General features: G+C 39.5%; 2 protein-coding genes across 7 annotated transcripts; both read left to right on the plus strand.

Moving 5' to 3' along the window:
- Positions 1-5,411: 5,411 nt before the first annotated feature.
- On the plus strand, positions 5,412-222,338 carry JADE3 (jade family PHD finger 3). 3 transcript variants are annotated; one of them, XM_036907443.2, is made up of 12 exons: positions 5,412-5,786; positions 7,467-7,546; positions 118,990-119,046; positions 119,827-119,906; positions 165,584-165,741; positions 183,800-183,990; positions 194,872-195,083; positions 197,600-197,767; positions 205,927-206,043; positions 215,277-215,747; positions 217,226-217,343; positions 219,282-222,338. In XM_036907443.2, the coding sequence occupies exons 3-12, from the start codon at positions 119,001-119,003 to the stop codon at positions 220,193-220,195; spliced, it is 2,475 nt and encodes an 824-aa protein (XP_036763338.1). In that variant the 5' UTR covers positions 5,412-5,786; positions 7,467-7,546; positions 118,990-119,000; the 3' UTR covers positions 220,196-222,338. The 3 variants fall into 3 exon arrangements, with proteins under 3 accessions (XP_036763338.1, XP_036763339.1, XP_057351280.1); XM_036907444.2 differs by lacking the exon at positions 7,467-7,546; XM_057495297.1 differs by lacking the exons at positions 5,412-5,786; positions 7,467-7,546; positions 118,990-119,046; positions 119,827-119,906 and adding an exon at positions 133,849-134,057.
- A 44,220-nt stretch (positions 222,339-266,558) lies between these two features.
- On the plus strand, positions 266,559-280,467 carry RGN (regucalcin). Of its 4 annotated transcripts, none has more exons than XM_036907461.2 (7): positions 266,559-266,576; positions 268,453-268,633; positions 270,421-270,603; positions 277,092-277,307; positions 278,760-278,891; positions 279,254-279,408; positions 280,064-280,467. In XM_036907461.2, the coding sequence occupies exons 2-7, from the start codon at positions 268,465-268,467 to the stop codon at positions 280,112-280,114; spliced, it is 906 nt and encodes a 301-aa protein (XP_036763356.2). In that variant the 5' UTR covers positions 266,559-266,576; positions 268,453-268,464; the 3' UTR covers positions 280,115-280,467. The 4 variants fall into 4 exon arrangements, with proteins under 4 accessions (XP_036763356.2, XP_036763355.2, XP_036763352.2 ...); XM_036907460.2 differs by lacking the exon at positions 266,559-266,576 and adding an exon at positions 266,792-266,905; XM_036907457.2 differs by lacking the exon at positions 266,559-266,576 and adding an exon at positions 268,072-268,214.
- The last annotated feature ends 7,891 nt before the right edge of the window (positions 280,468-288,358 follow it).

Below are 288,358 nucleotides of genomic sequence, written 5' to 3' on the forward strand. Positions count from 1 at the left end.
ATAAGGTTTCTACATTTTACTAAGGGGGTAAAATTTTGATAACAGTAGACTGTGACAAGCTATGTATTTTAATACCTAAAGCAAACATTAAGAAAACTGTACAAAGTACTCAAAAACACTATGTAAATAGAATTCTAAAGAATATTCAAGTAACCCATAGTAATGCAAGAAAAGAAAAACAAGGGAATGAGAAATAGAGGGAATAAACAGAAAGCAAATAATTAAAAGTTAGACTTCAGCCTGAAGATATCAATAACTATGTTAAAGATAAATAAACTAAATATACAAATTAAAAATACAGAGATTCATAGTGACTTTAAAAAATAACCCAACTATATGCTGTCTACTACATCAAACATAACAACATAGGTGGGTAGAAAATGAAAGGATGGAAAAAAGATATACTACTCAAACATTAATTTATATAAGCAGGAGAAGCTATATTAGTATCAGATAGACTTCAGAGCAAACAAAATTACCAGGGACAAAGATGAATATTACATAATGATAAAAGGGTTCATCTACCAAAAAGACATAGCAATACAAAATGTGTGTGCAGAAAACAATAGAACTTCAAAATACATGAAGCAAAATCTGATAGCGCTGAGAAGAGAAACAGACAAATCCACAATTATAATTGGAAACTTCAATACCCCCTCTCATCAATAGAACTACTAGGCATAAAATCAGCAAGATTATACAACTCAACAATACTGTAAGGCAACAGGAGCTAATTGGTAGAACCCTCTAACCAACAATACCATATAACTCACATTCTTTTCAAATACCCATAGAAACATTCCCCAAGATAGCTCACATTCTAAGTCACAAAACAAACTTCAACAAACGTAAAAGAACTGAAATCATACAGAGTGTGTTCTTTGACCATACTGGAATCAAACTAGAAGTTAATAACAAAGTCAACAGGAGAATCTCCAAACACTTGGAAACCAAACAACACATGTCTCATTAATCCATAGGTTGAAAAATAAATCTCAAGGGAAATTTTATGAAGTAAAATGAACTGAATGAAAATGAAAAAATATGACATATCAAAACTCGTGGAATGTAGCTACAACAGTTCTGACATGGGAATTGAGAACGTTAAATGCTTATATTAGAAAAGAAGAAAGGTCTAAATCAATCATGTAAGCTCCCACCGCAAGAGACTAGAAAGAGAAGAGCAAACTAAAATGGACTGAAAATATGCATAAAGAATGCAATAAAAAAGGTAAGAGCAGGAAACAATGAAATTGGAAATAGGAAAACAAAAAGCTCTTTCTCTGGAAAGATCAATAAAATTGATAAGCCTATAGCAAGATTGACTAAGATAAAGATAGAAGACACAAAGCACAAATATCACAAATGAGACAGAAGAATCATACTACACATCCTGCAGCCACTGAAAGGAAAACAAAGTTCTCAACCTAGTACCCACATTCTTTAAAAGAAAGATGCTATGTGAATTTCTGTCCACAGTAAATATATAGTCCATCCATGAACAAAATGTTCATAAAATCTGTCACTATTTGGAAAAGAAACTTGAAAATTATTAAATTTATTTGACATTAGGGACCCCCCCCCACACACACACACAAAAAAAAGCACTACCAATCTATCAATCCCACTTCTGGTGGGATTATTTCCAAAGCAAACAAAATTATCATCTCAAAGAGAGATTTGCACTCCCATGTTTACTGCAGTATTATTCCCAATAGCCAAAGTATGGAAACAACATAAGTGCCTGTCAATAGATGAATGGCTCAAGTAAATGTGACATATACATACAATGGAATATCATTCATCCTTAAAAAAGAAGGAAATTCTGTCATTTGTGACAACATGAATAAACCTGGAGGGCATTATACTAAGTGAAACAAACCAGACAGAGGACAAATACTGCATGGTATCACTTGTATGTGGAATCTAAAAAATAAAAAGTCAAACTCATAGAAACAGAGAGTGGAATAGTGGTTACCAGTGACTGGGGGATGGGGGAAATAGAATTTGATAAAAGTGTAGAAATGTTCAGCAATAAAATGAGTAAGGTTTGAGTATCTGATATATACCATGGTGAATATATATAGCTGACAGCCTGTATTGTATAACTGAAATTTACTAAGAGAGTAGAACTAAAATATTCTCACAAATTCTCTTAAATATGACACAAAAGCAGGGGTAAATGTTAGGTGATTGATGTGTTAAAAAAAAAAGGAATACTATGTAAAACCCTATGCAACAACTTAGAAAAAATAAACCAGTTCCTTGAAAGCCAAAAACAACAAATATTGAACTTATAATTTGAATAGTCCAATAACTATTAAAGAAATCACATTGGTAATTTAAAACATCTTGAAAAAAGAAAGCTTCAGGTCTGCATGATTTCAACTGGAGAATTCTACCCAAAATTTAAATGATTAACACCAATTTTATATAATTTCTTCTAGAATACCAAAGAGGATGGAACACTTTGGTGTCAGGGGTCCCCAAGACCAGTCCCAGAATCAGTGATTCACTATGAACTCAGCATATAGGTCAGACTCATGGTTATGGTTTATTACAGTGAGAGAATACAGAGTAAAATCAGCAAAGAGAAAAGGCACACGGGGTGAGAGAAAACCAAGCACAAGCTACCAAGGGCCCTCTCCCCATGGTGTCACACAGGATGTACTTCAGTCCTCCAGCAAAAAGCTGTGACAACATGTGAAATGTTGCCTAGCTCATTAGAAACTTAGTTCCCTGGGCATTCACTGGGAGTTGGTCCAGGTAGGCACCCTCTGTCTAGCACTTACCAACATTCCAGACTCCCAGAAGGAAAGCAGAGGTACAACACAAACCCTATCGTTTGTACAAACAGTTTAGGCACAGTGAGCCACTCTTATCAGTCCTGGAAATGGTAGGAACTCACCCCAAATCCAAGTTTCCAGATGTCATCCAAGGACCAACCTTGCAAGCAGGCCGCCTTTCAAAGGATAGCAGTCAGGCCTGCTATGTTAATTCTTTTCTGAACAGCTTGGAAATCAGGAGACTTAAATTCTAGGCTCAGCATAAATCACATTTGTACAAATAGTATAGGTGTAGTGAGCCACTCTTATCAGTTCCAGGAATGGTAGGATTCCTTCTGAAATCCAAGTTCCCAGATGCCCACCAAGGGCCTGATGTTGTCTTTTTAGCACAACTTCCCAACTCATTTTATTAGGCCAGTATTATCTTAATACCCAAGCCAGAAAAAGACAGTATGAAAAAAGCCCCCTCAAAACTTCTCTCACGAACTTTGACACAAAAATCTGCCAGAAAATATTGGTGATATAGAATCCAGAAAGGTATGAAAAGAATTATACCATGGCCAAGTGAGGCATGTTCCAGCTATGTAAGGTTAGTTCACAAATCAATAGTCAGTCAATGTAACTTACCATATCCACAGGCTAAAAAAGAAGTATCATATGATCATATCAGCTGATGCAGAAAAAGCATTTGGCAAAATTCAGCATTCATTTATGGTTAAAAAAAAACTCTCAGCAAACTAGGACTAGAAGGGCAATTTCTCAACTTGATAAAGAGCATCTATAACAAAACTGCAGCTAACAGTTTTCTTAATAGTGAAAGATGGCATGTTTCCCCCTCAGAGTGGGAACAAGGGAAGGATGTCGACTCACACCACTCATTCAACATAGTACTGAAAGTTCTAACTTGCACAATAAGGCAAGAAAAGTAAATAAAAGGCATACAGATTATAAAGGAAGAACTAAAACTGCCCGTATACACAGACAACATGATATCTATGTAGAAGATCCCAAAGAATCTACCAAAAAATCTCCTAGAACTAATAAGTGGGTTCAGCAAAATCAAAGGGTACAAGATCAACACACAAAAATTAATTGCATTTCAATATGCTAATAATGAAGTCAATACAGTAAGATGTCAATTCTCCCCAGATTGATCTATAGGTTAAAACAATTACTATCAAAATTGCAGCAAGCATCTCCATTACGCTGAAAGAAATAAAGCCAATTTCAAAAGCTCTGCTTCCATTTACATGTATTGAAATAACAAAATTATAGAGATGGAGAACATGTTAGGGGTTGCCAGGGGTTAGACTGGGGGCAAAAGTGACTGTGACTATATTGGGTAGCAGGAAGAATCTTTGTGGTGGAGGAACAGTTGATTGTGGTAGTTACATGAATCTACCCATGTGATAAAACTGCATAGTAGAAGGTACACAAACACAGAAATGAGTGCCTGTAAAACTGGTGAGATCTGAATAAGGTCTGTGGATTGTACCAGTGTCAATATCTTGGTTATGCAAGATAGTACCATTGGGGAAACTAGGTAAAGAGTACATGGGACTGCTCTGTAATATTTTTTACAGAGCCTGTGAATCTATAGTTATTTCAAAATAAGTTAATAAAATGAGGTAAGTCTGAAGGACTATGGCTATTTTAGAACTCACAGATTTGCATATTATGAATAGAACTACATCTTTAGTATGGAAAACAGGCAAAATACGAAAGAGCCTACATTTCTATTTAGCCTAGAAATGTAAATGAAAATGACAATTGAGTTCATGATAGTTGCACATGGTACATTTCCAAAGTCAAATAGGTAAATCAAAAAGGGTTTGTTGCTTCAACATCTGTATGAATCAGGATTCCATCACAGAAGCTGACCAACAGGACATTACATATATACATACACATACATCATTCATTCATTCATTAGAAGATACTGGTTTATACAACTGTGGGGCTGGATATGCAAATCCAAAATTAGCAGAGCAAGCAATCAGAAAGAAATGTCGGGCCCACCCTTACTTTGAGTCTGTCCCCTACTTCAAGTCAACTGATCAAGAGCTTTACATCAGCAAAACATCTTCACAGCAACGAACCCCTAAATTAGTGTCTGATGAATAACCAGGGACTGCAGCCTAACCAAGCCGACACATCAAAAAGCCATACATCATAAACCATCTGTGCTTGCAACTGAATAAATGTATTGTTAACAGCCACCTTCGCTTTATTATTACAGGTAATTCAAGCGCAAACGCCTTGAATCAATAGGGGCCCACAAGGAGTTTTATACATGAGGGTCCACTTGGCAGAACTTTAGAGCTGAAAGGGGCCATGAAAAGCTTAGTTTGTATTTCAACACAGCCAAGGCATCTCCCTGGCTTCCTCTCCAGCACTTCGCGGGACTGAGGCTCCTCCCGGCAGCAGCGCGCCCAGCGGGAGCAGAACGGAACCCACCTGGAGCCGGCGCCGCGGTGCGGGAGCCCAGTGGGCGGAGCCTCGAGGCGCGCGGTGGTGGAGACGGCTCCCAGCCCGCCAGAAGAGCGCGCGGCGAGCGGCTAGCGGGGAGCCAGTCGGGTAGGGCAAGCGCGGCCGGCGATTGGCGTGGGGGGTTGTGGGGGGAGGAAGGGGAAGAGGCGGAGCGTGGGAGCGCACAGTCAGAAATACAATAGTGCTCCGCGCCGCTCCAGCGGCCGCCGCCGCCGCCGCCTCCGCCGCCGCCCAACCGCCTGCCCGGCGCTGAAGCCTGACGGGCCCGGCGGGCGAGGGCCGAGGGCGGGAGCTGAGGCGCGGGGGGCGGCCCCGGCGGATCCGGCGGCGGGGCGGCGGGGCGGGGGCGGGGGCGGGGGCGGGGAGGAGATTAAGGGGCAGGTGCGAGGGAGGGGAGAGAAGAAAGCTAGCCGTGAGGGGGGCGGTTACCAACCCCTACTGGACTCGCCCCCAGCACGTTGCCGGACCCGAGTGTGGAGCCGGGAAGGAGCCGACACTAGCTGCGCGAAGGTAGGCGCCACTGAGGCTGGATGCGGCTTGAGCGGGCTTGGGGGCTTCGCGCCGGGTGGGCAGCGGGAGTGGCGGCCTCAAGGAGTGGAAGCGGGCGGCGCGGAGTGCAACATCCCGGCCCAGCCTCGCAGCGCTCGGAATCGCTCGGGCTCCGCATCGCGGTCGCCTCCAGCGTCCCTAGCGCCTCTGGGCCGAGAGCGTGTGTGGGCTGCGTGAAGTGCGCTGTGGCCCCTCTGCCGGCAGCGGAGTGCCGGGTGGCCGGCGCGGGGGCGGGGGTGGACGCCCGAGCTCGGCTGCGGCTACACTCGGACAGAAATTGAGCGCCATAACTGCTGCGGCGGTTCCCTCCGGTGTCCCCTCCCGGGGCCCCCTCTCTCCCGATTCTACCCGGTCTTGGGGCTCACAGGGTCAGACCTGCGGCGGGAGGACCTGCTGTGCGGGCCACTCGGGGCCGGATGCTCCGGGGAGCGAGGGCGCACCCTGGCTGTTTCGAGGTTGGGGGCGGGAAGAACTAAGTGCCTGGAGAGGGGTGCCAGGCGGTACGGAGAGCGGCGAGGCCCCCGGGGAGGCCGGGTGCCCCTGGAGCAGGAGCGCGGGCGCCCCGCCGCCTGGTGAAGTTTCCCTCCCCCTTCCGTCATTGTTAGAGTGCTGCCAGTCCGGGGTCGCCGCAACCGCCAGCGGTCCCCGGGGTGGGAAAAGCGGGAGGGCGTTGCGAATCTTATGGGGAAATTTTCCCACCCCTGGACACAGCAAAGTTAACTTTTCTCCAGCGATCGAGTTGGTTTTATTCCCTCCGCCGTGGGGCAATCGATTAAAAAAAAAAAAAGCCTCCCAACAATCTTTTTCTCTCGCTTTCCAGAGGCACTGCTTGGGTGAAGTCTGGCTTTAAATTGCACAGGGCAACCTGCGTTTGTTTGTTGTGAGTAGGAAAGGGAGGCGGGATCTCGAGTGAGTGACCGTAATGATGGTATGTGAAGGCATGTTTAAAAGCTGATATCATTGTGTAGCCCTGGGACATGTGTCGCTCCTAGGCATTTGGCAAGACTTGTTTGGCCGCTTCTCTGAGTTGCAAGGAAATCCATGGGCTCAGATGTGCGTGAGGTTTTTTGATGTGAGATCTGTGAAGCTGAGGTTGGGATTCCCGCGCCTCCTCCCTCTGACGTCTAATTGTATGAGAAATCAAAACCGAGTTGATGGTGATTCCAGTGGCCTGGAGGGAAAGGCGACCTCATTCCCTGTATTCAGTCTGATAAAGATAACTGCCTCCTTCTCTCGGAAAGTAATGGAAAATAATTTAGGTAAAGACTGGTTGCACATGTTGGCTTAGTTTAAGCAACCTAGAATTCACATTCCCAGAGTAGTTCACCTCTTAAATACCTTCCCTGAAGCCACTTCTTGACAGCCTGGGGGTGGGGTTGGGGTCAGGAGTTGCGGGGGGCGGGGGGAGAGGAGGCAGCCTGAACAAAGCATTGTGTTTTTATTTAATTTAATACTTTCATAACATCTGTAAACAATGGAAATGTGAATCCTAGTCTCTATACTCTTTGAATAATGTAGTTTTTATGCTTTTATAGCATCACGTGATAACTCTGGATAAGTGAAAATTGATTTTTTTTTCTTTTTTGTTTGGCCTAGTAGTAGTATACCTCCATAACATATCATTTTCTTTTTCATTTAAAGTGAGCTCTGAGCTTAACTGCTTAAACTGTAAAAGGAGAGTACCTCTCTTGAAGAGGTGGAGCCATTACATGAGATTTTTGGTAAGTACTTCTTAGCATTAGCTACCATCCTTGCCACCTTTTCTTCAACTGTGCTCTTCTTTAGTTTTGTTTGCTAGAGAAGAGCTCTTAACCCAGTATTGTTGCCTTGAAACAGTTCCTTGCATTCTTTGTCAGGTCAATTCTGAAATACACAGGCAGGTCTTGTTCTAGAACCCACAATTTCTGTCTCCCTCTTTTCTTAGTCATACTGTTGTGCCTCGGCAGTGTGGTAACTGCTTTCTCACCTGTAGGAGCCTGTGAGTACTGGTCACAGGTAGGGAAAAATGGACAAAGGCCTCCTACTTTTCCTGAAGTGTTTGCGATCAGCTGGGAACCAGGAGTGACTTGGAAGCAGCTTTAGGGGCGTTTGACCCATCTGGTCTGTAGAGGAGGTTTCCAGGAGCAGTACAGGTGATGGTGCATGGCTGTCACTGTAGTTGAGATGTTTGGGTTAGCAAAAGTTAAAATGAAGAACAAAGGATGTTGATGGCTTGTAGGTTGAGTATGGTCCTCTCCTTTGATAATGCTTGTCTTTTCCCTCCCTTGTGTTCCACCAGCCATAATCCATTTCTCCCCAAGCTACACAAAGCAATTTCTTCCTTTTGCCCATTATTTTGAGATCTGGCTGAAACTAGATAAGTATTTGGGGGAAGTTGGGGAGAGAAGAATCCAGTATTCCTGTTTGTGAAGATGCAGCATCGCAGAGGGCTCTCACAAGCCTTGATCAGGGATACAGAGGTTGAACAATTATCATAGGACAAAATGTACCTACCTTATAGAGGTTACACAGAACAGGAGCTGAGGAAGGTAGAGATTGTAGGTTGCCTTATATTAACAAAATCTGTCTTCAGGGGATAACTTACTATGGCCTTTACTTACTTCACCTTATAGGTGAGGGATGGGTGTTGGGGCACATCCATATGGCACTCTCCTGAAATGGCTAATATGGGGACATGTGAATGATTTACAAGTTTCTACCTGTTGTTCCAATTACAGTGGCTGGGAGACCTGAAGCATTCTCTTTGTGGGGTGGGAGGATCTAGGATGAATGGGTAGAAGTGATGAATGAATAAAATGGTGCTAACAAATGGTCATTACAGACCACATAATTACTGCTTTGATTTTTCTGTTTTCTGGAATCTTTGTTTCCCCCATCATTTTTTGCCTCCTCCCTGTGGGTCTATCCATAGACAATAGCAGCAAAACTCTTACCATCAGAACTGCCTCTGTGCTTCTTTTGAAGGACAGCAAGAAAGAAGCGTCCTGGGGAGAATTTACATGACCTCATAGCTAAGCTTAGGAAAAGTAAGAACTCAGAGGGCAGTCGACTGAAGGCAGTAGAGGGCCTGGTGTGGAGAAGTAGTACTGGGGCTTTGACCAATACAAGATACCCATGAGTTCATTAATACTGTTCAAGCAGTAAATAATTTAATCTGTCACAACCCAGAAGCCATGGCTGAGCTGTGCTACCCAGGGAGTTCCTTGTCGCTTGATATTGGCTGTTACACATGGAAACCTGAGCCTGGAATGTGCTTTTTGGAATAGCTGACAAGAGAATATGATACCAACATGGCCAGTGCACTAAACATTGTGTGTTAGATTCTCCTGGGAAAATTATTATTATTATTATTTTTTAGATTTTAAAAACTCATTTTGATAAAATATTATCACTACAAAAAAGTTTCAAGGATAGTACAAAAGAACTCCTATATTCCCTTTATCCTAGGTCACCAGTTACTAACAGTTTGTTCCCTTTGCTTTATCATTTGCTCTTTCTGTTTCTTTTTCTGAACGATTTGAAAGTAACCATTGAGAGATTGGTACTTGTCAAGGGCACCCTGTCATGAAGCGTGGCTCAGGTGCAGCCATGTGTTATAACAGAACATTGGTGGTGATGTAGGGCCCCAGACTTGGAATGAAGTCTGCTTGTAGCTGTGAAGGCCACATTTGTAAATCACATGGACTGTCTGGTGCTAGATACAGAAATCATTAATTGTAAGAGTAGGTAAGATAAACTCCCCTTTTGTCATCATTCATAGAAGATTTTTTCCTAACTATGCCAAACTTTAATATTATTATGAAAATCCACTCCACCACTCCCCAACCTTGCAGTCACAATACGTTTTCCAACATTCTCATTTAATTCATTCAGTAAACATGTATTGAGTGCCTGTTTGCTGGGGAAATGAGAGGTGAGATGTTCATCCCCTTAAAAGTTCAACATCCAGTGGAAAGGAAGTAAGGAAATCTACCATCAGAGGGGGAAGAGTGGGTGGTTGAAACACCAGGCTGGTTAAAGATCTGTAGAGTAGATACCTGGGAGTCATTTAGGATGTGTGTAAATGTGAAGATCCATCTTCTCTGAGGCTTGCTGCTTTTAGAAGGCAAGGTTTATGAGTTAGAGAAGCCTTTGGTTGTTCACCCAGCACAATCTATGGAGACAGGCCAACTTGGATATGAATCTAAACCCTGGATCTTGGCCAGTTACTTAACTTCTCTATGGCTCAGTTTCTTCATCTGCCAAATCACATCTCTGAGGTAATAATTGCTCTGTAAGCATTCATTGCATCTTCTCCAAAGATGCAGTATGGAGGGAAATAGCATAAAAGGTATTAGGTATTAAGGTGGGATCCAAGGGGGTGTTTCTATTTTTTCTACAAATAAATACCTAATTGCTAATTGTACTAAGAGCTGTGATGGATATTACTATATGTGATAATAACAGTAACAGCAGTAATGATTTGTTAACCATTTCCTCAGTGCTCAGCATAGGATGTCTGTCTAAGGTGTGAGGCTCTGAGAGGTGAAACAAAGGTAACTTGCCCAAGGCCACACTAGCAAGTAAGAGGTAGAATGCTTCTTGAGAACAGCAAGGTGCCCTGGAGCTTGAAGAAGGAACAGGCAAAGTCAAGTCAAAGTTAAAGAAGGGATTGCCAGGCAGAAGGAACAGCAGGTGTTGTGAGGGCACTGAGGTGGGAGAGAGATGTGGAAAAGGATCCACAGAGGTTTGGCTAGGACCTGGGGAAAGAGAGATGAGGTAGTCAGGGGAAGATTGACAGGGCCTTATGGGACCTCGTTAAGGAGCTTGTGTTTTATTCCAAGACAATGGGAGGCTGCTGAAGGGTGTTTTTCACCTTTCCTTAAACCACACAAAAGTGGCTTAAAGTCATTTTCCCTTCAGTGTCCCACTTTGTGATGTAATAGAGGCAATGCTTCTGGCCCAAATGTGTAGATTTTAAACAGTTTTTACTGCCCACCATTAACATGGCTAAAAAGAGTTGCAGTGATGCTGGAAGAAGCTGGTCCTGAAGAATGCTTCTAGAAAGTAGTTTAATTAGGCTTATATATCTGGTGCTTTTTAGGCTGCATTAAGGGAGCTCTTTCAGCTTTCACTATGCCTGTCAAACGGAGAAAAAAGTAGAATTGGGAGAAAAAGTAATTCCTGGAAACCTGAGTTGTTCAGTGTTAGAAATGGAACTGTTGAGTATAAGACTTTGATTTAAATATATCATGGTAAAGATGCTTCAGTGACTAAATGGAAATTTTTAGTGTTTTTTTTTTGTTTTTTTGGTGTATGCCATCTGTGATGGCAGACAGCACATTTGTGAGAATCTGGGAAGACTTAGGCATTTTTTCAATACTTACGTATTATTTATTCTCATCCAGGTACTACAGGTTTTTCTGTTTGAAACTGTTTCTTATGTGTGGAGTAAACTTCACAGGAGGAAAACCAGTGTTCTCTTCTCCTTTCCATATGTACTGTACCACAAACATTTACTTTGAAATAGCCTGTGTCAATTAGCTTTTTTGGCAGGGAGGGTGGTTAGGGGAGGGTTGGTAGCTGGTGATTGGTTGATCTGTGTAGGCCTCGTTCACACATCTGGTGGTTGCCAGGCTTGTGGATCTAGGAGGCTCTAAGCTGGGATGGTTCCTCTCTACTGCAAGTGGTCTCTTCTCCAGCTGGGTAGTCTGGACTGGTTAACATGGTAGTCCCAAAGGTACAGAGTAGTAAGTGAGAGCAAGCACCAGCACACAAGCACTTCTTAAGTGTCTGCTTTTGTCACATTTGATATTGTCCCATCAGCCAAAGCACAGAAGTGCTTCCGCAGCCAAGCCCAGAGTTACTGTGTGAGGGGACCGTTGAAGGTGTGGGTACAAAAACTTGGGACCATCAAACAACAACAAATGTTGGTGAGGTTGTGGAGAAAGGGGAACCCTCCTACACTGCTGGTGGGAATGTAAAGCAGTTCAATCATTGTGGAAAGCAGTATGGAGGTTCCTCAGAAAACTCAAAATTGAAATACCATTTGACCCAGGAATTTCACTCCTAGGAATTTACCCTAAGAATGCAGCAGCCCAGTTTGAAAAAGACATATGCACCCCTATGTTTATCGCAGCACTGTTTACAATAGCCAAGAAATGGAAGCAACCTAAGTGTCCATCAGTAGATGAATGGATAAAGAAGATGTGGTACATATACACAATGGAATATTATTCAGCCATAAGAAGAAAACAAATCCTACCATTTGCAACAACATGGATGGAGCTAGAGGGTATTATGCTCAGTGAAATAAGCCAGGCAGAGAAAGACAAGTACCAAATGATTTCACTCATCTGTGGAGCATAAGAACAAAGCAAAAACTGAAGGAGCAAAACAGCAGCAGACTCACAGAACCCAAGAAGCGACTAACAGTTACCAAAGGGAAAGGGACTGGGGAGGATGGGTGAGAAGGGAGGGATAAGGAGGGGGAGAAAGAAAGGGGGCATTATGATTAGCATATATAATTTGGGGGGGGCACGGGGAGGACTGTACAACAGAGAAGACAAGTAGTGATTCTACAGCATCTTACTACGGTGATGGACAGTGACTATAATGGGGTATGTGGGGGAACTTGGTGATGGGGGCAATCTAGTAAACATAATGTTCCTCATGTAATTGTGGATTAATGATACCAAAAAAAAACTTGGGGCCATACTGCAGTTATGCATGATAATTAGTAATTAATAGAACCACTTTTCCTTTGATACATCTTGTTAAACATTCATTTCTTAAATGCGTATTCTTGAGAATTAATATGATTGGGCCACCTTCTCTTCTATTGAGCGTGGAGCTGAGTGATGGTTTTCTAGAAGGAATCCAAAAAGAGACTGGATGTTTGGCTCTGAATGTAGGCATTTTTGTGAGTGGCTTGACTGCTCACTGATCTTGCGTGGCTATCAAAGCAGCCTCTGGATTTCTTCGACCTCCTGTTCAAGCTTTATCACAAGTGTGCTAGGTTGTACTAGGCTTTGTAGTCAAGCAAAAAGACAGCTGATTAGGAATCCATCACTACCTGAAAGATGAGAGAAACGCTGGCAACCTTTCCTAATAACCTTTATGTGATTTATAGTTTTTACTTACGAGAAGAAATCCTTATTTGAGCATTGTAAAAAGGACAAAGGAGTCTCTGTAGATGTTTTATTTGGTCAGGATTTTAAAATCTCCCTGTGGTTGGAGTAAAGAATCCAGTATTGTGCTGTGAAATGAGTGGCCAGTGATCAACAGTTTGGGGCATCAGTCTTTGGCCTTTGCTTGTGAATATTTCAGAAGTAACACCTTTCACATAACTGAAGTAGACTTTATAACTAGCTTGTGGTGTAATATATTACATGAAAATGCAACTGGACCCTAGGATACACATGTGGGAAACTGAATAGACAGCTCACTTTGTATGTCTTAGAGATGTATATCCCTCCAGAAAATTGCGTGGTGATAGAATCGCAGCTTCCCTTCTTTCCTCCTAGGATAAAAATGAAAAATGAAAAAGTCCCTGACATTTTAGAAGTCAGTGACTTGGAAATAGCCATCAAAATTATAAGTGCATATATTATTTGACCCAGAAAACACAAGAATTTATTCAGCAAATATTTGCATTTTACTTGAAGTTTTGCTTATAATAGCAAAGGACTGGTAATATCCTAAGTATCAATCAAGGCTTGGTTGTACAGTAGAATATTACACTGATATTGCATGATCTCCAAGATAAACAAAATGAAGGAAAGCAAGAAATAGAACAGTGTATATTGTGTGCTACCATTTGTGTAGATAGTGGGGCAACAGTATGTATATGCATTTTTGCTTACATAGATATAAAATATTTCTAGGAGGATTTTCAAGACACTGATAGCTCTGGGGCATATATGGCCAGGGGTAGAAGGTTGAAAAGAGACTTTCCACTCTGTGAACTTTAATATATGCCTTTTGAGTTTCAAGCCATGTGAATATATTATCCTATCTTAAAAATAAAATGTATTTATTTAAAAAGAGATGGTATTTGGTGGTGATGTGAACTTCCATGGATACCCACCCAAGCTGACCTGAACAGAGCTATCCCTGTTAAAAAAAAAATATATATATATATATATATATATATATATATATATATAGTCAAGTTTGTTTCCTAGAAATGCCTCAGAATAGTGTACTTGTGAATTTTTAACTACAGTCCTGCCTTTTCCAGAATGTCATATGAGTAGAATCATATAGTAAGTAGCTTTTTTTGGTCTGATTGCTTTTACTTGATTCATCTATATTATGTGAATTATAGCTTGTTCCTTTTTATTGCTGATAGTACCCCATTGCATGGCTGTACCACAGTTTTACATTCACCTGTTGAAGGCCAACTTGGCTGCTTCCAGTTTCTTGGAGATTATTAATAAAGCTACATTAATAAACATTAGCATACACATTTTAGTGTGAACATAAGTTTTCAGTTCATTTGGTTAAATATCTGGGAGTGAAATTGTTTTTATAAGAAACTGTTAAATTGTTTTCCAAGGTGGTTCTGCCATTTAGTATTCCCATAAGGCATGAATATAAGTTTGTGTCAAGGTTCATTTTCCTGTTTATGGATGTCAAGTAGTTCTGGAACCATTTGTTGAAAAAACTATCCTTTCTCCATTGAATTGCTTTTGTACCTGCATAAAAAAATGTGGTTGTGCTTGTATGGGCCTCTTTTTGGGCTCTGTATTCTGTTGCACTGATCTATATGTTTCTCATTTTGCCATTACCACACTGTCTTGATCACCTGAAATGAGGTAATATGAGTACTCTTACTTTTTTCTTTATCAGAGTTGCAGTTGGTGAGAGGGGACATCCTTACCTTGTCCTAATCTTGGAAAACATTCTCTCACCATTAAGTATGATGTTAGCTGCAGGTTTTAAAAATATGCATATATACATATCCTACTGTGCTGAAAAAGAGGCCTGAGGCTGCTTGCCATCTTTAGAAGACCTGCTTATAAGACTGACCCTTGGCTGATGTCTGGAAAATTGGCTTTCCAAACATTTTGAAAATAGAATATTATATTCTACCTTCATTTGCTCCTTTTCCAATGATCTTCACCTCTTTATGCTAATCCAAGTTCCCACCTTAATCATAATCTTTCTGCCTAAATAATTTTCCTTTAACATTTCTTTTATGCCAGGTCTGCTGACAGTAAATTCCTTGTTTTTGTTTGTCTGAGAAAGTGTTCTTTTTTCCTTCATTTTGGAAGGACATTTTCATGCGATATTGAGTTCTGAGTTGACAGTTCTTTTTCCTCTTTCAGCTTATTACTCCACTGTTGCCTTGCCTGCATGGTTTCTAAGTCTGCTATAATTCTTTGTTCCTCTACAGTTAACGTGTCATTTTTCCTCTGGCTGCCTTCAAGCTCTGTGTCTTTGCCTAAGTGGCTTGTTTATTTTTTCATATTTATACTGCTTGGTGTTCTCTGAGCTTCTTGTGTCTGTGGTTTGATGTCTGTCTCTGATTTTGGAAAGTTAGCCACTATTTCATCAAGTAATTCTTGTGCCCCGTTCTCTCTTTTTGTTTTAATTTTTATTGACTTAATTAATAAACTTGATCTTCATGTTCACTAATTCTTTCTTTGTGTCAAGTCTACTATTGAATATGATGTTTTTTAACTGTGTTTTTAATTTCCACCATTTCCATTTGATTTTCTTACAGTTTCTATCTCTGCTGAAATAATACATCAGGCCTTGTATATTGTCTACCTTTGCCATTACAGTCTTGAACATATTAATTGTAATTCTTTAAAATTTCATTTCTGAGAGTCCCAACATCTGTGTCAAACTGAGTCTGGATCTCCTGATTGCTTTGTCACTTGGAATATTTTCTTGCCTTTTATTATGCCTGATAAACATGTTGAGATCTGAACATGGGCAGGAGATTGAGGTAATTATTAGATATATGTTTGGAGAACACAAGTGTCCCTCTGCTAGGCCTTTAGTGTAAGGATTTGAGTTAATGTAGTCAGGTTTTGTGTTAATGTTTGTTTTTGCTGTGGGCACGAGAAATTTCTGATTCCTCTAGTGATACCCTCCTTTTGACTCCTGCTTGGCTTAAGATTTTTCCTTTGTGCTGTTAGCCAAGAGCTGTCTCTTATAGCCCTCCCAGTTGTATTCCACTATTACTAAGGGTAGCTGGTTGGGGAGGAGGGAGTCCTCTGATGATTTGATTAAGCCTCAGACTTAGGCAGGTACTAAAGATTTCCTGCCTGTCCTCCGGTGGGGAGCTTCTTTTTCTTTGTCCTCTTCCTTTACCCCGCTGTAGTGAGTGTCCACCAGTGTCCTCATGCCATCGGTTTTAAACCCTTTCTCTTGCAGATTGAGTCTTTGTTCTGTACTGATGATAAAAGAAGGGGGTCTGGGTGAATTTCACAGTGGGTACTGTTTTCCTCAACTATACAGCACCAAAGTGGGAACTTTATCTGGGATTTTCCCTGATCCTCCCTGTGAGAGCCTGGTGGGATTCCTGTAGGAAAAAACTTGTAAGAGGATGGGAAATCCCCTGCCCCCTTGTGGAGCCCGGGAGCTTCATTCTCTCATGACATCCCATATTCTGGCCTTCAGTAATTTGTCAGAATTTCTAGTTTTATCTTCCTGTGTCTACCTCCAGGCACCTGTCTCTTCAGATATCAGGATGGTGGTTTGCCCAGTGAGCTCAGTTCTCCAATAGGTCTGAAAAGAGTCATTGATTTTCAGTTTGTCCAGCTTCTTTATTGCTGTAAGGGTGGGAATGATGGATTTCCAGTGCTTTACATGTCCAAGGTGAAACCTGAGTCCTAAAATAAGTTTTAATCAACATAAATGTCTAATGCAATGCATGGCCCATAGAAACTCAGTACAGGTTAGTTTTTCCCCTTCATTTTATTTTCTCACTGTCTTCAACTTTATGATGTTATGGGTAGGGATCCAGGAATAATTAATTCCAGTTTGGGTTCTGCCTATTTTAAGCTTTAAAAACCTCTACATCACTGGCAGTATATGTTTGTCTTGCTCTCTTCCAAAATTCTGTATGCATTTGTAATTATTGAGCAGCTCTCTTCCAAAATTCTGTATGCATTTGTAATTATTGAGCACATTGTTAGCACTCAGTAATAATTTGCCTCAGCAAAATTAGAGCATGATTTAGTCTTTCTAGATTATTGGTTTTCTCAGTGACCATGTGTTTGTCATTTTTATTCCCCACATATCCAGGTGCAATTCAGTTCTGCAAATATTGTTGAGTGCCCATTGTGCTATGTGTGAGGCACTAGGTATTGAGTAGAATACAAGCTTGACCTGGTAAGTGAGGTAGTCAAGGGGTTCCTGAAGGCACTGGAAGCCTTGTGGATGGAAGAATATTGCAACTTATGAAAACTTTCCACCAATCTAGAAGGATTTTTTAAATTCTAGTTTTAATTATATTACAGATACATGAATACATTCTAGCAAAAATTTTAAAATTGTAGAGAGTCATGGTTGTCCATGATATCCTTATTATAGTCTCATTCTATCACATTCTCCTTCCCAGGGTTAATTTTGATTACTTATTTTTATTTTACTATGCAAATTGCTATATCAAATATCATGCCATCTAATAATTTACTGAAATACTTGTATTCTTAAGGGAGTAAGTACCCAATTTCATTTAACTTTTGATAACTGCTTATTTAAAGAGATAACTGTCATCATTTGGATGTTTGGTCTGTATTTGGATGTGTGGCCTGATAATGATACTTTGCTTCACATTAAAGTGTAACTCTTTTAATTTTTAAATCTAAACATTGTTGTTAGTGATTAGCAGAACTATAAGAGTCTGCTGCTTTAAGTAAATGGGAAATACAGAAATTAGTACTGGCTACAAAGGTAACCTATTGCCTTTTTCTTTAATTATCATACAATAAAATTGACTTTTCTGGGGTGTGCATAGTTCTATGCATAGGATTTTGATACATGTATAGATCAGTGTAACCAACACCACGATCAAGATATAAAACAGTTCCATCTCCCCCAAAAACCCCTTAGTGCTACCTCTTCAGTCACATTCTCTTTTCCCACACCAACCTTGGCAGTCTGTGATCTGTGCTCCATCACTATAGTTTTGTCACTTTGAAGGTATCACATAAATAAAGTTAGGCTGTATATAACCTTTTGAATCTTGCTTTTTCCCTCAGTGTAATGTTTTTGAGATTCATCCAAGTTGTATCAATAGTTTACTCCTTTTTATTGTTGAGTAGTATTCCACTGTGTGAATATACCACATTTGGGTTGTTACCAGTTTTGGGTAATCATAAATAGAGCTGCTATAAAAATTCATGTGCAGGTGTTTGTATACACATAAATTTGCATTTCTGTAGGGTAAATACCTGAGAGTGAGATTGCTAGAATTATACTACCATGCATAGTAAAACTAGTTAGCTAGAGTTTTCAGTGCTAGATTGGATAGAGTAGCAGAGGCTCAAGTTGTTTGAATCCTGTTTCAGCTAGCTGTGCAACCTTAAGTGAGTTTAACCTCTTTGTGTCAGTTTCCTCATCTGTAAAATGAAGTTAATAATAATAACCCCTGGGATTGTTGTATGGAACTAATGGCATATTAAGGATAAGCTAAGCAATGTCTGGCATACTAAATATTATTATCTTGTGTTTAATAGAACCCTTTCTTTTTAGAAACATTTGTCTTTGATTAATTAAAATAGAGAAATCTGGTACTGTCCCTATGTGTGGTGTGTTTGGTTAGGCAAGCCTCCAAGGCATGCTGTCTGTGGGGGAAATTTCAAAAGTTGTCCACAGTAGCAAAAAGTTTAGGAACATAGATGTATAGGAGTCCTATACATCTCCCATAAAATTGGACCAGATGCCCAATTTTGATGGCTTTAATTGCCATCCTAACATTAAAGAATCATGTTCACCAAACATTTAGTTCATTACAATGCTTCATAAAGAAGCTGCAAAAAGTAGCTCAGACTCAGCTAACACTCATCAAGTGCTTGCTGTATACCAACCAGGCTAGACACTCCTCAAGTTTATAGACTCGGGTACCTCCCCACAAAATAAGTAATTTGGATAATCGCTAAACATTTTCATACTTTTTTTAAAAAGCTAACTGTGGAGGACACTGAAAGGGCATATTTTGGAGGCCCCATGATGTGAGCCACCTATGATTTCTCAGATCCTATCTTAACTCACATCTTTTGATAGGAAACCTCCCCAGTTTTGAGGATCACATTGAAGAGAGAATTGCAAGAACTCAGCATGCCCACTCAGATCTCTCCCTAGAGCACCATGTCATTGGAAAATGCAACAGAGCCCTCTTTCTTGCATAATTACCATAGAATATAATAATGGCTCAGTTTGAGCAAGCACCAATGGCAGAAGGGATGTGTTTTCCCCTGGGTAACTTATCACTGTCCTATGAGATAGGCCCAAAGGGCGACCTATTCACTTCTTAGACTGTGATAGAACCCAGTATGTGCAAAGAGGAAACTAAATATCTTTTCTTTTCTCTCTCGTCTCTTAATCAGTTGTTGTACGTTTTCACCACTGTCCTATGAGATAGGCCCAAAGGGCAACCTATTCACTTCTTAGACTGTGATAGAACCCAGTATGTGCAAAGAGGAAACTAAATATCCTTTCTTTTCTCTCTCGTCTCTTAATCAGTTGTTGTACGTTTTCACACTACACAGCCTATGAACTGAGGACAGTTCTTCACCTGGAATTTCAGGGGAACTGGGTAAACAGAAGTCTTGAGCACACAGTCTGGTATGTCATCTCTGAACTGTTTCCTCACTGCCTCCCCTCCCCCAGTACCACCAACAATCCAACACTCAAGGTTACCTCAAGCCTTTCCTCACAACTGGAACGTCCTTCCCTCTTTTCTCTGCCAGTCCTGCTTAGGCCAATTCTTCCAGGTTCTTGCAAATTCTAGCTCAGCAAGAAACTCCCCCACTCCCCAAACCCTGCTCGTTTGAATGCCATCCTCTACTCCATATTCCCTCATTAAGTCCTATATTTTCTATTTACTTTGGCACCTAATGCCATACTTCCTTACTCTGTGATGTATTTCGTCTACACATGGCGTGAAGATTTATGACTAGACAGCCACTCCCAGAATGGTTGGAAGCCCTCGGATTCTCTACATCCTATCTCCCACAATACCTGAAAGAGAATTCCTGCCTGCTATTTAATTAGCAAACCAAACATCGATTCTCATTTTGTTTTTTGTTTTTTGTTTTGTTTTTAATACTTTCCATGTATTTTGCTGTTGTGCTTTTGCTTTTGGACGGATTCGGATGAAGGATAATGACAACGTCGTTCGTTTAATTTAGAACCTAAATTTAGAATCAAATATGCGTTTTGTACCTTTTTTCTTTTTTGGGTATTAAAAAAATAGTCTTATTAACAGATTTTTTTTTCATACAGATAGATATTTATTGGAGCATTCGGGTTGTTTCCAATTTTTTTTTTTGGTAGATAATTATTTTTTATTGAAGGGTAGTTGACACACAGTATTACATTACATTAGTTTCAGGTGTACAACACAGTGATTCAACATTTATATACATGATAATTCTAGGTACCAGCTATCACCATACCAAGTTGTTACAATATTTTGACTATATTCCTTATACTATACATTACATCCTGGTTATTTATTTATATTACAATTGGAAGTGTGTACTTTTCTTTTCTTTTCTTTTCTTTTTTTTTGTGAGGGCATCTCTCATATTTATTAATCAAATGGTTAACAACAATAAAATTCTGTGTAGGGGAGTCAATGCTCAATGCACAATCATTAATCCACCCCAAGCCTAATTTTCGTCAGTCTCCAATCTTCTGAGGCATAACAAACAAGTTCTTACATGGAGAACAAATTCTTACATAGTGAATAAGTTCTTACATGGTGAACAGTACAAGGGCAGCCATCACAGAAACCTTCGGTTTTGCTCATGCATTATGAACTATAAACAGTCAGTTCAAATATGACTACTCATTTGATTTTTATACTTCATTTATATGTGGATCCCACATTTCTCCCTTTATTATTATTATTACTATTATTTTTAATAAAATGCTGAAGTGGTAGGTAGATGTAAGAAAAAGGTAGAAAACTTAGTTTAGTGTTGTAAGAGAGCAAATGTAGATGATCAGGTGTGTGCCTGTAGACTATGTGTTAATACAAGCTAGACAAGGGCAATAAAACATCCACGGATGCAGAAGATTTCTCTCAAAACAGGCAGGGGTGGGGTTCTAAGCCCCACCTCTGTTGATCCCCAATTCGTCACCTGATGGCCCCCCTGTGAATGTTCCTGTCTTAGGTTGTTCCTCCCTTGAGGAATCTTACCCGTCTTGGCTAACCAGTCATCTTCCGGGGCCATACAGGGAAATGTAAAGTTGGTAAGTGAGAGAGAAGCCTTATTGTTTGAAATGGTTAGCTTTTATTTCTTTGCATATTTATTCCCTGTAGCTTCTATGCCCAGCATTTGTCTTGAGGTATCTTTACCACTTGGCAGAATTATGATATTTGGTAAATTTGATATGAGGCACGAATTCTATTTAAGGGTTGTAATTAGGAAGGAAGAAGAAAAGCTATAGAAGTAGCAGGCGGAAGAAAACATGGGAAGATTGATTATTTCTTTGACATATCTTCTTGTAGAGTAACTTCAGCATGTATAGGTTTTAAGCTACTACTTAAACTGTGCACACACATTAACATAATAGGAGTATAGTTACATAACCAAAGCATACCTGTAATTACCAGCCATCTCCAGTGAAACCAAGAAAACCAGTTAGGCACCTTAGGCATTTGTGAAAACTTATCTATAATATGGTGGATATTGTCCAACTGAACTTGAACAGTCTGAGAGAAATCAGACAAATTAAAACAACCCATTCCTGGGGAATGTTCACATCCCTTATGTTCTTTTAACAGTAAATAGTCTGTAGTTGTAAGATTTTGGAGCGCTACAATTTGCACTTCTCCTACTTCTTGGTTGAGGTCCAACAGTATAGATCCAGTCAAATTTGTTGTTTTACTGTATGCACAGGCCAGCTTAGATATCTCCTTCCTCATTCCCATGGCAAGTCCAGTTACTGGTGGGATGAGTGCATCTACAGCTGTAGCAGTGCATGGATCTTTGTTGGGGTTTTTTGATGATCATCTTCTGGCATTAGTCTTCCAGAGAGTGCTGATGTTGGAAGTTCTTTTTCATATCGTATCTTAGCTAATATTCGGGGTAGCCCAATTAGGCTTTGATCCTCCGTATAAACACCAACAGACCCTTTGCCTACACTTTTATATGCCCTTTATACCCTTGTGTAGAACTCATTGGAGGTCACCACACAAGAAATGCCTTTTTTTTCTTTTTGGTATCACTAATCTACACTTACATGACGAATATTATGTTTACTAGGCTCTCCCCTATACCAGGTCCCCCCTATAAACCCCTTTACAGTCACTGTCCATCAGCATAGCAAAATGTTGTAGAATCACTACTTGCCTTCTCTGTGTTCTACAGCCCTCCCCTTTCTCCCACCCCCCCATGCATTCTAATCTTAATATCCCCCTTCTTCTTCCCCCCACTTATCCCTCCCTACCCACCCATCCTCCCCAGTCCCCTTCCCTTTGGTACCTGTTAGTCCATTCTTGAGTTCTGTGATTCTGCTGCTGTTTTGTTCCTTCAGGTTTTCCTTTGTTCTTATACTCCACAGATGAGTGAAATCATTTGGTATTTCTCTTTCTCCGCTTGGCTTGTTTCACTGAGCATAATACCCTCCAGCTCCATCCATGTTGCTGCAAATGGTTGGATTTGCCCTTTTCTTATGGCTGAGTAGTATTCCATTGTGTATATGTACCACATCTTCTTTATCCATTCATCTATTGATGGACATTTAGGTTGCTTCCAATTCTTGGCTATTGTAAATAGTGCTGCGATAAACATAGGGGTGCACTGATCTTTCTCATACTTGATTGCTGCATTCTTAGGGTAAATTCCTAGGAGTGCAATTCCTGGGTCAAATGGTATGTCTGTTTTGAGCATTTTGATGTACCTCCATACTACTTTCCACAATGGTTGAACTAACTTACATTCCCACCAGCAGTGTAGGAGGGTTCCCCTTTCTCCACAGCCTCGCCAACATTTGTTGTTCTCTGTCTTTTGGATGGCAGCCATCCTTACTGGTGTGAGGTGATACCTCATTGTAGTTTTAATTTGCATTTCTCTGATAATTAGCGATGTGGAGCATCTTTTCATGTGTCTGTTGGCCATCTGTATTTCTTTTTTGGAGAACCGTCTGTTCAGTTCCTCTGCCCATTTTTTAATTGGGTTATTTGTCTTTTGTTTGTTGAGGTGTGTGAGCTCTTTATATATTCTGGACGTCAAGCCTTTATCGGATGTGTCATTTTCAAATATATTCTCCCATACTGTAGGGATCCTTTTTGTTCTATTGATGGTGTCTTTTGCTGTACAGAAGCTTTTCAGCTTAATATAGTCCCACTTGTTCATTTTTGCTGTTGTTTTCCTTTCCTGGGGAGATATGTTCAAGAAGAGGTCACTCATGTTTATGTCTAAGAGGTTTTTGCCTATGTTTTCTTCCAAGAGTTTAATGGTTTCGTGACTTACATTCAGGTCTTTGATCCATTTTGAGTTTACTTTTGTATATGGGGTTAGACAGTGGTCCAGTTTCATTCTCCTACATGGAGCTGTCCAGTTTTGCCAGCACCATCTGTTGAAGAGACTGTCATTTTGCCATTGTATGTCCATGGCTCCTTTATCAAATATTAATTGACCATATATGTCTGGGTTAATGTCTGGATTCTCTAGTCTGTTCCATTGGTCTGTGGCTCTGTTCTTGTGCCAGTACCAAATTGTCTTGATTACTATGGCTTTATAGTAGAGCTTAAAGTTGAGGAGTGAGATCCCCCCTACTTAATTCTTCTTTCTCAGGATTGCTTTGGCTATTCGGGGTCTTTGGTGTTTCCATATGAATTTTTGAATTATTTGTTCCAGTTCATTGAAGAATGTTGCTGGTAGTTTCATAGGGATTGCATCAAATCTGTATATTGCTTTGGGCAGGATGGCCATTTTGACGATATTAATTCTTCCTAGCCACGAGCATGGGATGAGTTTCCATCTGTTAGTGTCCCCTTTAAGTTCTTTTAAGAGTGACTTGTAGTTTTCAGAGTATAAGTCTTTCACTTCTTTGGTTAGGTTTATTCCTAGGTATTTTATTTTTTTTGATGCAATTGTGAATGGAGTTGTTTTCCTGATTTCTCTTTCTGTTGGTTCATTGTTAGTGTATAGGAAAGCCACAGATTTCTGTGTGTTGATTTTGTATCCTGCAACTTTGCTGTATTCCGATATCAGTTCTAGTAGTTTTGGGGTGGAGTCTTTAGGGTTTTTTATGTACAGTATCATGTCATCTGCAAATAGTGACAGTTTAACTTCTTCTTTACCTATCTGGATTTCTTGTATTTTTTTGTTTTGTCTGATTGCCGTGGCTAGGACCTCCAGTACTATGTTAAATAACAGTGGAGAGAGTGGGCATCCCTGTCTAGTTCCCGATCTCAGAGGAAATGCTTTCAGCTTCTCGCTGTTCAATATAATGTTGGCTGTGGGTTTATCATAGATGGCTTTTATTATGTTGAGGTACTTGCCCTCTATTCCCATTTTGCTGAGAGTTTTTATCATGAATGGATATTGAACTTTGTGAAATGCTTTTTCAGCATCTATGGAGATGATCATGTGGTTTTTGTCTTTCTTTTTGTTGATGTGGTGGATGATGTTGATGGACGTTCGAATGTTGTACCATCCTTGCATCCCTGGGATGAATCCCACTTGGTCATGGTGTATGATCCTTTTGATGTATTTTTGAATTCGGTTTGCTAATATTTTGTTGAGTATTTTTGCATCTATGTTCCTCAGGGATATTGGTCTGTAGTTTTCTTTTTTGGTGGGGTCTTTGCCTGGTTTTGGTATTAGGGTGATGTTAGCTTCATAAAATGAGTTTGGGAGTATCCCCTCCTCCTCTATTTTTTGGAAAACTTTAAGGAGAATGGTGTCTTCCCTGTATGTCTGATAAAATTCCGCGGTAAAAAAAAAAAAAAAAAAAGGCAGTTCCTGTGTGGTAACCTCCAATGAGTTCTACACAAGGGTATAAAGGGCATATAAAAGTGTAGGCAAAGGGTCTGTTTGCGTCTATACAGAAGATCAAAGCCTAATTGGGCTACTCCAGAAATGAACTAAGATACGATATGAAAGAGTACTTCCAACATCAGCACTCTCTGGAAGACTCATGCCAGAAGATGATCATCAAAAAACCCCAACAACATTCCACACACTGCTACAGCTGTAGATGCACTCATCCCACCAGCTCCTGGACTTGCCATGGGAATGAATAAGGAGATATCTAAGCTGGCCTGTGCATACAGTAAAACAACAAATTTGACTGGATCTATACTGTTGGACCTCAACCAAGAATTAGGAGAAGTGCAAATTGTAGCGCTCCAAAATCTTACAACTACAGACTATTTACTGTTAAAAGAACATAAGGGATGTGAACATTCCCCAGGAATGGGTTGTTTTAATTTGTCTGATTTCTCTCAGACTGTTCAAGTTCAGTTGGACAATATCCACCATATCATAGATAAGTTTTCACAAATGCCTAAGGTGCCTAACTGGTTTTCTTGGTTTCACTGGAGATGGCTGGTAATTACAGGTATGCTTTGGTTATGTAACTATACTCCTATTATGTTAATGTGTGTGCACAGTTTAAGTAGTAGCTTAAAACCTATACATGCTGAAGTTACTCTACAAGAAGATATGTCAAAGAAATAATCAATCTTCCCATGTTTTCTTCCGCCTGCTACTTCTATAGCTTTTCTTCTTCCTTCCTAATTACAACCCTTAAATAGAATTCGTGCCTCATATCAAATTTACCGAGTATCATAATTCTTCCAAGTGGTAAAGATACCTCAAGACAAATGCTGGGCATAGAAGCTACAGGGCATAAATATGCAAAGAAATAATAAGCCAACCATTTCAAACAATAAGGCTTCTCTCTCACTTACCAACTTTACATTTCCCTGTATGGCCCCGGAAGATGACTGGTTAGCCAGAGACGGGTAAGATTCCTCAAGGGAGGAACAACCTAAGACAGGCATAGTCGCAGGGGGGGTCATCAGGTGAGAAATTGGGGATCAACAGAGGTGAGGCTTAGAACCTCACCCCCCTGTCCTGAGAGAAATCTTCTGCATACGTGGATGTTTTATTGCCCTTGTCTAGCTTGGATTAACACATAGTCTACAGGCACACCCTTGATCATCTACATTTGCTCTCTTACAACACTAAACTATGTTTTCTACCTTCATCTTGTATGTACCTACCACTTCAGCATTTTATTAAAAATAATAATAATAAAGAGAGAAATGTGGTATCCACATATAAATCAAGTATAATAACCAAATGAGTATTCATATTTGAACTGACTCTTTATAGTTTATAATGCATGAGCAAAACCGAAAGTTTCTGTGATGACTGCCCTTGTACTGTTCACTATGTAACTTATTCATTATGTAAGAATTTGTTCTCCATGTAAGAACTTGTTTGTTATGCCTCAGAAGATTGGAGACTGACGAAAATTAGGCTTGGGGTGGATTAATGATTGTGCATTGAGCATTGAGTCCCCTATACAGAATTTTATTGTTGTTAACAACCATTTGATCAATAAATATGAGAGATGCCCTCAAAAAATAAATAAATAAAGACAGACTTCCAATGGTAAAATAAATAAGTAACCGGGATGTAATGTATAGCATAAGGAATATAGTCAAGTTATTGTAACAGCTTGGTAGGGTGATAGCTGGAACCTAGAATTATGTATATAAATGTTTTATCACTGTGTTGTACACTTGAAACTAATGTAATGTAATACTGTGCGTCAACTACCCTTCAATAAAAAATAATTATTTAAAAAAAAAAAATTCCGCGGTAAATCCATCTGGCCCAGGGGTTTTGTTCTTTGGTAGTTTTTTGATTACCGCTTCAATTTTGTTGCTGGTAATTTTGTTAGCATATAGGTTTTCATAGGATTCTCTAATAATTCTTTGTATTTCTGTGGGGTCCGTCGTGATTTTTCCTTTCTCGTTTCTGATACTGTTGATTTGTGTTGACTCTCTTTTCTTCTTAATAAGTCTGGCTAGAGGCTTATCTATTTTGTTTATTTTCTCGAAGAACCAGCTCTTGGTTTCATTGATTTTTGCTATTGTTTTATTCTTCTCAATTTTATTTATTTCTTCTCTGATCTTTATTATGTCCCTCCTTCTGCTGACCTTAGGCCTCATTTGTTCTTCTTTTTCCAAATTCGATAATTGTGACATTAGACCATTCATTTGGGATTGTTCTTCCTTTTTTACATATGCTTGGATTGCTATATACTTTCCTCTTACGACTGCTTTTGCTGCGTCCCACAGAAGTTGGGGCTTAGTGTTGTTGTTGTCATTTGTTTCCATATATTGCTGGATCTCCATTTTGATTTGGTCATTGATCCATTGATTATTTAGGAGTGTGTTGTTAAGCCTCCATGAGTTTGTGAGCCTCTTTGCTTTCTTTGTACAGTTTATTTCTAGTTTTATGCCTTTGTGGTCTGAAACGTTATTTGGTAGGATTTCAATCTTTTGGAATTTTCTGAGGCTCTTTTTGTGGCCTAGTATGTGGTCTATTCTGGAGAATGTTCCATGTGCACTTGAGAAGAATGTATATCCTGTTGCTTTTGGATGTAGAGTTCTATAGATGTCTATTAGGTCCATCTGCTCATGGTGATAGGAATAGTTTGCAGAGCTGGGACGAGTGACGGCTGGAAGAACTTCCCTTCTTGTTGGTTTGTGGCCCTCCTCTTCTGGGAGAACAGCGACCTCTAGTGATTTGTGCTGGGCAGCTGCGCGCAGACAGGGCTTCTCCTTCCTGCCCGGCTGCTATGGAGTTTATCTCCGCTGTTGCTGTAGGCGTGGCCTGGTTCAGGCCCCTTCGCGAGACACTGGATTCTCTCAGGTGCGGATGTTGTCTGGATATTGTCCTGTGTCCTCTGGTCTTTATTCTAGGAAGAGTTGTCTTTGTTATATTTTCATAGATATATGTGGTTTTGGGAGGAGATTTCCGCTGCTCTACTCACGCTGCCATCTTGGCTCCCTTCCCTCATTTTGTTTTAAAAATTACATGTGGCATGTTCTAATGGCCACATAAGTCCTGTGGAAAGCAGTAGTTTGGAAAAGAAATATGCATTTTGCAGACTGTCAAAAGAAAACTGGTGCTTTGCCATGCTGCCACTGTGAAAAGTGTGGCTGTACAGTCTGCCTAGACAGAGCATGGCTTTACAATACAGAATATAGTCAAAACTGCAAGTGGCTTTTCCCTTGTTCCATTCATGATTTCCAGGCTTCCCCAAAATTCTTTGCCCACTTATAATATTTAAGAGCACTAGGAATTTTTTCTTTCCAAATATAGGGAAAACTTTGACTGTAAACAGTTGTATCCTACTAGTCTCATATGAAACTTGCATTTTACACAGAAGAGGTGTGTGTGTGTGTGTGTGTGTGTGTTATAAGCCTAGATTTAGTTCTCTCTTGGATAACTAATTTATATCCAAGATAAATATTTTTTATACTTCGAAATAAACCTACCTATAAAAGCCCCAGTTATGCCTTTTAGCTTCTTGAAGAGAATCCATGTAGGCACTTCCCTTTAGAAAGATCTTTTCTGGGCTGGTTTCTTGCTGTGATCACTATGCCATTACATTCTAGGTCCAACTCAACTTCCTTCCAGTCTGCTGTCCATCATAAGGATGCAGGGTTCTCAAGGCCTCTTCCCTATACCACCATCCCCACTCCTGCCATGAGACCACCACTGACCCCTGACTGTTCGCTGTAGGTAGTGCCTTTATTCCTAAAAGCCTAGCAGTTAAAGTCCCCCACACCAGTCACAACCTTTCCCACCATCCTTACCTCTTACTTCTCAAATCCTCTCCTCTACCCATTCCACCCAAGTGTGCATTCACTACAGTCTAAATATACCGTGAGTCATCCTGCCTCTTTTGTCTTTAGTGCCTCTGCCTGAAGTTCTCCACATTCCTCTAAGTTTGTTCTATTCTGCACGCTCCTCAGGACCCACTCAAAAGCTTATCTTTTTTACCTCAGTGGGTACTTCCATCTCTGAAGGTCCACAGGACTAAATGTGCTCAACACCCATTTTAGAAGTGATGGTATGATAGAGTGCTTAATGGCCACAAAGTTCTTTCATCTCTGTGGGTATGAATGTGACTTTGCAACTCCTCGCATCAAGAAGTGGAGTCTGTGTGCTCCTCAAAGCTAGGCTGTTCTTATAACTTACTTTGGTCAGTAAAATTCAGCGTGAGTAACTTGGGGTGACTTCTGAGTCTAGGTCTCAAGACGTCTTGTAGCTTTCCTCTTACTCCCTGGAAACCCTGAAGCAACTATGTAAAGAAGCTCCAGCTAGCTGTTCAAGAAGAGAAGTGATGTGGACAGAAAGGCCAGTTAGCAGCCAACTATCAGGCATGTGAGTGAGTCGGCCATAGAATATGCAATCCCAATAACATTGCCAGATGACTGTAACCATATGAGGAACCACAGAAAAGACTAGCCGAAGAACCACCCAGCAGACTCTAGGCCAAATTGCTCACCCACAGAATGTAAGCAAATAAAAGGGCTGTTATTTTAAGCCACTAAGATTTGGGGCAATTTGTTATGCAGCAATAAATAACTGAAAGGGCAGGGTTTATATTGCTATATTCCCAGGGCCTAGAGGACATTCCCATGGCAGATTTTCAGTAAGAGATTGTTATGGATTACTGTCATCATGGTGTCACCCCTTCTCAATAGACAACCAAGCTTCCCTGTCCTCATGGCTTTTCCTTGCAGTTCTTCTTTGCTTTACTGGGTCAGCATCCATCCATTTTCTCCCTTCATAGCCCTATGAAGGTCATACCTCTCGGTTCCATGCTGCATCCCTCACTCCTTCCCCTTCTTCACTAACCCTGTGGGGCCAAGCCATGGACTGCCTCAATGCCACAAAGCTGTTCTCAAGTTCTCAGCCCTCCATCATTATGCTGAACCCGCACAACCTAATTAACATGTGCTTATAATTAGGAGGGACCTTTGAGATGGTCTGGGAGAATCCCTTCCAGTTAAATGAATGAGGAAAGGAAGGCCCAGATAAGGAATAATTATAATAATTGGCTTATTTAAGGTCACGTGATGGCAGTATCAATATCAGAGCCCACATCAAATGCAGATTATTACCTGGTAGATTGCTTATTTGTGCTTGGTTCATGTGTGTGAAACTGCTTTGCTGATTAGACTGTGGAAGTTCTTTGAAAGCAGGCATAACATCTTTTACTTCTTTTCACTTTCTCCTGCTATCCCCAAAGACTAACCGGTGACCACTGGACACATCAGTAGTCAATAAACATTTGTTGATTGACATTTAAAAAGCAGTTGTACTTGAAACTGTTCTAAATCTTGTTTGTGGTAGTAATTACAACTGTATGCATTTGTTAAAATTTGAAGTGTACATTAAAAAGGGTAAATTAAACTGTATAATTTTTTAAATTAAGGTATTCTAAGCAAGTATGCTGAAGAAATCCATTTATTTGATAAATGTGGCTGAATGTATAGGTAACGTGTTACTGAGAAAAGAAATTTGGCCCTTTGAAAAGAAATTTGCACATAATAGGCATTCAGTAATGTTAATTTCCTTCCTCCTTGCACACAAATGCTTCGTGATCATCTGTCAAGACTGCTAGAGCACTCCTGCCCCCGGAGATGGCTGGATCTCAGATGCCTTCTAAGATCCTATGATTGGTTTGAAAAGTAAATGACTATTTTGGAATGCTTATGTAAAGTAAAATACATAAGCGCTACTACTATTCTAAAAGCTGTCCCCCCTAGAAATTTAATTTTATCTCCAAAGACTTAGACTCAGGTATAAAACCATTAGCCCTCTGTTAATATAAATTATTTAAAACTTAAAAATAATACAAAAGGATGATCAAATGTTCTTTCATTGTTATCCTGGAGCATTGACTGAGAGGCCCACCAAAGGATTATTTAGTTCCCTAGGGTATTGTAGCTTTGTTTGGCTCATTATTCACTAATGATTTAGGGTGACTTTGAAGTGACATGCTAACTTGCATATTTTGGTGGTAGGGATGTAAAATTTTCTGTTTGGTAGAAGAAATAACCCAAAAGACTACAGATTAACTTTTATAAAGCATTAACCATTTTCCTATCTAATTTAGCTACCTTATTCTAGAATTTTTACTTTCAATACCTATATATACCGAGCCTCTCAAATATTCTTTAGGTCAACCTTACCTTCTGCTGGTTCCCTCAGTAACAAATTAGCCTTTGACATAGGTTCATTCTGTATTTGATGTGAGTCATATTTTTAATTTTGAAAATTATATTTTGACACCCAAAGTGTCCTACAGCATTACCTATGGATCATGCCCCATCCTATACAAAGTCCCTGAAGTCCACTACTGATTGCTGGATACTGATTTTGCCATACCAGCATCTTGAAATACCTTTCTGATCATGCTGGTACCTTGAAGAGGTCTTCACAGGGAAAAAAAACTGGATACCTCTGCAGGTGCTCAAGAACACTGGAGAAAGACTTCCTGGAATGAGTATACTCTCACAAAATGAGAAACTGATGTTCCAGCCAATCATATTATTGTTCTGTCCATAAGCCAAGAGGATAACGTTAAGAACCTTTGTTTTAGGAGATTCAGAGCAGACAAACTCACACTGGGCCTTTCTTTCCTGTCAGACACTATTCCTATAATCTGCTTTTGCTCATAATGGCCATAAAGTAACTATATTGGAGCAATAAAAATTGATAAACTACCAACTGCCTCAAAAATCTAATAGCTTTGGCAAAATATAGTGCAGCTCGTTGTGATAGAGCTTCCTTTCCCCTAACAGGTTTTAACACTTTCCTTTTCACACTACTGAACAGCATCTAATCAACAATTCTGCAGATGACCACTGTGTTCCAGGCACTAGGCACTGCTCTGCCTTGACCACCTGCACCATCCCCCAAGCAGGCTCCACTAATAGTGTCAGTCATTGATTTGCGGTTGTCCAGGATGAAAATGGAGAACAGAGCCCTAAGGTTGCAGTCTGCTCTGTCAGCACCCAAAGGATTTAAAATGGAGTCAAGCAAAAGAGGGGATCTCTTTTACATAAATAAAAGCATAGTTATCTACAAGACCACTGAGTATGAAATACATACAAATTTGACATCCTTAGAAACAGGAAGGGCAGGTTAAAATATGGTTGACTAGCAACAGGTGTTTATAAATATTTTGAATCAGTTGACAACTTTATTGAAAGAGTCATAAAACAAACACTTTGCAATAAATACTCAAATTCAGAAGTAATCCAGGTATGGTACCCATTCATACAAAGACCAAAGTGTCAACATTCCATGCAGCATAGGGAATCCTCTGCAGAGGAAGGAAGTCTGAACCAAATTTCTAAAACACCAGGGAGTGGGTAGGTGGATATATTGAGGATATTATAACAGGAGTAGGGAAAATTTTTTCAATCCACTTTTTCCCTAGTGGGAAAAAAGTATTTGTCTCACTATATTTCACTTTAATATTTTACTGTAAGTTATTTTTTTTTTAAATAATGAGTTGGACCAACTTCTGCACTGAGATGTAGGGAGCTGAAGAAGCATTGCTCCCACCCATACCCTACAATTTTAAAAAGCTGGACAAACTTCAAATTTGTGACTTTTATTAAACCCATCAGAGAGAAGTATTTTGCTCAAGTATTTGTTGAGAGTAGCATTTGTTGAAGTATTTTGCTCATTTTAAAATTTGATAGTTTATTTTCTTAGTGTTAAGTTTGAGAGATTTAAAAAAATACTCTGGATAAAAATTCTTTGTAGGTTATGTTATTTATCAACAAATATTTTCTCTATGTCTGTGTCTTGGCTTTTTATTTTCCTAGCAGTGTCATTTAGAAAGCAAGATTTTAATTTTGATGAAGGTCAAATTTACCACTTTTTAAAAGGATTCATGTCCAAACTTTTGGACTCGTATCTAAAAACACTTTTGTAATCCTAGGTCATGAAGATTTTCTCCTGTGTTTTCTTCTAAAAGTTTTGTAGTTGTATGTTTTACATTTAGGTCTATGCCCATTTTGAGTTAGTCTTTGTATGATGTGAAGTTTAGGTGGAGGTCTGTTTTTTACATATGGATGTCTAATTGTTCCAGCACTATTTATGCAGAAGACTTCATCCTTTAAATTGCTTCTGCACCTTTGTGAAAAATCAGTTGCTTGTATTTATGTGGGTCAATATCAGGACTCTTTTGTATCACTGATCTGTTTTTATCACTTCACCAATACTGCTGTTGATTACTATAGTCTTATGTAAGCCTTAAAATCAGTTGGTGTGATTTCTCCAACTTACTCTTCTTTTTTTAGAATTTGTTTTAGCTATTCTAGATCTTTTTCTGTTCCTTATAAATTTTAGAATTAGTTTGTCTATATTCACAAAAAAAATCCTACTGGCATATTTATTGGAATTGGGTTAAATCTAATGATGAATCTGATGAACTTGGGGATAATTAATATCAGTAACATGCTACATCTCCCAACACATAAATATAGTATATTTCTCCATTTATTTAGATTTTCTTTGATGTCTTCCATTTCTTTCTTCAGTTTTTTGTAGTTTTCAGTGTATAGATCCTGTACATGTTTTGTTAAACTTATATACCTAAATATTTCATTTCCTTGGAGCTATCGTAAATTTTATTTTTTTAATTTGCAATTGCTTATTGCTACCATATACAAATATGATTGATATTTATATTGACCTTATGTCCTGCTGCCTTGTTAAGCTGTGTGTGTGTGTGTGTGTGTGTGTGTGTGTGTGTGTGTGTGTGTGTGTGTGAGTGATGCAGGACTTTTAAAAAATAGGTTACTTGATATATTCTAAGTAAACAATCATGTTTAGAAGTAGGGGTAGTTTCATTTCGTCTCAATCTGTATGCCTTTTATTGATTGACTATCCCTATTGCACAGGCTAAAACTTCCAATATGATGTTTAATAGGAGTGGTGTGAAAGAACTTGTACATATTTCACCTTTAAGTCTTTCATCTTTTAGTTCTTTATCAGGTTGAGGAAGTTACCTTCAATTCCTAGTTTGCAAAGACTTTCTATCAAGAATGCATGCTGAACTTTGATAAATGCTTTTGTCATCATTAACTGATATAATCGTATGGGATTTTTTGTAGATATAATGTGGTTGATTACATTGATTGATTTTTGAGCATTGAGCCTGCCTTGCATTCCTGGGATAAAACCCACTTGGTTGTAGGGCTTTATGTATTGCTGTTGGTTTTGCTAATATTTTGTTGGGGATATTTGCTTCTAGTTTCATGAATGAGATGGATCTGTAGTTTTATTTTTGGTGTTTGTCTGGATTTGGTATCAGGGCTTGATAAAATGAGCTGGGAATGATTCCCTCCTTCCCTGTTTTCTGGAAGAGATCTTGTAGGATTGGTGTTTTTTTCTTTAAATGTTTGTTAGAACTTGCCAGTGAAATCATCTGTGCCTGGAAATTTCTTTTTTTAAAGAATTTTTAGATATGGCATTATTCAGCTATCTGTTTAATCTTCAGTGAGTTTTGATAGTTTGTGGTTTTCAAGCAATCTATCCATTTCACTAAATTGTCTAATTTATGTGCATAATTATTATTATGCCCTTATCCTTTGAATGCCTGCAGGGTCTATAGTAATCCTACTTTCATTCCTGATATTAGTAATTTGAGTGTTCTCTTTTTCTTTTGCATTATTCCTAGAAGTTTATCAATTTTACTGCTCTTTTCAAAGAACCAGCTTTTGTTTTCATTGATTTTTCTCTCTTGTTTTTGTTTCCGCTTTGTTTTTCAACTTCATTATTTCTGCTTTATCTTGATTATTTCCTTTTTCTGCTTGCTTTGGATATATTTTGCTCTTCCTTTTCTAGTTCCCTAAGGTGGAAGTGTAGATTATTTATTTGAGACCTTCTTTTTTGCTAAAAGAACATTTAATGCTATAAATTTCCTTCTAAGCACTGCTTAAGCTGCAGCCCACAAATTGGGTTATGTTGTTTTTTCTTTTTTCTTTTATTCAGTCTATTCTCTAATTTTCCTTGAAGGTTTCTGTTTGATTCATGGATTTAGATGTACGCTATGTAATATCCAAGTGTTTGGAGCTTTTCTTCTTCTCTCTCTGTTGTTGATTTCTCTTTTAATTCCTTTATGGTCAAGGAACATACTCTTTATGATTTCAGTTCTTCTATATTTGAGGTTTGTTTTATGACCCAGGATATGGTCTGTCTTGTTGAAAGAATATGTATTTTGATATTGTCAGGTAGAGTGTTCTATGCATGTCAGCAAATTCCACTTGGTTGATAATGGTGTTCAGTTCTTATATATTCTTGCTGATTTTTGGCTACTAGTTCTACATATTAATGAGAGAGGAGTATTGAAGCCTCCTACTATAATTGTGGATTTTTCTACTCTAATTGTAGGTCTGATAGTAATATTCTAAATTTATTTCTGCTATACTTTCCCAGTTGTCTGAAGAACTTCCTATAGCAATTCTTTTAGAGCATATTGCTGGCTATTTCAAAGATATCTTTGCTGGCTTTAGAATTATTTGTCGACAGTTCTTTTTATCCCCACACTTCAAACATGTTCTGTTTTCTTCTGACTTCCATGGTCTCTGATTTAAAAATCCACTGTATTTCAAGTTGTCATATCCCCTATAAAGTAATGTGTTGTTTTCCTCTGGCTTCTTTCAAGATTTTTTTCTTTGTGTTTATGTTCAGCAGTTTGGTTTTGATATATTTGGACATGGATTTCTTTGAGTTTATCCTCTTAATGGGTTTTTTCACTGCTCAGGCTCTTGAAAGTATCATAAGTAGTCTCTTGATGCCAGAGCAGACTGGAATAAAAATGATAAAAGTCTTCTTTGGAAAGTGACTTTGTCTCATAGGGACATGCACACAGTAGAGGTGGAACTATTTGCTGTGTCTCCCAGGTAGAACTTAACATTAGTTTAGTAAATTATAGTTGTAACACCTCCCTTTCAATGATGTGGAAAATTGTTGCAAATGGACTAGAATGCTAGGAATTGAGCCCCAGAGAGAATGGATGAATTTTGAAGCTTTAAACATCTAGTATGTTAAAGGTGATAGATTAGTTTTACAGTTTGGCTTCCACTATAGTAAGATGCTGTGTACTTACACTATTTGCCTCTTCCCACAAGCTGAAACTTTAACAATAAGTTAATGGTGAGATGCTCATTTGAGATGTCTCCTTTTTTTGTCAGGGGAAGTGTGAAATTTTAAATTTCTTCAGGATGTCATCAAGTCTTGGTTTGAGCAGGGATTGGTATGTTACACCCTGCCAGCCAAATCTGGCCCACTACCTGTTCTCATATAGCCCACAAGCTAAGAATTTTTCTTTTTTAAAATGGCTGAAAAATATCAAAAGAAAAGTAATGATTCATGACATGTGAAATCTGAAAATGAAATTTTGGTGCCCATAAGTGAAATTTTATTGGAACACAGCCATGTCCATTTGCTTACGTATTGTGTAAGGTTTCTTTTATGCTGCAGTGACAGAGTTGAAAGTTAAGACAGAGATCAAATGGGCTGCAAAGCAAAATATGCTTACTGTCTAGCCCTTTACAGAAAAAGTTTCCTAACCCCTGGTTTCAAATAATGTCCAGTGATTTGAGTTAGAATGTCAGTGATACGAACTCTGTGAAAAGTGTAGCTAGAATTCACTTTGTTCTTTGTATAAGGGTCTTAGGTGTAAGAAGAATAGAAGATAAAGTGTTATTAACTGATAACAGTTATAGTCTATTAACTTGTATTAAACATTTCTGTTTTGCTGCAGTATTCCAATTATGTGTACTTTTAAAGTTAGCCCTCCAGGAAATCCTGCTGTTTGCAACAACATAGATGTACCTGGAGGGCATTATGCTACGTGAAATAAGGCAGACAGAGAAAGACAAATACTGCATAGTATCATTTATATGTGATTTTTTTTTTTAAGTTGAACTCATAGAAACAGAAAGTAAAATGGTGGTTGCCAAGGATGGGAGGGTGGAGGAAATAGGGAGAGGTGGTAAAAAGGTACAAATTTCCAGTTATTAGATGAATAAATTCTGGGAGTCTAATGTACAGCATGATGACTGTTGTTAACAATTTTGTATTGTATATAGGTGTACCTCATTTTATTGAGCTTCACTTTATCACACTTCACAGATAATGTGGTTTTTACAAATTGAGGTTTTGTGGCAACTCTGCATTGAGCAAGTCTATCAGCACCATTTTCCAACCGCATTTGCTCATTCCATGTCTCTGTTTCATAATTTGGTAATACTTGCAATATTCAAACTTTTTCATTATTGTATTTGTTATGGTGATCTGTAATTAGTTGGTTATGACTCACTGAAAGCTCAGGTGATGGGCATTTTTTAGGAATACTAAAGTATTTTTTATTAAAAATATGTACATTGTGTTTTTAGACATAATGCTATTGGTCTCTTAGTAGACTAAAGCATAGTGTAGACATAACTTTTATATGCACTGGGAAACCAAAAAGTTTGTGTGACTCAGTTTATTGCTATATTTGCTTTATTGTGGTGGTCTGCAACCAAACCTGGAGTATCTTAGAGGTGTGCCTGTACTTGAAAGTTGCTAAGAGAGATCTTAAATGTGCTCACCACAAAAGAAAGAAAAAAGTTAATTATATGAGATGATGGATGAGTTGATTATTTTGGTGAGAATCCTTTCACAACATATATGTATAGCAAATCATCCCATTCACACTATACATGTGTTATAATTTTGTCAATTATACCTCAGTATAAAACTGAGGGGAAATTTTAATTAATTTAATTAGCCCTTCAGATCAGGAGAAATTGAGAAAAAAGCCTATCTTGCCAATGGGTTTCAGCCCCGGGCAAGTTCGCTGTGGATTCAATGTGACCAAAGAAAATGACAGCAAACATTCTTTGGGGTGAAAGCGTTTATTACCTGGCTTGTTCTCCTGGTGGTAGGTCAAGCACTAGCATCTCTGTCTCCACCCAGAGCACTGGGCTGAGCTCTCTATATAATGCAATTGCCTAAAGGTGTGGAAGCGGTAGCCTAGCAACAAGCTAGGCTGATGATAACCACATCATCAGGTGGTTTAAGTTCAGTGAGGATCCTGGCCTTAGGAACCCCAACTTCCCCACAAAGCCAGAACTATTTCTACCTAGTTATTTGAAGAAGATGGTCAATTGGAGGCACTTGAGGCCCAAGTGTGAGGGGCTTAGGGAGGCTTTCTTAACTAGAAGAGATGAGGGCCATTATTTAAATTTTGTTTTCGTGCTTGGGAGTTGGGCCTTTTACAGATCTAATTACCTAGTTGACTTTCTGTAGACTTCTTTTGTGAGGCTGTTTCTCTATGACTAGTGAGAGGAAATGCTGGTCACTTTTAAATGAAGAGGAAGGTCCAGTTCTGACCAAGATCCTAGCCTGTCATTGCCCCCTCACCCTTACATCTGTAGTGAGCCTTTAACCTGGGCTTGAGACCTTGTCTTGCCAGCTGGCCGCAGAAGTCCATTAAAATGTCCATGGCCTGTTTCTCCCAAGCTCTTCCCTCCATCTTAAGGACCAAATGAGCCATATCTGTACTATGCATTTAAGGATGGTTTTAGGCTCACATTAACTTCTGTTATCTACTGAAATTTAAGCTTCTTAAGTGGGTTGCCTATCATAGAGTTTCTAGAAACCACCAATTTTAAATACACAATACACATTAATTTAAATCTTACCTGAAATTTAAGCTTCTTAAGTGGGTTGCCTATCATAGAGTTTCTAGAAACCACCAATTTTAAATACACAATACACATTAATTTAAATCTTACCTTTTAGGTGACAGGAAAGCAAATCTCTCTTTGTATTATGCATCTGTATGTATTTTTCTTTGTATGTGTGTGTTCTTCAACTATATATTCACTCTTGGATCTGTTACTACCATGAAATACAGCTGTTCAAAATGCCTTGGGTCACACCATCCTGAATGTGAAGCCAGGGTCTGAATAATACTCATTCATGAACTTTTGCTGCTCTATTATAGTTTTCCAGTTCCAGGGCAGTCTTCAAAGATACCCAGTTTGCCCTGAAGCTATCTCCTGTTTTCCTGAATAGGTACTCTAGAGTTCCAAGTGTCATCTCTCTCCTCTCCTCTTTCCTCCTAGCACTTCTGGTGACCTTTGGGGCAGGTTCTTCCTAGGCTGTTAGTGCTTTCAGTCCCTGGATGCTGCTCTCCTGTGTTTGCACAGCCCCCAGTGCTGTTAATATCACTGACATGCCATATTCTGCCCATGTGGGTGACCCTCTCATCCAGTACCCAGTTAAATGCACTGGTGTCTCTACTAAGGCTCTTGACTATTTCATCCCCCTGCTGCAGCTCGTGCTCCTGGGGCTGGGAAGGCTGTATGTCAACTTGTTAGGTTTCTGCGGAAATCCTCTTTCTTACTGGATTTCAGAAGCACATCCTTGGAGGATGAGCTTTTACATAAATATGAATAACATACCTCAAACCATTTGCTGGATCATTCCTTCCTCATACCTTGGGGTATTGTCACTAGATCCAGTTGATGAGCCACCACCTTCTCTTGGGACCCCCCTTCTTTACTAGGAGATTGTTGGTTCCCTCAAGAATGTAGATTCCTGGTAAGATAGGCTGCTCCTAGGCACACTCCTACAGGTGAGAATCCCACTGGTGTGTTGATTACCTTCTGCTCAAGTGGGATACCACATATAACCTGTGGTTGACCTACCATCCAATATTACTGCTTCATAGAAGCTGGCATTCATTCAAGCTTAGATTATTGATTTAAGACTTTCTTATTTACTAATGTAAGCATTTAGTGCTAGAAATTTTCCTCTCAGCACTGCTTTCAATGTGCCCCATAAATTTGGATATGTTGTATTGTCTTGCCAATGGGCTTCAACCCCAGGCAAATCCACTGTGGTTTCAATGTGACCAAAGAAATGACAGTAGAACGTTCTTGGGATGAAAGCATTATATGCAACTTTATTTCCATGGTGGCAGGTTAATCACTAGAATCTCGTCCACTTACAAGCTAGTCTGCATGCAGCAAGCCAGTCTCTGCCTCTGGGCCGCTCTGCATGTGCAGCCATCCTCTGGGCCTCCCTACCCACACAGCTGTCCTCTGAGCCTCTGTCCTCGGCATGGCCACCACTGCAGCCTCTGCTCTACTTTCCTACAGCCTTATGGCTGTGCCACTGTGTTTCCCAGTGCACCCAGCAGGGCTCTTTATATAGAGTCAATAACGACGTATTACCCACACACGTGTAGAGACTTAGCCAACAGGGCCAGGTGAGAATCTTGCCACAGGAACCTTCATTTTATCCACATGCATATGTTTTCATTTTCTTTCATTTCATTGTATTTTTTAAATTTACCATAAGACTTCCTCGTTGAGTAATTGCTTATTTAGAAGTATGTTATTTTGAGTTTCCCAATATTTGGAGATTTTTCTGTCAACTTTCAGCTCTTGCTTTCTGCTTTGATTCCATTGTGGTCAGATGTACTCCGTATGATTTTTTTATTAAGGTATCATTGATAAACACTCGAATGAAGGTTTCACATGAGCAAAATCGTGGTTGCTACATTACCCATATTATCAAGTCCCCCCGACACCCCATTGCAGAAACTGTCCATCACTGTAGTAGATGCCATAGAATCACAACTGGTCTTCTCTGTGCTACTCTGTCTTCCCTGTGACCCCACCCCACACCATGTGTGCCAATCATAATTCCCCCCAACCCCTTCTCTATCCCTCCCCCACCCCTCCCCTTTGGTAACTGCTAGTCCCTTGGAGTCTGTGAGTCTGCTACTCTTTTGTTCCTTTAGTTTTGCTTTCTTGTTATACTCCACAAATTAGTGAAATTTGGAACTTGTCTTTCTCCACCTTGCTTATTTCACTGAGCATAAATACCCTCTAGCTCCATCTATGTTGCAAGTGGCAGGATTTGTTTTCTTCTTACAGCTGAATAATATTCCATTGTGTATATGTACCACATCTTCTTTATCCATTCATCTACTGATGGACATTTAGGTTGCTTCCATATCTTGGCTATTGTAAATAGTGCTGCAATAAACATAGGGGTGCTTATGTCTTTTTGAATCTAAGAACTTGTTTTCTTTGGGTAAATTCCTAGAAGGGGAATTCCCGGGTCAAATGGTATTTCTATTTTTAGTTATTTTTGAGGAACCTCCATATTGCTTTTCACAATGGTTGAACTAATTTACATTCCCACCAGCAGTGTAGGAGGGTTCCCCTTTCTCCGCATCCTTGCCAACATTTGTTGTTCTTAGTCTTTTCGATGTTGGCCATCCTAACTGGTATGGGGTGATATCTCATTGTGGTTTTAATTTGCATTTCCCTGATAATTAGCAATGTGGAGCATCTTTTCATGTGCCTGTTGGCCATCTGAATTTCTTCTTTGGAGAAGTGTCTGTTCAGATCCTCTGCCCATTTTTTAATATAGTTATTTGCTTTTTGGGTGTTGAGGCATGTGAGTTCTTTATATATTTTGAATGTTAACCCCTTGTCAGATAAGTCATTTACAAATATATTCTTCCATACTGTAGGATGCCTTTTTGTTCTGCTGATGGTGTCCTTTGCTGTACCGAAGCTTTTTAGTTTGATGTAGTCCTATTTGTTCATTTTTGTTTTGTTTCTATTTCCCAAGATGTGTTCAGGAAAAAGTTGCTCATGTTTATATTCAGGAGATTTTTGCCTATGTTTCCTTCTAAGAGTTTTATGGTTTCATGACTTACATTCAGGTCTTTTATCCACTTTGAGTTTACTTTTGTTTTTGGGGATAGACAGAAATCCAGTTTCATTCTCTTGCATGTAGCTGTCCAGTTTTGCCAACACCAGCTGTTGAAGAGGCTGTCATTTCCACATTCTATATCCATGGGTCATTTATTGTATGTTAATTGACCATATATGGTTGGGTTTATATCTGGGCTGTCTATTCTGTTCCATTGATCTACAGGTCTATTCTTGTGACAGTACCAAATTGTCTTGATTACTGCAGCTGTATGGTAGAGATTGAAGTTGAGAAATACCCCCAGCTTTATTCTTGTTTCTCAGGATTGCTTTTCCTATTAGGGGACTTTTGTGGTTCCATGTGAATTTTAGAACTATTTGTTCTAGTTTGTTGAAGGTTGGATGCTATTGGTATTTTGATAAGGATTGCATTGAATCTGTAGATTGCTTTAGGCAGGATGGCCACTTTGACTATTAATTCTTCCTCTCCATGAGTATGGGATGTATTTCCATTTATTGGTATCTTTAATTTCTCTCATGAGTGTCTTGTAGTTTTCACGGTATAGGTCTTTCACCTTCTTGGTTAGGTTTATTCCTAGGTATTTTATTCTTTTTGATGCAATTGTGAATGGAATTGTTTTCCTGATTTCTCTTTCTGCTAGTTCATCGTTAGTGTATAGGAAAGCCACATATTTCTGTGTATTAATTTTATATCCTGCAACTTTGCTGAATTCAGCTATTAGTTCTAGTAGTTTTGGAGTGGATTCTTTAGGGTGTTTTTATGTACAATATCATGTTACCTCCAAACAGTGACAGTTTAACCTTTTCCTTACCAATCTGGATGGCTTTGATTTCTATGTGTTGTCTGATTGCTGTGGCTAGGGCCTCCAGTACTATGTTAAATACAGTGGGGAGAGTGGGCATCATTGTGTTGTTCCCGATCTTAAAGGACAAGCTTTCAGCTTCTCGCTGTTAAGTATGATGTTGGCTGTGGGTTTGTCATATATGGCCTTTATTATGTTGAGAAACTTGCCCTCTATGCCCATTTTGTTGAGAGTTTTTATCATGAAATGAATGTTGAATTTTGTCGAGTGCTTTTTCAGCATCTATGGAGATGATCATGTGGTTTTTGTCCTTTTTTTTGATGTGGTGGGTGATGTTGATGGATTTTTTAATATTATACCATCCTTGTATCCCTGGAATAAATCCTACTCGATCATGGTGGATGATCTTTTTGATGTATTTTTGAATTCGGTTTTCTAATATTTTGTTGATATTTTTGCATTTATGTTCATCAGGGATATTGGTCTGTAATTTTCTTTTTTTGTGGTGTCACTGCCTGTTTTTGGTATTAGAGTGATGCTGGCCTCATAGAATGAATTTGGAAGTATTCCCTCCTCTTCTATTTTTTGGAAAACTTTAACGAGAATGGGTATTATGTCCTCTCTAAATGTCTGATAAAATTCAGCGGTGAATCCATCTGGTCTGGGAGTTTCGTTCTTGGGTAGTTTTTTGATTACCAATTCAATTTCATTGCTAGTAATTGGATTGCTTATATTTTCTGTGTCTTCCTGGGTCATTCTTGGAAGGTTGTATTTTTCTAGAAAGTTGTCCATTTCTTCTAGGTTATCCTGTTTGTTAGCATATAATTTTTCATAGTATTCTCTAGTAATTCTTTGTATTTATGTGGTGTTCGTCGTGAATTTTCCTTTCTCATTTCTGATTCTGTTTATGTGTGTAGATACTCTTTTTCTTGATAAGTCTGGCTAGGGGTTCATCTATTTTGTTTATTTTCTCAAAGAACCAGCTCTTGGTTTCATTGATTTTTTTTATATTGTTATATTCTTCTCAATTTTATTCATTTCTTCTCTGATCTTTATTATGTCCCTCCTTCTCCTGACTTTGGGCCTCATTTGTTCTTCTTTTCCCAGTTTCGATAATTGTGACTTTAGACTATTCATTTGGGATTGTTCTTCCTTCTTTAAATAGGCCTGGATTACTATATACTTTCCTCTTAGAACTGCCTTCACTGCATCCCACAAAAGTTGGGGCATTGTGCTGTTGTTTTCATTTATCTCCATATATTGCTTGATCTCTGTTTTAATTTGGTCATTGATCCATTCATTATTTAGGAGCATGTTGTTAAGCCTCCATGTGCTTGTGAGTCCTTTTGTTTTCTTTGTACAATTTATTTCTAGTTTTATACCTTTGTGATCTGAGAAGTTGGTTGGTGCAATTTCAATCTTTTTAAATTTGCTGAGGCTCTTTTTGTGCCCTAGTATGTGCTCTATTCTTGAAAATGTTCCATGGGCACTTGAGAAGAATCTGTATCCTGCTGATTTGGGGTGGAATGTGCTATAGATGTCTGTTAGGTTCATCTGTTTCAATGTGTTGTTCAGTGCCTCTGTGTCCATACTTATTTTTTGCCTGTTTGATCTGTCCTTTGGAGTGAGTGGTGTGTTGAAGTCTCCTAAAATGAATGCATTGCATTCCATTTCCTCCTTTAATTCTGTATTTGTTTCACATATGTCGGTGCTCCTGTGTTGGGTGCATAAATATTTATAATGGTTATATCCTCTTGTTGGACTGACCCCTTTATCATTTTTAATGTCCTTCTTGGTCTCTTGTTACTTTGTTTGTTTTGAAGTCTATTTCGTCTGATACAAGTACTGCAACACCTTCTTTTTTTCTCCCTATTGTTTTAATGAAAGATCTTTTTCCATCCCTTCATTTTTAGTCTGTGTATGTCTTTGGGTTTTAAGTGAGTCTCTTGTAGGCAGCATACAGATGGGTCTTGCTTTTTTATCCATTGTGTAACTCTGTGTCTTTTGATTGGTGCATTCAGTCCATTTACATTTAGGGTGATTATCGATAGATATGTAGGCTTTGGATTCGTGGTTACCAAAGGTTCAAGGGTAGCTTCTTAACTATCTAGCCATCTAACTTTAACTCATTTATTATGCTATTATAACCTTTAACTCACTTATTATGCTATTATAAGCACAGTCTGATGATTCTTTGTTTCTCTCCCTTCTTTTTCTTCCTCCTCCACTCTTTATATGTTAGGTGTCTTATCTGTACTCTTTGTATATCCCTTGACTGACTTTGTGGATAGCTGATTTAATTTTGTATTTAGTTGGTCTACGTCCTTTGTTGTGGTTTTGTTTTCTCTGGTGTCAGCTATTTAACCTTAGGCATACTTCCATCTAGAGAAGCCCCTTTAAAATACACTGTAGAAATGGTTTGTGGGAAGTAAATTCCCTCAGCTTTTGCTTATCTGGAAATTGTTTAATCCCTCCTTCAAATTTAAATTATAATCTTGCTGGATATAGTGTCCTTGGTTTAAGGCCCTTCTGTTTCATTGCATTAAATATATCATGCCATTCTCTTCTGGCCTCTAAGGTTTCTGTTGAGAAGTCTGATGATAGCCTAATGGGTTTTCCTTTGTAGGTGATCATTTTTCTCTCTCTGGCTGCTTTTACTACTCTGTCCTTGTCTCTGATCTTTGCCATTTTAATTATTATATGTCTTGGTGTTGTCCTCCTTGGTTCCCTTGTGTTGGGAGATCTGTGGACTTCCATGACCTGAGAGACTATTTCCTTCCCCAGCTTGGGAAAATTTTCAGCAATTATTTCTTCAAAGACACTTTCTATCCCTTTCTCTCTTCTTCTTCTGGTACCCCTATAATGCAAATATTATTCCATTTGGATTGGTCAAACTGTTCTCTTAATATTTTTTCATTCCTAGAGATCCTTTTTTCTCACTCTCTGCCTCAGCTACTCTATATTCCTGTTCTCTGATTTCTATTCTGTTAACCATCTCCTCCACCTCATTTAGTCTGCTCTTAAATCCTTCCATGGTTTGTTTCATTTCTGTTATCTCCCTCCTGAATTCATCCCTTAGCTCTTGAATATTTTTCTGTTGCTCCATCAGCATGCTTATGACTTCTATTTTGAATTCTCTTTCAGGAAGATTGGTGATTTCAGTGTCACCGAGCCCTCTTTCTGGTGTTTAAGGGATTTTGCATTGAACAAGGTTCTTCTCCCTTTCGTGGCGATGGGAGTGGTCGCTGGCAAGTGGTGCATATGTCAGCTGGGAGAACAAAATTCCTTCCTACTTGCTGGTCGCCTTTCCTGTCTCCACTATCTGTGATTGTTAACTGCACACAGGGAGCAGCCTCTGGGTTAATCCCCTAGGCTGTCATGGGCGGGGCAGCCCTCCAGATGGCCTAGGGCACACAGGCTGGGGTCGCAGGCCAGCAGCACGTGTGTCTGTCTCAGGGACAAAGCCTTTTTGTTGCTCTCAGTCTCAGCACCCATCTCCACTGTCTGTGCTGGTTAACTGCATGCAGGGAGCAGCCTCTGGGTTAATCCCCTAAGCTTCCATGGGCTGGGCGGCCTTCTTGATGGCCTAGGGCACTGGCAGGGGTCACAGGCCAGCAGCACCTGTTCTGCCATGAGAACAGAGCCCCTTCATGCCTCCTGGTCTCTGCACCCATCTCCTCTGTCTGTGCCAGTGAACTGTGCACAGGGAGCAGCCTCTGGGTTAATCCCCTAATCTCCCATGGGCAGGGCGGCCCTCAGTATGGCCTATGATACTGGTGGGGGTTGCGGGCGAGCGGCACGTGTTCTGTTATGAGAACAACGTCCCTTCGTACCTCCCAGTCTCTGCGCCCATCTCCGTTGTCTGTGCCGGTCAACTGTGCACCGGGAGCAGCCTCTGCATCTGGGCTGGTTAGCCACACAAGGGAGAGCCTATGTATTAAGCTGTGTGCTTGTTGTAAGCAGGCTGCTCTCCAGCTTGTCTGCAGCAATGGCGAGGTTTTCTTACAGATGCCCATGGGGAGGAAGGAACAGAAGGCTGCTTATCACAGTGAGGGGCCTCATAACTGCTTTGCCAACCAGGGGGATATGGTGCTTGAAGCTCCTTAAAGTTCCCAGCCTTCTAGGCTGAGTGTGCCAGGGCGATTTTGTCCACCTGCTAAACCCTTGTCCCTTGAAGACTTTTAAAGCACCTGCTTTTCTTTTGTCCCAGGGCAGCCAGCTGTGGGAACCTGTATGCGGTCTTAGTCTCGTATTTTGCTTTTCCACTCCTCTAATATCCAGAACATCATGCAATGTGTGTCTGTGATCCGGGGGAAGATTACTGAGGCTGGTCATTTTAGCAGTCCTGTGCTTCCACTCCCTTCTCACTCTGATTCTTTTCCTCCTGCCAGTGAGCTGGGGAGGGGAGAGTGTTCAGGTCCTGCTGGGTTGTGGCTTTGTACTTTACCCTTTTCTGTGAGTTGTTGGGTTCTCAAAGATGTAGACTGGGTGGTGTACTTCTATCTCTGGTCACTCTTTTAGGAATAGTTGTATTTGCTGTATTTTCAAAACATATATGGTTTTGGGAGGAGATTTCCGCCGCCATCATTTCCTCTCAGCATTTCATATTTGTAACGAATAATATGGAATCATAACTTTGTGTAGGCGATTCCCTCTTGTGCCCACAAGCTCTACTCTCTGGAGCTGCTCAGCACCTGGAGTGATGGCAGGGGTCGTAGGCAATTGGTGCTGGTGCCTGTCGGGAGGAAAGAGCTCTTGTGTCTGCCTCCACTGCCAGGGCCAGTGGGCTAAGTGTGCAGGGAGGATCCTCTGTGCTTCACTCCTGTAGCTGCCATAGGCAGTGCTGCCCTTTGGCTGGCCTGGCACAGTGGCAGGGGCAGTATTTTTGTGAGCCAGTCCCAGCCAGGAGGAGCAGCAGGCTTCATATCATGGTGGGGGGCCTCAGGGCAGCATTGTCAGCCAGGGGAATGGAATTCCTGAAGCTCCTGAAAGTTCCCAACCTTCTGGGCTGAGTGCCCTGGGCCGATTTCGTCCACCTGTCCTTTCTTCTGAGCAACAAGTTCTGTGTAATCCTTGCTCCTTTAGCAGCCCTCTCCTTGTTAGGAAGTCTTTCAAAGTGCCCACCTTTCTTTTGTTCAAGAGCGGCCAGTTATGGGTACCTGTGGGTATCTTCACAAGCAGCTGGAATCTGTCTGAGTTTTCCACCTGTTTTAGCTTTCCAACCCCACTAATCTCCAGAGCGCCAAGTAATGTAGGTTCATGCTCCCAGAGCAGATCTCCAGGGCTGAGTGTTCAGCCGTCCCAGCCCTCCACCCCCTCCCTGCTCCGTTTCTCTTCCTCCCTTCAGTTAGGTGAGGTGGGGTGAGGGCTTGGGTCCCGCCAGGTTGTTGCTTTGCTACTTTACCCTTTTCCATGAGGTCTTCCCTTTCCTCAGATGTAGGCTATCTGTCACAGTCTTCTTTCCTGTTGCTCTTTCAGGTTTAGTTGTATTTGCTATACTTTCATATTATATGTGGTTTCTGTCTCACTTCTCACACCGCCATCTTTAAGCCCATTTTTGAGCATGCACATGTATCTCTTGCCCCAACACCTCCTGGATGGATGGCTGATCCCAGAGCATCTGTCTGTTTTGTGGCTTATCTGTCCACAGCCTACAGATTGCTTCTTATACACTGGATTTCTCAGGTGGGAATCAGACACTGGTCTATGCTCTCTGCCCTTTTCATGATTTCAGTCCTGTTAAATTTGTTTAAGCTTGTTTCATTGCCCAATATATGGTCTGTCTTTGTGTATTTTCTGTGGATTCTTGAAAAGAATGTAGTCTGTTGTTGGATGCAATGTTCTATAATTATCAGTTAAATCTTACTGGTTGTGTTGTGGAGTTCTATAATAGTTCTTCTATATACAGCTGATTTTCTGTCTTTTGGCTTTATCTGTTGAGAGAATGTTGTCTCCCAACTATAACTGTGATTTTGTCTATTTCTCCTTTCAGTTCAGTTTTTGCTTCACATATTTTTCAGCTGTTTTGCTTTTATTTTGTTTTGTTTTGTTTTGGTGCATATATATTTAGGATTGCTATATCTTGGTAGATTGACCCTTCTGTCATTATTTGATATTCTTCTCCATCTGTGGTAATTTTTTGTACAATTACATGAGCAACATTATGGTTACTAGAGGGTTATTTTTTTATTGATATTAATATAGCCATTACTGCTTTCTTTTGAGTAATGTTTTCATCTTTTTTTGTTCTCCATTTTTTTTCACTTTCAACCTATTGAAATCCTTACATTCAAAGTGAGTTGTGGTAGATATATACATGGATCATGTTTTTTGATCCACTCTGCCAATCTCTGTCTCTGGTTTATTTAAACCATTTACTTTTGCTGGTTCTTCAGAGATCAATAAAATGTCAATACATATGATACATTTTCTAAATTTGTGTCTGGCTTCTTCATGAATGATTCTTTAAATATATGATTTAGTGGAAAGCTTACTAGCTAAAGAATCAAATGTCCTAGAACTTTGCCATACAGTAGTTCTGTGATCTTGGGCAAATGATACCACCCAGTTCCATTAAAAAATGCTCACAGAACGCCTGTTGGGCATCAAGTACTAGGCTTGGTACTAAAGACACAAAAATAAGACATAACACACTCCTTGCTTCCAGGAATTTAGAGTCCACTGGAAAATATGTACAAATAATCAAATATTTACAGTTGGTAAATATTATGGTAGACTTTGTAGGGACATTTTACCCAGCTTGAGAGATGAGGTTGAGTAAGGCTTCCAACAAGAGGTTATGGCAGTGCTGAATTTTAAATGACCAATAGAGATTGACTAGGTAAGGGGACTCAGAGGAAGAAAATTTTGAACATTTCTGAATTTTTATTTCCTTGTGTTTAAGGAGAGATTGGCACTCCAATAAAAAAATCCAGCACTCCCCACACAGACACACATATTTAATATTGTGTAATCTAAATGCCCTTAGGCCTTGGCATCCTATATTTCTATTTATACCCAAATTATATGGTCCTTGGTTCCACTAGCTCCTGCTGGACTTTCACCCTTCAGCAAAGTCAAGTTAGGTCTTTAAGTCATCATGGGGTATCTCACATGTCTTCATAAGTCAGTATCAGTCATAATCACCCTTCTTTGAAAATCTTTTATGCAGTAGATGCTTAGGTTGGGCTGTAAGGAAGGGGGCAGAACCGTAGGCTTCAAAAGACTATTAAATTTACACTTGATTTTAGAAGAGTGTTTGTCTTGGGAAAATGTGGAGAATGATAGAGTTGGAAAGCAAGACTTCAGAGTCGCAGGTAAAGGATTATGATCTCTGCGAAAGAGAAGATTAAGAGGGTGCTCCTTCAGTACTTGGGATATTTTAAACAAAATTTGCTAGTGGCCAGTTGTAATTCTGAATACAAAAAATAATATAAGGACTTTATTACTATGATGGGCTTTGAAAACGAATGAAGTATTTGTAACCACTGTTGCAATGTTCAAATGTATCCCAAAGGGATATAGTAGAATTTCCTAGCTGGGCCTAAGAAAAATATTTCATAGTCTCTCTTTTGTGGTAAATATAAAGGTAAATATAAAGGACTTAAGAGGCAGTGGGCAGGACTGGGGATAGAGTATTCTTATATCATCATCCAGCCCTCCCATGGAAGTAGCATGATGTAGTGGGGAGGTATGGTTTTGGGACTAAGTCCTTGGCATCAAATCTAAGCTCCCTGGATCTCACTGAGGCTCTTGTATAAATGGATAATATCATGTGTTAGGTATGATTAAATGAATTAAAGTATATGAGGCATCTGCCACAGCAAAGGGTGGCACCATGAGTATAATCTCTTTAACTGTCTGCCTCTGCCTTGGCTCCCCAGACTCACAACTCCTCAGTTTCTCATACCACTCTTTAGTCTTATCATACAGAATTACTTACAGGTTTTTTGTCTTCTGGTTTGTTCATTTTGTTTTGTTTTAAGCATGTTGTGCCTTTCCAGCCATTATGTGTGTGAAGCACTTCACCTTGGAGAGTTCACCTTGGTCCAGGGCTGGCCTTCCACTTGGTGGACTCTGAATCCCAATCTTGTTCATACTGAGCAGGGACCCTTACTAGGGATGGACTTGAGGTTACAGCAGCTCCTAAGATCTGATCTGTATAAGCCAAGATGGTAATTTATTGATATATAGTCAAAATTCAAGTGATTGCATTTTTGCAAGATGTAGCCACCTCACACCAGATTTTAAGAGCTGATTGTGCACATCACTTTCAGACTCCATGGTAACATCATCTTAATAACTGGAAATTCACCATAGTAGGAGTGTCTACATCACAGAAATCAGTAAACTATAAATCAGAGCCCCCTCCCCAGTCTGAGAACCTGATGTTAAATATTTAACAGCACACCACTGAAACTCTCTTTGGGTGAGTTGTGTGGGAGGCCATGCCATCTTCACCAGATTATATCACAAGTGTGGGCTTGGACCAGGGACCTAATGATGTTTGGTATCATCAGCATTAAGAGCTCCTCTTTGTCTTTTTCTGAAACTGTGGTATTCCTGTCCCCTCAGCCCAAAGGGGTAGGTCATGAGCTCCATCTCCACTGTGCCATGCTTAGATGGGAACTTCTGACTGTGTGATTCTTTTTTTCCAATCCCTTAGAATGAGCTACCTTTTATTCTTACAGTATTTTTTTCTTCCTAAGTAGAATATATAGTTGTTTGTTTTTACTAAATTGTAGTCATATTCCAATCCTGCTTCCTTGAAGTGAAGTCAGACTCACTTCTTTTTACATCCATGCAACTCCCAGATTAATTTGTTTGGAGTTTTGGGTGTTGATGGGCTTTTTGGTCTCCTCTACAGGCAGTATCAGGGTTTGCTCCCATAGGTGTCCAATCACATCCAAATGTGGAGTGTACTAGTTATTTCTCAGAGTAAACACCTGCATTTTGCTTATCTCTAATCTTCAGAGGTGCCCGTGCTATTTGGTTCATCCACATCCTGATAATGTGTCGCTTGCAACATGGAGCCTCCATGCCCTCTCTGGACAGATTTAGATACTATCTTCCCAGGCTCCTAGGAAATTTGGAGCCTCCCCTTCTTCTGTTATAAAACCTGCCACCTTGCTTTGTGGTAATTTGTTACCCTTTCTTCCTTACCTATCCACCAGAGCCCTGAGTTCCTTGAAATTAAAGGCCTTGCAGTTATCTGTCCCTGTTACCTGCAGTACTGAACATGGTGTCAGGCCTGTAGTATCCTGTACATAAATTTGGAATGTGGGTGAACTAATTAATAACAACTTGTGAATTTAAAGGGAATGTGGAAAATTAAGTTACTGGTGGGAGTTTTTAAGATTAAGATTTCTAAATCCAAATTTTACACTATGAGCTAAGAAATTTCTGGACACAGTTTTGCCCCTTTTATAAGCAAAATTTTCAGCTCTGATAATTGCTTAATTATATGAAAGTAACTTCAGAAAGATTGCCTGTTCAGGAAGGAGCATATAAAGGAATGTCACTCTGGGTCTACAGCTTTGTCCTGTAATTATGTGGACAAATGAATTAATCCTTCTGTTTAAAGGATGGTTTCCTCTCTGTGGATAGACAGGGCCCCGCTTCTTTGATGCTGAGTCATGAATTTCTGCCTGTGTAAAGGACGCCTATGTTCTCCCTGTGGTTTTTCTTGTGAGCTCTCTTTATGTGCTGCAGTTTTGACTCTATGTGATCTTAGTCACTGACAACAAAGAGTCAGGTTAAGTACCAAGTGTCATTGATTGGTCAAAAGACAAGAATGCAGATAAAAAGGGAAGTGTACATGCTGAAGAAGGATAAAGGGGGTGGTGGTGGTTGTAAGCAAAGAGGGAAAACCTTAAATATATGTACACACAGTATAAGGGACAGAATCTAAGATACAAGTGGAAGTATAAGGTACCTGAAGAAAAAGTGAACAAGTTATGCATGTACAACTCTATTAATAATCTCAAAGTGAATACCCATTTAACCAGTGCCCAGGTCAAGAAAAAGAACATTACTAGCTCCTCAGAAGACCCCCTTCTTGCTTCCTGGCAATGACTACCCCTTCCTTCTACCCCAGAGGTTACCAAGTTACCACTATCCTTAATTCTGTTACTACAGATTAATCCTGTTTTTGCATTTTACATAGATGGAGAATATATTCTCACAGTTTAAAAAAATTAGTGTGGTGAGCATTTCAGAGTTGTTTACAAATTGTGGCTATTACATATAGTGCTCATCTGAATGTTCTCACATACATCTTTTGAGGAACAAATGTGTGCATTTCTGTTGGATATACAACTAAGAGCTGGGTCATCAGGTCTATTTATGCTGAGCTTTAGTAGATGTTGCCAAACAGCTTTCCAAAGCATTTATACTAATTCACATTCTCACCAGCAGTATACAAGAGGTACTGTTTGCCCACATCTTTGTTAACACTTGTATTGTTGATGTTCTGAACTTTAACCATTCTAACGGACAGTAGTGGTAGTTTATTGTGGCATTATTTCTTTTTATTGAGATATAATTGACATACAGTAAAATGCAAAGATTATTAAGAGTACAGTTTGACTTTTGACAAATGTATATGCCAATGTAATCCACACCCCAATCACGATGTAGATGATTTCTGGCACCCAAGAAAGTGCCATCATGTCTCTTTTCAGTCAATCCTCTCCAACCACAGCCTACCACCATTCTGATTTCTGTCACCAAGGATTAATTTTGTATGTTATTGAGCTTCATGTAAATAAAATCATATAGTATGTATTTTTGTGTCTGGCTTGTTTGGGGCTTATTTTGCTCAATGTAACGTTTTTCAGATTCATCTATGATCTCATATGTATCAGTAGTCCATCCTATTTTATTGCTGAGTATTTCATTGTATGAATTTACCAAATTTGTTTATCTGTTCTTTTGATAGACATTTTGGGTTTTTTTTTTAAGTCTTATTGTAGTTTAAATTTGTATTTCCCTGATGATGAATAATATTGAATATCTTTGTATAACTATTGTCATTTGAGTATCCTCTTGTTCAAGACTTTTGCCATTTTTCTATTGAGTTGCCTGTCTTATTAATTTATTGGAGTTCTTTATATAGCCTGGATATGAGTCCATTCTAGTCTGAGAGAGTCTTTTCTCTCTTAAGAGAATCCTTTTCACACAAAAACCACCGAACTGTATTCCAAAGTGGCTGAACCATTTTGTAGTCCTACCAGCAATTCTTGGAGAATGTTCCATGTGCCCTTGAAAGGAATGTTTTCTAAATGCCAGCTAGATCAGTTTTTTGGTAGTGTTGTGTAGGTTTTCTTTATTCTTGCTGATTTTCTTTCTAGTTCTATAAAGAGCAGGATGTTGAGCTGTTAGTGTTGAATTTCTTCAGTTCTTTGTCTTCAGTTTTCAGCAGTTTGATTGTGATGTGTCTGAGTGTGAATTTCTTTGTATTTATTATGTTTGGTGTTCTCTCAGCTTCCTGGCAATTTTTGGCTACTTTTTTCTTCAAATATTTTTCAGCATCACACACTCCTTTTCTTCTCTGTACTGTATTCCATTTACACAAATGTTAGATCCTTTATTGTTATCTGATAGGTCCCTGAGGCTTTGTTCTCCCCCATCTCCAATCCTTTTTCTTTCTATCATTTAGATTGGCTAGTTTATCTGTTTTCAAGTTCACTGCCTCCTCTATTCTGCTCTTTTGTTCTTCCAGTGAATTTTTTATATTGGTTATTTTATTTTCCAGTTCTAAAGTTACAAAACTTGATTTTCCTTTATATGTTCTCTTTCCTTTGCCAATACTTTCTATTATAACTTTCTTTCAGGAGTGTTCAAGTTTGGTGATTGCTCATTTAGCATTTTTGTAATAGCTGCTTTAACATACTTGTTAGATAATTTCAATATTTGTGTCATCTCATTATAGGCATCTGTTGATTATCTTTTCCCATATGAGTTGGCATTTTTGTGGTTCTTTGCATACCAAGCACTTTTGGATTTTATCCTGGGCATTTTGAATATTATGTTATTAAACTGTCAATCTTGTTTCAGTCCAGTGCAAATGTTGATATATTTGTTGTAGCAGTCAGTTTACCTGGTTAGGTTCAGACTGCAAGTTCCATCTCACTCTCTGTGGGCTGTAGTTCCAATATCAGTTTAGGATTCAGTGACTTTGCTGTGCTGTTCAAATCTGTCCCATGTGTGACATCCACTGGTCACTCTAAGACCTGAATGTTCATCTGTTAGCTCAGTTCTCAAAGTCCTTGACACGTTAATTAGGATCAAATCCATACATGTACAGGTATGGGGTGATCTGAGTTGTTAATAAGTGGCTTTATGGGTTTGCTTTCCTGAACTCTTCCTTCTTCCTTATTTCCATGATACTTCTGGTTTCCTAGGGATATCCTTTTCAGTCCTCCAGTCAGTAACCACCCACCTTCATCTCTTGAACTATCTCTGGAACAAAAGGGGTGGTGAGCAAACAGAGAAAATAAGAAAAAGCAATGGGTTTGGCTTTGCCCTTTTGAAACTGTAGCTCCACCAAACGGAATGGAAGGTTCTTTTCCCTCGAGTGTTTCAACTCCTACAGTCTCCCTCTGCCTGTCGATTTTGTTGCTGCTGCCACAGCCTCCACCATGGGATTTTCTGGGCATGAGAGAAAAACCCAGGGGATTTCCCCCAAGTTTCTCTGAGTTTTAATAGTTCCCATTTCCAAAAAAAGCATCTCAAGCCAGAACATGTGCTCTAACCACAGTGCTCACTTTTAGGTTTTGTTGTGTTGAGTTCAGGCCAGAGAATACTGGAGGAAAAAAGGTAGTAAAGTTGCAACCAGTTCAGTTGTACTTGGCATTCTGGTATTTCGACCTGATCCACCTGCTGATACATACTTGTTCTTTAATAGCTGCCCATGCATTCTGTACAGATTTTACAGGTGTATTTGGTGGTCAGAAAGGTGGATGTGTTTATTCCATCTTACCTGGGACCAGAAGTCTTAACTTCTATTATGGATTGACTTACCCCCCGTCCAAAGTATTTGTATCTCTGAACTAACAGTTTCGGAGATGCAGTGTTTAGTGTAGTTAAATGGACCAAAGTTCCTAAGAGTAAGCAGAGGAGCTGCACTTTTGTCAAAAAACATAATGACCTCCTGAAGAACAAAGCTACTTTTCTGAAGGCATAGTGTAGTAATCTCATCTGGAAACACAATTATTTGTCCTCATGCAGCCTATCATTGACATCATTGTTTTTCTCAGCCCTGCATCTCTGTTACATTCTCTTATTTCTGTCCTGTTCCTTTCTTACCTTTGCCCCTTTCTCCTTCCTCCCATTTGTCTCTGGTTTCTCCCATACTCTCTCTTTCCTAACATTACAGTCTTGCATTTAATCACCAGACTCTGTCTTTCAAGGATAAATACACTGCTGTGTGACAACTTAGGATGTTGTAAGTACTTGCTCTTGAAGGATGGAGAAGCTAGTCTGGGGAGGTGGGGACTGAGGTAATAAGCTTTTTCTCATAGATTAGGGCCAGACCTGAGTCTCTGCAAGGCATTGTGGTGGTCTACCCAGCCACTTTTCCAGCATATTAGGGCTTTTCTCTTATTCATTATTTCTGGTGGTAGTAGAGACAGGCCACATAAAGTTCCAGCACAGCCAGGAATATGGGTCTGGAAAGAAGGTAGTATTCAACCCACACTAACCTCATTAACTTGGGGAATATATCAGACCCTTCTGAGCTGTTTTTTGTGTGTTTTTTTTTGTTTTGTTTGTTGTCAATCTTGAAATTTAATAGGAAGAAACCACTAAGTAACACTTTCATGCAAGTATTTCTAATTGTTAGTTGTATGGTACAGAATCACTGCAGGAAGGAAATCCTAAAGAAGGAAAAACACATGGACAAAGCACATGCTTTTATTTTGCAGCATGCTTTCAATGTATTTATGGTAGAAACATACATTCCTTAAAAGTGGGCTTTCCAGGTATCTATTCAGATCCATCAGTTTCCAGGCCTCTATGGCTGCTCAACTCTTAACCTTCTGGGCATATATTAACTATGTACAGATAAAAACCTGTTGGTAGAAGCTTAAAGATGGTGGCGTGAGAGGAGAGACAGAGGCTTCCTCCTAAAGTAGGATACAATTAGAAAATATAGTTGGCACAACTAATCCTGAGAGAGCAACAGGAAAGAGGACGGCGTCAGATGCACACACCTGGAGAAAAGAGCAGACCTCACCGAATGGGGTAACATACCAGAGCTGTGGCTCCACGGGACCCAAGTCCTTCCCCCACCCCAGCTCACTGGTGGGAGGAAGAGAAACGGAGCAGAGAGTGAGTGGAAGGCTTGGGACTGCTGAATACCTAGCTCCGCAGATCTGTGCTGGGAGCACAAACCTACATTTCATGGTGCTTTCATGAGACTCACATGACTACTGGGTTAGAAAGTTAATACACACAGAGTTCCTGGGGAGACTGGGATTCCGGCTGCTTGTGGAAAGCAGAGATCCATATCTGGCTGCTCTGGGACAAAAACTTATACCTGTCTGCCCGGCCCACTGGCTCAGGCAGTGGAGCCAGGCACAGCAGCCGAGAGGCAGGGAACAGCTCTTTCAACCCCGCAGGCACCAGTACTGCTCCCCTGCGACCCCTGACATTGCTTCAGGGGCTGAGCAGCTCCAGAGACTACAGATTCTGGACACTAGAGGGCGCCATATACAAACATCAAATGCCAAAGGACACTTGTCCAGAGTAAAATTATTAATACAACTCCCGAGAAAGATCTAAATGATACGGACCTCGTGACTCATCCTGAAAGGGATTTCAAAATAAAAATCATCAACATTCTAATGGAGGTAGGGAAAGACATCCAAGAACTCAGGAATGAATTCAGGTTGGAGATCCAATCGTTGAGGAGCACGATGGACAGTATTAAAAGCAGGTTGGATATGGTGGAGGAGAAAATTAATGAAATAGAAACTACAGAAGAGGAATACAAAGAAGCTGAGGCACAGAGAAAAAAAAGGATCTCTAAGAATGAAAGAATATTGAGAGAACTGTGTGGCCAATCCAAGCGGAACAATATTCACATTATAGGGATAACAGGAGAAGAAGAGAGAGAGAAAGGGATAGAAAGTGTCTTTGAGGAGGTAGTTGCTGAAAACTTCCCCAATCTGGGGAAGGAGATAGTCTCTCAGGCCATGGAGATGCACAGATCTCCCAACACAAGGGACCCAAGGAAGACAACATCAAGACATATAGTAATTAAAATGGGAAAGATCAAGGATAAGGACAGACTGTGAAAAGCACCCAGAGGAAAGCCCATCAGGCTAACATCAGACTTCTCAGCAGAAACCTTACAGGCCAGAAGGGTGTGGCATGATGTATTTAATGCCATGAAGCAGAAGGCCCTGGAACCAAGATTACTTTATCTGGCAAGATTATCATTTAAATTTGAAGGAGGGATTAAACAATTTCCAGATAAGAAAAAGCTGAGACAATTTACCTCCCACAAACCATCTCTACAGTCCATTTTGGAGGGGCTGCTATAGATGGAAGTGTTCCTAAGGTTTAATAGCTGTCACCAGAGGTAATAAGACCACAGTAAAGAAAGTAGAACAGCTAATTACAAAGCAAATACAAAATTAAATTAACTATCCCCAAAGTCAACCAAGGGATAGACAAAAAGTACAGAATTTGATACCTAATATATAAAGAATGAAGGAGGAAGAAAAAGGAGGAGAAATAGAAAAGAACCTTTAGATTGTGTTTGTAACAGCATACTAAATGAAATATGTTAGACTCTTAGATAGTAAGGAAAGTAATCTGGAACCTTTGGTAACCACGAATCTAAAGCCTGAAATGGCAATAAGTACATACCTATTGATAATCACACTAAATGTAAATGGACTGAATGCACCAATCAAAAGACAGAGTCACTGAATGGATAAAAAAACAAGACCCATCTATATGCTGCTTACAAGAGACTCACCTCAAACCCAAAGACATGCACAGACTAAAAGTCAAGGGATGGAAAAAGTTATTTCATGCAAACAATAGGGAGAAAAAAACAGGTGTTGCAGTACTAGTATCAGACAAAATAGACTTCAAAACACAGAAAGTAACAAGTGATAAAGAAGGACATTACATAATGATAAAGGGCTCAGACCAACAAGAGGATATAACCATTATAAATATATATGCACCCAACACAGGAGCACCAGCATATGTGAAACAAATACTAAAAGAACTAAAGGAGGAAATAGAATGGAATGCATTCATTTTAGGAGACTTCAACACACCATTCACTCCAAAGGACAGATCCACCAGACAGAAAATAAGTAAGGACATACAGGCACTGAACAACACACTAGAACACATGGACCTAGTAGACATCTATAGAACTCTACATCCAAAAGCAACCGGATACACATTCTTCTCAAGTTCACATGGAACATTCTCCAGAATAGACCACATACTAGGCCACAAAAAGAGCCTCAGTAAATTCAAAAAGATTGAAATTCTACCATCCAAATTTCAGACCACAAAGGTATAAAACTAGAAATAAATTGTACAAAGAAAGCAAAAAGGCTCACAAACACATGGAGGCGTAACAACACGCTTCTGAATAGTCAATGGATCAACGACCAAATTAAAATGGAGATCCAGCAATATATGGAAATAAATAACAACAACAACACAAAGCCCCAACTACTGTGGGACACAGTGAAAGCAGTTTTAAGAGGAAATTATATAACAATCTAGGCATATTTAAAGAAGGAAGAACAAACCCAAATGAATAGTCTAATGTCACAATTATCAAAATTGGATAAAGAAGAACAAATGAAGCCTAAAGTCAGCAGAAGGAGGGACATAATGAAGATCAGAGAAGAAATAAATAAAATTGAGAAGAATAAAACAATAGCAAAAATCAATGAAACCAAGAGCTGGTTCCTTGAGAAAATAAACAAAGTAGATAAGCCTCTAGCCAGACTTATTAAGAGAAAAAGAGAATCAACTCACATCAACAGAATCAGAAATGAGAAAGGAAACATCACGACGAACCCAACAGAATACAAAGAATTATTAGAGACTAGTATGAAAACCTATATGCTAAGAAGCTGGAAAACCTAGAAGAAATGGACAACTTCCTAGAAAAATACAACCTTCCGAGACTGACAAAGGAAGAAACAGACAATCTAAACAAACCAATTACCAGCAACAAAATTGAAGTGGTAATTAAAAAACTACCCAGGAAGAAAACCCGTGGGACAGATGGATGTACCTCGGAATTTTATCAGACATACAGAGAAGATATAATACCCATTCTCCTTAATGTTTCCAAAAAAATAGAAGGGGAGGGAATACTCCCAAACTCCTTCTATGAAGCCAACATCACCCTAATACCAAAACCAGGCAAAGACCCCACCAAAAAAGAAAACTAGAGACCAATATCCTTGATGAACATAGATGCAAAAATACTCAACAAAATATTAGCAAACTGAATTGAAAAATACGTCAAAAGGATCATACACCATGACCAAGTGGGATTCATCCCAGGGATGCAAGGATGGTACAGCATCCAAAAATCCATCAACATCATCCATCACATCAACAAAAAGGACAAAAAACACATGATCATCTCCATAGATGCTGAAAAAGCATTTGACAAAATTCAACATCCATTCATGATAAAAACTCTCAACAAAATGGGTATAGAGTGCAAGTACCTCAACAAAATAAAGGCCATATATGACAAACCCACAGCCAAAATCATACTGAACAGCGAGAAGCTGAAAGCTTTTCCTCTACGGGAACAAGACAGGGATGCCCACTCTCCCCACTGTTTTTGAACATAGTACTGGAGGTCCTAGCCACGGCAATTAGACAAAACAAAGAAATACAAGGAATCCAGATTGGTAAAGAAGAGGTTAAACTGTCACTATTTGCAGATGACATGATACTGTACATAAAAACCCTAAAGACTCCACCCCAAAACTACTAGAACTGATATCAGAATACAGCAAAGTTGCAGGATACAAAATTAACACAGAAATCAGTCGCTTTCCTATACACTAACAATGAACTAATAGAAAGAGAAATCAGGAAAACAATGCCATTCACAATTGCATCAAAAAGAATAAAATACTTAGGAATAAACTTTACCCAGGAAGTGAAAGACCTATACCCTGAAAACTATAAGACACTCTTTAAGAGAAATTAAAGAGGACACTAACAGATGGAAACTCATCCCATGCTCATGGCTAGGAAGAATTAATATTGTCAAAATGGCCATCCTGCCCAAAGCAATATACAGATTTGATGCAATCCCTATGAAACTACCAGCAACATTCTTCAATGAACTGGAACAAATAATTCAAAAATTCATATGGAAACAACATAGACCCCAAATAGCCAAAGCAATCCTGAGAAGGAAGAATAACGTGGGGGGGATCTTGCTCCCCAATTTCAAGCTCTACTACAAAGCCACAGTAATCAAAACAGTTTGGTACTGGCACAAGAACAGAGCCACAGACCAGTGGGACAGGATAGAGACCCCAGATATTAACCCAAACATTTATGGTAGATTAATATATGATAAAGAAGCCATGGACATACAATGGGGAAATGAGAGTCTCTTCAACAGATGGTGCTGGCAAAACTGGACAGCTACATGTAGGAGAATGAAACTGGATCACTGTAACCCCATACACAAAAGTAAATTTGGAATGGATCAAAGACCTAAATGTAATTCATGAAACCATAAAACTCTTAGAAAAAAGCATAGGCAAAAATCTCTTGGACATAAACATGAGTGACTTCTTCATGAACAAATCTCCCCAGGCAAGGAAAACAAAAGCAAAAATGAACAACTGGGACTATATCAAGCTGAAAAGCTTCTGTACAGCAATGGACACCATCAATAGAACAAAAAGGTATCCTGCAGTATGGGAGAATATATTCATAAATGACAGATCCGATAAAGGGTTGACATCCAAAATATATAAAGAGCTCACGCACCTCAACAAACTAAAAGCAAATAATCCAATTAAATGGGCAGAGGAGCTGAACAGACAGTTCTCCAAAGAAGAAATTCAGATGGCCAACAGACACATGAAAAGATGCTCCACATCGCTTGTCATCAGAGAAATGCAAATTAAAACCACAATGAGATATCACCTCACACCAGTAAGGATGGCTGCCATCCAAAAGACAAACAACAACAAATGTTGGCGAGGTTGTGGAGAAAGGGGAACCCTCCTACACTGCTGGTGGGAATGTAAATTAGTTCAACCATTGTGGAAAGCAGTATGGAGGTTCCTCAAAAGCTCAAAATAGAAATACCATTTGACCCAGGAATTCCACTTCTAGGAATTTACCCTAAGAATGCAGCAGCCCAGTTTGAAAAAGACAGATGCACCCCTATGTTTATCACCGCACTATTTACAGTAGCCAAGAAATGCAAGCAACCTAAGTGTCCATCAGTAGATGAATGGATAAAAAGATGTGGTACATATGCACAATGGAATATTATTCAGCCAAAAGAAGAAAACAAATCCTACCATTTGCAACAACATGGATGGAGCTAGAGGGTATTATGCTCAGTGAAATAAGCCAGGCGCAGAAAGACAAGTACCAAATGATTTCACTCATATGTGGAGTATAAGAACAACGAAAAACTGAAGGAACAAAACAGCAGCAAAATCACAGAACCCAAAAATGAACTAACGATTAACAAAGGGATAGGGTCTGGGCAGGAGGGGTGAGAAGGGAGGTATAAGGGCAGGGAAAAAGAAAGGGGGCCTTACGATTAGCATGTATAATGTGGGGGGGCATAGGGAGGGATGTGCAACACAGAGAAGACAAGTAGTGAGTCTACAGCATCTTACTACGGTGATGGACAGTGACTATAATGGGGTTTGCGGGGGGGGGCACTTGGTGTAGCGGGAGTCTAGTAACCATAATGTCCTTCATGTAATTGTAGATTAATAATGATAAAATGAATTTTAAAAAATCTATTGGTATAAAAGATATGGTACCTTTTGAAAAGAAAATCCCCAGATACAGTATATTGTTTATTTTACTTCCACTAAAACCCATTCATTATCTTCTCAGTTGGGAGCAGAGCAGCAGCAGGGCACTGCCTGAGTTCTGACCTTACTGTTTTTATGCCAGACTGGCCCTCCTCACACAAGGACACATTAGTGATCCTCATTTTCTATTGCTACAGCTTTTATTTTTTTTCTTTTGGCAATAGCCAAAGCAACTGGTTAAAAAGAAAAGATGCTCATTATTCTTACTCTTTCACTTTACAAAGTAATATTCATTTTCGTGGGATGTTTCTGTGATGTCTTTAGCTATGAGAGCAACTTGACTTTTGTACCAGGAGAACAACTAAGCATGGAAATGGTGACTTAATAGGCAACAATTCTACAAATGCTGATTTAATTATGTGCATAAGGTTGAGAATAAGACCAAGGCATGAGACTTAAAGCTAGATTTATTCAAGGCCAGTGTAATTCTTATAACCCCCGGCCTATAATAATTTTCAGGCCCAGTTAAGTGAATTATTCCTTACTAATGGTGAAACACCATTAAAGGCTGTATTGAATTCAGATTGTTGCATTGCTTTTTAATGCTTGTCTTGGGATAACTGTGCTGCATTTCCCAGGGCCTGTGAACCCTAAACTGAGAGGTTCTAGTGCAAGGTTGATGGAATCTGAGAATTGGAAGGACCTTGGAATTCACCAAATCCAAGTACTTTTCCAGTGCTGGAATCCTCTTGGTAGTTAATTCTGTCAGGCAGATGTCTATCTCTGGACTACTTTTTTTTTCCCCCAAAGAATATGTACTTTCATTCATTCATTTTTTTAGGCTACTCACTCATTTTTCAGTGATAGATCATTCCAGGAACTCTCATGATTGTTCCCAGTTCTTCCTGCTTCCCATTCCCCTTTCTCCCACCTGAGGTCAGTCTGTGGCTAAAAAATTCCTGGTTATTTAAATGTATTCCTATTTCAGTGATTTTTAATACAGTGGAAAAATTTAAAGAATAATATCTCTACCAGCCAGAAGTATCAACAATTAAGATTTTGTCATTTTTTTCTTAAATAAAGGAATTAAACATTACAGAAATGGTTATTTCCCATTTGATCACCTCTTCCAGTGTCATCCTCCTCCCTCCTTAGTTCCATGCATATATAGAAATATATAAACAACACATAGGTTTGTTTGGGATCTCTGTTTTAATTTACATAAATGGTGATATTATGAATATGTTTTGTCCACACAGCAAGATGGCTTAGGTATCTTCATATGTTTTCTGTTAGTCCTTCCACAGTATATATTAGTATCAGTATTAGTCATTACATATAAAGAACTATTTTTGACTGACTGCCATCTGGGCATATGGTGGGATTTTAGTTCTGGCCTCTTTTGAAGTTAGTTATGGCCATGTGACTTGATTTGGTCAATGAAATGTCAACAGTGGTAATAGCTACACTTTCAAATGGAAGTTTTAAGAGCCACTGTGAGATTTACTACATTTCCTTCCCCTGGCAAATAGACATGGGGCCTCTGTCAGCCTGGGTCTGAGAATAACTACATTGCACTTTCCTGCCAACTCACTCTAAACATGTAGCATAAGGAATAAACAGACTTTCGTTGTGTTAAACCACTCAGATTTTAGGGCTCTTTTGTTACTTTGGCAAACTGAGCTCATCCTGATTGATAAGTAGACCTACATCATTGTTTCAGATGCTGTAAAGTATCCCAGAGTGCAAATTGACTTTAATCTGTCTAGCCATGCTCTTACTGACAGAAGCCTAAGTACTTCCTGAATTTTGCTTCTATATTGTATTGGTATTGTGTAAATTTGTGAGAGTTTCTCCAAGATATGTATCTAGAAATAGGATTGCTTGATCACAGAGTTTGTGTATTTTCAGTTTCACAGGATTCTGTCTTTGCCATCCAGAATGGCTATACCAATTTACATTCTCACCCTTTATTCAACTGTCATCTGTGTGACACAATTCCCAAACCATTCTCTAATCTTGGTTCCCCTCTCTGGATTCACTTGTGTTGGTTGCTGTTTCTTTGTAATACTCAAACTAGAACTTGGTTGTCTAGTCGTTGTCCAACCATAGTAGATGGTTTGTTTCCAAATTCAGCCCAAGTTGAGCAGTTGCATCACCTTGTGGTATATGCTGGCATCAAAAATTGAACTGCTATCATCCTGTATTTAGGAAATAGGGTTTTAAAAATTGCAGTGGCTTTATATATGTTCTATTTAAATTTCACCCATTTTTTTGCTTACCATATTAGTTTCTTCATTCTCCCCTTTCCTCTGATGAATGTTATCCCTCCTAGGTGAATAACACTAGGTTTATCTATGTTACTGATCTGCATCGGGCCAAGGGACATAACTCTGTGTCCAACCACAAGGCACCTTTCAGATTTACCTGTCTGCAGCCTGGATTCTTCATTTTATCACCTGGAAAATCCCAGAGGCCTTTGTCAGCTGTTTTCATTTATTTTGTACCTGTAAAGAATTATCTCAGTAAATGAATCAAGCAACTAGAACATAAGAGAGTCTGGAGTAAGTTGGGTGTGTCATGATTTTAGAGAGCCTGTGTTAGCTGCTAGTGACTGTTTCTCTTTTTCAAATGCTTATCCAACTTCTTTTTAAATTTGATCTAGAATTTAGTTTGGAGTGAGCTTCAAGCTTTTGATTTGTAATGGTTATTCTCTACCTTTCTTTAAATAAGGGAGATTTTTGCCTCTTCCCAGGCTGTTGGGAAGCCTAATTTCTATGAGTTTTATAGATGAAAGGAAGTGATCCTGCTCCCATAGCTACAATAAATAGTCTTTTAGCCCTGAGGAGAGGTATAAGGTGATTTCTAGGATTATGACCAGTCAGGATGCCTGTGCTCTATTCCCCAGCCAGGATATCTTTTCTCCCTGCATCAGAACCAAACCTGTTCACATTCAAGGAACTATAAGGATTTCCTAGACCAGTAGCTCAGGTCTTTACAAGTTAGGCTTGCTAATGGTCTGTCTCTTATCGTTGGGGACCAACTACATGTCTAATTCCAGTTACTATTTTAATATTAGGATTCTTAATTACATGTGTCAGAATCCCAGCTCAAATTAACCTAAGAAACAGGAAGTTCACTGGTAAATGAATTGCCATGGACTGCTGCCTTTAGGAATGGCTGCATCCTTTCACACATCACAGCCCTAATCTCCTTCTTTCCCCTTTGCTTCCCTCTGAGTTAGTTTCACTCTAGGCAGGCTGTCTACAGCAGACACAGTGCCTCATTCCCAATACTCCTGTCAAAACTGGATGACTTGCTGGTCTAGCCTGGGGAATGTGCCTTACACCTAGTAGGCATGTATGTGTTGGGGAGTGGGGCAGAAATTGCCCTCACCCAGACCACATGGACTGAGAGTGAGCCCTCATTCATTCCTCTTTCATACATTGCTGAGTATCCACTATGTGATAGGCACCATGATAGGTTCAGGGGTTATCACAGTGATCAACACAGGCATCTCTTCCTTCTTAAAGTATAAAATTATAAAAAACAAATAGACTTTAATGTGCTTATAGTGATATAGGAGAAGTTAGTGGTGCTGAAAAGCAAATGACAGGGGCTCTAACCTACTCTCTGGGGCAGGTGAGGAGGGCTTCTCCAAGGAGATGTTGTTTGAATTGAAATCTGATATGAGTAGGCATTAGCTCTGTGAAGTAGGTAGGGCAATGACAAGCAGTCAGGGAGGGGGTGAAGTAGTATGTACAGAGCCTTGAAGGTAGAAAGAAGCATATACCAGATGCTGAAAAGAAACCAGAATGTTTGGATCACAGAGACTGAAGGGACAGAGAGGCACAGGTTGAGCTAGGGAAAAAAATAGGTTCACCACCACTAGCATAGCCACATGGCTTGCAAGAGGTTGGGAGCCATACAAAGCTTAAGCAGAGAATCAAAGTAATTAATAACCCTGGTCCATGTGGGTAACTCACTTGCTGAGATACAATGTAGTATAGTTAATTAACTAGCCAAGATCACACACCTGGTTGGAATTTAAATCTAGGCATGCAGCAATATATCTGTTACATGTCCAGACATGGCTTGGGCATTGCTTCTCCTGGGAAGCAGTCCTCATTGCCCCTTGCGTCCTGTCACTGGGAGAGGGTGGGTGTTCCTCTATTCCTACTCCCTTAGTACCCTGCTCAAAGAACTCTCATGGTTCTGTTTACCCCATCCATGTCTGGACATGACTAGTGATTGGTATCTGTGCAAAAAAGTGTTATCATAGCAGGCCTAACTTTGAAAGGCCTGCTTGCAAAGGATATCCCTTGGTTGGCATCTGGGGATTTGATTTTCAGGAGGATTCCCACCATTCCCGGTACTGAGAAGAGTGGCTCATTGTGCCTGAACTGTACAAACAATGTGGTTTCTGCTGAACACCTCCTTTCCTTCTTGGAGTCTGGAATTTTGGTATTTGCCAATCAGTGTGCCAGTGTGACCAGCATCTAATCAAAACTCTGGGCACTGAGTCCCTAATGAGCTCCCTAGTAGACAGCATTTCACACGTATTGTCATAACTAGTTGCTAGGGAAATTTAGCACATCCTGTGTTAACTCCAGTGGGAGAGGACTCTTGGAAGCTTCTGCCTCATCTCCCCTGTGTTTCACCCGTCATTCCTTTTCTCTTTGCTGATTTTGTTTTGCATCCTTTTCCTGTAGTAAATCATAGCCATGAGTATGATTATATTCTGAGTTCTGTGAGTCCTCTTAGCAAATCACAGAATTTGGGAGTAGTCTTAGGGACCTCTGACACAGCACCCTTATAAAACCATTGTTAAATATGTGTTCAGTGCTGTTCAAAGAGATAGAGAGCCTGGTGAGGAACCAGGGCAGAGAAAAAGGGGTCTCTTGTGGTGGCACTGACTCTTCTCTTCTTTTAAGCAATAAGATTCACCCCTCAACTTGTACTACACTTTTACTTATACTCTAAACTTGTATACTTTACTACTCTACAGTCCTGCAAGGGTCTATAAAGGAATCTGTGAGCACTGGGGAACAATGGAAGGATTTTACACCAGAGAGTATCATGATCAGATTTGTGTTTTGGAAAGAATAAATGCCTAGAATAGTCAGGAAATTTTGTGAGGGGAGTTTGCTTTACCAGATTAAGCCACTACACATAAACTACAAAGCCACTGTAATAAAAACAGTGATAACAGACTAGCAATTTGGTCTAGCACCAAGGATTCCAAAATTCCAGCCCAAGTTCCTTCATCAAATCCTTCTTGAGTTTTTCACTGGGCCCTCTCAGAGTGAGCAGATGAGACTCAGTTCTTTCTCAGCCTTGTTTCTGAAACAGATCATGCACAAACAAGCATCACTTAAACCATCTGCAACTTGTTTTTAGGTGTTATAATGCTCTCAACTGACAAAGTAGGAATGACAAAGTAGGAACTGACAGGGAAAGCAGTAAGTAAACAACGAACTTTTTCCCAGTCTCCTGTGAATTGCTGATATTTCAGATCACTGCATATTAGTAGCTTAGGGATAATTTTGGCATTTTTAATTTTTATAGCTTTTCAATTGATAAAAGTGATATATTTCTGTCTCCACAATCTGACACCGTTGTTTTGTCTCTACATGTCAGAGGTGACACTTCCTAAGGGAAAACTTCATTAGACCACGCAATAATCTTCTTGGAGAAATTGAGAAAAATGGTTATTTAAAACACACTGGATGAAACATCTTACTTAAAAAAAAACCCAAAAACCTCTGAAAGAGGAAAACTTCCTGTACTGAGGGAACAAAGCTGGGATGATGGAGTTTTGCTGTCCCTGTTTTGCACTTCTAACAGTAAACTTGAAAGCACAGGATCTCCTGACCATTGAAGCTGAAATTATGTATTCAGTGTTTCTCATGAAATAATGTTTACTATTTAAAAAATGATTGCGTTTATATTTGTCCTGGGTAATTCTAAAAATTTTAATGTGGAAAATTCACCAGTTCAAGATCCGCACAAGGACACAAAAGCATTACATTGATTACATGTCTGTGTATTGACTGATTCCTGAAATGGTGTCTCAGAAGGATTAAAATTGAGCCTCTGTTCTGAGCACATGGTGTGTACTGTGGCCTGGGAGTGTGCCAGTTAGTCGCAGCACCTGCGTCTCCTCACAGGGCTGTTGCACTGCTCAGGAAGATGGAGGGGAATTGCCTCACCACTCAGCCACACACGAAGGGTTAGGAATCCTGCCTATGAGGCTTCTCCCACTCTGATCCCAAGATAATAGTCTAGCCAGCTGGCTGCAGCTCTTGAGCAGGAAAAGCAGAAGAAAATGAGAATAAAATCAAGCCCCACCCCCACCAAAGCCCACGCTGATACTAATGATCCCTCTTTTTGTTAAAAACTTCCTCTTGCATTAAACAACATTGAGGAATCCTGGGTGTGATGGCCTCTTTGCAGTATGCAATGGGACAGGGGAAGAGTGCACTCAGATCTGACCTAGAAATTTGAGATGTAGGTGGAGAGACCAAATACCCTCCTGGAGACTCACAAGCCAACTACCTTGAGTCTGGTAAGTGGAATACAACTCCTAAAGGAAACTAGGTATTTTGAACTAAGAAATAATGTATGTATGTATAGGCAAGGCTTCCTGTACTTCTTTCCTTATTAAAAGTCCTTAAAAGTTCGTAGGAATTAAGGTTCTCCAGAGTGTGTGAGGGCTTTAGAAACAAAGGGAGAGAAGCAAAAGCAAGGAGTCTTTTCTTTTTTTAATTTTTGTTCAAGAGCAAAATCCTGCAGTAATAGGTTGAACCATATGAAATTGCTGATTCTTAAAACATTTAGACCTACAACGATAGCAATTTCAAATGGTTTAACCTAGTTTAAACTTTTTTCATCACACATGCTTTGAAAATATTCTGTTTATTGTATTGGACTTAACTTCATCAGAGGAGCAAGGATCTTATAAATTCTTAGAGAGTCTTACATATTGTTTATAATAATTTTTGGCATATCCATCACTTACCAAAATCATTTTTTAAGCAGCTCTATTGAGGTACAATTGGCATACAAAAACTGCACATATTCAGTGTGTATAATTTGATGAGTTTGGATAAATGCATATACCTGTGATACCATCACCACAATCAAGGTAATAGACATATCCATCAACCCCGAAAGTTTCCTTATGCCTCTTCTTCTTTTGTGATAAGAACACTTAACATGAGGTCTACCTTCTTAAATTTTTTAAATGTACAATACAGTATTGTTAATAGGCACTATGTTGTACAGCAGATCTCTAGAACTTACTCATCTTGCATAACTGAAACTTTACACAGCAATTCCCCATTTCCCCCTCCTCCCAGCTCCTAGCAACCACTATTCCACTCTTTGCTTCTATGAATTTGACTATTAGATGCCTCCTATAAGTGGTATCATGAAATATTTGTCCTTCTGTGACCGGCTTATTTCGCTTAAAAACAGACTATCCATGCTGTTGCAAATGATAGGAATCCCTTCTTTTTGAAGGCTGAATAACTTTTTGTTGTATGTGTATACCACATTTTCTATACCCATTTGTCTGTCAGTGGACCTTTGGGTTGTTTACATATCTTGACTATGTAGACGATGCTGTAGTGAACATGGAGTATAGATATCTCTTTATGATTCTGACTTCAGTTCTTTTGAAGGTGTATGACTACAGGTATATGAAAAGATACTCAACAACACTAGTCATCAGGGAAGCGCAAATCAAAACCACAATGAGATACCACCTTACACCTGTTAGGATAACTACTATATTTTTAAAAGAAAAGTGTTGGTAAGGATGTGGAGGAGTTAGAACCCTCATACACTTCTTTTAAATTGAGGTATAGTTGATATACAATATTGGTTTCAAGTATACAGCACAGTGGTTCAACAGATAATCATATTATTAAATCCTTATCCCAACTAGTGCACTTACTATCTGTCAACATAGAAAAATGTTCCAGAACCCTTGGTTATGTTTTCCATGCTGTACTACCATCCCTGTGGCCAATATATTAATGACTGAGATTTTTGTGCCTTTTTATCCACCTCACTCTCCCCACCCACCCTCACAGTAACCACCAGTCATTTCTCAGTGTCTCTGGGTCTACTGCTGTTCTGTTCATTTTGTTTTGTTTTGTTTTTAGATTCCCATGCAAGTAAAATCATACGGTATTCATCTTTCTTTACCTGACTTATGTCACTTAGCATACTGTCCTCTAGGTCCATCCATGTTGTTGCAAATGGCATGATTTCTTTCTTTTTTATGGCTGAATAATATTCCATAGTGTTTATGTACAACATCTTCTTTATCCATTCATCTATTGATGGACACTTAGGTTGCTTCCATATCTTGGCTATTGTAAATAAGGTGCGTATATCTTTTCATATCAGGGATTGTTTTCTTTGGGTAAATTCCTAGAAGTGAAATTACTGGGTTGTATGATATTTCTATGTTTTGTTTTTTGAGAGACCTCCATACTTTGAACCCTCATACACTTTTGGTGGGAATGTAAAATGGTCTAGCCACTATGGAAAACAGTATGGAGATTCTCAAAAAACTAAAAACAGACGTACCATATAAACAAGCAATCTCACTTCTAGATACATATCTGGAATTAAATATTCTTGAGAGAGCATCCCAAAGAAATCCCAAACTCCAAATCCTGCTGCTATAAATACGGTGATATTGTGATCCATGCCATGTGATCCAGATGGACTAGAGTAGACTAGAATTTTTAGTTTATTTCTGGCTTAGTACCTGATTCATTTGGCCTTTTTAGGCAGTCTTTAGTTAGGCATGACTGCAAATCAGTTCCTATTGGAACATTTCATAACTTCATCCTCATATGCATGTTGGAAGCTAGTAGCTACTTTTTCCCTTGCTCAGAATGTTTTTGGAGCTCTCCTTTTTGAAACTACCTCCAGAGCCATTTTATAAGCCACCTATGGAACTGATTATTTACTTCATTCATCCAATAAATATTTATTTGAGTCATGTACAGTGTTGGGCATTGTATTGGATACAGAAACAGACGACATGGACATAGAGGGTGATCCAGAGGAGTGTGAACAGCTGCGTGCATGTGAGAAAGCACCAGGGCATGTAAATGGGGAGCAATAAGGGGCTCAGCTTCCCTAGAGAAGAGATTGTGCAAGGTGAACAAGACTGGAAAGGTGAGCTGTGGTCACATTGTGGAGTGCCTTGGAAACTAGGCCTAGGAGTTTGAAATTTGTGCTGTGAGCACTGGGAAGCCATTGAAAGATTTTGTGCTTTTAGAGTTTTAACCCGCCAGCTAATGACAGCAGCTTTAGAATTATAAATCAGCCTTGCAGTTTTTTTCCCCATCTTATTACTGACTAAAACCAGTTTTATACACCTCAGTTGCCTGTTCACTTCAATGGCCTTTGAATAACATTTGATTGCCTCCCCAAAAAGTTCACTGTCAAAGGAAAAATTTGCCTCCATTGACCAGAAATATATGCCAAAGGAGCAGAAAGCAAATCCAAACAAAAAATGTCCTAAGTATTTTGAGAAATTGCAATATTGGAACAAACATTTGCTACTGCGGAGGGTCTCTTGGAAGTCAGACTATAATTGAAGGTATGAATTCTGATATATTTGTTTTTTAAATGACTTCATATTACATGTGTATAAATAATCTTTTGAGTTGGTGTCTGCTCTGCCTTTGCTGAAGAGTAATACTGGTACAAGTAAAGAGGGATGGATTTTATAACTAAAAATAATGGGGATTCTAATAGCAATGCTAAGTTTTCCTTACATAAGGTATTAGGGATGTGGGCTATGTAACACTGACATTCTAGTTACGTAGTTACCTGCTGATTGCAGATGTCATTCACCTCTGGTCTGAGGAAGTACTTTCTTGTCTGCCTGGACATCAGGCAGGATGAGATACCTGCAGATAGAGTGACATTTGCTATTTGTATGGCAGCTATTACAGATTTATTCTTTTGGCCCAGGTGTTTGACCCCTCTGTGTTCTTGGCATTAGCCAGAGCACCCTTCTCAGTGGATCCTGGCTGTGGCACCTGATTTGGAGAATTATTCAATGTCTGAAGTGATTCAATTTAGTAAAACTGAGGTGTGGGATGAAGTTTCCATTCTACAATTAATCATTAAAAACTGGCTTTTAAGTTCTGTCAGTTAACTATTACTGTACATCTTGCCACTTCAAAAGTTAGTGGCTCAAAATAATAATTATTTATTTAATTCATTATTCCATGAGTCAGCCATTTGGTCTGGGTTCATCTTAGCGATGCAATTGTTCTTAGGTGGTTTCCCTTATTCCCAGAGGGAAGCTCTGCTTCTGAGGTTGGCTGGCTCAACTGGGACCAACTGGGGCAATGGCAGAGGACAGGAGCACTGGGCTCTACATCTCTTATCCTGCGTCAGGCCAGGCCAGGTTTATTTTCATGGTAGCTGGGCAGGTTTCTGAGACTGAGTAGAAGCAGGAAGGCCTCTTGAGGCCTAGGCTCAACTAGCACACCGTGACCCTGCTGTGTTCTCTTGCCCTAGGCAAGTCACAAAGCCAGCCCAGATTCAAGGAGTGGGAAGGAGCTTCAAAGTCACCTGGAAAGGACATAAATAAAAGGGTGGAGAATTGGGGCCATTTTTGCTATCTGTAACACAAATACAGATTACTCTTCTTAAAGGCTTCAGTTTCTCCTCTACCATTTAAAACCTCATGTGTTCTGTATGTTCAGAATTAAAGACTGATCAGAAATTAATATGAAAGTATTAAAATTGTTCACAAAGCAGGGCCTTGATGACAGTCCTTTTGTGAAGCTGGATGTTTTTGAAACTTGGATCCTCTGGATACCTGAGTGTGCCTCACATTTTAAGTCGAAGTCATTAATTCTGGATCCTTGCTACTGAGTGATGTGAAGACCATAATTAGAGGATCAAAATATAGCTGTACGGAGGCGGAGCCAAGATGGCGGTGTGAGTAGAGCAGCAGAAATCTCCCAAAACCACATATATCTATGAAAATATAACAAAGACAACCCTTCCCAGAATAAAGACCAGAGGACACAGGACAATATCCAGACCACATCCGCACCTGAGGCAACCCAGGGCCTCGCGAAGGGGGTAAGATACAAGCCCCGGCCCGGCAGGAGCCGAGCGCCCAACCCCCAACCCCCAGCAGGAGAAGAATAGGCAGAGCGGGAGGGAGACCGAGCCCAGGACTGCCGAACACCCAGCCCCAGCCATCTGGGCCAGAGTGCAGGGCCCTCGATACTAGGAAAACACGGCAGCAAGAACAGTGAGCGGGCACCGGTGGCCTGGTGCCGGAGGACACCAGAAAAGCGCGCGACCATTTTGATTTTTTTCTGTTTTGCTCTGGCGAACGCTTTTTGGAAGTCTTAAAGGGACAGGGCCCACAATACTAGGGAAACAGGGCAGCAAGACCGATGACCAAATGCCTGAGGCTGGCGCCAGAGAATAAAGAAAAACAAGCGGCCATTTTTTTTTTTAATTTAAAATTTTCTTTTTTTTTTTATTTTGTGGTCGTTGTTTTGTTTTGGCGGATGCTTTTTGGAAGTCTTAAAGGGGCACGGTGGGACACTTAATCCAGAGGTAGGGAATCTGGGGATCTCTGGGCACCCTAATCCCCTGGGCTTCAGGGAGCAGGGAGGCCCCTTACGGAGATAAATAGCCTACAGGCCGCTCCCCCTCCAACGTTACTCCACCACTTTGGAGCAGAGGCCCGAACCAGGCCACACCGACAGCAACAGCGGAGATAAACTCCATAGCAGCCCAGCAGGAAGCAGAAGACTTGTCTGCGCGCAGCTGCCCAGCACAAGCCACTAGAGGTCGCTGTTCTCCCAGGAGAGGAGGGCCACAAACCAAGAAGAAGGGAAGTTCTTCCAGCCGTCACTCGTCCCAGCTCTGCAAACTATTCCTATCACCATGAAAAGGCAAAGCTACAGGTAGACAAAGATCACAGAGACAACACCAGAGAAGGAGACAGACCTAACCAGTCTTCCTGACAAAGAATTCAAAATAAGAATCATAAACATGCTGACAGAGATGCAGAGAAATACGCAAGAGAGATGGGATGAAGTCCGGAGGGAGATCACAGATGCCAGAAAGGAGATCGCAGAAATGAAACAAACTCTGGAAGGGTTTATAAGCAGAATGGATAGGCTGCAATAGGCCATTGATGGAATTGAAACCAGAGAACAGGAACGCATAGAAGCTGACATAAAGAGAGATAAAGGGATCTCCAGGAATGAAACAACATTAAGAGAGCTGTGTGACCAATCCAAAAGGAACAATATCCATATTATAGGGGTTCCAGAAGAAGAAGAGAGAGGAAAAGAGATGGAAAGTATCTTGGAAGAAATAATTGCTGAAAACTTCCCCAAACTGGGGGAGGAAATAATCAAACAGACCACAGAAATACACAGAATCCCCAACAGAAAGGATCCAAGGAGGAAAACACCAAGACACATAATAATTAAAATGGCAAAGATCAAGGACAAGGAAAGAGTTTTAAAGGCAGCTAGAGAGAAAAAGGTCACCTATAAAGGAAAACCCACCAGGCTAACATCAGACTTCTCGACAGAAACCCTACAGGCCAGAAGAGAATGGCATGATATATTTAATACAATGAAACAGAAGGGCATTGAACCAAGGATACTGTATCCAGAACGACTATCATTCAAATATGACGGTGGGATTAAACAATTCCCAGACAAAAAAAAGCTGAGGGAATTTGCTTCCCACAAACCACCTCTACAGGACATCTTACAGGGACTGCTCTAGATGGGAGCACTCCTAGAAAGAGCACAGCACAAAACACCCAACATATGAAGAATGGAGGAGGAGAAATAAGAAGGGAGAGAAGAAAAGAATCTCCAGACAGTGTATATAGCAGCTCAATAAGCGAGCTAAGTTAGGCAGTAAGATACTAAAGAGGCTAATCTTGAACCTTTGGTAACCACAAATTTAAAGCATGCACTGGCAATAAGTACATATCTTTCAATAGTCACCCTAAATGTTAATGGTCTGAATGCACCAATCAAAAGACACAGAGTAATAGAATGGATAAAAAAGCAAGATCCATCTATATGCTGCTTACAAGAAACTCACCTCAAACCCAAAGACATGTACAGACTAAAAGTCAAGGGATGGAAAAACATTTCAAGCAAACAACAGCGAGAAGAAACCAGGGGTTGCAGTACTAATATCAGGCAAAATAGACTTCAAAACAAAGAAAGTAACAAGAGATAAAGAAGGACACTACATAATGATAAAGGGCTCATTCAAACAAGAGGATATAACCATTCTAAATATATATACACCCAACACAGGAGCACCACCATATGTGAAACAAATACTAACAGAACTAAAGGGGGAAATAGACTGCAATGCATTCATTCTAGGAGACTTCAACACACCACTCACCTGAAAGGATAGATCCACTGGGCAGAAAATAAGTAAGGACACAGAAGCACTGAACAACACAGTAGAGCAGATGGACCTAATAGACATCTATAGAACTCTACATCCAAAAGCAACAGGATATACATTCTTCTCAAGTGCACATGGAACATTCTCCAGAATAGACCACATACTAGGCCACAAAAAGAGCCTCAGAAAATTCCAAAAGATTGAAATCCTACCAATCAACTTTTCAGACGACAAAGGCATAAAACTAGAAATAAACTGTACAAAGAAAGCAAAGAGGCTCACAAACACATGGAGGCTTAACAACACGCTCCTAAATAATCAATGGATCAATGACCAAATCAAAATGGAGATCCAGCAATATATGGAAACAAATGACAACAACAACACTAGGCCCCAACTTCTGTGGGACACAGCAAAAGCAGTCTTAAGAGGAAAGTATATAGCAATCCAAGCATATTTAAAAAAGGAAGAGCAATCCCAAATGAATGGTCTAATGTCACAATTATCGAAATTGGAAAAAGAAGAACAGATGAGGCCTAAGGTCAGCAGAAGGAGGGACATAATAAAGATCAGAGAAGAAATAAATAAAATTGAGAAGAACAAAACAATAGCAAAAATCAATGAAACCAAGAGCTGGTTCTTCGAGAAAATAAACAAAATAGATAAGCCTCTAGCCAGACTTATTAAGAAGAAAAGAGAGTCAACACAAATCAACAGTATCAGAAACGAGAAAGGAAAAATCACGACGGACCCCACGGAAATGCAAAGAATTATTGGAGAATACTATGAAAACCTATATGCTAACAAGCTGGGAAACCTAGGAGAAATGGACAACTTCCTAGAAAAATATAACCTTCCAAGATTGACCCAGGAAGAAACAGAAAATCTAAACAGACCAATTACCAGCAACGAAATTGAAGAGGTAATCAAAAAACTACCAAAGAACAAAACCCCCAGGCCAGATGGATTTACCTCGGAATTTTATCAGACATACAGGGAAGACATAATACCCATTCTCCTTAAAGTTTTCCAAAAAATAGAGGAGGAGGGGATACTCCCAAACTCATTCTATGAAGCTAACATCACCCTAATACCAAAACCAGGCAAAGACCCCACCAAAAAAGAAAACTACAGACCAATATCCCTGATGAACGTAGATGCAAAAATACTCAACAAAATATTAGCAAACCGAATTCAAAAATACATCAAAAGGATCATACACCATGACCAAGTGGGATTCATCCCAGGGATGCAAGGATGGTACAACATGCGAACGTCCATCAACATCATCCACCACATCAACAAAAAGAAAGACAAAAACCACATGATCATTTCCATAGATGCTGAAAAAGCATTTCACAAAGTTCAACATCCATTCATGATAAAAACTCTCAGCAAAATGGGAATAGAGGGCAAGTACCTCAACATAATAAAGGCCATCTATGATAAACCCACAGCCAACATTATACTGACCAGCGAGAAGCTGAAAGCATTTCCTCTGAGATCGGGAACTAGACAGGGATGCCCACTCTCCCCACTGTTATTTAACATAGTACTGGAGGTCCTAGCCACGGCAATTAGACAAAACAAAAAAATACAAGAAATCCAGATAGGTAAAGAAGAAGTTAAACTGTCACTATTTGCAGATGACATGATACTGTACATAAAAAACCCTAAAGACTCCACCCCAAAACTACTAGAACTGGTATCGGAATACATCAAAGTTGCAGGATACAAAATCAACACACAGAAATCTGTGGCTTTCCTATACACTAACAATGAACCAACAGAAAGAGAAATCAGGAAAACAACTCCATTCACAATTGCATCAAAAAAACACAAAATATCTAGGAATAAACCTAACCAAAGAAGTGAAAGACTTATACTCTGAAAACTACAAGTCACTCTTAAGAGAAATTAAAGGGGACACTAACAGATGGAAACTCATCCCATGCTCATGGCTAGGAAGAATTAATATCGTCAAAATGGCCATCCTGCCCAAAGCAATATACAGATTTGATGCAATCCCTATGAAACTACCAGCAACATTCTTCAATGAACTGGACCAAATAATTCAAAAATTCATATGGAAACACCAAAGACCCCGAATAGCCAAAGCAATCCTGAGAAAGAAGAATTAAGTAGGGGGGATCTCACTCCCCAACTTCAAGCTCTACTATAAAGCCATAGTAATCAAGACAATTTGGTACTGGCACAAGAGCAGAGCCACAGACCAATGGAACAGACTAGAGAATCCAGATATTAACCCAGACATATATGGTCAATTAATATTTGGTAAAGGAGCCATGGACATACAATGGCGAAATGACAGTCACTTCAACAGGTGGTGCTGGCAAAACTGGACAGCTAGATGTAGGAGAATGAAACTGGACCACTGTCTAACCCCATATACAAAAGTAAACTCAAAATGGATCAAAGACCTGAATGTAAGTCATGAAACCATTAAACTCTTGGAAGAAAACATAGGCAAAAACCTCTTAGACATAAACATGAGTGACCTCTTCTTGAACATATCTCCCCGGGCAAGGAAAACAACAGCAAAAATGAACAAGTGGGACTATATTAAGCTGAAAAGCTTCTGTACAGCAAAAGACACCATCAATAGAACAAAAAGGAACCCTACAGTATGGGAGAATATATTTGAAAATGACACATCCGATAAAGGCTTGACATCCAGAATATATAAAGAGCTCACACACCTCAACAAACAAAAGACAAATACCCAATTAAAAAATGGGCAGAGGAACTGAACAGACGGTTCTCCAAAAAAGAAATTCAGATGGCCAACAGACACATGAAAAGATGCTCCACACTGCTAATTATCAGAGAAATGCAAATTAAAATTACAATGAGGTATCACCTCACACCAGTAAGGATGGCTGCCATCCAAAAGACAGAGAACAACAAATGTTGGCGAGGCTGTGGAGAAAGCGGAACCCTCCTACCCTGCTGGTGGGAATGTAAGTTAGTTCAACCATTGTGGAAAGCAGTATGGAGGTACATCAAAATGCTCAAAACAGACCTACCATTTGACCCAGGAATTGCACTCCTAGGAATTTACCCTAAGAATGCAGCAATCAAGTATGAGAAAGATCAGTGCACCCCTATGTTTATCGCAGCACTATTTACAATAGCCAAGAATTGGAAGCAACCTAAATGTCCATCGATAGATGAATGGATAAAGAAGATGTGGTACATATACACAATGGAATACTACTCAGCCATAAGAAAAGGTCAAATCCAACCATTTGCAGCAACATGGATGGAGCTTGAGGGTATTATGCTCAGTGAAACAAGCCAAGCGGAGAAATAGAACTACCAAATGATTTCACTTATCTGTGGAATATAAGAACAAAGGAAAAACTGAAGAAACAAAACAGCAGCAGAATCACAGAACTCAAGAATGGACTAACAGGTACCAAAGGGAAAGGGACTGGGGAGGATGGGTGGGTAGGGAGGGATAAGGGGGCGTAGAAGTAGGGGGGTATTAAGATTAGCATGCATGGGGGGGTAGGAGAAAGGGGAGTGCTGTACAACACAGAGAAGGCAAGTAGTGATTGTACAACATTTTGCTAGGCTGATGGACAGTGACTGTAAAGGGGTTTATAAGGGGGACCTGGTATAGGGGAGAGCCTAGTAAACATAATATTCGTCATGTAAGTGCAGATTAATGTTACCAAAAAAAACCAAAAAGGGCAGTTCCTGTGTGGTGACCTCCAATGAGTTCTACACAAGGGTATAAAGGGCATATAAAAGTGTAGGCAAAGGGTCTGTTTGTGTTTATACATAGGATCAAAGCCTAATTGGGCTACCCTGAAAATGAACTAAGGTACGATATGAAAAAGAACTTCCAACATCAGCACTCTCTGGAAGACTCATTCCGGAAGATGATCATCAAAAAACCCCAACAAAGATCCACGCACTGCTACAGCTGTAGATGCACTCATCCCACCATTTCCTTTACTTGCCATGGGAATGAGCTAGGAGATATCTAAGCTGGCCTGTCCATACAGTAAAACAACAAATTTGACTGGATCTATACTGTTGGAACTCAATCAAGAATTAGGAGAAGTGCAAATTGTAGCGCTCCAAAATCTTACAACTACAGACTATTTACTGTTAAAAGAACATAAGGGATGTGAACATTCCCCAGGAATGGGTTGTTTTAATTTGTCTGATTTCTCTCAGACTGTTTAAGTTCAGTTGGACAATATCCACCATATCATAGATAAGTTTTCACAAATGCCTAAGGTGCCTAACTGGTTTTCTTGGTTTCACTGGAGATGGCTGGTAATTACAGGTATGCTTTGGTTATGTAACTATACTCCTATTATGTTAATGTGTGTGCACAATTTAAGTAGTAGCTTAAAACCTATACATGCTGAAGTTACTCTACAAGAAGATATGTCAAAGAAATAATCAATCTTCCCATGTTTTCTTCCGCCTGCTACTTCTATAGCTTTTCTTCTTCCTTCCTAATTACAACCCTTAAATAGAATTCGTGCCTCATATCAAATTTACCGAGTATCATAATTCTTCCAAGTGGTAAAGATACCTCAAGACAAATGCTGGGCATAGAAGCAACAGGGCATAAATATGCAAAGAAATAAAAAGCCAACCATTTCAAACAATAAGGCTTCTCTCTCACTTACCAACTTTACATTTCCCTGTATGGCCCCGGAAGATGACTGGTTAGCCAGAGACGGGTAAGATTCCTCAAGGGAGGAACAACCTAAGACAGGCATAGTCGCAGGGGGGGTCATCAGGTGAGAAATTGGGGATCAACAGAGGTGAGGCTTAGAACCTCACCCCCCTGTCCTGAGAGAAATCTTCTGCATACGTGGATGTTTTATTGCCCTTGTCTAGCTTGGATTAACACATAGTCTACAGGCACACCCTTGATCATCTACATTTGCTCTCTTACAACACTAAACTATGTTTTCTACCTTCATCTTGTATCTACCTACCACTTCAGCATTTTATTAAAAATAATAATAATAAAGAGAGAAATGTGGTATCCACATATAAATCAAGTATAAAAATCAAATGAGTATTCATATTTGAACTGACTGTTTATAGTTCATAATGCATGAGCAAGACCGAAGGTTTCTGTGATGGCTGCTCTTGTACTGTTCACCATGTAAGAACTTATTCACTATGTAAGAATTTGTTCTCCATGTAAGAACTTGTTTGTTATGCCTCAGAAGATTGGAGACTGATGAAAATTAGGCTTGGGGTGGATTAATGATTGTGCATTGAGCATTGAGTCCCCTATACAGAATTTTATTGTTGTTAACAACCATTTGATCAATAAATATGAGAGATGCCCTCACACACACAAAAAAAAGTATACACTTCCAATGGTAAAACAATAAGTAACCGGGATGGAATGAATATAGTCAACGTATTGTAACAGCTTGGTATGGTGATAGCTGGTACCTAGAATTGTCATGTATATTAATGTTGAATCACTATGTTGTACACCTGAAACTAATGTAATGTAATACTGTGTGTCAACTACCCTTCAATAAAAAAATAATTATCTACAAAAAAATATATATAGCTGTAGATTCTTTGACACTACTCTCATCAGGAGGCAGGGCCAATGTCTCCTTCCAGTTAAATCTGGGTGGGCTTGTGACTGCATCAACTAATACAACAGATATGTGTCTTGCCAGGCTATGTCATGAAAGGCAGTGGAGCTTCTGCTTTGTTCAAACATTCATGCTCAGACCCCTGAGCAACCATATAAGGCTGCCTGCCCTGAGCCTGCCTGTGCTAGAGAGAGGCTTCATGTAGGTGCTCTGGAATGGTCTCTGCTAAGTCCAGTCATCCCTGTCAGAGGCACTAGATGATTGACTTTATTTATGGACACTGAAATAAGAATTTTAAATAATTCTTACATGTCACAAAATACTATTCCTCTTTTGATTTTTTTTCAACTGTTTAAGAATACATAAGCCATTCTTATCTCACAGGATCTACCAAAAACAAGCAGTGAGCTAGATTTGGCCTAGGGACCAGAGTTTCATGATCCCCAATCTAAGATTATGTAGTATTTCTAAAACTTTAAACTAAGGGCTTCTGGTCAAGATTGATGTGATTTCATACTTTAAACTCATATCTCCATTCTAAACAAAGTGATAATACATAAAATAAAAAGTTATAAAGACATATCTGTGATTACAAAAAAGTAAATCTCTGGACCAAAAACAGATAAAAAAATACGTGGAGATTGTTAACCATGGGCCACTAGTTACTGATGTTCTAGACTCTACATCCAGAAAAGGTAGAGATGGCTGGGAATTTTATTTCAGTAGATAATGGGGATTAAAACATTCACAGAATGGAGGAAATAATCCCTGACTGTGAAGTCAAAGATTGCCCATGAACAGAGAGAAAAAGGTATTACTTCTAGAGGGGCAGGAAGGAGAGCACGGAGAGACTCCCTGCGAGAGACAAATGTATTATTGGCTTATGTCTGAATCCGTACATTTTTCTCTGCTGGTAGGATGAGACTGAGAATCCTGGGAGGAAGCAACTCTCAATGGAGAGCATGAATGAAGAAAGAAAGAAATGAGCTTTCTGAAAGATTAGCCTGCAAACTAGAATTTCAAAGTTAGGACAGTTGTCCAAATTAGCAACCAGCAAATAAATTCACTCCAATGAGAATCATTGTAGAATCACCTTAAAGTTTAAGATTTTCAAAAACATAAAGAAAGAATAACCCATTAAAAATGTTTTTTGTTTTTTGTTTTTGTAGATAATTATTTTTTATTGAAGGGTAGTTGACACACAGTATTACATTAGTTTCAGGTGTAGAACACAGTGATTCAACATTTATATACATGGTAATTCTAGGTACCAGCTATCACCATACCAAGCTGTTACAATATTTTCACTATATTCCTTACGCTATACATTACATCCCGGTTACTTAATTATTTTACACTTGGATGTGTGCACTTTTTTTTTTCTGAGGGCATCTCTCATCTTTATGGATCAAATGGTTATTAACAATGATAAAATTCTGTATAGGGGAGTCAATGCTCAATGTACAATCATTAATCCACCCCAAGCCTAATTTTCGTCAGTCTCCAATCTTCTGAAGCATAACGAACAAGTTCTTACATGGAGAACAAATTCTTACATAGTGAATAAGTTACATGGTGAACAGTACAAGGGCAGTCATCACAGAAACTTTCGGTTTTGCTCATGCATTATGAACTATAAACAGTCAGTTCAAATATGAATACTCATTTGATTTTTATACTTGATTTATATGTGGATACCACATTTCTCTCTTTATTATTATTATTTTTAATAAAATTCTGAAGTGGTAGGTAGATTCAAGATAAAGGTAGAAAACATAGCTTAGTGTTGTAAGAGAGCAAATGTAGATGATCAGGTGTGTGCCTGTAGACTATGTGTTAATCCAAGCTAGACAAGGGCAATAAAACATCCACGTATGCAGAAGATTTCTCTCAGAACAGGGGGGGTGAGGTTCTAAGCCCCACCTCTGTTGATCCCCAATTTCTCACCTGATGGCCCCCCTGTGACTGTGCCTGTCTTAGGTTGTTCCTCCCTTGAGGAATCCTACCTGTCTCTGGCTAACCAGTCATCTTCCGGGGCCATACAGGGAAATCTAAAGTTGATAAGTGAGAGAGAAGCCTTATTGTTTGAAATGGTTAGCTTTTTACTTCTTTGCATACTTATGCCCTGTGGCTTCTATGCCCAGCATTTGTCTTGAGGTATCTTTACCACTTGGAAGAATTATGATACTCGGTAAATTTGATATGAGGCACGAATTCTATTTAAGGGTTGTAATTAGGAAGGAAGAAGAAAAGCTATAGAAGTAGCAGGCGGAAGAAAACATGGGAAGATTGATTATTTCTTTGACATATCTTCTTGTAGAGTAACTTCAGCATGTATAGGTTTTAAGCTACTACTTAAATTGTGCACACACATTAACATAATAGGAGTATAGTTACATAACCAAAGCATACCTGTAATTACCAGCCATCTCCAGTGAAACCAAGAAAACCAGTTAGGCACCTAAGGCATTTGTGAAAACTTATCTATGATATGGTGCATATTGTCCAACTGAACTTGAACAGTCTGAGAGAAATCAGACAAATTAAAACGACCCATTCCTGCGGAATGTTCACATCCCATATGTTCTTCTAACGGTAAATAGTCTGTAGTTGTAAGATTTTGGAGCGCTACAATTTGCACTTCTCCTAATTCTTGATTGAGTTCCAACAGTATAGATCCAGTCAAATTTGTTGTTTTACTGTATGGACAGGCCAGCTTAGATATCTCCTAGCTCATTCCCATGGCAAGTAAAGGAAATGGTGGGATGAGTGCATCTACAGCTGTAGCAGTGCGTGGATCTTTGTTGGGGTTTTTTGATGATCATCTTCTGGCATGAGTCTTCCAGAGAGTGCTGATGTTGGAAGTTCTTTTTCATATCGTATCTTAGTTCATTTTCAGGATAACCAAATTAGGCTTTGATCCTCTTTATAAACACAAACAGACCCTTTGCCTACACTTTTATATGCCCTTTATACCCTTGTGTAGAACTCATTGGAGGTCACCACACAGGAACTGCCTTTTTTTTTTTTTTGGTATCATTAATCTACACTTACATGACGAATATTATGTTTACTAGGCTCTCCCCTATGCCAGGTCCCCCCTATAAACCCCTTTACAGTCACTGTCCATCAGCATAGCAAAATGTTGTAGAATCACTATTTGCCTTCTCTGTGTTGTACAGCCCTCCCCTTTCTCCCACCCCCCCCATGCATGCTAATCTTAATATCCCCCTTCTTCTTCCCCCCACTTATCCCTCCCTACCCACCCATCCTCCCCAGTCCCCTTCCCTTTGGTACCTGTTAGTCCATTCTTGAGTTCTGTGATTCTGCTGCTGTTTTGTTCCTTCAGGTTTTTCTTTGTTCTTATACTCCACAGATGAGTGAAATCATTTGGTATTTCTCTTTCTCCACTTGGCTTGTTTCACTGAGCATAATACCCTCCAGCTCCATCCATGTTGCTGCAAATTGTAGGATTTGCCCTTTTCTTATGGCTGAGTAGTATTCCATTGTGTATATGTACCACATCTTCTTTATCCATTCATCTATCGATGGACATTTAGGTTGCTTCCAATTCTTGGCTATTGTAAATAGTGCTGCGATAAACATAGGCGTGCATTGGTCTTTCTCAAACTTGATTGCTGCATTCTTAGGGTAAATTCCTAGGAGTGCAATTCCTGGGTCAAATGATAAGTCTGTTTTGAGCATTTTGATGTACATCCATACTGCTTTCCACAATGGTTGAACTAATTTACATTCCCACCAGCAGTGTAGGAGGGTTCCCCTTTCTCCACAGCCTTTCCAACATTTGTTGTTGTTTGTCTTTTGGATGGCCGCCATTCTTACTGGTGTGAGGTGATACCTCACTGTAGTTTTAATTTGCATTTCTCTGATAATTAGCGATGTGGAGCATCTTTTCATGTGTCTGCTGATCTGTATTTCTTTTTCGGAGAACTGTCTGTTCAGTTCCTCTGCCCATTTTTTAATTGGGTTATTTGATTTTGTTGGTTGAGGCGTGTGAGCTCTTTATATCTTTTGGACATCAAGCCTTTATCGGATGTATCATTTTCAAATATATTCTCCCATACTGGAGGGTTCCTTTTTGTTCTATTGGTGGTGTCTTTTGCTGTACAGAAGCTTTTCAGCTTAATATAGTCCCACTTGTTCATTTTTGCTGTTGTTTTCCTTGCCCGGGGAGATATGTTCAAGAAGAGGTCACTCATGTTTATGTCTAAGAGGTTTTTGCCTATGTTTTCTTCCAAGAGTTTAATGGTTTCGTGACTTAAATTCAAGTATTTGATCCATTTGGAGTTTACTTTTGTATATGGGGTTAGACAGTGGTCCAGTTTCATTCTCCTACATGTAGCTGTCCAGTTTTGCCAGCACCATCTGTTGAAGTGACTGTCATTTCGCCATTGTATGTCCATGGCTCCTTTACCAAATATTAATTGACCATATATGTCTGGGTTAATATCTGGATTCTCTAGTCTGTTCCATTGGTCTGTGGCTCTGTTCTTGTGCCAGTACCAAATTGTCTTGATTACTATGGCTTTATAGTAGAGCTTGAAGTTGGGGAGTGAGATCCCCCCTACTTAATTCTTCTTTCTCAGGATTGCTTTGGCTATTCGGGGTCTTTGTTGTTTCCATATGAATTTTTGAATTATTTGTTCCAGTTCATTGAAGAATGTTGCTGGTAGTTTCATAGGGATTGCATCAAATCTGTATATTGCTTTGGGCAGGATGGCCATTTTGACGATATTAATTCTTCCTAGCCACGAGCATGGGATGAGTTTCCATCTGTTAGTGTCCCCTTTAATTTCTCTTAAGAGTGACTTGTAGTTTTCAGAGTATAAGTCTTTCACTTCTTTGGTTAGGTTTATTCCTAGATATTTTGTGTTTTTTTGATGCAATTGTGAATGGAGTTGTTTTCCTGATTTCTCTTTCTGTTGGTTCATTGTTAGTGTATAGGAAAGCCACAGATTTCTGTGTGTTGATTTTGTATCCTGCAACTTTGATGTATTCCAATACCAGTTCTAGTAGTTTTGGGGTGGAGTCTTTAGGGTTTTTTATGTACAGTATCATGTCATCTGCAAATAGTGACAGTTTAACTTCTTCTTTACCTATCTGCATTCCTTGTATTTTTTTGTTTTGTCTGATTGCCATGGCTAGGACCTCCAGTACTATGTTAAATAACAGTGGGGAGAGTGGGCATCCCTGTCTAGTTCCCGATCTCAGAGGAAATGCTTTCAGCTTCTCGCTGTTCAATATAATGTTGGCTGTGGGTTTATCATAGATGGCCTTTATTATGTTGAGGTACTTGCCCTCTATTCCCATTTTGCTGAGAGTTTTTATTATGAATGGATGTTGAACTTTGTCAAATGCTTTTTCCGCATCTATGGAGATGATCATGTGGTTTTTGTCTTTCTTTTTGTTGATGTGGTGGATGATGTTGATGGACGTTCGAATGTTATACCATCCTTGCATCCCTGGGATGAATCCCACTTGGTCATGGTGTATGATCCTTTTGATGTATTTTTGAATTCGGTTTGCTAATATTTTGTTGAGTATTTTTGCATCTACGTTCCTCAGAGATATTCGTCTGTAGTTTTCTTTTTTGGTGGGGTCTTTGCCTCGTTTTGGTATTAGGGTGATGTTAGCTTCATAGAATGAGTTTGGGAGTATCCCCTCCTCCTCTATTTTTTGGAGAACTTTAAGGAGAATGGGTATTACATCTTCCTTGTGTGTCTGATAAAATTCCGAGGTAAATCTATCTGGCCCGGGGTTTTTTTTCTGTGGTAGTTTTTTGATTACTGCTTCAATTTCGTTGCTGGTAATCAGTCTGTTTAGATTTTCTGTTTCTTCCTGGGTCAATCTTGGAAGGTTGTATTTTTCTAGGATATTGTCCATTTCTCCTAGGTTTCCCAGCTTGTTAGCATATAGGTTTTCATAGTATTCTCTAATAATTCTTTGTATTTCTGTGGGGTCCGTCGTGATTTTTCCTTTCTTGTTTCTGATACTGTTGATTTGTGTTGACTCTTTTCTTTTTAGTAAGTCTGACTAGAGGCTTATCTGTTTTGTTTATTTTCTCGAAGATCCAGCTCTTGTTTCATTGATTTTTGCTATTGTTTTATTCTTCTCAATTTTATTTATTTCTTCTCTGATCTTCATTATGTCCCTCCTTCTGCTGACCTTTGGCCTCATTTGTTCTTCTTTTTCCAATTTCGATAATTGTGCCATTAGATCATTCATTTGGGATTGTTCTTCCTTTTTTGCATATGCTTGGATTGCTATATACTTTCCTCTTAAGACTGCTTTTGCTGTGTCCCACAGAAGTTGGGGCCTAGTGTTGTTGTTGTCATTTGTTTCCATATATTGCTGGATCTCCATTTTGATTTGGTCATTGATCCATTGATTATTTAGGAGCGTGTTGTTAAGCCTCCATGTGTTTGTGAGCCTCTTTGCTTTCTTTGTACAGTTTATTTCTAGTTTTATGCCTTTTTGGTCTGAAAAGTTGGTTGGTAGAATTTCAGTATTTTGGATTTTACTGAGGCTCTTTTTGTTGGCTAGTATGTGGTCTATTCTGGTTAATGTTCCATGTGCACTTGAGAAGAATGTGTATCCTGTTGCTTTTGGATGTATAGTTCTATAGATGTCTATTAGATCCATCTTCTCTTCTGTGTTGTTCAGTGCTTCCTTGTCCTTATTTATTTTCTGCCCAGTGGATCTATCCTTTGGGGTGAGTGGTGTGTTGAAGTCTCCTAGAATTAATGCATTGCAGTCTATTTCCCCCTTTAGTTCTGTTAGTATTTGTTTCACATATGCTGGTGCTCCTGTGTTGGGTGCATATATATTTAGAATGGTTATATCCTCTTGTTGGACTGAGCCCTTTATCATTATGTAGTGTCCTTCTTTATCTCTTGTTACTTTCTTTGTTTTGAAGTCTATTTTGTCTTATATTAGTACTGCAACCCCTGCTTTCTTCTCGCTGTTGTTTGCCTGAAATATGTTTTTCCATCCCTTGACTTTTAGTCTGTACATGTCTTTGGGTTTGAGGTGAGTTTCTTGTAAGCAGCATATAGATGGGTCTTGCTTTTTTATTCATTCTGTTACTCTGTGTCTTTTAATTGGTGCATTCAGCCCATTAACATTTCGAGTGACTATTGGAAGATATGTACTTATTGCCATTGCAAGCTTTAAATTCGTGGTTACCAAAGGTTCAAGGTTAGCCTCTATAGTATCTTACTGCCTAACTTAGCTCGCTTATTGAGCTGCTACGTACACTGTCTGGAGATTCTTTTCTTCTCTCCCTTCTTATTTCTCCTCCTCCATTCTCCATATGTTGGGTGTTTTGTGCTGTGCTCTTTCTAGGAGTGCTCCCATCTAGAGCAGTCCCCTGTAAGATGTCCTGTAGAGGTGGTTTGTGGGAAGCAAATTCCCTCAGCTTTTGTTTGTCTGGGAATTGTTTAATCCCACCAGGGATAGTCGTTCTGGATACAGTATCCTTGGTTCAATGCCCTTCTGTTTCATTGTATTAAATATATCATGCCATTCTCTTCTGGCCTGTAGGGTTTCTGTCGAGAAGTCTGATGTTAGCCTGGTGGGTTTTCCTTTATAGGTGACCTTTTTCTCTCTAGCTGCCTTTAAAACTCTTTCCTTGTCCTTGATCTTTGCCATTTTAATTATTATGTGTCTTGGTGTTTTCCTCCTTGGATCCTTTCTGTTGGGGATTCTGTGTATTTCTGTGGTCTGTTTGATTATTTCCTCCCCCAGTTTGGGGAAGTTTTCAGCAATTATTTCTTCCAAGATACTTTCCATCTCTTTTCCTCTCTCTTCTTCTTCTGGAACCCCTATAATATGGATATTGTTCCTTTTGGAGTGGTCACACAGCTCTCTTAATGTTGTTTCATTCCTGGTGATCCTTTTATCTCTCTCTATGTCCGCTTCTATGCGTTCCTGTTCTCTCGTTTCAATTCCATCAATGGCCTATTGCAGCCTATCCATTCTGCTTATAAACCCTTCCAGAGTTTGTTTCATTTCTGCGATCTCCTTTCTGGCATCTGTGATCTCCCTCCGGACTTCATCCCATCTCTCTTGCGTATTTCTCTGCATCTCTGTCAGCATGTTTATGATTCTTATTTTGAATTCTTTGTCAGGAAGACTGGTTAGGTCTGTCTCCTTCTCTGGTGTTGTCTCTGTGATCTTTGTCTACCTGTAGCTTTGCCTTTTCATGGTGATAGGAATAGTTTGCAGAGCTGGGACGAGTGACGGCTGGAAGAACTTCCCTTCTTCTTGGTTTGTGGCCCTTCTCTCCTGGGAGAACAGCGACCTCTAGTGGCTTGTGCTGGGCAGCTGCGCGCAGACAGGGCTTCTGCTTCCTGCCCGGCTGCTATGGAGTTTATCTCCGCTGTTGCTGTGGGCGTGGCCTGGCTCGGGCGGCTGCTCCAAAGTGGTGGAGTTGCCTTGGATGGGGAGTGGCCAGGAGGTATTTATCTCCATAAGTGGCCTCCGTGCTCCCTGCAGCCCAGGGGATTAGGGTGCCCAGAGATCCCCGAATTCCCTACCTCTGGATTAAGTGTCCCACCCTGCCCCTTTAAGACTTCCAAAAAGCACCCGCCAAAATAAAACAACCACCACAAAAAAAAAAATTTTTTCTTTTAATTAAAAAAATAAGAAATGGCCGCTTGTTTTTCTTTATTCTCCGGCGCCAGCCTCAGGCATCTGCTCACCGGTCTTGCTACCCTGTTTCCCTAGTATTGGGGTCCCTATCCCTTTAAGACTTCCAAAAAGCGCTCGCCAAAACTTAACAGAAAAAAATTAAAAAGTTGGTCGCTCACTTTTCTTTTGTTCTGCGGCGCCAGCCTCCGATACCCGCTCGCCGGTCTTGCTGCCCTGTTTCCCTAGTATTGGGTTCCCTGTCCCTTTAAGACTGCCAAAAAGCGCTCGCCCAAACAAAACAGAAAAAGAAAAAAAAATATATGGCCCCTCGCTTTTCTTATGTCCTCCGGTACCCTCTCACCGTTTTTGCTGCCCTGTTTCCCTAGTATCCAGGGCCCTACGCACGCACTGTGTCTGCGCTCTGGTGCGGGTGGCTGTGGCTGGGTGCTCAGCAGTCCTGGGCTCCGTCTCCCACCCACTCTGTCTATTCTCCCGCTGGGAGCTGGGGGGAGGGGCACTCGGGTCCCACCCGGCCGGGGCTTGTATCTTACCCCCTTTACAAGGCACTGGGTTCTCGCAGGTGTGGATGTGGTCTGGATGTTGTCCTGTGTCCTCTGGTCTTTATTCTAGGAAGAGTTGTCTTTGTTATATTTTCATAGATATATGTGGTTTTGGGAGGAGATTTCCACTGCTCTACTCACGCTGCCATCTTGGCTCGAATACAAATGTTTTTTAAATCTAGCCTGTACCTCGTAAGAACTCATATTCTAGTTGAAATTTTTTAATATATATATATATCAGTGGTTACAAATTACTTTTAAAGTAGTGATGGTGCTATGCACAGGCCACTCTGAAAGCATACTACTGTTGGGATTGTCAATGTGTGGGTGAGTCAGACAAGGGAGACTTTCTAAAAGTGATGACATATTTGCAAAGCCTTATAAGGATGATTTTAATGAGTTTTCAAAGTGAGGAAGTGAGAAGAGGGCTTTCCAGGCAGAAGGGATGGTATTATTATATAAAGCATAGGGGTGAGAAGCAGCATGAGAGTAGGAACTATAGAGGCCCGCATTGTTAGAGCATAAAAGTGGACAGAGTGTGGTAAGGAAGTAGGTGCAGCTCAATTGTGGACGACCTTGTTAGCCTTGATGAGGACTTTAATAAAGAACTAGGAGCAAAGGGAAGCCCTTGAAGTCTCTCAGCAATGAAGGGGCATAGTCTAGTTTGTGTTTCAGACAAGTCTCTGGAAGTTGGATGGAGAGTGAATTTGAGGGCAAAAAAATCAGGAGTCCTAAGACCGGTTATGAAGCTGCTATTGCAGTCTCAGTTTTAGGAGTTGGCAAGGTCCCAAACTAGGAAAATGAAGGCAAAAAATGGGATAGGAATATTGATTTAGAAGATATTTACAGAGGTTAACTTGGCAGGATTTGATGACTGATTAGATGTTCTACAGTGAGAGAAAGGAAGGAATTAGGAGATTTTTCTAGATTTTGTGACTGCATAAAGGAGGGTGCCAACTGAGACCACTAAAAGGGAGGAAAAGCCACTGGAGAAGATAGAGGCCTTAGTGATGATCATCTTCCAGGTTGATGTGTCTGATTAGCAGGGGGGTTTGGATTTTTTTTCTTTCCTTCTTCCTCCCTCCCTCTTGCTTGCTTGCTTGCTTCCTTCCTTCTTTCCTTTCCTATATTTTTTCCTTTCCTTGGAGCCATGAGCATGTGCATAGTGTAGTTGGGCACTTCAGGGAAACACTATCGTAAGATGGTTAGAGGAGGATAAGGATATTTAGGAAGCAACACAGAGAACCTGGAAAAAAGCCTTTGGAAACCAAGGCAGTTGTTTCAAGAAGGCTGGTGGGAGGGAGTGGTCAGCATATCAAATGCAGCATACAGATACTTAGACAATGAGGGTTGGAAACTATGCAGAGACTGGTGAGTTTTTCCCGAACTCTGATGTGGTAGAAGCCAGTTGATTTACTAAGAGTAAGGAAGAAAAGACAGACTAGACTACTGTTTGAGGCGTTTGCAAGAGAAAGGAAAGAAAGAAATTAGGTATTAAATAGAGAAAAATGATGTAGGATCAAGAGATAGTTTGGGGATAAAAGTAGGAAGAGATTTGAACCTGTTAACAGTAATAAATCTAGTATAAAGGCAGAATTAGGTTAAAAGGCAAATATTTTTCTGTTCATAGAAAATAATTTCTTTGTTTAGAGTTGTCTAAAAATTGGAGTGGATTGCCTTGTTAGATAGTGAGCTCCCTGTCACTGGGGTGGTCAAGTAGAGGTTAGATGTTTTCTGGTCAGCTGTGTAGAAAGATACATTGGTGAGTGGTTCTGGGTGTTTTAGCCTCTGTTCAGTTCTCAGTAGTTTTCCAAAGTTGTTTTAAGCATTACAAACTAGTGACTTACTCTGTGGACCTGTCTTGCCTGGCAGCTCTCCATAGATTAATCAAATCAATGGGCCAAGTTAATTTACAAGCCTTTGATCTTGAAGGATGAAATTAAACTCCATATTTTCAAGTAAGAAAATATTGAGGCTTAGTGTCCAAAAAAGTTTCATCAATATGACAGTCAACCATAGTCTGGGCTCACAGGTATTTTTGACAAGGTGGTCACTTTCCATACCCAGCAACGAGTCTTTATTTCAAAACTTTTTAGTTTTTATCTGTCCATCATTTTTGTAAAACACTGTAACTTGGAATAATTAAAATAGCACTGAGATGATAGGAGAAGTGAATAGAGAAGACAAATCTGTTTCCTTTTCTCTATGATTCATATTCTTATATGGATGCTTTTAGTTTACATAGAAGTTTGGTTTTCTAGGGCCAAGAGATCATTAGTTTCCACTTATGCTCTCTAGTCCTCACCTTAGATCTTTTAGTGATCCCTTCAGTTAGCATTTAAAACAATTCAGGGGCAACCTTTTGCTGTTTTGTTTCAAATGACTACTTACCTGTGTCCAAATCTGGCTTCCTGGGGTATTGAAGCATGAATGGAATAAATGACTGAACACAACTAATTCTCAGAAGGCTCATTTTAGTCATTACTTTCCAGCTTTCTCACCCGTTTCTTTCACAGAACTAACAAGTAGTATAATTAATTAGTTTTATTCCTTTTCAAATTACATATTTTAATTTATCTCTCTTAACCTCTTGAATATGCTAAGTAGTAAAATAACTAAAATCCAGACTGGGAAACTAGAAAATGCAAATACTGATAAAACAGTTCCCCACACCTGAAGAAAAACCAGGAGCACCAGTTGTGGTGAGTTTTTTTTTTTTTAAGGAAAAATATATACATCCTTGTTACCAACTGACTTTCCTTCTTATGGCCTATAGCTAGCAGTTCAGCCTCCCAGTTACCCCAAGGCTTGTAAGTTTTATCCATTTCTTAGCCCTTTTGTTTCCTCATTCTAGGAGAGTGCAGTAAATAAAAATCTCACAAGTCTACAGGTTGATTGTTTTCCATTCTCAATTTAACACTTCCCTGATATGTTAGGAACATGAATAAAATATCCTCTTTATCATATGCTTACTCTTTTAACAGTTAGTTTTTTTGAATAAGAGATTTTGAGGTATTACATCTAAATTTAGAGAGGAGTTTCAAAAATAGGAGAGAGCAAGCTTCTTGTTCCAGACAAGATGGAGAGGATACATCTCACTCTGTTCTAGTTAAATGTAATGATATAGGTCATTTAAAAGTAAATGGATGCAGAGAAGACAAGTAGTGATTCTATAGCATATTACTATGCTGATGGACAGTGACTGTAATGGGGTATGTGGTGGGGACTTCATAATGGGGGGAATCTAGTAACCACAATGTTGCTCATGTAATTGTATATTAATGATACTAAAATTAAAAAATTAAGTAAATGGATGGAAAAATAAATACCATGCAAATGCCAGTCAAAAAAAAAGCTGGAGTGGTTATATACTAATATATCAGACAAATTAAGACATCAGAGCAAAGAAATCTCCAGGGATGAATAGGATCACTACATAATGATTCAAAGGGTCAGTAACCCAGAAGACACAGCATCTTAAATGTGTATGCCAAATAGCAGAGCTTCAGTGTACAGAAACAAAACTCGGCATAACTGAGTTGAGAAATAGATAAATGCACAGTTATAGTTGGGAACTTCAATGCCCCTCTTTTAGTAATTGATAGAACCAATAGACATCATGGATATAGAAGAAATAACACACCAGTCAACTTGATCCAACTGACATAGAATGCTCCACAACAGCATAATACATTTATTTTTCAAGTATGTGACATTCACCATGATAGACTATATCCCAGGTCATAAAACAAACCTCAACAAATATAAAAACACTGAATACAGAGTATATTCTCTGACCATAATGGAATCAAACTATAAATCAAAGCAGAAAGACTACAGGGAAGTCTCCAAACACTTGGAAATTAAACAACATACTTCTCATTAATCCATTGGTCAAGGAAAATAAAATTAATTGGCCTGGATTGAAAATGAAAATACAACATATCAAAACTTGCAGGATGTAGCTAGGCCTATGCTGAGTGGGAAATTTATAGCACTAAATGCTTATATGAAAAATAGATGAAAGTTCTCAAATGAGTATCTAAGCTTCTACCTCCAGAAAACGGGGGGGGGGGGGGAAGAGCAAAATAAGTGCAGAGCAAATTGGAGGAAGGAAAACATAAATAAAAGAGATGTTAATGTTATAGAAAACAAAAGCAATAAGGAAAAATGAATCCAAAAGCTGGTTCTTTGACAGAAGAGATTCTCACTTAATTGGTAATGGGTGCAATTTGGGCATTTGGGATTTTTACATGCTCCCTAGATGATTCCTGTGTGTAGTGGGGATTGAGAACTTCTGCTGGGGAGGCCAGATACATTTTTCTTGGGGTTTAACCTGTGTTGGCATCTATGGCCTAGCCCCTTTCATTTCTCCTGAGGAAAATTTGTAGTCATTTCATTTTCTCTAGCTTTTGGTTGCCCTCGAAGTCAAGAAATAACTGACTCTTTGCCTTGTATGTTAACTTCCATGTCTGATTGCTCCTTTGCCATAGGCATTGCTCTGACTGGAGGTGAGCATTTAACAGCAACCTCCCTCCACTTCACACCCAACAACCTTGATTGATTTGGGGGTTAACTCTGAAACCCCCTCCAACTGTTTGTCACACATCATTGGCTACCAGTTTTAGGCTGCAATCAGCCAAGCCATAGTGACAATGTGTCTAGTGCACCTGGTCTTGTGACTCTGGCTCTGAGAGAGCTGAAAGACTTGATTTCTCAGTTCTGGTGGACAGTGCAGTGCCTGCCCTCTGTTAGCACAGTATTAACAGTTGATGTGCAGTGGATTTGAACTTGCTCAGTAAGTTTGAGATTGTTTCTGTTTATTTGACCTTATATGTGAGATTTACATGCCTGTTACTGTTACTGAAACCTGGGATAAAGGTTATTTTTCCTCCTAATTCTGGTGATCACTTTGAATCAGGTAGAGTTACTATAAATTTATTAGGGGTACATGTGAGTAAAAATGTCAGTCTGGGAGCAACTCACAGCAGTAGCTAAGACATAATGGAAATCATTATTTTAAACAATTGTCTGAGTTTCTATCTGGAGAAAGAATTATGTATTTCATAGTAAAACTATTGTTGATTTACTTTATTTGCAAAGGTCTTACTTGCAAATGGCATTTACCTTAAAAGGATTTATATTTTGAAAATATATCTCTTTATTCTTAAGATGCCAAGCCTATGTATCTGGGTAGTTGAAATTGTTGAATATATGTACATAAGTTTAAAAGAAAATGTTCTGCTAATTTTTAAAAAGTTATTGGAGCTGGGCTCTTTTTCCTTAAAAGGCATAAAACATTTTAATGTAAAAAGGACTAGAATCTTTAAAGTCTGTCAAGATAATATCACAGAATAGGCCATCCAGACTGAAACTTAACAGTGAGGTCTGTTTCAGCCAAACAGTGGGCTAAGAGATTGGGAAGGAGGGGGTGGTGTTAGGAGAGTGATAATTCAACTATATGCTTTCAATTTTCAGTACTATTTCTTTCAGTAAAAGAAAAGTTTCTTGTAGGTTAGACCAGAGGTTGACAGTTGTGGCCTGTGAGCCACATCTAGCCTGCCACCTGTTTCTGTATGGCCTGTGAGTTAAGAGTGATTTTTAAATTTTTAAGTGGTTGAAAAATGAAGAATAGTATTTCACCATGTGAAAATATGTATGAAATTCAGATTTCAGTATAATAAAGTTTTGTTGAAACAAATCCATGCTCATTTGTTGATGTACTGTCCATGGCTGCATTCATGCTACAAGCAGATTTGAGTAGTTGCAACAGAGACCAGATGCCCCACAAAGCCAAAAATATTTGCTGTCTGGTCCATTACAGAAAATGTTTGTTGATTCCTCATTTAAACTTACTTCCTAACCTGGCCTTCCCATGCAAGATGATTTCTACTCAGGGGGGTTTGAAATTCCAAAATAATTTGTTAACAAGTCTGCATATTAAAAAGGATAAGCCTGCTTTCTGGCAACAAAAATAACTGTGATTGACATAGAAATACTTGTCCAAATCCCTGCTCATATCTTATGGTCTATGTGGACAAGAGTTTAAGACAATGGAACCCACAGTGCATGTGTATTGAAGTTACCTGAAAAGCCTTTAAAAAAACCTGATGTCTGGGTTTTATCCTCAGAGATTCTGAATTAATTCGTCTGGAGTTTGCCTAAGAAAATGGGACTTACAAACCTTTCCATATCGGTCTAACATGCCAACAAGGCTGACAACCTCTTATAACCAGGAATGAAATGGTTTGATTGTTAAGATCTGAATATGTTTATGTTAAGTAGGTAAAAGCAAATGGTTTTCAAAGTAGCTAGACCATCTTTTATTCTTACCATCAGTGTGAAGGACTTCCCTCTGCTTTGTTATTCATCTTTGTCTTCCTGATTTTTGCCAGTACGGTGCTTATGAAGATAACACATTATGATTTTATCTTGCATTTCCCTGACTGCAATTGTGTTTATTGTTTACTTATATTTTCATGTTTATAAGGTTTATAAACTTGTCAAGCTATCTTTTCTGCTAAATACTAGTTTCTACATTTTGCCTATTCTGTTGGTTGATTTATCTTTATTGATTCATAGGAATTATTGGGTACTGTGAATTCTAATTCATTGTCTGTTTATACAAATGTCTTCTCCATGTTTGTAGCTTTTATTTTAATAAAGAGGAGGACTCCATTGGATATTTAACCCTAAAAGGCTTTCAAGCCCCACACCTTCTCCTATTTACCTTACATCCCAGCAAGCCAATGAGAAAACCTACCCATACCCTCCTTTGGTGCTTGCATAAAGTTGAAACTACTCCCTCGAAACCCCTCATCATGGACCCACTTCCTAGCCACAATACAACCCAAATCACCAGCTTTCTCTTGCCATCCACTCAGACTAGACTACACCTCCCTCACTTTGCCTAGGAAGTCCAGTTGTGTACATAATAAATCATTTCATATCTTTTTGGCAGTCCAGTTGTATACATAATAAATCATTTCCTATCTTTTTGGTGTATGTAGCATTATTAGTCCCAATAGATTGTTGAAATTGCTAACTATAACTATTAAACTATTATGTTTTCTTTTCTATATTAAAAAAAAATGAAATACTTGTCCAAATAGCAGGAACCTACCTAGGTAAATTCATATTTTCTTTTTTTCTTTTATGCTTTTTTGAGGGCTTTGGGAAAGAGTTGACCTCCAGACTCCTCATCTGGTCATGGGAACTCATGAATCACATGAAGTGTCTTCATATTTTTAAAAAAGCTTTAAAATGATTGAGATGAAGGTGTTCTTCTTTTAGAAAGTACAGAAAAGGTCATCTACTCCAACTTCTGGTATCTCTTCTTTTTTAAAGACAGATTTAGGGGTGAGGAGAAGCAGAAAAATATGTGGGTTATGTTCTTTTTCTTCTGATATTTTTTGTAGTCTCTAAATAGATATTTATGGCTTTAGTCACGGGACAACTGAAATGTGGTAGAGATTAAAGACATTCAAGGTGAAAAGGCTTGAAGGGAATTTTTGTTTCCACAACACTGAAGAAGTGATAGATTGAATTGTTCTGTAGAGAGGAGTGAATTCTGAATTAAAGCATATAGGCAGTACACTCAAACGGTCTCAGTGTGGAGAGAGCTAGTTTTGTTTACCTCAGAGCAGAGGTGATCAACTCAAGCATATTTATAACATTCATGATTTCTGTTTAAGGAGCAGTTTGGAAAGTTCTTTGCCCAAAAGTGCAAGAATTCACCTGACGCAAAAGGATATAACAAGTGTGCTGCTCTGGTCTGACCAGTGATCCAATTCAAACATCTGTCTCTGTTAGCGGCTCTGAAGGATATTTTCCTGAAAGCCTCAGGGAGCTGGGCTTTTAGATGCTTCTTTACTTAAGGCTTACTTCCAAATATCATCATGGGTTTATTCTCTCTGATTTTATCTCAGTCCTTCTTGAACCTATTTACATTTTCATTCTGTTCCACTTCTTGAGCTGATGAGTTCTCTGAGTTCCCTAAACATTGCTCAAAGTCCTGCTTTCTTTTTGATAAAATTCCCTTTGGGTTCAGGGAGTGCTCCTTTGTTACTTTGACTCCTGATTGGGTGAATAAACTCAAGCCAGACATTTCTGACTTTTCTTGATTCTTATCAACTTCTGCTTCATCCTTTTATAGCAAGATTTCTCAGCCTTGGTAGGGCTGACATTGGGCCAGATGCATTTGTGCGCTGCAAGGGACTACATTGTGTTGTCAGACCTTTAACAGCCCCCTGGCCTCTGCTGCCAGATGCCGGTAACAGCCCCTTCCAAGTCAGACAACCAGAAGTGTCTTCAGTTACTGCTAGGTTTTCCTGGGGAACAGAATTGCCTTCAGTTGAGAACCACTGCTTTTAGATATTTGTCTTTTCCAAACTGCAAAATTATGTGCATTTTGGATGATATAATATGAAATTGTCTGTATCTAATTGATTGTATTGGGCTCCTCTGGATTTTTTCCAGCTCTGGTTAATACCCCTCTTGAATGGCAGTGACAGTTTATTTTAGTTTCAGTCTTTCAGGTTAGTTACATCATTTGTGGGTGGCAGGGGGACAGACAACTTGAAGTCTTACAAGTAATTTTTTCTAATTATAAATGCCCTATACGTGTACTGCTAAAATATGGAGAATGGAAAAAATTGGAAAGAATGTTCTTAATCGAGAAATTCATTACTTCAATATTACTAATGCAACTAATGCTAGTAAATTGGTTTATGGCCTTCATCCATTTCTATGTATTTTATATATTTTATAGATATAAACTCACTATAAAACCAATTTTTTGTATACAGATATTTATTTATATGGATGTACATTGCATCATTATTTATAACCAGAAGTTAGAAACAACACAAATGCCCATCAACTAATGAACAGATAAACAAAATGTACTGTATCCATACAATGGAATATTATTCTGTTACAAAAAGGAATGAAATACTGATACATGCTACAGCATGGATGAACCTTAAAAATACTATGCTAAGTGAAAAAAGCCAGCCACAAAAGACCACATAGTATATGACTCCTTTTATATGAAATGCACAAAATAGGCAAATCTATAGACATGAAATATATTAGTGGTTGCTGGGGGCTGGGATGGATAGGGAAATTAAGGGATTCATGGTAAGTGGGTGAACAGTCGTTAAACAATAGGGGTTTCTTTTTGAGATAAAAATTTTCTAAAATTGACTGTGATGTCCACTGTACACACCTATGAGTATCCTATAAGCCATTGAGTTACATGCTTTGAGTGGGTCAGTTGTATGGTATGTGAATTATATCTCAATAAAGCTGTTTTTGTTTGTTAAAAGAATGAGCTATAACAATATAACTATTTAACTATATATATATATATATAATTGAAGTATAAAGTATAGTTGGTACACAATCTTTTTTTTCTTGAGAGGGCATCTCTCATATTTATTGATCAAATGGTTGTTAACAACAATAAAATTCTGTATAGGGGACTCAATGCACAATCATTAATCAACCCCAAGCCTAATTCTCAAGTCTCCAATCTTCTGAAGCATAACGGACAAGTTCTTACATGGTGAACAAGTTCTTACATAGTGAATAAGTTCTTACATGGTGAACAGTGCAAGGGCAGTCATATCACAGAAACTTTCGGTTTTGATCACACATGATGAACTATAAACAATCAAGTCAGATATGATTATTTGTTTGATTTTTATACTTGATTTATATGTGAATCCCACATTCCTCCCTTTTTATTATTATTTTTTTTAATAAAATGCTGAAGTGGTAGGTAGATGCAAGATAAAGGTAGAAAACATAATTTAGTGCTGTAAGAGGGAAAATGTAGATGATCAAGTCTGTGCCTATAGACTAAGTATTAATCCAAGCTAGACAAGGGCAATAAAACATCCACAGATGCAGAAGATTTCTCTCAAAAAAACAGGGGGGGTGAGGTTCTAAGCCTCACCTCTGTTGATCCCCAATTTCTCACCTGATGGCCCCCCTGTGAATGTGCCTGTCTTAGGTTGTTCCTCCCTTGAGGAATCTTACCCGTCTCTGGCTAACCAGTCATCTTCCAGGGTGATACAGGGAAATGTAAAGTTGGTAAGTGAGAGAGAAGCAATATTCTTTGGAAAGGTTAGCTTTTTACTTCTTTGCAGATTTATGCCCTGTGGCTTCTATCCCCAGCATTTGTCTTGAGGTATCTTTACCACTTGGAGGAATTATGATACTCGGTAATTTTCGATATGAGGCACGAATTCTACTAAAGGGTTTTAATTAGGAAGGAAGAAGAAAAGCTATAGAATTGGCAGACGGAAGAAAACATGGGAAGATTGATTATTTCTTTGACATATCTTCTTGTAGAGTAACTTAAGCATGTATAGCTTTTAAACTACTAATTAAATTGCGTACACACATTAACAGAATAGGAATACAGCTACATAACAAAAGCAGACCTACAATTACCAGCCATATCCAGTGAAACCAAGAAAACCAGTTAGGTACCCTAGGCATTTGTGAAAACTTATCAGTGATATGATGGATATTGTCTAACTGAATTTGAATAGTTGGAGAAAAATCAGACAAATTAAAACAACACATTCCTGGGAACTGTTCACATCCCATATGTTCTTTTAACAGTAGATAGTCTATAGTCTCACGATTTTGGAGCACTGCAACTTGCACTTCTCCTAATTCTTGGTTGAGTTCCAACAGTACAGATCCAGTCAAATTTGTTGTTTTACTGTATGCACAGGCCAGCTTAGATATCTCCCCCTTCATTCCAATGGCAAGTCCAGGAACCGGTGGGATGAATGCAGCTACAACGGCAACAGCACCAGGATCTTTTTTGAAATTTTTTGATGATCATCTTCTGGAATGACTCTTCCAGAGGATGTTGATGTTGGAAGTTCTTCTTCATATCGTATCTTAATTCGTTTTCTGGGTAGCCAAATTAGGCTTTGATCCTCTGTATAAACACAAACAAACCCTTTGACCACACTTTGATATGACCTTTATACCATTTTGAAGAACTTATTGGAGATCACCACACAGGAACTGCTTTTTTTTTTTAAGAGAAAGGAATATTATCAGAAAAATGTACTTCCATAGCTGATCATGTAACACCCTTTAAAAGATCAAAATTAAGGATATGTACAGCATGCATTAATCATTGATTTGCAGTTAGTTTTATCCTATCAGGGTGTAATCCCCCTTTCCTTTCTCTTCTTTTTATCATTAATCTGCAATTACATGAAGAATATTATGTTTACTAGGCTCTCCCCTACACCAAGTCCCCCCCCACAAACCCCAGTACAGTCACTGTCCATCAGCATACCTAAATGTTGTATGATCACTACTTGTCTTCTCTGTGTTGCACAGTCCTCCCCTTTCTCCCACCCCCCATATTATACATGCTAATCATAATACCCCCTTCTACCCCCCCTTATCCCTCCCTACCCACCATCCTCCCCAGTCCCTTTCCCTTTGATACCTGTTAGTCCATTCTTGGGTTCTGTGATTCTGCTGCTGTTTTGTTCCTTCAGTTTTTCCTCTGTTCTTATACTCCAAAGATGAGTGAAATCATTTGGTATTTCTCTTTCTCCGCTTGGCTTATTTCACTGAGCATAATACCCTATAGCTCCATCCATGTTGTTGCAAGTGGTAGGATTTGTTTTCTTCTTATGGCTGAATAATATTCCATTGTGTATATGTACCACATCTTCTTTATCCATTCATCTACTGATGGACACTTAGGTTGCTTCCAATTCTTGGCTATTGTTAATAGTGCTGCAATAAACATAGCGGTGCATCTGTCTTTTTCAAACTGGAATGCTGCATTCTTAGGGTAAATTCCTAGAAGTGGAATTCCTGGGTCAAATGGTAAGTCTATTTTGAGCATTTTGAGGACCCTCCATACTGCTTTCCACAATGGTTGAACTAATTTACATTCCCACCAGCAGTGTAGGAGGGTTCCCCTTTCTCCACAGCCTCGCCAACATTTGTTGTTGTTTGTCTTTTGGACAGTAGCCATCCTTACTGGTGTAAGGTGATATCTCATTGTGGTTTTAATTTGCATTTCTCTGATAACTAGCGATGTGGAGCGTCTTTTCATGTGTCTGTTGGCCATCTGTATTTCTTTTTTGGAGAACTGTCTGTTCAGTTCCTCTGCCCATTTTTTAATTCGATTATTTGTTTTTTGTTTGTTGAGGTGGTTGAGCTCTTTATATATTTTGGATGTCAAGCCTTTATCGGATCTGTCATTTACAAATATATTCTCCCATACTGTAGGGTACCTTTTTGTTCTATTGATGGTGTCTTTTGCTATACAGAAGCTTTTCAGCTTAATATAGTCCCACTTGTTCATTTTTGCTTTTGTTTTCCTTGCCCAGGGAGATATGTTCAAGAAGAGGTCACTCATGTTTATGTCTAAGAGATTTTTGCCTATGTTTTTTTCTAAGAGTTTTATGGTTTCATGACTTACATGAAGGTCTTTGATCCATTTCAAATTTACTTTTGTGTATGGGGTTAGACAATGGTCCAGTTTCATTCTCTTACATGTAGCTCTCCAGTTTTGCCAGAACCATCTGTTGAAGAGACTGTCATTTCGCCATTGTATGTCCATGGCTCCTTTACCAAATATTAATTGACCATATATGTCTGGGTTAATGTCTGGATTCTCTAGTCTGTTCCATTGGTCTGTGGCTCTGTTCTTGTGCCAGTACCAAACTGTCTTGATTACTAAGGCTTTGTAGTAGAGCTTGAAGTTGGGGAGTGAGATCTCCCCCACTTTATTCTTCTTTCTCAGGATTGCTTTGGCTATTCGGGGTCTTTGGTGTTTCCATATGAATTTTGAATATTTGTTCCAGTTCATTGAAGAATGTTGCTGGTAATTTGATAGGGATTGCATCCAATCTGTATATTGCTTTGGGCAGGATGGCCATTTTGACAATATTAATTCTTCCTAGCCAAGAGCAGGGGATGAGTTTCCATTTGTTGGTGTCCCCTTTAATTTCTCTTAAGAGTGTCTTGTAGTTTTCAGGGTATAGTCCTTTCATTTCCTTGGTTAGGTTTATTCCTAGGTATTTTATTCTTTCTGATGCAGTTGTGAATGGAGTTGTTTTCCTGATTTCTCTTACTATTGGTTCATTGCTAGTGTATAGGAGAGCCACAGATTTCTGTGTGTTAATTTTGTATCCTGCAACTTTGCTGAGTTCCGATATCAGTTCTAGTAGTTTTGGGGTGGAGTCTTTAGGGTTTTTTATGTACAATATCATGTCATCTTCAAATAGTGACAGTTTAACTTCTTCTTTAACAATCTGGATTCCTTGTATTTCTTTGTTTTGTCTAATTGCGGTGGCTAGGACCTCCAGTACTATGTTCAATAACAGTGGGGAGAGTGGGCATCCCTGTCTAGTTCCCGATCTCAGAGGAAAAGCTTTCAGCTTCTCGCTGTTCAGTATGATGTTGGCTGTGGGTTTATCATATATGGCCTTTATTATGTTGAGGTACTTGCCCTCTATACCCATTTTGCTGAGAGTTTTTATCATGAATGTGTGTTGAATTTTGTCAAATGCTTTTTCAGCATCTATGGAGATGATCATGTGGTTTTTGTCCTTCTTTTTGTTGATGTGGTGGATGATGTTAATGGATTTCCTAATGTTTTACCATCCTTGCATCCCTGGGATGAATCCCACTTTTCATGGTGTATGATCCTTTTGATATATTTTTGAATTCAGTTTGCTAATACTTTTTTGAGTATTTTTGCATCTACATTCATCAGGGATATTGGTCTGTAATTTTATTTTTTGGTGGGGACTTTGCCTGGTTTTGTTATTAGGGTGATGTTAGCTTCATAGAATGAGTTTGGGAGTATTCCCTCCTCTTCTGTTTTTTGGAAAACTTTAAGGAGAATGGGTAGTATGTCTTCTCTGTATGTCTGATAAAATTCCGAGGTAAATCCGTCTGGCCCGGGGGTTTTGTTCTTGGGTAGCTTTTTGATTACCGATTCAGTTTCTTTGCTCTTAATTGGTTTGTTTAACTTTTGTGTTTCTTCCTTGGTCAGTCTTGGAAGGTTGTATTTTTCTAGGAAGTTGTCCATTTCTTCTAGGTTTTCCAGCTTCTTAGCATACAGGTTTTCATAGTAGTCTTTAATAATTCTTTGTATTTCTGTGGAGTCTCTCATGATTTTTCCATTCTCATTAATGATTCTGTTGATGTGTGTTGATTCTCTTTTTCTCTTAATAAGTTTGGCTAGAGGCTTATCAATTTTGTGTATTTTCTCAGAGAGACAGCTCTTGGTTTCATTGATTTTTTTCTATTGTTTTATTCTTCTCAATTTTGTTTATTTCTTCTCTGATCTTTATTATGTCCCTCCTTCTGCTTACTTTAGGCCTCATTTGTTCTTCTTTTTCCAGTTTCAATAATTGTGATTTTAGACTATTCATTTGGGATTTTTCTTCCTTCTTTAAGTGTGCCTGGATCTCTGTATACTTTCCTCTTAAGACTGATTTCGCTGCGTCCCACAGAAGTTGGCGTTTTGTGTTGTTGTTGTCATTTGTTTCCATATATTCCTTGATCTCTATTTTAATGTGTTCATTGATCCATTGATTATTTAGGAGCATGCTGTTAAGCCTCCATGTGTTTGTGAGCCTTTTTGTTTTCTTTGTAGAATTTATTTCTAGTTTTTATGCCTTTGTGGTCTGAAAAGTTGGTTGGTAGAATTTCAATCTTTTGGAATTTACTGAGGCTCTTTTTGTGGACTAGTATGTGGTCTATTCTGGAGAATGTTCCATGTGCACCTGAGAGGAATGTATATCCTGTTGCTTTTGAATGTAGATTTCTATAGATATCTATTACGTCAATCTGTTCTAGTGTGTTGTTCAGTGCCTCCGTGTCCATACTTATTTTCTGCCCAGTGGATCTATCCTTTGGGGTGAGTGGCATGTTGAAGTCTCCTAAAATGAATGCATTGCATTCTAATTCCCCCTTTAGTTCTGTTAGTATTTGTTTCACATATGCTGGTGTTCCTGTGTTGGGTGCATATATATTTAGAATGGTTATATCCTCTTGTTGGACTGAGCCCTTTATCATTATGTAATGTCCTTCTTTATCTCTTGTTACTTTCTTTGTTTTAAAGTCTATTTTGTCTGATACTAGTACTGCAACCCCTGCTTTCTTCTCTCTGTTGTTTGCCTGATATATGTTTTTCCATCCCTTGACTTTTAGTCTGTGCATGTCTTTGTGTTTGAGGTGAGTTTCTTGTAAGCAGCATATAGATGGGTCTTGCTTTTTAATCCATTCTATTTCTCTGTCTTTTGATTGGTGCATTGAGTCCATTTACATTTAGGGTGACTGTTGGAAGATGTGTACGTATTGCCATTGCAGGCTTTAGATTCGTGTTTACCAAAGGTTCAAGGTTTGCTTCTTTAGTATCTTACTGCCTAACTTAGCTTACTTATTGAGCTGTTATATACACTGTCTGGAGATTCTTTTCTTCTCTCCCTTCTTATTCCCTCCTACATTCTTTATATGTTGGTTGTTTTATTCTGTGCTCTTTCGTGTTTCCTTTAACTGCTTTTAGTGGGTAGTTGATTTTATTTTTTGCCTTTAGTTAGTATTTTGTTGGTCTGCTTTCTTTGCTGTGATTTTATTTTCTCTGGTGACATCTGTTTAGTCTTAGGAGTGCTCCCGTGGAGAATAATCCCTCAAGAATACCCTGTAGAGATGGTTTGCAGGACACAAATTCCCTCAACTTTTGCTTCTCTGGGAATTGTTTAATCCCTCCTTCATATTTAAATGATAATCCTGCTGGATACAGTATCCTTGGTTCAAGGCCCTTCTGTTTCATTGCATTAAATATATCATGCCATTCTCTTCTGGCCTGTAAGGTTTCTGTTGAGAAGTCTGATGATAGCCTGATGGGTTTTCCTTTATAGGTGAACTTTTTCTCTCTAGCTGCCTTTAAAATGCTTTCCTTGACCTTGATCTTTGCCATTTTAATTATTATGTGTCTTGGTGTTGTCCTCCTTGGGTCCTTTCTGTTAGGAGTTCTGAGTATTTCCATGGTCTGTTCAATTATTTCCTCCCCCAGTTTGGGGAATTTTTCAGCATTTATTTCCTCAAGGACACTTTCTATCCCTTTTTCTCTCTCTTCTTCTTCTGGTACCCCTATAATACAGATATTGTTCCTTTAGGATTGGTCACACAGTTCTCTTAATATTGTTTCATTCCTGGAGATCCTTTTATCTCTCTCTGTGTGAGCTTCTATACGTTCCTGTTCTCTGGTTTCTATTCCATCAATGGCCTCTTGCATCCTATCCATTCTGCTTATAAATCCTTCCAGAGTTTGTTTCACTTCTGTAATCTCCTTCCGGACATCTAATCTCCCTCCGGACATCTGTAATCTCCCTCCAGACTTCATCCCTTAGCTCTTGTGTGTTTCTCTGCATCTCCGTCAGCATGTTTATGATTTTTATTTTGAATTCTTTTTCAGTGAGACTGGTTAGGTCTGTCTTCTTCTCAGGTGTTGTCTCTGTTATCTTGGTCTGCCTCAAATTTTGCCTTTTCATGGTGATAGGGATAGTTTGCAGGGCTGGCATGAGTGACGGCTGGAAGAACTTCCCTTCGTGTTTTTTTGTGGCCTCCCTCTCCTGGGAGAACAGTGACCTCTAGTGGCTTGTGCTGGGCAGCTGCGCGCAGACGGGGCTTCTGATTCTTGCCCGGCCGCTCTGGAGTTAATGTTTAACTCCGCTGTTGCTATGGGCGTGGCCTGCCTTGGGCTGTTGCTCTGATATGGTGGAGCCGTGTTGGAGGGGGAACGGCCAGGAGGCTGTTTATCTCTGTGAGGGGCCTCCCTGCTCCCTGCTGCCCAGGGGGTTAGAGTGCCCAGAGTTCCCCAGATTCCCTGCTGCTGGACTAAGTGTCCCAGGATGCTTCTGTCCAGCTGTGGGGTCCCTGTCCCTTTAAGACTTCCAAAAAGCACTTGCTTTTCTTTGTCCCCAGGGCACCCGCTGCGGGTACCCATTCACAGATCTTCCTGTCCTGTTTCCCTAGTATCCAGGACCCCACGCATGCACTGTGTCTGCGCTCTGGTGCGGATGGCTAGGGCTGGCTATTTAGCAGTCCTGGGCTCCCTCTCCCTCCTGGCTCCAACTCCTCTCCTCCTGCCCGGAGCTGGGGTGTGGGGCACTCGTGTCCTGCCATTCCGGGGCTTGTATCTTACCCCCTTCGTGAGGCACTGGGTTCTTGCAGGTGTGGATGTGGTCTGGATGTTGTCCTGTGTCTTCTGGTCTCTCTTTTAGGATTAGTTGTATTTGTTGTATTTTCAAAAATATATGTGGTTTTGGGAGGAGATTTCCACTGCTCTACTCACACCACCATCTTGGCTCCCAGTTCCTGTAAAACCAATTTTATGCTGTTTTTTCCACTTAGCATTTTAGCATAAATGTTTTTCTTTATCCATGTTTAAATGATTGAATGAAATACCATAATATTAATGTACTTTAATTATCGCTCTTTTATGTGATAGTCAGGTTTCATTTTTTTTTGTTATGGAGTTTTAATTCAAATTTATGTTCATAAAGTGTTTTCTGTGTTTTGGATTATTTCTCAGAAATGAATGTTGGAAGTAGAATTTCTGGGTCAAAGGATGTGACTCTGTTTAGAGTCTTAGATTATGTTTTAAGCTGCTGTAAGCCTTCACAGAGAGCAGAGAAAAGGGAATCCTTATACTGACCATGCATTTCAGAAGTATGTCTCATGGGCATATAGAAGAAAAGGGAAGGGAGGTGTTTGAGTTAATCACTTTTCCTTGCCTGCCTGCTTCCCTGTGGGATTATTAATGGGGAGTAAAGTAGCCACCAAACCATAGATTTAGATTCCAGTCCCAAATAATCCCAGTTGGGTTGACTTCTATACAGTGCTCCTTTAAAGGAGTTTCACCCAAGAAAGGCATTTACTTTATACATTTGTATTTTGCCTGGCTTACAGTCACTTTAAAATAAATCAGTGTGCTGTTAATCACTTTGGTTGAAATTGTAGTAAGAATAAGATCTGAAAATTGCTGTCATAATTACTGTCCCCAAGAGTGCAAGGTGAGGCTGGAGCATATTTCATTTCTGCCAGAACAAAGGAATACTCACTGTGGGCGGTAAGGAAGTGGAGGTAAAGAATGACTTTATAAAGTCTGTACTCTGAATAGAGGACTGGAAAATCAACAGCTGAATAATATATCCAAATATAAGACACTGAGGCATATCATGAAGTTACTCCAAGATTGAACTGTACTTACTTATGGTTTTGCTTAACAAAAAAAAATGTTATTCTAAAGTACTTTTTGAAGTGTAGAACTTAATGAAGATTCACATGTTGTCTTAATAGGGGTGCCTGGAAGTAGAACCTGAGACAGTATTTGAATGTATGTGATTTATTGAGAAGAGTGCTCTCAGGAGAAACCTCTAAGGGAGCCAGGACAAGAGGATAGGGAAGAGGAAGGAGCTAAAAATAAGGATATCATCTTAGGAAGGTCTAACCTTAGCCTGTTTTGGTCGGGTTGTATAATAATTAACTGGCTTCTGGCTGCCCCTGGGAGTGAGAAAGGGAGAGTATATAATCTCCCTGGCAAGACTACAACTCTTAGGGGGACAGCTGTTGAGTCATTAGCAGCCAATAGGCACTAGCTGGGAGATGGATATGCTAGTGCTAGCTAGGTAGAGGGGATCTGGATGGGGCATCACAGCATATATTACTCTTTTACATGTTTACTTTGTACACAACTGTGTGCTAAGACCTCGGATAAGAGGTGCCTGTGACAAAATCCCTGCTTTCAAGATGATTATGGTCTAGTGGCAGGGCAGACCATGTAAAGAATATTCACAGTGCAACTGAGGTGTTTTTTACAAGGAGAGAAGCATGTATAAACTTGGTTAGAAAGCAAAGGATTAATTGTGAAAGGAAGGTAACCAGGGAGTTTCATTGAGGAGATCTGACAAATGGGTAGGACCAAGCTGGGGGTAAAATGGGCCAGTCGGGGTAAACAGGGAGGGAACTGAAGGCAGAGGGAAAATCCCTGTGCAAAGACCAGTAAGTATGAAACATGATGTGTTTATGGAATCACATGGGAGGGAAGAGGAGCAGCAGCCGATGAGGCTGGACAGATCCGAACGAGAATACTGTGGGCCTCAGAGGCCACGCTGAGGAGGCTGGGTGTATAAGGGGCAGCATTCCTGGTGTTGTCCCCCCACCTGCCTCCAGTCTCAGGTCTCCTTGAAGTGCCCATTTCCAATATACCTGCCAACTCTGCCCTCTGGTGGCTATGTAGCTCCAAAGCATGTTGCTTAAACATTTTAGAACCCCAATATCCTCATCTGTAAAATGGCTGGTGATATTTACAGGACTGTTGTGATTAGGAATAATAAATAAGGAAGGACAGAACTAAAGATTTACCATCATTCTGCTATATTTACTGTTGTCATTTCCCTACAGTAATTAAAACAGCTGTGCTGTAACAGAAATGAATAGACAGATCAATGGACTTTAATAGTCCAGACACTGAAATTTGCTTGCTTTTTGTTTACTTTTTAAAAATCATTACCAATCCAGTTTGTTATTTTCCCGGACTGGTATTAGTAGTGTTAGATAATCTGTTTTCCTAGGCTCTTTATGGGTAATATGAGATTTTTTGTTTCTACCTTTAATTAAAAATTATTTTTACTGTAATAGTTTTAAAAACACAAATACAAATCTGCACCTCCTTCAGTCATGAACAGTTTGATAACTCACTTAAAGAACAGAGTATTATATAAAATGGGACACTGTTTTAGCCAGAATTCATAAGACCAGAACTTCAGATGAGAGGAGTATCTAACTCAAAAGCACTCTTCGGTCTCCTGAAACTCTCAGGGAAGTGAGAAGAGAGGGATCGTGTTCAGCTGGCTTTCTTTACTGAGTTTTTAGAGAATAAAAGTATTTCTTCTATGGCATTTGCTGCCTTTGATCCCAGTATGAGTTATCCATATGGAGGCTATGTTCAGTAGACACAGAATTTTTCTATTGCTACTCTTGACTCTGCCTAAAAATTTCTCATTGGTAAATTGTTATGATAATTTTTTAAGGTTTTCTACAGCTTTATTGAGGTATAGTTTACATACTATAAAATATCCATCCATTTTAAATACACAATTCAGTGAGTTTTAGTATATTTATAAGGTTTTTCAGTCATTACTACTATCCAATTTTAGAACAGTTCTGTAATCCCAGAAAGAAGCTTTGTGCACATTTGCAGTCAGTCCACATCTTACTCCGAACCCTAGGCAACCACTAATCTATTTCCTGTCTCTACAGCTGTTGCTACTCTGGATATTCATATAAATGTAATCATACAATAAGTGATCTTGGGTTTATGACTTCTTCACTGACCATAGTGTTTTTGCTAAGTTTTTTTTTTAACATTTGTTTTACATGTTGTAGCATGGATCAGTACTTAGTTTCTTCTTATGGCTGAGTAATATTCCATTGCATGGATGTACCACCAGTTGTTTAACCATTCACCTGTTGAAAGACATCTGGGTTGCTTCCGGTTTTTGACTCTTCTGAATAAAGCCAGTATAAATATTTGTGTACAAATTTTTATGTGAACACAAATTTTCATTTCTATGGGATAAATGTTCAGGAGTTCAATTGCTGAGTCCTGTGGTAGTTGCATGTATAATTTTTAAAGAAATGGCCATATTGTTTTCTAGAATAGCTGTACCATTTTACATTCCCACTAGTAATGTGTAAGTAAAACAGTGTCTTCACATATTCTCCACTGTTTGAATTTTCACTATTTTTTACTTCAGCCATTGTGGTTTTAATTTGCATTTCCCAAATGGCTAATAATATTGACTATCTTTTCATGTGCTTATTTGCCATTTGTATTACTTTTTTGATGAAATGTCTGTTCAAGTCTTATACCCATTTTTAATTGAATCATTGGTTTCCATGTTGAGTTTTTAGAGTTCTTTACATAGTCTGGATACAACTCCATTGTCAGATGTGTGGTTTATAAATACTTCATCCCATTCTATAACTTGTTTTTGTATCATCTTACAGAGAAGTTTTTCATTTTAATGAAGATGATTTTTTTTGACATATCTTGCTTTTGTTGTCAAGTCTGATAACTCTTTGCTTAGCCCTGAATCCCAGGATTTTCTCCTATGTTTTTCTAAAAGTTTTATACTTCTACAATCTTTGTAGAAGGTGTGTAACATAGTTGGGTTTGGGTTTTGTTTTTTATTTTTTACTACTACTTTAGTACCACTTATTGAAAAGGCTATATTTCTTCCACTGAATTGCTTTTCTACCTTTGTCAAAAATCTTTTGGACATATTTGTGCAGGAATATAATCACTTTTTTTGTTTTATTTTAGGTACCTATGTTCCTATTGTGTCTTTAATTTTTTTATTGATGTATCATTGATATACAATCTTATATATTAGTTTCAAATATATAATATAGTGGTTTAACAGTTATACATATTATGAAATCCTCACTCCCTCTAGTGTGGTTACTATTTGTCAACATAGAAAGATGCACAATCATTGACTATATTCTACATGCTGTACTACTATCTCCATTACCAACTTATATTATGATTGAGAGTTTTTGTGCCCCTTTATCCCCCTCACTATCCCCATCCACCCACCCCAAACTCTCTCCCCTATGGTAACCACCAGTCATTTCTCAGTGTCTTTGAGTCTACTGCTGTTTTGTTCATTCTGTTTGCTTTGTTTTTATATTCCACAAATAAGTGAAATCATATGGTATTTGTCTTGCTCCACCTGGCTTATTTCACTAAGCATACTACCCTCTAGATCCTTTCATGTTGTTGGAAATGGCAGGATTTCTTTTCTTTTTATGGCTGAATAATATTCCATTGTATTTATGTACCACATCTTCTTTATCCATTCATCTATGGGTTGCTTTCTTATCTTGGCTATTGCAAACAGTGTGGCAGTAAACATAGGGGTGCATGTATCTTTTTGAATCATTTGTTTTCTTCAGGTAACTTCCTAGAAGTAGAATTACTGGGTTGAAAGGTATTTCTATTTTTACTTTTTTGAGGAACCTCCATACTGCTTTCCACAGTGGTTGTACCAATTTGCATTCCCACCAGCAGTGTAGGTGGGTTCCCCTTTCTCCACATCCACACCAATACTTGTTATCCTTTGTCTTTTGGATAGTGGCCATTCTAACAGGTGTGAGGTGATATATCATTCTAGTTTTGATTTGCATTTCTCTGATGATTAGCAATGTGGAGAATCTTTTCATGTGCCCGTTGGCCATCTGTATTACTTCTTTGGAGAAGTGTCTATTCAGATCCTCCACCCATTTTTTAGTTGGGTTATTTGGGTTTTTTTGGTGTTGAGGTGTATGCATTCTTTATGTATTTTGGATGTTAACCTCTTATTGGATAAATCATTTATATTCTGTAGGTTACCTTTTTTTCTGCTGATGGTGTCCTTTGCTCTAGAGAAGCTTTTTAGTTTGATGTAGGCCCATTTGTTCATTTTTTATTTTGTTTCCCTTGCCCATGGAGATGTGTCCAGGAAAAAATTGCTCATACTTATGTTCAAGAGATTTTTGCCTATGTTTTCTTCTTAGAGTTTTATGGTTTCATGTCTTACATTCAGGTCTTTGATCCATTTCAAGTTTACTTTTGTGTATGGAGGTAATCTAATTTCATTCTCTTGCATGTAGCTGTCTAGTTTTCCCAACACCGGTTCTTGAAGAGGCTGTCTTTTCTCCATTGTATATTCACAGCTCCTTTATCATATATTAATTGATCATATATGCATGGGTTTATAGCTGGGCTCTCAATTCTGTTCCATTGGTCTATGGGTCTGTTCTTGTGCTAGTACCATACTGTTTTGATTACTGTAGCTTTGTAGTATAGCTTGAAGTCAGGGAGCGTAATCCCTCCAGCTTTGTTCTTCTTTCTCAGGATTGCTTTGGCTATTTGGGGTCTTTTGTGGTGCCATATGAATTTTAGAGCTATTTGTTCTAGTTCATTGAAGAATGCTGTTGGTATTTTGATAGGGATTGCATTGAATCTGTAGATTGCTTTAGGCAGGATGGCCGTTTTAACAATATTAATTCTTCCTACCCAGGAGCATGGGATGAATTTCCATTTATTAGTATCCTCTTTAATTTCTCTTAGGAGTATCTTATAGTTTTCAGGGTATAGGTCTTTCACTTCCTTGGTTAGGTTTATGCCTAGGTATTTTATTCTTTTTGATGCAATTGTGAATGGAATTGTTTTCCTGATTTCTCTTTCTGCTAGTTTATCGTTACTGTATAGGAATGTCACAGATTTCTGTGTATTAATTTTGTATCCTGCAACATTGCTGAATTCAGCTATTATTCTAGTAGTTTTGGAGTGGATTCTTTAGGGTGTTTTTATGTACAATATCATGTCCTCTGCAAATAGTGACAGTTTGACTTCTTCCTTACCAATCTGGATGCCTTTTATTTCTTTGTGTTGTCTGATTGAAGTGGATAGGACCTCCAGTACTATGTTGAATAAAAGCGGGGAGAGTGCGCATCCTTGCTTGTTCCCGATCTTAGATGAAAAGCTTTCAGCTTCTTGCTGTTAAGTATGATGTTGGCTGTGGGTTTGTCATCTATGGCCTTTTATTATGTTGAAGTACGTACCCTCTATACCCATTTTGTTGAGAATTTTTATCATGAATGGATGTTGAATTTTGTCATGCTTTTTCAGCATCTATTGAGATGGTAATGTGGTTTTTAATCCTTTTTGTTAATGTGGTGTATGATATTGATTGGTTTACAAATATTATACCACCCTTGCATCCCTTATATTCACTTTTAATAATGTAAAAATATATTCAGTTGTGGTAGACAGAATAATGGGCCCCCAAAGGTGTCTGTGCCCTAATCCCTGGAACCTGTGAATATGTTAGGTTACACACCAAAGTAGAATTGGGGCTGCTAATTAACTGACTTTAAAATAGGGACATTGTTATAGATTATCCAGGTGAGCCTGATGTAATCACAAGGGCCCTTAAAGTGGAAGAGGGAGGCAGAAGAAAAGGGTTAGGGAATGAGATGTGATGACAGAAGCAGGGTTAGAGAGATGCAGTGTTGCCAGCTTTGAAGATTGAGGAGGAGGGCCAGAATTCCAAGGAATGTGAGTTGTCTCTAGAAGATGAAAAGGGCAAAGAAATGGACTCTTTCCTAGAGCATCCAAAAAGGAGTGCAACCCTGCCAACATCTTGATTTTAATCCAGTGATACCTGTGTCAGACTTCTGACCCACTAAACTACAAGTTAATAAATTGGTATAGTTTTAAGCCTCTGACTTTATGATAAGTTGTTGCTGCGCAACAGAATACTAATAAATGGGTATTTTATAAAAGCTCTCATTGTTAATAGGATTTTAAATGTTTGGGCACAACATTTATCTGGAAAGTTTACATATATAGAACATCCTGGTGACATCAGACAAAAGAAGTGCTACTTGAGGTAGAATTGTACATTCAATAGGGAATAATTAGAAAATATATCACTTTTTGTTTAAATTTCTATATTCATTATGACTTTACACATACTTTTTGAAGGGAAGTGTTTTGTTATTGTTGTTCTCATTTGCATTTCAGAAGAGTGTCTGAATGTCTTAAGTTTTGTACCAAGGAGCCAAATGTAACCCAGACAATTTATTTGATGGGAGGTTAACATTCTCTTTAAAGAAATAGCTTTCATTTTGCAATATATACAAATACTGAATCATTACGTGTATGCCTGAAACTAATATAGTGTTATAGGTCAGTTATATCTCAATTTAAAAAAGAAGTATTCCATTGACTTTAACAGTAGGATAAATATAACTTTGAATAATGACTTTGATATTTTTGCTAATCCTATTGGTTTTAAAATAGCAGTTTTATCAAGATATAATTTACATACCATACAGTTCACCCATTTAAAGTATACAATATCATGATTCTTAATATAGTCACTGACATGTACAAACATCCCTACAGAGTACTTTGAATACCTTATCTCAATGCCTTCTGACTTCCACTGTGTCTAATAAGAAGTCAGCTGTTAATCCTGTTGGGGTTCCCTTATAAATGAGGAGTCCTTTTTTCCCTTGCTGCTTTCAGGGTTTTCTCCTTGTCTGCCTTTTAGCAGTTTTGCTATGATGTATCTGTGGATCTCTTTGCAGGTGGTGGTGGTGATGGTGGTAGTGGTAGTAATATAAATTACTTGGAGGTTTTTTTAGCTTCCTGGTTGTACAAATTGTTTATGAGTAAATTTGGGAAGTTTTCAGTATTTTTTAAATATTTTTTTCTCCTTTCTTTCCTTCTGGTATTCATATATATATATGTATGTATGTATATGTATATGTATACACACACACACACATACACACACACATATGTGTGTGTGTACTTAATGATGCCCCACTCTTCTCTTAGGCTTTTGTTAATTTTTCTTCCATATGTTTTCTCTCTGTTCTTTGGCTTGCATAATCTCTACTGATCTATTTCAAGTTCACTAATTATTCTGCCAGTTCAAATCTACTGTTGAGCCTCTTCAATGAATTTTTCATTTCACTTATTGTACCTTTCAGTGCCAGACTTACCATTTGGTTCTTCTTGGTACTTTCTATCTCTTTATGCTTACCTTCCTTTACATCTTTAACCATGGTTTACTTTAGTTCTTGAAACATAATTATATGGCTAATTTGAAGTCTTTGCCTGTTAAACACAGCATCTGTCTACTCTCACAGGCATATAGGTCATACTCTTCTGTTTTATTGCATGTCTCATAATTTTTTGTTGGGAACTGGTCATTTTAGAAATATAATCTAGCAATATAGTATACTAGTGTCTCCCCACCCACACCAGGGTTCTTGTTATTTGTTTACTCTTTAGTGACTGGGTTATTTCACTGAAGTCTGTTTACTCCCTTCCCCACAGCCCTTTGCCCTGCAATGTGAAGTCTTGATGTTGTTTCTTAGGAGTGAATCCTTCCATATGCCCACAGTCACTCTGGGATGACAGTGGTCTTGACAGGGCTCTTTTTGACTGTCTCTTTCCCTGACCACACCTGGCTGTTAAGATGCACTAATTGCTGGCTGATTGGGCTGCTGTTTTTAATAATTCCCTGGGACGTAAATTGCTCCACAAACTGATCCAGTCAAATTAAGGCTCCTTGGAAGGGATAGTTCCAGAAATAAGTATTTGAGATTTCTTCTGACCCCAGGATGGTTCCTTCCAGCTGTCTCCCCCCACCCCCCCCCCCCAGTTCTCTCCAGCATCCTAACCAGCTTAGGCCTGAACTTCACACTCTATTGCAAATGAAGTCAGTTCCATTGGGGGAGATTTGGAGCCCTCTTTTCTATGGCCTGCTTCTCCCCCTAGGCAAAATCTCTGAGCCACAGCTCTAGCACACGGGGTGGGGACAATGATGTACTTCCCTCTGAGTGGCAGCCCCAGGTCTCAGGTTTGCCTCTCCTGATGTAGAACCCCCATTCCATGAGCTGGGGTCAGGGCAGTTGGGGCCTCAATATTCTTAGTGGCACCATCCTCTAGGTGTAGCCTCCATGGATGGCTGCCTGGAAGAAAGGAGCTCCTAGCTCTCAGTCACACTTATCTGGAACTTAGCCACAGCAACAGGTAACTGGGGGCAGAATGAGAAACACTGACATCTTGTTCCTCCGAGGATGAAAGCCTTACAACTGGGAGCTGGGAGAGAGGGAGCTCTGTGTTCTTGGCTTCACCAGTCTGGTGTGAGATCTGTACCAAGAGAGGAGATGGAGGGAGTGGGGTCTAGGTCCAGATGCCACAGACTCTTTACTCACTGAGTTTTAGTAGAGTTTCTTTAATAAATGCTGCTTCATTTGCTATATGTCCTTAGAACCATTTGCAGAGATTGTAAGTGGGTGGGTTTTTTTGTTTCTTTTTAAAATAATTTTCACCAGTTTCACTGGAGAATAGGTCTCTGAAGCTCTTCCCATTGTCATGCCAGAAATGGAACTCTATTAGTTTTTTAACATAAAGTTTTATTTCTGTAACTCCTAATTGCTCACAGTGGCCTTGTACTTAAATTTCCATCTCCTTGGTAGATTGTGAGTGACTTGAAGGTAGTAGCCCTGAGCTTTATTCCTTGTGGAATCATGATTACCCTGAGTAGCATTTTTGTATAATGTGGCAAAAATGTCAATTATGAACTGTATCACTGTCTTTTCTAGTTTATATTTCCAGCACTTACTTTATTACTCGAAATGTCTGTGTCTTTCTTTGTTCCTACACTCTAGTGCTGGTGTGTTCCCAGAAAGGTGGTACATTTTCTTTATCTGTCATTGGCCACACACACACAAGGAAGGGCACTTAAACCATTATAAGTTTTAGTCAAAAGCATTATGTGTCTTTCACAATATAGGTGCTTTCTATATTCCTTGTGGTGTATATAAATATATAATTTTAAATTAGGCTCGTTTGGAGGTGGGGGATGTGGAGGGACAAAGTGAGAAAGAGGAAAAAAAGGCAGGCAGAAAAGCAGTGTGGTTGTATTCTTAAAGGTAGGACACACCTCACTTGTTCTTTATTCAGCTAACCATGTCTCATGCCTTTCAACCATAGCCCTTCATAGCTCTGCCTTTGCAACTGCTTTTTCCTTTCCTGCTCCTCCCTTATTGGGGATCCCTGGCTGGTGACAGCACCATGGCTGCCCCCTCTTTGTTTGGGTGGGCAGCTGTCATGTGGCCACATACAGGGCTCCAGCCAGTCCTGTACCATTCATCTTCTACTGCTTGGGTTTCCTCCTAAGGCTAATAGGTGGCCTCACCTAGTCTTTGCCATTGTGTTAGAGAATTTGGCAGTACTCTTCTCCCATCACTCTAGGTCATTTGAGAATATTCTTGACAGAAATCATTTGATTGATTTGATTTGTCTGCTGCTGCTGGGACTCTGTAGGACTTCCTACATCTGTTAACTGCCCTCTAGGATGGGTGTGTGTGTGTTGACTGTTTTATTCAGTGTTGTTCTCTTTCCCAGGATGTTCCAGGATGAAACGCCATAGAACTCTCAGCAGCAGTGACAGTTCAGACGAGAGTGAGTAGAACCAGCCAACAGCTGGCAACCTCTGTATCTGTGCTTGAGGGTTTCTTCTTTGACTTGATGACAAGCTGTTTTCATGCTTCCTTCAATGGCTAAAAAACAATGTTTCTAGGAAGCGAAGCTTCGAATGCCATTTTTCTTATATGCATTTAAATTTAATTAGAATTAGGTAAGTTAGGTGGGAGAACTGGTAGCATATATATATAGCATTTTGTTTTTCATTTTTCATTTATCTAAAACAACAAAAGCTAAATCTAATAATTATTTTTTCTAAAAAGGAAGAAAAGTATGAGAGTGTAAATTGTAGGCCCTACAATTCTAATTGTCATTCAGGTACTAAATGTTTGACTGAATAGCTCATCATTTGTAAAAGACAACAACCTTACTAATAGTGCTTGTGGAAGTGCTGAAGCATACACAGATTACTTGCTCCACATTTTTAGTTTCTCCACTTGCTTTTGCAGATACTTTTTCTCCAGGTGGACTATGAATCATGTTATTCCAAAATGTTATTTGGTATGATTACACCAGATTGAATCTCCTTAGTATTAGCCTTGTGGAAGCTTTTGCACACTGAGAGGTCACTTATAAATGTCGTTAAACTCCATTGTGAGACTTTCTTGGTTGCAATTTAACTGTCTTCTTCAGTGGTATAAGATCACTGTGCTCTTCTCCATCATATCTTTCATATGACATATATGACACTTAGCTATATGACATTTAGTTATTAGCAGGTAATAAGTCTCAGCATTTTTTTCTAATTATCTTTTGCAGGTCCTTCCACTTCCTTTAATTCTGGCTCAATGCATAGAAACAAGTCAAAAATTCCAAAAGAATTCAAGAAACCTGCTGAGGTGAGATCAGATATTCAATATTTAGACTTAAAAAAATAGACAGCTTGCCTTCTGCCTACATACCTAAACCACCCAGATCTTGGAGATATGTAGAATAAACTGTATGTCAGTGATGGGCTTGTTTTCTAATGAACTTTTTTTATTTTTCAAAAAGGATTCCATTTTCTTTTCCCTATGGGAGAACAGTTAATCTTCACACACTTATTTCATTTGGTGATGACACTTAAGTGCCTGGCTTTAGAATACAAAGCCTCCCCTAGCCAAGAAGACAAAGGGAGCCAGACTTGGAGAATTGGCAAGGACCCAAGGGTCTGGCCTGTGATTGGAAAGAGTTAAGTTGGCAAGTAGGAGGCAATGCAGGAAGGGACAGATGAGGTTGTGGATAGAGAAGGGAAGAATTAGGTTGGAGATCTGGGCTGTGGGCTGTGATGGGTCCTTACACATTCAGAGCACTGCCAGCCCAAGAAGAATCGGTTGTTACTTGTGACGTTGATCGTCTTCTGCCCCAAGGGCAGCAAAGTGCTAGTGTTGTACTTGGACTTGATTTAGTGGTCTTACAGAGTTTTCTCTATGATAATTAAATGGTGAGAAACTTATCTTGTGTATCTTTACTTATACTATGAGTGGACTTACTTGTCTAACAAGGAAAATAGAGTATATTAGTTAATTATTGCTGCATTACAAGTTATCACAAAATTAGTGGCTTAAAGCAACACACATTTATTATTTCAGTTTCTGTGGGTCGGGAGTCTACACAGCATGCCTAGGTTCTCTACACAAGGTCTTTCAAGGCTGCAATCAGTGTGCTGGCTGGGCTGTGTTCTTGTCTAGGTTCTACGAGGGAAGAATTCACTTCCAAGGTCATTCAGGCTGTTGGCAAAATAATATGTCCTTGCAGCTGGAGGACTGAGGTCCTCAGTGTTTTGCTGGCTTTTGGTGAAAGACGGACTACCCTCTGCTCCTAGAGGCTCTTGCCATGTGGCCTTCTCTGTACATCCTTTCAAAACATGGCAGCTTACTTTTTCAAAGCCAGCAAGGAGAGGGTCTTTTGCTCCAGTCTGCTAAGACTGAGTCTTACATGACATACCATAATCATGGCAGTGAAATCCCATCACATTTGCCACATATCATAACCTAATAAACGGATTGGCATCCTGTCACATTAGCCATATTCTTTTGGTTAGAAGCAAGTCACAGGTTCCCCCTGCTCCCATGCAAGGTGTGATTTAGGTTGTCAGCCAATGAGCTTTTCTCTCTCCCTTTCTCAAAAGTCACTTTTCATTTTCCACCTTTTGCCAGGGATCTTTCTGGGCACAGTAGAATATCAAGAGTATATTTACGTGTGTCTGTTTCATGCAGAAAAACTTAAGGAATAAAATGTACAGAGGGTGGAGCCAAGATGGCGGTGTGAGTAGTTCAGTGGAAATCTCCTCCCAAAAACATATATATTTATGATAATACAATAAATACAACTATTCCTAAAAGAGACACCAGTGGATACAGTACAACAGCCAGGCTACATCTACATCTGCGAGAACTCAACATCACACGAAGAGGGTAAGATACAAGCTGTGGCCCGGCAGGACCAAAATGCCCCCCCCAGAACCTGCTGGGAAGAAAGGAGTCGGAACAGGGAGGGAGTGAAAGTCCAGGACTGCTAAACAACCAGCTCTAGAAATCCACACCCAGAGCACAGACACACGGTGCACGGGGTGCTGGATATTAGAGAAATGGAAAAGCAAAACCTGCAGGCAGGTCCCCACAACCGGCGCCACTGAGACAAAAGAAAAGTGAGTGCTTTTTGCAAGTCTTAAAGAGACAGGGACCCCACAGCTGTACGAAGTCATCCCGGCACACTTAGCCAGCAACTGGGAATCCTGGGGAACTTTAGGCGCCCTAACCCCCTGGGCGGCAGCGCAGCTCTGAAGCCCTTCATGGCAATAAGCAGCCTAACAGTCGTCCCCCCAACTGGTGCGGACCCCGACACACCGGCCCAGTAGTGGGAGAGCAGCAGCACACGCCGGGGGCGGCAGCGCCAGAGGGGACCGGGAGTGGCTTGTGTGAGCCCGCAGCAGCAGCGACTGAGCGGCCCGGGAGTGGACCGCGGGCACCAGCAGCCACGGTGCCAGAGGGGCCCAGGAGAGGCCCACGCGAGCCCGCGGCGGCGGCGACCAAGCAACCTGGGAGCGGCCTGCGTGCGCCAGCGGCCATGGCGCCAGAGGGGCCCGGAAGAGGCCCGCACAAGCCTGCAGCGGTGGCAACCAAGCGGCCCAGGAGTGGCCCACACGTGCCAGCGGCGGCGGAGCCAAAGGGGCATGGAAGAGGCCTGCGCGCACCTGCAGCAGCGCCACAAGGGCCTGAGTGCGGCCCGCATGTGCCAGCAGCGGCAGGGTAAGAGCAGACCAGGAGCAGCCGCACCCCCAGCAGCCGCACGGAATCCCAGCCCAACGCACAGTGCCCTGGGCCAGACCCAAAAGCCGCTGCTGGTACACACCTGCCCAGCAGGGGCACCGCTTTCGTGGGGGAGCGCACCCGGCATGCCTGCCACTCCCCGCAGGGCACTGCGCTGCTCTGATGGAGACCCCGCCCGCAGCAGCTTATGGGATTAACCCGGTGGCTGCTCCAGGAGTATGGGTAACCGACACAGGCAGTGGAGAAGGGCAAGGCGTCCAGGAAGCAGGAAAGGACTTTCTTCTCCCAACTGACACACACACTACCTGCCTACAGCCACCACTATCACTATGAAAAGGCAGAAGAATTTAGTCCAGTCCAAAACAGTCCAGACAACCCCTGAGAGAGGACCTGCAGAGATAGACCTAACCGGTCTCCCTGAAAAAGAACTCAAAATAAAAATCATAAACATGCTGTTGGATCTGCACAGAAATATGCAAGAGCTAAAGGAGCAAGTACAGAGGGAGATTACAGAAATAAAACAATCTCTGGAAGGACTTGAAAGCAGAATGAACAGGATGCAAGAGGCCATTAATGGAATAGAAACCAGAGAACAGGAATGCTTAGAAGCTCATGCAGAGAGAGATAAAAGGATCTCCAGAAATAAAACAATATTAAGAGAACTGTGTGACCAATCCAAAAGGAACAATATCCTCACTGTAGGGGTACCAGAAGAAGAGAGAGAAAAAGGGATAGAAAGTGTCTTTGAAGAAATAATTGCTGAAAACTTCCCCAAACTGGGGGAGGAAATAGGTGCTCAGACTACAGAAGCACACAGAACTCCCAACAGAAGGGACCCAAAGAGGATAACAGGAAGACACATAATAATTTAAATGGCAAACATCAAGGACAAGGACAGAGTATTAAAGGCAGCCAGAGAGAGAAAAAAGGTCACCTACAAAGGAAAACCCATCAGGCTATCATCAGACTTCTCAATAGAAACCTTACATGCCAGAAGAGAATGGCATGATATATTTAATGCAATGAAACAGAAGGGCCTTGAACCAAGGATACTGTATCCAGCACGATTATCATTTAAATATGAAGGAGGGATTAAACAATTCCCAGAAAAGCAAAAGTTGAGGGAATTTGCCTCCCACAAACCACCTTTATAGGGTATTTCAGAGGGACTCCTCTAGATGGGAGCACTCCTAAAAAGAGCACAGAACAAAACACCCAACATATGAAGAATGGAGGAGGAGGAATAAGAAGGGAGAGAAATAAAGAATCATCAGACAGTATTTATAATAGCTCAATAAGTGAGTGAAGTTAGACAGCAAGATAGTAAAGAAGCTGACCTTGAACCTTTGGTAACAACAGACATAAAGCCTGCAATGGCAATAAGTACGTATCTTTCAATAATCACTGTAAATGTAAATGGACTGAATGCACCAATCAAAAGACACAGAGTAATATAATGGATAAAAATGCAAGACCCATCTCTATGCTGCTTAAAATAGACTCACCTCAAACCCAAAGACATGCACAGATTAAAAATCAAGAGATGGAAAAATATATTTCATACAAACAACAGGGAGAAAAAGCAGGTGTTGCAGTACTAGTATCAGACAAAATAGACTTCAAAACAAAGTAACAAAAGATAAAGAAGGACATTACATAATGATAAAGGGCTCAGTCCAACAAGAGGATATAACCATTATAAACATATATGCACCCAATACAGGAGCACCAAAATATGTGAAACAAATACTAACAGAACTAAAGGAGGAAATAGAATGCAATGCATTCATTTTGGGAGACTTCAGCACACTACTCACTCCAAAGGACAGATCCACCAGAAAGAAAATAAGTAAGGACATAGAGGCACTGAACAACACACTAGAACAGATGGACCTAATAGATATCTATAGAACTCTACATCCAAACGCAACAGGATACACATTCTTCTCAAGTGCACATGGAACATTGTCCAGAATAGACCACATAATACGCCACAAAAAGAGCCTCAGTAAATTCAAAAAGATTGAAACCCTACCAACCAACTTTTCAGACCACAAAGGTATAAAACTAGAAATAAATTGTACAAAGAAAGCAAAAAGGCTCACAAACAAATGGAGGCTTAACAACATGCTTCTAAATAATCAAAGGATCAACAACCAAATTAAAATGGAGATCCAGCAATATATGGAAAAAAAGGACAACAACAACACAAAGCCCCAACTTCTTTGGGACACAGCAAAAGCAGTCTTAAGAGGAAAGGATATAGCAATCCAGGCATATTTAAAGAAGGAAGAACAATCCCAAATGAATAGTCTAATGTTACAACTGTCGAAATTGGAAAAAGAAGAACAAATGAGGCCTAAGGTCAGCAGATGGAGGGACATAATAAAGATCAGAGAAGAAATAAATAAAATTGAGAAGAATAAAACAATAGAAAAAATCAATGAAACCAAGAGCTGGTTCTTTGAGAAAATAAACAAAATAGGTAAGCCTCTAGCCAGACTTATTAAGAGAAAAAGAGAATCAACACACATCAACAGAATCAGAAATGAGAAAGGAAAAATTATGATGGACCCCACAGAAATACAAAGAATTATTAGAGAATACTATGAAAACCTATATGCTAACAAGCTGGGAAACCTAGGAGAAATGGACAACTTCCTAGAAAAATACAACCTTCCAAGACTGACCCAGAAAGAAACAGAAAATCTAAACAGACCAATTACCAGCAATGACACCCTAATACCAAAACCAGGCAAAGACCCCACCAAAAATGAAAACTACAGACCAATATCCCTGAGGAACATAGATGCAAAAATACTCAACAAAATATTAGCAAACTGAATTGAAAAATACATCAAAAGAATCATACACCATGACCAAGTGGGATTCATCCCAGGGATGCATGGATGGTACAACATTCGAAAATCCATCAGCATCATCCACCACATCAACAAAAAGAAGGACAAAAACCACATGATCATCTCCAGAGATGCTGAAAAAGCATTCGACAAAATTCAACATCCATTCCTGATAAGAACTCTCAAGAAAATGGGTATAGAGGGCAAGTACCTCAACATAATAAAGGCCATATATGATAAACCCACAGCTAAAATCATACTGAATAGCGAGAAGCTGAAAGCTTTTCCTCTGAGATCGGGAACAAGACAGGGATGCCCACTCTCCCCACTGTTATTGAACATAGTACTGGAGGTCCTAGCCTTGTCAATTAGACAAAACAAAGAAATACAAGGAATCCAGATTGGTAAAGAAGTTAAACTGTCACTATTTGCAGATGACTTGATATTGTACATAAAAAACCCTAAAGACTCCACTCCAAAACTACTAGAACTAATATCAGAATTCAGCAAAGTTGCAGGTTACAAAATTAACACACAGAAATCTGTGGCTTTCCTATACACTAACAATGAACTAATAGAAAGAGAAATCAGGAAAACAATTCCATTCACAATTGCATCAAAAAGAATAAAATACCTAGGAGTAAACCTAACCAAGGAAGTGAAAGACCTGTACCCTGAAAACTACAAGACACTCTTAAGAGAAATTAAAGAGGTCACTAACAAATGGAAACTCATCCCATGCTCCTGGCTAGGAAGAATTAATATCATCAAAATGGCCATCCTGCCCACAGCAATATACAGACTCAATGCAATCCCTATCAAACTACCAACAGCATTCTTCAACAAACCGGAACAAATAGTTCAAAAATTCATGTGGAAACACCGAAGACCCCGAATAGCCAAAGCAATCCTGAGAAGGAAGAATAAAGTGGGAGGGATCTCATTCTCCAATTTCAAGCTCTACTACAAAGCCACAGTAATCAAGATAGTTTGGTACTGGCACAAGAACAGAGCCACAGACCAGTGGAACAGAATGGAGACCCCAGATATTAACCCAAACATTTATGGTCAATTAATATATGATAAAGGAGCCATAGACATACAATGGGGAAATGACAGTCTCTTCAACAGATGGTGCTGGCAAAACTGGACAGCTACATGTAAGAGAATGAAACTGGATCACTGTCTAACCACATACAGAAAAGTAAATTCCATATGGATCAAAGACCTGAATGTAAGTCATGAAACCATAAAACTCTTAGAAAAAAACATAGGCAAAAATCTTTAGACATAAACATGAGTGACTTCTTCATGAACATATCTCCCCAGGCAAGAGAAACAAAAGCAAAAATGAACAAGTGGGACTATATCAAGCTGAAAATCTTATGTACATCAAAGGACACCATCAATAGAACAAAAAGGTATCGTACAGTATGGGAGAATATATTCATAAATGACAGATCCGATAAAGGGTTGACATCCAAAATATATAAAGAGCTCACGCACCTCAACAAACAAAGTCAAATAATCCAATTAAAAAATGGACAGTGGAGCTGAATATACAGTTCTTTAAAGAAGAAATTCAGATGGCCAACTGATACATGAAAAGATGCTCCACATCACTTGTCATCAGAGAAATGCAAATTAAAACCACGAGACATCACCTCTCACCAGTAGGGATCGCCACCTCCAAAAGACAAACAACAACAAATGTTGGTGAGGTTGTGGAAAAGGGGAACCCTCCTCCACTGCTGGTGGGAATGTAAATTAGTTCAACCATTGTGGAAAGCAGTATGGAGGTTCCTCAAAATGCTCAAAATAAAAATACCATTTGACCCAGGAATTGCACTCCTAGGAATTTACCCTAAGAATGCAGCAGCCCAGTTTGAAAAAGACAAATTCACCCCTATGTTTATCGCAGCACTGTTTACAATAGCCAGGAAATGGAAGCAACCTAAATGTCCATCAGTAGATGAATGGATAAAGGGGATGTGGTACATATACACAATGGAATATTACTCAGCCATAAGAAAAAAGCAGATCCTACCATTTGCAACAACATGGATGGAGCTAGAGGGTATTATGCTCAGTGAAATAAGCCAGGTGGATAAAGACAGGTACCAAATGATTTCACTCATATGTGGAGTATAAGAACAAAGGAAAACTGAAGGAACAGAATAGCAGCAGAATCACAGAACCCAAGAATGAACTAACACTTACCTAAGGGAAAGGGACTGGGGAGGATGGGTGGGAAGGGAGGGATAAGGGCGGGGAAAAAGAAAGAGGGCATTACAATTAGCATGTATAGTGCATGGGGGGCGTGGGGAGGGCTGTGGAACACAGAGAAGACAAGTAGTGATTTTACAGCATCTTACTACACAGGTGGACAGTGACTGTGAAGGGGTATGTTTGGGGGACTTGGTGAAGGGGGAAGCCTAGTAAACATAATGTACTTCTTGTAATTGTAGATTAATGATACCAAAATAAAAAATAAATAAATAAAGAAGAAAACAAATCCTACCATTTGCAAGAACATGGATGGAGCTAGAGGGTATTATGCTCAGTGAAATAAGCCAGGAGGAGAAACACAAGTACCAAATGATTTCACTCATAAGTGGAGTATAAGAACAAAGAAAAACTGAAGGAACAAAACAGCAGCAGAATCACAGAACCCCCGAATGGACTAACAGTTGCCAAAGGAAAGGGACAGGGGAAGATGGTTGGGAAGGGAGGGATAAGGGCAGGGAAAAAGAGAGGGGGCATTACAATTAGCATGTATAATGTGAGGGGGCATGGGGCGGGCTCTACAACACAGAGAAGACAAGTAGTGATTTTACAGCATCTTACTACGCTGATGGACAGTGACTGTGAAGGTGTATGTGGGTGGGACATGGTGAAGGGGGAGCCTAGTAAACAATGTTCTTCATGTATTTGTAGATTAATGATACCAAAATAAAAAAATTAAAAATAAAATGTACATAAACAGGAGCAGAACAAATTTCCTATCTATCTAGAAGAGGCTTTGATTACAGAATGGTGATAAAGAAACCTTACTTTCCCATTTAGGACAGCAGGTCCCTGTGAGACAGTGAAAGAACAGGAGGCAGTCCCTGTTCAGTTAGAGCAAGATAAGGGCCCTGGGAAGGACAAACAGGATGCTTACTAAGGGCCTTGAGAATGTGAAACAGGGGAGACTTGCGGCTGAAACAGTACAACAACATATAAGATGGTTCTCATCACTGAACCTCTGTGGTAAAAAAACATTTTTACTAACTCTAAGTCTCATAGCTCGCTAGGTAAAAATAGAAATGACCTTTAGTATGATCAGCTTAAATAGTTTCTCTCCCTACTCAATGCAACAGGCATAAATCTCCTAGACCTGAGCCCAGAGAAGGTAGTTTTGCCCCTCCCAGTATATGCCTGGGAGTTCTGTACCTTTACTTCTGTCAGTAGAAAAATTAAAAGCCTCTTTCTTGCTTGCCTACCTTGAGTGTTTGTGAAGTTCATTTTTCGAATCCATAAATAAGAACCCCAGTATCACTAGAACATAAAGTGACTCAAGAGCTTTGGGTCTTAAGGCCTGCTGTCTCCAGGTCAGTAGTGAGAATAGCTTTGTTGACAGGGATAAGGCACCTGGACTACTGAAAGCAAATTTTTTCATTTATATTTTCATTCTTTTATAAAAGAGAGAACCTGATATTGTAGAACAAAACTAATCTTGGCATTAGAAGAGATTGATTCCATATTTTGCTTTGCTGGCTTATTTCATTTCTAAAATAATTTGTCTGATTGTTTCCCAAAATTAAGCAATTATAAGAATCTCCTTGGATGCTTCTTTCTTTGAAAAATTTTATTAAATAACTTATATCAGTATGGACTCATGTACATTTTATACGTTGGGTTATAATTCAATACTATATAATTTATTGTGCTGCTCAGATTGTTCCATAAATCAGTGAAATCATCTGTTATTTTTTCCTTTCATTCCCAGATTTCTGTTCTGATTTTTATTTTCTTCCTTCTTGCTTTAGGTTTATTTTGTTCTTTTTCTAGATTCTTGAGATGGGTGCTTAGGCTATTTGAGATTTTTCCTTTTTTCTAATATAGGAATTGTAGTGCTATTCAGGCAGAGAAAGACAAGTACCAAATGGTTTCACTCATCTCTGGAGTATAACAAAGCAAAAAGTGAAGGAACAAAACAGCAGCAGACTCACAGAACCTAAGAATGGACTAGCAGTTACCAAAGGGAAAGGAGTTGGGGAGGGTGGGTGGGAAAGGAGGGATAAGAGTTATTAAGGGGCATTATGATTAGCATACATATTGTTAGGGGTAGGCACGGGGAAGGCAGTATAGCACAGAGAAGACAAGTAGTGACTCTATAGCATCCTACTATGCTGATGGACAGTGTCTGTTATGGAGTATGTGGTGGGGACTTGATAATAGGGGGGAAGGTAATAACCACAATGTTGCTCATATGAAACCTGAGCATAAGATTGTATATCAATGATACCTTAATAAAAATTAAAATTTTTTAAATTAAAAAAATATTTTAGTGCTATAAATTTCCCTTTAAACACTGCTTTAGCTATATCCCATAAATTTTGATATTTATTTTCATTCATTTTCATCCAGTTCAGTATCTTTTTTTTTTTCTCCCTTGAGATTTCCTCTTTGCCCCATGGATTATTTGGAAGTGTGTTGTTTAGTTTCCAAGCATTGGGAGACTTTCCTGCTATCTTGCTGTTACTTATTTCTAGTGAGTCCTTTTTTGTCTGAAAACATAGTCTGTATGGTTTTGGTTCTTTTATATTTGTCAAGGTTTGTTTTATGACCCAGCGTATAGTTTATCTGCGTGAACGTTTCATGGGCGTTTGAAAAGAATGCATATTCTGCTGTTGGGTCCTATTGGTTGATGGTGTTCTTCTGTATGTTTCCTGATTTTCTGCCTAGTAGTTTTATCATTTGTTCGGAGAAGGCTATAGAAGTCTCCACCTGTAACTGTGGCTTTGTCTATTTCTCTTCTCAGTTTTACCAGTTTTGCTTTCTTTATTTTGAAGCTCTGTTACGTACATACACATTTAGGATTACTATATCTTCTTGACAAATTTTTTATTAATGTCCCTCTTTGTCTTTGGTAATTTTATTTGCTCTGGAGTCTACACTATCTACTATCAATATAGTTTATGGCTTTTCATTCATGTTTATATGGTGTATTTTTTCCATCCTTTTACTATCAATCTATATATGTGGTTATATTTGAAGTGAGTTTCTTGTGGATGACATAGTTTGGTCATTTTTTAATTCACTCTTTCAATCTGTCTTTTAATTGGCATATTTAAACCATTTATATTTATTGTAACTCTTTGTATGGTTTGGTTTAAATCTGTCATTGTTTGCTTTCTATGTGTTCTCTCTGTTTTTTTTTTGTCCCCCTGTTTTACTTTTTCTCTTTCTGTGGATCATTACTTGAACTTTGTTTTCGTGGTACAAACTGCCTTTATTTTTTTTATTGAAGTATATTTGATATGCAGTCTTATGATGGTTTCACATAAACAACACACAACATTCACCTGTATTATCAAGTCCTCAACCCCTCCATTGCAGTCACTGTCTGTCAATGTAGTAAAATGTTATGAAGTCATTAATTGTCTTCTCTGTGCTGTACTGCCTTCCCTGTGACCTACCTATATTGTGATTGCTAACTCCAGTGCCCCTTAATCCCCTTCTCCCTCCCCACCCACTGTCCCCACGTACCTGCCCCCCCACCTTTGGTAACCACTAGTCCCTTCTCTGTGTCTGTGAGTCTACTGCTCTGTTGACATGAACTTTTTTTTTAATTACATGTTGATTTTTCTGTAGTAGTTTTGAGTATATATCTTTGTGTAGATTTTTAGTGTTTGATTTTGGGGATCAATCTTTAAAAGGAAGGACCTTTTATCAGTCTACTGGTCTCCACATTTTACCACTTTGAGAGAAACAGAAAATTTACCACCATTTAGGTTTATTTATCCACCCTCCCTTTTTATAACTGTCTTAAATATTTTTTCTACATGCATTGAGAACTATATTAGGCAATGTTGTACTACTTCCCTCAATCAGAAAACGTTATAAAACTCAGGAAGAGAAGGATAGTCTATTATATTTACCCATATTTTTACTCTCTTGTTTTTCCTTATATTCCTGATGTTCGAACTTTGCTTTTCTTCATTTTTTTGTTTGCAGGACTTCCTATAGCCGTTTTTAGGATAAATCTGTAGGTGATGAAATCTCTTAGTTTTCCTTCTTTGATAAAGTCTTGGTTTCATCTTCATTCCTGAAAGATATTTTTGTTTGATATGGAATCCAGTTTGATAGTACTTTTTTTCAGTACTTGAAAAATGTGCTACTTCTATCTGGCCTCCATGGTTTCCAATGGGAAATCTGCTCTCATTCAAATAATTGCTCCCCTGAAGGTAATCAGTCATTTCTTTCCCAGTTGCTTTCAAGATTTTTCTTTGTCTTTATTTTTCCAAAATTGGATTATGATATGCCTGTGTATGGATTTCTTTTGATTTATCCCGTTAGGGTTTAGGGTTTAGGGAAATTTTTAGCCATTATTTCTTCAACTATTTTTTCAGTTCCATCTTCTTTCTCCTCTTCTTTTGGGACTTCACCTGCATGAATGTTAGATCTTTTGTTATTTTCCTACAGGTCTCTAAGATTCTTCTGTTTTTCTTTTTTAGTGTATACTCTTTCTGTTGATCAGATTGGGTGATTTCTCTTGTTCGCTGATTCTTTATTCTGTTAATTCCATTTTGTTGAGCCTAACCCATGAGTTTGTTGTTTTACTTATTATATTATTACATTTCAGGTTTTTTATTTGGTTATTCTTTGTATTTTCTATTTCTTTGCTGAAAAGTATTTATACTTCAAAAATGTTCATAATTTCTCACTGAAGCCTTTTTATGATGGCTGCTATAAAATCCTTGTCAGATAATTCCAGTATCTCTGTCATCTTGGTGTTGATGTCTGTTGATTGTCTCTTTTCATTCCTGGTTCTTAGTATGATGAGTGATTTTCTATTGTATCCTAGACGTTTTTGGTATTATGTTATAAGACACTAAGTCTTATTTAAATCTGTTTTAGCATGCCTCCGTAATAACCAGGCTGGTTGGGAAGCAGAGCACTGACTCTTTACCACCAGTTGTGGAATTCCTAGGCTCCATATCCTAGTTCTGTTATCTTTTTAGGAAGATAGTTCTGTTATCTCTCTGGGAAGGAGGAAGGTTGTCTCGTTACTACTTGGTCCGGGTGGAAATCCCCACCTTGATGTCCCCACTGATAGCAAGGGGAGTGGGAGTGGTAAGAGGTGTACCACATATTGATGGGCAGTGGCGACAGTCTAGACTTCCTACCCTGTGTCTGCTGATACCACTTTGAGGAGGAGGATCACCTTGCTATTTCTGGGTGGTAGTAGATGTCAAGGCCTTTCAGATGACGTACATTGACACCAACACAATTTCCCTTTTTTAAAAAACATTTTTAATACCTTTTTTGAAATAAGTTCTTACACCATACGATTCATCCATCTAAAATTTGTAATTTAGTGGGGGTTTTGTATATTCACAGAGTTTTGTAACCATTACCACAATCCATATTTAGAACATTTCATCACCCCAGAAAAAAAGCCCCTACCCATGAGCAGTTACTCCCCAGTCCCCCTACTCCCAGCCCTTGGCAACCACTAATCTAATTTCTGTCTCTGTGGATTTACCTGTTCTGGACATTTCATATAAATGGAATCATATAATATACAGCCTTTTGTATCTGGCTTCTTTTACTTAGCATAATGTTTTCAAGGTTCATCCATGTTGTAGCATGGCAGCACTTCATTCCTTTTCATGACTGAATGGTACTACATTGCATGGATATTATCACATTCACAAGTTGATAGACATTTGGGTTGTCTCCATTTTTGGAGTATTATGATTAATGCTGCTATGAATATTCCTGTAAAAGTTTTTATGTGGACATATGTTTTCAGTTGTCTTGAGTATACACCTAGGTGTGTAACTGCTGAGTCATATAGTAACTATATTTAACCATTTGAGGGAATGCTAGACTGTTTTCCAAAGGGGCTTCATCAGTTTATAGTCCCACCAGCAGTGTATGAGGGTGTTTAAAATATATTATTACTATACGCACCAGAGACTTCTAATTCCTCTGGTGACCTTGTTTTTGTCTCCTGTCTTGGCTTAGAGTCTTCCCTTTGTGCTTGGCCTCAGAGAGATTCTGTCTTTTGCTACTCCAAACTGTAAGCCACTGTTACTATCACTGGAGGCTTTAGTATGGTGGTAGAGTGTAGGGGAGGGGCAGTGTTCTCCAATCTCTGGCTATGTCTCAGTCTTTGGAGTGCATAGTGGTCCTTTGGGGGCAGGCTGAGGGAGGTGGACTTCAGGGGTAGAGCTTTTTGCCTCTGACCCCTATTCCCCAATCTGATTGTAGCAAGTATCCTCTGGAGTTCTCAGTCTATGTCCTTGAGATTCTCCTTCCTGTATATTAAGGCTATTTTTCCTCTTGGATAACACAGGGAGGCTGACATTGGGTGCTTTTCCCCTCCTCCAAGTACTAGTGAAATTTCACCAGTGCCCTCATTTGATGTCCTTCCCCTGCAGATGAAGCCTTTTGTTCAGTAATGGAATCAGAACACTGAGCACCAGGAGCCCAGACAGCTCCACTGGGGGAGCTCTCTCCAGGCTTTCCCCCATCTTCCCTATGAGAGCCTAGTTGGGTTTCTGGAGAAAAAGCTTACAAGAAGGTATGAACCCTCTATGACAGTAGCCCCCAGCGATTCTTCAAAATTTCTAATTTAATATTCCTACTGCGGCTTCTGCCCCAGGTAAGCAAATGCTCCTGTCCTATGTCTCCCTGTAGGCACACCTGTCTCTCTTTGAGTTGGCCGTTTGTCCTATGACTCATTTCTTTAATAGGTTCACCAAAACAAAAACTGTTAACTTGCTGCCTGTCCTAATTTTTCATTCCTTTAAGGATGGGAGTTTCTTTTTTCTGACTCTCTACAGGTCTGAGATGAAACCCTATGTGTGTTTTTACTGGGAGTTAGTCATTGAAATGCAATATAAATGATCATTTTTGCTGGGGCTTAATTGGCTGCATTAATAGATATATATTTTCTTTGATATTTAGTGCTTCAGTGAGATTCCTGTGCATGCCTCCCCCTGACTTATCCTCTAGAGAAGAGTTTCCTAGGGGTAGATGAATCCCACATATGGTTCAGGGACTTTGATAACTTCTGAAAATTATATACAAACTTTTAAGGGTATGATTTTATGTGTATTTTTTTTCTGAGTTAGACATTGTCTGATTCTCAAAAGGGCCAATGCTCTTACAGATGGTTTTTTTTTTGAGAGGGTATCTCTCATATTTATTGATCAAATGGTTGTTAACAACAATAAAATTCTGTATAGGGGACTCAATGCACAATCATTAATCAACCCCAAGCCTAATTCTCCACAGTCTCCAATCTTCTGAAGCATAATGAACAAGTTCTTACATGGTGAACAAGTTCTTACATAGTGAATAAGTTCTTACATGGTGAACAGTGCAAGGGCAGTCATATCACAGAAACTTTCAGTTTTGATCATGCATCATGAGCTATAAACAATCAAGTCATATTTTTATACTTGATTTATATGTGAATCCCACATTTCTCCCTTATTATTATTATAATTATTATTATTATTATTATTATTTTAATAAAATGCTGAAGTGGTAGGTAGATGCAAGATAAAGGTAGAAAACATAATTTAGTGCTGTAAGAGGGCAAATGTAGATGATCGGGTCTGTGCCTATAGACTAAGTGCCTAATCCAAGCTAGACAAGGGCAACAAAACATCCACGGATGCAGAAGATTTCTCTCAAAACAGGAGGGGTGAGGTTCTAAGCCTCACCTCTGTTACAGATGTTTTTTAAAAACCATTTGTCCTAGAAAAAGCACATAGTACTAAATGACCAATTTAAATATATTCAAAAGTCTTCCATTCTTTCTCAAATCCAGGATATTTTCACCTAATATTAGTCTGATTGGTCTATAAGACATATCAACCTATCTTAAAGCACTGACTGCATATCATCTGTGGGCCTGGAATCTCATTTATTATGTCTGAGATTTTCATAGCAACAGAGTGAATGCTCGTATATTTTAACTCAGCAGAGAACACTGCAATACCTTAGAACAGAGCTTCTTTACAGTGCTTTATCTGTATTTCTAACAAGCTTGATTTTATGGTTTTCTGACCCACTGCAAGTAAAAAGCACTAAGCTTGCAAATGCACACTTATTGCACAAAAAGGGACATTGAGGGATAGGATAAAAACTTGCAAAGCAAACCTCAGATGCCATCTCTTATGTGAAAACTGCGCAGATGTCTAAGTTAGACTCAATTGTTCCCCCTTCTCCATTACCAGGATGCATACATCTCTGGTATGGAGTGAAGAAAATAATCAAACCTACACTAAGCTGCCCAAAAGTACATTGTTTTGTGGTAATTGATGTTCCAGTTGATGTCAGGCCATAGCCATCACAAATGTCCTGTTTATTTATAAGAAACCTGAGAATTATTTTAAACTATTTGAAAAGTATTTCCATGAAAAATATTTATATGAACTTAGAATTGGACAAGCTTTGCTTCATTGAGAAAATTAGTAAGGAACACAGCATCGACAATACTAGGTATCTTTGATCCCATATAAGAGCAAGCTTGTATTCTTTGCTAGATTTTCTCTGCTCTAAGTAGTTGATTCTTCTAGATAACCCCAAAATGTTTTCTTGCTTTAAAATTATGTAATTTCAAGAAAGTCACTTACGGTTAATTCCTTTTGATTAAATATAGTTACCATGTTTGCAGCAGGTTTTTTGTGCTTTTGGGGTGACACATCTGTTTGTGGTCAGTTATATATAGTTTCAGATTTAAGTGACTATGAATCAAAACTTATTAATCTCTCTGCTTCATTCATATGGACTAGACAGTGTTCCCCTTTGTGTCATACAGGAAGTAAATGTTTTGGCTTTTCCCCTAAAAAATGTCACAGAAATGTTCAGACTAGCTGTGCTTTAAGAAACTGCCCACTGAGATATGTTAATGAGAGCAATAAAAGCCAGAGCTGTCCATGAAGGGCATTTTTCACTTTGTGGCTCTGGCAGGTTAGGCATTGATACTCTAATTGAATTCATAGTGAGGCCTCCTTTGTTTCTGCAAGCATCAGAGAGGCCAAGATGTGCATGTGCTGTTAGACTTGGCATAGCTGCTGGGCTGTATGTTAGCCTGTGAATCCCCTCTTTGACCATAAATGAGCAGATATCGGGTAAATAGAAAGCCTTTTTGTTTCCGGAACTTTTGGGGAAACTACCAGTGCATATAAAATAGGCACACAATTAAGAACTTGTAAAATTTTCAACTTAATTACCTAGGTCAGTGTCAACATCCATATCCCTCATTCATAATCTTTAATTTAGCAGCAAATGGCCATGCTATATTTTGTGAAGTTTCTTTCTTACCTCATGGGGCCTATAGAATGCTGGTTAAAATTCTTGATGGGGCTTTTGCTTGGGAACCCTGTCTTTCAGGAGCCAAACCATGCACATTTTAGTTGAGCCATGAACTCACATCTCCTTTATGGACTATATAGGAGAATTCAGCTATCTACTTTTTTCTGCTTTTGGAAGTAAAGCTGAGACTATGATGATTATAATAAAATAACTGAAGATAGAATTTATTTAGCAATTACCATGAACCCAATACCATGCTGAGCCTTTCACATAAATTCATACATTTATTCATTAAAACAACCCCTATGAGGTAAGTGTTGTTATTATCCCTACTTTGTACATGAGTAAACTGAGACACAGAGAATTAGATTTAACTTGCCCCAAACTAGGAAGTGGTGAAACCAGTAGACCATTCCTGGTAGTCTGTCTCTGGACCCATATTCTTTTCTTTAAAGAATTTTAATTTCATTTTTAACTATGTAAAATATTTGCCTGGCTCAAATGTCAGACAATGAAATAAACTTCATTCAAAGAGATTCAGCTTTTGTCTCCCTCTCCTCCCTGATTTTTCCCCGTTCTCCAGAGTTAACCATTTTTTTTAAGTTTTTGGTTTATCCTTTTATTGTTTCTTTATGAAAATATATACAAATTTGTATATATGTGTTTGTCACTATATGTGTATAAAACTCACACCTCTCCCAAGATATGCTATAGTTATTTGGTTTGCCTGAATTCATTTTAAAAACCTAAAAACATGTCTTTTCTATTAGAATCAGATTCATAAGACCAGTCTACTAAATATATTTCATATCACTTTGCAGATGTCTGTCTGAGTACTGAACTTACATTCCTATTCCCCTCTTTAGCATGTTATGTTCTTCATGCTTGAAATGTTTGACTTCTACAGCAAGATAAAGCAGACTTCTTGCACTCTGCCTTGAGTAAAAATGCTTCTCTAGAAACCCTGGATCTGATGATATTTAATTTGGCTAGCTTATAAAATTGAAATCAGGCTTATCATGTAAGTCTATTATTTTTCTCTAAAGGCAGAAGGGAAAATTATAATAGTTATTGGATTTACCCTTTATTTGCTTAAGAAAAATAGGTGTGAGTTGATTGGTGTTCCTGCAGTCCAAGGTTTCCCAGACTTCACAGAATGCCTGTTCCTTGGAGGTTTGGTATTTCTGAAGACTTGGACTAGGGCCAGATTTCATTGGCTCTGCTTATATATCTCTCTGTTTAGAGTCTTCTGTTTGGTAAATATATGTATCACTTTCCTAGGGCTGCCATAACAAATTACCATAAACCGGGTGGCTTAAAACAATAGGAATTTATTTTTCTCAAAGTTCTGAAGGCAAGAAGTCCAAATTTGGACAGGCTGTGCTCCCTCCACAGATTTAAGGAGAGATTTCATTCTTTGCCTCTTCCAGGTTCTGGTGACTGTCAACATTTATTGACTTGTGGATCAGTGAGTCTCTCCAATCTCTGCCTCCTCCTCTTCTCTCGAATCTCCCTCTGCCTTTGTCTTATAAAGACACTTAGCATTGAATTGAGGGTCCACCTAGATATTCTAGAATGATCTCTTCATGTCCAAATCCTTAAATTATTTACATCTGCAGAGATTCCTCTTCGAAATCAGGTAACATTTGCAAGTTGCAGAAAGTAGGATATAGATATTTTGGGGGGAACCACATTCAATCCACTACAATATGTTTCCAGGCTACTTAGGAAATGACAGAACAGATTTTCATAATCAGTTATATCAAGTGTGAAGACATGGCTTATGCTGTATGACTATATGGTGTAGCATTATTTAGCCTAAAGTATGATTTTGCAATCCATTGGTGTATTTTGTGAAGTGTATCACATGGAAAATAATTAAATATTTTAGGATGTTGAAAAATACTTGGCTGTAGTATTCTTTTTTTTTTTTGAGAGGGCATCTCTCATATTTATTGATCAAATGGTTGTTAACAACAATAAAATTCTGTATAGGGGACTCAATGCTCAATGCACAATCATTAATCCACCCCAAGCCTAATTCTCGTCAGTCTCCAATCTTCTGAAGCATAACGAATAAGTTACGGTGAACAAATTCTTACATAGTGAATAAGTTCTTACATGGTGAACAGTACAAGGGCAGTCATCACAGAAACTTTTGGTTTTGATCACGCATTATGAACTATAAACAATCAGGTCAAATATGAATATTCGTTTGATTTTTATACTTGATTTATATGTGAATCCCACATTTCTCCCTTATTATTATTATTATTATTATTTTTAATAAAATGCTGAAGTGGTAGGTAGATGCAAGATAAAGGTAGAAAACATAGTTTAGTGTTGTAAGAGAGCAAATGTAGATGATCAGGTGTGTGCCTGTAGGCTAAGTGTTAATCCAAGCTAGACAAGGCCAATAAAACATCCACAGATGCAGAAGATTTCTCTCAAAACAGGGGGGGTGAGGTTCTAAGCCTCACCTCTGTTGATCCCCAATTTCTCACCTGATGGCCCCCCTGTGAATGTGCCTGTCTTAGGTTGTTCCTCCCTTGAGGAATCTTACCGTCTCTGGCTAACCAGTCATCTTCCGGGGCCATACAGGGAAATGTAAAGTTGGTAAGTGAGAGAGAAGCCATATTGTTTGAAAAGGTTAGCTTTTTACTTCTTTGCAGATTTATGCCCTGTGGCTTTTATGCCCAGTATTTGTCTTGAGGTAACTTTACCACTTGGAAGAATTATGATACTCGGTAAATTCGATATGAGGCACGAATTCTATTTAAGGGTTGTAATTAGGAAGGAAGAAGAAAAGCTATAGAAGTAGCAGGTGGAAGAAAATATGGGAAGATTGATTATTTCTTTGACATATCTTCTTGTAGAGTAACTTAAGCATGTATAGGTTTTAAACTACTAATTAAATTGCATACACACATTAACATAATAGGAATACAGTTACATAACCAAAGCAGACCTATAATTACCAGCCATCTCCAGTGAAACCAAGAAAACCAGTTAGGCATCCTAGGCATTTGTGAAAACTTATCTATGATATGGTGGATATTGTCCAACTGAACTTGAACAGTCTGAGAGAAATCAGACAAATTAAAACAACCCATTCCTGGGGACTGTTCACATCCCATATGTTCTTTTAACAGTAAATAGTCTGTAGTCGTAAGATCTTGGAGCGCTAAAACTTGCACTTCTCCTAATTCTTGGTTGAGTTCCTACAGTAAAGATCCAGTCAAATTTGTTGTTTTACTGCATGCACAGGCCAGCTTAGATGTCTCCTTCTTCATTCCCATGGCAAGTCCAGGAACCGGTGGGATGAATGCAGCTACAACTGCAGCATCGCCTGGATCTTTGTTGAGGTTTTTTGATGATCATCTTCTGGTATGACTTTTCCAGAGAGTGCTGATGTTGGAAGTTCTTCTTCATCTTGTATCTTAGTTCATTTTCTGGGTAGCCAAATTAGGCTTTGATCCTCTGTATAACACAAACAGACCCTTTGCCCACACTTTGATATGCCCTTTATACCATTGTGTAGAACTCATTGGAGGTCACCACACAGGAACTGCTTTTTTTTTTTTAAGAGAAAGGAATATTACCAGAAAAATGTACCTCCATAGCCGATCATCTGACACCTTTTAAGTGATCAAAATTAAGGATATTTAAAGCATGCATTAATCATTGATTTACAGTTAGTTTCATCCTGTCAGGGAGTAATCCAACTTTTCTTTCCTTCTTTTTGATTTTATCACTAATCTACACTTACACGAAGAATATAATGTTTACTAGGCTCTCCCCTATAACAGGTCCCCCCTGTAAACCCCTTTACAGTCACTGTCCATCAGCATAGCAAAATGTTGTAGAATCACTACTTGTCTTCTCTGTGTTGTAGAGCCCTCCCCTTTCTCCCACCCCCCCATGCATGCTTATCTTAATACCCCCTTCTTCTCCCCCCCCTTATCCTTCCCTACCCACCCATCCTCCCCAGTCCCTTTCCCATTGGTACCTGTTAGTCCATTCTTAGGTTCTGTGATTCCACTGCTGTTTTGTTCCTTCAGTTTTTCCTTTGTTCTTATACTCCACAGATGAGTGAAATCATTTGGTATTTCTCTTTCTCCTCTTGGCTTGTTTCACTGAGCATAATACCCTCCAGCTCCATCCATGTTGCTGCAAATGGTAGGATTTGCCCTCTTCTTATGGCTGAGTAGTATTCCACTGTGTATATGTACCACATATTCTTTATCCATTCATCTACCGATGGACATTTAGGTTGCTTCCAATTCTTGGCTATTGTAAATAGTGCTGCGATAAACATAGGGGCGCATCTGTCTTTCTCAAACTTGATTGCTGCGTTCTTAGGGTAAATTCCTAAGGAGTGGAATTCCTGGGTCAAATGGTAAGTCTGTTTTGAGCATTTTGATGTACCTCCATACTGCTTTCCACAATGGTTGAACTAATTTACATTCCCACCAGCAATGTAGGAGGGTTCCCCTTTCTCCACAGCCTCGCCAACATTTGTTGTTTGTGTTCTGGATGGCAGCCATCCTTACTGGTGTGAAGTGATACCTCACTGAAGTTTTAATTTGCATTTCTCTGATAATTAGCAATGTGGAGCATCTTTTCATGTGTCTGTTGGCCATCTGTATTTCTTTTTTGGAGAACTGTCTGTTCAGTTCCTCTGCCCATTTTTTAATTGGATTATTTGTTATTTGTTTGTTGAGGCGTGTGAGCTCTTTATATATTTTGGACGTCAAGCCTTTATTGGATCTGTCATTTACAAATATATTCTCCCATACTGTAGGGTTCCTTTTTGTTCTATTGATGGTGTCTTTGCTGTACAGAAGCTATTCAGCTTAAAATAGTCCCACTTGTTCATTTTTGCTGTTGTTTTCCTTGCCCGGGGAGATATGTTCAAGAAGAGGTCACTCATGTTTATGTCTAAGAGGTTTTTGCCTATGTTTTCTTCCAAGAGTTTAATGGTTTCGTGACTTACATTCAGGTCTTTGATCCATTTGGAGTTTACTTTTGTATATGGGGTTAGACAATGGTCCAGTTTCATTCTCCTACATGTAGCTGTCCAGTTTTGCCAGCACCATCTGTTGAAGAGACTGTCATTTCGCCATTGTATGTCCATGGCTCCTTTATCAAATATTAATTGACCAATTATGTTTGGGTTAATGTCTGGAGTCTCTACTCTGTTCCACTGGTTTGTGGCTCTGTTCTTGTGCCAGTACCAAATTGTCTTGATTACTATGGCTTTATAGTAGAGCTTGAAGTTGGGGAGTGAGATCCCCCCTACTTTATTCTTCTTTCTCAGGATTGTTTTGGCTATTCGGGGTCTTTGGTGTTTCCATATGAATTTTTGAATTATTTGTTTCAGTTCATTGAAGAATGTTGCTGGTAATTTGATAGGGATTGCATCAAATCTGTATATTGCTTTGGGCAGGATGGCCATTTTGACAATATTAATTCTTCCTAGCCAGGAGCATGGGATGAGCTTCCATTTGTTAGTGTCCCCTTTAATTTCTCTTAAGAGTGACTTGTAGTTTTCAGAGTATAGGTCATTCACTTCTTTGGTTAGATTTATTCCTAGGTATTTTATTCTTTTTAATGCAATTGTGAATGGAATTGTTCTCCTGATTTCTCTTTCTATTAGTTCATTGTTAGTGTACAGGAAAGCCACAGATTTCTGTGTGTTGATTTTGTATCCTGCAACTTTGCTGAGTTCCGATATCAGTTCTAGTAGTTTTGGGGTGGAGTCTTTAGGGTTTTTTAAGTACAATATCATGTCATCTGCAAATAGTGACAGTTTAACTTCTTCTTTACCAATCTGGATTGTATTTCTTTGTTTTGTCTGATTGCCATGGCTAGGACCTCCAGTACTATGTTAAATAGCAGTGGGGAGAGTGGGCATCCCTGTCTAGTTCCCCATCTCAGAGGAAAAACTTCCAGCTTTTCGCTGTTCAGTATAATGTTGGCTGTGGGTTTATCATAGATGGCCTTTATTATGTTGAGGTACTTGCCCTCTATTCCCATTTTTCTGAGAGTTTTTATCATGAATGGATGTTGAATTTTGTCAAATGCTTTTTCAGCATCTATGGAGATATCATGTGGTTTTTGTCTTTCTTTTCGTTGATGTGGTGAATGATGTTGATGGATTTTTGAATGTTGTACCATCCTTGCATCCCTGGGATGAATCCCACTTGGTCATGGTGTATGATCCTTTTGATATACTTTTGAATTCAGTTTGCTAATATTTTATTAAGTATTTTTGCATCTTCATTCATCAGGGATATTGGTCTGTAATTTTCTTTTTTGGTGGGGTCTTTGCCTGGTTTTGGTATTAGGGTAATGTTGGCTTCATAGAATGAGTTTGGGAGTATTCCCTACTCTTCTATTTTTTGGAAAACTTTAAGGAGAATGGGTATTATGTCTTCTCTGTGTGTCTGATAAAATTCCGAGGTAAATCTGTCCGGCCCGGGGGTTTTGTTCTTGGGTAGTTTTTTGATTACCGTTTCAATTTCTTTGCTCGTAATTGGTTTGCTTAGCTTTTGTGTTTCTTCCTTGTTCAGTCTTGGAAGGTTGTATTTTTCTAGGAAGTTGTCCATTTCTTCTAGGTTTTCCAACTTGTTGGTATATAGGTTTTCATAGTAGTGTTTAATAATTCTTTGTATTTCTGTGGAGTCTGTCATGATTTTTCTGTTCTCATTTCTGATTCTGTTGATTTGTGTTGATTCTCTTTTTCTCTTAATAATTTTGGCTAGAGGCTTATCTATTTTGTTTATTTTCTCAAAGAACCAGCTCTTGGTTGTGTTGATTTTTGCTATTGTTTTATTCTTCTCAATTTTGTTTATTTCTTCTCTGATCTTTATTATGTCCCTCCTTCTGCTGACTTTAGGCCTTATTTGTTCTTCTTTTTCCAATTTCGATAATTGTGATGTTAGACTATTCATTTGGGATTGTTCTTCCTTCTTCAGTTGTGCCTGGATCGCTATATACTTTCCTCTTAAGACTGCTTTTGCTGCGTCCCACAGAAGTTGGGGCTTTGTGTTGTTGTTGTCATTTGTTTCTATATATTCCTTGATCTCTATTTTAATTTGGTCATTGATCCATTGATTATTTAGGAGCATGTTGTTAAGCCTCCATGTGTTTGTGAGCCTTTTTGTTTTCTTTGTAGAATTTATTTCTAGTTTTATACCTTTGTGGTCTGAAAAATTGGTTGGTAGAATTTCAGTATTTTGGATTTTACTGAGGCTCTTTTTGTGGGCTAGTATGTGGTCTATTCTGGAGAATGTTCCATGTGCACTTGAGAAGAATGTATATCCTGTTGCTTTTGGATGTAGAGTTCTATAGATGTCTATTAGGTCCATCTGCTCTAGTGTGTTGTTCAGTGCTTCTGTGTCCTTACTTATTTTCTGCCCGGTGGATATGTCCTTTGGGGTGAGTGCTGTGTTGAAGTCTCCTAGAATGAATGCATTGCAGTCTATTTCCCCCTTTAGTTCTGTTAGTATTTGTTTCACATAATGCTGGTGCTCCTGTGTTGGGTGCATATATATTTAGAATGGTTGTATCCTCTTGTTGGACTGAGCTCTTTATCATTATGTAGTGTCTTTCTTTATCTCTTGTTACTTTCTTTGTTTTGAAGTCTATTTTGTCTGATATTAGTACTGCAACCCCTGCTTTCTTCTCGCTGTTGTTTGCCTGAAATATGTTTTTCTATCCCTTGACTTGTAGTCTGTACATGTCTGTGGGTTTGAGGTGAGTTTCTTGTAAGCAGCATATAGATGGGTCTTGCTTTTTTATCCATTCAATTACTCTGTCTTTTGATTGGTGCATTAAGTCCATTTACATTTAGGGTGACTATTGAAAGATATGTACTTATTGCCATTGCAGGCTTTAAATTCGTGGTTACCAAAGGTTCAAGGTTATTGGCTGTAGTATTCTTTACAGATGTAAAGTAGGATTTCTCACAGCACTGTGTTTCCCAAAGACAATAGTTTAGCACACTTGTAAATTGCCACCACCACTTAACCACTTTCTCATTAAAGGCACTCTAGTAATTTATAGAAATGGATCAGAGTATTCAGCAAAATGATGATTTCGTTTCTCTGGCTAGCCACCCAGAATACTGAGCTCTTTGCAAAACATGTTATATGGATATGTCTGTAAACCTCTTTTACCACCTTATAATAAAGCATTATGTAATAAACCACCAGTTTTTGTTTCCTGTAGACTTAGCTTTGTCCCTGCCCAGCACCCAGTTAACTTTAATGGGCTAAGATTCTTGGTAGGAAGGTCATTTTGTTTGCCACCTTGGCACCAGCATGTTTAAAATTGGTTTCCTTCTCTACTTTTCTCAGGCCATGTTAGTAATTCTAAATCTTCCCTAAATGAAACCAGTAAGCATTTGCAGAGTTGTCCCTGCAAAGTAACAAATGGAATGAGTCATTATTCATTTAAATGGCATCATTTGTTTATGTGATGGTTGTCCCATACTCTGTGAAATATCAGTTAAAACAGAAATACACCAACTAAGAATTAATTGCTTTATTGGATCATGCTCTGTGCCTCTAATTTCATGTTACACATAACTTGGACAGTGTTTCTCCTCAAAGAACTTTTATTAGTGTTAAAGGCTAAAATGTTTGCTTGATAGCATCTCTTCCTTTGATCTTGCAGATACACAAACACATTTATCTTCAACCTGCAAGTGGTTGGTTGATTTTTTTTTTCAGAATGAGAAATTAGTAGGTGCGGTGTAGACCAGTGTATGTAAGCTCTTATCTGAAAGTATAATCCTTCATTGCTTAAACATTAACTGGACCTTCATCACTGAAATCATTGCCAAGTTAGCTTAAGAACTCATGGTATACTATTTTCTGTTGTTGAAAGGGCAGAATCACAAAGATTAAGCTGCCACAGCCATTTAAGTCATGTTTGCAAGCTGGTGAGCACATTTCTGTGCCCCTTTTTCAACCAGGGGATAACAGTGTATCAAACTTTAGATTGATCCCTGTTCCCATATTTTCAGTACTAGATTGTGCTTAGGGTACAAAAAATAGACTATGTGAAATCTCTCTGCTTCCACAAGTCCATGTTGTAGGTGTAACTCTATCATCATCCCCTACCTCTGGCCTTTCAACTTGCCACACAGCTAGGGCTTCCTTGCCAGGGGTAGGATTGACTCATCCTGAGAGCATCTTGGTTGCCACAATAGCCATATCATTCATATTCTTACCCTGAGGAGTTCACTGAGAGTGATAAAAACTGATAAACCAGATAGTAAAAGATTTTTTTTTTAGATAATTATTTTTTATAGAAGGGTAGTTGACACACAGTATTACATTACATTAGTTTCAGGTGTACAACATAGTGATTCAACATTTATATACATGACAATTCTAGGTACCAGCTATCACCATACCAAGCTGTTACAATATCTTGACTATATTCATTACATCCCGGTTACTTCTTATTTTACCATTGGAAGTATGTACTTTTTTTTTTTTTTTTTGTGAGGGCATCTCTCATATTTATTGATCAAATGGTTGTTAACAACAATAAAATTCTGTATAGGAGAGTCAATGCTCAATGCACAATCAGTAATCCACCCCAAGCCTAATTTTCGTCAGTCTCCAATCTTCTGAGGCATAACAAACAAGTTCTTACATGGAGAACAAATTCTTACATAGTGAATAAGTACTTACATGGTGAACAGTACAAGGGCAGCCATCACAGAAGCCTTCGGTTTTGCTCATGTATTGTGAACTTTAAACAGTCCGTTCACATATGAATACTCATTTGATTTTTATACTTGATTTATACCTGAATACCACATTTTTCTCTTTATTATTATTATTTTTAATAAAATGCTGAAGTGGAAGGTAGATACAAGATAAAGGTAGAAAACATAGTTTAGTGTTGTAAGAGAGCAAATGTAGATGATCAGGTGTGTGCCTCTGGACTATGTGTTAATCCAAGCTAGACAAGGGCAATAAAACATCCAGGGATGCATAAGATTTCTCTCAGAACAGGGGGGGTGAGGTTCTAAGCCTCACCTCTGTTGATCCCCAATTTCTCACCTGATGACCCCCCTGCGACTGTGCCTGTCTTAGGTTGTTCCTCCATTGAGGAATCTTACCCGTCTCTGGCTAACCAGTCATCTTCTGGGGTCATACAGGGAAATGTAAAGTTGGTAAGTGAGAGAGAAGCCTTATTGTTTGAAATGGTTAGCTTTTTACTTCTTCGCATATTTATGCCCCGTAGCTTCTATACCCAGCATTTGTCTTGAGGTATCTTTACCACTTGGAAGAATTATGATACTCGGTAAATTCGATATGAGGCACGAATTCTATTTAAGGGTTGTAATTAGGAAAGAAGAAGAAAAGCTACAGAAGTAGCAGGCGGCAGAAAACATGGGAAGATTGATTATTTCTTTGACATATCTTCTTGTAGAGTAACTTCAGCATGTATAGGTTTTAAGCTACTACTTAAATTGCGCACACACATTAACATAATAGGAGTATAGTTACATAACGAAAGCATACCTGTAATTACCAGCCATCTCCAGTGAAACCAAGAAAACCAGTTAGGCACCTTAGGCATTTGTGAAAACTTATCTGTGATATGGTGGATATTGTCCAACTGAAGTGAACAGTCTGAGAGAAATCAGACAAATTAAGACAACCCATTCCTGGGGAATGTTCACATCCCTTATATTCTTTTATCAGTAAATAGTCTGTAGTTGTAAGATTTTGGGGCGCTACAATTTGCACTTCTCCTAATTCTTGATTGAGTTCCAACGGTATATATCCAGTCAAATTTGTTGTTTTACTGTATGCACAGGCCAGCTTAGATATCTCCTTCCTCATTCCCATGGCAAGTCCAGGAACTGGTGGGATGAGTGCATCTACAGCTGTAGCAGTGCGTGGATCTTTGTTGGGGTTTTTTGATGATCATCTTCTGGCATGAGTCTTCCAGAGAGTGCTGATGTTAGAAGTTCTTTTTCATATCGTATCTTTGTTCATTTTCGGGGTAGCCCAATTAGGCTTTGATCCTCTGTATAAACACAAACAGACCCTTTGCCTACACTTTTATATGCCCTTTATACCCTTGTGTAGAACTCATTGGAGGTCACCACACAGGAACTGCCCTTTTTGGTTTTTTTTTGTAACACTAATCTACACTTACATGACGAATATTATGTTTACTAGGCTCTCCCCTATACCAGGTCCTCCCTATAAACCCCTTTACAGTCACTGTCCATCAGCATAGCAAAATGTTGTAGAATCCCTACTTGCCTTCTCTGTGTTGTACAGCCCTCCCTTTTCTCCTACCCCCCCATGCATGCTAATCTTAATACCCCCCTACTTCTCCCCCACCTTATCCCTCCCTACCCACCCATCCTCCCCAGTCCCTTTCTCTTTGGTACCTGTTGGTCCATTCTTGAGTTCTGTGATTCTGCTGCTGTTTCGTTCCTTCAGTTTTTCCTTTGTTCTTATATTCCACAGATGAGTGAAATCATTTGGTATTTCTCTTTCTCCTCTTGGCTTGTTTCACTGAGCATAATACCCTCCAGCTCCATCCATGTTGCTGCAAATGGTTGGATTTGCCCTTTTCTTATGGCTGAGTAGTATTCCATTGTGTATATTTACCACATCTTCTTTATCCATTCATCTATCGATGGACATTTAGGTTGCTTCCAATTCTTGGCTATTGTAAATAGTGCTGCGATAAACATAGGGGTGCACTGATCTTTCTCATACTTGATTGCTGCATTCTTAGGGTAAATTCCTAGGAGTGCAATTCCTGGGTCAAATGGTATGTCTGTTTTGAGCATTTTGATGTACCTCCATACTGCTTTCCACAATGGTTGAACAAGTTTACATTCCCACCAGCAGTGTAGGAGGGTTCCCCTTTCTCCACAGCCTCGCCAACATTTGTTGTTCTCTGTCTTTTGGATGGCAGCCATCCTTACTGGTGTGAGGTGATACCTCATTGTAGTTTTAATTTGCATTTCTCTGATAATTAGCGATGTGGAGCATCTTTTCATGTGTCTGTTGGCCATCTGTATTTCTTTTTTGGAGAACCGTCTGTTCAGTTCCTCTGCCCATTTTTTAATTGGGTTATTTGTCTTTTGTTTGTTGAGGTGTGTGAGCTCTTTATATATTCTGGATGTCAAGCCTTTATCGGATGTGTCATTTTCAAATATATTCTCCCATACTCTAGGGTTCCTTTTTGTTCTATTGATGGTGACTTTTGCTTTACAGAAGGTTTTCAGCTTAATATAGTCCCACTTATTCATTTTTGCTGTTGTTTTCCTTGCCCGGGGAGATATGTTCAAGAAGAGGTCACTCATGTTTATGTCTAAGAGGTTATTGCCTATGTTTTCTTCCAAGAGTTTAATGGTTTCGTGACTTACATTCAGGTCTTTGATCCATTTGGAGTTTACTTTTGTATATGGGGTTAGACAATGGTCCAGTTTCATTCTCCTACATGTAGCTGTCCAGTTTTGCCAGCACCACCTGTTGAAGAGACTGTCATTTCGCCATTGTATGTCCATGGCTCCTTTATCAAATATTAATTGACCATATATGTCTGGGTTAATGTCTGGATTCTCTAGTCTGTTCCATTGGTCTGTGGCTCTGCTCTTGTGCCAGTACCAAATTGTCTTGATTACTATGGCTTTATAGTAGAGCTTGAAGTTGGGGAGTGAGATCCCCCCTACTTTATTCTTCTTTCTCAGGATTGCTTTGGCTATTCGGGGTCTTTGGTGTTTCCATATGAATTTTTGAATTATTTGTTCCAGTTCATTGAAGAATGTTGCTGGTAGTTTCATAGGGATTGCATCAAATCTGTATATTGCTTTGGGCAGGATGGCCATTTTGACGATATTAATTCTTCCTAGCCACGAGCATGGGATGAGTTTCCATCTGTTAGTGTCCCCTTTAATTTCTCTTAAGAGTGACTTGTAGTTTTCAGTGTATAAGTCTTTCACTTCTTTGGTTAGGTTTATTCCTAGGTATTTTATTTTTTTTGATGCAATTGTGAATGGAGTTGTTTTCCTGATTTCTCTTTCTGTTGGTTCATTGTTAGTATATAGGAAAGCCACAGATTTCTGTGTGTTGATTTTGTATCCTGCAACTTTGCTGTATTCCGATATCAGTTCTAGTAGTTTTGGGGTGGAGTCTTTAGGGTTTTTTATGTACAGTATCATGTCATCTGCAAATAGTGACAGTTTAACTTCTTCTTTACCAATCTGGATTCCTTGTATTTCTTTATTTTGTCTGATTGCCGTGGCTAGGACCTCCAGTACTATGTTAAATAACAGTGGAGAGAGTGGGCATACGTGTCTAGTTCCCGATCTCAGAGGAAATGCTTTCAGCTTCTCGCTGTTCAATATAATGTTGGCTGTGGGTTTATCATAGATAGCCTTTGTTATGTTGAGGTACTTGCCCTCTATTCCCATTTTGCTGAGAGTTTTTATCATGAATGGATGTTGAACTTTGTGAAATGCTTTTTCAGCATCTATGGAGATGATCATGTGATTTTTGTCCTTCTTTTTGTTGAAGTGGTGGATGATGTTGATGGATTTTCGAATGTTGTACCATCCTTGCATCCCTGGGATGAATCCCACTTGGTCATGGTGTATGATCCTTTTGATGTATTTTTGAATTCGGTTTGCTAATATTTTGTTGAGTATTTTTGCATCTACGTTCCTCAGGGATATTGGTCTGTAGTTTTCTTTTTTGGTGGTGTCTTTTCCTGGTTTTGTTATGAGGGTGATGTTGGCTTCATAGAATGAGTTTGGGAGTATCCCCTCCTCCTCTATTTTTTGGAAAACTTTAAGGAGAATGGGTATTATGTCTTCCCTGTATGTCTGATAAAATTCTGATGTAAATCCATCTGGCCCCGGGGGTTTTGTTCTTTGGTAGTTTTTGATTACCGCTTCAATTTCATTGCTGATAATTGGTCTGTTTAGATTTTCTGTTTCTTTCTGGGTCAATCTTGGAAGGTTGTATTTTTCTAGGAAGTTGTCCGTTTCTCCTAGGTTTCCCAGCTTGTTAGCATATAGGTTTTCATAGTATTCTCTAATAATTCTTTGTATTTCCGTGGGGTCCGTCGTGATTTTTCCTTTCTCATTTCTAATGCTGTTGATTTGTGTTGACTCTCTTTTCTTCTTAATAATTCTGGCTAGAGGCTTATCTATTTTGTTTATTTTCTCGAGGAACCAGCTCTTGGTTTCATTGATTTTTGCTATTGTTTTATTCTTCTCAATTTTATTTATTTCTTCTCTGATCTTCATTATGTCCCTCCTTCTGCTGACCTTAGGCCTCATTTGTTCTTCTTTTTCCAATTTCAATAATTGTGACATTAGACCATTCATTTGGGATTGCTCTTCCTTTTTACATATGCTTGGATTGCTATATACTTTCCTCTTAAGACTGCTTTTGCTGTGTCCCACGGAAGTTGGGGCTTAGTGTTGTTGTTGTCTTTTGTTTCCATATATTGCTGGATCTCCATTTTGATTTGGTCATTGATCCATTGATTATTTAGGAGCGTGTTGTTAAGGCTCAATGTGTTTGTGAGCCTCTTTGCTTTCTTTGTACAGTTTATTTCTAGTTTTATGCCTTTGTGGTCTGAAAAGTTATTTGGTAGGATTTCAATCTTTTGGAATTTTCTGAGGCTCTTTTTGTGGGCTAGTATGTGGTCTATTCTGGAGAATGTTCCATGTGCACTTGAGAAGAATGTATATCCTGTTGCTTTTGAATGTAGAGTTCTATAGATGTCTATTAGGTCCATCTGCTCTACTGTGTTGTTCAGTGCTTCCGTGTCCTTACTTATTTTCTGCCCGGTGAATCTATCCTTTGGGGTGAGTGTTGTGTTGAAGTCTCCTAGAATGAATGCATTGCAGTCTATTTTCCCCTTTAGTTCTGTTAGTATTTGTTTCACATATGCTGGGCTCCTGTGTTGGGTGCATATATATTTAGAATGGTTATATCCTCTTGTTGGACTGAGCCCTTAATCATTATGTAGTGTCCTTCTTTATCTCTTGCTACTTTCTTTGTTTTGAACTCTATTTTGTCTGAAACTAGTATTGCAACTTCTGCTTTTTTCTCCCTATTGTTTTCATGAAATATCTTTTCCATCCCTTGACTTTTAGTCTGTGTATGTCTTTTGGTTTGAGATGAGTCTCTTGTAAGCAGCGTATAGATGGGTCTTGCTTTTTTATCCATTCTATTACTCTATGTCTTTTGATTGGTGCATTCAGGCCATTAACAGTTAGGGTGACTATTGAAAGATATGTACTTATTGCCATTGCAGGCTTTAAATTTGTGTTTACCAAAGGTTCAAGGTTAGCCTCTTTAGTATCTTACTGACTAACTTAGCTCGCTTATTGAGCTGTTATATACACTGTCTGGAGATTCTTTTCTTCTCTCCCTTCTTATTCCTCATCCTCGATTCTTCATATGTTGGGTGTTTTGTGCTGTGCTCTTTCTAGGAGTGCTCCCATCTAGAGCAGTCCCTTTAAGGTGTTCTGTAGAGGTTGTTTGTGGGAAGCAAATTCCCTCAGCTTTTGTTTGTCTGGGAATTGTTTAATCCCACCATCATATTTGAATGATAGTCATGCTGGATACAGTATCCTTGGTTCAATGCCCTTCTGTTTCATTGTATTAAATATATCATGCCATTCTCTTCTGGCCGGTAGGGTTTCTGTCGAGAAGTCTGATGTTAGCCTGGTGGGTTTTCCTTTATAGGTGACCTTTTTCTCTCTAGCTGCCTTTAAAACTATTTCCTTGTCCTTGATCTTTGCCATTTTAATTATTTCGTGTCTTGGTGTTGTCCTCCTTGGATCCTTTCTGTTGGGGGTTCTTTGTATTTCCGTGGTCTGTTCGATTATTTCCTCCCCCAGTTTGGTGAAGTTTTCAGCAATTATTTCTTCTGAGATATTTGCCATCTCTTTTCCTCTCTCTTCTTCTTCTGGAACCCCTATAATACGGATATTGTTCCTTTAGGATTGGTCACACAGTTCTCTTAATATTGTTTCATTCCTGGAGATCCTTTTGTCTCTCTCTTCGTCAGCTTCTGTGCGTTCCTGTTCTGTGGTTTCAGTTCCATCAATGGCCTCTTGCATCCTATCCATTCTGCTTATAAACCCTTCCAGAGTTTGTTTCATTTCTTCAATCTCCTTTCTGGCATCTGTGATCTCCCTCTGGACTTCATCCAATTTCTCTTGGGTATTTCTCTGCATCTCTGTCAGCATGTTTATGATTCTTATTTTGAATTCTTTGTCAGGAAGACTGGTTAGGTCTGTCTCCTTCTCTGGTGTTGTCTCTGTGATCTTTGTCTGCCTGTAGCTTTGCCTTTTCATGGTGATAGGAATAGTTTGCAGAGCTGGGACGAGTGACGGCTGGAAGAACTTCCATTCTTCTTGGTTTGTGGCCCTCCTTTCCTGGTAGATCTGCGACCTCTAGTGGCTTGTGCTGGGCAGCTGCGCGCAGACAGGTTTCTGCTTCCTGCCCGACTGCTATGGAGTTTATCTCCGCTGTTGCTGTGGGCATGGCCTGGCTCGGGCGTCTGCTCCAAAGTGGTGGAGTCGCATTGGAGGGGGAGCGGCCTGGAGGCTATTTATCTCCGTAAGGGCCCTCCTGCTCCCTGCAGCCCAGGGGTTAGGGTGCCCAGAGATCCCCAGATTCCCTACCTGTGGATTAAGTGTCCCGCTCTGCCCCTTTAAGATTTCCAAAAAGCACCCGCCAAAACAAAACGACCACAAAAAAAAAAAAAAAAGGTGGCCGCTCGTTTTTCTTTATTCTCCGGCGCCAGCCTCAGGCATCTGCTCACCGGTCTTGCTGCCCTGTTTCCCTAGTATTGGGGTCCCTATCCCTTTAAGACTTCCAAAAAGCGCTCGCCAAAACAAAACAGAAAAAAAAAAATTGGTCGCTCGCTTTTCTTATGTCCTCTGGTTCCCAGCCTCCGGTGCCCACTCACTGTTCTTGCTACCCTGTTTTCCTAGTATTCAGGACCCTGCACTCTGGCCCGGATGGCTCTGGCTGGGTGTTCGGCAGTCCTGTGCTCCATCTCCCTCCCGCTCTGCCTATTCTTTTCCCACCGGGAGTTGGGGGGATGGCCGCTCGACTCCCACCGGGCCGGGGCTTGTATCTTACCCCCTTCGCGAGGTGCTGGGTTCTCTCAGGTGCGAATGTGGTCTGGATATTGTCCTGTGTCCTCTGGTCTTTATTCTAGGAAGGGTTGTCTTTGTTATATTTTCATAGATATTTGTGGTTTTGGGAGGAGATTTCCACTGCTCTACTCACGCCGCCATCTTCCGCCCATCTCCAGATAGTAAAAGATTTAAAAAGAAAATGAGATGAAGGACATTTTAAAAAATCTAAGTACAAAGATAACAACTAGAATAAAACTACAAACATAAAAAAAATTATAATTAAAAGAGCAAAGAGTACACATCTGGTAGAGAATGAAAGAAGCATAGGAAATACAATACACATAATTACAAAATATGACAGAGTTGAGACCAAATATATGAGTCATACCAATAAATATGAATGGGTTTAACATCTATTACAAAAAAGAGTTGTTTGACTCACAAGGCCAGAACCAACTATGTGCTGTATAGAAGAGTATACCTAAGACCCATCAGACAGGCTGAAGAGATGGAAAAAGGTATACCAGAATAATGGAAACAGAAATAGCAAGAGTAGTGGTCTTGATATCAAAGTAGATCTCTAGACCCCAAAATAAAGGACAAGATTTTTTAGTGCTAAAAGCTACACTTCACTATGAAAATGTAGTGCCTATGAATATTCATACACTGAAAAACATCATGACCACCGTTATGAAGCAAAAACTACAAGAGTTGCAAGGAGACATAGCTAGAAATACTAATCATAGGAAACTTTTCAACACTTCTCAGTATCAGACAGATTAAGTGAACAAATCAATAAATGAGAAGATAGAAGATCTAAACAACTTAAGCAGTGAGGTACATATCTGATGAATATCAAGCTCTATATTCTGTAAAGAATATACCTTCTCAGTTGTCTCTGGTATGTACACAAAATATCAACTATTAAGTCACAAAGGAAACATCAGTAATTTCCATTAAGTAGAATGATTATAAACAACACTGTGACTACCATGCACTAAAATCTGAAATTACTAACAAAAACAGAAAGGTCCTTCCTATGGAGATTTTAAAACCTTTTATTAAGTAACTCTTGGATAAAAAGGAGAAATACGAACTGAAATTATAGATTTCTTAAAAAATAGTGATGATAAAACATTGCATCTCAGGTACTTGCCCCATATCTTAAGTTATGAGAAAAAGGAGGCAAGCATTGTTCCAACTACTCTTGATAACTTTTTTTACAAAAAAAAATTTAGCTCTCAATGTTGCTAATATTTAATTGCAGTGTACTAAATAAATATTCTGTTATTTCTCATTTCTCTATATATTTATAGCCAATGGTAAGGAAGTTTCTAATATTTTGACCAAAATATGTAAAGGTCATAGAAAAATCATAATTTTTCCCATTAATTATTAAGATCATTTCCCACAGTTTACACACTCACCTTCATTTTTATGGTCCCAAACTCCTGTGCAAAGTGGAACTACTATACTTGCAAACCCCTCTACAAATAAATTTGAAAACCTGGATGAGATAGGTAACTTCCTTTGGAAATAATACATTATCAAAATTGACCCTATTAGAGGTAGAAAGCTTAAAGAATCAATTTCCAAAGAAGAAATAGAGAAAATTATTAAGGTACAACACCATTAAAAAAGCACCAAGTCCAGATGGTTTCATAGGTACCAGATAGTCCTAATAATTCTCAGATTATTCTAGAGCATTGTAATGGAAAGAAAATGACCTAATTCCTTTTATGAAGCATGCATAACACCGATACCTAAACTTGAAAGACAACACAAAAAAAGGAAATTACAGATAAATACCACTTGTGAATGTGATATAAAAATATTAAGTAAAATGTTAGAAAACAGAATATAATACCATATTAAGAAAATAATATATCTTGACCAAATGACATTCATTCTAGAAATACAAAGTCTGTTTCAGGATTTAAAAATCCAGTATTACCTACAGCATATTAATATATCTAAGGAAAAAGTTATATAATCATTTCCATATATTCTGAAAAAGATTTTGACAATATTCAATACCCAGACATTATAAGACATTCAAGAAAATAGGAATTGTAAGATACTTTCTTAACATTATAAAATATGTGTACCATATCAATATAGTACCTTAGTTAATGGGGAAACTAAAGGCATTTGCACTAATTTCAGGAAGAAGGCAAAGAAGCCCACTGTCCCTTTATCATTCCAAATGGTAGCAGTATTAACCAACCCAATACAATTAAAGAAGAGAAACCAATTAGAGACATAAGACTAGGTAAAAAAACATGCAAAAACTATTTGTAGATGATAGTATATCTGGAAACCCATAGGAAAATCACTGATAAAATTAACTCATGCAAAAAGAAAACAGAATTCAGTAAGGTAGCAGGATATAAAGTTAACCTATAAAGTCAGTAGCTTTGATGCCTGGGGCATGTTGTAATGTAGGAAATTAAAGAAATAGTCAAGAAAGGATGGGATATGTCAGAAGAGTTACAGGCACCAGCCCAACTTGAAAGAGCTCCCCATGACCAAAGATGGAACAATTTGAGCAAAAAGTAAGTGACAGGGCGGAGCCAACATGGCGGCGTGAGTAGGACAGTGGGAATCTCCTCCCAAAAACATATATACTTTTGAAAATACAACAAACACAACTAGCCCTAAAAGAGAGACCAGAAGACGCAGGACAGTGGCCAGACTGCAGCTACACCAGCGAGAACCCAGCGACTGGTGAAAGGGGTAAGATACAAGCCCCGGCCCGGCGGGACCCGAGCGCCCCTCCCCCCAGCTCCCGGCGGGAGAACAATAGGCAGAGCGGGAGGGAGACGGAGCCCAGGACTGCCGAACACCCAGCCCCAGCCATCCGGGCCAGAGCGCAGACACAGTACATGCCCAGGGGGCCCTGGATACTGGGGGAACAGGGAGTAAGACCTCCGAGCGGGTGCTGAAGCTGATGCCCCTGTGACAAAGAAAAGCGGGGGCTTTTTGAAAGTCTTAAAGGGACAGGGACTTAACAGCTTGACGGAAACAACCCAGGTCACAGTACAGCAGCTGGAAATTACAGGGAAAACCGGGTGCACTAACCCCCTGGGCAACAGCTCTGAGACCCCTCACGGAGGCAAACAGTCAAGCAGCCCCCCCCATCCATCACCCCACCGGGCGCTGCGAAAGCAGAGAAGCAGCCTGAGACAAATTCCGCCCACAGAAAGGGAAATTTCTCCCTCCCGGCCAGGCAAGACACAAAGACCCACTCTACACGCAATTACCCAACACAAGCCACTAGGGGTCGCAGTTGCCCCAGTAAAGAAAGGCCAGTAGTAAGTGAAAATTTTGGCCCTCCCAGCTGACAGTCAATAGCACCTGTCAACATGAAAAGGCAAAAAAATATGATCCAGACAAGACTAACCCAGACAGCTTCAGCATCTGCTACATCTTCCCCTGAGAAGGAATCTGGGGAGATAGATTTAGCCAGTCTACCTGAAAAAGAATTCAAAACAAAAGTCATAACCATGCTGATGGACTTGCAGAGAAATATGCAAGAACTAAGGAAGGAGAATTCAGAAATAAAACAAGCTCTGGAAGGACTTCAAAACAGAATGGACGAGATGCAAGAGACCATTAATGGACTAGAAAACAGAGAACAGGAACGCAGAGAAGCTGATGCAGAGAGAGATAAAAGGATCTCCAGGAATGAAAGAATCTTAAGAGAGCTGAGTGATCAATATAAAAGGAATAATATAAGAATCATAGGCATTCCAGAAGAAGTAGAGAGAGAAAAGGGGATAGAAAATGTCTTTGAAGAAATAATTGCTGAAAATTTCCCCAAACTAGGGGAAGAAATGGCCTCTCAGACCACAGAGGTACACAGAACTCCCATGACAAGGGATCCAAGGAGGGCAACACCAAGACACATAATAATTAAAATGGCAAAGATCAAAGACAAGGACAAAGTATTACAAGCAGCCAGAGAGAAAAAAAAGGTTACCTACAAAGGAAAACCCATCAGGCTATCATCAGACTTCTCAACAGAAACCCTACAGGCCAGAAGAGAATGGCATGATATACTTAATGCAATGAAACAGAAGGGCCTCGAACCAAGACTACTGTATCCAGCACGAATATCATTTAAATATGAAGGAGGGATTAAACAATTCCCAGACAAGCAAAAGTTGAGGGAATTTGCCTCCCACAAACCACCTCCACAGGGCATCCTACAGGGACTGCTCTAGATGGGAGCACTCCTAAAAAGAGCACACAACAAAACACCCAACATATGAAGAAGGGAGGAGGAGGAATAAGAAGGGAGAGAAATAAAGAATCATCAGATTGTGTTTATAATAGCTCAACAAGCGAGTTAAGTTAGACAGTAAGACAGTAAAGAAGCTAACCCTAAACCTTTGGTAACCACAAACTTAAAGCCTGCAATGGCAATAAATTCATACCTTTCAATAATCACGCTAAATGTAAATGGATTGAATGCACCAATCAAAAGACACAGAGTAATAGAATGGATAAAAAAGCAAGATCCATCCATATGCTGCTTACAAGAGACTCACCTCAAACCCAAAGACGCGCACAGACTTAAAGTCAAGGGATGGAAAAAGATATTTCAAGCAAACAACAGAGAGAAGAAAGCAGGTGTTGCAATTCTGGTATCAGACAAAACAGACTTCAAAATAAAGAAAGTAACAAAAGACAAAGAAGGACATTACATAATGATAAAGGGCTCAGTCCATCAAGAGGATATAACCATTATAAATAGATATGCACCCAATACAGGAGCACCAACATACCTGAAACAAATATTAACAGAACTAAAGGAGGAAATAGAATGCAATGCATTCATTCTAGGAGACTTCAACACACCACTCACTCCAAAGGACAGATCCACCAGACAGAAAATAAGTAAGGACACAGAGGCACTGAACAACACACTAGAACAGATGGACCTAATAGACATCTACAGAACTCTACATCCAAAAGCAACAGGATACACGTTCTTCTCAAGTGCACATGGAACATTCTCCAGAATAGACCACATACTAGGACACAAAAAGAGCCTCAGTAAATTCCAAAAGATTGAAATCCTACCAACCAACTTTTCAGACCATAAAGGCATTAAACTAGAAATAAACTGTTCAAAGAAAGCAAAAAGGCTCACAAACACATGGAGGCTAAACAACACGCTCCTAAATAATCAATGGATCAATGACCAAATCAAAATGGAGATCCAGCAATATATGGAAACAAATGACAACAACAACACTAAGCCCCAACTTCTGTGGGACGCAGCAAAAGCAGTCTTAAGAGGAAAGTATATAGCACTCCAAGCATATTTAAAAAAGGAAGAGCAATCCCAAATGAACGGTCTAATGTCACAACTATCAAAATTGGAAAAAGAAGAACAAATGAGGCCTAAGGTCAGCAGAAGGAGGGACATAATAAAGATCAGAGAAGAAATAAATAAAATTGAGAAGAATAAAACAATAGCAAAAATCAATGAAACCAAGAGCTGGTTCTTCGAGAAAATAAACAAAATAGATAAGCCTCTAGCCAGACTTATTAAGAGGAAAAGAGAGTCAACACAAATCAACAGTATCAGAAATGAGAAAGGAAAAATCACGACAGATCCCGCAGAAATACAAAGAATTATTAGAGACTACTATGAAAACCTATATGCTAACAAGCTGGGAAACCTAGGAGAAATGGACAACTTCCTAGAAAAATACAACCTTCCAAGACTGACCCAAAAAGAAACAGAAAATCTAAACAGACCAATTACCAGCAACGAAATTGAAGCGGTAATCAAAAACTACCAAAGAACAAAACCCCCAGGCCAGATGGATTTACATCGGAATTTTATCAGACATACAGGGAAGACATAATACCCATTCTCCTTAAAGTTTTCCAAGAAATAGAAGAGGAGGGGATACTCCCAAACTCATTCTATGAAGCTAACATCACCCTAATACCAAAACCAGGCAAAGACACCACCAAAAAAGAAAACTACAGACCAATATCCCTGATGAACGTAGACGCAAAAATACTCAACAAAATTTTAGCAAACCTAATTCAAAAATACATCAAAAGGATCATACACCATGACCAAGTGGGATTCATCCCAGGGATGCAAGGATGGCACAACATTCGAAAGTCCATCAATATCATCCACCACATCAACAAAAAGAAAGACAAAAACCACATGATCATCTCCATAGATGCTGAAAAAGCATTTGACAAAGTTCAACATCCATTCATAATAAAAACTCTCAGCAAAATGAGAATAGAGGGCAAGTACCTCAACATAATAAAGGCCATCTATGAAAAACCCACAGCCAACATTATATTGAATAGCGAGAAGCTGAAAGCATTTCCGCTGAGATCGGGAACTAGACAGGGATGCCCACTCTCCCCACTGTTATTTAACATTGTACTAGAGGTCCTAGCCACGGCAATCAGACAAAACAAAAAAATACAAGGAATCCAGATTGGCAAAGAAGAAGTCAAACTGTCACTATTTGCAGATGACATGATACTGTACATAAAAAACCCTAAAGACTCCACCCCAGAACTACTAGAACTGATATCGGAATACAGCAAAGTTGCAGGATACAAAATCAACACACAGAAATCTGTGGCTTTCCTATATACCAACAATGAACCAACAGAAAGAGAAATCAGGAAAACAACTCCATTCACAATTGCATCAAAAAAAATAAAATACCTAGGAATAAACCTAACCAAAGAAGTGAAAGACTTATATTCTGAAAACTACAAGTCACTCTTAAAAGAAATTCAAGGGGACACTAACAGATGGAAACGCATCCCATGCTCATGGCTAGGAAGAATTAATATCGTCAAAATGGCCATCCTGCCCAAAGCAATATACAGATTTGATGCAATCCCTATGAAACTACCAGCAACATTCTTCAATGAACTGGAACAAATAATTCAAAAATTCATATGGAACCACCAAAGACCCCGAATAGCCAAAGCAATCCTGAAAAAGAAGAATAAAGTAGGGGGGATCTCACTCCCCAACTTCAAGCTCTATTATAAAGCCACAGTAATCAAGACAATTTGGTACTGGCACAAGAACAGAGCCACAGACCAATGGAACAGACTAGACAATCCAGACATTAACTCAGACATATATGGTCAATTAATATTTGATAAAGGAGCCATGGACATACAATGGCAAAATGACAGTCTCTTCAACAGATGGTGCTGGCAAAACTGGACAGCTACATGTAGGAGAATGAAACTGGACCATCGTCTAACCCCATATACAAAAGTAAACCCAAAATGGATCAAAGACCTGAATGTAAGTCATGAAACCATTAAACTCTTGGAAGAAAACATAGGCACAAACCTCTTAGACATAAACATGAGTGACCTCTTCTTGAACATATCTCCCCGGGCAAGGAAAACAACAGCAAAAATGAACAAGTGGGACTATATTAAGCTGAAAAGCTTCTGTACAGCAAAAGACACCGTCAATAGAACAAAAAGGAACCCTACAGTATGGGAGAATATCTTTGAAAATGACACATCCGATAAAGGCTTGACGTCCAGAATATATAAATAGCTCACACGCCTCAACAAACAAAAAACAAATAACCCAATTAAAAAATGGGCAGAGGAACTGAACAGACGGTTCTCCAAAAAAGAAATACAGATGGCCAACAGACACATGAAAAGATGCTCCACATCGCTAATTATCAGAGAAATGCAAATTAAAACTACAATGAGGTATCACCTCACACCAGTAAGGATGGCTGCCATCCAAAAGACAGAGAACAACAAATGTTGGCGAGGCTGTGGAGAAAGGGGAACCCTCCTACACTGCTGGTGGGAATGTAAACTTGTTCAACCATTGTGGAAAGCAGTATGGAGGTACATCAAAATGCTCAAAACAGACTTACCATTTGACCCAGGAATTGCACTCCTAGGAATTTACCCTAAGAATGCAGCAATCAAGTATGAGAAAGATCAGTGCACCCCTATGTTTATCGCAGCACTATTTACAATAGCCAAGAATTGGAAGCAAACTAAATGTCCATCGATAGATGAATGGATAAAGAAGATGTGGTACATATGCACAATGGAATACTACTCAGCCATAAGAAAAGGGCAAATCCAACCATTTGCAGCAACATGGATGGAGCTGGAGGGTATTTTGCTCAGTGAAACAAGCCAAGCAGAGAAAGAGAAATACCAAATGATTTCACTCATCTGTGGAATATAAGAACAAAGGAAAAACGGAAGGAACAAAACAGCAGCAGAATCACAGAACTCAAGAATGGACTAACAGGTACCAAAGGGAAAGGGACTGGGGAGGATGGGTGGGTAGGGAGGGATAAGGGGGGGAGAAGTAGGGGGGTATTATGATTAGCATCCATAGCGGGGTGGGAGAAAGGGGAGGGCTGTACAACACAGAGAAGACAAGTAGTGATTCTACAACAGGTTGCTACGCTGATGGACAGTGACTGTAAAGGAGTATATAGGGGGGACCTGGTATAGGGGAGAGCCTAGTAAACAAAGTATTCGTCATGTAAGTGTAGATTAATGATTAAAAAAAAAAATGCAGTTCCTATGTGGTGACCTCTAATGAGTTCTACACAATGATATAAAGGACATATAAAAGTGTAGGCAAAGGGTCTGTTTGTGTTTATACAGAGGATCAAAGCCTAATTTGGCTACCCCGAAAATGAACTAAGATACGATATGAAAGAGAACTTCCAACATCAGCACTCTCGGGAAGACTCATGCCAGAAGATGATCATCAAAAAACCCCAACAAAGATCCACGCACTGCTACAGCTGTAGATGCACTCATCCCACCAGCTCCTGGACTTGCCATGGGAATGAAGGAGATATCTAAGCTGGCCTGTGCATACAGTAAAACAACAAATTTGACTGGATCTATACTGTTGGAACTCAACCAAGAATTAGGAGAAGTGCAAATTGTAGCGCTCCAAAATCTTACAACTACAGACTATTTACTGTTAAAAGAACATATGGGATGTGAACAGTGCCCAGGAATGGGTTGTTTTAATTTGTCTGATTTTTCTCAAACTATTCAAATTCAGTTAGATAATAACCATCATATCATTGATAAGTTTTCACAAATGCCTAGGGTGCCTAACTGGTTTTCTTGGTTTCACTGGAGATGGCTGGTAATTACAGGTATGCTTTGGTTATGTAACTATACTCCTATTATGTTAATGTGTGTGCGCAATTTAAGTAGTAGCTTAAAATCTATACATGCTGAAGTTACTCTACAAGAAGATATGTCAAAGAAATAATCAATCTTCCCATGTTTTCTCCCGCCTGCTACTTCTATAGCTTTTCTTCTTCCTTCCTAATTACAACGAATTCTTAAATAGAATTCGTGCCTCATATCAAATTTACCGAGTATCATAACTCCTCCAAGTGGTAAAGATACCTCAAGACAAATGCTGGGCATAGAAGCCACAGGGCATAAATATGCAAAGAAATAAAAAGCTAACCTTTTCAAACAATAAGGCTTCTCTCTCACTTACCAACTTTACATTTCCCTGTATGGCCCTGGAAGATGACTGGTTAGCCAGAGACGGGTAAGATTCCTCAAGGGAGGAACAACCTAAGACAGGCACAGTCGCAGGGGGGTCATCAGGTGAGAAATTGGGGATCAACAGAGGTGAGGCTTAGAACCTCACCCCCCCCTGTTCTGAGAGAAATCTTATGCATCCCTGGATGTTTTATTGCCCTTGTCTAGCTTGGATTAACACATAGTCCAGAGGCACACACCTGATCATCTACATTTGCTCTCTTACAACACTAAACTATGTTTTCTACCTTTATCTTGTATCTACCTACCACTTCAGCATTTTATTAAAAATAATAAAGAGAGAAATGTGGTATCCACATATAAGTCAAGTATAAAAATCAAATGTGTATTCATATTTGAACTGACTGTTTATAGTTCATAATGCATGAGCAAAACCAAAAGTTTCTGTGATGACTGCCCTTGTACTGTTCACCATGTAACTTATTCACTATGTAAGAATTTGTTCTCCATGTAAGAACTTGTTCGTTATGCTTCAGAAGATTGGAGACTGACGAAAATTAGGCTTGGGGTGGATTAATGATTGTGCATTGAGCATTGACTCCCCTATACAGAATTTTATTGTTGTTAACAACCATTTGATCAATAAATATGAGAGATGCCCTAACAACAACAACCAAAAAAAAAGTACACACTTCCAATTGTAAAATAAATAAGTAACCGGGATGTAATGTATAGTATAAGGAATATAGTCAGAATATTGTAACAACTTGGTATGGTGATAGCTGGTACCTAGAATTATCATGTATATAAATGTTGAATCACTGTGTTGTACACCTGAAACTAATGTAATGTAATACTGTGTGTCAACTACCCTTCAATAAAAAATAATTATCTAAAAAAAAAAAAAAAAAAAAAGTAAGTGACAAAAACACTACATTATAACCCAAAGAATAAAAGATAGCCACCAGTCTATAATGATGTTAATAAATAAGTTGGGAGAAGGGACAAATCTTTCTTAGAAAGGAATTCCAATTAATAAATGTAGAAGGACCAGGGGAAACAGAAAATCACCATTAGGACACTACAGTAATAATTGTTGCAGGCAAGATATCCATTAATGGATGCTAAAAATAGTCCATGACAGTTTGAGGAGAAACAGGATGTTTTTATAATCTCAAAGTATCTCCTCAGCTAGTTATTAATTACAAAGGGAAGTACAGTAACATAACAGCAGAGAAAACCAGTAAAACACTACCTTAACCGAGTGATCAAGTTTAACATCACCACTTGGTAAGACATTGATATCATACATCCCTGATATAATGGACTGAGAAGGGCACAGCATCATTTCTATGCTGATCTTGGCCAAAAAATGAGTAACTTCAATCTAATCATGAGAAAGCATCATACAAACACAAATTGTAAGGACATTCTATAAAATACACGACTAGTACTCTAGTGTCAGTCTTGAAAGACAAGGAAAGACTGAGGAACTGTCACAGTTTGGAGGATACCAAGGAGATATGACAGTTACAGTGTGGGATCCTGAATTTAATTCTGGAACATCAGGACATTAGGGGGGAAATTACTAACATTTGAATAAGGTCTATAGATTATTTTATAGTATTGTAGCAACGTTAACTTCTTGGTTAGGTAATTGTGCTTTGGTCTTGTAAGATGTTAACATTAGAAGAAACTATGTGAAGCATGTATGGGAACTCACTGATTTTATAACTTTTCTATAAGTCAAATAATTTCTAAGTAAAGAATTAGAAAATAAGGTGAAGGGTAAATAAACAATTTTAAGTTGTCAGGATAACTTCCAGGTAAATGGGTACTTGCTGCTTAATTTGAGAGAGTCAAGGATTGTTTGTTTTATACAAACTGTTTTAGAACAACCTGTATTGTTGATTTAAATTCAGTGAACCCTAGAAAATAATTCAGAAAGAGCCCCTTTCATCTTTATTAAAGCCAACATTGGTTTCCCTGTCAATACTTCAAACCCTTTTCAAATAGAAGTTGATCTGACCATTTAGGAAGTTAGGTCTCTCCAGTTGAAGCATTGAAGTCTTTTTAAAAGGAGAACATTAAATGGTATTAGTCCAATAGTGATGCTTCTCAAGGTGTGTGCAATGTCTTCCCAGGTATTCCGAAAGGACCTCATCAGTGCCATGAAAATTCCAGATTCTCATCATATTAATCCTGACAGCTATTACCTCTTTTCGGATACATGGAAGGAAGAATGGGAAAAGGGAGTCCAGGTACCAGGCAGTCCAGATGCTATTCCACAGCCTTCCGTCAGGTATTTCTTTGTTTGTACCATTGACTTGGGGAATGAATACTCTCATGGTTATCTGTGTGCTGCTTGTGGAGAGACTTTGAGTGACTAATTATACATTTATAATACAAAGTCACATACCATACCATGTTCACTAATTCATTCAGACCAGTAGCATTTATACCAGGCTAGGACAGGTCAGTAGTTAAAAGTCAAGCTCATTTAGTTAGGGATGTAATATAAACCCATTCATAGCATAAAACTGGTTGAAGTCCAATCTGAAATTATGATAAGGTTTTGGAGACCAGGATTTCCATGTCTGACTCAACAATAGTAGCATTTACTAATCTTTGAAAAGCATCAATTACATAACCCCCTAATAATTCTATTAATACGTAACTCCATGAGAAGTTGCATCATTATAATAGGGTCCTCATAGTAATAACATCTATAAATGGCCAAAAACATACAATATGTAAAATGTATAGACCCAAATGAAAGGGGATAACTGGAATAATTGGGCTGACTATAAACATATAATGTTAACTTGCAAAGTCTTGAGAAGAAAGTTTAAATAGGAGAGGACTTCGGTTTTCTGGAAAGGAGAGAGGACTTTTCTGTCAGAAGAAGTAGTAAATTAAGCTCCTTAAGAGTAATGACTAGTTTGGAAGCCATTTTTTCTTAGTGGTCTTTGTGTTCCCAGTGCTTTTTGCCCAAAGGCTAGCATGAAACAAAAAGCTTAGCATAACACAGGGCATAAATCTGCAAAGAAGTAAAAAGCTAACCTTTTCAAAGAATATTGCTTCTCTCTCACTTACCAACTTTACATTTCCCTGTATGGCCCCGGAAGTTGACTGGTTAGCCAGATATGGGTAAGATTCCTCAAGGGAGGAAGAACCTAAGACAGGCACAGTCGCAGGGGGGCTATCAGGTGAGAAATTGGGGATCAACAGAGGTGAGGCTTAGAACCTCACCCCCTTGTTTTGAGAGAAATCTTCTGCATCCGTGGATGTTTTGTTGCCCTTGTCTAGCTTGGATTAATACTTAGTCTATAGGCACAGACCTGATCATCTACACTTGCCCTCTTACAGCACTAAATTATGTTTTCTACCTTTATCTTGCATCTACCTACCACTTCAGCATTTTATTTAAATAATAATAATAATAATAAGGGAGAAATGTGGGATTCACATATAAATCAAGTATAAAAATCAAACGAATAATTATATCTGACTTGATTGTTTATAGTTCATGATGCGTGATCAAAACTGAAAGTTTCTGTGATATGACTGCCCTTGCACTGTTCACCATGTAAGAACTTATTCACTATGTAAGAACTTGTTCACCATGTAAGAACTTGTTCATTATGCTTCAGAAGATTGGAGACTGTGGAGAATTAGGCTTGGGGTTGATTAATGATTGTGCATTGAGTCCCCTATACAGAATTTTATTGTTGTTAACAACCATTTGATCAATAAATATGAGAGATGCCCTCTCAAAAAAAAAAAATACCTTGGCATAAGTTGAATGGAGGGAGAAGGGGAGGGAGGGAGGAAGGAAGGGAGGAAATAGCACCAGATAAAGGGGCTGGTGGGACCTGCTGCTTACTATGAGAAATTGTACAACTCATTGTAAATCTATCTATTTCTAGTACATACTAGGTTCTTAAAGGGCAAAGATCACATCCTTGAATTCTCTTCCCCAACCAGAATCTTAGGTCCTACTCACGTTCCAGAAATGCTTGTCAAATCAATTCTAGAAACCCAAGCTCAGGCTTTTCCACCTACAGAGAGACTGTCTGTGTTCTGTTAAGGAAAGTTCCACAGTCTTGCCCAACATACATCCTGAGCCTCATTGGCTCATCATCATTGACGCCATCTCCTGCCTTCTGAAAATAAGAGCAACATCATGAATGAACACAAGAGTCACATTTTCAAGTCCTTACTGTCAGTTATTTTTATATACCATAGCAGTCACAGTGAGGAACCTAGACCTCTACCTCAACCTGGCAGTAATGATGCATCCCTCTTCCCATCTAGGGTGGTATCAGAGGAGACCTAGTAGAAAGTCAGGGCTTTTACCACTGCCCAGCAGTAATGAGGACACTTCCTCCCCTCGGTGGTGTCAATGGAGGCCACATAGGAAGCAGTATTAAGGCCAGCCTCAGCACTAACAGAGAGTTCCCACCCATGGATGTCAACAGAGGCCAAATGGTGAACCAGAACTTGAACAACCACCTGGTAGTACTAAGGTGATATCCCTTCCCCACCCACCCCAATCTCCAGCCAGAACAGTGCCAAAGGAAGCAGCCAAACAGAAGGCTTAAAGAAGATCTAGAGTCTTACAGCATAATACCCCAAATGTCCAGGTTTCAGTGAAAAAAATCACTCATATCAAGAACCAAAAGGATCTCAACGTGGTGAAAAACAATCAATATATGCTAGTACCAAGATGGCAGATAGACTAGAATTGTGTAAAAAAAATTTTAAAGCGGCCATCATAAAAATGTTTCAGTGAACAATTATGAACCCACTTGAAGTAAATGAAGCAATAGTATATCCCCCCTTTCACTCCTGATATTGGCAATTTTTAATCTCCTATGTTTCTTGTTACAACTTGGTCAATTTTATTGACCATTTCATACAACCATCTTTTTGTTTCATTATTTTTTGTTTTAAATTACATTTATTTCTGTACTTGTCTCTATTGCTTCAATTCTTCTGCTTGCTTTGGGTTTACTTCACTCTTCTTTTCCTAGTTTCTTGAGTTGGGAGCTTAGCTTATTGTTTTGACTTTTCCTCTTTTCCAGTGTAAGCATTTAGTATTATAAATATCCCTCTCAACATTGCTTTAGCTGTGTCCCACAAATTTTGATGTATTTTATTCTCATTTTCATTCACTTTAATGTTTTTTTTCCCTTGAGATGATTTATTTCATCTTCTTTTTCTCCTTGGGACTTCTTTAATTTAGAAATTTGATTTTTAGTTTCCAAGTATTTGGGTATTTTTTTAATCTTTCTGTTACTGTCTTTCTAGCTTGATTCCATTGTAAAGACCACACTCTGTATAATTACAATTTGTTCAAATTTATTGAGGTTTCTTTTATGGCCCAGGATATTGTCTGTCATTGTACATGTTCTATGGGTGCTTGAAATAATATGTATGCGGTTGCTGTTAGGTGAAGTGTTTCTTCTATAAATACCAATTCAATCCTGTTAATTGATGGTATTGAGTTTTATCTCTTGATGATTTTCTGTCTGTTCTGTCAGTTACTAAGAAAGGTTGAAGTCTCCAACTATAATTGGGGAGTTTATTTCTCCTTTCAGTTCAGTCCATTTTTATTTTACATATTTTGCAGCACTGTTGTTTGGTGTACATAAATTTGTGATTGTTCTGGTTTTTTTGGTAGATTGATCCTTTTATCATTATATAATGTTTCTCCATCTCTAGTAATTTCCTTTGCTATGCAGTCTACTTAATCTGTTATTAATATAGTCACTCCTGCTTTTTGAATAAGGTTTGCATTATATATCTTTTTCTTATTTTACTTTTGACTTAACTTCCATACTTATACTTTTAAGTGGTTTTCTTTTATATGTAGCATGTACTTGGATCAGTTTATAATCCACTCTAATGTAATTGTTGATATGTTAGGACTTTAATCTGCCTTTTTATTTGAGTGTGTGTGTGTGTTCTCTCTGTTTTCTTTCTCCGGCATTCCTAAGGGTTACCTGAACAAATTAGCACAACTCACCCATTGTGAAATAGATATTTGAATAGCCCCATAACTATTAATGAATTTGAATTTGTAACTAAAAGCACTCCCTAAAAATACCTCCAGGCACAGATAGTTTCACTGGAGAATTCAACCAAGAATTTAAAAAAATTAAAAGTGATAATACTGGAAGAAATTGAATCAAACTGTAATCACAGAATAAATAGCAGACCATGGGAATGGGATACACCATTGCTGTTTGAGAGGCTCTACAAGTGCAGCCAGAGGAACTTAGTGAAGACTAACTTGTGGACATAAATAAAGTGATTATGATTAAAAGAATGATGTGTCCCAGAGCAAATGATGCTACCAAAACACTACACATTGATTGAACCAACAAAAATAATTTCTACTGTATGGAGGTTCCTCAAAAACCTCAAAATAGAAATACCATTTGACCCAGGAATTCCACTCCTAGGAATTTACCCTAAGAATGCAGCAGCCCAGTTTGAAAAAGACATATGCGCCCCTGTGTTTATCACAGCACTATTCACAATAGCCAAGAAATGGAAGCAACCTAAGTGTCCATCAGTAGATGAATGGATAAAGAAGATGTGGTACATATACACAATGGAATATTATTCAGCCATAAGAAGAAAACAAATCCTACCATTTGCAACAACATGGATGGAGCTAGAGGGTATTATGCTCAGTGAAATAAGCCCGGCAGAAAAAGACAAGTATCAAACGATTTCACTCATCTGTTGAGTATAAGAACAAAGAAAAAAACTGAAGGAACAAAACAGCAGCAGACTCACAGAACCCAAGAATGGACTAACAGTTACCAAAGGGAAAGGGACTGGGGAGGATGGGTGGGAAGGGAGGGATAAGGGGGGAAAGGGGGCATTACTATTAGCAGACATAATGTGGGGGGAGGGCACCGGGGAGGGCTGTACAACACAGACAAGACAAGTAGTGATTCTATAGCATCTTACTACGCTGATGGATAGTGACTGTAATGGGGTATGTGGAGGGTCTTGATGATGGGGGGAGTCTAGTAAACATAATGTTGCTCATGTTATTGTAGATTAATGATACCAAAATAAATATATTTTTTTTCCAACTTTGAAAGCACAAAGGACAAAAATGTTGGAAATGCATCCAAACTTAGAAAGGAGTGAGACACTTTGCCAAGGCATAGAAAAAGTGCCTTCTCTGTATTATAAGTTATGCAACAAAACAGAGTTAAGCACTGTGCTCTTGATAAGTTTTTACAAAGAAATAAAAGAGTTTAAATTCTCAATGTTTCAAATTACAATATACTAAATATGTACTGTTTCACTATTTTTTCTCTATGTTTATAGCCAACAGTAAGAGAGTTTATAATGTTTTGACAAAAATTTTAAAGGTCACTAAATAATCATGATTTTCCCCATTGATTATTAAGATTGTTTTTCACAGTTTCAGCTTACACAGTCATTTTTACTGTATCATACCACTGTACAAAGCAAGGACTACCTATAATCTTTGCTGACAGCAGAGCAGTGGTTTTTTAGAAGGGAACATTGGAGCAGGAGGGGAAAAGGAAACTTGGAGGTGATGTTTATGTTTATTATCTTCAGCGATTGTAGTGCTAGTTGCACAGATGTGTTATCTATGTATTTATGTGTGTATATATGTATATCAGAACCTATTAATTTTTACATTTTAAATATATGCAGATTAGTGTATGTAATTTATACCTCAATGTTAAATCAAGTGTCATTCGTATATATAATATACATAAAATATTATTTTATTTATATAATACACATAAAAACAATCATCACAAATAGAGGAGTGTATAGATGGGTAAGAAAATGTGATGATACAACAATGTGTGACTAGAAGAGGAAAAAAAGACAACCAGATGTGGCTATGAATTATTATGTAAGAGCAGAGACCCTATTGTCAAATTGTAGGTTTTCAATACACATTTGTTGTTGTAAGGAGAATAGGACAAAGGAAGAAAGAAGAAAATAGGTGGGTGTTAGGAAAGAAAATCAGTGAAGAACAAAAGATATAAGTAAGAAAAACAAAGATGAGGATAGGAAAGCAAGGGCATAAAAACAGGGAAGATTAGGGAATAATAGCAAATAGGAAGGGCTAAACCTCCCATTTTAGCCTTCCTATACTAAAATTAAGATTATTTTCACTTTCTCAAGCACTAGATTGAAAGAGTTTAGTGTAAATAAACATGTATTACAATTAACAAGTAACACTGTAAATAAAAAAAGAGTGGGAGATAGGGGGATTTCACTCAGTTCCTCAGGTCAAGTTCCAAGTTTGTCACATGACCACCCTGGGTTTTCATAAAAGTGCAGCTTCCTTTTTTTTTAGATTTTTTAAATTGTTGAGCTACAATTAATGTAAATTGTTTTTGATATAGAATTTACATACCAAAATATTCACCATTTTAAATTGTGTGGTGTTTTTTACTATATTCACAGAACTATACAATTATCGCCACTGTGTAATTCCAGAATATTTTCATTACCCTAGAAAGAAACCCTATGTCTGTTAGCACTTACTTCTTTTTTTTTTTTGGTATCATTAATCTACAGTTACATGAGCAACATTATGTTTACTAGACTCCCCCTATCACCAAGTCCCCCCCACAAACCCCATTACAGTCACTGTCCATCAGCGTAGTAAGATGCTATAGAATCACTACTTGTTTTCTCTGTGTTGCACAGCCCTCCCCGTGCCCCTGCCACATTATACATGCTAATCATAATGCCCCCTTTCTTTTTTCCTCCCCCTTATCCCTCCCTTCCCACCCATCCTCCCCAGTTCCTTTCCCTTTGGTAACTGTTAGTTCATTCTTGGGTTCTGTGAGTCTGCTGCTGTTTTGTTCCTTCAGTTTTTCGTTGTTCTTATACTCCACATATGAGTGAAATCATTTGGTACTTGTGTTTCTCTGCCTGGCTTATTTCACTGAGCATAATACCCTCCAGCTCCATCCATGCTGCTGCAAATGGTAGAATTTGCCCTCTTCTTATGGCTGAGTAGTATTCCATTGTGTATATGTACCACATCTTCTTTATCCATTCATCTACCGATGGACATTTAGGATGCTTCCAATTCTTGGCTATTGTAAATAGTGCTGCAATAAACATAGGGGAGCATATGTCTTTTTCAAACTGCACTGCTGCATTCTTAGGGTAAATTCCTAGGAGTGGAATTCCTGGGTCAAATGGTATTTCTATTTTGAGCATTTTGAGGAGCCTCCATACTGCTTTCCACAATGGTTGAACTAGTTTACATTCCCACCAGCAGTGGAGGAGGGTTCCCCTTTCTCCACAACCTCGCCAATATTTGTTGTTGTTTGTCTTTTAGATGGTGGCCATCCTTACTGATATTAGGTGATATTTCATTGTGGTTTTAATTTGCATTTCTCTGATGACTAGCGATGTGGAGCATCTTTTCATGTGTCTGTTGGCCATCTGAATTTCTTCTTTGGAGAACTGTCTGTTCAGCTCCTCTGCCCATTTTTTAATTGGATTATTTGCTTTTTGTTTGTTGAGGTGTGTGAGCTCTTGATATATTTTGGATGTCAACCCTTTATCAGATCTGCATTTATGAATATATTCTCCCATACTGTAGGATGCCTTTTTGTTCTATTGATGGTGTCCTTTGCTGTACAGAAGGTTTTTAGCTTGATATAGTCCCACTTGTTCATTTTTGCTTTTGTTTCCCTTGCCCGGGGAGATAAGCAGTTACTTCTTATTTTCTCCTTCTCCCAGTCCCTGGCAATCACTGTATTTAGTTGCTAAGACTGTAATAACAAAATACTACAGACTGGGTAGCTTAAAGAACAGAAATTTATTTTCTCTAAGTCTGAAGGCTAGAAGTCCAAGATCAAGTTGCCATCAGCATTAGTGTCCAGTGTCACCTCTTCTCTTGACTAGTATATAGCCACCTTCTCTCTGTCCTCACATGGCCTTCCTCTGTGTGCATACACATAGAGAGAGAGAGATCTCTGGTGTCTTTTCCTCTTCTCATAAGGACAGCAACCCTATTGGGTTAGGGCCTCACTCTTTTGATCTCACTTAACCTTTATCATCTCTTTATAGTCCCTATCTCCAAAAACAGTCACACTGGGAGTTAGAGTTTCAGGATATTTTGGGGGGACATAATTCAATCCATAACAACCACTTATCTACTTCCTGTCTCTATGGATTTGCCTGTTCTGTACATCTCATATAAGTGGAATACAATGTCTGCTTTCTTTTACTGAGTGTAATGTTTTCAAGGTTTGTTCACGTTGTAATTTGCATCAGTTGATGGGTGTTTGAGTGGTTGCCATGTTTTGGCTATTACGAGTAATGCTACTGTGAACATTCTTGTACAAAGTTTTTGAGTGGACATATGTTTTCATTTCTCTTGGGTATATACCTAGGAGTAGAATTACTGGGTCATATGGTTACTGTGTCTTTAACATTTTGAAGAACAGCCAAACTGTTTTCCACAGTATGTGTACCATTTTACATTCCCACCTACAATAACAAGATTTCCATGTTCTCTACATCCTCACCAACACTTGTTATTTTCCTTTTTATTGTAGGCCATCCTAGTGGATCTCATTGTGGTTTTGACTTGCATTTGCCTGATGGCTAATGATGTTGAGCATCTTTTCTTCATGTGCTTATTAGCTATTTGTATATTCTTTTTGGAAGAGAACTTACTTTATTACAAAAAAATGTGGTGAAAAGGTACAAGATTGTTCTTTTTTCTCTTCCTGTGAAATGCTACCATTCAAACAGCCAAAGTCAATTAATTGTCTCTGTTCACTTATTTATGTTCCATCACCTTCACTTTCGAATGGATGTGCTTGGCTCCTAAAAATCTGATCCTTTGGTGAACAGAGTGACAAAGTCCCCTGCTAGGAGTTCTAGAATGTCCCATTTTTGTATAGTGCATCCATGAATACCTCCTATATATATCTTCTTAAGAACAACTATTCAGGTCTTTTGCCCATCTTAAAAATTGGGCTATTTGTCCTTTTATGGTTGAGTTGTAAAAATTTCTTACATATTCTGGATACAAGTCTCTTATCAGATATACGGTTTGCAAATATTTTCTCCCATTCTGTAGGTTGCCTTTTCACTTTTCTCTTTTCACTTTCCTCTTTTCACTTTCTTGGGATGTCCTTTCAGTCACAAAAGTTTTTTAATTTGGACCTAACAGACATCTACAGAACTCTACCCCCAAAAGCAGCAGGATACACATTCTTCTCAAGTGCACATGGAACATTCTCCAGAAGAGACCACATACTAGGCCGTAAAAAGAGCCTCAGTAAATTCAACAAGATTGAATTTCTACCAACCAACTTCTCAGATCACAAAGGTATAAAACGAGAAATAAATTGTACAAAGAAAACAAAAAGGCTCACAAACACATGGAGGCTTAACAACATGCTCCTAAATAATCAATGGATCAATGACCAAATTAAAACAGAGATCAAGCAATATATGGAGACAAATGACAACAACAACACTAAGCCCCAACTTCTGTTGGATGCAGCAAAGGCAGTATTAAGAGGAAAGTGTATAGCAATCCAGGCCTATTTAAAGAAGGAAGAACAATCCCAAATGAATAGTCTAAAGTGATAGTTACTGAAACTGGAAAAAGAAGAACAAATGAGGCCCAAAGTCAGCAGAATGAGGTACATAATAAAGATTAGAAAAGAAATAAATAAACTTGAGAAGAATAAAACAATAGAAAAAAATCAGTGAAACAAAGAGCTGGCTCTTTGAGAAAATAAACAAAATAGATAAACCCCTAGCCAGACTTATTAAGAGAAAAAGAGAATCTACACACATAAACATAATCAGAAATAAGAAGGGAAAAAATCACAACTGACACCACAGAAATACAAAGAATTATTAGAGAATGCTATGAAAATCGATATGCTAACAAGCTGGATAACATAGAAGAAATGGACAGCTTTCTAGAAAAATACAACCTTTCAAGACTGACCAAGGAAGAGACAAATCTAAACAGACCAATTACCAGAAACGAATCTGAATCGGTAATCAAAAAAGTACCCAAAACAAAACCCCTGGGCCAGATAGATTCACAGCTGAATTTTATCAGACATTTAGAGAAGACATAATACCCATTCTCTGTAAATTTTCCCAAAAAATAGAAGAGGAGGGAATACTCCCAAACTCATTCTATGAACACAGCATCGGTCTAATAATACCAAAACCAGGCAAAGACACCACAAGAAAAGAAAATTACAGACCAATATCCCTGAAGAACATAGATGCAAAAATACTCAACACAATATTAGCAAACTGAATTCAAAAATACTTCAACAGAATCATATACCATGATCAAGTGGGATTCATCTCAGGGATGCAAGGATGGTACAACATTCGAAAATCCATCAACATCATCCACCACTTCAACAAAAAGAAGGACAAAAATCACATGATCACCTCCGTAGATGCTGAAAAAGCATTTGACAAAATTCAACATCCATTCATGATAAAAACTCAACAAAATGGGTATAGAGGGCAAGTACCTCAACATAATAAAGATCATATATGACAAACCCACAGCCAACATCATACTGAACAGCAAGAAGTTGAAAGCTTTTCCTCTGAGATCGGGAAAAAGACAGAGATGGTCACTCTCCCCACTGTTATTCAACATAGTACTGGAAGTCCTAGCCATGGCAATCAGACAAAACAAAGAAATAAAGGGCATCAAGATGGGTAAGGAAGAATTTAATCTGTCACCATTTGCAGATGACATGATATTGTACCTAAAACACCCTAAAGACTCCACTCCAAAACTACTAGAACTAATATCGGAATTCAGCAAAGTTGCAGGATACAAAATTAACACACAGAAATCTGTAGCTTTCCTATACACTAACAATGAACCAATAGAAAGAGAAATCAGAAAAACAATTCCATTCACAATTGCATCAAAAAGAATAAAATACCTAGGTATAAATCTAACCAAAGAAGTGAATGACCTATACTCTGAAAACTACAAGTCACTCTTAAGAGAAATTAAAGGGGACACTAACAAATGGAAACTAATCCCATGCTCCTGGCTAGGAAGAATTAATATCGTCAAAATGGCCATCCTGCCCAAAGCAATATACAGATTTGATGCAATCCCTATGAAACTACCAGCAACATTCTTCAATGAACTGGAACAAATAATTCAAAAATTCATATGGAAACACCAAAGACCCCGAATAGCCAAAGCAATCCTGAGAAAGAAGAATAAAGTAGGGGGGATCTCACTCCCCAACTTCAAGCTCTACTATAAAGCCATAGTAATCAAGACAATTTGGTACTGGCACAAGAACAGAGCCACAGACCGGTGGAACAGAGTAGAAACTCTAGACATTAACCCAAACATAATTGGTCAATTAATATTTGATAAAGGAGCCATGGACATACAATGGCAAAATGACAGTCTCTTCAATAGATGGTGCTGGCAAAACTGGACAACTACATGTAGGAGAATGAAACTGGACCATTGTCTAACCCCATATACAAAAGTAAATTCAAAATGGATCAAAGACCTGAATATAAGTCATGAAACCATTAAACTCTTGGAAGAAAACATAGGCAAAAACCTCTTAGACATAAACATGAGTGACCTCTTCTTGAACATATCTCCCCGGGCAAGGAAAACAACAGCAAAAATGAGTAAGTGGGACTATATTAAGCTGAAAAGCTTCTGTACAGCAAAAGACACCATCAATAGAACAAAAAGGAATCCTACAGTATGGGAGAATATATTTGAAAATGATACATCCGATAAAGGCTTGACGTCCAGAATATATAAAGAGCTCACACACCTCAACAAACAAAAGACAAATACCCAATTAAAAAATGGGCATTGGAACTGAACAGACAGTTCTCCAAAAAAGAAATACAGATGGCCAACAGACACATGAAAAGATGCTCCACATCGCTAATTATCAGAGAAATGCAAATTAAAACTACAGTGAGGTATCACCTCACACCAGTAAGGATGGCTGCCATCCAAAACACAAACAACAACAAATGTTGGCGAGGCTGTGGAGAAAGGGGAACCCTCCTACACTGCTGGTGGGAATGTAAATTAGTTCAACCATTATGGAAAGCAGTATGGAGGTTCATCAAAATGCTCAAAACAGACATACCACTTGACCCAGGAATTCCACTCCTAGGAATTTACCCTAAGAACGCAGCAATCAAGTTTGAGAAAGACAGATGCACCCCTATGTTTATCGCAGCACTATTTACAATAGCCAAGAATTGGAAGCATCCTAAATGTCCATCGGTAGATGAATGGATAAAGAAGATGTGGTACATATACACAATGGAATACTACTCAGCCATAAGAAGAGGGCAAATCCTACCATTTGCAGCAGCATGGATGGAGCTGGAGGGTATTATGCTCAGTGAAACAAGCCAAGCGGAGAAAGAGAAATACCAAATGATATCACTCATCTGTGGAGTATAAGAACAAAGGAAAAATTGAAGGAACAAAACAGCAGCAGAATCACAGAACCCAAGAATGGACTAACAGGTACCAAAGGGAAGGTGACTGGGGAGGATGGGTGGGTAGGGAGGAATAAGGGGGGGAGGAAGAAGGGGGGTATTAAGATCAGTATGCATAGGGGGGGTGGGAGAAAGGGGAGCACTGTACAACACAGAGAAGACAAGGAGTGATTCTACAACATTTAGGTATACTGATGGACAGTGACTGTAAAGGGGTTTATAGCGGGGACCTGGTATAGGGGAGAGCCTAGTAAATATAATATTCTTCATGTAAGTGTAGATTAAAGATAACAAAAAAAAAGAAAGAAAGAAGAAAAGGGGGATTACTCCATGATAGGATAAAACTAACTGTAAATCAACAATTAATGCATGCTTTAAATATCCTTAATTTTGATCACTTAAAGGGTATCAGATGATCGGCTATGGAGGTACACTTTTCTGATAATATTCCTTTCTCTTAAAAAGAAAAAAAAAAGCAGTTCCTGTGTGGTGACCTCCAATGAGTTCTACACATTGGTATAAAGGGCATATCAAAGTGTGGGCAAAGGGTCTGTTTGTGTTTATACAGAGGATCAAAGCCTAATTTGGCTACCCAGAAAATGAACTAAGATACGAGATGAAGAACTTCCAACATCAGCACTCTCTGGAAAAGTCATACCAGAAGATGATCATCAAAAAACCTCAACAAAGATCCAGGCTATGCTGCAGTTGTAGCTGCATTCATCCCACCGGTTCCTGGACTCGCCATTGGAATGAAGAAGGAGATATCTAAGCTGGCCTGTGCATTCAGTAAAACAACAAATTTGACTGGATCTACACTGTTGGAACTCAACCAAGAATTAGGAGAAGTGCAAGTTGTAGTGCTCCAAAATCTTACAACTACCGACTATCTACTGTTAAAAGAACATATGGGATGTGAACAGTTCCCAGGAATGGGCTGTTTTAATTTGTCTGATTTCTCTCAGACTGTTCAAGTACAGTTGGACAATATCCATCATATCATAGACAATTTTCACAAATGCCTAGGGTGCCTAACTGGTTTTCTTGGCTTCACTGGAGATGGCTGGTAATTATAGATCTGCTTTGGTAATGTAACTGTATTCCTATTATGTTAATGTGTGTGTGCAATTTAATTAGTAGTTTAAAACCTATACATGCTTAAGTTACTCTACAAGAAGATATGTCAAAGAAATAATCAATCTTCCCATGTTTTCTTCCATCTGCTACCTCTATAGCTTTTCTTCTTCCTTCCTAATTACAACCCTTAAATAGAATTCATGCCTCATATCGAATTTACCGAGTATCATAATTCCTCCAAGTGGTAAAGATACCTCAAGACAAATGCTGGGCATAGAAGCCACAGGGCATAAATCTGCAAAGAAGTAAAAAGCTAACCTTTTCAAACAATAAGGCTTCTCTCTCACTTACCAACTTTACATTTCCCTGTATGGCCCCGGAAGATGACTGGTTAGCCAGAGACGGGTAAGATTCCTCAAGGGTGGAACAACCTAAGGCAGGCACAGTCGCAGGGGGGCCATCAGGTGAGAAATTGGGGATCAACAGAGGTGAGGCTTAGAACCTCACCCCCCCGTTTTGAGAGAAATCTTCTGCATCCGTGGTTATTTTATTGCCCTTGTCTAGCTTGTATTAACACATAGTCTACAGGCACACACCTGATCATCTACATTTGCTGTCTTATAACACTAAACTAAGTTTTCTACCTTTTTCTTACATCTACCTACCACTTCGGCATTTTATTAAAAATAATAGTAATAATAATAATAAAGGGAGAAATGTGGGATCCACATATAAATCAAGTATTAAACTCAAACGAATATTCGTATTTGACCTGATTGTTTATAGTTCATAATGCGTGATCAAAACCGAAAGTTTCTGTGATGACTGCCCTTGTACTGTTCACCATGTAAGACCTTGTTCGTTATGCTTCAGAAGATTGGAGACTGACGAGAATTAGGCTTGGGGTGGATTAATGATTGTGCATTGAGCATTGACTCCCCTATACAGAATTCTATTGTTGTTAACAACCATTTGATTAATAAATATGAGAGATGCCCTCTCAAAAAAAAAAGAACAATAAATAAGCAGGTTATAGATATATCAGATTCAATAAATTGAAAACTGATTGATTTATTTTTCATGATCATCGATGATGTTTCCAAATATTGCCTCTTTACTCCAAAATAATTGCTAATAAATATCAAAAATAATGCTAAACAAAAAAACTGTCCTTGGTTTCATCGATAAGGCATAGAGTCTTGAGAAGAGGTCAACCCAGAGTGGCAAGATTAACAAGGGCCATCTTGGGAAACTACTCTTAGATATGTTATTACAGGGAACTACTAAGTTAGCTTTTACATTTATTTCTAGCCTTTAAAAAATCCATAATGTTATGGTATTTGTGCAATTTATGTGCTGTTCACAAATTCCAATCCACTCATTAGGAAATGAAGCATAGTCTCTACTCGCCAAATACTTAGATCAACTGAAGACACACTGAGGACTCCACAGGAGGAAGCCATAGGTCGGGTTAGAGTGACTACAGCTTCCTTTTGCTGCCTCCTCAGAGGCATTGCAGTATTCACTTTGGGCCAGGGTAGCTGGCCTCCCCTGAGGAGCAGCTTTCTATGCTCTTTCTATGGGGCTGAGCAGGTACAGTTGTGGGTCCTTTCACCAAAGGTCAGCCATCCAGTAAGTTATTACAATATTCATTTATGTTCAAGCATCCAAACTGAAAACTGCTCTTACTACATCATCCTAACAAAATTGCTCATACCTCTTGGCTTATGAGCTTTTGCTGATTTGGTCAGTGGTCTGGTGACCATTCAAGAGTGTTTCATACCTGACATACAGTGGCCAGAGAAGAAAATCACCCAGGGATAATCCTGGGATTTCCCCCAACTGTAGCAATGTTATATGTACTTGAAGATGTTAAAGCTGCATTTTTTAAAAATCCCAAAATAGTATTTTTTCACTAATTCTCATAGATCTTCCCCTCTATTATTATAAATACAAGATCTCTCCTTGTGACTTTATATTAACTTTACCTTTTACCCACACATTTCCTTGCCTTTGGTATTACTGTTTCAGTCTATCATTTTTTTATTGTTATAGATTCTATCTTTAGATTCAGACCTTTAGTTCAAGATACGTATGAAAGGATGAGTGAGACAACATCATCATCATTATCATTATTATAAATTTTACATTGAAGTGTAATATACACACAGAAAAGTAACCAAAGCATAACTGTGTTGAATAGTAAATTAAAAACACTTGTTTAATTGCCACCCAGATCAAGAAATAAAATATTACCAACACCCCAGAAGCCCTCCTGCTGCACCTGCTTAGTAACTGACATCCCTCACTATATGTGATAGTTTTGCCAGTTTTTGAACTTAATACTGAGAATGGATTGTTTTGTTCATCATTATGGTTGTGAGATTCATCCATGCTATAGCATGTAGTAGTTCATTAAGTTTCATTTCTGTGTCATATTCCATTGTGTGAATATATTACATTTTATTCTCTTGATTTTTCAGCTATTAAAAGAATGCTTATCTGAACATTTTTATTCATCTTTTGGTGTACATATGTGTATATTTTTATTAAGAATATTCCTACAAATTGGTTTGCTAGGTCATAGGGTATTCATATGATCAACTTTAACATCTGCCCCCAAATAGTTTGCCAGAATGGTTGTGCCAATTCACACTCCCACTAGCAGTGTATGAGAGGTCTATTTGTTCCGCTTCTATTTGAGCACTTAAGAATTGTCAGTTTTTTGGTCAATCTTTTCATAAGCCATTCTGGTAGATAATAATGATTATGGCTTCCACTTGCATTTCTATGATAACTAATGAGGTTGAGGACTTTGAAAGTTTCCTTGCCACCCAGCTAGCCTTATTTATGAAATGGCTATTCACGTTTTTTGCCCAGTTTTTAATTGGGTTGTCTGTCCTTGCCTAATTTATTTGTTAGAGTTTGTTATATATTGTTAATAAACAGAAGTTTTTCTGTCTCTTCCTTTATGGTTAATAGCCTTTGTGTTTTATTTAAAATATCTTTGCCTATCTGAAGGTCATAAAGATATTCCTTTTTTTCCTTCCAGAAGCTTGATAAACATACTAGTTTAATTCAAGAATATTTATAGTCTACCTTGTTCCACATAAAATTTGAGGCAGTTGAGATGAATAGTTAGCAAAATATTCTTCCTTTTAGAACAAGGTGAATCTTCAAAAAAATTAGATATTCTGTAATTACCTTGTAGGCCATGTACCAAATGAGCACAGAATATTTAATCTCATACTCTCTAGAGAAGACTATGCATGTCTTGTCCTTTTAAGTTGGGCTCATTTCAGTTGGAAGCAGGTCTCTGACAGCAGTTCTCAAACTTTTAGCTTCAATTAGTATTTTAGGGTTCTCCTTTTTTCTTCAAATATTTGTTGCCTTTCACTTTAAAAACTCCATATGGTAGAAAAACTAAAATGTGCAAATGCATGAAATTACTACTTTTATTCAACATACATTATTTGGAACTGTAAGTTTTTGGAAGAATTCTTAGGAGGAGATATTTATATTTACAGGGTGGGCTATATGTTTATATATAATCATATGAACATGTTTATAAATCCTTCTACATATGTAGTGACTTTAGAGAAACTGGCTCCAGAAGCCTTCCAGAGAAACAATTTTCATTATTTTAACATATATATATGTATTTTTCTCTTTTTAGATGGCCCACCCTGTTCTTTAAAATTGCCAGGGAATAATAATCCAGATTTCTTCTTGGTTTATATATTCTGATGCTTCATGAAGTATCTAAAACATCAAGTATAGAATAAATCATTGGTATGAGAAACTTCTATTTCTTCCCTTGCTTGGTTTCCTTGCCTTGGCTTCTTAAGTGTTAGAAGGGGTGAGGGGAAATATGAGTTTGTTCAGGCCTGCTGGAGAAGTTGATGGAAGAACAGGAATCTTTCATCCTGTCATGTTACAGTGGCTTAGACAGATGGTCACCTTTGTTCACGGTTAGGAAATGCCTTAAGTTTTTGTAAGTCCATCATGGCCCCTTGGCTTTAACTCATCTACATAAATAGTCAAAATAATAAGAAATATAACAGTAACTGATGTTATTGAACATCTATTATTGTATACTATGCTAAGCAATTAATTTTATTTCATGTAATTCATAATAGTACTATAAGTCTGATATTGTTTTATCATAATTTGTTTATCATCTTTACTTTATAGCTAAGAAAACTGAACCTTATAGAAATTAAGTAATTGCCCACAATCATCATACAAGTGAGTAACAGGAAAAACAGGCTTGCATGAGTCTATAGCCTATACTCTTTACCACTATCTGGTATTGCTTCCATGGCAGAAAATCCTGAGTTTGGCTGAAATGTTATCTTTGCTATGGAATGTGGCTGTCTTTTTGTGCAAGTATCACCCCTTCCTCAGTTTCCACTTCTAAGTAAACTTGGTTGCCATTGCACCGAGAACACACAATGCAACAACATTTTATTAGAACAAATGGTGGTAGGGACCCAGGAAGCATTTTGTTAGCAAAGTACTGACAGCAGATGACAAAACTGAATTTGTAGATCCATTTGCTTTCTAGAAAGGAATCTGCCATAACTCCCAGTTCATAGAGCATGGGATTTTCCTAGGATAGAAAGGGAAAGTATTCAGCTCCACTGAATGGCCTGAGTCCTGTTGGGCCCATCTAGTCAGTGCCTGGGATGTGTCATTTCTTGATTATCAGTGTCTTTCTTTTGCTTTTCTAGGATTATATCAGAGAAGGTGAAGGAGGTTCTGTTTATACGGCCCCGAAAGTATATCCGCTGCTCCAGCTCAGAGACCACAGATCCTGGCTATATCAACATCACGGAGCTGGCAGCATCTGTGTGCCGCTACGACTTAGATGACATGGACATGTTCTGGCTCCAGGAACTCAATGAAGACCTCACAGAAATGGGTAAGTTGTTTCTCACAAGTAAGTTGTTCCTTTACTTGACTGGTGAATTTTCTTTTAAGATGTCAGGACCATTTAACCTGATTCATCTTATGGCTTCCTTCCTTTCTCTTTGATCTTATCTTTATGATGCATTTCTTGAAATGCATAAATATATTGAAATGGAGCAATAACATCTAAATCTGACCTTTTCTTTCCTTGTTCATTCTGAGTAGCACAGATCAGGGATGGCATGTAGGTTTCATGAAGCTGTTTCCCAGTTTTGAGTGGTTATAGCTGATTGGACTTCTGGTTGAGAAGGATTCAGAGACTGGTTCCTGGCTCAGCCCTGAAAAGCACTCTGATCAAGGATGGTGACATTTCTGCCATCTCCGCCTGGACAGAAGCTCCCACTTAAGCATCAGGCAGCACCATGGCAATTGACACGTTGATGTAACCAGTACACATTAATGCCAGACTTGTGATTTTGCTGCCCAGAAGAAGAATGGCAGGCCTGGGTCAAAACATCCCCAAAGCAGTTCTTAGCTTCCTTCAGGGAGTTCAAGAGTTGTCATGTAATTCTCAAAAATAAAATTAAGTTAAACAAAAACAAGCAAACAACTTGGAAGTAAACATAATAATAATTTTAAAGTAAAGGCATGCCATACAGTACCATACTGGCAATGCTGGGAAATGGCTAGGCTAAAAAGAAACTCATTTTGTACTTCACACAGCTCTTTTTGATCTGTTTTCAATCTAAGCAGTATGTAGATCCCAATGGTCCTATGGAATTGTGTGGGTAGTTTTTAAGTCTCTATGAGATAAGTTGAAGCATACATTTGATTTCATTTTTGTTTGAATCATATTTGTTCATTGTTGGTACAACAAGGATCAGTGGTTTTCCCCTTCTTCCCTCCCTCCCTCACTTTTTTTTTTAAGGTTAGTATCTGAATGCATGAGAATAAAAATTTTTAATTGTATTAAATCCAGTTTGGCATGAAGGTGATAGTTATTCTGCCAGTAAACTAATACTTACTCCTTGCTTTTTAAAACTTTTTATTCTATGTCTTCTCTTGGTCTGCCTTCTAAGAGGAGAGAGGAAGGTAAATGTAAGGTGGGAACCACAGAGAGAAGAGAAAAAGACTGAGAGGGAAAGTCAAAGTACGGGGGCATAATCCAGTGGATTGATGGCTCAGTGAGCAGTTGGTTTCTGAGCCTTGTGACATCCACATGCGTTACAGCCATTGCAGTGCTACCTTTGACATGACACCACCTTATCACAAGGTCCCTTTGGTATTTTACAGTTACTTCCCTTTGGATGAGTTTTTTTTAATAAACATTTTTATTTTGGAAGAGTTTTAAATTTGCAGAGAAGTTGCACATTTAATATAGTTACCATATATTCCCATGCAGTTTCAGTGTCCTGTAATGTTAAAATGTCTCACTTTAACATGGTACATTTGTCAGAGCTAAGAAGCCAACTTACATACATTACTGTTATTCCAGACTCCATTGGAATTTCACCAGTTTTTCCACCCTTTTCTGTTCCAAGATACCATCCAGGACATCACATTGCAAAGGATTGCCTTATCTGAAGTTTTCCTTTAGAGTGAATCATATTGTAGTGAGGCTTCTAAGAGCTTAAAATAAACTTCTAAAAAACATTTATATCAGCAGGAGGGAGCCAAGATGATGGTGTGAGTAGGACAGTGGGAATCTCCTCCCAAAAACATATATATTTTTGAAAATACAACAAATACAACTAATCCCAAAAGAGAGACCAGAAGACACAGGACAACAGCCAGACTACATCCACACCCACAAGAACCCAGTGCCTCACGAAGGGGGTAAGATACAAGCCGCGGCCCGGTGGGACCTGAGCGCCCCTCACGCCAGCTCCTGGCAGGAGGAGAGGAGTCGGAGCAAGGAGGGAGGGGGAACCCAGGACTGCTAAACACCCAGCCCTAGCCATCCGCACCAGAGCACAGACACACAGTGCGTGCGTGGGGTGCTGGAAACTAGGGAAACAGGACAGTAAGACCTGTGAGCGGGTCCCCACAGCCAGTGCCCCTGGGACAAAGAAAAGCGAGTGCTTTTTGAAAGTCTTAAAGGGACAGGGACCTCACAGCTGGACGGAAGCGTCCCGGGACACTTAACCGAGCAGCTGGGAATCCTGGGGAACTCCGGGCGCCCTAACCCCCTGGGCAGCAGTGCAGCTCTGAGACCCCTCACGGTGATAAACAGCCTCCCGCCCGTTCCCCCTCCAGCATGGCACCACCATAGCAGAGCAGCAGCCTGAGGCTGGCCATGCCCACAGCAAGGGAGCTTCCTACATAGTGGCCGGGCAAGAAACAGAGACCCAGTCTACGTGCAACTGACCAAGAGAAGCTGCTAAGGGTCGCCGTTGTGCCAGTAAAGAAAGGCCAGGAGCAAGTGGAAAGTGTCTTGGTTCTCCCAGCTGACAGATGAGCTAACAGCATACCACTGCATTGATCAACATGAAAAGGCAGAAAAATTTGATCCAGACGAGACTAACACAGACATCCTCCACATCCTCCCCTGAGAAGCAATCTGGGGAGATAGATTTGACTAATCTTCCTGAAAAAGAATTCAAAATAAAAGTCATAACCATGCTGATGGACTGTCAGAGAAATATGAAAGAGCAAAGGAGGGTGAATACAGAAATAAAACAATCTTTGGAAGACTTCAAAGCAGAATGGACAAGATGCAAGAGACCATTAATGGACTAGAAATCAGAGAACAGGAACGCAGAGAAGCTGATGCAGAGAGAGATAAAAGGATCTCCAGGAATGAAAGAATATTAAGAGAACTGTGTGACCAACCGAAACAGAACAATATTCGCATTATAGGAGTACCAGAAGAATAAGAGAGAGAAAAAGGGATAGAAAGTGTCTTTGAAGAAATAATTGCTGAGAACCTCCCCAAACTGGGGGAGGAAATAGCCTCTCAGACCCCAGAAGCACAAAGAACTCCCATGACAAGGGACCCAAGGAGGGAAACACCAAGACACATAATAATTAAAATGGCAAAGACCAAAGAAAAGGACAGAGTACTAAAGGCAGCAAGAGAGAAAAAAAAGGTCACCTACAAAGGAAAACCCATCAGGCTATCATCAGACTTCTCAACAGAAACCTTATAGGCCCAAAGAGAATGGCATGATATATTTAATGCGATAAAACAGAAGGGCCTTGAACCAAGAATACTGTATCCTGCACGATTATCATTTAAATATGAAGGACGGATTAAACAATTCCCAGAGAAACAAAAGTTGAGGGAATTTGCCTCCCACAAACCACCCCAACAGGGTATCTTAGAGGGACTGCTCTAGGTGGGAGCACTCCTGAAAACAGCAGAGAACAAAAACACCCAACATATGAAGAATGGAGGAGGAGGAATAAGAAGGGAGAGAAATAAAGAGTCATCAGACAGTGTTTATAATAGTTCAATAAGTGAGTTAAGTTAGACAGTAAGAAAGTAAAGAAGCAAACCTTGAACCTTTGGTAACCACAAACTTAAAGCCTGCAATGGCAATAAGTACATATCTTTCGATAATCACCCTAAATGTAAATGGACTGAATGCACCAATCAAAAGACACAGAGTAATAGAATGGATAAAAAAGCAAGACCCGAGATTAAAGATAGCGGCGTGAGAGGAGAGACAGAGGCTTCCTCCTAAAACTGGATACAATTAGAAAATATAGTTGGCGCAACTAATCCTGAGAGAGCAACAGGAAAGAGGACAGCTTCAGACTGCACACACCTGGAGAAAAGAGCAGACCTCAGTGAAAGGGGTAATGTACCCGAGCTGTGGCTCAGCCGGACCCGAGCCCCTCCCCCACCCCAGCTCACTGGTGGGAGGAAGAGAAACGGAGCAGGGAGTGAGTGGAAGGCTTGGGACTGCTGAATACCTAGCTCCAGAGATCTGCGCTGGGAGCACAAACCTACATTTCATGGTGCTTTCATGAGACTCGCATGACTACCGGGTTGGAAAGTTAATACAGGCAGAGTTCCTGGGGAGACTGGGATTCTGGCTGCTTGTGGAAAGCAGGGATCCATACCTGGCTTCTCTGGGACAAAAACATACCTGTGTGACCAGCCCACTGGCTCAGGCAGTGGAGACAGGCACAGCAGCCAGGAGGCGGGGAACAGCTCTTTCCTCCCCCCAGGCACCAGTACTACTCCCCTGTGACCCCCAACATTACTTCAGGGGCTGAGCAGCTCCAGAGACTACAGCTTCTGGACACTAGAGGGCGCCATATGCAAACATGAAACGCCAAAGGAACCTTGTCCAGAGTAAAATCGTTAATACAACTCCTGAGAAAGATTTAAATGATATGGACCTCGTGACTCTTCCTGAAAGGGAGTTCAAAATAAAAATCATCAACATTCTAATGGAGGTACGGAAAGACATCCAAGAACTCAGGAATGAATTCAGGTCAGAGGTCCAATCGTTGAAGAACACAATGGAGGGTATTAAAAGCAGGTTGGATGGGGGGGAGGAGACAATAAATGAAAAAGAAACTAGAGAAGAGGAATACAAAGAAGCTGAGGCACAGAGAGAAAAAAGGATCTCTAAAAATGAAAGAATATTGAGAGAACTGTGTGACCAATCCAAGAGGAACAATATTCGCATTATAGGGATACAAGAAGAAGAAGAGAGAGATAAAGGGATAGAAAGTGTCTTTGAGGAGGTAATTGCTGAAAACTTCCCCAATCTGGGGAAGGCGATAGTCTCTCAGGCCATGGAGATCCACAGATCTCCCAACACAAGGGACCCAAGGAAGACAACACCAAGACACACAGTCATTAAAATGGGAAAGATCAAGGATAAGGACAGACTGTTAAAAGCAGCCAGAGGCAGAAATAAGATCACATACAAAGGAAAGCCCATCAGGCTAACATCAGACTTCTCAGCAGAAACTTTACAGGCCAGAAGGGAGTGGCATGATGTATTTAATGCCATGAAGCAGAAGGGCCTGGAAGCAAGATCACTTTATCCGGCAAGATTATCATTTAAATTTGAAGGAGGGATTAAACAATTTCGAGATAAGCAAAAGCTGAGAGAGTTTACCTCCCACAAACCATCTCTGCAGTCTATTTTGGAGGGACTGCTATAGATGGAAGTGTTCCTAGTGTTGGATAGCTCTCACCAGAGGTAGTAAAACCACGGTAGGGAGGGTGGAGCAGCTGATTGCGAGGCAAATGCAAAATTAAGTTGACTATCCCCAAAGTCAGTCAAGGGACAGACAAAAAGTACAGAATTTGATACCTAATATATAAAGAATGAAGGAGGAAGAAAAAGGAGGAGAAATAGAAAAGAACCTTTAGATTGTGTTTGCAACAGCATACTAAGTGAGTTAAGTTAGACTCTTAGGTAGTAAGGAAAGTAACCTGGAACCTTTGGTAACCATGAATCTAAAGCCTGAAATGGCAATAAGTACATACCTATCGATAATCACCCTAAATGTAAATGGACTGGATGCACCGATCAAAAGACATAGAGTCACTGAATGGATAAAAAAAACAAGACCCATCTATATGCTGCTTACAAGAGACTCACCTCAAACCCAAAGACATGCACAGACTAAAAGTCAAGGGATGGAAAAACATACTTCATGCAAACAATAGGGAGAAAAAAGCAGGTGTTGCAGTACTAGTATCAGACAAAATAGACTTCAAAACAAAAAAGTAACAAGTGATAAAGGAGGACATTACATAATGATAAAGGGCTCAGTCCAACAAGAGGATATAACCATTATAAATATACATGCACCCAACACAGGAGCACCAGCCTATGTGAAACAAATACTAACAAAACTAAAGGAGGAAATAGAATGCAATTTATTCATTTTAGGAGACTTCAACACACCATTCACTCCAAAGGACAGATCCACCAGACAGAAAATAAGTAAGGACACAGAGGCACTGAACAGCACACTTAGAACAGATGGACCTAATACACATCTATAGAACGCTACTCCCAAAAGGAACGGGATACACATTGTTCTCAAGTGCACATGGAACATTCTCCAGAATAGACCACATACTAGGCCACAAAAAGAGCCTCAGTAAATTCAAAAAGATTGAAATTCTACCATCCAACTTTTCAGACCACAAAGGTATAAAACTAGAAATAAATTGTACAAAGAAAGCAAAAAGGCTCACAAACACATGGAGGCGTAACAACACGCTTCTGAATAGTCAATGGATCAATGACCAAATTAAAATGGAGATCCAGCAATATATGGAAATAAATGACAACAACAACACAAAGCCCCAAGTTCTGTGGGATGCAGCAAAAGCAGTCTTAAGAGGAAAGTATATAGCAATCCAGGCATATTTAAAGAAGGAAGAACAAACCCAAATGAATAGTCTAACATCACAATTATCAAAATTGGAAAAAGAAGAACAAATGAGGCCTAACGTCGGCAGAAGGAGGGACATAATAAAAATCAGAGAAGAAATAAACAAAATTGAGAAGAATAAAACAATAGCAAAAATCAATGAAACCAAGAGCTGGTTCTTTGAGAAAATAAACAAAATAGATAAGCCTCTAGCCAGACTTATTAAGAGAAAAAGAGAATCAACACACATCAACAGAATCAGAAAAGAGAAAGGAAACATCATGACAGACCCAACAGAAATACAAAGAACTATTAGAGACTAGTATGAAAACCTATATGCTAACAAGCTGGAAAACCTAGAAGAAATGGACAACTTCCTAGAAAAATACAACCTTCCAAGACTGACCAAGGAGGAAACACAAAATCCAAACAAACCAATTACCAGTAACAAAATTGAAATGGTAATCAAAAAACTACCCAAGAAAAAAAACCCCGGGCCAGATGGATTTACCTCGGAATTTTATCAAACATACAGAGAAGATATAATACCCATTCTCTTTAAAGTTTTCCAACAAATAGAAGAGGAGGGAGTACTCCCAAATTCATTCTATGAAGCCAACATAACCCTAATACCAAAACCAGGCAAAGACCCCACCAAAAAAGAAAATTACAGACAAATATACCTGATGAATGTAGATGCAAAAATACTCAATAAAATATTAGCAAACCGAATTGAAAAATACATCAAAAGGAGCATACACCATGACCAAGTGGGATTCATCCCAGGGATGCAAGGATGGTACAACATCCGAAAATCCATCAACATCATCCACCACTTAAACAAAAAAGGACAAAAGCCACATGATCATCACCATAGATGCTGAAAAAGCATTCGACAAAATTCAACATCCATTCATAATAAAAACTCTCAACAAAATGGGTATAGAGGGCAGGTACCTCAACATAATAAAAGCCATATATGATAAACCCACAGCCAACATCATACTGAACAGTGAAAAGCTGACAGCTTTTCCTCTGAGATCAGGAACAAGACAGGGGTGCCCACTCTCCCCATTGTTATTCAACATAGTACTGGAGGTCCTAGCCATGGCAATAGACAAAACAAAGAAATACAAGGAATCCAAATTGGTAAAGAAGAAGTTAAACTGTCACTATTTGCAGATGACATGATATTATACATAAAAAAACCCTAAAGACTCCACTACAAAACTAATAGAACTGATATTGGAATACAGCAAAGTTGCAGGATACAAAATTAAAACACAGAAATCTGTTGCTTTCCTATACACTAACAATGAACTAATAGAGAAATCAGGAAAACAATTCCATTCACAATTGCATCAAAAAGAATTAAATACTTAGGAATAAACCTTACCCAGGAAGTGAAAGACCTTTACCCTGAAAACTACAAGACATTCTTACGAGAAATTGAAGAGGACACTAACAAATGGAAACTCATCCCATGCTCTTGGCTAGGAAGAATTAATATCGTCAAAATGGCCATCCTGCCCAAAGCAATATACAGATTTGATGCAATCCCTATCAAATTACCAACAACATTCTTCAACAAACTAGAACAAATACTTCAAAAATTCATGTGGAAACACCTAAGACCCCGAATAGCCAAAGCAAACCTGAGAAGGAAGAATAAAGTAGGGAGGTTCTCACTCCCCAACTTCAAGCTCTACTACAAAGCCACAGTAATCAAGGCAGTTTGGTACTGGCACAAGAACAGAGCCACAGACCAGTGGAACAGAATAGAGACCCCAGATATTAACCCAAAAATATATGGTCAATTAATATATGATAAAGGAGCCATGGACAAACAATGGGGAAATGAGAGTCTCTTCAACAGATGGTGCTGGCAAATCTGGACAGCTACATGTAAGAGAATGAAACTGGATCACTGTCTAACCCCATACACAAAAGTAAATTTGAAATGGATCAAAGACTTGAACGTAAGTCATGAAACCATAAAACTCTTAGAAAAAAGCATAGGCAGCAATCTCTTAGACATAAACATGAGTGGCCTCTTCTTGAACATATCTCCCCGGGCAAGGGAAACAAAGGCAAAAATGAACAAGTGGGACTATATCAAGCTGAAAAGCTTCTGTACAGCAAAGGACACCATCAATAGAACAAAAAGGTATCCTACAGTATGGGAGAATATATTCATAAATGACAGATTTGACAAAGGGTTGACATCCAAAATATATAAAGAGCTCACACACCTTAACAGACAAAAAGGAAATAATCGAATTAAAAATGGGCAGAGGAGCTGAATAGACAGTTCTCCAATGAAATTCAGATGGCCAACAGACACATGAAAAGATGCTGCACATTGCTTGTCATCAGAGAAATGCAAATTAAAACCACAATGAGATATCACCTAACACCAGTAAGGATGGCCACCATCCAAAAGACAAACAACAACAAATGTTGGTGAGCTTGTGGAGAACGAGGAACCCTCCTCCACTGCTGGTGGGAATGTAAATTAGTTCAACCATTTTGAAAAGCATTGTGTAGGTTCCTCAAAATGCTCAAAATAGAAATACCATTTGACCCAGGAATTCCACTTCTAGGAATTTACCCTATGAATGCAGCACTCCAGTTTGAAAAAGATAGATGCACCCCTATGTTTATCGCACCACTACTTAGAATAGCCAAGAAATGGAAGCAAACCAAGTGTCCATCAGTAGATGAATGGATAAAGAAGATGTGGTACATATACACAATGGAATATTATTCAGCCATAAGAAGAAAACAATTCCTACCATTTGCAACAACATGGATGGAGCTAGAGGGTATTATGTTCAGTGAAATAAGCCAGGCAAAGAAAGACAAGTACCAAATGATTTCACTCATATGTGGAATATAAGAACAAAGAAAAACTGAAGGAACAAAACAACAGCAGAATCACAGAACCCAAGAATTGACTAACAGTTACCAAAGGGAAAGGGACTGGTAATGATGGGTGGGAAGGGAGGGTAAGTGCAGGGGTAAAAGAAAGGGGGCATTATGATTAGCATGTATAGTGTTATGGGGGGTACGGGGAGGGCTGTACACCACAGTGAAGACAGGTGGTGATTATACAGCATATTGCAATGCTGATGGACAGTGACTGTAGTGGGGTGTGGGGGGTGGTCCTGGTAAACATTGTGTTCTTCATGTAATTGTAGTTTAATGATAGTAAAAAAAATAAAAATAAAAAATAAATAAATTAAGGGAAATGACAAAAACATTTAGATCAAGCAATTTTTGGTTAGGATTAAGGAATTATAAATATTGAGTGCTTAGTTCATACCAGGCACCATATTAAGTATTGTACAAACAGAACCTCACCTCAGCCTCGCAAGGAATCAGTGAGTTTGGTATTACTGTGTTTATTTTACAGGAAGGGAAACTAAGCCCTAAAAAGGATAAATAACATGTCAATTGATTAAAATAACCTAATCAATATGAGGTCAAATTGGAATTTGTATCCAGCTGCACTTATAACCAGACATTATACTTCTTCACTCCACACAAAAAATAGTAATACAATTTGTCCTGCCCGGAAAAATGAAACGTACCATCTGGATAGTTTTTAGTTTCAAAAGTAGCTATATTAAAAAGGTACTTTATGTGAAATTCCAATGTCTTTAGGATATATTAAAAATTAAGTGGAATACTTGAGTAAATTTGTTTTGAATCATTTTGAGAAATATTCCTGAGTTTACAAGTTGTTTAAATATGTGTGTGCTCTCACAAAATAATTAGTCCCCCGAAGAAGAAAATTGCTTAGTTGTTACCAATACCCACCATATGAATCTTTTAGCTGGGTTATTTAATATAGAAGACTAAGAAAAATTAAGAGTATAGAAGAAGAAATCAAGAGGCAAAAAAGGCCATTTCAAAATTTGCAGTCAGAACTTTGTGAATGCTAATAAGTTTATTTTATATTATAGTTTACCTTTGGAAAATATTACTGGATTTTTTTTAAACTCAGGTTTGAAAAACAAACTGTTTCATGTGTGTAATCACATATACAGTGCCTAGAATTTTCTTTAATGGCTTGATACCATTTGGCATGAAAATTTCCTCATATAGGCATTAGATGGGCTCATTGGGACTAAGAATGAATTATTACTTATGTCCAAATAGTTACATAATTCTAATTACTTTGTTATACTATAAATTAAAGTGTACAAAATTACAAAACTCAGTGAAAGTGCTCCCTCAGCGGGAAGAAGAGAAAACAGATTTAGGAGGAGACTGGCTAGGATTTAGACAGAGAATTTAAAGGGTCATTAATATATCTTCCAAAGAATATCATGAAATGGATTTCTCTCTTCATGTGTCAAACACTAATATGTGATGATAGGTAAATATAATAGATCTAGTAAAAGATTCTTTGAAATCTGGTTGTTTTAGATCAGAGTAGGAATGGTTTTATCCTTCAGAATCTTCCCACCCCTGCACTAGGCTCACAAATTTGGGAATGACAGCTGACTGATGGGTTGTTTGTATTTCTGTGCAGGTTGTGGGCAAGTTGATGAGAATCTTATGGAAAAGACAGTAGAAGTCCTGGAACGCCATTGCCATGAAAATATGAACCATGCTATTGAGACAGAGGAAGGACTAGGCATAGAGTATGATGAAGATGTGATCTGTGATGTGTGCCGATCTCCAGACAGTGAAGAAGGGAACGATATGGTGTTCTGTGATAAGTGTAACGTCTGCGTGCATCAGGTTAGTGAGAGTGGAGACTGCCACCTCCCCACGGTCAGCCTTCCTAAAACTCAGTGATTTCCAGCACCCATATCTGGGTAGCAGCTTGCATTTAAGGGTAAAGACAAAGATTTGTCCTGGCTGCTCTTCTGTAATTCCTTCAGAAACATTTCTTAAGATCCCAAGGTGACTGACTTACTAACTTTGCCCCAGGGGGTTAAACCCAGGTCTTTATTGCATTGCTTCATGCCCAAGTCATTGAGATTCCTTTGTTCAATACTTTTACAGTCCCCTGGGGAGTCTCCTTGCTGCCTTCCTGGAAGTCTCTCTTCTGCCTTGAATCCCTGTTATATCAGGTTACACCCATGGTCAGTAACCTTGGTGAGTTTACACTTCCTGCAGCTGGAAGTCTGAAATCCTTATTCTGGCACCTAGAGCCCTCCCCAGTCTCCCAAATATTTAACTCCCAGGAAGCTGATCATTCATAAAGATCACAGAATTTTAGTACTGTACAAGACTGTCCCTTCTCAGTTTTACAGTTATCTGTCAGGAGAAGTGAAGTGACATTACCCAAGCTCTTACAGCTAGTTGTCATTCTTTCTACCACACTGCCTTTTTAATAATGATGATGATGATGACATCAACATTCTTTTCAGATCTTTCCTCTTCTTCCCCCACAAGCACTATGCTCCTGTGAAATAAGGTTATTCAAGGGGGCAGTGATGAAAATTCCTTGACACTGTCCTATCTCCAAGTTTCAACCACACCTCAATTTAAAATGCCTTCTCCCACTTCAGCTATCAAAAATCTATGTATCTTTCAAAATCTAGTTCAAATCCTTTCTTGAACTCCCCTTCCCTAAGTGATTTTTCACTCTTCTGACTAGTTGTATGTTTCATTCATTTCACTAATTTATCTAGCAAATAGGTACACTACACCATCCATGTGCCAGGACTGTGCTGCATGCTGAAGACTCAGTCAGTGATGAAGAGGCAGACATGGTCTTTGCCCTTAGGGAGATCAGAGTCTGGTGTAGGGACTACAGGAAATTACCTATGTAGCTTAGGATACCAAGTGTTTTTATAGATAGAAGTCCATCCTGCTGTGGAAATGCATGGGAGGGATGGAAGTCAGGGACAACTTCCAGGAAGTGGCATCCAAGCTGAAATTTAATGGCCAACAGGAGATGCCAGATAAAATAGTAGCATGTGTTTAGGCAGGTCAGACAAGGTAGTGAGAGTGGGCAAAACATGTTGGAGGCAGCTCTGAGCAGTTCAGAACTATGGAGAGTGGCAGGGTGGAGTCGGGAAGGCATGAAGAGTGAGGGTACAGAGGGATATAGGTACACATGTGAAGGCCCTTCTCTGACAAACTAAGGAACTTCAGTTTTGTCCTGTCAACCCTGAAGGATATGATTTGTATTTTAGAAAGATAATTCTGGCTACAAATGACTAAAATGATTAGATGACATAGGAGATAGACAAGGCTTAAGATAACCTGGGCCACTTCACCTAACCCTCTGTATTAGAAAGTGCTCAAAATTATTCTGTGACCAGTTGGGTCTTTTTCTTCATTTTATCTGTGTCTTTTAAAAGAATGAATTCAGAAAATTTATCTTCATTCTACCAATTATTGGCATTTATGTCACATCTTTAGTGAAAGAGAAACTTTTTACCATTTAAATATGAATTTAAATATCTGACAGTACAGGACCACAGTCCCTTCTCTGCAATTCCAAAATTATAATGCTCTGTAAACTGCAAGTTTTTTATTAAATTTGCCACCAAAACTAATTTGGGGGCAATACTAGAACTCAGCTGTTCTGAGGCTGTTGATAGTCTTTATCCCATTTTGTGTAAATTCACATATTTGTTAGAGAAATATTAAGGTATTTGATTATATGGTACTGCCTCTGGTCCCATTGGGGGTGGGGGGCGGTAAGGTAATACACCATGTATGTACTGTGTTGTTTTCCTAAAATCTGAAGAATTCTGAATTTCCTCATGTTTCTCACCCTAGGGTTTTCAGATAAATGATTGAGGATCTGTAGTAGGCTTGAGGGGAATAATACAAAGGTGATCTGTATGTTTTCTGTATTTGTCCTTCACAGTTGGGACAAAATATTGAGGAATCATTTTCCGGTTCTTTGACTAACAAAATGAAATGTAGCATAATAACTGTTCCTCCAAGGTGATTTGTTTTGAAAATATATCCAGTAATGACTATAAATGATGCCCTTTCCTCAAATAGAAAGAGATGACAGCAACGCCTGACCAGGCCTTGCAGAATATAAGCTGGTAAGTATTAAAGCTGGATGTTGGTGCCAAATAAAGTTTCATATAAAAGAGATTCTTCCCAAAAGAGTATATTCACTTGAATTCTAAAGAGATACTTAGGTTAGAGCTCCCTCTGTTGACTAAAAAAAAAGTGACATTATCTGAAAAGTGACAGAGGGTACTCTGACTGCGTACCAGAGCAGACATTTACCCTGGTGAGAAAATGCTAACCATTCTCCCCTCTCCCCCTCATGCCTACAGGCCTGCTATGGTATCCTCAAGGTCCCAGAAGGCAGCTGGCTGTGTCGTTCCTGTGTCGTGGGCATTCATCCACAATGTCTGTTATGTCCAAAGAGAGGTGGAGCTATGAAGACCACCAGAACAGGGACTAAATGGGCTCACGTCAGCTGTGCCCTGTGGATTCCAGAGGTGAGAATTTATCCAGGCCTCTGAGGCCATTTGCTCTAGGATGCCCCCATTTCGTACAACATTCAGACCAGCTCAGGCTTCTTGCTATGCTTCATGCCTGCCCATGTTTCAGAGGTGATAATGCTTCCACTTGAGCCCCCTCAATCCTTCTTGGATGCAAGTGAGCATGTAAGCCCATGCTGATTAATTTATAGGTGGTACTACCAGTGGCACTGAATAAATCTGTATGAAAGGAGAGGTACAAAAGTCCCCAGGGTATGAGCAGACATTTTTAAAGTAAAAGATATCTGTAACCACAACCCAGACCAAGACATGGAATACCCCAGAAATAGAGAGCAACCCAGAAGGATCCCTCATACCCATTTTCCAGTCCTTGTCTGGGTTCCTGTTACCCAAGAGTAGCTACCATTTTGATTTCTGTCACTACAGATTAGCTTTGTCTGGTTTTGAGCTTCATATAAATGAATCATACAGTGTGCACTCTTTTCTGTCTGGCTAACAGTCTGCGTTGTAGTATGTTGTAAGTCCAGGGGGGATATATTTTCCAGCCCAGGGCAAAATACCTTTGAACCAAATCAGTCAAAGAAAGAAATAAAGTGGGAGATACCCATTTATTGCTTACAAGCAGTTCTCCACTTCTGCTAGCCCGTGTGTCTTACGACCCAGCTACAGAAAAGGGGGCCCCACCCAACCTCTCAGGTTGATATCCCCTCACTGCCCCATGTAATTACCTATTGATATGGAGATGTACTAAGACCAGGCAAGAGATTCTGGAAATACTGCAATTTTACCCACAACCCACCCCTCCAGAAATCTCACATCACAATCTACTCAATTCCCCATCTTCTGTAGTGGCCCCTGTACGAAAAAACTGGAGCATTATAACCAGACTAATAACATGCAGTAGCAACAGCAATAAAATTATGATAATCCTTGAGCCAGAGGATTCAGCTAGGTTCAAAGACCTGTGCAGATTAAGTCCATAGCTCTCTCATTCCACAGGCAGTCAGTAGCTAAACAGGTAGGGAGTTCAGAGCAATCGTCAAGCAGCCGCAGCAGCCAGGGGGCAAGTCCAGGCCATAGGGACTATAGAAGAAAATAACCTAAAGGGCAATAAGATACATGTTTTAATGATATCAGCAGAGGCAAATCTTGTCCATCAGGTAGGATGCATGCAAGAGAGTGGTCCTGTGATAGGACAGTGACAGGAATGGGATCTCGTCCTGGTCTAGTATACCAGACTTTCACCCTCCTCCCTGTGGGAGTTACAGGTGGGTTAGTATATAGGGCTGCAGGAGGTACATGCACTGGCCATAAAGATAAAACTTCCCCATAAGGTGCTCTAACCTCCCGGATATTTTGGGTACACTACCATGATCTTTGGGCGCTACTCTGCTGTTACTCCAGGAGCACATGGGAGGCCAGCATCCAGGACTTTTTCCCAAGGTGCCAGAAGGGCCAGCCATCACTGGTCCATGTATCAAAATGTCCAGAGCCACATTCACTCAACAGAGTCTCCAGGGTTTAATGCAGTTGGGGCTGGCAGCTGGATGTTGCTCTGCTGGCCATATCCTGGCTTCAGTAACTCCTCTTTGGTTTGCACATAGGAGAGGCAGCAATATGTGTTAGCATATCGACAGGGCTCAAGGCTCCTTTTCGGGGCTTCTCATTCAAACACCATTTCACTGTCCATAAGCAAACTGACCATCCCTGTAGACTGTTGGAGTCCAACTTCAGGCCAGATTTCAACAAACCATTGTACCTCTCTATCATGCCTGCCCCAGTAGGATTATATGGCACATGAAACTTCCACTTTATTCCTAATTACTGCACCCATTCTTGTAACGCATGTCCAGTAAAGTGGGTGCCTTGATCACTCTCAATCACCTGCGGTCGGCCATAGGCTGCAAAGAGATGCTCTAGGCCCCTTTTGGTCGTTTGCTGATCTGCACAATGTGCAGGAAAAGGAACCAACAGTCCAGTAGCTCTGTCCACACAAGTCATAGCATACCAATATTCTTCTGATACGGGCAGAGGCCCAATACAGTCTATCTGCCACCTGACAAGGAGTATTGGCCCCATTGCTATTGTCCCATGTTGCTGCGGGACATGGGGTAAGACCCTCTTGGAGCACATAAGGCACTCCTTTTGGTCTCGGCTGACTTCTTCAAAGGTCAATGGCAAGCCCCACTGTTGGGCTACAGCCCACATTGTTTTTTGACTCACGTGCAACAAATGCTGGTGCAGCCATTGGGCCCATCAGAGGCAGGCTTTACTTCTAGCCAACGCACATGGGCCAGTGTGTCTGCTTCATCATTCCCTGGGGATGCCAAAGGCAAATGGCCAGTCAAATGATATATGGTAACTGTCTTAGCCTGACCAGAGGCCCATAGGTCTTGCCACAACTCTTGCCCCCAAAGGGGCCAGAGACCAACCATCCAGTTGGCATGGTACCCTATCAGTAGCCACAGGGTCAAACCCCAGTAGATGGCCCAGCTGTCAGTGCAGACAACTATAGGGGAGGGCTCCTGGGTAATCACGAGCCATACTGCCTGCAACTCAATCCATTGACTGCTCTTCCCCTCTCTGTCCTCCGTCCATATTGTCTCAGTCTTACAATGGAAAGCCACAGCCCTCCACTACGGGGGCTGCCCATGACTGGAGCCGTCTGTGTACCAAGCATCTTCAGGTATAGGGGCTTTTCCCTCCTGATAAGGACTCTCAGCTACCAATGGTTCTAAAGCAAGTTATTCCTGCTTTCCACTGGTATATGTCACTGGCCCCAATAAGCATTGGAGTTCTCCACTTAAGGGGCTACTAGAGAGGGCACTACACTGCTGTAAATATGCACCCCATTTGGCTAGTGTAGGCATCTGTGCCACACCACCCCATGGCCTTTGGGTCCAGTCTTGCAATACCCTGCAATGGGATAGATGGTTATTACCTTGGTTGGAGCTGTTCCGGTGATGGGCTCCATAGGGCTCCATAGCCAGCAAGGCGTGATACACAGCAACCAGTTGCTTCTCTGTCAAGGTGTACCAGACTTCTGCTCCTTTCCATAGTTGTGACCAGAATCCAATAGGTTAGCATGTCCATTCAAACCTCTGCCAAAGACCCCATCCATAACCATCTTCAGTTACGTGAACATCTACCTCACAGGGCCTTGATAAGTCCATTACACTCAAAGCCTGTGCAGCCTTGACTGTTTGCTTAGCATCAGTAAAAGCAGCTGCACATGTTTCATCCCAGTCCCACCTGATGCCCTTTAGTACCCAGCTGGTATAAGGGCTGCAGAATTTGTGTCAAATGCAGAATAAACACTCTCCAGAAGGCCAAAAGACCCAAAAATTCTTGTAATACTGCCACAGTGGTAGGGGTAGGGAATGCCTGGACCTTGTCTGTGACTGCTCCAGGAATAACTTTAGTTTGACCCGGCCAGACAAACCCCAAGAATTTTACAGACAAACCAGGTCCCTTAGCATCGGTGCTGTTCACAGCCCATCCTTTCTCCTGTAGATGTTGCAGGAGTCTAGGAACTGCCTCCTTCTAAATCTGCAAGAGAATCAGACATGAGCCTAATACCATCAATGTAGTGATACAGCCACAGTGTTTGCAGTTTCTTCCATGTGACCAAGTCCTGGACTACAAGTCCATGACGAATGGTGGGACTGTGGAGGTATCCCTGTGGAAGGACAGTGAATGTCCACTGCAGGCCTTCTCATGTGAAGGCAAACTGTTCCTAACTTTCCTATGCTATGTCAGTAGAGAAGAAAGCATTAGCAAGGTCCACAACATAATGATACATCCCTAGTTCATGACTAAGTGTGTCCATAAGGGCTGCTATAGAGGGGACAGCAGCATGCAAATGGGGTGTGACTGTATTCAATTCTCAGTAGTCCATGGTCATACACCAGGAGCCATCTGACTTTTTCACTGGCCACACTGGGGAATTAAAAGGACTATGAGTAGGCTGTATGATGCCCACCTTCTCCAACTCTTCTAGGATTTCTCCAATTTCCTTGTGCCCCCAGACAATTTATACTGCTTAGTATTTGTCACTCACTGAAGTACAGGAAGAGCTACAAGTGGGTGCTTAGCATGTCCCCTCAGAACTGCCTTTACCACACATACCCTCAGTCTGAACTCACCTGCAGTGGTCTGTAACCACAGGCCCTGAAGGATATCGACCCCCAAAATGTATTCAGAGATGGGAGAAATGTACACAGTATACTCCTTTGGGGGTAAACACCCTATCCCCAGTGGGATTTGGGCTTTCTTCACTCTAATAGCCTTACCCCCATAGCCATCTATCACAGCAGGGGGCCTGGGAAAATGCTCAGGGTTGCCATGAATCAAAGAACACTCAGCTCCTGTGTTCACCAGTGCCAGGACATATTGTACATTCACAGGGGACCAATGAATTGCTATTTCTACATGTGGCCTTCGGTCCCCAACATGTCCCCCAAGGTGGGGACCTTTACCCACCCCCTCAGTCAAACCATGATGCTCAGTTCATCCTCCTGTGGGGGTTAGGGCCCAAGTGGAGCCTGAATACTGCCCCCCAGGAAGTTTTGCAGAGACATGGGCCAGACATGGGGCTTTGCCTCTGGCTTCCTTGTCCTGGATTTCAATGGCTAGAACTGCTGCTCTGGCTTTAATTGCTGCCACAGTTCCAACAAGATCCTATTGGGCTGCCCATTAAATTTTTCTTTCACTACCCCCACCTTTATCAAATCAACCCACATCTGGGTCCTTGAGACCTTCATGGGGACCTTTGTACCTCTCCTTTCAGTCATACCCTGCACTTCCTCCCATGCTCTTATTGTTTCAACTCCCCCAGATCTGCTAAAGTACAAGTAGCCTCACAAGTTTCCCTATGTAGGAACCAAGAACAGTCAATAGGGACCCAAAGAGAGATGGGGGAGCTGTATGGAGCACCAGATTTCTCATTCCTACGGTGAACAACTCCTCATCAGGGCCCTGGGGGTCCATATTATAGATTATATTTTTCATGCCCAGTTCCTGTAACACCTGCTGGAGCTCTCTGCATATGTTTTCCAGCTAGTAGGCAAGTATGATAAATCACTCTGATTAGGCCAAACTGCCCTGATGGCTGCTGTCAGCCAATCCAGAAATGCCTGATTCCCTGAGGTGTGACAGACACTTTGCAACTACTGCCAAAGGGAAGGGTAAGTTATTTGGGAAGCCAGTCTACCCATTTCAGAAACTGACATAACAATGTTTTCCACCCCCATATCCCAGAGACACAAAAGCCATGTATGTAGGCAGAGGTTCTGATGGCTTCTGCCGAAACTGGATGCTCATGTCCACCAGCTTATCCTGGGTATAGAGGCAGAACATGGAGTGCTCCACAACCTGGGAAGGAGGTGGCCCCTCCCTCTGTGGAGCCCACAGTTAATTGCATTTTTATTTTCTTAATTACAACCAGGCAGGCCTTTAATACAGGAGAGGCTGGTGCCTCAAGCAGTGGCCTTGGCAACAGATAGGCCCTCAGCCTCACCCCCTCATCCTCTCCCGACTTCTCCTCTACCATCTCTGGGACTGAGAGCACTGCTCTTTCCTCCTTCTCCCCTACAGTCTCCTACAACACAGATTCTCCTCCTACCTCCTCCTTCACTGCTAATGTATCTTCCAGGAGCATGACCTGTCTTCTCGATAACTATCTCTATTTCTTGAGGCCATCCCATAGGTCATCACCCAGCTCCCCCAAGCAACACCAAAGTATGTCTTTTTCCTCAAGAAAAAGACATCCCACAATCCTGGCTGCTACATGGCCACTCGACCACGGAGGGCTAGTTCCACAGCTTCTGGTGTCTCCACCCTTCCCCACTTCTAGAGAAGGCCCCACCCCTCTAGGAGGTGTTGTACCCTAGACCAATTCCCCACTAGGAGCTCCCCAATTGGAAGCCCCACAGATAGGGGGCTCCCAGGTAAGGCTGCACCCTCTACTTTTGCAGCCACTGGGGCCTCCCTACCATCCACAGGGGTTTCTGGGTATCTCCCTACCATCTCTAGGGTCAGCCCACCCAAGGATCACATCCTTAAAGACAGATTTTGGGTTCAGAGATCCTGCTGGCTACCACCAGATGTAACTCCATGGGGGAAATATTTTCCCAGCCCAGGGCAAAACACCTTTGAACTGAAATCAGTCAAAGAGGAAAATAAAGTGGGAGAAACCCGTTTATTGTTTACAAGCAATCATCCAGTTCTGCTTGCCCCTGTCTCTCAAGACCCAGCTACAGAAAAAGGGGCCCCACCCAACCTCTCAGGTCTAGATATGCCCTTGCTCCCTGTGTATTACCTATTGATATGGAGATGGACTACTTCTCTCCACACCTTGAATGCACTAAGGCCAGGCAAGAGATTCTGGAAATATTGCAGTTTTACCCACAGCGTATCAACATTCATTCCTTTTTTTTTGCTGAGTAATAGTCCATTGTATGGATATTACCATAATTTATTATCCATTCTCTTTTGGTGAACATCTGAGTTGTTTCCAGTTTTAAGTTATTACAAATAAAGTAAGCAACAGCTCTTTTCCCCACTATGATGGTTGCCCTTTGATTTTTGAAGCTCCTTTCAGAGTTGGGACTCAACATTTATCTTAGAACATATGTATTCAGAATTCCATCCCTCATTATTTAATCTGGTCCTTGAATTGCTGATATTTCCTGAGAGGCTATGTGCATGCTGAATTGATTAAAAAGGGCTTCCAGACATTACTTCTGCTTACTTCTTATGGCTGCCTTTTTTTTTCCCACTAACATCCTCTTTCCCTAACCCCTATCGAAGCAAGCATATTTCTTAGGCAGTTTAACTGCAGGGCAAGAGATACTGCAGAATTCAGTCCATGGGGTGCTGATAATAACTGTGTTAGTAATTCATTCTCCTTTAAAACTTCCCTGGCGTTATTCTTGTTAATGTCAGTTCTAGGGGAATTACTATGTAACAACTGAGCTCACGCAGTACCTAGATGCATACTGTGGTATTCTTATGGATATGGAAGTCAGTGTGTTTTAAAATATTTGAGTAGTGGTTTCTTTTTCTTACTAAGAACATCCAGCTTATAAACATGTGAAATGAATACTCAGGTTTCTAGCCTGAGAGTGACTCGTTTCCAGCAGCAGATTTCCCAGCTAATAGAGCAGGCTCTCTCAGCACGTAGAAGTCTGGAATGTGACTCAGGAAGAGTTCTTAAATATAAAAGAAGCTTTTTCACCTATTGACATTCTCTTATGGTTTTCTAGTACCTGATTTCCTGTGCCTTTGGGGCTATTCAAGATATCTTCAATCTTTCTACTGCTGGTTTCTCAATGTGGGCAGAATTTACACTAGTTTAACTATCCTTCTCCAACAATCCTTCACTTTTTAAAGTTGTCTGTCTTTTAGAAACTCATGCACATATTTCTCTAGAAAAGAAAAAACAAAGATAAAAATTTCTCAGCAGAAGTTGTTTGACCCCTTATTTTCATATAGACAAAATTTTTCCATCTTTTTTTAAAGTATCCTTTCCTTTAAGCACTCTTCCAAAGACAAATGTCACTTCAGAGCTACTCTGGCTGAGAGTAGAGTAAGCTGATGATAGTTATGTGATTTTAAAGATGTTATCATCCTCATCCTTTCTACTTATATGCCAATCTCTTTATTACACAAAGTGCTGCTGCTTTCCAATAATATCATGCTTTTTTATAAACTGAACTAAAAGACTTGTTACTGCCTCTTTTTCATTGTGAGTTGATTAAATGAAAAAACATAGCGTGTGGCATCATCTGTAACATATGACAGATTACAGCAGATTTTGTGTATTTTAATTCCTTTCCTTAGCTTTCCTCAGTAACTTCATTGGATCATAAGTAAAGTATAGATGTCTTTGATTCATTAAGATAACCATACCTAGTCTCTACTCCTCCCCTCTCATCCTATATATGAATTGTTTATATTATTGGACATGGTTGAAAGTCTGAGCAGAGGCTAAAGACAGATTTTATTTATTCTTGGTTCCATATTAACCTTAAGAGACTGTGGCTTGCCTCCTTGTTTTGATGTCCTAGAGCTTCAGGTACTATCATTTATGGTTTGTGAAGAGTACTCCTGGAATGCATTGGTGCCTCTGCCTTATGGTGGTTTTCCATTTATAGGTCAGCATTGCTTGTCCTGAGAGGATGGAACCGATCACAAAGATTTCTCATATCCCACCCAGTCGGTGGGCTTTAGTCTGCAACCTGTGCAAGCTGAAGACAGGGGCTTGTATTCAGGTAAGCCCCCATGAGAAGTGGTTCAGGTAAGTCCCCATGAGAAGTGGTGGAGTGGGCTAACACCAAATTGACTGGACTCATCCTCCCAGGGAATGTATCCTATTCACCAAAAGGTGACTCAGGAGGCCTCCTACTCACTCCTAGGGCTGTGCCATTTCTAGAACCCTCACTTTGGACTCTTCAGCTTATTCTTTTCCATATCCATAGTAGTAATTAATTTCCACCATTTGCTGTCAGATTTGATTAGGTGGTTCTAAAGCTAGATGATACCATCCTCGGTGGAGAAAAGCCATAACTCTAAAACAAGAAGGCCTGTGTACTTGTGTGTCTCACCTACTGACTATGGATGGATTCTGGTTCCAGGATGATTTAATGGATGACTTGGTGGCTGGACTAAATGCAACTTATATTGGTAGGAAAGATGCATCTGAATGAATAAATTATGGTGGGTAGGTTTGAAAGTCACTCTCCTAGGCACCTTTGTTACATATGGTAGTACAGGTAAAGTTTTCTGAGACATCTAGGGCACAGGAATTTAGCTGCTTGACATAGACATAGTAGTTAGTGCACCCAAGAGCAGCAGTCTGGGGGTGGGGTTGGGACTGGAAAAGGCCACTTACCTCTGGTAAGGCAGGAAGGCTGACTCTTCCTTTACCAGACCTCCTGCGAAGGAGCTACAGGCTGGTTGTAGTTAGATTTGCCTGCTGACCTTCTTTACAGAAAAGGAGCTATATGGTATCATGGTATCATAACATAGGGACAGTGGCTCTAGGTATTAATGAATGTGAGGTTCCTTGCTGTCTGGCTCATTTTGTAGATTTCTTGCTCCAGACCTGGAACCAACCACTCCTCCAGGGAGCCCTGGTTCTTTTACTGGGAAATGACATTTAAATAACACAAACTGGACCCCAAAGACCCTTTTAATTTTTTTAAATTCACTTTTACATCTAACAGAATTGGATGCTTCATCTCACTTTTTTTCACTTTTTTTATACTGACATAATTTAACTACAGTACTTTAGTAATTGTAAAGGAAAAAATTTTAAAGGTAAACTACTCCCACGGGGTCTACTACCTTAACACATTACCTGTTTGTGTTTGTCTAAGTTCTCTTCTGGTTGCTCCCCATACGGGAGCTCCTTGAGGGCCAAGGTTGTACATCATTCTTCTGTAAATTTCCCCCAGCACAAAGGAGAGGGCCTGCCTATGGTCAGTGCTCCATTAGTGTTTATTGAATAAATATATCCATATTTAATTGTATTATAGATCATTTTGTAATATGCATTCTACCCACTAAAAAAATAAAATATTTTCCATGTTTTCATAATTATTAGTCACTTTTAATAGCACATTGAATTTATATCTATTAATTTACTTATTTTCCTTATTGTGGTACCTGCATTTTCCCCCTATTTTTTCTGTTTTAAAGGATGATTTTTTACCATAGTTAATAACTGACAGTATGACTATGGTGAGATACAACACTGGCCTTGACCTTAGCAGACCTGAATTTGCATTAAAGGCCCACATTACCACATTCTGCCCTCTATTATAGTCATTTATCTGTGAGTTTTATCTTCCCTAGTAGACTGTAAGCTCAGACTGTTTCATCCGTAGATCCCCCACACCCTTGACATGGAGAAAGCATTCTTATTTTTATTACTTAGAGTTCAGAGTCTGCATTTTGTAAAGATCTTAACTAAATTTAAGACTCAGATTTTTTATTGTAAGGAATTACATTTATTTGACAAATATCTGAATAATTGTGTGCCAGGCACTGTTATAGGCACTTTAAATTTATCAGTGAACCAACAAAGAACCTTGCTTCATCAAACTCACATCTTAGTTCGGAGCAATAGGTAATAAGCAATAGATATTAAATAGCACATTAGAAATGGTAAGTGCTATGGAAAGGAAAAATGTGAAGTATGGTAAGATGGGGGTGTGGGGCAGGGGTCATGTGTTGCAAGTTTAAGTAGAGTGGTCAGAGTAGGACTCATTGTAGAGGTGACATTTGAACAAAGACTTGAAGGTGAGAGAAAACAGTGCAGATACTTGGGTTAAAAATGTTCCAGGTAGATGCATCCGCCAGTGCAAAAGCCCTGAGATAGGAGTGGTTTGAGCAACAGGGAAGAGGCCAGTGAGACTGGAACAGTGTAGGAAGAGAAGATCAGGGAGATTACTTGGGGACTTAATTGGTTAGAGCAGGGGTTGGCAATTTTTTTCTGTAAATGACCAGATAGTAAATATTTTAGACTTTGCAGGCCATACAGTCTCTGTCGTTAAGTACTCAACTCTGTAGCACAAAGGCAGTCCTAGACAATACTTAAGCAAATGAACATGACTGTATTCCCATAAAACTTTTATGGACTGAAATTTTAATTTCATATTATTTCATATGTCATGAAATATTCTCCTTTTGATTTTTTCCCACCATTTAAAAATGTAAAAACCATCCTCAGCTTCTGTTATTAGCTTGCAGGCCACACAAAAATAGGCAACTGGCTATATTTGGTCTGTGGGCCATACTTTGCCAGCCTCTGGTTGTGGTCTTCCAGAGCTCTTATGAGATCTTTTGTTTTTACTCTTGAGTTTAAGGGGGAGCCATTGGCAAGTTTTGAGCAGACAAATGACATGATTTGATTTATGTTTTTAAGGGATCACTTTGTGGAATGATATGATGTCTAAGAACAGGGTACTGTGGGGGTTAAAGATAAAACAAGATTGATTAATCATGTTGAAGCTGAACGATGGTATATGGAGTTTATCATAGTATTCTCTTTGCTATTCTATAGGTTTTTTAATTTACATAGTAAAAAGTCAAACAAGAATAGACCCTCTGGCTGTTGTATTTACAATAGATGGTGAAGGAGGGAAGGTTGGAAACAGGAAAAGCAATTAGGAGGCTACTACTGTAAATCCATCAGAGATGGTGGTAGCTTAGACCAGAGTGTTGGCCCTAGAGGTAGTGAAAAGTGGTTGAATTCAGGATGAGTGTTGAAAGGAGAGCCAACAGGATTAACTATGGATTGGATATGAGGTGTGAGAGAAAGATAAGAGTTCGGGGTGCCTCCAGGTTTTTGACAATGGAAAGCGTGAAGTTGCCGTAAACTGAATGTAGAAATCTGCAAGTAGAACAGATTTGGGAGAAAAGGTAGTAAGTTCAGGTTTAGACATCTAAGTTTGAGATGTCTATCAGATATCCTAGTGGAAGTGTCAAACTGGCAGTTGTCTATGTGAGTTTGGCAAGTAGTTTTGGACTGAAGACGTACATTTAGGAGTCATTGACATATAGTTGGCTTTAGCCTGAACTGGGTAAGATCACTGAGAGAGTGAGTGTAGATATCGAGAGGAGCACAGTACCAAGCACTGGGCCATGCATCATTCCAGCATTAAAAAGTCAAGGAGACCAGGGAGACAGGAGGAAAACCAAGAGAGTGCAATAACCTAGAAATCAAGGGAAGAAAGCATTTCAAGAAGGAAAAGATCAGTGGTATAAAAATGCAGCTGAAGTAGGATGAGGACTACAAATTGACCCCTGAATTTAGCAATGTGATGGATGATTGGTAATCTGGGTAGGCAGTTTAGGTTGGTGTGGTGATGGCAAAAGCTACATTGCCAGGGGTGAAAGCAAAGAAATGGAGTAGGGACAATTCAGCAAGGTAGGGGAAAGGTGTCTTTTATTTAAGATAGAAGAATAACAAGTGTCTATGTGTACTTATTCACATATGGAACATGGCAATCTGCCTGCAAAGGGACTGATGCAGTGAGGAGAAGAAATTGCTGGAGCAAGGTTTTGGGTGCAGGCTTGAAGGCAGAGTGTGTAGGTGCAATTGGTGTGTTAGGTAGGTGCGTTGGTAGGAATCTGCGAAAGTGTTCTTTTGTTTTAATTTCCTCAGTGAGGTAGGAAGCAGGATCACCAGCAGAGAGTAAGGATGTGGGTGAGGTCTGGAGGTCTGAGGAGAAAAAGGTATGAAATAGTTTTCTGGTTTGGGGAACTGTAGTGTGAGTGCCAGGCTGCCTTAACGACCCTCCCCACAGGAGAGAGGGAGTGAACTTTAGGTGACCTTAAGTGTGGTTATATTTTTCTCTACATACAGTCTGTTTATAGTAATAGAATGGTCTTTGTTTTCCATAGCTGAAACCTAATTCCTCTGTGGGAAAACAAACCAAAACTTTTTTTTTTCCTTTTAAACCACCACTAAGTAAAGTTAATTCCAAACCCATTAGTAATTTAGTATCTTGTTCCCTGTGTGGGAATCAGAAACATTGTGAACAGATACAGTAATTCAGCAGGGGTCAAGTTTTATTAGCATCATTGTTCTTCGGAGGTTTATTTAAGAGTCTTTGTGATTAGTAGCGTATGTTGGGTATTTTGCTTTATAAACTGTTTATGGGAGTTTCTTAACTGTGAATTGTGCTCATTCTTCCTATCTCCCAGCAGTGTCAATACCCACATCTATCCTCTTCTTTTGGTTTGGAAACATTCATTGGGTGAAGATAGAACTAATATTGGTGGGCTTAGCGTCTAGAGTAGACAATATGTGGGAGCACTAGAACCTTTCTCCTGATCGTGAAGGCTTCTGATAATCCAGAAATGGATCTTAAAGACTGAGTTCAAATCAGATGCACCAGACAGCTCTGGATTTTGCCTAGACCCTGGACACAGTTCCTCCAACTGCCAGCTTTCCAGAATTCCTACAGTGTCCTTATGTATGTTGTATTCAAGCTCTTTTCAATCTAGATACTGATAATTTAGACCTTCACTGAGAAGAAAAAAAGAACAGTGATTAAGAATATGGCCTTTGGAGCCAGACTTCTGGGGTTCAAATCCTGGTTCCACCTCTTGCTTGTTAGGCAGTCTTGGAGAAGTTACCTACCATATCTGTGTCCCAGTTTCCACATCTATAAGTGGAGATGATAATAATACCCACTTAAGAAGGTGGTAAAGAGCTTAGCACAGTGACCAACAGAGAGTAAATACTCAGTAAATGTTAATGGTACTAATAGTTGTATGTATTATTCATATTATTATTCCCTGGAGTCAATCTGACTTTGCTGATGGAAAGCCCTAGCGTTTCATCCAGCCAAACTGAGTAGAATCATCAGATATTTGGTACTGGGATAGGTGTGCCTTTCAATGGTAGAGGAATGTGGTCATGTCTAGAGTCACCTGCAAGTATATTCAAGTCAAGATAAATCAGTGAGCCACCTAAGTTTACTGTTAGGCTGATATGAATTTGACTATGAGAGAAACGAACTTCTTTTTAAAAATGAATGAAAATCCTCAAGTGGGGAAATGCAAGAATACCTAATCAGTGACTATTAAAAGTAGTACTGATAGAGAAAGAGATAAATGTTGAGATTAAAGGGCACCAAAACAACAACAGGAGGGAAGCACCTGAATATTTTTCCCATATATTCCAAATTTTATTTGTCAGTACAAATTGTTCCTGTTCTAAGACATTTATGGTGCCTGCCTTCAGGAGTTGTTAATCTATTGTAGGAAACCAGATATAAACATGGGAATAGTGAAAAAACACCGAGTGTCTCCCCTTAGACCTGACAGACCCTTTGGAGTGAGTGATCAGAAGAGCTGGTGGCCACTGTCAGTGCTAAAGTTTAAGTACACAATGGCTGAAGTATGTTTCATAGGCTGGAACTGAACCACTTACGACATTGTTTCAGTGACCAAGTTTTGAGAAAATTGCTCTACCACCCATATGTCTGTTCACAGATTATTGGGGCTTAAGGGCAACCAAATGGACAGTGTCCTGCAGCAGGACAAGAACTGCTGAGGGCATATGCTTGGTGTTCCAGGCTGGTGTCATCTGCTTTTGAGAAAGACACTCTCAGGGGTTGGAAGGTGATGAAATATTTCTTTAAAGAGGCAAGAAGCACCTTAATTCCTAAATCAGTCCCTGGTGTTCTTTTTCAAAATTTCTCATTCCACAGAAAAATCTCCTTACAAATGTGAATGTGTAAGGGTAGCATTTTCCCTCTAATGGAAGTATTTTTAAAACCCATTTCTCTTCTACAGTTTCTGAAGAATATGTAGAAAATTATTTCTTTTTCCCCTTTTAAAAGTAAATAAGCCACATGAGGTATCACTTCATACTCACTAGGGTAGTAATAATCCAAAAAAACAGACAATAACAATAATTGGCAAGAATGTGGAAAAATTGGAACCCTCATGCATTGTTGGTGGGAATATAAAATGTGCAGCCACCATGGAAAGCAGTTTGGCAGTTTCGCAAAAAGACATAGAGTTACCATATGACCCAGCAATTCTACTTCTAAGAATATACCTTCAGTTAGAGAGGTCCCCAAGACCACCTTCAGGTTCCATGATTAACCAGAAACATTCCAAGAACTCAGAAAAGCCATTGTACTCATGGTTACAGTTATTAGAGTGAAAGGGTGCAGAGTAAACTCAGCAAAGGGGAGAGACAGGCAGGGCAGGGTCCAGGAGAGCCCAGGCATGAGCTTCCAGCAAACCTTTCCTAGTGGAGTCTCATGGACAGTGCTCATTCCTCTGTGTGTGCAATTATACACACACAGCACTGCCACCCAAGGAAGCTCACACAAGCCTTGGTGTTCAGAAATCTTATTAGGAGTTGGACACGTAGACATAGCTGACCATCTGCATGGCTGACCTTAGTCTCCAGTCTCTCTAGAGATTAGGCTGATCCACATGACCCAAAGCCTCCACCATAAATCTCATTATTAGTATAGACATGGCCCAAGGCTCCCAGGTAAACAAAGACACTCTTATCGGGCAGGACATTCCACGGGCTTAGAGGTTACCTCTCACAAGCTGGGGCAAAGGCTCAGACCTTTCTTTGTGCATGGTTAATTCTTTTTTGCACATTACCAGAGAGAAATGAAAATATATGTCCATATAAAAACTTGTACACAGAGTTCATAGGAGCATTATTTCCTAATAGTCAAACAGTGAAAACAACCCAAATGTCCATCAGCTGATGAATGGTAAACAAATGTGATATATCCATACAATGGAATATTATTTGGTCATATTTTTAAAAGAATGAAATTCTGATACATGCTACAACATGGATGAGCCTTGAAAACATGTTAAGTGATAAAAGCCAGATGCAAATGGCCACATACTGTATGATTCCACTTACATGAAATGTCTAAAATAGGTATGTCTAGAGACATACAAAGTAGATTAGTGGTTGCTTGGAGCTGGAGTTGGGAACAGGGAGTGACTGCAAATAGGCATGCAGTTTCTTCTTTGGGGTGATAATAATTACTGGAATCATGTGGCGGTGATGGTTGCACAACTCTAAATACACTAAAAACCATTGAAGTATATACTTTAAATTGGAGAGTTTTATGATATGTAAATTTTATCTCAATTAAGATTTTTTTAATGGGCATAATAATACCTCCCCTGACACCTTAAGTGGAGCAGTAGAAATAATTGTGTATGAAGGTATTTTGTTTAATACAATGTGCCAAATATATGTTTTTGGAAAAAGGTAAGTAGGTATTTCATTGGCACCAAGACTTGGTTGGCATTTCTCCTTTACCACCAAAATATATAGACCACCAACTATAAATACCGTATTTTGAAACTAGTTGGATTTTGTGGCAGTTCCTGAAGACATTCCATTTTTTATCTAAGTTCCCAATTCTTATTCATGTATTGTCTTTTATTTTGAGTAGTTTATATTTATTTCTCCACATTATATAAATTTGACCTGAGAGAGATGATCTCCTTTTAGCTTCCCATTAGTAGTATTTTATGTTACACATTCATCCCCTTGGGGGGGAAAAAAATCTTTTTGCTTTCTCTTCCCATATCTTTATCAGTTACTAAACAACAAAAGAACACGATACCTAATACTTTTAATCTTTTACTAAAGGATGCCCTTTGCAGCTTGTTTCTTAGCCAGGTAATAATAAAAGGTACCAGATAAAAGTGAGTTTGGGGCCTTCATCATCTTCATTTTCATGAGGGTTTTCAAATACATGGAAGTTTAAGGATACATATTTCAGTGTAATATAACAAACATTTCCAATAGAGATGTCCAAAGCTTGGGTCTTTATTCATATCCAAGGTTATCCTCTATGTTTAATTATCAAAAACCCAACCTATAGGTAAATTGAGCAGTCTGCCTTTCAGATGCAGGCTTCCCAAAGAGTTGAGACTTGGCTTCAACCATGGGAATTCTCACTCTATCCTTAGAAACAAATTATCCACTGCTTTCCATCCTTCCTCTGCATAAACACATAAATGTACACATGCATTTTAAATCTTTGGAAGGAAAACTAAAACATTGCAATCATAACAAATGGTAATTGAGACTAATTGAACCATAGTAGTACAGCAATCATAGGTCAGGATCTTTCAGCTCTAGCTACCTATGAATCTTCAGTGCATGGTACAATAGTGATACTTAACAATGTATCCCATCTATGAACGGCAGGGTAGTATAACCTTAATTTCAGATTGTCTGTAACCATACTGCCCAGCAGAACTTTCTGCAGTTATGGTAATCTGTGCTGTCTGATGCAGCTGAAATGTAGCTAATGTGACAGAGGAATTGAATTTTTAATCACATGTAATTTTATTTTAAGTAACTACTTGTGGCGAGTTGGCTACCATGTTGGACAGCATAGCTCTGTAAGACCAATTTCAAGTTAGGCTACTTGGACATCGGAGTTCCTGTGGCCACTTTAGAACCAGTAGATGCTCTAGCAATAATACTGACTTGGTTTTTACCTTCATTTATTCAGAAGCACTTCTTGAACATGTATTTGTTCAGTAGTTGATGACAATAGAAAGATGAATAGTACAGCATCTGTCTTTAAGAGCTATGGCCAGGGACTTGACAATTATTATACTGTAGGTACAATGTGAAAAGTATCATTATAGAAGCATATAATAAGGTGATATAGAGGACACAGAGAAGGTACAACATGACTCTTTGCAGGGGTTGAGGAAGAGGAAGACTTCGCAGGAAAAGTTAATGCTTGAGCTGAAACCTTGAAGGAGAGTTTGAAAAAAAATTTTTTTACTCTTTTTGCTGTTTTCTGTAAGAACAGCTTTCTTGGTTATGTGTAAAGCATCTATCATGGTCAGTTTAGGACAACTTTCTCCCTGTTTTTCCTTTGCTTCCTATGAGCTCTCAGTTTAGGCCCAGGATATAGGGCTTCCCTTTTACCCTAGCCCTGCTGCCCTAACACATCTTTTCTTCCTGCAGTGCTCGGTGAAAAGCTGCATCACTGCCTTCCACGTCACCTGTGCCTTTGAGCACAACCTAGAGATGAAGACCATCCTAGATGAGGGGGATGAAGTGAAGTTCAAGTCATACTGCCTCAAGCACAGCCAAAGCGGGCAGAAATCTGGGGAGGCTGAGTACCCCCTATACAGGGCTTCAGAGCAGAGCCATGCCAAAAGCGAGAAGACCGGCCTGCGGGCGCAGAAGCTTCGGGAGCTGGAGGAGGAGTTCTATTCGCTGGTCAGTGTGGAAGATGTGGCCAAAGAGCTGGGCCTGCCCATGCTAACTGTGGACCTTATCTATAACTACTGGAAACTGAAGCGGAAAAGTAACTTTAATAAGCCATTATTTCCTCCAAAGGAGGATGAAGAAAATGGTCTACTGCAGCCAAAAGAAGAGAGTATTCACACTCGCATGAGAATGTTTATGCATCTACGGCAAGACCTAGAGAGGGTAAGGTGACCTTCTGTGACTAGTGTTTAGGTCTGTGTAGAAATGGAGGCCCCACTTCCAGGTTTGTTTGTTTTTTTAAGGTCAGCCCATGCATAGTGCAGGCTTCTGTGTCCTTGCTTTTCTTCTGATTTCATTGTGGCCTCAAGCATTGGGCTCTGTTTAAGGTCAGCCCGTGCATAGTGCAGGCTTCTGTGTCCTCGCTTTTCTTCTGATTTCATTGTGGCCTCAAGCATTGGGCTCTGTTTAAATTTTGGCAGGCATATTCAGGGAATTGGAGAGGCCTCACTCATATGTGCTGTGAACCTTAAGTCTGAAATAAATTCTCATTTGGCTTAATTTTTATTCACTGGTGAGCCTAAGCTGGCTTGGCTATATTTTATTGACACACAAGACTGTGGGTTGAAGAAAGAATGAATTTTGTTCAAGAAAATGCTAGGTCAGAGTTTGTCAAACTTGGCACTATTGGCATTTGGACTGGCAGGTATCTAGCAGCATCTCTGGCCTCTCCCTACCAGATGCCAGTAGCACCTCCCCCAATCTACCCAGCTGGGACAACCAAAAATGTTTCCAGATTACCAAATACCCCCAGGAGAAAATTGCACCTGGTTGAGAGCCTCTGAACCAGCCAATTCAGTTTAATTCATGATATGTGTATCAGGTATCTGCCAAATTAGGTACCAAAGGAGTTCAAAGATAAGTTAGGCCCTGTACTTACCCGAGAGAATTTTATGAGTATAAGTATAGAGATGGCTTATCTTTTTCTCTGCTATCAGAATTTAGAAGGAAACTAATAGATTTGGCTCTCTTTTAAAAATTTAACTCACATATATGTAGCACTTACTATGTGGTAGCACTGTTCTAAGTATTTTAGATCCTAACATGCCTATGAAGAAGATACTATTCCTATCCCTAGTCAGTGATGAATAAACTGGGGCAGAGAGAGGTTGAGTAATTTGTCGAGGTGGGGGGTACAAAGAAAAGGAGGGTTTTACCCTTGTGGCTGTGGAGACTTGGCAGAGCAGCAAGTGTGAGGGAAAAGCCACTTTCAGTCTCCCAGCTGACCTTTATCCTGCTGCTCCAGCACTCATTAGACAATTGTACTGGATCAAGCATTGCCATTATTTACTGAGGGATCCAAGAGGAAGCTGAAATGCTAAATCATCATTCGGTCTTCCCAGCCTAGCTATGCAGATAAATATCGAGCCCGTGGCACTGAAGGGAGAGTAGGCTTCAGGAGGTGGTTGTGGAATATTTTGCTCATGCTGCCGGTTGGTAAGGGAACCATGGTCTCCCGACTGACCAGGCTGCAGGAATTGCTGTGGAGTGGCTCTCATTATGCAACTTTGGCACTCTGTCTTCTCTCCTCACTGCCCCCTCCCCACCTGACTTCAGTTGTCTTAATTTTAGCTAAAAAATTTGAATCGTCAGGTTTGTGAAATGTGACAAAAATCTCTATGTGCTGGGGATTGGGCTTTCAGGTCCGAAATCTGTGCTACATGATAAGCAGGAGAGAGAAGCTGAAACTGTCACACAACAAAATACAGGAACAGATCTTCAGTTTGCAAGTCCAGCTTACTAACCAGGAAATTGCTGCAGGTAACTTTATATTACAGACATCCTAACAAATAATATAGACTCTGGTCACATCTTGTTTTAAAAATTTACATTTCTTGTCAATTGTTTCACTTTAAAATCTCTTAAAATTCTTGTCAAATATCTGATTTGCTTTAGTCCAGTCCTGCTATAACATGACCCATTTCACTGTCAATTCATGAAGCAAGAAATCCCAGGATGGATTTGGGCAAGTTACAGGTCTAGGGCAGATAATCTAGGCCCAGACAGATATTAGGGGCCATTAGTTGGAGACATGAAATTATTTCTAAAATCATCAATTAATTTAGAAATCAATAGGATAGGATCTAATCCTAGTTTCCAGAAAACATTTAATTCCAGGGTTACTCATCTTTAGCAGTAGTCTGTCAAAACAAACCTTTAGCCAGAAGTCAGGAGATCTGGGTTCTTGTCTCTTCCCTTATTCACTAATACTTGTTGAACGTCTACTGTGAACTAAGGACTAAGCTAGAATATAGAGCAGTCAGCAAGATAGAATCGCTGCCTGCAGAGTACACTGTCCACTTGGTGAGAAAGACGGGTGAGCGTAATTATAGTGCCCTAAGCATAGGGAGCGTGGCTGATAGGATGGCAGTCATACTCGGTGACATTTGTGACCTCCGTGTGCCTCATTTAACACAGAGGTTGGTGGCAGAGCCTGGTCAGCCAGGGGTCACTGGGCAGGATGTGCAAAATCCAGCTCCAGCCAAAGGCCAGCCACAGAGCAAGAGAGACACCCAGAAACAAGGCATTGGGTGGGTATCAAAGACTCTGGGTTATTTTTGAGTATCACAGGTCACAACAGAATGGTTAGCAAGAGGCAGTAGGGCCTCTCAGCCAGAAGACAAGGAAAACAAAAGGACAGCAGGGAGGAGCCCCTGCATGCCAGGGAAATTGGCCCCTAGAGCATGTGACTTCTGAGTGGTGGGAGGCAGTCCCACTGGTAGCAGGTGGAAGCCCCTGGTAGAGAGAGGGGCTGTGGTATCCAGCCTGGACCCAGAGGGAACACCTAGTAGTTGTCTTATGTAGGTCATTTTTGTAAGGCTCCATACAGTAAGATGGTTATGCACAAAGGCCAAGTCCATACACAAGGAGGAACTGTTTGGTAGTGCTTTTAAATTTCAGGGCACTCACAATAATAGAGAGAGGAAGACCTGTTCAAAATACAAGTATAGGATGACATAACTAGGTAACTGATTGCTAGTACTCCTCAGACCAAGTCCATAGCAGGCCATTGGCAGGAATGTTGTGATTCTTCCTGCTGGCCTTGCCACTGCAGAACCTGCCCCACACCTCCATGATTGATGGTCGTTCAGAGTCAGGAAATTAGGTTAAGTGAAGGACATAAAATACACAGGAACCACCTACTACCACTTCTACTAATGCCAGGCTAAAACACACACACACGCACTCTTCAGCCACCAAAACCTACACTACATCCCTGAGGGTTTGTATTCAACTTGCTTTAGAAAGCTCTGGAGAGATTAGAGGGCAGCATCAGACATGTCTATGTAAGGCACATCATAAGTGACGTACAAGTAGCCACACGTGCTCACACACACACATAGGGAGACCCTGCTCTTAAACAACTGCTAATGACATTCTTTTCAGAAATGGAAGGGGCAGAGATAGGGATGTGGGAGGCAGCACACTAGTCTTCATGGTTGTTTTACAGACTGGGGAGCAGAGGTGCAGCGGTGGGGAGTCACACAGCCATCAGTGGCATTGCTGAGTTTTCCACCTAACTGCACTCACTGCCCCAACCTCTAGTTCAATTCATTCCAGCTGCCATACCATGATGCATATGTATCAGAGACATGTACTTGTTAGACATTTGGAAGAGTATGTGAACTCTCCCTGCCATAAGCATATACACTGTTATTTAAATCAGTTGTTAAAATGAATCTTTCTTTTTTATCTCAGGGCTTCCTTTGACAACTTCACTAGAAAACTCATTGTTTTACCCGCCACCAAGAATTACCTTAAAGTTAAAAATGCCCAGATCATCCCTGGAAGACCACAGAAGCAGCTCCACAGAGCCTGATCATGGATCCCTTTCGCCTGACAGCAGCTCCCTTGTTCACGATGTAAGGGACACACGGGTGCCTCAGGAGTCACTAGAAGTGAAAATGAAATCGTACCTGAGACAGCCATTAGAGACCAAGAGTAACCATTTGCTGGCCAGTCTCAGCCATTTTAGGAGTGAAGCCAAGGATCCCAGTCCTGCTTGGAAAACTCCATCTCTGGAGTTGTATCATGGGCAGTCGTTGGGAAAGCCTCTGGCCCTTCAGGCTGCCCTACATGGACAGTCTTCCATTGGGAATGGGAAAAGTCAGCCTAATCCCAAGTTTCCCAAATCCAACGGTCTAGAAGACAGCTGGTCTGGGGATGTCACCCAAAAAGACAGCTCAAGCGAGATGTTCTGTGACCAGCAGGAATCCATGTTTAGCTCCCACTTGGCCAGTCAGGGCAGCTTTAGAAAATCTACCATGGAACACTTCAGCAGATCCTTTAAGGAGGCCACCAACAGATGGGTGCAAACCACAGAAGACCTGCAGTGCTGTGCAAAGCCAACCAAGAATATTAACCCTAGGGAGCAGCTCTGGGGCAAGCAGCTGGTTAGGCGGTCTGCAGGGAGAGCTCCATATCAGGAGAACGATGGGTATTGCCCAGATTTGGAGCTTAGTGATTCAGAAGCAGAAAGTGATAGGAATAAAGAGAAAGCCAGGGTAAGGAGGGATAGCTCAAACAGGGAAAATCCTCCCCATGACTCTAGACGGGATTGCCATGGTAAAAACAAGACACATCCTCTTAGCCACAGTTCAATGCAAAGGTAATTAGAAACTCATAAGAAGAACTCAGTCTTGTTCTTTGCCTCATATATGGGGGGGAAACCCATACACCAAAAGGATTCTAGCATATGTTAGGAGGAATTGTAGTGAAAAGGATAAAATTTTCCACAATAAACTGGCTTACAGTTTCGGAAACCATTTCAAGTCTAGTTTTTCTAAGCACATTGTAAGAATTGCAGATCGTCCGAAAGTTTTTTTGCCAGAGGCTATTGAGAACAGCTGGTCCCAGAGTATTTGCTCGGTAAATTCTTTGGGGCAGCTTTCCAGTTCTATTAACACTTTGATGCACATATGTATTAAGAGTCCTTGCATTGTTAAAGAACTTGCAAGAGACCATTGATTATCAGACACTAAAACTACTTATCTTTTGAAGCTACAGCATGTGACTTCCAGAGCTCTCATCTGTCGGAAGTTTCTAACTCCATGGTTATCTGGAAATCTTCAGGAAAGAACCAGGGACCAACATCTCAGATATTGTCAAACTCACTACTCTTCTTGGCTCTGCACAAGGTTGAGTTCCTTTCATAGTATCTTAACTTACCAAGTCAATACTTCTAATGCTTCTAAGTGTCCAGTGCCTGTTCCTAGACTTGCTTGTTAGGGACACACTTATAACTCTCTCACCCAGCTAACAAGCATAAAAGGCTAACTTGTGGATAGTGTTTACAAAAGTACAAAAGTACTACTTCCAAGGAAAATGCTCTGATTCTCTCACTTTAGGCAGTTATAAAGAATCCCAGAGCCTTTCCCAAAGTGAGACCATTTCTGGGAGATCTGTACCAGGTCAGGATTTTTGTGTTACTGTTTTCAAATGAGTTTGGCTGACAGTTTTGTATACCTGCTTTAATGTTTATAAAATTTTTATTGAAGTATAAGTAAAATATAGTAAAATGCACAGAGGTTAAGTATTCTTACCTGCTTTAATTTTTATTGTCAAACAATTTGAAAGCATGTGTTTAACACATGGATATAATTTAGCTTTGTACCAACTTTGAATCCAAGGCAATTTCCCAAACAAAAGGCTGGAGCTGTTTTTCAGAAGTTTCTTATGCCCTGTTCCCAAACTATCAGCCTTGATTAATCTCTGGGAGGAAGAGAATAATTACATTTGGGGGGAGTGGATAAAACATGTCTACTTCCCATTTAAAGAAGGGGAAAAGTTAGTTTTAAAAATGTGAAGCCGACTATAATTCTCTGCTCTCTTTTCTTCTTAGCCTTAAATTAATATTCTCTTTCTTCTAGTTTGGGCAAGTGTAGTGGGAATTTTCAGACAAGAGCCTGTTTTAGATTTTTAAAGTTGCTTACTGGTGACACAGCCCAGCTGCTTGTAGCACCAGTCAGCAAGGGCAGCAGCCTCTCTCCTCCCCATCAATAAGGGGAACTCAGCGGTTTTCCCCTCCGCTGCTTTTGTTCTTGTAGCCTTGCTAATGTGTTTCTTTGCTTTTTTCTTTTCTTCCTTTTCTGAAAACTTCTGTATTTTGCCTCCCCTTGGATACACCTTCAAAAAGTTTCTTTGATGCCTATGTACGTATGTGAACATGCCATAGCATGTGCGCTAGTTGTCCTGATTTTTGTTAAATGTAAAAGGCTATGAATTATACAAATGAGGAAGAGAATTTCCCCTATTTATGCACTAGGTGTCTGTGCTTTTTTTTTTTTTCAGTTCTTCTGGAGTAGAGACTGACACCTTAATAGTAATGACATTATAGTGGAGCTCTGTGATAAACTCCTTCTGTTAGAGGCTAGTACAGTAGCCTGTGTCCCTTCATGCCTTTCATTTCCAAGTGAGTGAGAGGAAAAGCAAAAATTGAAAAAGTGCTTCAGCCAAATTCCATATGTAATGCCACTGGAAGAGTATTAACTAAAATAAGTTCAGTCAGGGAAATATAGTTGTAATATTTTTACAGGATTTTCCTAACTAAATGAAGGAACCTTCAGTTGTGCAAATTTCAATTGCCCCAAAATGTATTTGCTACATTTTGCTGTTGTTTGAAGTATTACCTCTTCACCTTCTTTGTTAATTTGTTTTCATTTTGTCTTAAATAGTCCAGTTTTCCAAGATAAACTCCGTCGTTTTTCAAATGTTACCTTTTTACCAATACTTTTTCATTAAATTATGAAAATTGCAGACTACTGTCAGTGTGGTATTTTTTTATTTTGGAATATGGGTTTTAGAAAATCTCAAGTGAGCTCCTTTTATATTTAAAAAATCTTACTTATTAAACAAAATGGATGGTGGAGGGAAAGGAAGGAAGAGGGAGGAATTGAACATTGAGAAGCAAGATTCATGATCCACGTCAAAACCAGTGACCAAAGAGAACTCTAGGCATTTGGACTTCACCCAGAAATCATGATTTCATCAGACTGATAAGACAAAAACTTAGGATCATCATTAAAAATCATCAGAGAAATGGATTCTATCTGTGTCTCAAAGTTCAGAAGGCTCAGATCAGGCATCACTTATATACACATTCTTTACAATATTCATTCTGTTTGGAGTCATGTCAGTATATTAATGTTTTAAAGGTTATGTAGTGTCATGGGGAGACTTTGAGGGCTAATGTTATTCTTTGTTTGAGAAATGTACTTGCTAAAGGCTGTTGGGCAAATGAATAGTGCAGATGGTTAAAAGATAAGGTGTAGTGTCTGAAAAGGTTTAAGCTGCCTATTGCACCTGAGAATGAAACCAAAAAATCATAATCTATACCCAAGAAGGGAGATCCACTGAGTCCTGATATTTGAGCCCTGGGCCCTCTGGAACTACACTAAGGCTTTTCATTTACTTGAGCCCAATACATTGCCTTTTTCCTTCAGTCACTTCTGTTTCTGGGGGTACAAAACAAGATAAAGTTGTTTCTCTCCCCCTTCCTCCCCTTTCCTCCTTGTCTTCTCCCTCCTCCTCCCTGTCCCCATCTCTCTCTTTTTTTTTTTTTTTTTTAATAATTATTTTTTATTGAAGGGTAGTTGACGCACAGTATTACATTACATGAGTTTCAAGTGTACAACACAGTGATTAAAACATTTATATACATAATTCTAGGTTCCAGCTATCACCCTACCAAGCTGTTACAATAACTTGACTATATTCCTTATGCTATACATTACATCCCGGTTACTTATTTATTTTACCATTGGAAGTCTGTCCTTTTTTTTTTTTTTTTGTGAGGGCATCTCTCATATTTATTGATCAAATGGTTGTTAACGACAATAAAATTCTGTATAGGGGAGTCAATGCTCAATGCACAATCATTAATACACCCCAAGCCTAATTTTCGTCAGTCTCCAATCTTCTGAGGCATAACAAACAAGTTCTTACATGGAGAACAAATTCTTCCATAATGAATAAGTTACATAGTGAACAGTACAAGGGCAGTCATCACAGAAACTTCCAGTCTTGCTCATGCATTATGAACTATAAACAGTCAGTTCAAATATGAATACTCATTTGGTTTTTATACTTGATTTATATGTGGATACCACATTTCTCTCTTTATTATTATTATTTTTAATAAAATGCTGAAGTGGTAGGTAGATACAAGATAAAGGTAGAAAACATAGTTTAGTGTTGTAAGAGAGCACATGTAGATGATCAGGTGTGTGCCTGTAGACTATGTGTTAATCCAAGCTAGACAAGGGCAATAAAACATCCACGTATGCAGAAGATTTCTCTCAGAACAGGGGGGGTGAGGTTCTAAGCCTCACCTCTGTTGATCCCCAATTTCTCACCTGATGGCCCCCCTGCGACTGTGCCTGTCTTAGGTTGTTCCTCCCTTGAGGAATCTTACCCGTCTCTGGCTAACCAGTCATCTTCCGGGGCCATACAGGGAAATGTAAAGTTGGTAAGTGAGAGAGAAGCCTTACTGTTTGAAAAGTTTAACTTTTCACTTCTTTGCATATTTATGCCCTGTGGCTTCTATGCCCAGCATTTGTCTTGAGGTATCTTTACCACTTGGAAGAATTATGATACTCGGTAAATTTGATATGAGGCACGAATTCTATTTAAGGGTTGTAATTAGGAAGGAAGAAGAAAAGCTATAGAAGTAGCAGGCGGAAGAAAACATGGGAAGATTGATTATTTCTTTGACATATCTTCTTGTAGAGTAACTTCAGCATGTATAGGTTTTAAGCTACTACTTAAATTGCGCACACACATTAACATAATAGGAGTATAGTTACATAACCAAAGCATTCCTGTAATTACCAGCCATCTCCAGTGAAACCAAGAAAACCAGTTAGGCACCTTAGGCATTTGTGAAAACTTATCTATGATATGGTGGATATTGTCCAACTGAACTTGAACAGTCTGAGAGAAATCAGACAAATTAAAACAACCCATTCCTGGGGAATGTTCACATCCCTTATGTTCTTTTAACAGTAAATAGTCTGTAGTTGTAAGATTTTGGAGCGCTACAATTTGCACTTCTCCAAATTCTTGGTTGAGTTCCAACAGTATAGATCCAGTCAAATTTGTTGTTTTACTGTATGCACAGGCCAGCTTAGATATCTCCTTCATTCCCATGGCAAGTCCAGGAGCTGGTGGGATGAGTGCATCTACAGCTGTAGCAGTGCGTGGACCTTTGTTGGGGTTTTTTGATGATCATCTTCTGGCATGAGTCTTCCAGAGAGTGCTGATGTTGGAAGTTCTCTTTCATATCGTATCTTAGTTCATTTTCAGGATAGCCCAATTAGGCTTTGATCTTCTGTATAGACGCAAACAGACCCTTTGCCTACACTTTTATATGCCCTTTATACCCTTGTGTAGAACTCATTGGAGGTTACCACACAGGAACTGCCCTTTTTTTTTTTTTTGGTATCACTAATCTACACTTACATGACGAATATTATGTTTACTAGGCTATCCCCTATACCAGGTCTCCCCTATAAACCCCTTTACAGTCACTGTCCATCAGCATAGCAAAATGTTGTAGAATCACTACTTGCCTTCTCTGTGTTGTACAGCCCTCCCTTTTCTCCTACCCCCCCATGCATGCTAATCTTAATACCCCCCTACTTCTCCCCCCCCTTATCCCTCCCTACCCACCCATCCTCCCCAGTCCCTTTCCCTTTGGTACCTGTTAGTCCATTCTTGAGTTCTGTGATTCTGGTGCTGTTTTGTTCCTTCAGTTTTTCCTTTGTTCTTATATTCCACAGATAAGTGAAATCATTTGGTATTTCTCTTTCTCCGCTTGGCTTGTTTCACTGAGCATAATACCCTCCAGCTCCATCCATGTTGCTGCAAATGATTGGATTTGCCCTTTTCTTATGGCTGAGTAGTATTCCATTGTGTATATGTACCACATCTTCTTTATCCATTCATCTATCAATGGACATTTAGGTTGCTTCCAATTCTTGGCTATTGTAAATAGTGCTGCGATAAACATAGGGGTGCATCTGTCTTTCTCAAACTTGATTGCTGTGTTCTTAGGGTAAATTCCTAGGAGTGGAATTCCTGGGTCAAATGGTAAGTCTGTTTTGAGCATTTTGGTGTACCTCTATACTGCTTTCCACAATGGTTGAACTAACTTACATTCCCAACAGCAGTGTAGGAGGGTTCCCCTTTCTCCACAGCCTCGCCAACATTTGTTGTTGTTTGTCTTTTGGATGGCAGCCGTCCTTACTGGTGTGAGGTGATACCTCATTGTAGTTTTAATTTGCATTTCTCTGATAATTAGCGATGTGGAGCATCTTTTCATGTGTCTGTTGGCCATCTGTATTTCTTTTTTGGAGAACTGTCTGTTCAGTTCCTCTGCCCATTTTTTAATTGGGTTATTTGTTTTTTGTTTGTTGAGGCGTGTGAGCTCTTTATATATTCTGGATGTCAAGCCTTTATCGGATGTGTCATTTTCAAATATATTCTCCCATACTGTAGGGATCCTTTTTGTTCTATTGATGGTGTCTTTTGCTGTACAGAAGCTTTTCAGCTTAATATAGTCCCACTTACTCATTTTTGCTGTTGTTTTCCTTGCCCGGGGAGATATGTTCAAGAAGAGGTCACTCATGTTTATGTCTAAGAGGTTTTTGCCTATGTTTTCTTCCAAGAGTTTAATGGTTTCATGACTTACATTCAGGTCTTTGATCCATTTTGAGTTTACTTTTGTATATGGGGTTAGACAATGGTCCAGTTTCATTCTCCTACATGTAGCTGTCCAGTTTTGCCAGCACCACCTGTTGAAGAGACTGTCATTTCCCCATTGTATGTCTATGGCTCCTTTATCAAATATTAATTGACCATATATGTCTGGGTTAATGTCTGGATTCTCTAGTCTGTTCCATTGGTCTGTGGCTCTGCTCTTGTGCCAGTACCAAATTGTCTTGATTACTATGGCTTTATAGTAGAGCTTGAAGTTGGGGAGTGAGATCCCCCCTACTTTATTCTTCTTTCTCAGGATTGCTTTGGCTATTCGGGGTCTTTGGTGTTTCCATATGAATTTTTGAATTATTTGTTCCAGTTCATTGAAGAATGTTGCTGGTAGTTTCATAGGGATTGCATCAAATCTGTATATTGCTTTGGGCAGGATGGCCATTTTGACGATATTAATTCTTCCTAGCCACGAGCATGGGATGAGTTTCCATCTGTTAGTGTCCCCTTTAATTTCTCTTAAGAGTGAGTTGTAGTTTTCAGAGTATAAGTCTTTCACTTCTTTGGTTAGGTTTATTCCTAGGTATTTTATTTTTTTTGATGCAATTGTGAATGGAGTTGTTTTCCTGATTTCTCTTTCTGTTGGCTCATTGTTAGTATATAGAAAAGCCACAGATTTCTGTGTGTTGATTTTGTATCCTGCAACTTTGCTGTATTCCGATATCAGTTCTAGTAGTTTTGGGGTGGAGTCTTTAGGGTTTTTTATGTACAGTATCATGTCATCTGCAAATAGTGACAGTTTAACTTCTTCTTTACCAATCTGGATTCCTTGTATTTCTTTGTTTTGTCTGATTGCCATGGCTAGGACCTCCAGTACTATGTTAAATAACAGTGGGGAGAGTGGGCATCCCTGTCTAGTTCCCGATCTCAGAGGAAATGCTTTCAGCTTCTTGCTGTTCAATATAATGTTGGCTGTGGGTTTATCATAGATGGCCTTTATTATGTTGAGGTACTTGCCCTCTATTCCCATTTTGCTGAGAGTTTTTATCATGAATGGATGTTGAACTTTGTCAAATGCTTTTTCAGCATCTATGGAGATGATCATGTGGTTTTTGTCTTTCTTTTTGTTGATGTGGTGGATGATGTTGATGGACGTTCGAATGTTGTACCATCCTTGCATCCCTGGGATGAATCCCACTTGGTCATGGTGTATGATCCTTTTGATGTATTTTTGAATTCGGTTTGCTAATATTTTGTTGAGTATTTTTGCATCTACGTTCATCAGGGATATTGGTCTGTAGTTTTCTTTTTTGGTGGGGTCTTTGCCTGGTTTTGGTATTAGGGTGATGTTAGCTTCATAGAATGAGTTTGGGAGTATCCCCTCCTCCTCTATTTTTTGGAAAACTTTAAGGAGAATGGGTATTATGTCTTCCCTGTATGTCTGATAAAATTCCAAGGTAAATCCATCTGGCCCGGGGGTTTTGTTCTTTGGTAGTTTTTTGATTACTGCTTCAATTTCGTTGCTGGTAATTGGTCTGTTTAGATTTTCTGTTTCTTCCTGGGTCAATCTTGGAAGGTTGTATTTTTCTAGGAAGTTGTCCATTTATCCTAGGTTTCCCAGCTTGTTAGCATATAGGTTTTCATAATAGTCTGCAATAATTCTTTGCATTTCCGTGGGGTCCGTCGTGATTTTTCCTTTCTCGTTTCTGATACTGTTGATTTGTGTTGACTCTCTTTTCTTCTTAATAAGTCTGGCTAGAGGCTTATCTATTTTGTTTATTTTCTCAAAGAACCAGCTCTTGGTTTCATTGATTTTTGCTATTGTTTTATTCTTCTCAATTTTATTTATTTCTTCTCTGATCTTTATTATGTCCCTCCTTCTGCTGACCTTAGGCCTCATCTGTTCTTCTTTTTCCAATTTCGATAATTGTGACATTAGAATATTCATTTGGGATTGCTCTTCCTTTTTTAAAAATGCTTGGATTGCTATATACTTTCCTCTTAAGACTGCTTTTGCTGTGTCCCACAGTAGTTGGGGCTTAGTGTTGTTGTTGTCATTTGTTTCCATATATTGCTGGATCTCCATTTTGATTTGGTCATTGATCCATTGATTATTTAGGAGCGTGTTGTTAAGCCTCCATGTGTTTGTGAGCCTCTTTGCTTTCTTTGTACAGTTTATTTCTAGTTTTATGCCTTTGTGGTCTGAAAAGTTGGTTGGTAGGATTTCAATCTTTTGGAATTTTGTGAGGCTCTTTTTGTGGCCTAGTATGTGGTCTATTCTGGAGAATGTTCCATGTGCACTTGAGAAGAATGTATATCCCGCTGCTTTTGGATGTAGAGTTTTATAGATGTCTATTAGGTCCATCTGCTCTACTGTGTTGTTCAGTGCTTCCGTGTCCTTACTTATTTTCTGCCCGGTGGATCTATCCTTTGGGGTGAGTGGTGTGTTGAAGTCTCCTAGAATGAATGCATTGCAGTCTATATCCCCCTTTAGTTCTGTTAGTATTTGTTTCACATATGCTGGTGCTCCTGTGTTGGGTGCATATATATTTAGAATGGTTATATCCTCTTGTTTGACTGAGCCCTTTATCATTATGTAGTGTCCTTCTTTATCTCTTGTTACTTTCTTTGTTTTGAAGTCTATTTTGTCTGATATTAGTACTGCAACCCCTGCTTTCTTCTCACTGTTGTTTGGTTGAAATATATTTTTCCATCCCTTGACTTTTAGTCTGTGCATGTCTTTGGGTTTGAGGTGAGTTTCTTGTAAGCAGCATATAGATGGGTCTTGCTTTTTTATCCATTCTGTTACTCTGTGTCTTTTGATTGGTGCATTCAACCCATTAACATTTAGGGTGACTATTGAAAGATATGTACTTATTGCCATTGCAGGCTTTAAATTCGTGGTTACCAAAGGTTCAAGGTTAGCCTCTTTAGTATCTTACTGCCTAACTTAGCTCGCTTATTGAGCTGTTATATACACTGTCTGGAGATTCTTTTCTTCTCTCCCTTCTTGTTCCTCCTCCTCGATTCTTCATATGTTGGGTGTTTTGTGCTGTGCTCTTTCTAGGAGTGCTCCCATCTAGAGCAGTCCCTGTAAAATGTTCTGTAGAGGTGGTTTGTGGAAAGCAAATTCCCTCAGCTTTTGCTTGTCTGGGAATTGTTTAATCCCACCATCATATTTGAATGATAGTCGTGCTGGATACAGTATCCTTGGTTCAAGGCCCTTCTGTTTCATTGTATTAAATATATCATGCCATTCTCTTCTGGCCTGTAGGGTTTCTGTTGAGAAATCTGACGTTAGCCTGATGGGTTTTCCTTTATAGGTGACCTTTTTCTCTCTAGCTGCCTTTAACACTCTTTCCTTGTCCTTGATCTTTGCCATTTTAATTATTATGTGTCTTGGTGTTGTCCTTGGATCCTTTTTGTTGGGGGTTCTGTGTATTTCCATGGTCTGTTCGATTACTTCCTCCCCCAGTGTGGGGAAGTTTTCAGCAATTATTTCTTCTAAGATACTTTCCATCTCTTTTCCTCTCTCTTCTTCTTCTGGGACCCCTATAATACGGATATTGTTCCTTTTGGATTGGTCACACAGTTCTCTTAATATTGTTTCATTCCTGGAGATCCTTTTGTCTCTCTCTATGTCAGCTTCTATGCGTTCCTGTTCTCTGATTTCAATTCCATCAATGGCCTCTTGCATTCTATCCATTCTGCTTATAAACCCTTCCAGAGTTTGTTTCATTTCTGCGATCTCCTTTCTGGCATCTGTGATCTCCTTCCGGACTTCATCCCATTTCTCTTGCGTATTTCTCTGCATCTCTGTCAGCATGTTTATGATTCTTATTTTGAATTCTTTTTCAGGAAGACTGGTTAGGTCTGTCTCCTTCTCTGGTGTTGTCTCTGTGATCTTTGTCTGCCTGTAGCTTTGCCTTTTCATGGTGGTAGGAGTAGTCTGCAGAACTAGGACGAGTGACAGCTGGAAGGACTTCCTTTCTTGTTGGTTTGTAGCCCTCCTCTCCTGGGAGAACAGCGACCTCTTGTGGCTTGTGTTTCGCAGCTGCGCGCAGACAGGGTTTCTGCTTCCTGCCCGGTTGCTATGGAGTTAATCTCCGCTGTTGCTGTGGGCGTGGCCTGGCTCGGGCAGCTACTCCAAAATGGTGGAGTCGCATTGGAGCAGGAGCTGCTGGGAGGCTATTTATCTCCGTAAGGGGCCTCACTGCTCCCTGCAGCCCAGGGGTTAGGGTGCCCAGAGATCCCCGGATTCCCTACCTCTGGATTAAGTGACCCGCCCTGCCCCTTTAAGACTTCCAAAAAGCACCCGCCAAAACAAAACAATGACCACCAAAAAAAAAAAAAAAAGAAAAAAATTTTTAAATTAAAAAAAAAAAAAGAAGTTTTTAATTAAAAAACAAAAAAAAAAGGTGGTCGTTCGTTTTTCTTTATTCTCCGGTGCCAGCTTCAGGCCTCTGCTCACCGGTCTTTCTGCCCTGTTTCCCTAGTACTGGGGTCCCTATCCCTTTAAGACTTCCAAAAAGCACTCGCCAAAACAAAACAGCAAAAAAGCAAAAAAAAAAAAATGGTCGCGCGCTTTTCTTATGTTCTCTGACACCCGGCCTCCAGTGCCCGCTCACTGTTCTTGCTGCCCTATTTTCCCAGTATCCAGGGCCCTGCACTCTGGACCGGATGGCTGGGGCTGGGTGCTCGGCAGTCCTGGGCTCCGTCTCCCTCCCGCTCTGCCTAATCTTCTCCCGCCGGGAGCTGGGGGGAGGGGCGCTCGGCTCCCGCGGGGCCGGGGCTTGTATCTTACCCACTTCGCGAGTTTCTGGGTTCTCTCAGGTGCGGATGTGGTCTGGATATTGTCCTGTGTCCTCTGGTCTTTATTCTAGGAAGGGTTGTCTTTGTTATGTTTTCATAGATACATGTTGTTTTGGGAGGAGATTTCCGCTGCTCTACTCACGCCGCCATCTTCCGCCCCTCCCCCCCATCTCTCTCTCTTAATAATGGGTAACTATTTTGATTCAGATCATTAAGAACAAAATGTTGAAGAACTGAAACTACAAATAGCCAACAAAAGCGTCTGGTTTATACTAACATCTGTATTTCCAATCGGAGATGACCCTTTGTCTTCGTGCTGAAACTTTTAAATTCAGTGAATAAACCAGAGGAAGCAGCATCCTGGGTTTTTTTCCCTTAAGGACTTTACAATCCTCAGCATGCTTCCTGACCTTTGAGAATCAAAGAAATACATGATAGGAGTAAAACCTTATTTACCACTGAATAACTTCCACATGATATTTTCCAAAAAACTTCTTGCAAAAAATGTTTATTAAATTTTCACAGCCTTAATTTCAAACTATTTTCAAGTTTTATGGAAAGCAGCATTTCTGGATTGATTTTTAGAAAAAAACTTTAAGTTAATAAATAAAGGCCTACCATGAGGCTGTCACTCCTATGCAGGGAGCTCTTTGACACTAAGTTCAACACTGTTAAAGGATGCTCCTGTTAATTCAATTCATTTTACTTGGTGGATTGGAAAAAAGTACATGACCTGAAGCCATGAGGATAGTTATACCTGAAATGAGTGGAGGTGGAGGAGGCTCAAGGCCCACACTGGTGTTCCCTGCCCTATCCAGTCACTGACAACTTAGTTCTTTGACCTGATGCCCCCTAAATGCTTTTACCATCTAGATGAGCTCTCAGAACGTCCTTCATTTCTCATCTTGTCAGGGGTTGGGGTGCAAGCATTCCAGCCTCAAGGCCTGGACACCCCAAGCTTTAGATTTCCTTCCCCTCCCTTCACTCCTCCCTCTCCATTTTCTCCATTTTGTTTATTCTACCTGAATTGAAGTCAGGTCATAAACTGGAAGGATGTAACTGGGCTGATTAAGCTATACTCAGCTACAGCAAGTTATCTGAACTTGGAAACCATTTGCAGAGCCACCTTTCGGTGAACGTCACTTTCTGGAGTATTGCCACAACATAAGGAAGTTGCTTTCACAATTCTCACATGCTCTCATTATCTTTTTTTTTGTGTCATTAATCTACAATTACTTGAACAACATTATGGTTACTAGACTCCCCCCATCATCAAGTCCCCACCACATACCCCATTACAGTCACTATCCATAAGTGTAATAAGATGCTATAGAATCACTGCTTGTCTTCTCTGTGTTGCACTGCCCTCCCTGTGCCACCCCCCACACCATTTGTGCTAATGGTAATGCCCCTTTTTCCCCTTATCCCTCCCTTCCCACCCATCCTCCCCAGTCCCTTTCCCTTTGGTAACTGTTAGTCCATTCTTGGGTTCTGTGAGTCTGCTGCTGTTTTGTTCCTTCAGTTTTTGCTTTGTACTCCACAGACGAGTGAAATAATTTGATACTTGTCTTTCTCTGCCTGGCTTATTTCACTGAGCATAATACCCTCTAGCTCCATCCATGTTGTTACAAATGGTAGGATTTGTTTTCTTCTTATGGCTGAATAATATTCCATTGTGTATATGTACCACATCTTCTTTATCCATTCATCTACTGATGGACACTTAGGTTGCTTGCATTTCTTTGCTATTGTAAACAGTGTGGTGATAAACATAGCGGTGCATATGCCTTTTTCAAACGGGGCTCCTGCATTCTTAGGATAAATTCCTAGGAGTGGAATTCCTGGTTCAAATGGTATTTCTATTTTGAGGTTTTTGAGGAACCTCCATACTTCTTTCCACAATGGTTGAACTAATTTACATTCCCACCAGCAGTGTAGGAGGGTTCCCCTTTCTCCACATCCTCACCAACATTTGTTGTTGTCTTTTGGATGGTGGCCATCCTGATTGGTGTGAGGTGATATCTCATTGTGGTTTTAATTTGCATTTCTCTTATGACAAGCGATGTGGAGCATCTTTTCATGTGCCTGTTGGCCATCTGAATTTCTTCTTTGGAGAAGTGCCTGTTCAGATCCTCTCCCCATTTTTTAATTGCATTATTTGCTTTTTGTTTGTTGAGGTGCATGAACTCTTTATATATTTCAGATGTCAACCCCTTATCGGATATGTGATTTATGAATATATTTTCCCATACTGTAGGATGTCTTTTTGTTCTATTGATGGTGTCCTTTGCTGTACAGAAGCTTTTCAGCTTGATATAGTCCCACTTGTTCATTTTTGCTTTTGTTTCCCTTGCTCGGGGAGATATGTTCATGAAGAAGTCACTCATGTTTATGTCCAAGAGATTTTTGCCTATGTTTTTTTCTAAGAGTTTTATGGTTTCATGACTAACATTCAAGTCTTTGATCCATTTTGAAATGACTTTTGTGTATGGGTTTATACAATGATCCAGTTTCATTCTCTTACATGTAGCTGTCCAGTTTTGCCACCACCAGTTATTGAAGAGGCTGTCATTTCCCCATTGTATATCCATGACTCCCTTATCATATATTAATTGACCAAGTATGTTTGGGTTAATGTCTGGAGTGTCTATTCTGTTCCACTGGTCTGTGGGTGTGTTCTTGTGCCAGTACCAAATTGTCTTGATTATTGTGGCTTTGTAGTAGAGCTTGAAGTTGGGGAGTGAGATCCCCCACGCTTTATTCTTCCTTCTCAGGCTTGCTTTGGCTATTCAGGGTCTTTTGTGGTTCCATATCAATTTTAGAATTATTTGTTCGTTGAAGAACGCTGTCGGTATTCTGATAGGGATTGCATTGAATCTGCAGATTGCTTTAGGCAGGATGGCCATTTTGACAATATCAATTCTTCCCATCCATGAGCACGGCATGTGTTTCCATTTATTGGTATCTTCTTTAGTTTCTCTCATGAGTGTCTTGTAGTTTTCAGAGTATGGGTCTTTCACTTCCTTGGTTAGGTTTATTCTTAGGTATTTTATTCTTTTTGATGGGAGTTGTGAATGGAATTGTTTTCCTGATTTCTCTTTCTGCTAGTTCATTGTTAGTGTATAGGAAAGCAACAGATGTCTGTGTATTAATTTTGTATCCTGCAACTTTGCTGAATTCAGATATTTGTTCTAGTAGTTTTGGAGTAGAGTCTTCAGGGTTTTTTATGTACAATATCATGTCATCTGCAAATAGTGACAGTTTGACTTCTTCTTTACCAATATGGATTCCTTGTATTTCTTTGCTTTGTCTAATTGCCATGGCTAGGACCTCCAGTACTATGTTAAATAACAGTAGGGAGAGTGGGCATCCCTGTCTTGTTCCCAATCTTAAAGGAAAAGCTTTCAGCTTCTCGCTGTTCAGTATGATGTTGGCTGTGGGTTTATCATATATGGCCTTTATTATGTTGAGGTACTTGCCCTGTATACCCATTTTCTTGAGAGTTTTTATCATTAATGGATGTTGAATTTTGTCGAATGCTTTTTCAGCATCTATGGAGATGATCAGGTGGTTTTTGTCTTTCTTTTTGTTGATGTGGTGGATGATGTTGATGGATTTTCAAATGTTGTACCATCCTTGCATCCCTTGAATGAATCCCACTTGATCATGGTGTATGATCCTCGATGTATTTTTGAATTTGGTTTGCTAATATTTTGTTGAGTATTTTTGCATCTATGTTCATCAGGGATATTGGTCTCTAATTTTCTTTTATTGTGGGGTCTTTGCCTGGTTTTGGTATTAGAGTGATGCCGTGTTCATAGAATGAGTTTGGAAATATTCCCTCCTCTTTTATTTTTTGGAAAACTTTAAGGAGAAGGGGTATTATGTCTTCTCTATATGTTTGATAAAATTCAGCGGTGAATCCTTCTGGTCCGGGGGTTTTGTTCTTGGGTAGTTTTTTGATTACTGCTTCAATTTTGTTGCTGTTAATTGGTCTGTTTAGATTTTCTGTTTCTTCCTTGGTCAGTCTTGGAAGGTTGTATTTTTCTAGGAAGTTGTCCATTTCCCCTAGGTTTTCCAGCTTCTTAGCATATCGATTTTCATAGTATTCTCTAATAATTCTTTGTATTTCTGTGGTGTCCATTGTGATTTTTCCTTTCTCATTTCTGATCATGTTTATGTGTGTAGATTCTCCTTTTCTCTGAATAAGTCTGGCCAGGGGTTTATCTATTTTGTTTATTTTCTCGAAGAACCCGCTCTTGTTTTCATTGATTTTTTCTATTGTTTAATTCTTCTCAATTTTATTTATTTATATTCTAATCTTTATTGTGTCCCTCCTTCTACTGACTTTGGGCCTCATTTCTTCTTCTTTTTCTAGTTTCATTAATTGTGACTTTAGACTGCTTATATGGGATTGTTCTTCTTACTTGAGGTAGGCCTGTATTGCAGTATACTTTCCTCTTAGCACGGCCTTGGCTGTGTCCCACAGATTTTTGCAGTGTTAAATTATTGTTGTCATTTGTCTCCATATGTTCCTTGATCTCTCTGTTTTAATTTGGTCATTGATCCATTGATTATTTAGGAGCATGTTGTTAAGCCTCCATGTGTTTGTGAGACCTTTTGCTTTCTTTGAACAATTTATTTCTAGTTTTATACCTTTGTGGTCTGAGAAGTTGGTTTGGAGAATTTCAATCTGTTTGAATTTGCTGAGGCTCTTTTTGTCATCTAGCATGTGGTCTATTCTGGAGAATGTTCCATGTGTACTTGAGAAGAATGTATCCTGTTGCTTTGGGGGGGTAGAGTTCTGTAGATGTCTGTTACGTCCATCTGTTCTAGTGTGTTGTTCGGTGCCTCTGTGTCCGTACTTATTTTCTGTCTGGTTGATCTGTCCTTTGGAGTGAGTGGTGTATTGAAGTCTCCTAAAATGAATGCATTGCATTCTATTTACTCCTTTAATTCTGTTCGTATTTGTTTCATGTATGTCGGTGCTCCTGTGTTGGGTGCATATATGTTTATAAAGGTTATATCCTCTTGTTGGGCTGACCCCTTTATCATTATGTAATGTCCTTCTTTATCTCTTCTTACTTTCTTTGTTTTGAAGTCTATTTTGTCTGCTAAAAGTACTGTAACACCTTTTTTCTCCCTATTGTTTGCATGAAATATCTTTTTCCATCCCTTGAATTTTAGTCTGTATATCTTTGGGTTTAAGGTGAGTCTCTTGTAAGCAGCATATAGATGGGTCTTTCTTTTTTATCCATTCTATTACTCTGTGCCTTTTGATCGGTCCATTTACATTTAGGGTGATTATTGATAAATATGTACTTACTGCCATTGCAGGCTTTGGATTCGTGGTTACCAAACGTTCAGGGGTAGCTTTGTTACTATCTGACTGTCTAACTTTAACTCACTTATTACGCTATTATAAACACAGTCTGATGATTCTTTATTTCTCTCCCTTCTTATTCTTCCTCCTCCATTCTTTATATGTTAGGTGTTTTATTCTGTGCTCTTTTGTGTTTCCTTTGACTGCTTTTGTGAGTAGTTGATTTTATTTTTTGCCTTTAGTTAGTATTTGGTTGGTCTGCTTTCTTTGCTGTGATTTTATTTTCTCTGGTGACATCTATTTAGCCTTAGGTGCGCTTCCATCTAGAGCAGTCCCTTTAAAATATTTTGTAGAGGTGGTTTGTGGGAGGCAAATTCCCTCAACTTTTGCTTGTCTGGGAATTGTTTAATCCCTCCTTCATATTTAAATAATAGTCATGCTGGATATAGTATTCTTGGTTTAAGGCCCTTCCGTTTCAGTGCATTAAATATATTTTGGGTGAATATATTTGGGATATTGTGCATAAAAAACCCTAAAGACTCTACTCCAAAAGTACTAAAACTAATAATTTCCATTCTCTTCTGGTCTCTCTTTTAGGAATAGTTGTATATGTTATACTTTCAAAAATATGTATGGTTTTTAGAGGAGATTTCCACCTCCCTACTCACGTAACCATCTTGAGCCCTCTCTCTCAGGTCTCATTATCTTATAGTCTTTTTCTCACATGATGAAAAAGCTTCATGCTAAGAATGGCTGACATTTTGGAAATTATAATCGCATTGAATTAATCAACCTCAGCCTCAAAAAAGAAAGACACTCTGGTTGGGCAATTACTGTTTTAGATCTTTCAACTGCTTAGAGGAGGAAACATTCTGTACTTACTCCTGCTTCAGATAAGCCTGGCGTATGTACCAGAGTTCTGGTAACATACTTCTCTTCTTTCCACCCCAACCTTTCCTCTTCTACTTTCTGAGACAAGACCTCTGGTTAATTCTGCCTCCTCTTTCCTCCAGATCTGCAGACAGGCTGCCATGGGTAAAACCAACAGTGTTGTTCACAAAGCTGTTGTGGGCTGTATGCAGGACTATGGCCACTCCTCAGTCCTCTCAGTCATAGTTTCCCTCAGCAATAACAATGAACAAGATCAAACAGGGCTGTCTGCCTCTTTGGGACAGAATTTGTGCCAGTGTCCTTGTCCCATGGTTCTTGAATATGAACTACACTGGCAAAGATCAGGCTAATGGTCAGTTTCAAGACAGCTACTTGGCTCCCTACAGGAAGCCAAGCAAGACCAAAACCCTTCGTAAGACAGGCTGGGAAAGTTGTTTGAGACCAGTCAAGCCTTCAGATAAGAACAGCAATTTTCATTTGAGCCCTTACTTGGCATCAGCCCTGTGCTAATTAAGCCTTTTCCATGAACTACATTATATTTAATTCTCATGGCAACCATATGAAGATGATTCTGTTAGCACTATTTGACATGTGAAAAATGATTAAGACAGTTGGGCAAGGCCCCATAGCCTGTTTATGGCAGGATTAGGACTAGAACCAGTGAGGTTGTTTTCTACAACTCATACTCTTGTTCACTTTGCTTGACTCCAGTGCCCCAAGGCCCTTTAAGTGTTCCTACTCAGCTTCTCCCCAAAGAAAGCAACATGAGTTGGGGCTTAATCATGTAGGTTCTGTACCACTTGATCCTTGCCATCCTGGACAGAGATGACTGGACCAGAATTAGACATCTGACACAAAGGCACCCATTTCAGAGGCTCACATCCAAAGAGCAAGATAATTCACCCAAATCTGGACAGGACAGTCCTCATGGTGGAGTAGGGCCTGGTGGGCTCGCCTTCTGCCTAGCTAGTCTAACCTGTAGCTGAATGTAGTAGGCTAAATATTGGCCTCCCAAAGAGATCCATATCCTAATCCCTAGAACCTGTGACTGTTAGCTTGCATAGTAAAGGGGACTTTGCAGATGTGATGATGATGAAGGACCTGTGATGGGGAGATTAGCCTTGGTTACCCAGTTACCCACGCATGCCCAACCAATATAATCACAATTGTAATTACAAGAGGGAAGCAGGGGGATCACCACAGTAGTAATAAGAGATGTGACAGTGGAAGCAAGAGGTTGGAGTGAGGCCAAGATGAGCCAAGGAATTCAGGTGGCCTGTATAAAAGGCCAGGAAATGAATTATCCCCTAAGGTCTCCAGAACCCAGCCTGGAGAACCTACACTGTGATTGTAGATTTCTAACAGAACTACAAGAGAATAAATTCATGTTTTAAGGCATTCAGTTTGTGGTAATTTGTGACAGCACGAATAGGAAACTAATACACTAGGCACACAGCAAGTGCTCCTTACCTTTCAGAGGAGCATTTATCCTTCCCAAAGGGCCCACCTGGGCTGCAGCTGGCCACGCTAGATTGATCTTGTACTTTCTCTCTTATTTGAAACACTTTATGGAAATAGGAAATAAGTGGGGTTTTTTTCAATCAATAAGATCCTCCCCTGTAGAAATTAGTTATATATTTCCTTCCTCCCACACTTTTTCCAAGATATCCTTAGGTACTTCTCAGTAGGCTTGGGAAATCCTCCATGGGCTTGCTTGATCCTTAGCTGTCTGAGGAGTTGCCATAGGTTTAGATGTTCCTGTTTGAAAAACTGTCCTTGAGAAATGGAAACAATTCTCTGAGTATTGCTCTGCGGGGAGGCAATAAAATGCAGGCAGGGCACATTATAAGGAATTATGTTCCAATTATCAGAGCCTCCTACATGGAAGCTGGTAGCTTGGGAAGTTAGTTCTCAAAGATTCCAGGCACCTGAACAGAGCTTGGGGGTTAAGGAAAACAACAATGCTACCTAGAAGAAACCCATTTTTAAATATAAAGACACAAGTTAAAAGTAAGAAGGTGAACAAAAAAAAAAGTTATTGGCAAAAAATAAGTAAGGGTGGAATAAGATCAGAGTGCCATCAGATTCTGTCTGGAGGGCCCGCTTCCCAGTTTGTAGACAGCTGCCTTCTGACTGTGTGCTCACATGGCCTTCCCTTGGTGTGTACTTGTGTAGAAAGATACCTTTCTCTTCCTTTTATAAAGGCATTAATCCCATCATGAGGGTCCCAGCCTCATGGCCTAATCTAAACCTAATTATCTCCCAAAGACCCCACCTCTAAATACCATCACACTGGGCACTAGGGCATCAATATAGGAATTTGGAGGGACATATACTCAGTCTATAACAATGACCAAGTGAGATTTATCCCAGAAATGCAAGGTAGATTTAACATTTGAAAAACAGTATAATTCACCATATCACAAAGGTACATAAAAAGCATTTGACAAAATCCAATATCCATTCCTGATAATAACACTCAGCAAACTAAGAAAAGGAGAGAACTTCCTGAACCTAATGAAGGATATCTATGAAAAACCAACAGCTGACATCATATCTAATGCTGAAAGACTTACTACTTTCCCCCTAAGATCAGGAATAAGACAAAAATGTCTGCACTCACTACTTCTCTCCCACATTGTACTAGTGTAATTCTGCAATAAGGCAAGAAAAAATAAATGAAAGGCATCCTGATTAGAAAGGAAGAAATATAATGTGTTTTATTCCCAGATGACATGATTATGTAGAAAATCAGATGGAATCTACCAGAACTAATAAGTGAGCCTAGCAAGGCAGCAGGATGAAAGGTCAATTTACAAAAATCTATTGCATTTTACATGCTAGCAAGGAATGATCAGAAGTTGAAATTTTTTTTTTTTATTAATTATTTTTTATTGAAGGGTAGTTGACACACAGTATTACATTACATGAGTTTCAAGTGTACAACACAGTGGTAGAACATTTATATACATAATTCTAGGTTCCAGCTATCACCCTACCAGGCTGTTACAATATCTTGACTATATTCCTTATGCTATACATTACATCCCGGTTACTAATTTATTTTACCATTGGAAGTCTGTCCTTTTTTTTTTTTTTTGTGAGGGCATCTCTCATATTTATTGATCAAATGGTTGTTAACGACAATAAAATTCTGTATAGGGGAGTCAATGCTCAATGCACAATCATTATTCCACCCCAAGCCTAATTTTTGTCAGTCTCCAATCTTCTGAGGCATAACAAACAAGTTTTTACATGTAGAACAAATTCTTACATAATGAATAAGTTACATAGTGAACAGTACAAGGGCAGTCATCACAGAAACTTTCGGTTTTGCTCATGCATTATGAACTATAAACAGTCAGTTCAAATATGAATACTCATTTGGTTTTTATACTTGATTTATATGTGGATACCACATTTCTCTCTTTATTATTATTATTTTTAATAAAATGCTGAAGTGGTAGGTAGATACAAGATAAAGGTAGAAAACATAGTTTAGTGTTGTAAGAGAGCACATGTAGATGATCAGGTGTGTGCCTGTAGACTATGTGTTAATCCAAGCTAGACAAGGGCAATAAAACATCCACGTATGCAGAAGATTTCTCTCAGAACAGGGGGGGTGAGGTTCTAAGCCTCACCTCTGTTGATCCCCAATTTCTCACCTGATGGCCCCCCTGCGACTGTGCCTGTCTTAGGTTGTTCCTCCCTTGAGGAATCTTACCCGTCTCTGGCTAACCAGTCATCTTCCGGGGCCATACAGGGAAATGTAAAGTTGGTAAGTGAGAGAGAAGCCTTATTGTTTGAAAAGTTTAACTTTTCACTTCTTTGCATATTTATGCCCTGTGGCTTCTATGCCCAGCATTTGTCTTGAGGTATCTTTACCACTTGGAAGAATTATGATACTCGGTAAATTTGATATGAGGCACGAATTCTATTTAAGGGTTGTAATTAGGAAGGAAGAAGAAAAGCTATAGAAGTAGCAGGCGGAAGAAAACATGGGAAGATTGATTATTTCTTTGATATATCTTCTTGTAGAGTAACTTCAGCATGTATAGGTTTTAAGCTACTACTTAAATTGCACACACACATTAACATAATAGGAGTATAGTTACATAACCAAAGCATATCTGTAATTACCAGCCATCTGCAGTGTAACCAAGAAAACCAGTTAGGCACCTTAGGCATTTGTGAAAACTTATCTATGATATGGTGGATATTGTCCAAATGAACTTGAACAGTCTGAGAGAAATCAGACAAATTAAAACAACCCATTCCTGGGGACTGTTCACATGCCATATGTTCTTTTAACAATAAATAGTTTGTAGTTGTAAGACTTTGGAGCGCTACAATTTGCACTTCTCCAAATTCTTGGTTGAGTTCCAACAGTATAGATCCAGTCCAATTTTGTTGTTTTACTGTATGCACAGGCCAGCTTAGATATCTCCTTCCTCATTCCCATGGCAGGTCCAGGAACTGGTGGGATGAGTGCATCTACAGCTGTAGCAGTGCGTGGATCTTTGTTGGGGTTTTTTGATGATCATCTTCTGGCATGAGTCTTCCAGAGGGTGCAGATGTTGGAAGTTCTTTTTCATATCGTATCTTAGTTCATTTTTGGGGTAGCCCAATTAGGCTTTGATCCTCTGTATAAACACAAACAGACCCTTTGCCTACACTTTTATATGCCCTTTATACCCTTGTGTAGAACTCGTTGGAGGTTACCACATAGGAAATGCCCTTTTTTTTTTTGCTTTGTTTTTGGTATCACTAATCTACACTTACATGATGAATATTATGTTTACTAGGCTCTCCCCTATACCAGGTCTCCCCTATAAACCCCTTTACAGTCACTGTCCATCAGCATAGCAAAATGTTGTAGAATCACTACTTGCCTTCTCTGTGTTGTACAGCCCTCCCTTTTCTCCTACCCCCCCATGCATGTTAATCTTAATACCCCCTACTTCTCCCCCCCTTATCCATTCCTACCCACCCATCCTCCCCAGTCCCTTTCCCTTTGGTACCTGTTAGTCCATTCTTGAGTTCTGTGATTCTGGTGCTGTTTTGTTCCTTCAGTTTTTCCTTTGTTCTTATATTCCACAGATAAGTGAAATCATTTGGCATTTCTCTTTCTCCGCTTGGCTTGTTTCACTGAGCATAATACCCTCCAGCTCCATCCATGTTGCTGCAAATGATTGGATTTGCCCTTTTCTTATGGCTGAGTAGTATTCCATTGTGTATATGTACCACATCTTCTTTATCCATTTATCTATTGATGGACATTTAGGTTGCTTCCAATTCTTGGCTATTGTAAATAGTGCTGCAATAAACATAGGGGTGCATCTGTCTTTCTCAAACTTGATTGCTGCGTTCTTAGGGTAAATTCCTAGGAGTGGAATTCCTGGGTCAAATGGTAAGTCTGTTTTGAGCATTTTGATGTACCTCCATACTGCTTTCCACAATGGTTGAACTAACTTACATTCCCACCAGCAGTGTAGGAGGGTTCCCCTTTCTCCACAGCCTCGCCAACATTTGTTGTTGTTTGTCTTTTGGATGGCAGCCATCCTTACTGGTGTGAGGTGATACCTCATTGTAGTTTTAATTTGCATTTCTCTGATAATTAGCGATGTGGAGCATCTTTTCATGTGTCTGTTGGCCATCTGTATTTCTTTTTTGGAGAACTGTCTGTTCAGTTCCTCTGCCCATTTTTTAATTGGGTTATTTGTTTTTTGTTTGTTGAGGCGTGAGAGCTCCTTATATATTCTGGACGTCAAGCCTTTATCGGATGTGTCATTTTCAAATATATTCTCCCATACTGTAGGGATCCTTCTTGTTCTATTGATGGTGTCTTTTGCTGTACAGAAGCTTTTCAGCTTAATATAGTCCCACTTACTCATTTTTGCTGTTGTTTTCCTTGCCCGGGGAGATATGTTCAAAAAGAGGTCACTCATGTTTATGTCTAAGAGGTTTTCGCCTATGTTTTCTTCCAAGAGTTTAATGGTTTCATGGCTTACATTCAGGTCTTTGATCCATTTTGAGTTTACTTTTGTATATGGGGTTAGACAATGGTCCAGTTTCATTCTCCTACATGTAGCTGTCCAGTTTTGCCAGCACCACCTGTTGAAGAGACTGTCATTTCGCCATTGTATGTCCATGGCTCCTTTATCAAATATTAATTGACCATATATGTCTGGGTTAATGTCTGGATTCTCTAGTCTGTTCCATTGGTCTGTGGCTCTGCTCTTGTGCCAGTACCAAATTGTCTTGATTACTATGGCTTTATAGTAGAGCTTGAAGTTGGGGAGTGAGATCCCCCCTACTTTATTCTTCTTTCTCAGGATTGCTTTGGCTATTCGGGGTCTTTGGTGTTTCCATATGAATTTTTGAATTATTTGTTCCAGTTCATTGAAGAATGTTGCTGGTAGTTTCATAGGGATTGCATCAAATCTGTATATTGCTTTGGGCAGGATGGCCATTTTAACGATATTAATTCTTCCTAGCCACGAGCATGGGATGAGTTTCCATCTGTTAGTGTCCCCTTTAATTTCTCTTAAGAGTGAGTTGTAGTTTTCAGAGTATAAGTCTTTCACTTCTTTGGTTAGGTTTATTCCTAGGTATTTTATTTTTTTTGATGCAATTGTGAATGGAGTTGTTTTCCTGATTTCTCTCTCTGTTGGTTCATTGTTAGTATATAGGAAAGCCACAGATTTCTGTGTGTTGATTTTGTATCCTGCAACTTTGCTGTATTCCGATATCAGTTCTAGTAGTTTTGGGGTGGAGTCTTTAGGGTTTTTTATGTACAGTATCATGTCATCTGCAAATAGTGACAGTTTAACTTCTTCTTTACCAATCTGGATTCCTTGTATTTCTTTATTTTGTCTGATTGCCGTGGCTAGGACCTCCAGTACTATGTTAAATAACAGTGGAGAGAGTGGGCATCCCTGTCTAGTTCCCGATCTCAGAGGAAATGCTTTCACCTTCTCGCTGTTCAATATAATGTTGGCTGTGGGTTTATCATAGATGGCCTTTATTATGTTGAGGTACTTGCCCTCTATTCCCATTTTGCTGAGAGTTTTTAACATGAATGGATGTTGAACTTTGTCAAATGCTTTTTCAGCATCTATGGAGATGATCATGTGGTTTTTGTCTTTCTTTTTGTTGATGTGGTGGATGATGTTGATGGACTTTCGAATGTTGTACCATCCTTGCATCCCTGGAATGAATCCCACTTGGTCATGGTGTATGATCCTTTTGATGTATTTTTGAATTCGGTTTGCTAATATTTTGTTGAGTATTTTTGCATCTACGTTCATCAGGGATATTGGTCTGTAGTTTTCTTTTTTGGTGGGGTCTTTGCCTGGTTTTGGTATTAGGGTGATGTTAGCTTCATAGAATGAGTTTGGGAGTATCCCCTCCTCCTCTATTTTTTGGAAAACTTTAAGGAGAATGGGTATTATGTCTTCCCTGTATGTCTGATAAAATTCCGAGGTAAATCCATCTGGCCCGGGGGTTTTGTTCTTTGGTAGTTTTTTGATTACCTCTTCAATTTCGTTGCTGGTAATTGGTCTGTTTAGATTTTCTGTTTCTTCCTGGGTCAATCTTGGAAGGTTATATTTTTCTAGGAAGTTGTCCATTTCTCCTAGGTTTCCCAGCTTGTTAGCATATAGGTTTTCATAATAGTCTCCAATAATTCTTTGCATTTCCGTGGGGTCCGTCGTGATTTTTCCTTTCTCGTTTCTGATACTGTTGATTTGTGTTGACTCTCTTTTCTTCTTAATAAGTCTGGCTAGAGGCTTATCTATTTTGTTTATTTTCTCGAAGAACCAGCTCTTGGTTTCACTGATTTTTGCTATTGTTTTGTTCTTCTCAATTTTATTTATTTCTTCTCTGATCTTTATTATGTCCCTCCTTCTGCTGACCTTAGGCCTCGTTTGTTCTTCTTTTTCCAATTTCGATAATTGTGACATTAGACCATTCATTTGGGATTGCTCTTCCTTTTTTAAATATGCTTGGATTGCTATATACTTTCCTCTTAAGACTGCTTTTGCTGTGTCCCACAGAAGTTGGGGCTTAGTGTTGTTGTTGTCATTTGTTTCCATATATTGCTGGATCTCCATTTTGATTTGGTCATTGATCCATTGATTATTTAGGAGCGTGTTGTTAAGCCTCCATGTGTTCGTGAGCCTCTTTGCTTTCTTTGTACAGTTTATTTCTAGTTTTATGCCTTTGTGGTCTGAAAAGTTGGTTGGTAGGATTTCAATCTTTTGGAATTTTCTGAGGCTCTTTTTGTGGCCTAATATGTGGTCTATTCTGGAGAATGTTCCATGTGCACTTGAGAAGAATGTATATCCCGCTGCTTTTGGATGTAGAGTTCTATAGATGTCTATTAGGTCCATCTGCTCTACTGTGTTGTTCAGTGCTTCCGTGTCCTTACTTATTTTCTGCCCAGTGGATCTATCCTTTGGGGTGAGTGGTGTGTTGAAGTCTCCTAGAATGAATGCATTGCAGTCTATATCCCCCTTTAGTTCTGTTAGTATTTGTTTCACATATGCTGGTGCTCCTGTGTTGGGTGCATATATATTTAGAATGGTTATATCCTCTTGTTTGACTGAGCCCTTTATCATTATGTAGTGTCCTTCTTTATCTCTTGTTACTTTCTTTGTTTTGAAGTCTATTTTGTCTGATATTAGTACTGCAACCCCTGCTTTCTTCTCACTGTTGTTTTCTTGAAATATGTTTTTCCATCCCTTGACTTTTAGTCTGTACATGTCTTTGGGTTTGAGGTGGGTTTCTTGTAAGCAGCATATAGATGGGTCTTGCTTTTTTATCCATTCTGTTACTCTGTGTCTTTTGATTGGTGCATTCAACCCATTAACATTTAGGGTGACTATTGAAAGATATGTACTTATTGCCATTGCAGGCTTTAAATTCATGGTTACCAAAGGTTCAAGGTTAGCCTCTTTAGTATCTTACTGCCTAACTTAGCTCGCTTATTGAGCTGTTATATACACTGTCTGGAGATTCTTTTCTTCTCTCCCTTCTTGTTCCTCCTCCTCGATTCTTCATATGTTGGGTGTTTTGTGCTGTGCTCCTTCTAGGAGTGCTCCCATCTAGAGCAGTCCCTGTAAGATGTTCTGTAGAGGTGGTTTGTGGAAAGCAAATTCCCTCAGCTTTTGTTTGTCTGGGAATTGTTTAATCCCACCGTCATATTTGAATGATAGTCGTGCTGGATACAGTATCCTTGGTTCAAGGCCCTTCTGTTTCATTGTATTAAATATATCATGCCATTCTCTTCTGGCCTGTAGGGTTTCTGTTGAGAAATCTGACGTTAGCCTGATGGGTTTCCCTTTATAGGTGACCTTTTTCTCTCTAGCTGCCTTTAACACTCTTTCCTTGTCCTTGATCTTTGCCATTTTAATTATTATGTGTCTTGGTGTTGCCCTTCTTGGATCCTTTCTGTTGGGGGTTCTGTGTATTTCTGTGGTCTGTTTGATTACTTCCTCCCCCAGTGTGGGGAAGTTTTCAGCAATTATTTCTTCTAAGATACTTTCCATCTCTTTTCCTCTCTCTTCTTCTTCTGGGACCCCTATAATACGGATATTGTTCCTTTTAGATTGGTCACACAGTTCTCTTAATATTGTTTCATTCCTGGAGATCCTTTTGTCTCTCTCTATGTCAGCTTCTATGCGTTCCTGTTCTCTGATTTCAATTCCATCAATGGCCTCTTGCATTCTATCCATTCTGCTTATAAACCCTTCCAGAGTTTGTTTCATTTCTGCGATCTCCTTTCTGGCATCTGTGATCTCTTTCCGGACTTCATCCCATTTTTCTTGCGTGTTTCTCTGCATCTCTGTCAGCATGTTTATGATTCTTATTTTGAATTCTTTGTCAGGAAGACTGGTTAGGTCTGTCTCCTTCTCTGGTGTTGTCTCTGTGATCTTTGTCTGCCTGTAGCTTTGCCTTTTCATGGTGATAGGAATAGTCTGCAGAACTGGGACGAGTGACGGCTGGAAGGACTTCCTTTCTTGTTGGTTTGTGGCCCTCCTCTCCTGGGAGAACAGCGGCCTCTAGTGGCTTGTGCTGCGCAGCTGCGCGCAGACAGGGTTTCTGCTTCCTGCCCAGCTGCTATGGAGTTAATCTCCGCTGTTGCTGTGGGCGTGGCCTGGCTCGGGCAGCTACTCCAAAATGGTGGAGTCGCGTTGGAGCAGGAGCTGCTGGGAGGCTATTTATCTCCGTAAGGGGCCTCCCTGCTCCCTGCAGCCCAGGGGTTAGGGTGCCCAGAGATCCCGGATTCCCTACCTCTGGATTAAGTGGCCCGCCCTGCCCCTTTAAGACTTCCAAAAAGCACCCGCCAAAACAAAACAACGACCACAAAAAAAAACAAGAAAAAAAATTTTTTTAATTAAAAAAAAAAAAAAAATTTTTAATTAAAAAAAAAAAAGGTGGTCGTTCGTTTTTCTTTATTCTCCAGTGCCAGCCTCAGGCCTCTGCTCACCGGTCTTTCTGCCCTGTTTCCCTAATATTGGGGTCCCTGTCCCTTTAAGACTTCCAAAAAGCGCTCGCCAAAACAAAGCAGCAAAAAAGCAAAAAAAAAAAAAATGGCCGCGCGCTTTTCTTATGTCCTCTGTCGCCCAGCCTCCAGTGCCTGCTCACTGTTCTTGCTGCCCTGTTTTCCCAGTATCGAGGGCCCTGCACTCTGGCCCGGATGGCTGGGGCTGGGTGTTCGGCAGCCCTGGGCTCCGTCTCCCTCCCGCTCTGCCTGCTCTTCTCCCGCCGGGAGCTGGGGGGAGGGGCGCTCGGCTCCCGCGGGGCCGGGGCTTGTATCTTACCCCCTTCGCGAGGCGCTGGGTTCTCTCAGGTGCGGATGTGGTCTGGATATTGTCCTGTGTCCTCTGGTCTTTATTCTAGGAAGGGTTGTCTTTGTTATATTTTCATAGATATATGTTGTTTTGGGAGGAGATTTCCGCTGCTCTACTCACGCCGCCATCTTCCGCCCCAGTTGAGAAGTTGAAATTTTAAAAATAATACCATTTATGATAGCACCAAAAAAATGTGAAGTTCTTAGGTATAAATTTGACAAAAGATGTGAAAGACCTGTACAATGCCATCTATAAAACATTAACTGAGAAAAACAGAAGATGTAAATAAATGGAGAGATACACCATATTCATGGATCCAAAGGCTCAGTACTATTAAGATGTCAGTTATTCCCAAGTTGGTCTATAGATGCAATGCAGTTTCAATCAAAAGTACACCAGGTTTTTTTGGGGGGGGGTGTAATTGACAAACCAATTTTAAAATACACATGAGAGTGCAAAAGACCTAGGATAGGCAAAACCACTTAGAAAAAAAAGAATTAATTAGAGGACTGCCACTACCTGATTTTAAGACTTATTACAAAGCTACAGTAATCAAAACATTGTGATATTGATATAATGTTAAACATGAAGAACAATAGAACAGAATGAATTCATAAGTATATCCACACATATATGAGCAACTGATTTTCAACAAACATGCACAGCAATTTAGTGAAAAAAATTGTGCTGGAACAATTGGATATCCATATGTGAAAAAAAGGAAGAACTCCATACCTCCCACCATACATACAAAATTAATACAATATTAATATATAAAATTAATTTTAAAATTGATCAAATACCTAAATTCAAAACTTAAAACTATAAAGCTTCTAGAAAAAAACAAAGAAGAAAACCTTCAGGACCTTAGTTAGGTAAAGATTTCTTAGATAGGACCAAAAGCACTTTCCACAAAGAACATATTGGTAAATTGGACTTCATCAAAATTAAAAACTGCTACTATTGAAAGACAGTGTTAACAGGATAAAAAGAAGTCACAGACCAGGAAAAGATTTGCATATCATTTATCTGATAAAGGATTGATACCCAGAACATGTCGAGAATCCTCACAACTTAATAACAAAAAAACCTAGTTTTTGAAAATGAGCAGTCTCAACAGTGTCTTTGGTGAAGACCTATGAATGGCAACTACTCACATGAAAAGATGCTCAACACCATTAATCATTAGGGAAATGCAAATTAAAACTACAAATGACATACCACTACACACCTATTAAAATAGCTAATGACTCACCATACCAAGCAATAGACAAAGGATGTCTAGGAACTGAAACTACAGGAATGTAAAATGGCACAACCACCTTGGAAAACAGTTTGGAAGCTTCTTACAAAGTTAAATATGTAACTACCATAAGATACAGCCATTCTTCAGAGAAAGACAAATAACATATGATTTCACTTATTTGTGAAATATAAAAACAAAGCAAAACAGAAGGAACAAAGCAGCAGTAGACTCATTGACACTGAGATGTGACTAGTGGTTACCAAGGGAGGGGGATAAGGGAGCACAAAAATTCTCAATCACAATATAAGTTAGTTACAGGGACAGTAGCACAGCATGGAGAATATAGCCCATGACTCTGTAACATCTTACTACATTGATAGATAGGTACTGCACTAGAGGGGGTGAGGATTTAATAATATGGGTAACTGTTGAACCACTGTGTTGTACATTTGAAACTAATATATAGATTGTATATCAATGATACTCAAATAAAGAAAAGATACAGCCATTCTTCTCCCAAATATTCATTTGAGAGAAATGAAAGCAAATGTTCTTCTAAAGAGTAATACATAAATATTCATAGCAGCTGTGTTCATGAGAGGAGAAACTAGGACCAACTCAAATGTCATCAACACTTGGATGGATAAACAAGTTGTAGTATTTGTAGACGGTGGAATCCTCTAGTAATAAAACAGAATGAGAGATGCTCGGCAAGATGGCAGTGTGAGTAGAGCAGCGTAAATCTCCTCCCAAAACCATATATATTTTTGAAAATACAACAAATACAACTATTCCTAAAAGAGAGACCAGACGATACAGTACAACAGCCAGGCTACATGTACACCTGCAAGAACGCAGCGCCTCATGAAGGGGGTAAGATACAAGCCATGGCCTGGTGGGAACCGAGCACGCCTCCAACCCCAGCTCCCCTGCAGGAGGAGAGGAGTCAGAGCGGGAAGTAAGAGGGAGCCCAGGACTGCTAAATACCCAGCCCTAGTCATCCGCAACGGGAGCACAGTTACACAGTGTGTGGTGTGCTGGATACTAGGGAAACGGAAGAGTTAAACCTGCAAGCGGGTCCCCGCAGCTGGCGCCCCTGGGAAAAAAGAAAAGCGAGTGCTTTTTGAAAGCCTTAAAGGGACAGGAGCATCACAGCTGGACGGAGGCATCCCGGCACACTCATCACAGCAGCTGGGAATCCCGAGGAACTCCGGGCGCCCTAACATCCTGGGCAGCAGTGCATCTCTGAGGCCGCTCACAGTGATAAACAGCTTCCCAACAATTTCCCCTCTGGCGCAACCCTGCCATAGCGGAGCAGCAGCCTGAGGCCAGCGACACCCACAGCAGCCACGCAGAGCTGCATCTGCAGCCACCAGGGTCAGACTTAGAGGCCCCATCAGGGTGCAGCTGCCCAGCACAAGCCACTAGGGGTTGATGTTCTCACAGGAGAGGAAGGCCACAAAACAGCAAGTAGGGACTTTGTTCTCCCAGCTGACACATGCGCCAACTGCCCACGACTACCTCTATCACCATGAAAAGGCAGAAGACTTTGATCCAGACCAAAATCAGACTCAACACCTGAGAAGGAGCCTGGGGAGATAGACTTAACCAATCTTCCTGAAAAAGAATTCAAAATAAAGGTCATAACCATGCTGATGGAGCTGCAGAGAAAAATGAAAGAGCTAACAGATAAAGTTGGGAGGGATAATACAGAAATAAAACAATCTCTGGAAGGACTTAAAAGCAGAATGGACGAGATGCAAGAGGCCATCAATGGAAAAGAAATCAGAGAACAGGAATGCAGAGAAGCTGACGCAGAGAGAGATAAAAGGATTTCCAGGAACGAAAGAATATTAAGAGAACTGTGTGACTAATCGAAACGGAACAATATGCACATTATAGGGGTACCAGAATAAGAAGAAGAGAGAGAGAGAGAGAAAAAGGGATAGAAAGTGTCTTTGAAGAAATAATTGCTGAAAACTTCCCCAAACTGGGGAAGGAAATAGCCTCTCAGACCGCAGAAGCACACACAACTCCCAACACAAGCGACCCAAGGAGGACAACACCAAGACACATAATTAAAATGGCAAAGATCAAACACAAGGACAGAGTATTAAAGGTAGCCAGAGAGAGAAAAAAGGTCACCTACAAAGGAAAATCCATCAGGCTATCATCAGACTTCTCAACAGAAACCTTACAGGCCAGAAGAGAATGGCATGATATATTTCATGCAATGAAACAGAAGGGTCTTGAACCAAGGATACTGTATCCAGTACGATTATCATTTAAATAAGAAGGAGGGATTAAACAATTCCCAGGCAAGCAAAAGTTGAGGGAATTTGCCTCCCACAAACCACCTCTCCAGGATATTTTAAAGGGACTGCTCTAGACAGAAGCACTCCTAAGGCAAAACAGATGTCACCAGAGAAAATAAAATCACAGCAAAGAAAGCAGACCAACCAAATACTAACTAAAGGCAAAAAATAAAATCAACTACTCACAAAAGCAGTCAAAGGAAACACAAAAGAGCACAGAATAAAACACCTAACATATAAAGAATGGAGGAGGAGGAACAAGAAGGGAGAGAAATAAAGAATCATCAGACTGTGTTTATAATAGCTCATTAAGTGAGTTAAGTTAGCCACTAAGATAGTAAAGAAGCTAACCTTGAACCTTTGCTAACCACAAATCTAAAGCCTGCAATGGCAATAAGTACATATGTTTCAAAAATCACCCTAAATTTAAATGGACTGAATGCACCAATCAAAAAGACACAGAGTAATAGAATGGATAAAAAAGCAAGACCCATCTATATGCTGCTTACAAGAGACTCACCTCAAACCCAAAGACATGCACAGACTAAAGTCAAGGGAAGGAAAAAGATATTTCATGCAAACACCAGGGAGAAAAAAGCAAGTGTTCCTGTACTAATATCAGACAAAATACACTTCAAATCAGAGAAAGACATTACGTAATGATAAAGGGGTCAGTCCAACAAGAGGATATAACCTTTATAAATATATATGCACCCAATACAGGAGCACCAATATACATGAAACAAATACTAACAGAATTAAAGGAGGAAATAGAATGCAATGGATTCATTCTAGGAGACTTCAATACACCACTCACTCCAAAGGACAGATCCACCAGACAGAAAATAAGTAAGGACACAGAGGCACTGAACAACACACTAGAACAGATGGACCTAATAGACATCTATAGAACTCTACACCCAAAAGCAACAGGATACACATTGTTCTCAAGTGCACATGGAACATTCTCCAGAATAGACCACATACTAGGCCACAAAAAGAGCCTCAGTAAATTCCAAAAGATTTAAATCCTACCAACCAACTTCTCTGACCACAAAGGTATAAAACTAGAAATAAATTGTACAAAGAAAGCAAAAGGTCTCACAAACACATGGAGGCTTAACAACATGATCCTAAATAATCAATGCATCAATGACCAAATTAAAACAGAGATCAAGCAACATATGGAGACAAATGACAACAACAGCATGAAGCCCCAACTTCTGTGGGACACAGCAAAGGCAGTTCTAAGAGGAAAGTATATACCGATCCAGGCCTATTTAAAGAAGGAAGAACAATCCCAAATTAATAGTCTAAGGTCACAATTATGGAAACTAGAAAAAGAAGAATAAATGAGGCCCAAAGTCAGCAGAAGGAGGGATACAATAAAGCCCAGAGAAGAAATAAATAAAATTCAGAAGAATAAAACAATAGAAAAAAAATCAATGAAACCTAGAGCTGGTTCCTTCAGTAAATAAACAAAATAGTTAAACCCCTAGCCAGACTTATTAAGAGAAAAAGAGAATCTACACACATCAACAGAATCAGAAATAAGACAGGAAAACCCAAGATGAACCCCACAGACATACAAAGAATTATTAGAGAATACTATGAAAATCGATATGTTAACAAGCTGGAAAACCTAGGGGAAATGGACAACTTCCTAGAAAAATACAACCTTCCAAGACTGACCAAGGAAGAAACAGAAAATCTAAACAGACCAGTTACCAGCAACAAAACTGAAGCAGTAATCAAAAAACTACCCAAGAGCAAAACCCCCGGGCCAGATGGATTTACCTCGGAATTTTATCAGACATACAGAGAAGACATAATACCCATTCTCCTTAAAGTTTTCCAAAAAATAGAAGAGGAGGGAATACTCCCAAACTCATTCTATGAAGCCAGCATCACCACAATACCAAAACCAGGCAAAGACCCCACCAAAAAAGAAAATTATAGACCAATATCCCTGATGAATGTAGATGCAAAAATACTCAACAAAATATTAGCAAACCGAATTGAAAAATACATCAAGAGGATCATACACCATGACCAAGTGGGATTCATCTCAAGTATGCAAGGATGGTACAACATTCAAAAATCTATTAACATCATCCACCACATCAACAAAAAGGACAAATATCACATGATCATCTCCATAGATGCTGAAAAAGCATTCAACAAAATTCAACATCGATTCATAATAAAAACTCTCAACAAAATGGGTATGAGGGCAAATACCTCAACATAATAAAGGCCATATATGATAAACCCACAACCAACATCATAATATTCAGGGAGGAGCTGAAAGGTTTTCCTCTAAGATCGGGAACAAGACAGGGATGCCCACTCTCCCCACTGTTATTCAACATAGTACTGGAGGTCCTAGCCATGGCAATTAGACAAAACAAAGAAATACAAGGAATCCAGATTGGTAAAGAAGAAGTCAAACTGTCACTATTTGCAGATGACATGATATTGTACATAAAAAACCCTGAAGAATCTACTCCAAAACTACTAGAACTAATATCTGAATTCAGCAAAGTTGCAGGATACAAAATTAATACACAGAAATCTGTTGCTTTCCTATACACTAACAATGAACCAACAGAAAGAGAAATCAGGAAAACATTTCCATTCACAATTGCATCAAAAAAAATAGGATACCTAGGAATAAACCTAACCAAGGAAGTGAAAAACCTATACCCTGAAAACTACAAGACACTCTTAAGAGAAATTAAAGAGGACACTAACAAATGGAAACTCATCCCATGCTCCTGGCTAGGAAGAATTAATATCGTCAAAATGGCCATCCTGCCCAAAGCAATATACAGATTCGATGCAATCCCTATCAAATTACCAACAGCATTCTTCAATGAACTGGAACAAATAGTTCAAAACTTCATATGGAACAGTCAAAGACCCCGAATAGCCAACACAATCCTCAGAAGGAAGAATAAAGTGGGAGGGATCTCGCTCTCCAACTTCAAGCTCTACTACAAAGCCACAATAATCAAGACAATTTGGTACTGGCACAAGAACAGAGCCATAGACAAGTGGACCAGAATAGATACTCCAGACATTAACCCAAACAGATATGGCCAATTAATATTTGATAAAGGAGCCATGGACATACAATGGGGAAATGACAGTCTCTTCAACAGATGGTGCTGGCAAAACTGGACAGCTACATGTAAGAGAATGAAACTGGATCATTGTATAAACCCATACACAAAAGTCAATTCAAAATGGATCAAAGACCTGAATGTAAGTCATGAAACCATAAAACTCTTAGAAGAAAACAGGCAAAAATCTCTTGGACATAAACATGAGTGACTTCTTCATGAACATATCTCCCCAGGCAAGGGAAACAAAAGCAACAATGAACAAGTGGGACTATATCAAGCTGAAAAGCTTCTGTACAGCAAAGGACACCATCAATAGAACAAAAAGACATCCTGCAGTATGGGAGAATGTATTCATAAATGACAGATCTGATAAAAGCTTGACATCCAAAATATATAAAGTGCCACACACCTCAACAAACAAAAAGCAAATAACCCAATTAAAAAATGGGCAGATAATCTGAACAGACACTTCTCCATAAAAGAAATTCAGATGGCCAAAATGCATATGAAAAGATGCTCCACATTGCTAATCATCAGAGAAATGCAAATTAAAACCACAATGAGATATCACCTCACACCAGTTAGGATGACCAACACCCAAAACACAAACAACAACAGATGTTGGCGAGCATGTGGAGAAAGGGGAACCCTCCTACACTGCTGGTGGGAATGTAAATTAGTTCAACCATTGTGGAAAGCAGTATGGAGGTTCCTCAAAAAACTCAAAATAGAAATACCATTTGACCCAGAATTCCACTTCTAGGAATTTTCCCTAAGAATGCAGGAGCACTGTTTGAAAAAGACATATTCACCCCATGTTTATCGCAGTACTATTTATAATAGCCAAGATATGGAAGCAACCTAAGTGTCCATCAGTAGATGAATGGATAAAGAAGATGTGGTACATATACACAATGGAATATTATTCAGCCATAAGAAGAAAACAAATCCTACCATTTGCAACAACATGGATGGAGCTAGACAGTATTATGCTCAGTGAAATAAGCCAGGCAGAGAAAGACAAGTACCAAATGATGTCACTCATATGTGGAGTATAAGAACAAAGAAAAAACTGAAGGAACAAAACAGCAGCAGAATCACAGAACCCAAGAATGGACTAAGAGTTACCAAAGGAAAAGGTGCTGGGGACGATGGGTGGGAAGGGAGGGATAAGGAGAGGGAAAGGAAAGGGTGGTTACAATTAGCATGTATAATGTGGGGGGGGCATAGGGAGGGCTGTGTAACACAGAGAAGACAAGTAGTGACTCTGTAGCATCTTACTTCGCTGATGGACAGAGACTGAAATGGGGTTTGTGAGGGGGACTTGGTAATGGGGGGAGCCTAGTAAACATAATGTTCCTCATGTAATTGTAGATTAATGATACCAAAATAATAAAATAAATAAATAAACAGAATGAAATGCAAACATTAAGAAAGATGAATTTCAAAATAATTATGCTGAGTGAAAGAAGCCAGACAAACAATACATGTTGTATACTTCCATGTCTATAAAGATCTAGAAAATGAAAGCAAATCTAATGTGACAGCAGATCAATGGTTAGTGGTTGCCTGTGAGTTAGGATCTTGGAGGGGCAAGAGGGAGAGATAATAAAGGGGCAGAGGAAACTCTAGGGAATTGGTATATGTGTAGATACATCCATCATTACCCTGATGGTGGTGATGGCTTCAGGCTTATGTACATATGTTAGAACTAATCAAATTATACTTTATATATATATGTCAGTTCATTGTATGTGTATTATACATCAGTAAAACTATTAAAACCTTTAAAGGACTTCCTCAGTTATGTCTTTGTGTCTCTAAGAACTTTGTTTCATCAGCCCAGAATCAGGGTTTATGTAGCGTCCGAGGGATAATGGTTGGCCTTACACCAGGCTCTAGAGACACAAGATTGCACCAGCACCATCCTATGGTCAATGGATGCTGTCATGGGGTCTTCTGAATCTAAAACTGAAACTGTTTCACATTAAACACCTGCTTCCTTCATATTTTCCTATTGTCATGTTCTCTACCTGGCCTAATTTCTCTAGGGGCAATTTGAAATTACCGTGGCCACACTGGGGAAGTTTTGACATGAACAATGTTATTAGTTTAAGAGGTACTTTAAAACAAAAAGGGAAGAAACCTTCATAAGGAGACTTAATTTCCATATTTCAAGGGTTAACGAATGGTAGCTTAAAAATTGGTAAAATTGTCAGCAGCAGCCTAAATTAGTATCTAAACCAGCTCTAGTCCCTCCCTCCCTCTCTCTCTCTCTCTCTCATGTTTGTCAAAATGGTTTTATCTGTACACTCTTCCCTCTCCTTCTAAAAGCATGATTAGCCTTTTACAATGATTATTTCCTATTTGTCTGAAGCTGGCTCCCTGCTCAATTTTTTTGTTCCTCTCCCTCTTTTTCCACTTTGGTAAACTTTTATGATTAACTGATCAAAAAAATTCAGTTATTATATGTACACTCTAGGAATATCTAATCCAGATAAACTGTCCAAAATGTCTAAAAGAAGAAAAAAAATGCTCTTCAATGATACTTCTTTTCATGAACAGCAAAAACTGAATTTACATAATAGCCTCCACTATTTTATTTATGAGAAAAGAAGAAAAGAACTTAACTCCAAGATAAAGAAGAGCTTTTGATATGACTGAGTCTTTAAAATTTCATTTCTCATTTAAAAATAATGTCAGCATTATATTTTGGTTTGTGCAAAACCAGGGTTAAATTATTGAAACTGTCTGAATTTCCTGCACTGGTTTTATGGGTTAAGTAGTCACCATTGTTTCCATAACTTCTTGTGTGTGTATATATGTGTGTATATATATGAATATGTGTATACATGTATTTATATATGAGTGTGTATATATATGTATATGTATATATATGAATGTGCATATACAGTGTATATATGTGTACATATATATACATGAATGTGTATATATATGTGGATATATATACACAAATGTGTATAATATGAATGTGTGTATATATGTACATATATGAATGTTTATATATGTGTATATATATGAATATGTATATATATGAACAACTAAATGGAATGGTAATAGATGTCTTTTCAAAGAGTTTAATTATATGAAATTTGTAAGTTGCTACAAATCACAAGGATTTAACATATTAGCTAATACTGAAATTTCTAGATCCTAACTAACTTTAAGACCTTAGATAAAGGATTAAGTTAATTAATAAATAATCTTTGTATGCCTGGACAGTTTCTAAGTAAGAAACATACAAAACACTGGTCACTGACCCTAATTTTTTATTCTTATTTTCTGGAATGGCACTGTCCTTATCATCCATACATTCAGAAAAGCATAAAGAACTAAATAAATTCTGAAACCAAAATTATCAAAGCTCTCAGAAACCCCTTGAATGTCCATGGCCTAAAGTACTGCCATTCTCCTTGATGGTAACACGCCCTGTCCCCTCTAGGAGCCACAAGTAATCTCCTGAGTTAATAACAGATTGCCCCACACATTTGGAAACTATTTCCAGCCCTGGACTTTACCCTGTTAGAAGCTGATATGTTTCTGTAGGGGACTCATACAGTGCCTCCAGCTTTACCACCAACAGGTAGAGCCTACATTTTCAAACACCCAACTAAGCAGCCTCTGCATGATCTCAAACCTGAAGGTTTGATTTTCTGAAAAGACATCAGAGAAAACTACCCATGAGCCTCAGTGGAAAAGACCTCATCAGGTACTTTCAGCAGCTGACACAGCAATAAAACTCCAAAGTACTGATACTTAAGCTCATGTTTCCCAAATGAAAAACTATACATCACTTTACCCTGATCACTGCATGGCCATTCCACTGGGACACTCAACAGGATTACTACGAACCCTCCAGAAACTGCTGACTGCAGAAGTAGCCAGCTTCTGCCCAAAGTTACTTTTCTCATTCTTCGGCAGCCTTTTTCTTTCCCTTTACCTATTTCTGTACCTCACACTAGTAAAGTCGGTTACCCAGTAACCAACTGAAAGGCTCCTCATATTCTCCCTTATCTTCTTCATCCTGTGCCTTTTGACCCTCCACTATCTTCCTCCACTTAGGAGAAAAGAAAACATTCTGATAGGGTTTACTTAGACTATAAGCTACTGCTCTGAATTTAACTGTTTGCAGACAAAAAATTAATGACTGTTCATTTTATTTTTACTTATTTTTATTAAGGTATCATTGATATATACTCTTATGAAGGTTTCACAAGAAAAACAATGTGGTTATCACATTCACCCTTATTATCAAGTCCCCCCCATACCCCATTGCAGTCACTGTCCATCAGTGTAGTAAGATGCCATTTGTCTTCTCTGAGCTACACTGTCTTCCCCATGACCCCACATACACCATGTGCACCAATCATGATACCCCACAATCCCCTTCTCCCTCCCTCCCCACCCACCCTCCCCCACTCCTCCCCTTTGGTAACCACTAGTCCCTTCTTGGAGTCTGTAGGTGAGTCTGCTGGTGTTTTGTTCCTTCAGTTTTGCTTCGTTGTTGTACTCCACAAATGAGGGAAATCATTTGGTACTTGTCTTTCTCCGCCTGGCTTATTTCACTAAGCATAATATCTCCAGCTCCATCCGTGTTGTTGCAAATGGCAAGATTTGTTTCTTATAGCTGAGTAAATATTCCATTGTGTATACGTAACACATCTTCTTTATCCATTCATCTACTGATGGACACTTAGGTTGCTTCCATATCTTGGCTATTGTAAATAGTGCTGCAATAAACAGGGGTGCATATGTCTTTTTGAGTCTGAGAACTTGTTTTCTTTGGGTAAATTCCTAGGAGTAGAATTCCCGAGTCAAATGGTATTTCTATTTTCAGTTTTTTGAGGAACCTACATATTGCTTTCCACAGTGGTTGAACTATTTACATTCCCACCAGCAGTGTAGGAGGGTTCCCCTTTCTCCACATCCTTGCCAGCATTTGTTGTTCTTAGTCTTTTCTATGTTGGCCATTCTAACTGGTGTGAGGTGATATCACATTGTGGCTTTAATTTGCATTTCCCTGATAATTAGCAATGTGGAGCATCTTTTCATGTGCCTGTTGGCCATGTGATCTCTTCTTTGGAGAAGTGTCTGTTCAGATCCTCCGCCCATTTTTTCATATGGTTGTTTGCTTTTTGGGTGTTGAGGCATATGAGTTCTTTATTTATTTTGGATGTTAACCCCTTGTCGGATATGTCATTTACAAATATATTCTCCCATACTGCAGGATGCCTTTTTGTTCTGCTGATGGTGTCCTTTGCTGTACAGAAGCTTTTTATCTTGATGTAGTCCCATTTGTTCATTTTTTATTTTGTTTCCCTTGCCTGAGGAGATGTGTTTGGGAAAAAGTTGCTCATGTTTATATTCAAGAGATTTTTGCCCATGGTTTCTTCTAAGAGTTTTATGGTTTCATGACTTACATTCAGGTCTTTGATCCATTTTGAGTTTACTTTTGTGTATGGGGTTAGACAATAATCCAGATTCATTCTCTTGCATGTAGCTGTCCAGTTTTGCCAACACCAGCTGTTGAAGAGGCTGTCATTTCCCCATTGTATGTCCATGGCTCCTTTATTGTATATTTATTGACCACATATGCTTGGGTTTATATCTGGGCTCTCTAGTCTGTTCCATTGGTCTGTAGGTCTGTTCTTGTGCCAGTACCAAATTGTCTTGATTACTGTGGCTTTTCAGTAGAGCTTGAAGTTGGGGAGTGCAATCCCCCGCACTTTATTCTTCCTTGTCAGGATTGCTTTGGCGATTCAGGGTCTTTTGTGTTTCCATGAATTTTAGAACTATTTGCTCTAGTCCGTTGAAGAATGCTGTTGGTATTTTGATAGGGATTGCATTGAATCTGTAGATTGCCTTAGGCAGGATGGCCATTTTGACAATACTAATTCTTCCTACCCAAGAGCATAGGATGAATTTCCATTTACTAGTGTCCTCTTTAATTTCTCTTAGGAGTGTCTTGTAGTTTTCAGAGTATAGGTCTTTCACTTCCTTGGTTAGGTTTATTCCTAGGTATTTTATTCTTTTTGATGCAATTGTGAATGGAATTGTTTTCCTGATTCCTCTTTCTGCTAGTTCATTGTTAGTGTATAGGAGTGCAACAGATTTCTGTGTATTAATTTTGTATCCTGCAACTTTGCTGAATTCAGATAGTAGATCTAGTAGTTTTGGAGTGGATTCTTTAGGAGTTTTTATGTACAATATCATGTCATCTGCAAACAGGGATAGTTGAACTTCTTCCTTGCCAATCTGGATGCCTTTTATTTCTTTGTATTGTCTGATTGCCGTGACTAGGACTTCCAGAACTATGTTGAATAAAAGTGGGGAGAGTGGGTATCTTTGTCTTCTTAGATATTGTTCCCGATCTTAAAGGAAAAGCTTTCAGCTTTTTGCTGTTAAGTATAATGTTGGCTGTGGTTTTATCATATATGGCCTTTATTATGTTGAGGTACTTGCCCTCTCTACCCATTTTGTTGAGTTTTTATCATGAATGGGTGTTGAATTTTGTCAAATGTTTTTTCAGCATCTATGGAGATGATCACGTGGTTTTTGTCCTCTTTGTTGATGTGGTGGATGATGTTGATGGATTTTTGAATATTATACCATCCTTGCATCCCTGGAGTAAATCCTACTTGATTATGATGGATGACCTTTTCTATGTATTTTTGAATTTGGTTTGTAATATTTTGTTGAGTGATTTTCCATCTATGTTCATCAGGGATATTGGTCTGTAATTTTCTTTTTTGTGGTGTCTTTGACTGGTTTTGGTATTAGAGTGATACTAGCCTTGTAGTTTGGGAGTATTCCCTCCTCTTCTACTTTTTGGAAAACTTTAAGGAGGATGGGTCTTCACTAAATGTTTGATAAAATTCAGCAGTGAGACCATCTGGTCCAGGGGTTTTGTTCTTAGGTAGTTTTTTTTTCCTTAGGTAGTTTTTTTATTACCAATTCAATATCCTTGCTTATAATTCATCTATTCAGATTTTCTGTTGACTGTTCATTTTATAAGCCCATTCTAGTTCTTAAATTGCCCTCATATCATTCATCCCAAATGTTGGTCACAGAGAAATTGACCTGACATCAACAACAGAAGGCTTCTGCTGAAGGTCATTAGAACCCTACCAGCAAGACCTAGCTGCTCAGGCACGGGCACTAATGCTGGCGCTATGCTGGCTACAGTTGTTTGTTCTCTTCAGAGACGTAGCTTTCAGGAGTCATTTAACTCCACTCATATCAAGGTACCTGCTCATGTCAAGGGACCTACAACTAGCTCATGCAAAATGATACTTATGCTCCCAGTAGAGTCTCTGCCCATTGGAATACCATCTTTTATGTGGGCATTGAACTTAATCCACCTGCCATGCACTAATTTAGCCAGTATATCAGATAATTGTCAGAGACTTTCAGATGTTTAAAACTACCACCCCTACTGTGGCACATGTTTTCCCAAAAAGATGAAGCAAGCACAGGTGACTCTGGAGAGCTCCCAGGACAGACAACTGGCTTCACGCATACTCAGTTCCCACATCAGTGAAAAGGTGACCCAAAATCTGTCACTGACCTTAGCAGATGCCATAAGTGGCACAATTTCTGCTCTAGAAGTCCAACAAACCAGCTTAAATTTCAATTCATTAGCCAGAGTTGTCATGAGCAAGCTCATAACCATTAATTTCCTTTGGGCCAGCCAAGGGGGAGTTTATGCTTCAGCAAACACTCCTTGCTGTACTTACAGAAACACTACAGGTCAAGTAGAACAATTTCTGATGAGGCTAAAAGAAAAAGCCACCTGGCTTTTACAAGAGTCCAGCTGGAGTTTGGGACATGTTTGCATGGGCCTGGTCGTCCAAGCTCCTGTCTACAGGGTCTATTGTGAGGACAAACCAGCTTCTTGTTTCTGGCAATTGACTGTAATGCATGTGGCCAGGGTATCCTGTCCAGAGCCTTAAATGTCAGTGTGCCACCCTTGTGACACCAGAGGATCCAACAACTCATCCTGCAACACCAGGAGCAGGAGAGACTAGCTCCAGGCCTGCTACAGACTACTTTCTCTGAGCCATATCCAGATCAGCAAAATCTTGGCAACAGTAATGATTAGAATGTATAGATTCCCCTGACACTTGGGCCAACATGGCTGAAACTAGAAGTAGTAAGCTAAGTGAAATAAGCCAGACAGAGAGAGATGAATATCATACTCTTTCACTTATATGTGGAATCTAAAAAATACAACAAAACAAATGAACAAAACAGAAATAGACTCATAGACACAGAGAAGAGCCTGGTGGGTACCATGGGGGAGGGGTTGGGGCAGTGAAGGGTAAGGTGGGTAAAGGGGCACAAAAATCTGAATCATAATATAAGTTGGTTTCGGGGATGAAAGTACAGGCTAGAGAATAAAGCCAATGATTCTGTAACATCTTCCTATGTGGACAGATAGTAACTGCATCAGAGGGGGTGAGGATTTAATAATGTGGGTAACTCTTAAACCCCTGTGTTGTGTAGTTGAAACCAATATAATATTGTGTACCAACTATACTCAACAAAAAAGAATATACAGATTCACATTTCATGGCCTGACTTCATCTGGCCTTGGACAAAAGGGGAGAGTGAGAAAGAAATGCAGCCCCTGCCGTGCAGGAGCTTGCCTGGCACTCACAGAAAGGCCTTGGCATTCTCTTGTGGAGCATGAATGATTTCACAGGTCACCACCATCAGACCAGGCTGCTCTGTGACTGGTGGATCAAGATGAAAACAAGACTAACAAACATTGTCCAAATCCCAAAAATGCCCAAACATCACCCTCTCCTAGCTCATGTGAGCAAGTGCTGCTTCTTTATCAATCACTCCATTCTTCTCACCTTCTAGACAGGAACTAAGATACCCAATCATAGAGTTACCCCACTTCCTGACAGCCTTCATTCCTTGGACTCTCCCCAAAATCTCCTTATATAAAGCCAAATCCTATCATAGGTTCTTTCTACACCTTCTTACTGAGACAACCCATGGTTTCCCCTATGGTGTGCGTTCTCTCTCATTGCAAGGAATCAATAAACCCAGATGTGTCAACTGGAGGTGATTTTTGAATGAAGGGATTTATATTATCTGAAAAGATCCAGGCCTTACCCTCTGAGAGCTCATAATGTAGCAGGAGAGACAGAGAAACCCACAGTTCTCCATCAGTGTGGTGAGCATCATAATAAAAACATAAAGACAGGATGCTATAAGAGCAACAGGTTAGAGTCAGGGTGTCGGCTTCCTGGTTGGGGGGGGACATGAGGCTGAATCTTAGAACTGAGCCCAGCACAGAGGTCAGGGTTGAGTCAGTGAGAGAAGAAAGTGTTCTAGGCAGAGGGAGTAGCAAGTTCAAAGACAAGAAGCAGAGAGTACATGGCTAGACCCCAACTAAGGTCAAGAAGGGACTACCAGCAAGGTCAAGGGCCTTGAATGCCCTTGGGTCCCTTGAAGGGTGGTATGATGAGATTGTATTTCACAAAGATTCAATAACGACATATTGAGATCAAGGTTAACAAATCAATACCATTTACCTCCAGATGCTAAGAACCATACAGCATCACTTTTGTAGTATTGCGAAGAAAGCATAACCTGAATGAACCATGGGGAAATATCAAATAATCCCATATTAAAGAACATCCTATATTTTGAACTCTAAAAATGACATTGGCATGAAACAAAGGCTTGAGGACCAGTTCCCAGTTAAAAAAGACCAAATACATCTAATGCGATGCTTTACCCTGGATCAGATTTGGTAATGAAATACTTTTTTTCATTTTATTGTCAAGGACATTAGCGGGACAACTGATGAAAATTCAGCTAGATAATACTGTACTATCTACACTAGGTAGATACTGATTGCCTGGTCTTCACAGTCGTGCTGTAGTTGCACAAAAAGGGAGTCCTTGTTCTCAAGAAATGCCCACCAGGGTACAGGTAAAGGGACATTCCCGTGATTTACTCTCAAACTGCTGAGAAAAAAAATACGTATATATGCACATATATATTTGTATGTTTTTATATATGTATTTGTATATATTTGTTAACATATATGCGTGTAAATGAGAGAAGGAGGGATAAAGCAAATGTGGTAAAGTTAACACTTGGGGTATCTAGGTGAAGGGGAATCATGAATTCTTTGTATTATTTTCACAACTTTTCTGTAAGACAGAAATTTTTTCTAAATAAAGTTACCCCCTCCCTAAAAGAGAAAAAAAAAGCCAGTAGTTGAAGCCGCCCTGTGTGTCAGCACTGTGGTGGGACCTGGGGAGGCTGGAGTGAATAAGATGCCCCCCACCTCACCCCTACAGGACTCAGAGTCTAGTGGGTCGTTCTGGCAGCAGATTCAAAGGCATGAGACAAAACCTCCCAGGAGATGGCAATTCTGGGTGAGAGATGGAGATGGTCTGAATGAACCAAGGCAGCGCCAGCATAGTTGGAAGGACATGAAAGGGACAGTTCCAGGATGTAGTGACTAACGGGACTTGAGGCAGAGAATGAGAGAAGTCTAGTGAGGCATTTGGGCCTCTCACACAGGCCATTGGCTGGCTTGGCTCGTGCTCCCATTCCCCAAGCCAGAGTGCCCAGGAAGTCTGTGGGCAGTAATGAGACCTCAGGGTGCTGTCAAGCAGAAGGTTTGAGTGACACGCCTGTAGGCCAGGAGAGGTCTGGGCTGACATGCAGTGTGGGGGTCATGAGCACTGAGGAGGCAAAGGAAGTCATGGGCAAGGAAGAAGGAATGGCCAAATCCCCGAGAAGCCCCAGCATCTGGAGAGCACAGCCCAGTTCTTCACCCCACCCAAGAAAGTGTCCTTTAAGTTCTTTGTCTACTCGTGGTTTGGGCTAGTTGCCAGATTTTTCCAGCTGGAGGTGTGGCTTTGGGAATCTCCTCACTCTGTAGACCTGTGTTTTCCCATCTGGAAATGGGGACATGGGGAAGTAGGTGTCTTGAGTACCTCCCAAGGTGAAGGGGAAATAACTGAGGCCTTAAGTGCCAGCTATTCTAAGTTGCTAACCTCAAACTTTGAGCTGAGATTGCTCCAAACATCTCCTGCCTGCCTAGAGCCTCGTGCCTCTGGACATTGATTTCTGGCCTTTCCTCCTTAGTGAATTAAAGGGAAGTAGAATGCCACAAAGGATTGTGATTTGAGTCCTAAGGGGTTTTAGGAGAGTGCAGATGGCAAGGAGTGGGACACTAGATTGAGAGCTATCAATGAGGCCATGCTGACCTTAGATTCAACACATGCAACGAACCACATAAATGTCAAGTGCGCCACTAGACACTGTTTGCCCATCTCCAAGCCCAGGCAACTCAAACCTCTGTCAGGATGCAAACCATCTCCATCACCCCAGAAAATTCCCTTAAGCCCTTCACAGTTCATCCTTGCCTCCATCCCCTCCCCAGGGGCAGCCACCATTCTGTTTACCTCCCTCCCCTCATTGGTTTGTTGTTTTCTATTTTAAACTTGTGGGTTGCTTCCAGAAAGAATGGATGGTGAGGTGGCAGGACAGGAACCACCTAGGCCCCCAGGGGAGAATGTGGAGCTGAGGGCTGCTTGGTTCCTTCACTCCACGTGATTCTGAAATCAAATCCAATGAAGCCTTTCCTCTTCCCCCACCAAAAAGAAAGGTTTTGCAAGCGTTGGTCTCCAGCACTCAGAGTCTTCTCCACTAAGAAAAGGTAGGATTTATTTAACCGCTTTGTACTTTCCTTTTTAACCTTGTGTTTAACTGGGCCTTGGACCCAATATCTCTGTTAGACATTTTAACAACTTTTTGTTTAAGTAAAAGACAAACTTCAGAAGTGCGTCCAAACTCCAAAGCTTAGGCTCACCAGGGTCCAAACCTCTGCCCCGCCTCCCGGCGCGGGGTGGCTTTGCAGGATTGTTGCCTCCGCGACGGAGGAGGGGAACAGGCTGAGCCGCCACCCATCTGCGGAGCCGCTGTTTCCCCACACCGACTCCTCCCGCTCTGGGCCTGACCTTTGAGTCACTGGAAGTCACTGATCCGGTGAGTGTCTGGGTCAGGCCGGCCTTCCCGCCCCCTCCCTGGAGAGGATGGTCTGGCCGCAACCGAGCGCCCCACCAGAGGAGTCTGTCCTCCGCCCCAAGGCGACGCGCGAGCCCCCCTCGCCGGCCGAGGCCCAGGCGGGCTCAGCCGTCCGCTTTCCGAGGCCGTGCGATCGCCTGCGGCTGCGGCCGCGCCACCGGACTGCGCCCAGGCTGCAGCACGAGCACCTGACACCGCGTCCCCACCGCCGGGCCACCCGTTTCCAGCCACGGTCTCGTCTCCACAGCCCGGGCGGAAAAGGGACATTTGTCAGCCCCCGGCCTGCACGACCGAGCGTGGGCTTCAAAGTTGCTATTGCAAAAGTCCCGCCTGTGATCTTGGGTCTTATCTCGGGGGTGGGTGGGTGTGGGGGGGGTGGATAGCATGAAGGTTTTCGGAGCTGGTGCCAAGTTTTAACGACCGGGGAAGATTCCCCATGCTATTACACTGCAGTCAGCACTTCAGGCCGATTTGAGCTGTGGCTCTCTTTTTTGAAAATGCAGTTTGCTGAAGGAAATATACTACACCAAATACTACTTTTCCCTTTTTCCCTGTCATTAATTTGCCCATCCATGTGTGGGACCACTTCAAAGCAGATAGATGCCAGGGGGGATGAAGACACAGTCAGTTTGGATTATCAGCCCCCAGCATTTGGGCAGGTGAGAAGGCTCCTGCGTGTGGCCTGTTTGCCCTTTCCCACATGCCTTTCTTAGGTAATGTTTTGTCTTTTCTGAGTTTCTCTTTTTATTCTCCCTGGTTACTGATCACCGTCTCTGGCCTAAAGTCCCAGCATAGAGTGTTCTTGCCCGTGGAGCTCGAGACTCCTTGCCAAAGTGTCAGGGTGCCTTTCTGGGCAGCAAGAAATAGCTGAGGGGCTGTCGGTTCCTACAACGATGCCCAGACGATGTCCTTTCCTCCACTCCTTCCACTGATGTGGAAAATGGATATGAGCTCTAATTTAGTGTATTGTCACTGACGAAGGTATTTCTAAAAATGCAGAGCAGAAAGGCTCTGGCCTTTGAGCAGTCAATCAACATCAACTGATGGGGAGGGCGGCTGGAGAAGCTGACCTGCCGACACAGAGGGGCCACCAATAAGGGAGCTGCCCGCCCCGTGGCCTGCCTCGGGGGGGCTACTGTGCTGGTTTAAAGGGCAGCCTTGCCTCGTTGGAGCAGCCGGCTCTCTGAGGGGTCCACTAGCGCTAAGGTGTGGATGTTGGAGTGTTGCTCTTCTTAGTCTTTTTTTATAGATAGCTTGAAAGAAAGCACTGGTAAGTTGATCAAAGATGTCTGGTGTCATGGCCTGTTAGCTCTTTCTTCTTTTTCATACATGTCTCCTCCTGCCACTCTGCATATTTCGCTCTGATATTTGGGGAAGGTGTGCCCAGTTTTTTTCAAGGGCGAATACAAACCCCAGTCTGTTTTGGGATCGCACCAGAGTCTGAAGCCAGTTGTCTTGCTGAATTGGCTCCATGCGATTACATTTTATTCTCTCTCTCTCACCTTCAGCAGACCTCCCCCATGACGATGTCTTCCATTAAGATCGAGTGCGTTTTACGGGAAAACTGCCGATGCGGCGAGTCTCCGGTGTGGGAGGAGGCGTCCAACTGTCTGCTCTTTGTTGATATTCCTGCAAAAAAGGTTTGCCGGTGGGATTCACTGAACCAGCAAATGCAGCAGGTGACCGTGGGTAAGGATGAAGGCGGGGCTCAGGTCCGCCCAAACAGCCATCTTCTCCCTGGGGAGGGCCGGCCACCTAATCGTCCTTCACCAAGGGGCCTTCTTGTTAAAGCATACTGAATATGCTTGAAAACAGTTGGATGCTCTTCGTGTCCTCCCACTTTGACCCAGGAGGACGTTCTGGATGGTCAATACTTTCTTCTTCCCCTGTGGGTAAGAGTCAACATTCGCCATTTTGTTCTGAGGAGGAGGCCCTGTGGCATCTTTCCTTAATACCTGTAGTTAACAGAAAAGCATTGAAAGTTGACGACCCGGTTTGGGGCTCAGCAAAGGCTGTCTACTTTGGGTCACGCCAAGGCCTTAAGTTTCAAAAAAAAAGAAAAATAGCAGATATGTCCCTTCTTTGAATGTGAAAGGAAGAGCTTTTGGACTTATCAAGCTTCAGCTAGGACTATCTCTTCACTATACAAAATAGGATTCATGACCAATTCCCAGAGCGTTTGACTGTGATTCTGTTTATGGCCATGTGATTCCCAGAGGAGCGGTTTATCACTTCTGTGGCCCAAGGGTACAGGCTTGCTTAGTGATAAGAAGTTTCTTGTTTCCATTATTGTGTTCATGGGAAGAAATACCGGGAATTCCTGTGACCTTCGGACACTCTCTCTCAATCCAAAACTGGGGAATCTCAAACTTTTTTTTTTAGTGAGCAGGAGCAGCTTTTTGATTCACCAGATGTGGCTGTGGCTAGAGGCAAAGTGACTGTGACCTCTGAGATCAGAGTCGGGGAGGGACGCACTGCCCCTCCCTAGTTTCTCTTTCCCAGCATGCACTAGGGCTACAGTTCCACCCGTAATCTGCAACCCCCACCCCCACAAAACCTCAGAAAGGCTGTGGAGTCAGGAGGAGCTTAGAAAGCTAACAGAAGTCCAGGCCACGGGTTAGGATCCCTGATGAGAATTCGGCCCTCCTAATAGTGTCCTGCACATTCCCTGGCACCCTGATTGGCTTGAATCAACTTCTGAGTGGCACTTTTAGCTCAGAGCTGCTCCCAGAGCACCCAGCACCTTGAACCACATAGGTTCTTAAGAAATCTTTTCAAAATAAATTCTGTTAAATTTGTTCCCTATGACTGTGCACCATGGTACTCAGTCTCTCCACTTAAGAAAAGTTTCCTCATACATGAAAAAATTTTGAGCCCAGAAAATCTAACATTTAAAAAGTCAAAATACAGTAATATCCCGAAGACACATGGTTGTTTTATCACCGTATCTTCATTTCTATTTTTTTGCAAGTTTACTTCCAAAAAGGATTTGAGAAATCAATTTTCAATTAAATACACATAAAATAGAGCCCCTTAAAAAAAGACAAGGAGAGATGTTACAAAACATAGGTGCTGGAACCAAACACAGTTTGTGTCTCTGAATGTCCTGACAATCAGGCAAATTGAGCATCACTCGCTCTGTGACAACTGATCTGGTGCCCACCTTCCCCAAGGTTAGGAAGCCCTCCTTTGAACTTGCCCTGGTGCCTGTCCCAGTGTATGGTGGCTGCTGTAGTCTGACTTCTCTGTTTCTTCCACTGGACTGGGAGCTTTTGAGAGAGCTGGGTGTCATCCAGCTCTTTGTCCCTGCTGCACAGAACAGCACACAGAGCTCCTAAATAACGAATGTCCTCATTATGGAGGCTTCGCTCTTCAACAGAAGAGAGAGCGCTCCCATTGTCAAAAGGTCTGGAATCCTCTAAGAGGCACCAGGTGACATGATGGCCATATTCTGACAACTGCTTTTGTCTCTGCAGATGCCCCAGTCAGCTCCGTGGCCCTTCGCCAATCAGGAGGTTATGTTGCCACAGTCGGAACAAAGTTCTGTGCTTTGAACTGGGAAGATCGATCATCAGTGGTCCTGGCTGCAGTAGATAAAGACAAGAAAAACAATCGATTCAATGACGGGAAGGTGGATCCCGCTGGGAGATACTTCGCTGGTACAGTTTGTTTAGCACCTACTTATTGAGCTCTGGAGAAAACCACAGGACGTATCCAAGGGTCACAGCTGTAGGGGTAAAAGTGTGATTCACAGTGGGTCTTGGGCTCTTCTTTTATTCATTACTTCAATAACTTGTTTCACTAACAAAAAAAAAAAATCCCAAAAGAAAAATTTCATAGATGCTCCTTTCAATTGCTATCTCTCTAGCAGAGATAAAATTTGTATGGTACTTTTGTAGTTTTGTTTTTTTGGTTTTTTGTTTTGTTTTGTTTTGTTTTGATATCATTAATCTACAATTACATGAGGAACATTATGTTTACTAGACTCCCCCCATCACCAAGTGGTACTTTTGTAGTTTTAATGACTTTTAAAATAGAGGTTTTGTTGTTGATGATGTTTAAATTGGAAATAACTTCAAATTTACAGACCCAAATAAGAATAGTACAAACAACCCATGTAGACCCTCTTTTTTACCTAGATTCACCTGTTGTCATTTTTTGTTCCATTTATTCTCTCTACATACAAACATATTTTTCTCCAGAATCATTTGAAAGTAAGTTGCATCTATCACATGCCTTTACCCCTAAGGTATTTCAGTGTGAATTTCCCAAGAAAAATGACACACTCTTACATGCCCACAGTAGAGTTATCAACGTAAAACTTAATATTGATACAATAATTTTATCTGATATACTCCAGTTTTGTCAATTGACCAAATAATGTCCTTTATACCATTTTTCCCCCTGCAGTCTAGAATCATGTATTACATTTAGCTGTCATGTCTCTGTAATATTCTTTAATTTGGGACAGAACATAGCCCTTCTTTGTTTTTATGACATTGTCAATTTGAAGAACACAGTCCCACCAAACTCCCCCGCTTTTTAATACAACGTTCCTCATGTTCCTCGCAGTTTTGTGTCTGTCTAATGTTTGCTTGTGATTAGATTGACACTATATATCCGTGGCTAGACTACTGCATAGGTGATGTTCTGTCCTCATAGTATCCCATCTGGATACCACTGTCCCTCATTGATGGTGTTAGTTTTGATCACCCAGTTAAGGTTGTCTCAGGTTTCTCTACTGTATAGGTACCATTTTTAACTGCAATTTATAAACATTTTGTGGGCTGTGTCAGTTACCTCTTGCTGTGCAATAAATTGCCCTGAAAGTTAGTGGCTTAAAATAACAAATGTTTATTATCTCACACTGTTTCTGAAGGTCAAGACTCTGGGCCTGGCTTAGCTAGATAGCTGTAGTTCAAGGCTATGTAGTGAAGCTGCAGCCAAGCTGTTGGCCGGGGCTATAGCCTCAGAAGGGGCTGCAGTCTCTGAAGGGGCCTGGAGGGTCTGCATCCAAGCTCCCTCACGTGGGGCTGGGCAGGAAGCTTCAGATCCTCACCACGTGGGCCTCTCCATAGGGCCGCTCTGGACATGGATTCCTCCAGAGCTGGTGATGACACAGAGGAAGAGAGAATGCACAAGACAGAAGTCACATTCTTATTATAACCAATCTTGGAAGGGACAGATCACTGTCACTTCTGCCATGTGCTTTTGGTCACACAGACAATGATGAAGGAGACTATATATAAGATGTGAATACTAGGAGACAGAAATCATTGGGGGCCATTATGCAGAAATACTTTAAGTCCAAGCAAATATCCTGATCAATACCAAAATCTGTCCCTTAGGCTTTACCTTCATTAATGATCTTTGCTTGAACCAATCTTTATTATGATGGCTGCAGGATGACTTACATGCAGATTTAAATGAATTGTAACTATAGTTTGACATTAAGTTATGCATTTCACACATGTTCTCATTTACCTCCCATCATAACAGCTCTATAAGTTAACCAAAGTTAATTCTAAATCCCTGCTGTTTCCACCTCTCCACACTGCGCCTGACATTACCAGCCATGTTGTCCTGGCTCCAATCACTTTCAACACAGAAGGGAGGTGAGATCTCAGCAGCTGACTGTGCAGTGTTTCCCATCTTCCTGGACTTGATAAACTACAGGTCTAGTCCTGGACAAATTGAATGATTGGAGATGAGAATCCATTGGAAGCTCTCCTGCTAGTAATTTCTGCAGGATAAAGAAATATGATTGAATACCCTACCTCTGGTTGAAATTGATTTTCTCTCTCCCTTATGGCTAGATGTTTACAGTTCTGTGGCACTTTGTGAGACAAAATAAAGGTGTCCTCAGAGGCCTGAGTTCTTAGCCTGAAGTCCCCAGCTCTTAACCTGTGCCCTCAGGAGACCCCTTAAAATTGTAGGCGTCACTGTGGGTAATGTTCCTGTGTATCCACCATAAGCACCTGAGGAACTTTTCTACAGAGTTCATAGCTTTCAGCAGGTGCTGAGAGGTGTTCCCAGACCAGAAAAGGGTGGGATCATCTGATAGTCTAGCTTGGTCTCAAGGCGGTAGGTAATACCCTGAAGGTGTCCCCACACCTGGGGTCGGACCCATCTGTGCTCACTAGTAGATGATGATGCATAAACCTGGACTCCAGTTTGTTCTTTCTGACTAAGAAAGAGCCCTTTCCAAGCAGTGGGGATTCACATTCATGTTCCAGGCATCTCTTTCTAGAGGCAGATAATGGGGAGGAATATTAATGAGACACACGCAACTGCCTGCTGGCAGGGAACTGCTCCCCTCCCTTTGGCCTGGGGAAGGAGGATTTACCCTTTCTCGCTGGCTATGCAGGCATTGCAGTTCTAGTTCATTTTCCTCTAACTCAACCTCAGATGGAGGTTGGTATGGCACCTGAGCTACCCAGTTTCTTCATTACAGTCAAATTCTTCTCTGTCTGCTGAGATCACGCTAAAGTCCATCTAAGTGACTACACCCTGTGTACTTGAGAAGAATGTGTATTCTGCTGTTGTTGAGTGGAGTATTCTGTCAGTGTTGCTTAGATCCACTTGTTCAGTAGTGTTCAGTTCTTCTCTTTCTTTGTTGATTTTCTATCTACTTGTATCTACTTCTAAGAGAAAGATGCTGACATCTCCAGCTATAATTGTGGATTTATCTGTTTATCCTTTCAGTTCTGGCTTTTGCTTTGTGTATTTTGAAGCTGCGATGTTAAGCACATCTATCTCTTTACTGAACTGACCATTTTCACAGTGTGTGGTACCCCTATCGATCCCCGGTAATTCTCTTTGCTCTATTTTGTCTGATATTAACATAGCTTCTCCACCATTCTTCTGATTAATATTTGCATAGTATGTCTCTTTCCATCCTTTTACCTTTACATTACCTGTATCATTATATTTGAAGTGAAATTCTTGTGGACAGCATTTATATAGGATCTTTAAAAAAAATTCATTCTAACAATATCTAAATTGATGTCTCTAGATTATTTACATTTAATGTAATCATTGATATGCTTTGACTCAGCTCTACCATTTTATTATTTGTTCTCTCTTATTTCCCTTTATATTATTTGTTGCTCAATTTCCCTTTTCATGTCTTCTTCTTCTTGGGTTATTTGGACATTTTTTTAAAGTTCAGTTTTAATTTCTATATTGTGATTTTTCACTATATCTCTCTGTATAGTTTTTTGAGGGTTGCTGAAGGGATTGCAAATACATAGTTAACTTTTCACAGTTTATCTAGAACCAATATTTTACCACTTCAATTGACAATCACCTCTTTATGCTACAATTGTCTGTCTATACATAGATAGAAAATCCCATCAGAAGTGTATTTTTTGCTTTCAACCATCAGAAATATTTTGAAGAACTGAAGATGACAAGAGGAGTCTATCATGTTTACTCAGATTTTTACTATTTCTATTGCTCTTCCTTCATTCCTGATGTTCCAAGTTTCCTTGTGGTATCATTTCCCTTCTGCCTGAAGAATTTCCTTTATCAAGTCTTCTAGAGCAAGTGTGCTGGCTGTACATTCTCCTAGTTGTACTTCATAGGAGAATGTCTGTACTTCAGCTTCATTCTTTTTTTTTTTTTTAGATAATTATTTTTTTTATTGAAGGGTAGTTGACGCACAGTATTACATTACATTAGTTTCAAGTGTACAACACAGTGATAAAACATTTATATACATAATTCTAGGTTCCAGCTATCACCCTACCAAGCTGTTACAATATCTTGACTATATTCCTTATGCTATACATTACATCCCGGTTACTTATTTATTTTACCATTGGAAGTCTGTCCTTTTTTTTTTTTTTTTTGTGAGGGCATCTCTCATATTTATTTTCAGCTTCATTCTTGAAGCTGTTTTTACTGAATGTAGAATTCTAGGTTGGCACTTCTCTTCTTTCAGCAAATTACAAATGTGTTACTTCCTTCTTACCTTTATGGTTTCTCATGAAAAATTGACAGTCATTGAAATCATTTTCCCCTGTACGTAATACATCATTTTTCTCTCATTGCTCTCAAGGATTTCTTTTTCTTAACATGTTTTTATTGAAGTATGGTTAATACATGATATTATATTGATTCCAAGTGTACAACATAGTGATTGAACCGTTATCTACATTAAACGCCTACCCCCACTAGTGCACTGACTATCTGTCAGCATAGAAGGATGTTACAGAACTATTGACTATATTCTCTATGCTGCACTTCCATCCCTGTGACTAATTTATACTATGATTGAGATTTTGTGCCTCTTTATCCCCTTCACCTGTTTCACCCACCTACCCACTCCCTCCCCCATGGTAACCACAGTCACTTCTCTGTGCCTATTCAAGGATTTCTATTTGACTTTAGTTTTCAAAAATGTGACTATAATGTGTTGTGGTGTAGGTTTCTTAAGGCTTATCCTGTTTGGGGTTTGCTCAGCTTCTTGCATCTGTAATTTTGTGCTTTTCACCCAACTTGGGGAGTTCTGAGCCATTTTTTTGAATACATTTTTAGCCCTGAATTCTTTGCCCTCTTCTCTAGGAATCCAATAACACCTACTTTAGCCCTTTTGTTATTGTCCCCTAGGTCCCCCAAGCACTGTTCACTTCTTTTCACTTTCTTCCCTCTGTTGTTCAAATTAGATCATTTATGTTGTTCTATCATCTGGTACACTGACTCTTTCCTCTGCTATTGAATCCATCCATTGAGTTTTTTATTTCAGTTATTTTTCAGTTCTAAACTTTCGTTTGCTCATTTTGGGTTCTATTTTGGGTTTTGTTTCAAGACCACTTACAAATTGCTCACTTGAGCATTATTACTTGGGCTGCTTTGGTCTTTGTGAAATAATTCCAGCATCTGTGCCATCTCATTTTCTGTGTCTGTTGATTCTTTCCCTATACAAATTGAAATTTTCATGCTTCCTCATGCTGCCAAGTAATTCTGGATTATATCCTGGACATTTTGACTATTATGTTTTGAGACCCTGGCTCTTATTTAAATCCTATGAAGAATGTTGATATATTTCTTTTAGTAGGCAATCTGTGTGTTTAGACTCAGACCACAAGTCCCAACATGCTTTCTATTAGGTGCCATTAGGATCTGTCCCACATGTGTGCCACTCAGTGATTAGCCTGAGAGTTAGAAGGACCTCTGTCCAGTGCTCCATTCTTGGTGTCCAGTATGCTAATTAAAATCAGATCCATGCATGTGCAAGGAGAAGATGAGCCCAGGAGATCAAAAACAGCTTTATGAGGTTGCATTCCTGAGCAATATCCCTGTCCACAATCTTCAGGTACTTTCCAGTGTCCTGGAGCTCTGCGCCTCATTCCTCCAGCCAGAAACCACCCATCTCTGATTGTGTTGCCTCCAGGACCAAGTGGCTGTAGGACAGAGAGAACATAAAAGCAACAGCATATGGCCCTACCCTTTTGGAGCTGTAGCTTCACCAAATGGAAGGGAATATGCCCTTCCCTCAGTTTTGATTCCCTTCATTTCCTGTTGCTGGCCACTCTGCTGTGGCTACCTTTGCTGCAGAATTGCCTGGGGACTGGTGCACGAGGGAACAGAGAAAAAGGAAATAAAATGACCAAAGAATGTCTTCCACTCTCTCTGAGCCTCACCAGCTTTCTTTTCTGCTCCTTGAGCTAGATTCAGAGGATTTCTCTGAGATCTCTGTCTGCCTGCCCCACAGGGCTCACCTCCAGGTTCCAGGCTGTCTGAGTTCAGGCTGGGACACAGGGCAGGGTAAAATGGAGAACTCACCAACTAGGTGGTACTTCCCACTCTGGCGTCCTTCCCTGAGCTGCCTAATATTTACTCCTCAGACTTGTCAAGTGGCTATGCCTTGCATTTGCTCCGAGTGCTGTAGGTGGGCTCAGGGGGAGAAAATGCGCTTGGGGCAGATGTACTTCTTATCGGGAATCAGAACCTCTCTTCTCTAGCTTTAATTTGATGATAAGTAAAGTAATTGACATTTAAAAAATATATATAGGGCCCAGATTGGGACTGTGTATGATTGCCTTGACTTAGTCATGGGAAAGGAGCCCTGATGAGGAAAGATGGTGTAGCGCATGGGGCAACATGCTTTGGGGCTAAGCACCCTGCTCTTTGGTCTTTGTAGGCACCATGGCTGAAGAAACAGCCCCGGCTGTTCTGGAGCGCCACCAAGGGTCCCTGTACTCCCTCTTTCCTGACCACCATGTGGAAAAGTACTTCAACCAGGTGGACATCTCCAATGGCTTGGATTGGTCCCTGGACCACAAAATCTTCTATTACATTGACAGCCTGTCCTACTCTGTGGATGCCTTTGACTATGACCTGCAGACAGGAAAGATCTGTATGTACTTTTTGATTATTTTTCTTAATACTGCTCTTTTATTCATATGTAAGTAACTAGTAAGCTGCCCCTCCCTCAACCCATATGAAAAGGCCCTTACTTGTCCAAAAGAGAGCTGTCCAATGTTATTATCCCAGTATAGTAATGATTACACAGACCTCACTGTGCTGCCCTGAGCACCACTAAATAGGGCCACAGCTGGCATAATGGGGATAGGTCCTTAATCTTCTTTCTTGCCACCATCACTGTAAAATGGATAGTGTTCTACCAAAAGGTGCCTAAAGTCAAATAATGTACAGCAGGATGGTGTAAAAGAACATAGAATCAGTTTGGGGTTGATAGTTCTTATCTGGACTTTAGTTACTCAGAGGCCAATACTCAAAGTCAAATTAACAACCTTTCAAAACAGAAAAATTAAAAAAGTAGTTGCACCTAGTTCAACTCCACCAATGGGCTCTACATGAGCCATAGTTGGAAACTGGGAGAGAAGGAATTATTTGAGAAGAATTTAGAAAGGAATACTTGAAAGTGTTTCATGAAAGGTGCCAAACCACGAGAGCAAAACCAATAATAATTACTTGAAAAAACTCACAAGACTCTCATTTAGATTTAATCAGAGGCAAAATAATCCAGTACATATGTTTTGCTTTGACATATGTAGTGCTCTTTTTTTTTATGACTGTTTTTACCCATTTTCTTTACACGTGGTGTTCGCATTTTTTCCCAGTATACCTCGACCTGATTGCTCTAATGACCTGGATCTTGTAGTATAAAGTTCCTCTGGGTTTTGGTATTGGTTTTTTGTAAACTCTGAGTCCTGCTTTAAGGCCAGCCAGGTGGTTTCAGAATACTCTGCTTCCAGAAACAAGCTCTTCTAATATTTATTTTTGATGAGATGAGTTTGGAGCATTCAGCCAGGCAGAAACAGAACTCCTACATCTTACTAGTTTTTGTGTATGAACTGTTCCTGTGGTACCATTAAGTTGCCTTCTAGACCTTGGAGTTAATCAAAGTAGGCATTTCTGTAAGTAAAACAGCAGAGGTCTAAACCACAGACTGAAATGTATCTGAGGTGGACCTGCAGAACTTCTGTTCAGATCAGCCTCAAAAAGAACTAGTGGTATTTTATTAAGAATTCTACTTTCTCTTTTCTCTCCTGCTCTGAAATCTTAGGCAGATATGTCTGTAAAGGGAGTATATCCACCCCAGATCGCATGTTAAAAATCCTCTGTTGAGGGGTGCCCACTCATGTTTCTGGACATTTTTGTTTAGAGTCAAGAATCCTTCGGAAGTGCCCCATCTGTGCTACCCACGTGCTAGCAGCCCCTGCATAAGCAGAAGTGATCACTATTTACAAGCTGCTTCAGAGCCCATTGTTTGATGCTCAGTATCGAGTGATGCGTTGTTTTGGTGTGTGTGTGTGTGTGTGTGTGTGTGTGTGTTTAACCATAGCCAACCGCAGAAGTGTTTACAAGCTGGAAAAAGAAGAACAAATCCCAGATGGAATGTGTATTGACACTGAGGGGAAGCTCTGGGTGACCTGTTACAACGGAGGAAGGGTGATTCGTTTAGATCCAGAGACAGGTAGGTCCACCACAAAATGAAAAATCCCTGCCATGTCTAGGAAACACCAGACACTACGGACTGGAGAAACTTCATTACTAATGAAGTTACATAGAGATACATTCAGAGGTCTCAGTTGGATGAGTTTGAAAATAAAGGCCAAAGATATAGCCCAAAATTTATAGTCAGAACTTCTTTTCTGTGGAAGTAAGTCTTTCTGCCCAAAATAAATTGTCAGAGAAGGGTGGTTAAATACATGGCTTGAGGTCTGACCACCACAACCTTCTTTGACCTTCCCTGTTACTCCTCAAGGGGTCCCAAAGGTTTACACAGGTTGGAAATTTACTAGAACTAGACTTTAAATAAAATATTTGGTGGCCTAGGAAAAAGACTGCAAACTGTGACATTGCCTGTTGAGAAAACTACCTCATGCTGCTTCGGAGGGAAGGATTATTCTGAAATGTATGTGACCTGTGCCCGGGATGGACTGGACCCTGAGGGTCTTTTGCGGCAACCTGAAGCTGGTGGAATTTTCAAGGTGATCTGGCTATATTTTTCTCTTCAGGTTGAGGTGGGAGATCCCCCGTTAAGTTACTGAATGATTCATGCTTTTTCATACTTCCAAACTTAATTCTATTTGGCATTTTAAGCTCATCATGCTAGATTTTAAAACATTTTATGTAGATTTTCTAGACTAAGTTATCTGAAGTCCAGAACAATGTACAGGACTTGAGCCTACTTCGTACAGGACTTAAAAATATTTTTTTTGCTTCAGTGGTGGTTCTTGAAATTCTACAAATCAGCAGAATGGGCTTGGGAAACCAGTGTTTCCAACAAGTTTAAAAGATCAGTTGATTGTTTTGATGTAAAACAATATTTGGGGGGGTTTAACTTTTTTTGCAAGAAAACACTGATGAAAATTATAGACCTTTTGAGCTGAAAATAAATAAGACAATGATAGAAATAAATTCAGTTTTAAATCCAAGTTACTTGTAAATGATTACTGGTTGTATTATTATCTGTGTGAGTAATCAGGTTGGACCCTTACCTAATCAAGTAATTCCTTTTTATGATAAGAAATAAAACAAGGATAATAGGTGGCTAAATATATTATTATGAATCATAAAAATGCTTTTGAAGAATACCTGTGAATTACTTTTTAGCAGAGTTTCTCTCTTCTTTTTTTTTAACAGATAACTGGCCTGGGGGTCAAAGGAATTCCTCCCTATACCTATGCAGGATGAGTGACAGGCCTTCTTTCCTACTGGAGGGACTTTTGAAGGCAGCTAGATGATTCTGGAACTGACATTTTGATCTAGTTACAAAAAAAAAGAAGAAGCAATATTATTAATAGGGTTAAATTTTTATTTACAATTTTTAAAAGAGAGCATTTTTAACAAGGGGGTGACAGGTGGTTTTGATAATGCTACAAGGCTTTCTGTAAAGGTACTATAGAAATGTAAAGAATATTCAACTGTCAACCAGCCTCTTGATTCTTTGCAAATTGCTGAGGGGAGGGGGGCACTGTTTCTACATTCCATCTTTACTATACCTAAGGCTTCAAAAAACTAATAAATAATACTTGGTAATGACTTAGTATGATTATGTTCCTTTTTATTTCCATCTTAATCTTATAAAATATACTGCAATGCTAATCTACCTTCCTATATGTTATTTTTACAACTAAAATATTGCTGGAGGAAAATAATTAAACACCCTGGCAAAGTCCATGGTTCCAACTGCCTCCTAATTGATGTAAAAGTAATATATCTCTTTAGAAAGAATAGTTTTTTAAAAAGCTTTATGGAGTTATAACTGACCTACATGTATTTGAAGTATACAATTTGACAAGTGTAACATATATGTACTGACAAAACCAACACCACAAGCAGGATAATGAATCTCTCCACTACCCCAAGACTTTCCCTGTGACCCTTTGTAATTCCATCCTTTGGTCCTTCTGTAGGCCTGTCCCCATCCTCAGGAAACCATTGGTCTGACTTCTGTCACTATAAATTAACCTTAAAATCAGGCAGTGTGATTTCTCTAACTTTGTTCATTTCCAGAATAGTTCTAGATATTTTAGTTCCTTTGGCCTGCCTTATAAATTTTAGAATGAGCTTGACTATATCTACAAACACAAAAATCCTGCTGCAATTTTAATTGAAATTGCTTTAAATCTGTAGAAGGATTTGGGAAAAATTGACAGCTTTACTATTTGTAGTCTTCCAGTCCATGAACACAGCATGTCATTTCAAGTATTTAGGTCTTTTTTGATTTCTTTCATCAGCATTTTGTAGGTTTCTGCATACAGATCTTGTACATGTTTTGTTAGATTTATAGCCAAGTATTTCATTTTTTGGAGCTATAAATGTTATTATTATTTTTAATTTTTTTGTTTCCAGTTGTTTATTGCTCATTTATGGAAGTATGACTGTTGTTGGTAAGTTGACCCTGTATCTGATGATTTTGTGAAACTAAATTATTAGTTCTAAGAGTATGTCTATAGCTTCTCTAGGATTCTTTGGATATATAATCATGTTTATCATGTTTCCTGTGAATAGACGGTCTTATTTCTTCCTTTCCAATATGTGTATTTTTATTTCTTTTCCTTGCCTACTTGCATTGACTAAGATTGTCAGTACTATGTTGAATAAGAACAGTAAGAACAAATATCCTTGCCTTGTTTCCAAGCTTAAGGGGAAAGCATGCTCGAAATCTCAATTGTAATATAAACTAGTCACAGGGATGAAAGTACAGCATAGAGAATACAGTCAATGGTTCTGTGACATCTTTCCATGTTGATGGATAGCAGCCACAGTAGTTGGGGTGAGCATTTAATAATGTAGACAACTGTTGAAACAATGTGCTATAAACTTGAAACCAACATAATATCGTATGTCAACTACATTTCAATAATTAATTAATTAATTTAAAAAAAGAAAAGCATGCAATCTTTCTTCATTAAGTGTGATGTTAGCTGTAGGGTTTTTGGTAGATGTCCTCCCTCAGGTTGAGGAAATTCTCTTCTAGTCTAGTTTACTGAGGGTTTATTATTATTATTATTATTGATAGAGTTTGTCAAATGCTTTTTCTGCATGTACTGATATGATCATGTGGTTTTTCTTCTTTAGACTGTTATTCTGATAGATTTTTGCATTCTTGAGATAAAGTGCCCTTGGTCATGGTCTATTATTATTTTTATATATTGCTGAATTTAATCTTCTAATATTTTGTTGAGGATTTTTGCATCTATTGTTCATCAGGGATATTAGTCTCTACTTTCTTTGTTTCTACTGCCTTTGGTGCTGATATCAGTGTAATACTGGCCTCATAAAATGAGTTAGGAAGTATTCTCCTTTAATCTTTGGAAAAGATAATACATTTATTGTTCTTTAGTCTTCAAATTTTTGTCTCCAAATTCTCCAATGAAATAATTTGTACCTGGATATTTCTTTTTCAGAAAAAATTTTTAACTTGCCTTAGTAATTATAGGACCACTCAGGTTATCTATTTAATCTTGAGGATTTTGGTAGTTTGTGGATTTTGAGAAATTGGTCATTTTCATCCAAGTTGCCAAATGCATGTGCATAAAGTTTTTTGTAGTGTTTCCTTATTCTCTTTTTAATAATGTCTTTGAGGTTTGTAGTAATATCCCTTTTTCTCTGATATTGGTTATTCATATCTTCTCTTCATTCATTGTCAGTCTTGCCAAAGGTTTATCAGTTGTATTAATCTTTTCAAAGAGCCAGGTTTGATTTCACCGATTTTTTTCTTATTCCTTTTTGGTTGTCAATTTCATTCACTTACTCTCTTCATTATTTCCTGCCTTCTGACTGATTTGGATTTCTTTTGTTCTTTTTCTAGCTTCTTAAAGGGGAATATTAGATTATGGATTTGAGAAATTTCTACTTTTATAAAATAAGCATCTAATGCTATAAATGTTCCTCTCAGCACTGTTTTTTTTTCTGCAGCTCATAAAGTCTGAAATGTTATATTTTCATTTTTGTTAAATTCAAAGTATTTTCCAATTTCCTTGGAGATTTTTTCTTTGAGTGAGTTAATTTCCAACTGGTTGGAGATTTTACTGTTATCTTTTTGGTATTGGCTTCAGGTTTAATTCCATTATCATCAAAGAGCATACTTTCTGGTGATTTTAAATCTTTATTTCATTAAAGTTTGATTTATGACCAAGGTTATGGTCCATCTTGCTAAGTGTTCTATGTGCACTTGAGAAAAATATGTATTCTGTTTTTGTGAATAAGTGTTCTATAAATGTCAGTTAGATACAGTTGGTTGATGGTGGTGGTCAGTTCTTCTGTATCCTTCCTGAGCTTCTGCCTTCTTCATCTATTAATGGGGAGTGTTGAAATCTCCAAACTTAATTTGGGTTTTTTCTATTTCTCTATTCAATCCTGATGATTTTTGGTTCATGTATTTTGGAACTCTGTTGTTTGGTACAAACACCTTTAGAATTGTATGTCTTTTGCATGAAGTGATTTTTTTTTGAGAGGGCATCTCTCATATTTATTGATCAAATGGTTGTTAACAACAATAAAATTCTATATAGGGGACTCAATGCACAATCATTAATCAACCCCAAGCCTAATTCTCAACAGTCTCCAATCTTCTGAAGCATAATGAACAAGTTCTTACATGGTGAACAAGTTCTTACATAGTGAATAAGTTCTTACATGGTGAATAGTGCAAAGGCAGTCATATCACAGAAACTTTCGGTTTTGATCACGCACATGAAGTGATTTTTTTAAAGAGTTTCATTGTATTTTATTCTGTTTCATGAAAATTCAGTTTACATTTTATATTCATAAAAACCTTTATTGTGTGTGTGTATGTGTGTGTGAACTGATTCTTATTCAGTGTGCAATGTCTCTCTTTATTCCTGGTAATTTTCTTTGCCCAGTTTTGTTTTGGTTCATGTTTGCATGGTTTATCTTTTTCCATCCTCTTACTTTTAAAGTACCTATATCATTATATTTGAAGTGAGTTTCTTATAGATAACATATGGAGATGGGTCATTGTTTATCCTCTGACAATCTCGTATTCTAATTGATGTATTTGGACCATTTACACTTGGTATAATATTTAGTATGTTTGGATTTAGTCTGTTCTCTTATTATTTGTTTTTCTGTTGATTTTGGTCCTGTGTCTCCCTTTCCTTAACTTCTCTTGGATATTCGGACATTTTCTTAGAACTACTGTGATTTTAACTATATCTGTTTGTATAATTTTTTTAGTGAGTGCTTTAGGGATTATAAAAGACATAGTCAACTTTTCACAGTCTATTTAGAATCAATACTTACCACTTTAATTGAATATATAAACTTTACCACCATATGGATCCCCTTACCCTTCCTCCTTCATGCTACAAGTATATTATATAATATACACATTGAAAACTCATCACTTTCAACTGCAAAGCATGTTTTGAAGAACTCAAGAAAAGAATAGTCTACTATCTTTACCAAGATATTCACCATTTTTGTTCTTCCTTCATTCGTGATATCCCAAGTCTTCTTCTCATATTCTTTTTAGTACCTGAAGTGCTACCTTTGGCAGTCCTTTTAGAGCAGGTAGGTTGGCTGTAAATTGTTAGTTTTTCTTCATAGAAGTCTTTATTTCACCTCCATTCCTGAAGACTCTGTTCACTGGATATGAAATTCATGGTTACTAGCTCTTTTCTGTCCACCATTAGGCATTTTTTAAATGCTTGCTGAGAAATTTGCTGTGGTTGAAATCATTGTTCTCCTACAGTAATTTTTCTCTCAATGATTTCAAGAGTTTTAATTTTGTCTTCAGTTTTCAGTCACTTGATTATGACATGTTTGGACATAGATATCTTGGATTTATCCTCTCTGGGGTTTGCTCTGCTTCATGAATCTGTGAATTTATGTCTTTTACCTAACTTGGGAAGTTTGGGGCCATTATTTCTTCAAATAGTTGTTCTGCTTCATATTCCTCTTTCTGGGATTCTGATGTCTTGAATATCAGATTTTTTGTTGTTCTCCCCTAAGTTCCTGAGTGTCTTTTAATTTTTTTTCATTATTTTTTTCTCTCTGTTGTTCAGGCTGGTTAATGTTTATTGTTCTCTCTTCAACTTCACTGACTCTTTTCTCTGTTATCTCTATTCTGCTACTGAGTTCGTCTGGTGATTTTGTTACTGTTGTTATTTTATCTTTCAGTTCTAAAATTCCATTTGGTAATCTTTATATCTTCTTTTTTCTATTCTAATACTTTCCATTTTAATACTTGTTTAGAGAATTTCACGATTGCTCATTCCATCATTTTTATAATTTGACTTTGAATATTTTATATTTGAGCTGTTTTAAACTGCTTGTCAGATAATCCCAACATAATCATCTCATTCTTGACACCTGTTGATTGTTTTTCCCCATTTGAATTGAGCAATTGACAGCAATACAATCATGGTAGGAAACTTCAATACCCCACTTTCAGTAATGGTTATTATATACCACTCTTTCTCTAGTCACAATATATATATGAATATTATTCATCCTTAAAAGAGGAAATACTTCCATTTGCTACAACATGGATGAAACTAGAGGACATTATGCCAAGTGAGATAAGCCAGTCACATAAAGAAGAGTACTGCATGGTCTCACTTATGGCGGAATCTCACAAGTGTAAATCACAGAAGCAAAGAGTAGAACAGTGGTTACCAGGGGCAGAGAAGTAGGGGAAATGGCAATATGTTGGTCAAAGAGTACAAAATTGCAGTTTTGGATGATGCATAAGTTTTAGAAATCTAATGTGCAATATGATGACTATAGTTAATAATATTGTATTCTAGAAATCCGCTAAAAGGGTAGGTCTCAGGGACTCAACACATACACAAAAGGTAACTATGTGAAGAGATAAATATATTAATTAACTTGACTGTGGTAATAATTTCACTATCATATCTAATTGCCTGGTGGACATTACCAATAGAGTGTGAAAAAAACATGTATCCGAAATATTTTTTCTGTCTATGGGAACTCCAGGAGGACAAGGACTTTGCCTATCCTGTTGACACTTGTGTCTTCAGTGCTTGAGATATATAGCAGGTGACTAAGAGTTTATTTCTTATTCAAGAAATATCTTCCCACAAAGAAAATAGAAAGCCCAAGTGACTACAGTCAAATTCTACAAAACGTTCAACGAACAGATTATTTAACGCCATATAAAGTCCTACAGAAAATAGAAAAAAGAGGTAAAATCCCCAATTTGTTTTATGAAAGTAGAGTATTAGTTTTCTAGGGCCTCCATAACTGAATACCACAAACTGGGTGGCTTCAAACAACAGAAATTTATTGTCTCATGATTCTGGAGGCTGGAAGTCTGAAATCAAGGCATCAGCAGAGCCATCCATGTTCGCTCTGGAACCCATAGGGGAGACTCTTTCCTTGCCTCTCCCTAGTCTCTGACAGTCAGCCAGCCATCTTTGGTATTCCTTGGCTTGTAGCTGCATAACTCCAATCTCTGCCTTTGCCATTGTATGGCATTTTCTTGTAATATGAGTCATATTGGATTAGGGTCCCATCCTACTCCAGTGTGACCTCATCCTAACTAATTCTATCTGCAATGACCCTATTTCCACATAAGGTCACATTCTTAGGTACTGAGGGTTAGGACATAACATTTTTTTGGAGGGGGAGTACAATACAGCCCTTAACAGAAAGCATAACAGATGACAAAGAAAAATTTCAGGTTCATCTCACTCATGAACACACATACAAAAATCCTAATGGAATATTAGCGATAGGTAAAAAGGATAATAGATCATAACAAGTTGAGTTTATACTTGGAATACAATGTTAGTTTATTGTTGGAAAATTGAATAATGTAATTTACCATATTTACAGATTAAAGGACAAAATTTGTGGTTGCCAAGAAAGACACAGAAAAAGCATCTGACAAATTTTAACATCTATTTATAATTTTCTTTAAACTTAGCAAAGTAGGAAGAAATGGGAACTTCTTTAACCTGATAAGGGTCTCTACAAAAAGACATTATTCTCAGTGGAAAATGATGAAAGATTTCCCTTTAAATCAGGGAAAAAACAAGGGTTCTGTTATCTATAATCCTCTTCACCATTGTACTGAAGATCCTAGCCAGTTCAGTAAGACCAGAAAAAAAATGTATAAGGACTAATGGTTTATGGGGTCAGCGATTGCAGGGGTAACAGGTCTGTGAGGCCAAGGCCAAGAGCTCAGGTTGCAGGGTGACAATGTCATGGGCACTTAGAGCTCCTGGATACTTCAATGCACATCTTGGGGAACTTATACAGCCTACATTCTTCTAATAAAACTTAAAACTTCCCAGATACCTACTTGGGCTGCAAACCAGGAGATCTGTAGCAGGACTGTGTCCATGCTGGTCTTTCCCTGAGTTAAACCTGATAGGTTTGGAGATCAGATTTACCAGAGTGGGCATGTGTACACCCCACCGTTTGCAGCAGACCTGCTTCACCAGGAGCTCCTCCCTATCTGGACAGTGCCCCCAGTCTCCAAGTCTGGAATCTCTAGGAGGGTATCCCAGTGTATTACTGTCCTATTTCCCCAAACTAGACATGCTGAGGATTTTCTACAACAATACCTAGAACTTATACATGCTATGTAATATATATGTACATATATATATCATGATATATTATCCCCACTTCATAGATAAGGAAACTGAGGCTCAGAGAGAATATGGGATTTGACCAAACCATGTTGATGTGAAATAATAGAAAAGATATATACATATAGGTCTCTGCCCTTCCCCATTCCTAGCACAGAGCTGCTGCAACCCTTGTCATTTCCTAAGTGATAAGAGCACCAGGCACATCTCTTGTTCTAATATATGCTCCTGAAACCTTTGTAAATTCCTCAGTGATAAGAGCACCGAGAGCGTCTTTTGTTCTAATGAGGTGACTCTAGGAGGGCCTGGATGGGGGCTGGTCACCAGAAAGACCAGGCGTGATTAGAAGCTTGGGATTTTCAGCCCACCCCCATTCTCCAGAGAGGAGCGAGGCACTGGAAGTGGAGTTAATAATTGATGAGGCCTATGTGAGGAATCCTCCATAAACCCCAATAGCCCGGGGTTCAGGGAGCTTCCAGGTTAGCGATCCCATCCACACCGGGAAGGCGACACACCCCAACTCCATGGGGACAGGAGCTCCCATGCTCAGGACTCTCCCAGACCTGGCCCTTGTATCTGTTCATCTGGCTGCTCACCTGCATCCTTTCTCATGTCCTTTAATGAACTGGTAAAGGTTAAGTGTTTCCCTGAGCTCTGTGAGGTGCTCCAACAAATTAATCAAACCAATGGAGGGGGTGTGGGAAGCTCCATTTTGTAGCCACAACTTCTGTGGGAACCTGGGGACCTACTACATATCAGATTAGCATCTGAAGTGTATGTGTAGGGAGGAGGGGAGTTCGTGGGGCCAAGCCCTTCACCTGTGGGGACTGACTTTCCCCAGGTA

The sequence above is a fragment of the Manis pentadactyla genome, chromosome X (genome assembly GCF_030020395.1).
Source record: "Manis pentadactyla isolate mManPen7 chromosome X, mManPen7.hap1, whole genome shotgun sequence".
Classification (NCBI taxonomy): domain Eukaryota; kingdom Metazoa; phylum Chordata; class Mammalia; order Pholidota; family Manidae; genus Manis; species Manis pentadactyla.

What these genes read in the sequence shown, in the direction of transcription:
- JADE3 (XM_036907443.2), top strand. Translation starts at nt 119,001, where the DNA reads ATGAAACGCCATAGAACTCTCAGCAGCAGTGACAGTTCAGACGAGA. An exon ending in GTAACGTCTGCGTGCATCAG is followed by an intron (nt 195,084 to 197,599) that starts GTTAGTGAGAGT and finishes TCATGCCTACAG; the next exon opens with GCCTGCTATGGTATCCTCAA. An exon ending in AGACAGGGGCTTGTATTCAG is followed by an intron (nt 206,044 to 215,276) that starts GTAAGCCCCCAT and finishes TTCTTCCTGCAG; the next exon opens with TGCTCGGTGAAAAGCTGCAT.
- RGN (XM_036907461.2), top strand. Translation starts at nt 268,465, where the DNA reads ATGACGATGTCTTCCATTAAGATCGAGTGCGTTTTACGGGAAAACTGC. An exon ending in CCTGCAGACAGGAAAGATCT is followed by an intron (nt 277,308 to 278,759) that starts GTATGTACTTTT and finishes GTTTAACCATAG; the next exon opens with CCAACCGCAGAAGTGTTTAC. An exon ending in TCGTTTAGATCCAGAGACAG is followed by an intron (nt 278,892 to 279,253) that starts GTAGGTCCACCA and finishes TTGGTGGCCTAG; the next exon opens with GAAAAAGACTGCAAACTGTG.